At 43.7% G+C, this 202,637-nt stretch overlaps 1 protein-coding gene across 1 annotated transcript; it reads right to left on the reverse strand.

Moving 5' to 3' along the window:
- Window positions 1-60,722: 60,722 nt before the first annotated feature.
- LOC141103295 (cytochrome P450 2D15-like) lies at window positions 60,723-171,152 on the reverse strand. The gene is made up of 9 exons (XM_073592721.1): window positions 170,804-171,152; window positions 163,588-163,759; window positions 125,332-125,484; window positions 118,228-118,388; window positions 104,853-105,026; window positions 80,779-80,917; window positions 77,384-77,571; window positions 62,392-62,533; window positions 60,723-61,822 (listed from the first exon to the last, which is right to left on the reverse strand). The coding sequence occupies exons 1-9, from the start codon at window positions 170,999-171,001 to the stop codon at window positions 61,641-61,643; spliced, it is 1,509 nt and encodes a 502-aa protein (XP_073448822.1). The 5' UTR covers window positions 171,002-171,152; the 3' UTR covers window positions 60,723-61,640.
- Window positions 171,153-202,637: the final 31,485 nt, after the last annotated feature.

Consider the following 202,637-nt stretch of genomic DNA (forward strand, 5'->3'; position numbering starts at 1 on the left):
ACCAAGGTGTCACACAAGAAACATCTCATGATGGTATCATGTACCTGGTAGCAGAGCATGATACGATGAAGAAGGTCTCTCTTACACCTCTAACTCTGGGCCCCTGATAGTGTAGACAGGAGTGCAGAGTGTCACAAGTGCCTGTAAGTCTTGCTAGCAGCAGGGCAGGGCAGGCGGGCAGGTGGAGGATGGCAGACTGAAGCAGGCTGGTACTGGCGACAGCAGGCAGGTGAGGCATGCACTGGTAGCAGACTGAAGAACAACAGGCACAGCAGAATGTGTCAGGAAGCAGTCAGACAAGCCAGGTCATACACTGTCAGGACAGATCAGGTACAGAGAAGCAGGCAACAGCGAGGTCTGGGTACGAGCCAGGTCAGGAGCCAATCGGTGCAATCAAAGCCAATGGAACAGACAAAAGCGGAGGTCAAGGACAAGCCGGGTTCAGTGCAGATTGAGTTCAGAGAGTGGTCAGGCAATCTGGGTCAGTAACTGGAATCAGCATACAGGATAACAGGAACACAGGAGGCTGAAAGACAAAGCAGCACTGAACCTGGGCACTGGCTGAGTTTAAATAGCCTGGTTGGCGCCAACATCTGTCACAAGTGCACGTGTTTGCCATTGTGAAGAATGTGCGACGGCTCATGTGTGCACATGAGTTTGCCCATATGCATTAGTCAATGCCCAATTCCTGCAAGCGCAAAAGAAACCTGTTTATCCTGTGCACAGAAGACCTTTCCTTACAGATGGGTAAAAGCAAAGTGCTCTCCCAAGACCTTATTGTTGCAAAACATACGGATGGCATTGGTTACAGAAGGATTTCTAAACTTCTGAACATTCCAGTGAGCACTGTTGGGGCCATACTCCGGAAGTGGAAAAAAAATCATTTCACAAAAAAACAGCCACAACCAGGTGCTCCTTGCAAGTTTTTGGACAGAGGAGTGAGAAGAGTTATCAGAAGAGTTGTCTAATGCAGCATACACACGAGAGGACCGAATCCGGCGGACAATCCAACCGTGCGTGGGCTTCAAACATGCTTCAAATCTTTCCGCCGGACCCAGTTCCTATCGGGAAGCCTGTTCGTCTGTATGCTGGTCCAAAGGACCAAATATGACGCAAGGGCGGCTACAGCACCTGCCCGCGAGAATGTTTCCAGTGCGATCCTATCACGCTGGTTCTCGGGGACAGGGTATAATCTCATGATTGCTGCAATAAGAAAAACACATTTTCCTATTGCAGCGAGCGCGAGAAAGAGGCGACAATGTCGACTGGTATGGATTTTAAGGGGAACCCCCTACGCTGAAAAAACAGCATAGGGGTCCCCCCAAAATCCATACCAGACCCTTATCCGAGCACACAGCCCGACCGGTCAGGAAAGGGGGTGGGGACGAGCGAGCACCTCCCCTCCTGAACCGTACCAGGCCTCATGCCCTCAACATGGGGGGGGTGGAAGCTTTGGGGAAGGGGGGCGCCCTGCAGCTCCCCCACCCCAAAACACCTTGTCCCCATGTTGATAGGGACAAGGGCCTCTACCTGACAACCCTGGCCGTTGGTTGTCGGGGTCTGTGGGCGGGGGGCTTATCGGAATCCGGGAGCCCCCTTTAATAAGGGGGCCCCCAGATCACAGCCCCCCGCCCTATGTACATCGTACCCCTACCCATTCACCTGTGGAAAAAAGTGTCAATAAAAAACACACTACACAGGTTTTTAAAGTAGTTTATTAGGCAGCTCCGGGGGTCTTCTTCCGAGTTCGGGAGGTCTCTTCCGACTTCTCCGCTCTCTCCGACCTCTTCTCCCGGTGTCCGGTTCTTCTCCCGCTCTTTGGCCTCTTCTCCCGGTGTCCGGTTCTTCTGCAGAGCTCCTCCGCTATCTTCTGCTCTTTTGCCACTCTTTTGCTAGCGGTGACATGGTCTTGTTCGTCGTCTTGACCGTCGTCGGTGGTGACCCTGTCCCTTATGACGGCACAGTCCCAGCATGCCCCAGGACTATGACATCATACGGGGCGTGGTCACTGGGTGACATTAACCGGTGACCATGCCCCATGCCTATATAAGTAATTGCACACCGCTCACACAGCATTACAGTGGGAGAGAGCGTCGTGTCAACATCGCAAGAAGAGGAGGGGGAACAAGACGACGAAGAAGACCAGGCCACCGCTAGCAAAAGAGCGGCAAAAGAGCAGAAGATAGCGGAGGAGCCCGGCAGAAGAACTGGACACCGGGAGAAGAGGCCGAAAAGCGGGAGAAGACCTGGCCGGAGAGAGCGGAGAAGTTGGAAGAGATCCCCCAAAGTGAGAAGAAGACCCCCGGAGCTGCCTAATAAACTACTTTAAAAACCTGTGTAGTGTGTTTGTTTTTTATTGACACTTTTTTTTCCCCAGTTGAATGGGTAGGGGTACAATGTACCCCTACTCATTCACATAAGGCAGGGGGGCCGGGATCTGGGGCACCCCTTATTAAAGGAGGCTCCCGGATTCCGATAAGCCCGCAGACCCCGACAACCAACGGCCAGTACCTCATCAACATGAGGACAAGGCGCTTTGGGGTGGGGGGGCCACAGGGTGCCCCCTCCCCCAAAGCACCCACCCCCCATGTTGAGGGCATGCGGCCTGGTACAGTTCAGGAGGGGGGGCGCTCGCTCGTCCCCACCCCCTTTCCTGACCGGCTGGGCTGCGTGCTCGGATAAGGGTCTGGTATGGATTTTGGGGGGACCCCCACACCGTTTTTTTTTTTTTTTTTTTTTTTTTTAGCGTAGGGGTTCCTCTTAAAATCAATACCAGACCTGAGGGCCCAGTGTGCTCCACGACGGGGCTCGCAAGGTGTCAATCTCGCCGATTAAAAGCTGCGAGATTGACTTCCTTTTCTAGTCCCGTCGTACCTCATCACGTTCAAAATGAACGGACTTTAATCCGTGTGTGGGCAAGTCCGTTCATTAGGACGTCCGCCGTAACTCCGTCGAAAGTCCGTCGGGAAGACCGTAGGACCTAGTCTGCCAGAAAGTCCGGTCGTGTGTATGCGGCATAAGAGTCAAGGACCATTTGTGGAGAGGTTCAAAGAAAACAATCAGTAATGCACTCAACCGCCATAACCTGTATGCACGCTCACCACACAAGACTCCATTGCTGAAGAAAAAGCATGTTGAAGCTTGTTTAAAGTTTGCTGCACAACATTTAGACAAGCCTGTGAAATACTGGGAGTATATAGTCTAGTCAGATAATACCAAAACTGAACTATTTGGATGCCATGTTTGGAGGTCAAATGGCACTGCACATCACCCCATAAACACCATAAAAACAGTGAAGTTTGGAGGTGGGAACATCATGGTGTGGGGCTGTTTTTCAGCATACAGTACTGGCATACTGCATATAATTTGAGAAAGGATGAATGAAAAGATGTACCAAGACATTCTTGATAAACATCTACTGCCATTTCCCAGGATGATGAAGATGAAATGAGGGTGGACATTTCAGCAAGATAATGATCCCAAACACAAAGCCAAGGAAACTGTCAATTGGTTATAAAGAATGGCCCAGCCAATTACCCGACTTGCATCCAATAGAAAATCTAAGAACTAAAGATCAGAGTTTATAAAACAGGCCCACGGAACCTTCAAGATTTGAAAAATGCATGGAAGAATGGGCCAAAATCACATCTGAGCAATGCATGTGACTAGTTTTTGCATACAGGAGGTGGCTTGAAGCTGTCATTACTAACAAAGAATTTTGTACAAAGTATTAAATACATTTCAGTTAGCGCGTTCAATACTTTTTCCCTGAGTAATTTAATCTCAGTATAAATACAGCTGTTCTGTGAAGCCCTCAGAGGTTTGCTAGAGAACCTTAGCAAACAAACAGCATCATGAAGGCCAAGAACACACCAGACAGGTCAGGGATAAAGTTGTGGAGAAGTTTAAAGCAGGGTTAGGTTATAAAAAAATATCCCAATCTTTAAACATCTCATGGAGCACTGTTCAATCCATCATCTGAAAATGGAAAGAGTATGGTAAAACTGCAAACCTACCAAGACGTGGCTGTCCACCAACACTGACAGGTTGGACAAAGAGAGGATTGATCAGAGAAGCAGCCAAGAGCCCCATGGTAACTTTGGAGGAGCTGCAGAGATTCACAGCTCAGGTGGGAGAATCTGTCCACAGGACAACTATTTGTCGTCCACTCCACAAATCTGGCCTTTATGGAAGAGTGGCAAGAAAAAAGCCATTGTTGCAAGAAAGCCAGAAGAAGTCCTGTTTGCAGTTTGCAAGAAGACATGTGGGGACAAAGCAAACATGTGGAATAAGGTGCTCTGGTCAGATGAGACCAAATTGAAATTTTTGGCCTAAAAGCAAAACGATATGCATGGCAGAAAACTAACGCTGCACATCACCCTGAACACACCATCCCCATTGTGAAACATGGTGGTGCCAGCATCATGTTGTTCCGATGCTTTTCTTCAGCAGGGACCAAGAAGCTGGTCAGAGTTGATGGGAAGATGGATGGAGCCAAATACAGGGCAATCTTAGAAGACTTGAGACTGAGGCAGAGGTTACATTCCAGCAGGACAACGACCCTAAACATACAGCCAGAGCTAAAATGGAATGGTTTAGATCAAAGCATATTCATGTGTTCGAATGGCCCACTTAAAGTCCAGACATACAGCATCTCACAAAAGTGAGTACACCCTTCACATTTTTGTAAAAATGTTATTATATCTTTTCATGTGACAACACTGAAGAAATGGAACTTTGCTACAATGTAAAGTAGTGAGTGTACAGCTTGTATAACAGTGTAAATTTGCTGCCCCCTCAAAATAACTCACAGCCATTAATGTCTAAACCGCTGGCAACAAAAATGAGTACACCCCTAAGTGAAAATGTCCAAATTGGGCCCAATCAGCCATTTCCCCTCCCCGGTGTCATGTGACTCATTGGCAAATCAAGCTTCGTGAAAAATCGTTGTTCCCTTGAGATGGTCAAATAACTCCATAATCAACGGAATCGGATAGGCATTCTTAATCTTGAAACGGCTGAGACCTCTATAATCAATACAAGCTCCAAGACCTGCAAAGGGTAAACCTGGCCACAAGGGGGTATGGCACCAGGTTGAAGGTAAATTGCACAATCATACCACCGGTGTGGAAGTAAACTACCGGCTTGACCTTTGTCAAAGACATCGCTAAAATCGCGGTACTCCTCCGGAAGGGAGGAGAATGAAGAGGTGCACAGGACCTTGGCTACCTTCTGGAAGCATGTCTTAATGCTTTGTGGCGACCAGGAGAGAACCTCAGCATGGAGTGTTGTGGAAAATTTTATATTAATGTATTGTCATAAGTCTCCCAGTGTCTGTTCAATCACAGCCCGCTCTAAAGAGCTGACTGGGGCAGACTGACGCTGGCTGAGACCTGTTAGGTAGTGGAAAACTTCCTGGTGTTTGCGGAGAGAGGACATGTCCGCCAGCAAAGGGCCCCTGTGCAATGCACAGAACGATCGTCTGGTGGGGATGCGTTCACTCTGCAAAGACATTATCGGTTTAGCGGTGGTTTGCTTTTGTCACCCCTGGTATGCCTGATCAACATGTTTGGGGTGCCATGACATACACCTGCAGATAATATCCCATGCACGAGGAACTTTAGTCATCGTCATTAAGTATATTGTATCATGTCCTGTAGTAATTGGTGGTTGTTTTGTGTTCTGTGTTGTTAAATCCTTATATGGTCATTGATATCCTGTGAGGTCATATCCTGTGAGGTCACAAGCTTTGTAAGAGGTGTGTTTGGCTGTTGGAGGCCGAACCCTCGAGCTTTGGGGACTTCCTGTTATGCTAATAATGAGTGAGCACACAGCTGAGCAGGCAGTGTGATCTTGGAACTGGAACCGTAAACGTGTTTTGTCTAGTTGGCTGGATGGGGCACACACCAGAGGATGGATATGATCAAAAGGTGAGATGCATTTATATCATTAGACAAAATTGTTTTATATGATTAGAAATAGGAGATTTGGCTGTGTGCTTTGCGTACAACCAAATTTCGCTGACAGAATGGTGAGGCAGGTACTTTATGGAGCAGACAGAACCCCCCTCCACATCGGTGAGAAAAGGGGGGAGAATGGATCCCAGTCTAGGATATTTCTTTCCGATCTGTTGGGGAGCCTTTGCTCTGCAAAAGAACACATTTTTCGTCTTTTGAAATAATGCTGGAAGTATGATCGTATGTCTGGTGTGTGCCTGTGTGTGTGTGCCTGTGTGTGTGTGCCTGCGTGTGTGTGTGTGATTTGTATCTCAAATCTTTGTGTAAGGAGACTGCGTGTGTGTGTGTGTTTTGTATCTCAAATCTTTGTGTAAGGAGACTGCGTGTGTGTGTGTGTGACTGATGCTGTGTAACAAGTTTGTAATGCATGTGAGAAATGGATGAATTGTAATTATTACTTATGTATGGGACAAGTAGATTACATGAGTTTTGTAAAGTGTTTGATTGACTCAAGACACAGATGGTTAGTGGACTTTGATGGTTATGAAAAGAACATGAAGGCATCACTGTTTGCATCTCTCAATGTCTTGTTCCTGTGAAAGCTGATGTGAACTGAGTTTGAGAGGAGATGGTATGTGGCAGCCGTGTGCTTGTGTTTTTTTTTTTTTTAATATGGTCTTTTTGTCATCGGCCATCTTGCTGTGGTCCAGATTTCATCTACTATGTGTTCCTTAATTGTGCTTTTTCGTAACTTTAACACTTTTAAATGTTTGTCTAAGCGTTCATTTAGTATCTCAAATGTGTAATTTTTTGGGGTGAAATTTTTGGTTTTGGCAGGAAAATGTTTTTTGTCTGCTACTTCCTTTTGTTCTCTACCATGTGACTACAGTCGGCCATTTTCTTTTCCTTTGTGTGTGAACTTTTAAAATGTTTATCCATCTTGGTCAGTTTTGGCGGGAAAATGCGCCATTTTGTTGGGGTCTGGCCTTTGTTGTGGTCATCATGTGCATCGGCGGCCATTTTGAAGACCTGTGAGCCTTCCTACAGGGGAAGCTGCTTCATTGTGTATTCCTTTGTGTGTGCAAAGCCACGTGCTTTAAGCTACAATATAGCTTCTAGGCACCATTTTGTGAATTCTATTTTTGTACTGTTTACATACTTTTCAAGGAAACTATTGCGTTTTCTGTATTAAATATTGGTTTTGAGTGAAATCTCTACTTTGCACTGAATTTTAATGAATAACAAGACTAGCTTTAACTGAGTTTTTGTACACAGCGGTGTGTGTTATATTAATTTTTTTAATGTTTGGGAGTTTCTTAGAGGGCAATTCATTGTTTTGAGGCTTGTATCGCTTTAGCTAAGGTTTGTATTGTATAGCCTGCAGTATCCCTCCCCTCCCTTTTCCTGTACATTGATATGTAAATAAACCAGTTTGAGGGGTTTTAGAGCTGGGCATGCAGCATTTTATGTATCAACAGGAAGTTGGTGGGGGGGAGCTTGGAGTATCACACAAGCAAATGAGATTTGTACTCGGAAGGACAATGGGAAAATACTGGCGTTTGAAAGTGTTTTAAATTTAATTCCAATTGTTTTAAAGAAGTTTATGTTTCTAGTGAAGATTTCTAATGTCTTGATAGACAAAAATATGAAGCTATTTGAGGTTTCCCCCTCCCTCTTCCTACTCAGGTGTGCAACAGGAGGGAGCATAGGGAGAAAGAATTTCTTATTCCAGAATGCCCCATAACACCAATATTCCACCACCTACCAAAGATCCACAAGGGGTTAAATCCCCTTACAGGTCGACCTATAGTGGCGGGGATAGGCTCTTTAAATGAACGCCTAGGAGAGTGGGTAGACTCTCATTTACAGCCAATAGCCACCAGTCTCCCTGGTTACATAAAAGACACGAACGATTTATTGAACAAACTGCAAGACATTAAATGGGAAGACAATTATAGATGGATCAGCTGTGATGTATCTAGTTTGTACTCTAGTATCCCACATCATCTGGGGATCCAGGCAGTCACTTATTTTCTTAGAAAAACAGGCAAACTTTCTTTGATTTTACAAGAGTTCATTGTACAAGCCCTGGAGTACCTTTTAACACACAATTTTTTTATGTTTGATGGGGACTATTTTCTCCAGAAATGCGGGGCCTCTATGGGAGCCAAATTTTCCCCCTCACTGGCCAATATTTATATGGGCTGGTGGGAGAGGTCCCGCATCTTTGGACCAAATAGTCCCCGCCGCAAAGATACGGTCTTTTTCTGTCGCTTTATAGACGACCTGTTATTTATTACATCAGATAGAGAAGCTAATTTGGATATCTGGCTGGCATATTTCAATGACAATTCATTAAACTTAAAATTTACGGGAAATCTGCAATCCAGATCCATAGAATTCCTTGATGTGCAACTGGTGGGGTCCGGTGATGCGATTCAATCCAGTCTGTACAGAAAACCTCTCAGTGGCAACACTCTACTTAGAGCTGACTCTGCACACCCTAAACACACCATCAGAGGCATTCCATATAGCCAGTTTTTAAGGTTAAAGCGCCTATGTAGCTCTCCTGATGCTTTTGAGGCTGAAGCCAAAAGCATGGCAAACAGGTTTAAAGCTCGTGGCTATAAAGAAACATCAATACAAAAAGCACTCAACACAGTAAGATCCATCCCAAGACCTTCACTTGTAAAGAAAAAACCAGCTAGAAACATTCAACAGAGAAGGGACATGTCCCCTAGAATCCCGGTATTCTCTACTCCATACAGCTCAGAATTTAATACAATCAAGAAAATTATCATGAAACACCTTCCTGTTTTGTATAATGACCCTATATATAGTAACATCCTTTCTAAAGGGATCAAGGTTGTATCCCGCAGAGCACCCACATTGGGACGTTCACTGTCTCCCAGTTTGTTCTCAACCAAACGAACAAAATCCAATTGGCTCAATTTCACAGGTAATTTCAAGTGTGGAATAAAAACTTGTAATTACTGCAGGTACATTAAAACGGGTCAACTCATAAAATCATGCAGCAATCAAAAAGAATTCTCGATCCCCGTGTTTATTAATTGTAACACCAAATTTGTGGTATATGTTATCACATGCACCAGTTGCCAGGTACAATATGTTGGACGCACAACACGGCGTCTCAGAGACAGGCTACATGATCACCTGTACAACATTGAGAAAGAGATCTTAACCAATGTATCAAAGCACTGGGTTTATACACACCACAAAGACACTTCCAGTTTAACTATTCAGGGCATTGAGAAAATCATCACACCGGTGAGAGGAGGTGACAGATTCCAGTTACTGTGCAAACGAGAAGTCCTTTGGATATTCTCGTTAGACACCAGGATTCCACGGGGGTTAAACTTTGAGTGGGACGTTTCACATTTCTATGAATAAAACAACATTGAAGCTATATCCCCGAGCAATACATCTGTAACCCTTTCCTCCCAACTTTTTCCTTGATTACACATCCACATTCCCTTTTTTGGTGGATGATGGAGCAAAAAAACATATAGGGACACATATCAATATATCAGTTCCCTTTTTTACACATATCCCCAGTAACCGATACATTTTATTGGGCTACACACACTCCAATCCATACGAGCAAATGACTAGTGATATGCATATATGTTTTCATTTAAAAGAAACAATTTACTATATCTTTTGCATTCACTGTCACTTGAATCTCGTTTCTAATTAGACATTATTGTTTGATGGTAGCTGCAGGTAGACCATAACACTAAGGCTGGCCATGCACCATGCAATTTTCTTGTTCAATTTTCTTTGGATTTGCCTTCAGCTGTGTGGTTGAAGGGCCTGCCTGATTGCATACAAGTTGAGGGTGTTTGGGTTTGGCCTCCTATTGTATGGTTTTGGTGAATCTAGACCAGAGTTGCACGGGAGAATTGTATGGTGTATGGCTAGCCTAACTTTGCACAAATGTTTTTTACCACATGTGTACATGGTTCATTACCTTTTTTGCAAGGTTCCCATGTGTTTTGAGTTGATTTAAGAGCTGTGGTCTTCAAAGAGGTAGACCAGTTGTTTATTTCACATAGTAATTGGTTTAGTGAGATTGTTACTTATCTATTGATATAAACACATATATTGGAAGAACCTGTCATATGGTCACTGCCAATATTATACTATGTATAGAAAGAATAGAGACAGGTGCATAAACACTGCATTTTGTCCCATTTTTATCTACCTCATATAGTTCTGCCCATACACTTGAAGACAACTCATCGAGAGATGTGATTGCTTCAAAGAAAGACGTTCAGCAACGTTAATGTTGTTACCTGATTGGGATTAATGCATCCCATGCGGAGTGATGCAAGGTTTTAAATGAGCACTTTTGTGAAGCTGGAGTGGCGGGGTTATCAGAGAGTGATAAGTTTCACAATCCTTTATATGTTGCAAAGAATAATATTCACACATGTAGGAATTGAAGCAAAAGCATTTATTCACACATAGACTCCTGTAAATCAGGAGACTTTTGGTCGCATTATTGCGACAGGACGCCAGTTTTCTGCCCAGCTTCCAATTCACATATGTCACCACGTTTTTTGAAAGTTGAAATCATCATGTATATACACATACACACACATATAAAGAATTGCTTTTCATCATTATTTTTATCTTTATGTCGTTAAAAAAAAAAAAAAAATTTTTGCATATATTTATGCACCATACACACATATTTAGTCTTTTCTTGTAGACACTGATAGTGGTGTTGGATGCACATCTTTTTATCACATGCATATAGACCCAATTCCAATTCTTATCCTATACACCGTTTACATTATACCGCAGCCACCAGCTCACATAGTTTGCCCATACTTGCACCTATCCGTATGATAATTTATACGTTTGAACGTCAAATTCCAGCACCCATCTCATTATTGTGGTTTTGAAAAATAACAAACATGTTTTTCAAAAACCTTGAATAGAATTTTTTATTATTTATATATGTTGACATTTGCCAATATGAATACATTTCATTTATATATTCATGTCTTCATTAGTGATTCCACTATAGGACGCACATCCAATTACATCTATGCCAAAAAGATCCCACACAGACTAACGATCAGCTGTTTCAAATCAGATAATCAATATGTAGTCATGTGGTAGATAAATTATGTGTATATAAGTGGTGATCACTTTCGTACAAACCAGCTATGAGTAAGCGCTCTATGGGAGCGTGAAACGCGTTAGCGGTTAAGCTGCATTATCCCAACAAAGCCATGTACGGATTTTAATCATGTTATTACTTTTTCAATAAAGAGGATTTTATTTTTCACTTTTCCAATCCGGAGTGCGGCTGTCCAGATTTTTCCATCACATACATACCATTGGAATAGCAATTGCCGGCACCTGGGGCTCTCACAATCATCCACACAGCGGAGGACGGGAAGCTTGAACCCGATCACCTAGAGCGGTGGTAATTATCCTGCAACAGGAAGTTGGTGGGAGGGGCTTGGGTTCTTTTGACTTGTGTTTGGAAGGACAAAATCATTTTTATTTTTAAATTAAATTAAGGTTTATACTGTAATACAGTTTTGGGTAGAGAGCAAACAGGAGGCATCCATGTTATTGTTGTAATATCTAGATACAGAGAGAAGCTGCAGTGTTTTGTAAAAAAAAGAAGGCAAAAGTGCTCTGTGTATATTCCTCTAGCGACGCAGTGTACGGTCGTATAGCGCAATGCACTTGTGTATGCATACACTGTGAGGGGTTGAGACATAATCCGGGGGTTGATCTGTGGTTGTTGGCGAATCATTTGGCATAGTTAATAGTTGGTTGTTAAAAGAGTGGTACTCTGTAGTTCTGTGCCAAACGTGTTGGGACAACAAGCCATAGAGCTGATGCCTCATTTTAGTGTTTCTGCGCCACTGCAGCTTCAGAAATCTGTAATGTTGAGTGAATTGATGGATGCATAGTACACGTTTGTGTGATTAAAAATACACAGGCCTGTTTTTGAACTTTGTGTGGCTGGTCCATGCAAAGATTTTGAAATGCTCTTTGAAGTGCCTTTCAAATTGTATTCTTTTCTATCGCTAAAAGAGTGAAGGCAGCATTCCATCTGGTCGTTTTTATGTTTTTATTTTTTCGTTTTTGGGAACTATGAAATATCTCCCCCACATTTGTATCTAAATTTTTGTCTTTGTCTCATTGTTTGTATGTGAACAATGGGGAGGGTTGTGGGACTTTATATGAGGCACATATAGGATGTGCCTCCATCCCTAATTCAAGGAAAATAGGAAGTTTGGGACTTTGAGTGAGGCCATAGACATGGTGGAAATAGATAAAGTAAAAGTACACATTTATTGTCATAAGAGTCATAAAACATGTCAAATAACAGGAACCACATGAGTGAGACAACATTATAAAAATGTAATTTCATGTTTGTTCACATACACTATTAAAAGTGTGCGTGCAATACAGGCAACTAGGGTACATCTGGGTCTGGTAGCCATGTGCCCCGCAGTGGTCTGGATTGATAAGTCAATGCATTCCAATGAGTTCAAAATGGTACATAAAGTATATAACAACACTTGCAAAAGAGACAATGAGACCACAGTAAAGTACAAAATCAAGTTAAAACAGAAAAAAACTCAAAATAATCGAAGTGTAAGGAAACATCCCAAAATGCCCAGAATGGATGATTGAATAGGGGCTGGTATGTGCATCCCAAACAATGCCCGACGCGTTTCGTGTATATTACACTCATCAGGGGCGGGTGCTAGTAGTGTATCTACAAAATATGATAAAATAGAATTAGTGGGATGTATTGGAACCTATCGACAAGAAAGGTGGGTAAGTATAATCAAAATGCTTACAAGAACTCGCTGTAGTGAGGTATGATAGGTATGGAACCGAGGTCAACCAATCTTTGCCGGGAGCTGAGGTAATGGAGCAGCGTACTGACAGGGCGTACATCCGGAAGCTCCCCAAGACACAGGACACAAGTTGGGAATGTATGGTAAGACTAGATTTTACACCGTTGGTGACTACCAGGGATGGTCTGAAAAGATTGAATGTCATAGTGTGAGAATGTCCATTCATCTAAAGTTGAAAAGTGATGCATGGTTTACAAGATAACAAACCCTAGTAGGGGATAACTTACTGGTGTCTCAGCGTGGAGTGAGGGGGTAGGATAGACTGCAGCATCCAGTGTAGGAAGACAACAGGAAACTACGCCCAGGGAGGCCGGATATAAACAGCCCTGCACACGTGCTCGCTGACTCCCACCAGCGTCACGCTAGCACGACAAACGGGGAGGAGCTCCGACGCCGGCGGTCGGGACCGCCCGCAACGGACGCTCGTTTCCCCAGCTGTGTCGGCTCCAATGGTAAGGTCACCTGCTCGACGTGATAGCGTCAGGCGGTGACGGCACACGAGAGGCAGGATGCGTGGCGCCGATGCGCTGTGAACCGCCCTCCCTCCCACATCCATCCCCCGCCACACAAGTGGGCGGGGAGGAGGGTAAGGGGGCTGGGGCACGCAGAGCGTATCGCAGCTCCCGGCAATAGACAAAGAAAGCCCTGGACATACCAACCTCAGTGTGGGTTCTCACAATTAAAGTGTCTGTGCTGAAAAATCTCACAGACAAAAAGGAAATCTCTGTCTCTAAAACACAAGCCCGGACATAGTGAGTCAGTGTCAGGGACTTGATCATATCACACCCGGATGACATGGAAAAAGAGGGGCTGTCAATCCAGTCTCAGGACCTCCATCCCTAATACGGAACAATGGGGAGGGTTGTGGGACTTTATATGAGGCACATATAGGATGTGCCTCCATCCCTAATTCAAGGAAAATAGGAAGTTTGGGACTTTGAGTGAGGCCATAGACATGGTGGAAATAGATAAAGTAAAAGTACACATTTATTGTCATAAGAGTCATAAAACATGTCAAATAACGGGAACCACATGGGTGAGACAACATTATAAAAATGTAATTTCATGTTTGTCCACATACACTATTAAAAGTGTGCGTGCAATACAGGCAACTAGGGTACATCTGGGTCTGGTAGCCATGTGCCCCGCAGTGGTCTGGATTGATAAGTCAATGCATTCCAATGAGTTCAAAATGGTACATAAAGTATATAACAACACTTGCAAAAGAGACAATGAGACCACAGTAAAGTACAAAATCAAGTTAAAACAGAAAAAAAGTCAAAATAATCGAAGTGTAAGGAAACATCCCAAAATGCCCAGAATGGATGATTGAATAGGGGCTGGTATGTGCATCCCAAAATATGCCCGAAGCGTTTCGTGTATATTACACTCATCTGGGGCGGGTGCTAGTAGTGTATCTACAAAATATGATAAAATAGAATTAGTGGGATGTATTGGAACCTATCGAGAAGAAAGGTGGGTAAGTATAATCAAAATGGAATGCATTGACTTATCAATCCAGACCACTGCGGGGCACATGGCTACCAGAACCAGATGTACCCTAGTTGCCTGTATTGCACGCACACTTTTAATAGTGTATGTGGACAAACATGAAATTACATTTTTATAATGTTGTCTCACCCATGTGGTTCCTGTTATTTGACATGTTTTATGACTCTTATGACAATAAATGTGTACTTTTACTTTATCTATTTCCACCATGTCTATGGCCTCACTCAAAGTCTCAAACTTCCTATTTTCCTTGAATTAGGGATAGAGGCACATCCTATATGTTAAGTGGAGAGTGGTGGATGAAGGGCGCGTGATCAAGCTTACATCAAAACATATAAAATTTATTTCGGAGGAAATAAAGAGCAAATAAAGAGCAAATAAAATAAATTTTATATGTTTTGATGTAAGCTTGATCACGCGCCCTTCATCCACCACTCTCCACTTAGCCTTACCTGACCACCCCGGGGTCACTCTCTGGGCAGCGGGACAAGCAATACCATCTCTTCAAGCTGTGCTACAGTTTACAATACTACCCTTTTCAAAACCAAATCAGACCCTCACAAGCGCAGGAGTAATTTTTCCTCATCCACAATGCACATCCTATATGTGCCTCATATAAAGTCCCACAACCCTCCCCATTGTTCCCGTATTAGGGATGGAGGTCCTGAGACTGGATTGACAGCCCCTCTTTTTCCATGTCATCCGGGTGTGATATGATCAAGTCCCTGACATTGACTCACTATGTCCGGGCTTGTGTTTTAGAGACAGAGATTTCCTTTTTGTCTGTGAGATTTTTCAGCACAGACACTTTAATTGTGAGAACCCACACTGAGGTTGGTATGTCCAGGGCTTTCTTTGTCTATTGCCGGGAGCTGCGATGCGCTCTGCGCGCCCCAGCCCCCTCACCCTCCTCCCCGCCCACTTGTGTGGCGGGGGATGAATGTGGGAGGGAGGGCGGTTCACAGCGCATCGGCGCCACGCATCCTGCCTCTCGTGTGCCGTCACCGCCTGACGCTATCACGTCGAGCAGGTGACCTTACCATCGGAGCCGACACAGCTGGGGAAACGAGCGTCCGTTGCAGGCGGTCCCGACCGCCGGCGTCGGAACTCCTCCCCGTTTCTGTCGTGCTAGCGTGACGCTGGTGGGAGTCAGCGTGCACGTGTGCAGGGCTGTTTATATCCGGCCTCCCTGGGCATAGTTCCCTGTTGTCTTCCTACACTGGATGCTGCAGTCTATCCTACCCCCTCACTCCACACTGAGACACCAGTAAGTTATCCCCTACTAGGGTTTGTTATCTTGTAAACCATGCATCACTTTTCAACTTTAGATGAATGGACATTCTCACACTATGACATTCAATCTTTTCAGACCATCCCTGGTAGTCACCAACGGTGTAAAATCTAGTCTTACCATACATTCCCAACTTGTGTCCTGTGTCTTGGGGAGCTTCCGGATGTACGCCCTGTCAGCACGCTGCTCCATTACCTCAGCTCCCGGCAAAGATTGGTTGACCTCGGTTCCATACCTATCATACCTCACTACAGCGAGTTCTTGTAAGCATTTTGATTATACTTACCCACCTTTCTTCTCGATATGTTCCAATACATCCCACTAATTCTATTTTATCATATTTTGTAGATACACTACTAGCACCCGCCCCTGATGAGTGTAATATACACGAAACGCGTTGGGCATTGTTTGGGATGCACATACCAGCCCCTATTCAATCATCCATTCTGGGCATTTTGGGATGTTTCCTTACACTTCGATTATTTTGACTTTTTTTCTGTTTTAACTTTATTTTGTACTTTACTGTGGTCTCATTGTCTCTTTTGCAAGTGTTGTTATATACTTTATGTACCATTTTGAACTCATTGGAATGCATTGACTTATCAATCCAGACCACTGCGGGGCACATGGCTACCAGACCCAGATGTACCCTAGTTGCCTCTATTGCACGCATACTTTTAATAGTGTATGTGAACAAACATGAAATTACATTTTTATAATGTTGTCTCACCCATGTGGTTCCTGTTATTTGACATGTTTTATGACTCTTATGACAATAAATGTGTACTTTTACTTTATCTATTTCCACCATGTCTATGGCCTCACTCAAAGTCCCAAACTTCCTATTTTCCTTTTCATTGTTTGTATGTGGTAACAAGATGTTTGAACCTCCCGTGACAGCCCTCTTGCGTGTCGCGGCTGTTGTATTTTAGGAAAAAAAAAAAAAAACGTGAAACTAAGATTTAGAGAGGGTTTAGTTATTGTCGGTTTTGTGGAATGTCAGTGACAATTTACCAGTGTACATGCATATTGTATTGTTTACCATTCTTTGAAGGATCGAGTATTAACTCTTGTTTAAGTATCTTTTCAGGTTCAAGGAGTTTATGTACATAAAAAGCAGGTGTATAAGAAGGTAAAAGTATCATAGGCTATTTCACTTTTTTTATTCTGCACCATTCTAAACCCTACATGTCTTCCTTCAGTTTGTAATGAGGAGGGAGGAAAAGTGGGGATAAGAGTGGTGAGAACAACACATTTTCAAGCCAACAATACTAACCGCTCTAATTCTAACCAAGTTTGTGCCAAGACTGTCTTTCTTTGATAGAATTTGAGTCAGCAAGCAGCAGTCTGGTGAAAGAAGCTCCCATCCCAGATGCTAAGAACCTTTTTGTGAATGGTTCCAGGTATTACACCCCAGATGGTAAGCCACGCACAGGTTATGCAGTGACCACAGTCCCGATGGTTGGGTAATTGTCATATGAGGTTTGTTTGAAGGTCAACCAAAAACAGAATTGTACTTTCCTCATTAGCTGTCACCTACATTCTCAGCTGATGGGGTGGGTGCAATCACTGTAACATGAACTTCAAAAGGTCCACCACAGGGTTCACAAGTCCATCCTGGACCCTGACACAATACCCAGTTTACATTCTTTCCAACCAGGTGACTGGGTCATTGTAAAGAAGCTTGAGGGATGAGACCACGCCAGCCACTGCAAGAAGCGGATCAACCACAAAGAGTAGAGAAGTATCTTCGTTAATTTATATTTTTTTGTTTAATAAATTTTGGCAAGGGTAACGATGAAAAGCATCCCAACTAGCTAAGAAAGAGAACAGGACACATGGTTGGGTATTAGTGCCCCAGCGATGACGGCGGTACATGCTATATGTGACGTTCATATTGGTGTGAGGAGTTTTGACAGACTAGTAAAATCCAAACAGACACCTGTCAAAGGAACTTAAAAAAACATTTCTAGAGGGTAAAATTAATTATAATTTTAACAATAGCTCTGGTTCTTGCCAGCTTTGGTATCGGGATAACTAGGTAGCCCACAAGTGTGCTTCAACTGTAGTTTGGTATTAATGCGGATCTACAGCTTATAAGGTAATTTCCCGTAAGGCAAGAGGTTCATGTGTGCTGGTGAAACTCGTCCCCAGCACCTTATGTCGCGGCCGATCGCAAGGATCCGATGGCGTGAGAGAAGGTAAGAATGTCAGGGACAGCTGGAAGGGAATTACTTGTACACGGCGAAGGCTTGAACTTATGAAATGCTTGAACAATTTCTCATCCATTGAGGATGGGATGTTTCATGTAACTGTTGAAGCTACAAGGAAGTTCCCACAGTCCAAGGGTTTCTGGGAATTCATAAGTAAAGATTGTTATATCTGGATCGGGGATAGTAGTGACAAAGTTCAGGCCCATATGGATAAGGTTTAGGTCCCTACAAGGCAAAGCCAGAGCTATAGATAGTGAAGGTTGGAATCCTTTTTAAGGAGTTGGGAATCGTTGGAGATTTAATTTTTATCTTGCAGCGGATCATAGTGAAGGAAGTAGGGGTATATATACTCATGTTGTTTTTGTTTCTATACCTTCTATATGCCATGATGAGGTGCTCCTGTTGCCTGATTGGACGCGTGACCAGAGCCTGAGCAGATGACCACATCTTCCCTGATGAGATGCCCGGAAGCCCGACCCACGTACAAGACGCAGAGGATCCCAGACCGACCGGCGACTACTACAGCTCACCACGTCATCCCCAACAGAGTCTACATGTCAAGCCATGTTTTACTTTTTATGGACTAAGAAGAAGATCAGGATTCATCGAGGGACACATGGGATCATATGACAAGAGGAGGGAACTGTTGTGGAAAATTTTATATTAATGTATTGTCATAAGTCTCCCAGTGTCTGTTCAATCACAGCCCGCTCTAAAGAGCTGACTGGGGCAGACTGACGCTGGCTGAAACCTGTTAGGTAGTGGAAAACTTCCTGGTGTTTGGAGAGAGGTGTTTGCGGAGAGAGGACATGTCCGCCAGCAAAGGGCCGCTGTGCAATGCACAGAACGATCGTCTGGTGGGGATGCGTTCACTCTGCAAAGACATTATCGGTTTAGCGGTGGTTTGCTCTTGTCACCCCTGGTATGCCTGATCAAAATGTTTGGGGTGCCATGACATACACCTGCAGATAATATCCCATGCACGAGGAACTTTAGTCATCGTCATTAAGTATATTGTATCATGTCCTGTAGTAATTGGTGGTTGTTTTGTGTTCTGTGTTGTTAAATCCTTATATGGTCATTGATATCCTGTGAGGTCATATCCTGTGAGGTCACAAGCTTTGTAAGAGGTGTGTTTGGCTGTTGGAGGCTGAACCCTCGAGCTTTGGGGACTTCCTGTTATGCTAATAATGAGTGAGCACACAGCTGAGCAGGCAGTGTGATCTTGGAACTGGAACCGTAAACATGTGTTTTGTCTAGTTGGCTGGATGGGGCACACACCAGAGGATGGATACGATCAAAAGGTGAGATGCATTTATATCATTAGACAAAATTGTTATTATGATTAGAAACAGGAGATTTGGCTGTGTGCTTTGCGTACAACCAAATTTCGCTGACAGGAGCCAATCACAAGAGGGGTTGTGCCTCTGTAACCAAGGATAACCAATAACCAGCGGAAACTTAGGTGAGGAAAACTTGGAATTGGATTATCTCATGGTGAAGAGCCCCTACGGCTATGGACAACGGAACAGTCTCATGAGTCACATGGGCAGGCTGTAGAGGTCTTCTGTCAAGAGCCTCAATGGCAAGTGGAGTGTCACGCAGCTGCAGCGGAATCAAGTGCTTTCGATACAAAGGCAGGATCAATGAACAGGCCTGCAGCCCCAGAGTCGATTAGAACCTGTATCTCGACGGACGACTCAGCCCAAGAAAGGTTAACCGAAACCAGGGGCTTATCCTTCTAGATAAATGGGGGCGAAACAACGCCACCTAAGGTCTGTCCGTGACAGGACCTCAAGGTTCGGGCGTTCATTCGACGGGTAGGACAAGACTTCAAAAAGTGACCTGCCTTGCCAAAATAAAGGCACAATCTCTCCCTCCTAAGGGTTCTCTCATCCGCAGAGAGATGCGTGAAGCCCAAGTACATGGGTTCATCTTCACAGACCGACTCGGTACCAGGAGGCATGGGAGGTGAAAGAGACAGGGTGGGACTGCAAAGTTCGGAGACAAATGTACAGGAGGCTTCCGCAAGCGCTCCTTAAAATGATTCTTTCTCTGAGTCTGGAGTCAATGAGGATGGCAAACATGATCAACCTCTCCAGCTCAGTGGGTATATCACGGGCTGCTATCTCATCCTTGATGGTATCCGAGAGACCATGAGAAAAAGCAGCCACGAGGGCCTCATTTTTCCAAGCAACCTCTGCTGCCAGAGTACGGAATTCAATGGCGTAATCGGCAACCGTTCTCGTACTCTGATGGACATGAGGCACTTGGCAGCAGAAGCAGGGTGTGCGGGAACGTCAAATACCCTTTTAAAGGAAATCACAAACTCAGGGTAACTCAAGACAACAGATTTTTGCGTCTCCCATAGAGGGTTTGCCCAGGCCAAGGCTCTCTCAGAAAGCAACGATATCACAAAACCTACTTTGCTTTTGTCTGTGGGAAACGCCTGGGGCAGCATCTCAAAGTATATCTCAACCTGGTTGAGAAACCCTCTGCATTGGACTGGATCGCCCCCAAACTGCTGGGGAAGCAGAGCGGAACCAGACATACCTCTTATAGAGGTAATACTCGGGCGGGTGCCTGCACAGAGACTGGAGCAGCAGCAGGGTCGGTCTGCAACACAAGTTGTCCTGGAGCAGCCACAGTGGGAGATTCCAGGTGAGCTGTGCGACTCAGGAGCGTGTGTAACGCCCTGGAAACTGATCCATGCGGTGATCCTGCTCATCCAGTCTGGAAAAAATATTACCAACAAGTGGATTGACTGCATCTTCTGAATTCATGGCCTTCGCCTACTGTCAGAAACCATGAATCAGACTAAGACAGAAGTACAGTTAAATCACACTTGTTTAATAATAATAAAAAGGTAAACAGAGTAAATGTAGTCAAAACATAGCCAGCGTTCAGGAACCGGAATGGATAGTCAGACAAGCCAAAACGTCAGGGAGCCAGAGATGAGTGTAGTAGAACAGCAAGCAGGATCTGGAGCCAGAAGGAATGTCAGCCAAGCAAGTCTTTATCAGGAACACAGGAGAGCGTCTCTAGAGATGTGACCAAGGCGAAGGCAGAGATCATCTGGGCTGGACGGCTTAAGTAGGCAGGACTGACGAGCAGGATATCATCAACAGGTGAGTCACTGTGGAGAGATAGGAAATGGCAATTAGCTGACAGCTGAGTGGCCAGCTTTGAGAAGGAAGGGCTGAGCCCAGGCCTGACAATTTGATTATGCTCCTAGGGATCATCAAAGATTTGGATATTTTTTTATAACCTAACCCTGAATTGTACTTCTCAACAACATTTTCCCTCACTTGTTTGGAGAGTTCCTTTGTCTTCATGGCAGTGTTTGGTTAGTGGCGCCTCTTGCTGTGTTGCAGCCTCTGGGGCATTTCAAAAAGGTGTGTATATGTAATGACAGATCATGTGGCACTTATATTACACACAGGTGGATATCATTTCACAAATGATGTGACTTCTGAAGGTAATTGGTTGCACCAGAGCTTTTTATGGGCTTCATAACAAAGGGGGTGAATACATACGCACATATCAATTGTCAGTTTTTTATTTCTGAAAAATAGTTTTATGTATATTTTTTTTTAATTTTGCTTCACCAACTTTGACTATTGTCTTCTGTTCCATCACATATACAGTGGGGCAAAAAAGTATTTAGTCAGCCACCAATTGTGCATACCCACTTAAAAAGATGATAGAGGCCTGTAATTGTCATCATAGGTATATCTCAACTATGAGAGTCAAAATATGGAAACAAATCCTGACAATCACATTGACTGATTTTTGAAAGAATTTATTTGCAAATTATGGTGGAAAATAAGTATTTTGTCAATATCAAAAGTTCATCTCAATACTTTGTTATATATCCTTTGTTGGCAATGACAGAGGTCAAACGTTTTCTGTAAGTCTTCACAAGGTTGTCACACGCTGTTGCTGGTATGTTGGCCCATTCCTCCATGCAGATCTCCTCTAGAGCAGTGATGTTTTGGGGCTGTCGCTGGGCAACACGGACTTTCAACTCCCTCCAAAGGTTTTCTATGGGATTGAGATCTGGAGACTGGCTAGGCCACTCCAGGACCTTGAAATGCTTCTTATGAAGCCACTCCTTCGTTGCCCAGGCAGTGCGTTTGGGATCATTGTCATGCTGAAAGACCCAGCCACGTTTCATCTTCAATACCCTTGCTGATGGGAGGAGGTTTGCACTCAAAATCTCACGATACATGGCCCCATTCATTCTTTCATGTACACAGATCAGTCGTCCTGTTCCCTTTGCAGAGAAACAGCCCCAAAGCATGATGTTGCCACCCCCATGCTTCACAGTAGGTATGGTGTTCTTTGGTTGCAACGAGTTGTGTTTCTACCAAACAGTTCTACTTTGGTTTCATCTGATCATATGACATTCTCCCAATCCTCTTCTGGATCATCCAAATGCTCTCTAGCAAACCTCAGACGGGCCCGGACATGTACTGGCTTAAGCAGCGGGACACATCTGGCACTGCAGGATCTGAGTCCCTGGCGGCGTAGTGTGTTACTGATGGTAGCCTTTGTTACGTTGGTCCCAGCTCTCTGCAGGTCATTCACTAGGTCCCCCCGTGTGGTTCTGGGATTTTTGCTCACCGTTCTTGTGATCATTTTGACCCCACGGGGTGAGATCTTGCGTGGAGCCCCAGATCGAGGGAGATTATCAGTGGTCTTGTATGTCTTCCATTTTCTAATTATTGCTCCCACAGTTGATTACTTCACACCAAGCTGCTTGCCTATTGCAGATTCAGTCTTCCCAGTCTGGTGCAGGTCTACAATTTTGTTTCTGGTGTCCTTCGACAGCTCTTTGGTCTTCACCATAGTGGAGTTTGGAGTGTGACTGTTTGAGGTTGTGGACAGGTGTCTTTTATACTGATAACAAGTTCAAACAGGTGCCATTAATACAGGTAATGAGTGGAGGACAGAGGAGACTCTTAAAGAAGAAGATACAGGTCTGTGAGAGCCAGAAATCTTGCTTGTTTGTAGGTGACCAAATACTTATTTTCCACCATAATTTGCAAATAAATTCTTTCAAAAAATCAGACAATGTGATTGTCTGGATTTGTTTCCACATTTTGTCTCTCATAGTTGAGGTATACCTATGATGACAATTACAGGCCTCTCTCATCTTTTTAAGTGGGAGAACTTGCACAATTGGTGGCTGACTAAATACTTTTTTGCCCCACTGTAATTCAGATAAAAAAAACATTGAACTAAAGGCTGTAATGTAGCAAACTAGGTAAAAAGCCAAGGTGAATACTTTTGCAAGGTACTGTAAAGATGGCCTAGGCTATAAGAAGATTGCCAAGACCCTTAAAATTGAGCTGCAGCACAGTGGCCAAGACCATAGAGCGGTTTAACAGGACAGGTTCGCCATACATCGCACACTGCATCAAATTGGTCTGCATGGCTGTCAGGCAACCAGGGTCCAATTCCAAACAGGGATCGATCTCCCAGTGGTCCAAGCTGCAGTAAATCAGCAGTAGAACCAAGGCAGTCCAGGAGACCGTCAGATGGCCTATGCTGGACTTGCACGGCACCGGCTGTTGGGACGCTTCTATGTGCCGAATGCATGAGGGATGTGGCCATGGATAAGGAAGCAGAAGCACGGAAGGTTAAGGACTCTATCCTTGAGGCAGTGGCTGAAAGCATACAGCTAGCCTCTAGCGCAGCCTGTTCTAGCGAAGAACCTAAACTAGGCACCTCCTCAGATCAAGGCCGAAGATCGCCAAGGATCTGTGAGATCTTATCAGGCTCTTCATCAGAGGCAGAGGACAGGCCCGAGCATTTGTTGGATTTTCATCTGATTTGTCTACATTATGGCCATAAAAGAGGCCATAGAATGGGATTAGGACTCTAAACCTCCAGAGAAGGTTAAGAGATGTTTTCCAAATTTAATGAAGAAAGGGCCCTCCTTTCCATTCATGGAGGAAATCTGGGAATTAATGGAGGACGAATGGGAAAAGCCGGAGAGAATAGCGAAAATCCAAAATCGCTTTACTAAACTCTATCCCTTCAATCCATTGGATGCCTCTTTCTGGGAGTCGGTGCCAAGGATAGATGCAGCCCTACAGTGCCTTGCAAGGCATGTCTCCCTCCTGCTGGAGGATTCCAGCACATTTAGGGATCTGATGGATAGGAAGACAGACGCCGGTCTTAAAAATATATACACTGTTGCAGGAGCAGCCTGTTGTCCATCCATAACCCTAACATCAATCTCAAGGGCTGTAAAGGTCTGGGTTACGAATGTGGAGACGGCACTGCGGGCTGGAGTGGAGACAGCTAAAGTTATCGAGGCTCTGGAGGAACTCAACCTGACAGCAGCTTTTCTTGCCGAGTCTTCCATAGATCTAGTAAGATTACTGGCTAGATTAATGACACATGCAGTGCCCACAAAAAGGGCGCTGTGGCTCCGAAAATTGGACCGCAGATGTGGCATCTAAACAGGCGTTATGTAACATTCCAAATAACGGTAAGATGCTGTTCGGAAAGAGCCTGGAGGAGGCAATCAAGCGGGTTACAGGTGAGAAATCGGGTCTATTATCTCAGACCCCTAGGAAGAGACAGCAACCCTTCCTGTCAGGTCAGTTCGATTCCAGAGGGGGCCGCGAGGCCAGATCATATAGGCCAGGCCAGGAATATACCAGACCTCAATGGAGGGGGACACAGAGCTCCTTCCTGTGCAAGGTGAAGTCGACCGCAGGGCAGGCGACAAAAGAGACTGAAATCTTTTTGACAGTCAATCCATCCAAACCCTCCAAGTTGGAGCCAGGTTGGCAAGATACTGGGGAGAGTGGACAACGAATGTGAAGGACCGCTGAATCCGACAGACTGTAAAGCATGGATATAAGATAAGATTTCAAAAGAAACCTCTGAATATCTTTGCTCGAACACATTACCCACAGGATCAGAAGAAAAGCAAGTGTTTGCAGAATACATTGCCGATTTATCTTGGAAACAAGCAATTATGTCAGTGCCATAGGGGTGCCAGGGGAAGGGGGTATATTCTTTCGATATTCCTGGTACCCAAAGCATCCGGAAAGCTTAGACCGGTGTTGGACCTAAGGTCCCTAATTCTTTTCATCATTCCCAAAAGATTCAGGATGGAGTCAAGATAGACAATAACATCAGTGGTTCAACTAGGAGATTGGTTAATCTCAGTCGATTTGGCAGATGCCTACGTACATGTCCCAATCTACAAACACCATCAAAAGTATCTCAGATTCACAATAGAAGAAAGACATTATCAGTTCAAACGTCTGCCCTTCGGCATCAACACCGCTCCCAGGGTTTTCTCCAAAATCCTGCTGGCAACTATAGCATTTATCCGATTGCAGGGGGATAAAAAATGTTCATTATTTAGATGACATTCTTGTCGTGAAACATTCAGGCAAGCAGCTGGCGCTACAGCACGACAAGGTGATAGCGATCCTGTCCAACTTCGGATGGCTGATAAACAGTCAAAAGAGCAATCTCATTCCTGCCCAATGGATGGAGTATTTAGGCATGGTGTTTGACACCCAGTCAGGTCAGATCCTTCTGCCATATTGCAAGGTGGCCGAGCTGAAAGCCTTTGTCTACAAGGTGATGGAGGCTCCGACACCGTCAGCAAGAAACTGTATAACAATGTTGGGGATGTTCACCGCATCTATCCTGGCAACACCTTGGGCAAGATTACATATGAGAGCCTTCCAGATGTCCTTCCTGGGACAATGGGATGGCTGGTCATTGGACCTGGATACCAGGATGGATCCGACAGAGTCTAAACTGGTGGACCTTGCCAGACACCCTGTTGCGGGGCATGCCTCTCAGCCTGGGAGACTGGATTGTAATTGCCTCGGACACCAGCCTCCAGGGCTGGGGGGCTCACTGCCTCGGCAGGCAGGTTCAAGGCAGGTGGAGCATGACGGAGTCCAGACACTCCAATCTACTGGAGCTACAGGCAGCATACATAGCCCTGATGGCATTCAAGGGGATGATCTAGGGACCTTGAGTCAAACTCCAATTAGACAACCAGACAGCGGTATCATATATCACCTGACAGGGAGGAACCAAGAGTCTGGCGTTACTCCAATTAGTAACCGAGATTCTCCACTGGGCCGAGACTCATGTGGAGGATTTAACAGCAGTGTACATTTTAGGCAGGCAAAGCCAGATAGCAGACCATCTGAGCTGGAGGTTTCCCAGCCGTGGAGAATGAGCAATCGGTAGTCACTATATTCAACCAATTTTTGCCAGATGGGGGACACCCAATGCTAGTGCCAGAGTTTGCCGCAAGGTTCAGGTGCAACGAGGCGATATCCCAGGACGCCTTCTCGATCTTATGGCGGTTCCCCCTAGTGTACCCGTTTCCTCCAATCCCTTTTAATCATGAGGACCCCAATGAAGATTGCGAAGGAGGAGGTGCATGCCATCCTAATTGTACCCTTCTGGCCCAGGAGGCCATGGTTTCCTCTGCTCCTGCAGATGGCGTCAGCCTCACCAGTACACCTACCTCTCAGGAGGGACCTGTTACAGCATCCACTCCAACCCAGGGAGACTGCAGCTGATGGCCTGGCTGTTGAATCAGCCCGACTGCATGCACAGGGCCTTTTAGAGGAGGTGAAAAAGGGGGAATGATTAATGCGCTACCCAAAAGATAACAGCAGCTGCTACAAAGCCATGTGACAAAAGGAAAACAAATTTTAAAACAAATTGTAGCGCTAAAAACACACGAAAAAATAATAATGATAATAAATATAAAGTTCAAAGTGCATATAAACGTAATGTCCCAGGAAAAGCAAGTGTGTGATCCAAAAGAACAAAAATCCACAGTGCAAATAAATGATCTGTATATCAATCTTGTCTGCTTCACAACCTTCAGCTTGTATATCATCGATTAAAGCGAATAGATGGAATACGCTTACCAGAGAGGTTGGATTCTACTGCCGTAAACATAGAATCAATGAAGCTTATTGCCACCCAGGGCGAAGTGGTGAGATGTTGGAGGCAAGGGTAGAGCCTCTACCAGGCCGGGACGTCCCCTCTCTCCCACCGAAGCAGAGCCGGAAATGGATTCCAAAAGTGGTTTCTCAGTTTCCCAGGATATGTGGAGAAAAGAAGGAATGCTCCCACATAGTGTAACTTCTGGGTATTTTTATTCAAAAAAACCACGGTACATAAAAATGTGATCACAAAGATAAAATAAAGAGCAGTGTATAAGGTCTATAAAAAACTGCCCTACGCGTTTCGGTCCAATGACCTTCAACAGGGGCATAAGGGACCATCATAACACTGCCCAAATTTATAAAATACTATATGTCATCTAAAATAATCCAGACCAATAGGCTGTGCACAAACGAACAACAATGGATACCATTGGACCTAGGGAACATCACCTGTTGTGGTATACCACACCCCCTAAGAGTATCCAATCAGTGAACTTATAGTATAAAATTTACTATATATTTTAGGCCAATATACATATAGAATTTGTCTATGTCTATATCTATGGTTGTAGCTGTAGTGGGCGTCCTCGTGTGAAAAACCCGGGAACACTGCTGCACGTATACGTGTGACGTCAGTGACTGGGAATGTGCGGGCCGTGCAAAGGGGTTGCCTAGCAACCGTACACGCTGTTTCCCGAAAAGCCCGCGAACTCGGGAGGCGTGTCTGCGCGGCCGTCACTTGACGCGAAAAGCCGGAAACATGCGGACCGTGCAGGAGGGTTGCCTGGCAACCCTGCACGTGACCGCCCGAAAGCCCGCGAACACAAAAAACATGTCCGCGCAGCCTCACGTGATGCCGAGTTATCCATCATGTGATGACTAACGTCATTCACACATGGACTCTCGGGATGAGTTGCCAGGCAACGACGTCACCAGACCAGGAACGCTTGCGAACCTGAAGAGAATGTCCGCACAGCCATCACATGACCCTGTGTTACCGGTCACGTGATGACAAGCAGACACTGGAGACCAGTTGCCAAGCAACAGAGACACAATATCCGAAAGGTCCGCAGTAGTGCGGACGTACCTATACTGTAATCACCTATTCGGAAAAGAGTCTCACATGCAACAACTGACGTAGATCGATATTTGAAAATACGTCAGTGGGCTGGTAAGGAAGGCAATGTAGAGAAGGCGCCCTCATCAAAAAATCCTGATATCACTCAAAGTGCAAAAAAAGGGGACATACAAAAAATGAAAAAGTATAAAATATATAAAGTGAGAATAAACAATGGGGCGAAATCATATTTGTTGGATGTATGAGAACGAAATATCCAATAGTGAAAAAAGAAAAACAGTAAATGAATAGATAAAAATAAAATTAAAATAAGGTACGTTAGGGTAGACTTGCCTGACTGTTGAAAGTAATAATAATGTGTATCATGACCCAAGAGTCAAGAATAAAATGTGTGAAATAAATAAAATAAATGAAATGTGCATGGGTCATATGGTAAACAGTGCATGTGTGATGAAAAGCATGTGGGGAAGGATGTAAATATGTAAAAATATGTACAGAATTTGTGTATGAGGTGTATGGTCCTGTATAAAAATATATGGAATAAAGCTTACAAAAAAAAAAAAAAAAAAAATGTTGAATGATAAAGTGGATAAAAAGTGTTGTGAAAAATATATCTTATGAAAGATTAATAAACGAGTTCAGATCCCATTCTACATTAAGGCCAAAAGGGAAATAAGATCTAAGCTGGTGTATCCAGTACGTCTCAAGCTTGGATACCCCGCGTAAGCGGGACTCACCCCGCCAATGGGGGACAAACTTATCAATCACCTGAAATGTACTACCCGTGGGATCCTTATTATGGTGGAGTAGGTAATGTCGAGGTACTGAGTGTTTATCTTTGCCACCTTTTATACCCGCAATGTGTTCATTTACACGTATGGTGAATGTTCTAAACTGAGAAACCACTTTTGGAATCCATTTCCGGCTCTGCTTTGGTGGGAGAGAGGGGATGTCCCGGCCTGGTAGAGGCTCTACCCTTGCCTCCAACATCTCACCACTTTGCCCTGGGTGGCAATAAGCTTCATTGATTCTATGCTTACGGCAGTAGAATCCAACCTCTCTGGTAAGCGCATTCCATCTATTCGCTTTAATCGATGATATACAAGCTGAAGGTTGTGAAGCAGACAAGATTGATATACAGATCATTTATTTGCACTGTGGATTTTTGTTCTTTTGGATCACACACTTGCTTTTCCTGGGACATTACGTTTATATGCACTTTGAACTTTATTATCATTATTATTTTTTCGTGTGTTTTTAGCGCTACAATTTGTTTTAAAATTTGTTTTCCTTTTAGAGGAGGTAATCACTACATTACTGGAAGCGAGGAAGAGTACAACAAACATCGCATATTCCAGGATTTGGAGAAAAGTTGTGGACTTCGCATTACAGCATAATTTCTCCCTGTTAACTCCAGGTATCGCAAATATTTTGCAATTTCTACAAGCAACACTAACTATAGGCTTGGCACACAACTCAGTCAAAGTTCAAGTGTCACCCCTGTCGTGCTTCACCAGACATAGATGGGCTAATGAGCTTTTGATAAAGCAATTCCTCAGAGCCGCAATAAGAGTGCAGCCACCAAGGAGAAACCTCTTCCCAACTTGGGACTTGGGCACGGTCCTAAAGGCACTGTTGCAGCCCCCATCCAGTCCGGCTGAATCATGTACGCTTGGATTTCTAACAATCAAACTGGACTTCTTGACAGTCATTACGACGCCCAGGAGAGTGTCGGAGTTAGCAGCCTTATCCTGTGAAGAACCATTCTGCATTATTTATCCGGACAGAGTGATCCCAAGACCCGCTTCAGCCTTGGCCTCTAAGGTGGTCTCAAGTTTTCATGTAAACTGGGAGGCAGTGTTACCTTGTTTTACGCAGCCTCCCGATCAGGCGAACCAGTTGGATTTAAGATCTCTGGATATGGTTGGCTTAATATCAACATATCTTCAAAGGGCACAACAAATACGCAAATCGAATAACCTGTTCATCTATCCTTCAGGACACAAGAAAGGGGAGGCAGCACCACCAAGGGTCTTGTCCACCTGGATCACAAGAACCGTCTCCTTGGCATACAAGCAACAGGGCCTTGCTCCCCCGCAAACTATATGGGCTCATTCTACAAGAAGGATGGCAGCTTTGTGGGCATCCGTGGCAAAAATCCCGGGGGAAGACATATGCAGGACCTCTAGTTGGCGTTCCTGTGAGACTTTTGCTCGGCACTACAAACTGGATGTGGTCGACGCTAGTTCTTTGATGTTTGGAGTGGCGGTAGTGTTGACTCCTTTGACCAATTACTTAATGAAAGTGTGGTGAAGCATGGAATTGGACAAGTTTTTGTCGTTTTTTCCCACCCTATATCGACTTGAGTATATCCCATAGTGTGCTGACGGAAGGACGACCAGAAAAACAGTAATTTTCCTTTCCTGGTCCGTCCTCACGTCAGCACAACTTTGCTTCCCTCCTTAAGTGGCCTGTCGCCGCTACAAAAGAACATGAGGGGGGGATAGGGATTTATAACGCTGGAAGAAGGTGGTCCTGAGGGTTAATGAGGAACAGTTAACCCATAGTGTGCTGACGTGAGGACGGACCAGGAAAAGAAATATACGGTGAGTATTAACAATTTTCCATTATTTCTTCCATCCTCCACCTCCATTTTTTTTCTTTGCATCTTCCCATGTCTCCACATTGTCTGATGGACCTTCTTTCAGCAACTCAGAAATTGTTGAATCAGGGAGTTATCATTCCTGTTTCTCCAGCTGAAATATTTCAAGGTATTTATTCAAACCTTTTGTCCCTGATCGATACAACAGTCGGTTTGCAAAAAACTTTTATCAAGAAGCGGCGCTCCTGTCAACTACAGATTGTTGACAAATAAGCATGAAATAAAGTATACATGCAACAAACATTTAAAAACTATACATATCTATAGCAGGAAGATAAACCTATAGATAAAAAAAGTCCTTGGTGTGATTTGTTCAGTTGAAACAGGAAAACATGCTGGATAGTGCACAAATCACCGCAAATCCTCCACACAGTGCTCCACACGCTCCTCTGGGGTTCAAACTCACCACAATGTTGGATATAATAAGCCTTATGTCACATCTACGATGTCCCGCTACCCTGTATGGTCTGGATCTCTCTGGAGGGATGGCTCAAAGAATCCAAGCATCAGTCAGGGATGAGAGGTGCACACTGCAGGATGGCTGTAGAGCTGAGGCCTCATGGTGTCAGGAAGTGAGCTCTCTAGTGGTGATCTCCTCCCTGATCTGGGCACAGAAGGAGTCACACAGCACACTGACAAATCTACAGCCATCCTGCAGTGTGCACTGCTCATCCCTGACTGATGCCTGGATTCTTTGAGCCATCCCTCCAGAGAGATCCAGACCGTACAGGGTAGCAGGACATCGTAGATGTGACATAAGGCTTGTTATATCCAACATTGTGGTGAGTTTGAACCCCAGAGGGGCGTGTGGAGCACTGTGTGTAGGATTTGCAGTGAATTGTGCACTATCCAGCATGTTTTCCTGTTTCAACTGAACAAATCACACAAGGACTTTTTTTATATATAGGTTTATCTGCCTGCTATAGATATGTATAGTATTTAAATGTTTGTTGCATGTATACTTTATTTCATGCTTATTTGTCAACAATCTGTAGTTGACAGGAGCGCCGCTCCTTGATAAAAGTTTTTTGCAAACCGATTGTTGTATCGATCAGTGAAAAATTGTTTTATCTTTTATATCCATTTTAATTTTTTCTTCAGTGGCTGCTATTTTATACATTGCCTCCTTTGGAGGACTGTCTTTCTTATTGTTTCATTGGTTATATGTAGCGCTGAGTGGGGAGGAATTCGGGAAAGGATAATTTTTTCTTCCTTTGTGTTTGTATTTATTCAAACCTGTTTTCAGTTCAAAAACCCAAAAGAGGCCTTTGTCCTATCTTGGATTTAAAAGCTTTCAGTACCTTTGTTCACTCTCAAAAGTTTTGGATGGAATCCATTTAATCAGTTATCATTGCCTTTTATTACAGAGACTTTTTAGCTTCCATCAACATAAACGAGTACCATCTTTCCAGGTCACCAGCAATTTCTTCGCTTTGCCGTGGGTCACAACAGCTGTAAGTTTGTGGCCCTTCCCTTGGGCCTTCTGGGTTCTTTTCATCTCAGAGGTATTCCAGTCATCAGATATCTGGATGATCTGCTGCTGTGCAAACAGGCCTCTCTGACCTTGGAGGACCTTGCATGAATCCGCTACTTTGAGAAGTTATCTCTGATTTTGCCACATCATAATGAGAATTTGGGCCTTAAAATGTATACCTTTCAATCCAAAGTTTTCCTACCTCAGGAGAAATTGATAAAACTGCAATTAGGCCTGGCAACTTCAATCCTGACATGGGTCTTCCCTTCGGAGTTGCATGCAAGTGCTGGAATTGATGATATCCACCTTTGAAGCAGTTTGCTTAATTCCAATCCAGAATGTTGAAGCAAAACATCCTCACGGCATGTGACAAAGCCAGTCTTTCTTTGGACAAAATAATAGGGTTAGATCCTCAAACCAATGGTCTTGGTGGCTTCCATCCAAGCGTTGTCAAAGGGCAATTTTTACATTGAAAGTTTATAACAATGGATGCCAGCCTTCTGGGTTGGTGCAATGATAAGGGAACCATTAGCTTACAGACCTAATTTTTTTTTCTCCCAGGATTGAAAAACAAGATAGGGCTTATTCACAAATGACCATATGAAACATATTTTATTTTTTTCTGCAGATATACAAATTAGCCATAAGTTCTCATTGAATTATTATTACATTACAATAGAACAATTATATGCCAACTGAGTGATTAGTTTTACCTGTATCTTTGGTTAATATATTTTAATTATAATTTTTCCAAAATATAATCATGATATATTGTTTGGATATTCATAAAAATGTATTGGCATATCTTTAACCTATCATAGTAAATAGAGCATGTTTATAGGCCAATTATATTTTAAGGTATAGAAACTGCAGAGATAAAACGATAATTCTCCCGCTCTACAAGACTCTGGTCCGCCCGCACCTGGAGTATGCTGTCCAGTTCTGGGCACCAGTCCTCAGGAGGGACGTACTGGAAATGGAGCGAGTACAAAGAAGGGCAACAAAGCTAATAAAGGGTCTGGAGGATCTTAGTTATGAGGAAAGGTTGCGAGCACTGAACTTATTCTCTCTGGAGAAGAGACGCTTGAGAGGGGATATGATTTCAATTTACAAATACTGTACTGGTGACCCCACAATAGGGATAAAACTTTTTCGCAGAAGAGAGTTTAATAAGACTCGTGGCCACTCATTACAATTAGAAGAAAAGAGGTTTAACCTTAAACTACGTAGAGGGTTCTTTACTGTAAGAGCGGCAAGGATGTGGAATTCCCTTCCACAGGCGGTGGTCTCAGCGGGGAGCATTGATAGCTTCAAGAAACTATTAGATAATCACCTGAATGACCGCAATATACAGGGATATGTAATGTAATACTGACACATAATCACACACATAGGTTGGACTTGATGGACTTGTGTCTTTTTTCAACCTCACCTACTATGTAACTATGTAATAATCCTTGTATTTTGAATATCCGGGATGTTTCTTGTGCCATGACTTAACTTTCAAGGTATGCGAGAAGTTAAGGTAATGACCTTGAAACAAGAGGCATAGGTTAGGACTTTATATGAGACCATGACCATCCGGTACACAGGTCTCCATCCAATTATATCTGAGAAAAATAAAGGGACTAGGGGAAAAAGGGGGACAATGGGGACTTCATATGAAACACGCTCTACGGCGTCCTGAACTGCCTCGCCCTGCCGCCCCCGTGGTTGCCTCCTCAGCTCCCGTGGGGTTGATGTATCCACCCCTGGTTATCTCCTACCATCATGAACTTTCCTATATATGCCCTACTACTATTATACCATATATCTACAGGTAAGAGTGGTAGGACTAGCGTTTTTGCTTCCCCTCTTCCTGTTGTAATTAAATATTATTAATTACTACTTTATACGTTACTCTAGATATTTCCAGATAGCTGCTCCTGATGAGTGGACAAACTTCCACGAAACGCGTCGAGCAATACAACTGAACATTCATAACTTTTTGACATGTCACAACGAATATGTATCTATTATGGGCATTTTAGTGTTTTAGCCATCAGTTGGATTTTAATACAATATGGATTACGTATACACATGTGGGGTGTAATTTTGATGATGCTGCAATCTATCTATGTTACAATGTATAACATGCTACTATGCTACTATTATATGTTCTACTGCCATGTTTTACATACTTTGTACCTTATCTATTGACTATATGCGAGTATCATCTATTGCACCTTGTGTCTCATGTGGTATCAATAAATTTACATTTTTATACATCTGATGACTCAGCCTGCCCTAGTGATGTGTTTCATATAAAGTCCCCATTGTCCCCCTTTTTCCCCTAGTCCCTTTATTTTTCTCAGATATAATTGGATGGAGACCTGTGTACCGGATGGTCATGGTCTCATATAAAGTCCTAACCTATGCCTCTTGTTTCAATATGAATATGGGATGGAAACACACACTAAATACTATATATACCATTGCTGTGGTCTTGTGTCATATGCCTAGTTATTATATTTACTTGCTATCACTGGAATATCTTTGTTATATCCTAGTCATGTTATCTATCCAGGTTGATACTCGGGGGGTGGATCCTTTCCATCCCCGGGAGCTGCGACGCGCACCGTTGCTATCCCCCTATCCCCCTGATCCACCAGTCATGGGATCGGGGGCGTGTGTCCGCTGTGCGTCGACGCCACGCCCCGCACGTCGGCACGTTTGGCGTCAATTGACGTCACGTGCCGTCGTGACGCTGTTTCCATCTGGCGTGCATATTGATGGAGGCCGGAGGTTGCCTATATAGGCGCTAGTCACCTTAGTGGGCTGCCTCCTCTCCTCCCTCCTAGCACGTCTTAGCGTGACGTTGGGGGTTCACCTCGTTGGCTGGCGGGCTGAGACTCTGTCATCTTAGGTAACCGTATATCTCCTTGCACCATGTTTTCTTTATCCCCCTCCATACACCCGTCCTCACTCAACCTGCCTTGCACTATCCCTTCACCTTGTTCGCTTGGTGTTGTGGTGGGCTCTCTTTGTCCTTTCACTCCACCGGTCTCCCGAACACTATCTGTCTGTTTTTCCTATGTTCACTCCACTGTCACTTCACCTTGTCCCACACTTGATCCTACACCTAGTGGCCATCCAACATTACTTGTTTTTTACCTATACGTATTTTATTTTATTTATCTACAGTTACCTTGGGTCAATGCTCTATCTTACACCACCATGTTGGAAACTTAGGTGAACTTTTTCACTACTCACTGCTCTACGGCGTCCTGAACTGCCTCGCCCTGCCGCCCCGTGGTTGCCTCCTCAGCTCCCGTGGGGTTGATGTATCCACCCCTGGTTATCTCCTACCATCATGAACTTTCCTATATATGCCCTACTACTATTATACCATATATCTACAGGTAAGAGTGGTAGGACTAGCGTTTTTGCTTCCCCTCTTCCTGTTGTAATTAAATATTATTAATTACTACTTTATACGTTACTCTAGATATTTCCAGATAGCTGCTCCTGATGAGTGGACAAACTTCCACGAAACGCGTCGAGCAATACAACTGAACATTCATAACTTTTTGACATGTCACAACGAATATGTATCTATTATGGGCATTTTAGTGTTTTAGCCATCAGTTGGATTTTAATACAATATGGATTACGTATACACATGTGGGGTGTAATTTTGATGATGCTGCAATCTATCTATGTTACAATGTATAACATGTTACTATGCTACTATTATATGTTCTACTGCCATGTTTTACATACTTTGTACCTTATCTATTGACTATATGCGAGTATCATCTATTGCACCTTGTGTCTCATGTGGTATCAATAAATTTACATTTTTATACATCTGATGACTCAGCCTGCCCTAGTGATGTGTTTCATATAAAGTCCCCATTGTCCCCCTTTTTCCCCTAGTCCCTTTATTTTTCTAAGGTAATGACCTTATCCAAATAGTCTCATAACTATATATTTCAGAAAGAGCCAGGAAGTCTGACATATATGTCAAGATATAAACATTTTCTTATAATTTATGGCTTTCTGTTAACCGCTTTAGCCCCGGAAGAATTTACCCCCTTCCTGACCAGAGCACTTTCTGCGTCGTTTTAACTGACAATTGCGCAGTCGTGCGACGTGGCTCCCAAACAAAATTGACGTCCTTTTTTCCCCACAAATAGAGCTTTCTTTTGGTGGTATTTGATCGCCTCTGCGGTTTTTATTTTTTTGCGCTATAAACAAAAAAATAGCGACAATTTTGAAAAAAATGCATTTTTTTTACTTTTTGCTATAATAAATATCCCCAAAAAATATTTAAAAAACATTTTTTTTCCTCAGTTTAGGCTGATACGTATTCTTCTACATATTTTTGGTAAAAAAAAAATTGCAATAAGTGTTTATTGATTGGTTTGCGCAAAAGTTATAGCGTTTAAAAAATAGGGGATAGTTTTATGGCATTTTTATTATTAATTTTTTTTTTTTTTACTAGTAATGGCGGCGATCAGCATTTTTTATCATGACTGCGACATTATGGCGGACACATCAGACATTTTTGACACAATTTTGGGACCATTGTCATTTATACAGCAATCAGTGCTATACAAATGCACTGATTCCTGTGTAAATGACACTGGCAGTGAAGGGGTTAACCACTAGGGGGCTAGGGAGGGGCTAAGTATGTCCTGGGGAGTGTTACTAATAGTGGGGGGGTGTGGCTACGTGTGACACATCACTGATCTCTGCTCCCGATCACAGGGAGCTGAGATCAGTGACACTGTCACTAGGCAGAATGGGGAGATGCTTGTTTACATTAGCATCTCCCAGTTCGTCCTCTCCGTGAGGCAATCGCGGGTATTCCCAAGGCGATCGAGTCCGCGGGACCCGCGACCCGACTCACGGAGCTCCCGGCAGGCAGGTACAAATACTTTAGCTGCTGACTTTTAATAATCAGACACTTACCTGTTCCAGGGTCCAGCGATGCAGGGGATTGAAGCCCCGCTAGTCTCCCCCTCTGCTCGGTGGCGCCGGCATTGTAACTCTGGGCGCCCACCTGTGGTTTCACAGCCGGGCACCCACTGCGCATGTGCGAGCCGCGCTGTGACTGGCCACGCAATCATCTGGGACCTGTGACATGTCCCAGATGATTGCCTAGAGGGAGGGGGCAGAGCTGATCTCCCTTCCTGCGCCGAGGGAAGTGATGTCAGGAGCGCAGGCGCTGAAGGAGACAGAATATGAGGGACCCCCTAGCAACAGGCATTAAGAAGTGAGTAAAAAAAATGTATCCAAATTTTTTTTTGTTTTTCTTTATGCACATTAATGACATTTTTTTTTTTGAGTGGAACTCCACTTTAAGTCAAAAGGTTATTCAAGTATTAAATAAAGTTAATTTTATTTCAATACTGCCTCTTTGACAATGATGAATAAAGGAAACTACAATTTCACCTATAATGGTTATCCAGGAAATGATGTGTGTTTTACGTCACTCATGACGTGAAAGGCATTTCCACACCCACATTCTAGGGGAATATAGAGGGTTACATATGATAGTGAAGGAAGAGAATCTTGAGAAAGGCGTAGAGAATCTTGAAAGGGGAGAAGATCTTGAGTCTTTGAGACGAGAGGAGAGAAACAAAGAGCAGAGATGTAGGAATGAGGGTAAAAGATTTCTTTTGGGACACTCAGCCGATATCTCTCAAAACAAAAGAGCTTTAATCTATGGTAAAGTATTTATTAATCTTTTATTTTTACCTTTTGGTAATTGAATTGTTTGGCATATACAAAACTAAAATATTAAAATTTATGGCATAGCAAATTGGAGTTGTATTATTTTTACCTGCAGCATGAAATAATTATATTCCAAATATCAAGAGAAATACACATTTTTGTCTGTCTCTACAAAGCTAATGCCAAAGTCTGTACAAAGGTTTTGTCCTGATATGTGTTTAAAATAAATTCATTCTAAATGTATTTTTATTTAAAAATGAGTCTTGGTTAAATTACCAAGTTTGTATGTGGTTAATAAAATTGTCCATATACTGTAAAAGAGTTTTAAGCTTGAAGGTCGGTCTGTTTTGAGAAGGAATCACATGTGTTAAAAGTCTATAGAGCCATGGAAAGCTATTTACTAAGTGTTACTTAGTATAAGTTTACTAAGACATAAAGTGTTGAAATTTGACATGTTTTAACGAGCTTGTGGTAAAATGTATTATCATCCGTATTACCCATATATTTGATATAAATATATAGATATAGATATATATCTATATCTATATCTATATATTAGCACATTGATGTATTTATTCTTTTCTTCAACTAGCATGGGTAAACAAACTTGAATTAATTGGTTGCATTGTGGAAAGACGTAAAAATCTCTTAAACCATAGATTTTTGCATAATTCCATAAACATAATATTGTTTTAATATTTCAGTATAAACATCTGACACAATTATCCCTGTGGTACACATTCATAGTCTGCCAGCTTCTTGGTTCACAAAGGATGTTTTAAAAGGTATAACATCATGGAGAGCTTTATGTGTTTTTACATTACCATGATCATTGAGAGAATATGCAGAGTTTATAGAACTGTCAGAGGACATAGTGAATGAACATTCAAGGAAAAGAGCAGAGTATTGTTTAAACCAAATGCTATCGGCCTGATAGTAGGGTCATATAACTCTAGTTAATTTGTTTAAAAGCACAGGTATTGGGCCCAGCACTGGTTTGAAGAGTGAACACATTTACAGTCTGCTAGCTTCTCAGTTCACAAAGGATATTTTAACCACTTCCCGCCCGCCCTATAGCGGATTGACGTCTGGAAAGTGGTTCCGTTATCCTGACTGGGTGTCATATGATGTCCAGCAGGATAACATGCCGCCGGGGGCGCGCATCGCGGGGATCGGTGGAGCGGTGTGTCAACCTGACACACCGCTCCACCGATCTTGGTAAAGAGCCTCTGGCGGAGGCTCTTTACCACGTGATCAGCCGTGTCCAATCACGGCTGATCACGCTGTCAATGGGAAGACAGACAGACGCGAGTAGAGGAGAGCCGATCGGCGGTTCTCCTAACAGGGGGGGTCTGCGCTGATTTTTTATCAGCGCAGCTCCCCCTCAGTTCACCACACTGGACCACCAGGGATTGCCACTAGGACCACCAGGGAAGGGGCAACATGTGGATGGCCAGGTATGTACCCCATGGCCATCCACATGTGCCAATCAGTGCCCACAAATGGGCACTGATTGGCACCATTATGTTCCAGCAATGCCCCCCATATGTTTTATGAGTGTCACCTGTCATTGCCCATCGGTGCCACCTGTCAGTGCCCATCAGTGCCACCCATATGTACCAATCAATGCCACCTATGAGTGCCCATCAGTGCTGCCTATGAGTGCCCATCAGTGTCGCATACCAGTGCCGCCTATCAGTGCCCATCATCAGTGCCCATCAGTGCCGCCATATCAGTGCCCGTCATTTAAGGAGAAAACTTGCTTATTTACAAAAAATTTTAACAGAAACAAAGTAAAACTTTTTTTTTTTTGAAATTTTCGATCTTTTTTTATTTGTTGCGCAAAAAATAAAAACCGCAGAGGTGATCAAATACCACCAAAAGAAAGCTCTATTTGTGGGAACAAAATGATAAAAAATTTGTTTGGGTACAGTGTAGCATGACCGCGCAATTGTCATTCAAATTGCGACAGCGCTGAAAGCTGAAAATTGGCCTGGGCGGGAAGGTGTCTAAGTGCCCGGTATTGAAGTGGTAAACCACTTCAGCCCCGGAAGGATTTACCCCCTTCCTGACCAGAGCACTTTTTACAATTTGGCATTGCGTCGCTTTAACTGCTAATTGCGCGGTCATGCATTGCTGTACCCAAACAAAATTTGCGTCCTTTTGTTCCCACCAATAGCGCTTTCTTTTGATGGTATTTGATCACCTCTGCCTTTTTTATTTTTTGCGCTATAAACGGAAAAAGACCGAAAATTTTGAAAAAAAAAACGATATTTTCTACTTTTTGTTATAAAAAAAAAAAATACAATAAACTCAATTTTAATCATACATTTAGTCCAAAATGTATTCAGCCACATGTCTTTGGTAAAAAAAATGTCAATAAGCGTATATTTATTGGTTTGCGCAAAAGTTATAGTGTCTACAAACTAGGGTACATTTTCTGGAATTTACACAGCTTTTAGTTTGACTGCCTATCTCATTTCTTGAAGTGCTAAAATGGCAGGGCAGTACAAACCCCCCCCCCCCCCAAATGACCCCATTTTGGAAAGTAGACACCCCAAGGAAATTGCTGAGAGGCATGTTGAGCCCATTGAATAATGACAAAAAAAAAAATTTACAAAAAGTTGTCACTAAATGATATATTGCTCACACAGGCCATGGGCATATGTGGAATTGCACCCCAAAATACATTTAGCTGCTTCTCCTGAGTATGGGGATACCATATGTGTGGGACTTTTTGGGAGCCTAGTCGCGTACGGGGCCCCGAAAACCAAGCACCGCCTTCAGGATTTCTAAGGGCATAAATTTTTGATTTCACTTCTCACTACCTATCACAGTTACCTCTCCGCAAATAGCTTGGGGTGTCTACTTTACAAAATGGGGTCATTTGGGGGGGGGGGGGGGTTGTGCCATCTGGGAATTCCATGGCCTGCGAAACTGTGATAGGCAGTGAGGAGTGAAATCAAAAATTTACACCCTTAGAAACCCTGAAGGCGGTGCTTGGTTTTTGGGGTCCCGTATGCGGCTAGGCTCCCAAAACGTCTCACGCATGTGGTACCCCGTACTCAGGAGAAGCAACAGAATGTATTTTGGGGTGTAATTTCACATATTCCCATGGCATGTTTGAGCAATATATCATTTAGTGACAACTTTGTGCAAAAAATAAAACTGGACATGCCTCTCAGCAGATAGCTTGGGGTGTCTACTTTCCAAAATGGGGTCATTTGGGGGGGTTTGAACTGTCCTGGCATTTTATGCACAACATTTAGAAGCTTATGTCACACATCACCCACTCTTCTAACCACTTGAAGACAAAGCCCTTTCTGACACTATTTGTTTACATTAAAAAATTATTTTTTCTTTGCAAGAAAATTACTTTGAACCCCCAAACATTATATATTTTTTTAAAGCAAAGGCGCTACAGATTAAAATGGTGGGTGTGTCATTTTTTTTTCACACAGTATTTGTGCAGCGATTTTTCACGCGCATTTTTTTGGGGAAAAAACACTTTTTTTAATTTTAATGCACTAAAACACACTATATTGCCCAAATGTTTGATGAAATAAAAAAGATGATCTTAGGCCGAGTACATAGATACCAAACATGACATACTTTAAAATTGCGCACAAATGTGCAGTGGCGACAAACTACATACATTTTTAAAAGCCTTTACAGGTCGAAACGCGTTGGGGTATTCATGTGAATATCGATCAATTTTTAATATTTAATATCTTAAATGTACTGTATTTTCCATACATAGATATAACACTCTTTGAGATGTGCCTGTAACCAGAGTACATATTCTTTTGCATAATTGATGATTAGTCTGTATGTTGCCATTTGTATCAATAAATGATTTTTATTAGGGTTGTCCCGATACCACTTTTTCAGGACCGGGTACAAGTACCGATACTTTTTTTCAAGTACTCGCCGATACCGAATACCGATACTTTTTTTTTATGTCACTTGACAGTGTTTTTTTTTATTTTTTTTTTTTACAGTGCTTTTTTTTTTGGGGGGGGGGGTGAACGGTGTATGTGTGTGTGTGTGTGTGTGTTTTTTTTTTTTTTTTAATTTACAATTTTTATTTTTTACAATAATTTTTTTTTTTATTCTTTATTGCAATATGTGTTTTTTTGTTTTTGTTTTTTTTTTTAATCAGCCCTGTTGGAGGGCTTTGGTGAGATATCAGGGGTCTTAACAGACCTCTGATATCTCCCCCTTGAGACAGAGAAAGAGACCGAGGACAGAGATTCCACAGTCCCTTTCTCTGCAGCCTCAGCTGCACTGAGAATGAATGGAGAGAAGACAGCGGCTCCTCTCCATTCATAAACTGACACATAGTAATCACAAGAGATTACAATGTTTCAGTTATGTGAATGGACAGAGTCAGCTGACTCTGTCTATTCACAAAGGAAGGAGGAGGAGGACGGCGGAACGGAGGGGGACAGAGAAGGAGAGGGGAACGAAGGGGATAGCGGAGAGGCACAGCAGAGCGGAGGGGGACAGAAAAGGAGAGAGGAACGGAGGGGACAGCGGAGAGGCATAGAGGAGGAGAGAGGAATGGAGGGGACAGCGGAGAGGCACAGGGAAGGAAAGAGGAACGGAGGGGACAGTGGAGGGGGACAGAAAAGGAGAGAGGAACAGAGGGGACAGCGGAGGGGGACAGAAAAGGAGAGAGGAACGGAGGGGGACAGCGGAGAGGCACAGAGGAAAGGAGGGGGCATGGAGGAGGATGCAGTGACAGTCAGCGGTGAGCGATCACCGCTGTATGTCACTAAAGCAGCTGAAAGCCGCTGGGGGAGAAGCTTGTATCTCCCCCACGCGCCGATCACAGCTGACTTTTAGGTATCGGGGGAAGCATCGGGAGCATTTGCCCAAGTACAAGTACTTGGGCAAATGCTCGGTATCGGTGCCGATACCGATACTAGTATCGGTATCGGGACAACCCTAATTTTAATATATTTATATCATATGATCCATACATTATTATGCCGCTAAAAAGCCCCCCTGGGGGAATTTTCCAAGCTTTTTTTTTACAAGCCTTTACAGGTTACCACTTTAGATTTACAGAGGAGGTCTACTGCTAAAATTACTGCCCTCGATCTGACCTTCACGGTGATACCTCACATGCATGGTTCAATTGCTGTTTACATTTGATGCCAGACCAACGTTGGCCTTTGCGCGAGAGCAGGGGGGAACAGGGGTGCTTTTTTTTTTTTTTTTTATTTGCTTTTTATCTTATTTTTAAACTGTTCCTTTCATTTTTTTTAATCATTTTTATTGTTATGTCAGGGAATGTAAATATCTCCAATGATAGCAATAGGTAGTGACAGGTACTCTTTTTTTGAAAAAAATGGGGTCTATTAGACCCTAGATCTCTCCTCTGCCCTCAAAGCATCTGACCACACCAAGATCAGTGTGATAAAATGCTTTCCCAATTTCCCAATGGCGCTGTTTACATCCGGCAAAATCTAAGTCATGAAATGCTCGTAGCTTCCGGTTTCTTAGGCCATAGAGATGATTGGAGCCATTCTGGTCTCTGATCAGCTCTATGGTCAGCTGGCGGAATCACCGGCTGCATTCCTCAGGTTCCCTGTTGGGACAGGAGAGCCAGAGAAAAACATGGAAGACGGTGGTAGGGGGGGGACATTCCCTCCCACTGCTTGTAAAATCAGTCTAGAGGCTAACTAGCCGCTAGGATTGCTTTTACATGATAGCCGACCGCTGACTGAAAAGAATGATACCAAGATGATACCTAAACCTGCAGGCATCATTCTGGTATAACCACTCAAAGTCCAGCAACATACCAGTACGTTGCTGGTTCTTGTTGGACATATATTGTAATCTTTTTTTTTTTTTTCATGCAGCCTGTGGGCTGAACGAAAAAAAGAGATTGATTGGTGGGTATGCCCACCATTAGAATACCTCCCTTCATCCACACACTTCTAATGATGGGCATACATGCACCATTTATATATGCCGAAGCATGGGGGAATCCGCCCCAAAAGTTAGGAGCAAATCGCTCCTCCGACCCTGCTGCCCCCATGCTTTGGCATATATCACCTCTGCTGCAGTCACTGCTTTATATATCGTGGGAGCAAACACTGTTGCTGTCAAGATAAATAAATCCGCGCTGCAGCTGAATGGCGTACCTGAAAACAAAAAAAAATGGTTAACAATAAAACACAGTAAACAGTAAAGTATAAAAAATTGCATACCTGAAAAGCAAACATTATAAAACATAATAACAATAACACATTGAAGAATAGAATACAGTAAAAAAGAGCAGAACAATAGAGAGAGAATAGAGAGAGAACAATAAAACGACAACTATTTTTGTTTTTTTTGTTTTATATATTTTTTTGTGTTTTTTTTTTTTTTTTTTTTACACTTTTTTTTGTAACTGTAACTTCTATAACTCTAACCGATTCTAGGTTTGGGTCTCTCAAAATGCAATGGCATCTTGGGAGACCCTGTGAAAGTGTGCCTAGTCTGTGCAATGCTGTACCCTACGCTAATACTCAACTAGTGTATGGTAGCGTTCAAAATATTCACCAATGCAAAGACCAGGATTGTCAGGACAGGAGGGACAATAGCGGGTGTCACGCCTATATCTGCGTTTGCTGCAGACACAACATCTTTTTTGGGGGGGTTCGTTGGGTAGGGGTACTCAGGAGGACATAAAGAAAATGCCTCTCATGCAGCCGACTGCATTTGGTTGGGGATGTGAATGGGGGAAGTACGGGCGCTGCAGAAGTGGTGGGTTCCCAATTAGGATTGGCGATTGCAGCAGGAAGGGCATTATGGGCACGACGGGCCTGTGTCTGTCTTCTTCTTGGTGGCAGCGGGACACTACTTGTGCTTGCCACCTCACCAGCTTGAACTGCACTTATGGGACTCGCCACGTCGCCAAGTGTTACTGCAGTGCTGGTTTCACTACGACCGGGGTGTACTAGGCCGCTGGTGCTTGCCAGTTCACCAAAATGCTACCAAAATCTGTTAGCGATCGCAGGGATCAGGCCTGATTCTGCGATCGCTGCAGTTTTGCGTTTAGTGTTTTGTAAGTGACAGTGATCGATCAATACTGCACTTGGGTGGGCTGGGCTGGGCGGAGGGGCAAAACGCAGGTGCTAGCAGGTATCTGGGCTGATCCCACTAACACTGCATTTTTGGGAACCCTAAACTGCTGGGGACGCTAGTATAAATCTGATCGGATCAGATATTGATCCGTTCAGATACTATACCACTAAGGGAGGTGTACGGTGCGTGCATGGGTGTTATCGCTACTGGCACTAACCTGACGCTGCCTGGGGCTGGTGCTTACCAGTTCACCCAAACGCTACCAAAAAAACTGTTAGCGATCACAGGGATTAGGCCTGACTCTGCGAATGCTGCAGTTATGCGTTTAGTGTTTTGTAAGTGACAGTGATCGATACTGCACTTGGGTGGGCTGGGCTGGGCCGCGCGGAGGGGCAAAACGCAGGTGCTAGCAGGTATCTGGGCTGATCCCACTAACACTGCATTTTTGGGAACCCTAAACTGCTGGGGACGCTAGTATAAATCTGATCGGATCAGATATTGATCCGTTCAGATACTATACCACTAAGGGAGGTGTACGGTGCGTGCATGGGTGTTATCGCTACTGGCACTAACCTGACGCTGCCTGGGGCTGGTGCTTACCAGTTCACCCAAACGCTACCAAAAAAACTGTTAGCGATCACAGGGATTAGGCCTGACTCTGCGAATGCTGCAGTTATGCGTTTAGTGTTTTGTAAGTGACAGTGATCGATCGATACTGCACTTGGGTGGGCTGGGCTGGGCCGCGCGGAGGGGCAAAACGCAGGTGCTACCAGGTATCTGGGCTGATCCCGCTAACACTGCGTTTTTGGGAACCCTAAACTGCTGGGGACGCTAGTATAGATACGATCGAATCAGATATTGATCCGTTCAGATACTATACCACTAAGGGAGGTGTATGCTGCGAGCGTGGGTGTTAGCTGTACTGGCGCTAACCTGACGCTGCCTGGGGTGACGCAGACCCTAAAACTTAACTTGTATCACCGCCGGGCGATCAGGGGGCTAAACCTTTATTAGGTAATAAACGGCGGGTGCCCTGACACTATAAAAAAATTAACTAACCAGCGTCACCCATAACAGTTATACGGTAATCACTGGTGAAAGGGTTAACTAGGGGGCAATCAAGGGGTTAAAACCTTTATTAGGTAGTATATGGGGGTCCCTGACGCTATAAAAAGCTGACGGCGAACCTATATATTCACCTCCCTAACTAGCGTCACCAGTGACACTAATACAGCGATAAGAAAAACGATCGCTTAGTGACACTGGCGACGGGGGTGATCACGGGGTTAAAACTTTATTAGGGGTGGGTTAGGGGGGTACCCTACACCTAAAGGGGGCTAACCCTAACTGCCTTACCACTTCTAACTGTCACAAACTGACACCAATGCAGTAATCAGAAAAAAAAAAAACCCGCTTGGTGTCACTGTGACAGGGGGTTATTAGGGGGTGATCGGTGGGTGATGGGGGATGTAAAGTATGCCTGGTGTGTTTTACTGTGTGTGTTGTGTTTGTGCACTTACTCAGATGTCTTCTCTCCTCAGCACCAGAACGGAAAATATCGAGCCGAGGAGCGATGACATCACTTCCTCTGCCGCTGTTTACTATACAGCAGCAGAGGAAGAATCTCATTCGTTGGGAGCGATCGCGAGGGGGTGGCCACGAATGAGTGGTCTCCCTCTCAGCCTGGATTGCTCCCCTAACGAAGCCAACCGCCTCGGGCACCGGGGGGGACGCGATGTGCGGGAGGCAGATCACGTACAAGGTTTTTGCCTGCCCGTGCCATTCTGCCACAGAATATCTGCGTTAGCGGTCGGCAAGTGGTTAAAGGGATCTTTTTTGAAAAAAAATGCTTCATGACAAAATGCATTAGAGGAAGGGCCTGAGCACTCACTTGTGGGACTCAGTTGGCTGTGAAAAGGGCCAGGGACAGAGGTATCCAGGTGAAAGCTTGGTGGGTGACACTGGCACGCCCTAAGACAAAAAGTCCACTCCCTATATAACCCCTCCCACTACTGGGAGTACCCCAGTTTTTTCGCCAGTGTCTAAGGTGTTGGTCACGAGTAAAGAAGCTAATGGAGCAGTTTTATACCAGCAGCAGGAGATTCAAATAAACATGATATTGTAAACTGGTATAGTTTCTAGAATCAGTTTGACATGAAAGAGAGAAGTTGTCAAACAAATCTGATTTCTTTTTATGAGGCAGCAAGTGGCTGTGGATGTGGTACACTTTGGATTTTGCAAAAGCGTGTGACACAGTTCCCCACACACAGCTAATACATGCTCAGTTTGTAAATGGTTAGTAAACTGGCTAAAAGACCGAATTCAGAGAATAGTGATTAATGATTCTTACTCTGAATGGTCTAAGGTTATCAGTGGTGTACCCCAAGGTTCAGTGTTGGGATCCTTACTTTTAAATATATTTATAAATTATATAGGGTCTGGGATTAAAAGTACCATTTCAGTCTTTGCAGATGACACCAAGCTATGCAATGGAATAATGTCCTTACATCATGTCTCCAACTTACAAGTTGACCTCAATATACTGTTTGATTAGGCAACTATGTGGCAAATGAGGTTTAATGTTGATAAATGTAAAGTTATGGAGGCTAAGAATATGCATGCATCATACATACTAGGGGGAGTACAAATGGGGGAATCAATGGTGGAGAAAGATCTGGGTGTTTTGGTATATCATAAGCTTAAAGTGGTTGTAAACCCTTTACAACCACTTTAACCTACAGGTAAGCCCAGATTAAGGCTCACCTGTAGGTGCTTGAAATATCTCCCAGACCTGCACAGTCTAGGAGATATTTGCAAATTGCCATAGGGCGATTTCTTCTGTGCATGCGCCGGAGTTAGAAAGGGCACGCTGTGCCGTTTCTAGCTCGGGTCATGCCGTTAAAGGTGGCAGGTAGAGGGGCAAAGGATGGACTTTCGCTACTAGCGAGGAAGATGTGGACACCGCAGGCTTCTCCTGCAGGTAAGTGTCACATAATGGGCTACTATGCATTATGCTTTACCTTTGCAGGGAAACAAATAGGAAGTAACACTCATCAGGGTTTACTTCCTCTTTAATGATGGCATGCAATGCCAAACTGCAGTTTGCAAAGCAAGCAAGATCCTTTCTTGTATTAAGAGAGGTATAGACTCTAGAGAAAGATATAATTTTGCCCCTGTACAAATCATTGGTAAGGCCTCATCTGGAATATGCAGTTCAGTTTTGGGCACAAGTTCACAAAAAAGGGGAACTGGAGAAAGTGCAGAGAGGGGCAACCAAACTGGTAAGAAGCATGGAGGAGCTCAACTATAAGGATAGAGGAACTGAATTTATTTTCTCTTGAGAAGAGGATAATTAAGGAGGGATATGATCAACATGTATAAATACATAAGTACATTAAGGGGGAGTTATAGTCCCATTTATTATTTGTGTGAATCTGATCCCAGATTTTATATGTGAATTGTGTGATGTAATGTGTATCCTTTCCCAGCCCCCTAACGTGAGGGGGATTCCAAATCGCGTGACTTAATTGTTCATTACTCATCCTTTCTTCTAAACTCACCCATCTTTTAATTTCTTTACTGTGTGCCCAGTCTAGTGCTCGTGCTAAGACCACAGCTTTGTGATATAACCTAAAATCTGGGAGGGCGAGCCCTCCACTTACTTTTTCTCTCCTCAGTATCTTTAGAGCAATCCTTGTTTTTTTTATTATCCCAGACATATTTACTTATAAGACTGGATAATACTCTGAAAAAATTCTCCGGGAGGGGAATCGGAAGCATCTGCATCTTGTGTAGAACTTTTGGAGCGAGCACCATTTTTACAAGATTGATTCGCCCTACCCATGTGACGGGGCAATATTTAATTCTATTTATTTCCCTTTTTATTTCATTTAACAGGGGGATTAAATTCTGCTTATATAATTTCGCTTTGTCGCATATTAAATTAACCCCTAGGTATTTTAGGGATTCTTTCCATGGAAAATGGAACACATCCCCCAATCTAAACGCCTCCAATTTGTTGATATTTATTTTTAGGGCTTCTGATTTTTCTAGGTTTATTTTAAAATTTGAGAGCTCGCTATAGTTCCTCAGGCTGATTAGCAGGTTTGGAATCGTAATTCTAGGGTTAGAAACATAGAGAAGCACATCGTCCGCGAAGGCGGCTAGTTTGTGTTCCTCCCCACCCACTATGCAGCCGCTTATGTCAGGGTTTTTCCTAATCATAGCTAGGAGGGGTTCTAATGCCAAGACAAACAATAGTGGCGACAAAGGGCAGCCTTGCCTCGTCCCGTTTTTCATAACAAATTGAGCTGAGGGTGTCTTATTAACCTTTACATATGCTGCGGGTTGGTTATATAAGATTTTTATCCAATTTAACATTGTGGGCCCTATTCCCATTACTTCCAGTGTACGAAACATGAATCCCCAGTCTACCCTGTCAAACGCTTTTTCGGCGTCAATTGACAGGAGTAAACTGGGGACCCCACTCGTTCTAAATGCCTCCATTATCAGGAGAGATCTCACCCCGTTGTCCCTTCCCTCCCTCCCAAGGACAAATCCCACTTGGTCAGAGTGGACCAGAAAAGGCATTTTCTCTTTCAGCCGAGATGCCAGCACCTTCGCATATAGCTTAGTGTCCGCATTTAAAAGCGTGATCGGCCTATAACTCGAGCATAAAGTCCTGTCCCTCCCCTCCTTTGGTATAAGTGTTACAGCTGCCAACAGGGCATCTCTACAGAGAACTCCCTGCCTCCCAAGACCATTCCAAATATGGCGCAGCCTGGGAACCAGGGATCCGCTGAATTGCCTGTAAAAACTATTTATGAAGCCATCGGGCCCAGGACTTTTGCCCGTGGGGGAAGACTTTAATGCCTGATAGATCTCCTCTTCCATTATCTGACGTTCTAACTCTAATGTGTCTGCTTCCGACAGCGTGGGAAGTTCTGCCCCTTTTAAATACTCCTTCATCTTCTCTTCCTTGTTTCCCTTAATTTTTCCTTCTTTACCAACCGAATAAAGCGCTGCATAGAACTGTCTGAATTCCTCTGCTATATCTTTTGTAGTATATCTCATTTCACCTTTACTATTTTTGATCTTCTCTATGTAGTTCTCGTCTTTTTTTTTCCTCGTAACGGACGCTAGATGTTTCCCTACCTTATTACCCTTCATATGGAACCTTTTTAAATGTGTAGTCCTAGAATTCGCCATCTCTTCTTCTAATAGCTCCCTAAGCGCTTCTCTTTTTAGTATCAGTTCTTTAAATATAGCCTCATCCTTTCCTAATGCAGCTTTATGGATTTGTTCCAGCTGATAGATTTTGGCGACGAGATTTTCTTTCTTCAATCCCCCCTCTCTCTTTTCCCCTGAGTCTATGGAAATTATGATCCCTCTTATGTATGCCTTGAATGTCTCCCACAGAACTACCCCCGTTGTCTCGCTCGACTCGTTGTATGTAAAAAACTCATCTATTTCCCTCTAATTTCTCAACCACTGAATCTTTCATAAGGAGGGCCTCATTAAACCTCCAGGAGAACGGGGCCCTTAGAAGACCCCTAAACTTTACTGTCATGGAAATTGGAGCATGGTCTGATAAGGTTGTAGCCTCTATCTTTGAATCTGCCATGCACTCCAACAGGCTATGGTCGACCATCAGGTAATCCAACCTCGAATAGGTCCCATGGACCGGGGAAAAGAAGGAATAGTCTCTCACTTTGGGGTGCTGTACCCGCCAAACATCGATGAGCTGACTATCGTGCAGATTCCTCCCTAATCTCATCAGTGATCCTTTCCCCATGTCCCGGGTCCCAGAGGACCTGTCCAAGGCCGGATCCAGACAAAAATTAAGGTCACCCGCCAGGATTGTTTCCCCCTCCTTAAATGCATTCAGACTCCTTAGGGTCCGGGAGAAGTATTTTATCGGGTCTCTGTTGGGGCAATAAACATTAGCCAATGTGTATTTCCTGTCCCCTAGATTAATTTTTACAAACAGAAACCACCCCTCTTCATCCACCCACTTCTCAATCAGTGTGAATTTGATCCTTTTCGAGAACCCGATAGCTACTCCCTTCGCCCTTTTAATAGGTGAGTCACAGTATACCCAGGCTGGGAAATTCTTTGAATTCAGCTTGATGATTTCCTCCTGCACCAGGTGGGTCTCCTGCAAGAAGACCACATCGGCATCGTACCTCTGTAATTCATTCAAAATTTTCCGCCTCTTCCCTGGTGAATTTAAACCTTTCACATTGTAGGACACACACTTAACCTCTATCCCAGCCATCATCCGCCTTACTCGCTATTGGACAGCTGCAGGGGCGCCTCCCCTCCCCCCCTCTCCTCCCCCCTCCTCCCCCCTCCCCTGCCCAACCCCGCTCCCCTCCCCCGCTCCCCTCCCCCACCGCTCCCCCCCGACACCCCTCCCTCCCTCCTGCGGCCACTGCTAGGCCGTTGGGACACAGTGTCGGAAATAACATATTACCGACCTGTTTCCCCTCGTGCTCCAGGGTGGGGCACTGGTCGTGGACAGCTATGGTGGCCCCCCGCCTGCAGTGGGTGAGGGGCCTTGGAGGGCCTTCTTCTACCTCCTTCTTTACTCCATCTCCCCTCTCCCCCCGTCCACCCCACCCTCAACAGCCCAACTCCCCCCCGCCCCCTCCCACGCACACCCCCCCCTTTTATAAATACTGGTACTGCTCTTCCACCCTTCTACCTAGGCATAACCCCATCTGGAATGTCTGGGACTGGGATCTCTAGGTTCCGACAGAAGATTTGCAGATCCCCCATATTTTTCATTTTGAATGTCCTGCCCTCCTTTGTCACGTTTATTGACAACGGGAAACCCCAACTATATTTCAAGTTGGCTCCCTTCAATAAATCCAGCAGCGGTTTTAATAGGCGCCTTCTCGCCAGAGTTCCTGCTGACAAATCCAAAAATATTTGGACCTCCTGGTTGCGAAATTTCAGTGGTTGTGCCCCTCTTAAATTTTTCCAAATCTTTGCTTTGTCCTCAAATTGGTGGAACTTTACTATAATGTCCCTGGGCACATCTTCTCTGATATTTCGGGGCTTTCTTATCCTATGGACTCTGTCGATTTTAAGTTCACCCTCCGGGCTCCTTCCTAAAAGTGGGTTGAAAAGTTCTTTCATTACTGTAAACAGATCTTCCCCCCCTGTTCAGGTATGGATCTAATCCTTAAGTTCTGACGCCTACTTTGGTTTTCCTGCTCCTCCGATCTATACTTCAGCTCGTATTGGTCACCCTGAAGGGTTTTTACTTGTGTTTTAAGGATCTCTATATCCTGGGCCTGCTGTTCCGCCACCTTTTCCGCCTCTTCTACTCGCCTAAGGAGGTGTCCTAGGTCTGACCTGACATTAGAAATTTCAGCTTTAATTGAGTTTTCCAGCTTGATGAGCATATCTTGCATCTCATGTTTAGTTGGAGGGGCCTCTGCAGCGTGTTCGAATTCCATGCTTGGGCCTGGCTCTGCCTCAACCTGAGCCTCTGTATTGTGAGACCCCCCTTGCACTCCTTTATTCTTAGCTGTGACCTTTTTTTTGTCTTTGGCCTCTTGTTGTTTGTACTCTGGTCCTGGGCTTTTTAAATATTTTTGTATTGTGCTAGAATTCAAACTCTCCCTAGACTTGCTGGCTTGCTTTTGAGAACGTCCTCTCATGTTCCCTGCTTCCGGACTATGAACTTTTGATCTCAGAGAGAGAGCACCCCAAGACAAAAAGAAAAGGAACAAAACAGAACAAAACGGAAACAAGCCTAGTACACGGTTTCTACCTTCCGGTATCCCCCCTAGCGCCCCTTTTAGCTTCAGGTCTAAAAACGGAGGGTTAATCTAAGACCGCTCTTCTCCCCCCTGTTTTAGGATTTATGTTGCCCCCCCTGGCTACTGGGGCTACTGGGGTGCCTACTTTCCCTCTGGTCTCTTAATTGGACAGTATGTCCACACAGCGGGCGGTTCATTTATATGTCCCAGATCCCCGCACCATTAAGTTCTTACTTTTGCTCGTTTTTTCACAGTCCCAGTAATGTACCGGATGGGTGCCTTCACAGCTTGTTCCACCCTTAAGAACAAGAAAGTCCTACCTTAATCTTGCAGACCTCTTTGGACATAGGCTGGGTTACCAGTATTCTTCGTGGGGTGGCAAAGCGTTCTGCTTCCTCTGTGCTCCTTCTCCGTCAGTGTTCGGGAGATCGTTCCACAGCTGATCTAATGCTATGCTTATGCACAGGCAGTCGGGGCGCTGGTGTCTCCTGTGTGCTTCTCCCTTCTCAGTCATCCGTCCTCACTGACTGAAGGGATAGGTGGGAGAGGTGTGCGGGAGGTGTGTGCGGGGCCCCGGGGTCCGGGATGGAGCCGAGCCGCGCGGGATATGGAGGCTGTAGACGGGAGACACCGCGGGAACGACCTCCTCAACAGCTGTCAAACCCGCCTCATACGCTAATACAATTAGCGCTATGACTTTTATACAGACGGCTGCCTGGCTCACTCCTCCGCTACTTAAGATGGGGTCTTTGTGCGGTTCGCCTGGGCTCTCACCCCACGCTTACACCGGCGCTGCCATCACTCCGACCTCTGCCCTCCTCCTTCCACAGCCCCACCACCAGGCCCCTCCCCCTCTCAAAGCACGTCACATCCCCTCCTCCCTCTTCCCCCCGGGGATGGAGATAGTGGGGGGTAATTGGATATTAGACAGGGAGGCACAGGTAAGGGGTATAATTAAACGGGGAAAAATAATCACTTTTCACGAAATGGCAGCACAAGATGGGGTTTGGATCTTAAATGGGTGGAGATATGCTCAGTTAGTTCACTTTATTGCTAGTCTCCCTAGACCTTTAAGGGAGGAAGCAGAGTATAGACCGTTAGAAAAACTTTTTAGCAAAGAACTGAAGAAGGGTAAAATTGCAGCAATCTATAGAATCTTGGTGAGAGAACTGGGGGCGGAGCTGCCCCCGTTTATCAGGAAATGGGAAGAGGAATTGGGAGCCGTTGTTGATATTGAGGAAGTAAAGGGAATATTAGAGGCAACACATGGAACGGCAGTGGACTCAAAAACCAGAGAGAGCAACTATAAGTGTCTGACTAGATGGTATATGACCCCGGCCAGAGTTAGTACATTCTCTCCGGATAGGTCTCCGAATTGCTGGAGAGGCTGTGCAATTCCAGGAACTATGTCGCACTTGTGGTGGGAATGCCCAAAAATAAAAAAGTGATTAAAATAATTGAGGAAATAACAGGCAAGGTGATCCCCCTCGACCCGTGGGACTGTTTGTTCCATAGGTCGGAAGGGGGAATGAGACGGTACAAAACCTCAATAGTCCCGGTATTATTAAATTCAGCTAAAAATATCATTCCTAAGAAATGGCAGAAGCAAGAAGCGCCGAGGATAGGAGAGTGGGTTGCTAGCGTCAATGAAATTTATGCTCTGGAGCGATTCGAGGCAAGGGATCCTACAGGAAGTGACCATGACACACAAGGGGGTAAATGGGATTGCTGGACCAAATTTAGAAAATCCGAGCGCTATCTAGAAGTAATCACATTGTAGGACGAGACCTGAAACATTAGAAACCGCCAAAGCTTGAAGAGGCGATAGAGACAGCTGCAGGGGCCAGGGAGGGGGAGGAGGGGAGGGGAGAATTTTTGTAAAGATAAGTAGAGAATTGTTTAATTATAACATTTATAAAAAAGTAAAGGATATGCTACAATGATGTGATGATAATGAGCTGGGATAAAAATGAGCTAATTTTGGTGATTTAATCCTCTCAAAGGAACTCGCTGAAGTAGCAAAAAAAAAAATAAAAAATAAATAAATACATAAGTGGTCCATATAGTGAACTTGGTCATGAGTTATTCACTTTAAGGTCATCCCAGAGAACAAGGGGGTACACTTTACATCTGGAGGACAAGAGATTTAATCTCCAAATAAGGAAAGGTTTCTTCACAGTAAGAGCTGTGAAAATGTGGAATAGATTCCCTCAAGAGCTGGCTCTGGCTAGCTCAGCAACTTGCTTTAACAAAATAATGCACATAATATAACTCGATACTAACATTTATAGGTAAAGTTGATACAGGGAATTGCCTCTCGGGGGATCAGGAAGGATTTTTTTCCCCTTCTGGAGCAAATTGGATCATGCTTTGCTGGGGATTTTTGCCTTCCTCTGGATCAACTGTGGGTATAGATTTTTTTTTTTTCTTTGTAATTCCTTTATTTATTTTCAAGATGATACAGTTTAACAGTCAAAAAAAGATGACAGTGGTTATAATAAAAACAGAAACGTGTAACAAATGGGGTTAGATGTTATATCAGCAATGTTAAATATCGATTCCCCCGGCTATGCACTCTGTAGTATACATGTAAGGGTGAAGCTGTGTGATGAAGCTGTCCGTGCGCTATACCAGGGAGGCTTCCAGACTGTTACCTTAATAACCCAATACAGCTAGTATAGCTACTAGGGCCATATAGTAAGAAACACATTCATAGCTGTCTGGGAGGGTTACCTCACAAGTACCAGCTGAGTCCAGCCATGGGACACAACAGACGGGTGATGTAAAATAGGATATTTATGTTATCTGACTAAACCAGCCCACGATTGGGAGCAAATTAGAGAAAGGAGGACAAGGGGAGAGAGGAAGGGCGGGGGGGGGGACAGGACTCCCTGGATGGGAGGGAGGGGGAGTAAAGGGGGGTAAGGTGGAGTGTAGGGGAGAAGGTAGCGGGTAGAGGGGTGAAGAGGGGGGGAGAAAGGAAGCGGAAGATGGGTTCCCCCCCGACTAGGGAGTAACTGAAGCCTCAAGGATCAATCAGGCTGTGCAACCTCTCGGAGGTATGTTTCGGTGAAGATGTAATGTTGCCATGGTTGCCATGTCTCCCGAAAGGTCTCCTCTCTACCGTACAAGGTGGCAGTGAGATCCTCCATGTTTCTTAGTTCATTCACCTTGGCAAACCACAGGGATTTCGTTGGTGGAATCTCCGATCTCCAACACAAGGGGGATGCATGCCTTAGCGACGTTTAATAGCCGGATGGTAAGGGAGGTTTTGTATTTCTTGATGGGTCGCTTAGAGAGGTGCAGCAAGCAAGCCCCGGGATCCCCCTCCAGAGTAACATCAGTCAGGTGCTTGATCGTGCGTGCCACCTCCAGCCAGTAAGGCTGATTTTGGGGCAATCCCAGAAGATGTGGAGCATCGTTCCCTCCTCCGCACCACATCACCAGCAAAGACTGGGGACTTGCGGGAAGAAGCGATGCACAGTAGTAGGCACTCTATACCATCGGGTCATGATTTTATAGCAGGTCTCTTGGACTTTTGGGCAAAGTGTAGGATCTTCTTCCACTGTGAGTCATTGAATCAGACTCCTAAATCCACTTCCCACTTAGAGAGGAAAGGGGGGATAAACCCTTCTGCTGGTGAAATCAGGGAGGAGTAGATTTAAGATAGACAGTGACAGATCGGTTCTCTGCGGTGGCAGATTTGTTCCAGTTCCTTGAGCTGATGTGATATGCCAGAGGCCCGTGTGCACCGGTGCAAAAAGTTACGCAGTTGGAGACCACTCCAGAAGTCTAGCGGGGGGTCTGTAGCAGACACCCCTGCTTCTGCTGTGAGTTGGCCATCCAGGCCCAGAAAGTCGTGAAGGTGAAGCCGCTCCCCGGCAGTCAAACGCCCAAAAATAGGATTTAGACTGGCGGGTGGGAAGTCCGGATTAACCTAGATTGGCACCATAGGGGAGGGTATAGGGGATACTGAGGAGTGTCGGAAGGCATCTCTGGCCACCTGTATTGTGCTACCTAGCGTGGGATGATCAGTGAGGTCCCTCGGCAGAGGGGTGATGATCCATGGCCAGTTCTTGGCCATTGCGTTGGAGTCCTCCAACTCCATCGCCACCCACTGTTTAGCCTCTGCATGGCAATGCAAGTCGACTACTCTAGTAAGATGTACCGCCCTGTAGTAGGCCTTCATGTCTGGGAGGCCAACTCTGCACCTGGGATCCCCATGACTAAGTTCCGTGGGTGGAGTGAAACACATTGGGGGTGTGGCCTGGTTGGAGCTCGGGCTGAGGCTGTCATACACCCTTTTACAGGGTTTTGCAGAGATGTGCGACTACCAGGACTTTTCCCTTTTCCACTATGGAGAGTGTCATGTGTTTTTACATTGCTATGATCATTGCGGGTATATGCAGAGTTTATAGAAATGTCAGAGGACATAATGGCTGAACATTCAAGGAATAGAGGAGAGGATTGTTTAACCACTTCAATATCAGGCACTTCCTGCCCAGACCAATTTTCAGCCTTCAGCGCTCTCACCCTTTGAATGACAATCACCACTGGGTTTTTTATTTTTTGCGATATAAGCGGAAAAAGAGCAAAAATGTTGAAAAGAAAAACACTTTTTTTTAGTTTCTATTGTAAAATTTTGCAAATGAGTATTTTTTGTTCATAAATTTGGCCCAAAATTTATACTGCTACATATCTTTGGTAAAAATAACCTAAATTGGTGGATATTATTTAGTCTGTGAAAGTTATAGAGTCTACAAGCTATGGTGCAAATCACTGAAAATTGATCACATCTGATCTTGCCTGATGTACTGATGGCCCATCTCATTTTTTGAGACCCTAACAAGCCAGGAAAGTACAAATACCCCCTTTTTGGAAAGTAGACAATCCAAGGTACTTACTAAGAGGCATGGTGAGTTTTTTAAGTTGTAATGTTTTCCCACAATTCTTGGGAAAATGAAGAAATTTGTTTTTTTGGGTTTTTTTTACACAAAATTGTCATATTAACAGGTTATTTCTCAAACACAGCATACTGTACGCATTCTTGCAACTACACCCCAAAATACATTCTGCTACTCCTCCTGAGTATGGCGTTACCACGTGTGTGTGAGACTTTTACACAGCCACATACAGAGGCCCAACATTGAAGTAGCACCTTCAGGCCTTCTACGAGCATAAATTGCACACCTCATTTCTCAACCACCTATTACACTTTTGAAGTCCCTGGAGCACCAGGACAATGGAATTGCCCACAAAATGACCCCATTTTGGAAAGCAAACACCCCAATGTATAATCTATGAGGCATAATGAGTCTTTTGAATGGTCCAAGTGCTATTGGCCTGAATTTCTAGTATGGTCATATAGCTTTAGTTAGTTTGTTTATAAGCATATGTGTTTTGGGCACAGCACTGGTTTGAAGAGTGAACATGGAGGTGCTAGAAGATCTAAAGATACACAGTCTCCTATATTTGTTAGAAAGACTTTATTTTGATACAATTTTTGGAAGTATAGTTGGATACATTTGTAGATAATTGTAAAGCGTGGCATAAAAACTTAATGATTTTGAGATTAATGACTGCACTTGAAAAAAATACATTTTCTACATTTGTTAATACATTTTGCAGGAAGTAGATTTACAGTATGAGCTATAAGCATGGTCAACTTTCTGATAAGGCCATCAGGCCATCAAATCCAGCAACAGAGAAACGGGGTGGAAGATCGGTCCTTGGGATAACAATTCTGGCTGATTTGGTAGAGGCCACAGAGTGTCAGCTAATTGACAAAATTGGCCTATCTGGAACAATGAAAATTACTTAATTGCCTAAGCTTTCAATCCTTTGAAGTATATGAGGTAAAGGTTTCAGCGAAGGAAATACATAGATCAGGGCATACCACTCCCATGACGCTACCAGGGCATCATCTGTATCTGCCATTGAGTCCTGGAGACAAATCTTTCCAGTTTCTTAATAAAATCATTTTTACTGGTGTGAGTCTCTCTTTTCAGTGGCCTGTGTTCTTTCCCTCAGTTTGTAGTAGAACAACATTTGGCCTTCTGTTAATTTTCAACATCCTCTTGCTAATAATTATCATTCAAGGGGCTACACACAGAGCTTCCTCTGTTCAGCCCCCATTTGGACCAAGAGATTTAAATCTAGTTTTGTCAGCATTACAAAGACCCTTGTTTGAACCTATTTGGGACATTTCATTGACTTTGTTTTTCTGTAAGATATGCTTTACTGTTGCCATCACTTTTAATGACTTGATGTGATGATGGCTGTCAGTTTTTACCTTTCATGCGCTGTTTTCTTAAAGCGGAGTTCCAGTCCCCAAATTAAATTTTTTTTTTTAAGACTCCACTTCAACTTGCTCCACCTTATATGCAGTCTTTAGATAGTGTTATCACTGTAGTCCTTTTTATTTTTGTTTAAATTCAATAAAAGTATCTGGATCTCAGAAGCTGGCAGGGTTCATCTCCACTGTGGGCTTCTGAAGCCCTCCTGTATCTATTTCCGGGAATCGGTGCAGCTGGCTACCCAGCATGCAACACCCCCCCCCCCCCTGATCTCGCGCCTGCGCAGTAATGCCATCGAGTGGAGCTTGTTCTACTCCTTTTCTGATGGGAAATAGCACGAGATTTCGGTATTAGGTGACACCCAAGGACTCCTGGGATACATGACGCTGATATCCCAAGTGTCCATGGGAAGAGCCTAATGACGTAATCACCTAGGCAGAGGGACCAGGAAGTGCTCCAGAAAATCATAAATTACAGGTATTCTGTATTTAGAGAAAAAAAAGTTACCATTCAAAAGCAAATGGAGGATGGGGATTGGATTTAGAGCAAGTGAAAAAATAAGTGGAACTCCACTTTAAGTAGATTGATCAGACTGTTTGTTATTCTAGAAGCTTCTAAAAGAGGTTATCTGACTTCCATATCCACTATTTCAAAGTGAATTTGATAGGTTTCTGTACAGTCCTATGAGTTGCGAGATGAAGTGCCTCCTTTTCCTCTTAAAGCCTGTCTGTAAGACAGACCTTCCTTCTGTTTATACATTATCTAAGTTCTACAAATGCCTCTAATTCCCTTTTGTTTTGAGTTTTTTCTTGTTGGGCTGGTTCACCTGCATTTTTAGATGTGCCACTGCCCATCCCCCAGTTTGGATTTCTTTTGATGGTCCCCAGGTTCTTTTCATCAAGGCTGTGTTCCTCAATGGATGATACAGAAAATAGAATTGTACTCGCTGTAAAATCCTTTTTCTCAGGGTCCATTGAGGGACACAGCTCTCTTCTCATCATATGTCAGTGTTTTCTCTTTGGACTGCTTATTATAACTGAGAAGATTTGAAATGGGAAGGGTTATAGCTTCAAGGCAGTTTTCTGTGCTATGAGGTCCTCTGTAGTTGGATGAAGTGAACAAAAGCAAATCCAAATGCTTGGCGGATGCAGTCCTCCTCAGACGGGGTAATCCAAAGTGAATGCTACAAAACAAATGAACAAGAAGGCAAACACACCTACTGCATTACCAAAAACATTTATTAGCGATATAAAAAAAATCTGCTCCAAATGGATACTCACAAAGTAGCATCTGATAAAGGCCAATGAAACACAAGATGCCATACGGCATACGTGCGGACACACGTACTCCAATTACACCATGTAGGGGTGCCAAGCTGATGCATTTCAGGGGAGTACCCCCTTTAGAAATAGTCTACCCAAGAGCTAGGGTAGCCTAGCTCTGAGGAAGGGGGTACGCCCCAAAACGCATCAGCTTGATACCCCTACATGGTGTAATTAGAGTACGTGCAGCTGCACTGTATGGTATCTTGTGTTTCATCGGCCTTTATCAGTTGCTACTTTGTGAGTAGTTTTTTTATATCGCTAATAAATGTTTTTGGTAATACACTGGGTGCGTGCTCCTTCTTGACCATTTCTTTTATAACAGGTTGCTTATTATCATCAAAGCAGTGACCCTCAATCTACTTTGGGAAAAGGAATTTACAGTGAGTACAAAAAATCGAGTACACTAACCTGCAATTAATTCTTCCTGCTGTCTAGAACCAATAAGAAGATCTCTCCAAACATCCCATATAACCTTTAGGCTGCATTCACATCTGCACGTTCCGCATACGCAGAAATATGCGGTAAAAAATGTGCCAAGCTCTGCACCTGAAAAAGGTGTAAGAGCTTCATTAAAGCGGGGGTCCACCTATCTATCGTTTTTTTTTTTTAGTTCATTCACAAACTTTTCTTCTCAGCATTACATACTCACATATTGTATGTAATATGTCCGCCTGTGTCAGATTTCGTCGGAAAGAATAACTTATATTATTCACTGCAGGCGGTTTCCATCTTCATTGTGGGCATTTGAAGCCCACAAGCATTTATTTCCTGGATGTGGTGAATGCTGTGCTCCCAGCATTCACCGCTCGTTCCCGCACATGCTCAGTGGCATCCTAGGAAGCCTGAGACTAGCTCCCAGGAGTCTGGGAGAGGCTAGAAACACGCCTACTCCCACGGGAGGAGAACCAGGAAGTGCAAAGAAGAATAGAAAAATAAAAGGTAATTACAGCGATTTAAATTTTTTTAAACGGCATGTCAGCATCTAGGCAAGGAAGAGAATACATACAGATATTGTTCAAAATTTGGGTGGAACCCCGCTTTAACACATTTGTTGAGCATAGGGCAACCCTTTCAAATGAATTAGCTGCCTGATGCTGTTGTGCAAACAACGTGAAAAAAAAAAAACACATTTTCAAAACATGATGGGGCCTAGTGTTTCACTGGCCTGGAAAAAATTCACCCAGGCCAGGAAAACAAATGGCTTAGCTAAAAAGCACAGCCTATCACAAGTGTAACTTGAGTTTATATGAGTCACCAGTAAAAATAAACTTTACCCCCACAAAATAATGAAATGTTTTTTGAATATGCTTGCTTCCTGAGCAGGAGTTAAGTGCTAAGGTACAATGCTTGTAACTTGTTTTACTGCATATTCCAGAATTTTATACTCTGGATATAGCACAGATCGTGTAAGGATGTGGAAACTGTATAAATGCATAGATAGGATCATCTCTTGGACGAGGCAGATTATTTGGTATCTCATAAGTAAATTGCTGTAGGAGAGTTGTAAAGAAAAGGAAAAGTTCCATTCTGGCTAGCTGTTCTCCCAGACAAGCCCGTCGACCTACAAAAAAAATGATTACAGGGATAGTATTGCTGTTTATATCTTCTTTTACTTTTTACATAATGTAAAAGCTCACATGATTGTAATGTGGTACAGACAATTTTATAAAACATTTCTGCAGAAAAGAGGCATTAGGAAGATGCTGCCTATTTTGCTAGATCCTTTTCAGAATGCCTTTTAAACACCTGCTTTAATAGGCAGGGTTAAAACACAGTAATGGATCACTATGTATGTAGCACAATAGGCTGCTAACACTTGTTAGTGTATAGTACCCCTCTATCTAAGCAGATTCCCCTGCCATTGTGCTTATGATGATCAATAAGTTTTTTGATACAATGTTGAGATTCAAATGCATTAACATTGCAGATAACATGACATGAAATAAGCCATTATCTTTAGAGAATATGGGAGCTCAAACTTTTTCTATCTGGTTAATTATGGTATGATTCATTCATGACTTGTGGAAGTGCACATACATTTACTGATCCCCCAATGATTCTCACAAATCATATCTTTGTAATACCAGCATAAAGTTAATTTTTTTTTGCCCTGTTTAATGTATACAGTACCTGCTGAAAATGGAATGAAAGCCTCTCGCTTTACAAACTTGCCGTTTTCATCAAGGAAATGCTTTGGAGAAAACTGGTATGGCTTTTCCCAGACCTGGTTATCTTTCAGCACAGAGGATAAATTGGTGAAGATAGTAGTTCCCTTAAAAAAATAAAACAATAAGCAGATTTGGAATAATTATTTCACCTAACCTGCTACAGGTGTTACATAATAGGGTGAGGTTGAAAAAAGACATTACATCACACACATAGGTTGTGAACAAAAGTCTGCAGTTAGAGGTTAGTGAATATGCATGGGTTCAGTTTTCGACCATTTGTCGTACTCATCGGGTCTGAAAATTGTAAACTTGGGGTGAATCTGGAAAAATAATTCTGCCCATTTTCATTGCTAATAGGCAAGGGATTAACAAACAAAGGGCATAGGGAACTGGGTATTGCCCTGGGAGACATGTATGAATGCAAAATTACATTTTAAAAAATACCATTAAGCAGGGAGAAAGAAAGTAAGCTGTTTAACAGACAGTGTCAGTGACAATGCATTCTAGCAGAATATGGCCTGCAGCTGACTAAGCTGAGATGCTAGCTGCTTCTACGTTGCCTTATCATGGGCGAATTAAAGCTTTGTGACTAAAGCTGGCCATAGACATAGCGATTTTCTTTCCTGCAATCACAGTCAGTGTTGATGGAGGAATCCCTCCCATGGAGCCATCGTGTTCTCCCTGCAGGGGGAGCCATTCCCGCTGGGAGAACACAGTGATTACTGCTAGCCACTAGCAATAATTGCATGTAAAATCTGAGAGGCTGGTTGTATCCAAGTTGATCGATCAAAGCTTGGCTTGTTCCTGCTGAACCGGTCAAAATTCTAACCATTTACGGCCCGCTTTAGCCTGAGAGGAACTGAGCCTTGGGCGAGTCCATAATTAGTAGGTAGATGAACAATCTGTACTCTGAGAAATTCACCCCCCCAAACATTTCTCCCTTGCTCTCCTTTTTCTCCCACATCTCTCTCTTTCCTCTCACTCTCCCCCCTCCCTCTCTTTACCCCCTCCCTCCTCACTTCCCCCTCCATCTCCTCCCCCTCAACTTCCCCCACTCTCCACCTTTCTCCTTACCTCTACTTAGTCCTGACCAAAGCGTTCATTGTTTAAACAGCTGCTGTTAAATAAGTTGGACTGTAAGCACTTGCCAACCAGCCGCCGCAGTTATACTGTGGCAGGGCGGCTCTATGTTCAAATCGTCATACCGGTACAGCGCTTCATGTAATAGATACAGTGAGCACGTGTACGGCGTCGGAGCTGATGCGCGTGGCCGCTGGCCACCCGAAATCACTCCACAGGGAGGCCGAATGGGGATCTGCCTGTGTAAACAAAGCAGATCCCCATTTTGACAGGGGAGTGCAGTGAGATCGTCTGTTCATAGTGATCAGAGACAGCGATCTCTCTGTACTCCCAGTCAGTACACTCGCCCCACAGTTAGAAACACCTCCCCAGGACACACTTAACCCCTTGATCGCCCCCTAGTTGGTGCGTCTACCATCTGAATCATGAAATTGTCCTGCAAGACATTTAGGAACTAGCGATCCTTAGACAAATGCGTGGTTCCCCCATTATGATAACATATTCCAGAGGGAAGTATTGGGGGCATTATTGGTAGGTTGACTAAAGCACATAAACCCAAGGTATGTATAGTAGCAAGTCCTAGTTGCAATCTCGGAGCACCCAATAAGAGGACAATATGCGACCAGTCTAAACTATGTGGCATGTTCACCAATGCCAGGAGCCTGGCGAACAAGATGGGTGAACTAGAGATACTGTTGTACGAGGAGGATTTGGGTTCGTGGGAACTTCAGAGACCTGGTTCAACAGCTCTCATGATTGGCTGGTAACTATTCAAGGGTATACCCTTTATTGCAAGGCTAGAGAGGGTAAAAAGGGGGAGGGGTATGCCTATATATCAAGAATAATGTACAAGTGAATTTGAGAGATGACATCACTAAGGGAGCTAGGGAGGAGGTGGAATCCTTATAGGTAGAGCTCCAAAGGGATGAAGCTAAGGGGAAAATAATACTGGGAGTATGCTATAGGCCCCCTAACCTGAGGGAGGAAAGGGAGACAGATCTCCTATCACAATTTGGATTAGCAGCAAGGATGGGAAGTTACATAGTAGGTGAGATCAAAAAAAGACGCAAGTCCATCAAGTCCAACCTATGTGTGTGATTATATGTCAGTATTACCTTGTATATCCCTGTATGTTGTGGTCGTTCAGGTGCTTATCTAATAGTTTCTTGAAACTATCGATGCCCCGTGCTGAGACCACCACCCGTGGAAGGGAATTCCACAAGGATAGAAAGTGTTATCATAATGGGGGATTTTAATTATCCAGTCATAGACTGGGCGGAGGGAACCACGCATTCATCTAAGGCACGCCAGTTCCTAAATGTCTTGCAGGACAATTTTATGGGTCAGATGGTAGAGACATGCATCCAACACAAAATAGTCCCTAGAGGACTAAGAGACAAAACCATCCCAGCCGAGCATTTACATAATGATAGATTCCTTCCGAAATGGAAGGAACTATGCATCAATCATGGTATAGCAGTCATGACCCTAATTGAAGAGGGGGAAAAATTCAAATGACAGAATTAAAAAATAAAATAGAAGAAAGTGCTAGGGGGTTAGATCTACTAAAAGAAGAGGAAGAGTTTTCTAGACAAAATGATTTATTAAAAAAAGAAATAGAAAAAGTACAACAAAACTTGAAAGCAACTAAACAATCAAAATACAGGAGAGATACCTTAGACTTTGAGAAAGACCAGGCCTTTGACTTAACTATTAGAAGAGGAAGGAGTGGTTCAATAAGAAGAGGCTCTAGATCTCAATCACGTAATAGAAGAGATAGATCCCCTTCCCTGGTAGAGGAGAATAGTAATAACAAAACAGTGACTTTTTTAGAGGAGGAGGGGGTGCAGGAAAAAAGAACAACCACCCCCTCAATGAACAATCCATCACAAAAGAAACAAAGCGAAAACAAAGGACAGCAAGGGAACAACTCAAAGCAACAAACGAGGAGCTTACGAGCAAGAAGCCAAAACCGTTAAAAGTAACATCTGATGACGTCATATCAGGAGAGGACAGAACAGTCATTAATTTATCCTCATTCCCCCTAGCTAAAAGACACATTCAGTTACTAAAACATGGAATGTCTTTCTCACCAGTAAGTTCCATGGATGAATTTACTGTCTATAAAGATGTGGTGTTATACCTCAGAAAAGTATTCTTTAGATCACTATATGAACAAGACGGACCCATGGAACTTAATAATGGTGACCTTGATGAAGATGATCAAAACGCGATTGACATCCTCAACTCCTTACTACAGGAAAATGAAAAATCTAAAACAACAAATCACCCAACCAGGAGACTAGCGAATCTAAATATAAGATCCACAAAAATGCCATCGCTAGGCAAAAATAAATGGCTGAGCATGTTCTTGGAAATGGTCCAGGCTGACTTGGAAAAAAATTCCTTGGAAAATGATAGGTCATGACAATCTTACCCCAACAGAACGTCAAGCATTAAAGGAACTGAAGGAGGCGAAACAAGTCATAATTAAAAGAAGTGACAAGGGTGGTAACATTGTCCTTATGGACGATGAAGACTACGAAAGAGAAGCCAATCGCCTATTGGGAGATTCTAACACTTATCAAAAATTAGATCATGATCCCTTCCCGGGAGTAGTACGAGAACTGAACAGTAAACTAGACGATGCAGTAGAGGCGGGATTATTAACGAAAAAGGAATTTGAATACCTTTCAGTAGATGATTATAATGTCCCTACCTTCTACTGCATCCCTAAAGTTCATAAGTCTCTGGAGAAACCTCCAGGGAGACCAATCGTTTCAGCCATCCGAGGACCCTTGGACAGAATAGGAAAATATCTGGACTTCCTGCTAAAAAATATGGTAAACAAACTAAAATCGTTCATACAGGACACACGCCATGTGTTGGCCAAAGTAGCAGATTTGAGAGTTGTTGAGGAAGCATGGTTGGTAAGTATCGATGTAGAGTCATTGTATACATCGATACCACATACCTGGGGAATAGCAGCAGTTAAAGGATTCTTGGAAAAAACTTTCCCAGAATTTGGGCCTCAAAATGAATTTCTTATTGAGCTTCTGGAGTTTGCGTTGAACAACAATTTCTTCCAGTTCTCCAAAAAATTCTATCAACAGATTAAAGGCACCTCAATGGGAGCAGCATGGGCACCAGCCTACGCGTGCCTCCACTTGGGGAGCTGGGAAGAAGAGGAAGTGTTTGGCCATCCGATGTACCTCGGCCATGTGCATACATGGCTGAGGTACATCGATGATGTGCTGGTCGTGTGGGTGGGTGATATCAACTCTTTACATGAATTTGTTGCAGAACTCAACACCAATCAGCGCAACATACGGTTGACCTACGTATACGACCAGCACAAACTGTTCTTTCTAGACCTGACCATCAAACTTGAAGATGGTAGAGTGAATACCTGTACCTACCGTAAACAGACGGCAGCAAATACACTACATAGGGCAGATAGTGACCATCCCCCCTGGCTTAAAAATGGAATCCCCACAGGACAGTTCATTAGAATAAAGCGAAACTGTTCCAATGTTAAAGACCTGACCAGGGAATCAAAAGAACTATACAAAAGATTCTGGGAAAGGGGGTACTCGCACCGCCAGATTTGCAGAGCAAAACGAAAAGCGGCAGCACGAACTAGGGAAAGCCTACTAACTATGAATGAAAAACGTGTACCATCAAAAATAACAAAACCAAGCCCCGTGAGACTTATCACCACTTATGGAGCACAATGGGGCTCAGTACGCAAAGCATTGGAAAAGAACTGGAATGTTTTATTAAAAAACAAAAATATAGCTAAAATAGTGGGAGATAGGCCCAAAATGGTAGCCCGAAGATCAAAGAGTCTAGGGGACATACTGATTCATTCGGAATTCACCAAACAACAAAACCCCACTTGGCTGTCCAACTTCCCACGCAGTAGGGGTATGTTTCCGTGTACAAAATGCCAGATGTGCCCACTTGTTGAGAGAACAGACAAATTCTGGGATGCAAAAGGAGAAAAAGAATACAAAATCAAGGAACTAATAAACTGCTCCACCTCTAAGGTGATATACATGATCACTTGTCCATGCCCTAAAATCTACATAGGGAAGACCAAAAGGCCCCTCAAGGTCAGGATGGGGGAACACATAAGAGACATCAAAAAGGAGAGGGAGAGAATACTGAAGGGGGTGCAGAAAGAGAAAAAAGAAGAACGCCCGGTGGCCAAACACTTCGCACAACACCATCAGGGAGAAATAGAAGGCCTAAAGGTAAAAGGTATATATGTCCTGAAGTTACCAGAGAGGAGAGGGGACTTTGACTGTATCCTTTTACAAAAAGAAAAATGGTGGATATACACTTTAAAATCTTTAGCACCCCTAGGTATGAATACCGAACTAAACTTGCAACCCTTTTTGGACCGATAAGCCAGCTTAGAAATAAAAACGAATATATCCTTGAAATATTCACCATTGGCATAGTTAGATATTCTAAAGACTTTTTCTAAAACAAAATTCATTCCCCCTTCCTTTTTCCCCTTTTCCCTCCTTTCCCCCCCCCATCCCCCTCCCCACTTTTTCTCCTTTTTCCCCCCACCCTTCCTTCCCCAATCCCCCCCCTCTTCTCCTTTCCCCCTCCCCTCCTTTCCCCCCCCTTCCCTGGAGATCTCTCCCTCCTTAAAATTCCCCTCTTTCCCTCCTCCCCCACCTTCCTCCCCCCCTTCCCTTCTCCCTACAATAAGATACAATAAAATATATGACAATGGCCGCAATTAAGGGACCGGATTAATCTTAGGGTATGTTATGTTTTATTGATGTTTCATTATGTTGTTGTTACTCTTGTGAAACTCCGCCCCCCCACCTTACAAAGTAAGAACTGAATAAGATCTCCCTAGAACCCCCCAGAAAGTAAACCGCAAAACTAAGATCTAAAATGCTTAATGCATTTATAACTGGAAGTGGAAACGTATAAAATAGCAAAAGGAATGCCAACTTTAAACAAATAGAGAAAACACCGAAATACTAAAGAAACACTAAAAGAACATGGAAATATTGCAGATGAAGGGAAAGACAACTATCCAAACTGTGATACGAGTTTGTCCTTAATTTTCTTGAATGAAAACGAGGGAAGGAGAAGCGAACATACCTAGAGTTACTATAAAGGAGAGGTATGGATCAGCCCTCGGAACGCCCAGTCGAAGCTACGTGACTCACATGTTGCGAAACGCGTTGGCGTTAAGCTAGATGCAGGGCTGCCGTGTCAGTGACCCCCGAGGTACCGCGCTGTAGCGGAGGAATGGGGGAGCAATGAGTTATCCCATATGGGATGACAGAGTGAGCGGAGCTGCAAGCAAGCTTACTATAAGCTATAAATCATCACTGAAAGGGAGAACAGTGGGACAGTGAACGATTAACCACCTTACAATTAGGACATCTGATCCATATGTGAAGGAGCGGCTATCGAATGCAGCAGGATGAAGAGACAAACTATTCAGCGCAGCGTGTATGCAAGGCTGCCGTATCTGTGATTCAACACTCTCCATCAGCTGCTTCATTATTCAAACACTAACAGCCGGGAAAGACAAGAAGCTTGTCAGAGTCCACATAAGAAACGAAGGTGGTAATGTACCAACAAACATTTATTTTACTTATCCCACAGTACCCCATCTCTATCAATGTGATTGAAATGTCTAGTAAAGTTTGCATGTTCAGCGGGCCAAGTTAGGCTTTCGGAAGAGCTGAGAAACAGCGGACTATCAGTTTAACTTTGTTACTATCACCGAACATTCATATGCACACAAGCATATGTAACAACAGCCAAACCTACCTGATTGGAACTGTGACTAGTACCCTGTGCAATCCCTAGTACATCCATACTCAGATCGTACCAAAATAAATGGAATAACCAAAGAGGACCTTTTCAACATTTATCTGCGGGACACACACAGATCTAGACATTGCAGTTTCTTTCACCACTCAATTACCGCCCCATTTACCGCCCCCCATATCACACTAAGACTCCCATTACTCAGCCAATTTAAAATAATAATAATAACAATATCCCCGGGGACCACTCCTGCACAGCACTCCCGACTTAATGTATTTAATCAGATTTCTGTTTGAAGTGATAACATTGGCATTTTGCCAACGGGACTGCTAGGCAGAAGTGGATCACCTCAGGCGCCTGCATTGTGTGTTATGTGTTATTTGTTATATGTGTGTATTGTTAGTCTATAGATCTGTCATCTGTGATTCTGATACATCGTATGTAATACACATTTGATGTATCTTTCTTTTTAATGATGTGTCATTTAAAGACTTGAAGTTGCTAACAGACATGGAAAGTAACTTAATATTTTTTATTGATATCTCTGGTATTTAAACCATAATAAAATTTTGATACTTTATTTCTTACATTGATCTCGTTTAATACCCTTTCTGACCAAAAGTAGCTGTCTTTTCCTATCCTAGGGATGCCCAAACCTATGGACCTCCCAAAGGATAGATCCTTTTTTCTAGATGGTAGACGCACCAACTAGAAATAAAGCATTACTGGATATACTGATTATCGACAATACAGACCTGATCACGGATGTGGAAATACGGGGCAATTTAGGTAACAGTGATCACAGATCAATTGGCTTCAGTATAAATCACACAAATAGGAAACATAAGGGGAATACAAAGACACTGAATTTCAAAAGAGACAACTTCCCTAAACTACGAACCTTGCTAGAAGGCATAAATTGGGATAATATCTTCAGAACAAAGAACACGGAGGAGAGATGGGTTTGCTTTATGACCATAATAAATAAGTGCATTAGCCAATACATCCCACTGGGTAATCAATTTAAAAGAGCGAACAAAAGTCCTGGATGGCTTAACTTCAATGTAAAAATCCATAAAAAAAGCAAAGGAGAAGGCCTTCAAAAAATACAAGGTTGAGGGATCATCATCAGCATTCAGACTTTATAAAGAATGCAACAAGAAATGTAAGGGTCCAATAAGGACGGCTAAGATAGAACATAAAAGACACATAGCGGAGGCAAGCAAAAAAAATCCCAAGTAATTCTTTAAGTATGTAAACAATAAAAAAGGGAGGACAGACCATATTGGCCCCATAAAGAATGAGGAAGGACATCTGGTTACAAAGGATGAGGAGATGGCGAAGGTATTGAATTTATTCTTCTCCTCAGTCTTCAAGGGAATTGGGGGGCTTCAGTAACCAAAACTGCAGTGTTTATCCTCATGACACATCACAGGAAGCACCTCCGTGGTTAACAGAGGACAAAATTAAAATTAGACTTGGGAAACTTAACATTAATAAATCACTGGAACCAGGTGACTTGCACCCGAGGGTACTTAGGAAACTCAGTCAAGTACCGTATTTATCGGCGTATAACACGCACTTTTTTCCCCTTAAAATAAGGGGAAAATCGTGGGTGTGTGTTATATGCCGATCCCCCGCTAATCCCCGCTGTGAGCGGAGGAGCGAACCACCGAGATACACATAGCCGAGTGTACTCGGCTCCGCTCACAGTCACGCCCCGTCCCGCCCTATGATAGAGATAACACAGGGACTGGGCGTGACTGATTCTAGCCGAGTACACTCGGCTATGATCTCGGCAGCTCGCGGCTACTCTTGGCTCCGCTCACAGTCACGCCCAGTCCCGCCATTGGACCTGTGTTATGTCCATCGTAGGGTGGGACTGGGCGGGACTGCGAGAGGAGCCGAGAGCCGCCGAAATACACCGGACATCCGACTCTGTATCTCGGCGGCACCATTTTTAAACTGGAAAGCTGCAATGACACTGGGGCAAGGCTACACTGACAAGACTACACTGACAAGGCTGCAAATGACACTGGACAAGGCTGCAGATGGACACTGATGAGGCTTCATTGATGGGCCTTTAAATGTAAGTTTTTTTTCCTTAAACTTCCCTCCTAAAAGTTTTTTTCCTTAAAATTCCCTCCTAAACTTGGGGTGCGTGTTATATGCCGATAAATACGATAATTGCCAGACCATTGTTCCTCATTTTTACTGACAGTCTACTGACTGGAATGGTACCAGCTGATTGGAGAAAAGCCAATGTAGCACCAATATTTAAAAAGGGCCCTAAATATATCCCTGGGAATTAAAGACCAGTTAGCCTAACATCAATAGCATGTAAACTCTTTGAGGGGACGATAAGGGGCTATATACACAAGATTTTAGTAATGAGAACGGTATCATTAGCAGTAATCAGCATGGATTCATGAAGAATCTTTCTTACAAAACCAATCTATTAACCTTCTATGAGGAGGTGAGTTGCCAGCTAGATAAAGGAAGGCCCGTAGACGTGGTGTATCTGGATTTTGCAAAAGCATCTGACACAGTTCCCCATAAATGTTTACTGTACAAAATAAGGTCCGTTGGCATGGACCATAGGGGGTGAGTACATGGATTGAAAACTGGCTACAAAGGAGAGTTCAGAGGGTGGTGATAAATGGGGAATACTCGGAATGGTCAGGGGTGGGTAGTGGGGTCCCCCAGGGTTCTGTGCTTGGACCAATCCTGTTTAATTTGTTCATGAACGACCTGGAGGATGGGGTAAACAGTTCAATCTCTGTATTTGCGGACGATACTAAACTAAGCCGGGCAGTAACTTAGTAAGCTAAGCAGGATGTGGAAACCTTGCAAAAAGATCTGAACAAATTAATGGGGTGGGCAAGTACATGGCAAATGAGGTTTAATGTAGAAAAATGTCAAATAATGCATTTGGGTGGCAAAAATATGAATGCAATCTATATACTGGGGGGAGAACCTCTTGGGGAATCTAGGATGGAAAAGGACCTAAGGGTCTTAGTAGATGATAGGCTTAGCAATGGCATGCAATGCCAAGCTGCTGCTAACAAAGCAAACAGAATATTGGCATGCATTAAAAAGGGGATTAATTCCAGAGATAAAACGATAATTCTCCCGCTCTACAAGACTCTAGTCCGGCCGCACCTAGAGTATGCTGTCCAGTTCTGGGCACCAGTCCTCAAGAAGGATGTACTGGAAATGGAGCGAGTACAAAGAAGGGCAACAAAGCTAATGAAGGGTCTGGAGGATATTAGTTATGAGAAAAGGTTGCGAGCACTGAACTCTCTGGAGAAGAGACGCTTGAGAGGGGATATGATTTCAATTTACAAATACCATACTGGTGAGTGGTGACCCACAATAGGGATAAAACTTTTTCGCAGAAGGGAGTTTAACAAGACACATGGTTACTCATTAAAATTATAAGAAAAGAGGTTTAACCTTAAACTACGTAGAGGGCTCTTTACTGTAAGAGCGGCAAGGATGTGGAATTCCCTTCCACGGGTGGTGGTCTCAGCACGGGGCATCGATAGTTTCAAGAAACTATTAGATAAGCACCTGAACGACCACAACATACAGGGATATACAAGGTAATACTGATATATAATCACACACATAGGTTGGACTTGATGGACTTGCGTCTTTTTTTGATCTCACCTACTATGTAACTTCCCATCCTTGCTGCTAATCCAACTTGTGATTGGAGATCCGTATCCCCCTCCTCCCTCAGGTTAGGGGGCCTATAGCATACTCCCAGTAATATTTTCCCCTTAGCTTCATCCCTTTGGAGCTCTACCCATAAGAATTCCACCTCCTCCCTAGCTTCCTTAGTGATGTCATCTCTCACATTCACTTGTACATTATTCTTGATATATATAGGCATACCCCTCCCCCTTTTTTCCCTCTCTATCCCTGCGATAAAGGGTATACCCTTAAATGGTTGCCAGCCAATCATGAGAGCTGTTGAACCAGGTCTCTGAAATTTCCACAAAATCCAAATCCTCCTTGTACAACAGTATCTCTAGTTCACCCATCTTGTCCGCCAGGCTCCTGGCATTGGTGAACATGCCACGTAGTTTAGACCGGTCGCATACTATCCTCTTGTTGGGTGTTCCGAGATTGCAACTAGGACTTGTTACTATACTTACCTCGGGTTTATGTACTTTAGTCAACCTACCACTAATGCCCCCAATACTACCCTCTGGAATATGTTCCGTGCGGACTCTCTCTACCTCTGGGCCCTTCCCCCGTCATCTAGTTTAAAAACCCCTCTAACTTTTTGCCCATCTTTATTCCCAGCTGATCTGCACCCTCCTCATTTAGGTGCAGTCCGTCCCTTCTATAGTACTGGTGATCGACTGAGAAGTCGGCCCAGTCCTCCAGGAACCCAAACCCCTCATTACTACACCAGCTCTTTAGCCACTTGTTTACTTCCCTAATCTCCGTCTGCCTTTCTGGCGTTAACCCCTTCCCTGCCAGTGTCATTTATACAGTAATCAGTGCATTTTTATAGCACTGATCTCTGTATAAATGTCACCGGTCTCCAAAAAGTGTCAAAAGTGTCCAATCTGTCTGCCGCAATGTTGCAGTCCCACTAAAAATCACTGATCACCGCCATTACTAGTAAAAAATAAAAAATAAAAAAATTAAAATGCCAATATACGCTTATTGCGATTTTTTTTTTTTTTTTTTTAGCAAAAATATGTAGCAGTACATATTGGCCTAAACCGATGAAGAAATTAGTTTTTTTTTATTTTTTGGGGATATTTATTATAGCAAAACGTTAAAAATATTGGTTTTGTTTCAAAAAACTACAGAGGTGACCAAATACAACCAAAAGAAAGCTCTATTTGTGAGAAAAAAGGTTTGTTTGGGTACAACATTGCATGATCGCGCAATTGTCAGTTAAAGCGACACAGTGCCGTCTTGCAAAAAAATGGCCTGATCATTAAGGGGTAAATCCTTCCAGGGCTGAGGTGGTTAAAGCGGAGCTCCAGGCTCCTTAAAAAAAAAAATAAAAGTCAGCAGCTGCAAATACTGTAGCTGCTGACTCTTAATATTAGGATACTTGTCTGTTCACAAATCCAGCAGTATTTTCACCCGAGCCACGTAGTTTAGACCGGTCGCATACTATCCTCTTATTGGGTGTTCCGAGATTGTAACTAGGACTTGTTACTATACTTACCTTGGGTTCATGTGCTTTAGTCAACCTACCACTAATGCCCCCAATACTACCCTCTGGAATATGTTCCGCACTGACTCTCTCTACCTCTGGGCCCTCCCCCGTCACCTAGTTTAACCACTTCCCGCCTGCCCTATAGCGGATTGACGTCCGGGAAGTGGTTCTGTTATCCTGACTGGGCGTCATATGACATCCAGCAGGATAACATGCCGCCGCGCGCCCCCGGGGGCGCGCATCGCGGCGATCGGTGGAGCGGTGTGTCAGCCTGACACACCGCTCCACCGATCTTGGTAAAGAGCCTCCGGCGGAGACTCTTTACCACGTGATCAGCCGTGTCCAATCACGGCTGATCATGCTGTCAATGGGAAGAGCCGTTGATCGGCTCTTCCTCACTCGCGTCTGACAGACGCGAGTAGAGGAGAGCCGATCGGCGGTTCTCCTGACAGGGGGGGTCTGCGCTGATTGTTTATCAGCGCAGACCCCCCTCAGATCACCGCACTGGACCACCAGGGATCGCCACTAGGACCACCAGGGAAGGGGCAACATGTGGATGGCCAGGTATGTACCCCATGGCCATCCACATGTGCCAAATGTGCCCAATCTGTGCCAATCAGTGCCCACAAATGGGCACTGATTGGCACCATTATGTCCAAGATCTGCCCTGCAATGCCCCCAATGTTTTATCAGTGCCACCCGTCATTGCCCATCGGTGCCACCTGTCAGTGCCCATCAGTGCCCACCTATCAGTGCCCATCAGTGCCACACATCAGTGCCACCCATAAGTACCCATCAGTGCCACCCATATGTACCAATAAATGCCACCTACAAGTGCCCATTAGTGCCGCCTACGAGTGCCCATCAGTGCCACCTATGAGTGCCCATTGGTGCCACCTATGAGTGCCCATCAGTGCCGCATACCAGTGCCACCTATCAGTGCCACCTATCAGTGCCCATCATCAGTGCCACCTCATCGCTGCCCATCAGTGCTGCCATATCAGTGCCCGTCAGTGCAGCCATATCAGTGCCCATCATTGAAGGAGAAAACGTACTTATTTACTAAAAATTTTAACAGAAACAAAGAAAAACTTGTTTTTTTTCGAAAATTCTCTGTCTTTTTTTATTTGTTGCGCAATAAAATAAAAACCGCAGAGGTGATCAAATACCACCAAAAGAAAGCTCTATTTGTGGGAACAAAATTATTAAAAATATTGTTTGGGTACAGTGATGAATGACCGCGCAAGTGTCATTGAAATTGCGACAGCGCTGAAAGCTGAAAATTGGCCTGGGTGGGAAGGTGTCTAAGTGCCTGTTATTGAAGTGGTTAAAAACCCCGCTAACTTTTTTCCCATCTTTATTCCCAGCTGATCTGCACCCTCCTCATTTAGGTGCAGTCCGTCCCTTCTATAGTACTGGTGATCGACTGAGAAGTCGGCCCAGTCCTCCAGGAACCCAAACCCCTCCTTACTACACCAGCTCTTTAGCCACTTGTTTACTTCCCTAATCTCCGTCTGCCTTTCTGGTGTTAACCCCTTCCCTGCCAGTGTCATTTATACAGTAATCAGTGCATTTTTATAGCACTGATCTCTGTATAAATGTCACTGGTCCCAAAAAAGTGTCAAAAGTGTCCAATCTGTCCGCCGCAATGTTGCAGTCCCACTAAAAATCACTGATCACCACCATTACTAGTAAAAAAAAAAAAAAATAATAATAATAATAATGCCATAAATCTATCCCCTATTTTGTAGATGCTGTAACTTTTGCGCAAACCAATCAATATACGCTTATTGCGATTTTTTTTTTTTTTTTTTAGCAAAAATATGTAGTAGTACATATTGGCCTAAACTGATGAAGAAATGAGTTTTTTTATATTTTTTTGGGGATATTTATTATAGCAAAAATTTACAAATATTGGTTTTGTTTCAAAATTGTTGGTCTTTTTTTGTTTATAGCACAAAAAATAAAAACTACAGAGGTGAGCAAATAACACCAAAAGAAAGCTCTATTTGGGTACAACATCGCACAACCGCGCAATTGTCAGTTAAAGCAACACAGTGCCATATTGCAAAAAAATGGCCTGGTCATTAAGGGGGTAAATCCTTCCAGGGCTGAAGTGGTTAAAGCAGAGCTCCAGGCTCCTTTAGAAAAAAATAAAAGTCAGCAGCTGCAAATAATGTTAATATTAGGATACTTGCCTGTTCACGAATCCAGCAGTGTCCTTACCCAAGCCAATTTTTCAAGTTTGCCCCCCCCCCCCAAAAGATGCCAAATGTGGCAGCGGAGGGGGACAAACAAGTGGAGCTTCCCCTTTTGGGTAGTGCTCCACTTAATGGTAGTCACAGATAAAGTTATAATTTTTGTGTATAGGTTAATTTATTTTTTATAATGGTTTTATGTGTGCCTGTGAGACTGTCAGTTGTAGCAGAGTAATTAGGAGTATTTTGTGAGTATTATGATTGTGGCATATGTGTGCATTTTTGGCCTGCATCCCACTAATGAATAGAAAAATGAATGAACATTCCTTTCCTAAGAATTTGCATTTGAAATTTTGCCCATCTATGGCCAGCTTTTTTCTTGATCCCTGCACTCTGTGCGTTACTTGCATTAACGACTTTGACCCTTAGCAGAGTATGCTGATTTTTTTTTTACTATACCTCTGTCAGCCCCTCCCACTGTTAGTTTGAAATGGTCACACCCACTATTCACAATGACATGCTACACAAGATGCATTATTTTTCACCTTGGGCTGCTCAAGTGTGCATTAGGTCCTTCACAGTCCTAGTTACACACCTGTTGTAGGACATGCTATAAAAAGAAAATTAAAGTTGTAAAGCATTTATATTAGCGTGTCTATACAATTTAAGATTACCTTTGGAATGAAACATCCATGAATTTCCATGTCTCTGTAGGTCATGTGAGGGAAGGCTAAAGGAACAATATCACTAAAGCGCTGTATTTCATGGATCACAGCATTGGTATATGGCATGTCCAGGATATCCGCCATTGTTGGTTTTCTATCCCTTCCAATTACTTGATCAATTTCTTCATGGACTTTCTCTAAACCAAAATGCACATCACTATATAAATACTGTGCCAGCCTCACAGACAGATACCAGTCTCTGACTGATGTAGAACATCTAATAGCTGTTACTTATGGATTACATAGCATTTATTATTGATTATAGCCACCCCATTATATATTTACTGAGAGCAATTTTAGGTTCACCTAGGCTTACACAGCAGACTTTTCTCTATGTATGTCATTTTTAGCTCACTGTCATTGTATCAACTCCAGGTAAACTTAAATATCCGCCCTTGCAATTGGCAACCTAACCCCCACTGCAAGGGGTAAAAATGTGTTTTGTCTAGGAACAGGGGCATTGAGTGTAAATACTTGCCTCATTCCTCTTTCCAGTATGTTCCCTCCAGCGCTTCCCCCAATCCCCTGCAGCTGTCTCTGTTAGCTGCAGTCCAGCCTCCTCAGTGTATAACACAGGGTTAAAGGTCCTGTATTGTACGTGATGTTGCTGAGGCTCTGCCCACAGACCAGAGATTTGGGCAGAGGAGGAGAGGGCTGGAGCTGGTGTCCTGTCATAATACCGCTACCCATCAGAAAATGCAACAGAATTGACGTCGCGAACAAAATTGCTTATTGCGCATGCACTATGCGTTCTAACATGGCCGCTATGCCTTTCAATAGGTTTCCTAATCTGCCATAATACGAAGGCGGCAGCGGGCATCCTGTTACACCCAGGCAAGTCTTAAATTTCGCACTTATTTTTAGCAGGTAACTCACCTTACATACTTAGACTATTTCACCACGACCGAGTGAGGGTGTCAAAAAATGTCCCTGGGCGCCAAATGACTATCAGTTTGGTGCTGAGCAGTGCGAGGTGTACCAAGATGGCCATCGCCACCTCCTTTTTTTTTTTTAATTCTTTATATTTAGTTTGCATAAAAAAATAAAACAAAAAAAGTTACATAATACAGCCTCTGGGCATACCCCGGCTGAGGTAACAGCCATTAAAACAATCCTATACATTTATACTTATCTATAGAACTTCTATAACTTAAACTACTCGTGTCATTAAGATTGAGAGGACAGGGGGAGGATAGTGTTTCATGTATTTCAGATGACCACATTGGGAAGAGCTGCTAAGGTTGAGGATAATGCCTTTAGGAGAACCTTCAGATAATGGCAAAATTAGGTCTTCACTGTTACAAGACTTTTAGCTGAAGTAGACAATCAACGGGAACAGTGCCTATTGTGTTGCGTTCGTGATGTCTGATTCTAACCATACACGCCATATTTTGTCAAACTTGGCTGGGCAGCATCTGGCGAGATAGGCCTCTTTGTATAGTGGCACCGCTGAGTTGATCAGCGGTTTCCATGTTTTCAAAGTAGGTACCTCGGTTTGTTTCCATTTCATTGCCACCTTCTGACTGCAGGCTTGTCGCTGCTTTTAAAATGCAAAATCAAAACAGTGTCACAGATTTAGAAATACCGTATTTCAGTATATAAGGTCAGTTTACTGCTAAATTAAGTGTGAAATTAAAGACTTGACTGGGTGTAACAAGATGTCCGCTGCTGCCTTCGTGTTCTGTCAGATTAGGAAACCTATTGGAACGCATAGCGGCCATGTTGGAACGCATGGCGCATGTGCAGTAAACATTTTTTGCTCAAAACGTCACTTCTGTTACATTTTCTGATAGGTAGCGGTATTCTGATAGAATACCGACCTCAACAGGGGTGTAAGGGAAACCCCTAGGCATAATGAGTAATTCACCCTTGCATTGTGTGGGCCGAGGGCAGGACTGCATGGGTAGATTTTTTAATTTTCCTGGAGTTGGGCTTTAATTCTTTTGTTTATACTGGTACTAGTTGTCAGCTGAAAAAACATATCAGCATAATAATGCTTTATCAGCTCAAAGGATTATTCCATTATGTGGTTTGTTAGATTCCTCTTGTTTTACTGAACTGGTGGATGCTGAAAATTTGAAAACATTTTAGTTTTGTCTATTTTCTAAACTGTATGTTTTTTCACCGAAGTCCATATTTACTGTATATAGTTGTATACCATCTATTTTGTGAGGTAAACAATGAATAAACTAATATTTTTATAAAGCACAGAATCTTGCACTAGTTTTATAAATTTGTTGCAGAGGAGTGGACAAAGATAATCATGAAAATACTGACACAGTGGGGTTGATTTACTAAAGGCAAATAGGCTGTTCATTTTGCAAAGGGAATTTTCCCCAGAGTTTAGTGAATGAGGTGAAACTCTATTGACTTCCTTCATACAATCATGTGCAAAAAACTTTTTTTTTTTTTTTTAATTTCTCTTGCAAGTGATTGGGTATTGTTAGCAAAGCGAATTGTCACCAAATTCACTAAGCTAAGGGAAAATTCTGTGGCAAAGTGAACAGTCTGTTTTTGCTTTAGCAAATAAACTCCAGTATCCCTTAGGCTGGCCATACACGGAGCAAATTTCTTTCCTGCAACCACGGGTTGCAGGAAAGAAATTAGCTTGATTCCCCCATCAACACAGATAGTGTTGATGCAGGAATCCCTTCTGCTGGGCCATTGTCTTCTCCCAGCGGGAGGGTGGGGGAAGCCGTCCCCACCGGTAGAAGACAATGACTATTGCTAGCGGCTATAGTAGCCGCTGGCGATAATTGCAGGTAAAACCTGGCATGCTGGTTGTACCCAACTTGATCGATTGATCGATCAACTTGGTACATTCAGCCTGCCCATTCCTGCTGAACCAGCTGAGATTCTAATCGTGTATGGCCTACGTTAGAATCTGTTAGAATCTCCTACATGATGTAGTTAATTTGGTTGTAATTGTGAGACCATCTCTGCATGTATGCAGCGAGAATGATCCTGTTCAGGTTTTAGTACCATTGCCTGGGTGTTCATGTTTCACTGATCTAGTTGAGATAAGCTGGCTTTACATGAAATGGCATACATTTTACCATTTTAGCAATAGTGGTGGATATATAAACTGAAAATTGGATGAACAAGCTGTGTAAAAAAAATAGATTGCAAGAAGACCTGAGCAGTCTGGACAATTTCACAGAGATTTGATTGTTCCAAAACATTAGATTTCCACGTGTTATATCAATCCAAGTATGAAGGACAGCTACTATTTTAATAACCACAAAACAAAGCCATGATTGGTATAGTTTGCTTGTTATTATCACTGCCCGAAACATGGTGTTTGACCCCTTGTTGTTCCCATATTGCTAAGCATTGTTACTTACCTTGGATGTTGGGGTACAGTAGCATGTATATTAGTGCCCACCTCAAGGTGGTACTTGTAGTCCCTGTCCCGGCAACAAATAAATCATATGTTGAATACAAGAGATTCCTTTCAGTAAAACTAGAATCACTCTCCTTTTCCTAAAATAAGAGAATATTAGAGATAAAAACATGAGCTTGTTTGGATTGTATTCAGCATCCTCTTGTTTTATATTATGTTTTAAATTACCAGTTGACACAATGCAAATTGTTTTAACATTTTGATTTTGTCTTTTTTGCAGTCATAATTTTTTTTTGGAAAAGTAGGATTTAATTAGTTAAAATATACGCATTACATACTTTCAAAATAAACCTGTAAGGAAATAAGAAAAGGCTCAATCTTTTCACATTATAGACCTCTAAAAAAAAACGTGACAAAACTCAATTTTTTTTACATCAAGCGCTTATATATCAAGTATACCATGGTTCTGATTTTTTTTTGTTTTTTTTTTTACTTTTTTTTCTCTTGTTTTCAGACTTCTTTTTCATCTTGTTTGTGCTCCCTATCTTCTACTGGTGCACCTCACAGTTACTAGTGTAGAGCAAGCAGTGCCATTATTTCTGGTCCATGCTCCGCTCTGTGTACTACAGTTCCAGTAAAGCTGAATGTGTCTGCAGGTAGATGTGTAGTCCATCTCCGGGGCAAGCAGAAAACGGCGGCTACATTCACATACACATAGGGGGCATGAAGAATGATTGTAACCACCTTAGAACAGGAAGTCAGAAAACAGCAGAAAAAAGCTTGCATTCGAGAGATGAAACAAATGAGAAGAGCGATAGAAGGTACATTCTCCATAAACTTAGACTTGGGTTTTATTTTCTACAAACTCTATTCATTTATCTATATATTACAGCTGTTTATAAAGTTATCTAAAAGCCTTTTACTGGCTCCAAGTTGCATGTTTAACTTATGGTCAACTTACCTTGGAAAACAATGTTGTTAACATAGCAACAGGCATATTTATGCTATTCTGTGGAAACAGATTAGAATGCACTCTTTCCTTGACTGGTGTATACCTGATGTGTCTTCTGCCACCACCTACTACCCCCACCCCTCTTTTCTATCCAATAAATACCTTAGGAAAGAAATATGCAACACCTTCTGGATTAAATGGCTGTATGGCCCCTTTATTAACAACCATAACAAAAATTTTCTATAAAATAAATTCCATTTTATATATATTTTTTGTTTAATAAGTTTTTATTATGTGTTTGAAAAAGACAGAGGTGTACATCATGCTTTTTAACATGTAGCATCAATATACGATACATGAGCTTACCGAACAGGTAAAACATAGGAATTGTAGTTACAAGGTACAACGAAAAAGTACTTATCATATATCTACTACGTCTTCTAGGTAGGTGTATATTGTGCCACCCAAAGCGGTATATCAAAAATCTCCATATGTATACCATCTCATGGGTACCGGCGATATCCGCAATTCTACAAACATCAGCATGTAGAGTACACATTTGTAAACATTATAATGAAAGTGGGGTAAAAGGAAAAGGCAAAGAGCTAAAGATGAGAAAAGGTAGAAGAAGAAAGAAGGGGGGGGTGGATGTAGGGAAGGGGGTGGGGGGGGTGGATGTAGGGAAGGGGGGGGTAGAACTGCCTCGGTTCAAACATATCTATGTAAATTAAGGTCTTTTAACAAGTTACAGGGGTTGACACATAATTTCCGCGTATGCGGTGGAGAATTTAAAGGCAAACCAGCAGGACCATATCTTTTTCGCTAGATCGGATTTGTTTCTAAGAGTGAGAGTCATATCTTCCATGTAATAGATATTGTCTATTTTCACCAGCCATTGGCGTAGTGAAGGGATGGTTGATTGTTTTCAATATATAGGAATAAGTGCCTTTGCGGCATTAAGTAAGTGCGGTGTGATTGACTTTTTATATGGTCTTACCGGCTTGCCCGTACAGTGAAATAAGACAAACCACGGGTCATTGGGGATCTCCCAGCCTTGAATTTCTTTAATCCAGCGTAGAATTGTCAACCAGAACGGACGTATCCGTGGACAGAACCACCAAATGTGTGCATGAGTTGCATTTTCCCCACAGCCTCTCCAACAAGTCAAAGGAATTTGTGGAAAGATTTTGTGTAGAACCACAGGTGTGTAGTGCCATCTCGTTAATAATTTGTAATTTACTTCCGCCGTCACTGATGCACAAGATGAGGTATGGGCCAGAGTTAGAATGTTGGCCATTTGATCTGTCGATAACTTTTTTTGTAGATCCTGTTCCCAGTTGTGAATGTAGGTAGGTGTGCCAGTATGGGACAGAGATATCAAAATTTTGTAATAGTGAGAGATAGGTTTCTCAACAGGGTGATCATCAGAAATGTGGCTTCCAAAGGAGTCAAATCCGAGTAAGTTCGCAAGGGCTTAGGAAGAGAATGCACAAAAGCCGCTAGTTGTCTATATTTCCAATGATCCATTGCGGAGATGGTGGGGGTATGTAATAGTGTAGATTTAGGCAATATACCTGATGGAGTTGTAACTTGATGTAGTAGGAGTTTAGATCCAAGGTTCCATGCACAGATCCCCGGGTCAATATTTCCTGGAAAAAAGTAATTGTGTCCAGTTAGAGGCAACAGGGGGGAGTTATATGACCAGTTATGTGCTTTACATAGGGAGTCCCATATCATGAGAGAGGAACATGTTAGTGGAGACGTGACGGGGATAGACTTCTATATTTCTTCGGTATCCATATTTGTGTAGAGAGATCTGTACCACTGAGTTCTATTTCCAAGGATACCCATAGTTTAAAATCTCTGTGATATTTCCAGTCAGAAATTCTATTGAGAATGATTGCTCGAAAGTAATTCTTAAGATCGGGGAGAGCCAGGCCTCCCTCCCTCTTGGGTCTGATAAGGAAGGGCCTAGAAAGTCTAGGGTTTTTCCTGTTCCAGATGTATTTACCAATTAAAGAGCTTAATAATGTGAAAAATCCTACTGGTATACCATATGGTATCATTTGGAATAAAAACAGTACCCTGGGCAATATGTTCATCTTTACAACTCCAATTCTCCCCAACCATGAATGAGCAAGCTGGGACCACTTCTGCAAGTCAGATCTGATTATGTTTAGAAGGGAAAGATAGTTAGCGCGGAATAATGCAGTCAAATTTGGAGTGAGAAAGATACCTAAATATTTCATTGTTTTTAACTGCCAGCTAAAAGGGAAGGTTTGTTTTAATTGTGTCACAATAGAGGGGGGGACCGAAAGATTAAGAATCTCAGATTTGGTCATATTCATTTTAAAATTGGATATGTTGCTATATTTTGAAAATTCTGCCATGAGGTTAGGTAGGGTTATCAAGGGCTGTTGGATATAAAACAAAATATCATCGGCATATGCAGAATATTTGTGCTCAGCTTTACCTACTATTCCCTGAATGCTAGGATTATGTCTTATCGTGGAAAGAAAAGGCTCCAACAACAAGGCAAATAAGATTGGAGATAGGGGGCAGCCTTGGCGTGTGCCGTTGTGTAGGGTAAAAGGGTCGTTTAGCGTGCCATTTATGCGTAATTGTGCCGTGGGATGATTATATAGTGCAGAAATTTGTGATCTAAGGGTTGGGCCATTGCCTAAATGGGTCAATGTTACCATAAGGAACTCCCAGTCCACCCTATCAAACGCTTTTTCAGTATCAGTCGAAAGTAACAGGGTGGGCTGGGAGGCTCCTCGTACCTGTGCCATCAGTGCAATAGTGCGAAGGGAATTGTCCCTTGCTTCCCTACCTGGGATAAATCCCGTTTGGTCCTTCAAAATCCATTGTGGGATCAGAGGGAGGAGTCTGTTTGCTATGGCTTTGGCGTATATCTTATCGTCAATATTCAGCAGCGAAATGGGGCGATAGCTACCACAGTCGCTGGGATCCTTTCCAGGTTTAGGTATGACTGTAATATGCGCGTGTAAAGTCTCAGGGCGGAGGTTACCACCTTTAGAAGTTACATTAGCATAATTAGTCAAGTGGGGAAGCAGAATATCTGTGAAAGATCGATAGTAGGCAACCGTAAGACCATCAGGGCCCGGAGCCTTACCATTAGCCATGGCTTTTAATGCTAAGCGTAATTCCAAGGTGGTAAGCTCCCCCTCTAACGAGGCTAAAATTTCAGATGAGAGACTAGGTAGGTTTGCTCAGTTTAAATATTCTCTAATGAGTCCCGCCTGTAATTCCCGATCTGCAATCGAGTGTTGGACATATGTATAATAATCGTATAATTGTTGGTAAAAGTCACAGAATTCTTTAGCTATATTTGGAGTGTCGTGTACTACAGTTGCTGAGGAGTTCTTAATTTTTGCTATAAAAGAAGCATATTTCTTTTTTTGTAGGAAATGAGCCAATAGCCTACCTGGTTTATTTCCCCATTCATAAAAACTTTGAACTACAAAGCGAGCGTGTCGTTTTTGGTCTACATGCAAGAGGGACTTCAATTCTTCCCTCTTTTCAGTCAGAGTGTGAAATATTTTCTGGGTCTGTATGGCTTTATGTTGACGTTCTAATATTTTAATTTCGCTGAGCAACCTGGATTGATGGAATATGCGTTCTCTTTTTTTCCTCGCTCCCAGTTCTATTAATTTACCCCAGATATAAGCTTTATGGGCCTCCCATAATGTGCCAGGTGAGATATCAGGGTGTGAATTTGCCTTAAAATAAAAAGATAATTCCTCACTAATCACTTTTTTATCAATTTCGTCCGTGAGGAGCTCCTCATTTAACTTCCAGTTAGTGGATTTAAGAGGCATGGACGGGAGTTTAAGTACAAGCGTGATCGGGGCATGATCAGATAAGTCAGTGACGTTTCAATTGTCGATTTCGCTAATATGGGTAGGTGATGAAGGTCAATAAGGAATAAGTCAGTTCTGGAGTATGTCTGGTGAACCTGAGAAAAATGTGTATAATCTCTTTGACTTGGGTGCATAATCCTCCAGGCATCCACCAACTGAGTGTCATGTAAACATTTGCGAATGTATCTCAGACGCACATGGGACATGCTGGAACTCCCCCTAGAGGTGTGCACAGTAGGTTCCAAGGAAGCATTGAAGTCGCCTGCAAGGAGGATGCACCCACACGAGAAGTCTCTCAGTTTCTTAAGTGTGGAGGCTATAAGGCCTGCCTGGTCACAGTTAGGAGAATATAGAGTTGCCAAGGTACAAGGTACATTGCCCAATGCACCCCTTAAGAACAAAAAACGACCCAATGGGTCACTCAACAGAGTCCAGAGTAAACGCGGTTCCCCTACTGAACCCGATGGCCACACCTTTCGCTTTATGTATATCCGAGAGGCTATAATACCATGTGGGGTATTGGTGTGAGTAAAGCTTTACCGAAGTGGTATGTGTAAGGTTTGTCTCCTGCAAGAAGATCACATCCCCTCACAGGCGACCCAGCTCTCTATATAGGTCATGTCTTTTTCCGGGGGCATGTAGGCCCCGTACGTTAAAGGAAAGTAGCTTTACCGTGGCCATGGGGACCAGAGGTAGGAAGTCACATCACTGTCATCATGAGGAGTTGAACCTGAGGCAGGGGGAGGAGGGAAGGTAAGTAGAGGGGTAGGGGAAAAAAGTTGGAGAAAAAGAGAGAAAATAAGAGAAAAAAGGAGAAGAAGAGAAGTTAGTTTCACAGCTCTAGGAAAGAAGACAACATTGTTGGGGAGTGACTGCAAGTGCACGCAAACATCTGCAGTGCGTGAACAGGGTAAGCGCGAGATCCAGCACCCCCACATCCACAGCCCACAAAGGGACATGAATGGGAGGACACCAGACCACGAGATCCCTGTAAAAGGGGTGGCGACGGATCCCGGGCATCCAGACACAAATCCCATGGGGAGTATAGGCAGTGTCCCGATGTCCCGATGCCCCGGCGCCGACATCAAGTACAAAAAACAAAAGATTAAACTTAGTAAAATACCACTAAACAATAAAAGAAATAACCATTACCAGATCACCGTCCTATGATTATGCTCCGTGTGAGGTGCAGCCATGACTTGTAGGCTAGTGAATATTCACACACATGAGTGAGGCTGTTCATGAGAACCGACATAGGACTATGATGAACAGGATATGCCTGAAGAAACAAAGAAAAAATAACCCAGCGCCCGTCGGCAATGGGAGTGTAAACCTGAAGCCAGCGGGCAAACTGTTCAGCTGGGTTGAAGCGGGGATCCAGTGGCCGAGGTGCGGCGTTTGTGGTCTACTTTCTGCCATTTCGGTTCGGAGTTACCCGGTAAAGGCAGTATGACGTCTTGCCATCCAGGAAGCTCCGGCGGAGATATATTCAGGTCCAAGCAGAACTTATCCAGGTCTTCTGGGAACCGAAGAGCAGCCGTTTTGCCATCTCTGCTTGCTATTAGGGCTGCTGGAAAGCCCCATCTGTAGGTGACAGATGCTGACCTTAGCTTCTCTGTAAGGGGACGCAGGGCCCTGGGTCGCTCCAGTGTTTCTCTCGCCAGATTTGGATAGAAAGAGAGGATTGCCCCAACAAAATTCAGTGAAGTAGTGTCCCTGGCCTTTTTCATAATCAGTTCCTTTTCAGTATAATGGTGTACTCTGCAGATGATATCGCGTGGGATGTCTGAGGAAAGATTACAAGGACGAAGAGCCCGGTGCACTCTATCAATCTTCAGGGGATTATCTGCGGGGAGGCCCAGGAGGGTATTAAAAATACCTCTAATAGAGGGGAGAAGATCATCATCTCTTGTTGCCTCAGGCAGACCCCTAATTCTGATATTGTTGCGCCTTTTACGGTTTTCCTGGTCCTCTATTTTGTAAAGGGCCATCCTGTGCGCGATAGTAAGTTGGCGTGTAGTTGTTTGTAGGAGCCTAATGGCGGCCGCGTGGCGATCTAAACGCTGCTCAGATTCCTCCACACACTCTAAGATATGAGAGAGGTCAGAGCGGACTGCGCACACTTCCTTCTTGATGACCCGCTCAAGACTCAACAGCATAGAGGCTAGGTCAGTTTTAGTGGGGAGATCACTCACCAAGGCTGCGACCCCCGAGTGTCTGCTTGTGCTCTCCTCTCCTTCCGATCCTGCCGAGGAAGCAGGGGAACAGCGTCCGTGCTCCAGCCTGTTGCGGGAGGCGGAGCCTGCGCTTGGATGTATGCTACGAGGAGAGCGGCCTAGGCCATCCATGGCTTCATCCTCCTCTGGTTCCGCGGCTAGGAACCGTTTTATAGAGTCTACAGAGATGCCCTTTTTTGGCGGGGGCTTACCGGATCTCTTCCGCATTCTTAATCAGCGTTCTAGCTGTAGACAAAAGAAAGTGACCAGTCGCATAACTAAATATCAATGGCATGCTTCCATCCCGGGTTCATATATAAAAGAAAAAGAGAGGGGCAAGTGGGACTTTAAATGAAGCATGTCAATTGAAAGTATAATAATAATGAATACATGTGAGTAGGTAAAATGATTGGATTTAATTTATAGTCAAGTCCATGATTTTGATGCATACAGTACCAATAAAGTAGTATAGATACAGACATAGTCGCATGAATTGATATATAAGCATATTTAGCAGTAACAATCATTAAAGACTCAGTAGTGTAAAACAAATCAATGGACATACATATATGCAATTCATAACAGAAATACATGAATTAAAATCGCCAATCAAAATCACAAAATCGCATGAAATGAGAAAACTCGATAAAAAATTGATAAATGTCAGGGATATGATTTAGGCTTGATAGGGCATCCTTAGTTTGCGAACCCGACGCGTTTCTTGGCTTCTTGCCAGTCATCAGGGGTGGGATGCATAATTTAACTGAGAAAAACAAAGGAATATCATAAATATTGATACATGTGGAACCTCCAGCCAATAGAGAAAATCGTATCAGAAATGTCCATTGTCTACTTTGAATAGAGAAGCTACTTACAAAATAGCCCAAAAGTCAAGGAGAGTCGCCAGCAATGGGATCTGTTAGGGTGTGAGATATAACCGTCTCAACCGGGGTTGAGGCAGGGCACCGACCATCCTCCCAAAGTGATTGGAGGGTGGGCCAGGAGAAACCACAGCCAACTGATTCCTGAGCCCTCAATATACTGGTCAATGAGTTGTAAATGGGAAAATCTGCAGAAAATTGAAGAAAATGGAATGTGTCAAAAAAAGTAAATCTAGAGTAGAACGTGTTGGATGAATAGAATGACTGAAAAAAATATGTACTAGGTACATCTGAAAGAGTAAATGTGTGAAAAATGAGATGATAAAGGGGAATAGAAATAAAATAGATGCATAAAAATGCACGTGAAAAAAGAGATAGAAAAAGAAATCCCTAGGAAATGTGTGAAAATAGAGAGTGTCGTGCACCAGGTAAATGGGTGAGAGGATGGGAATGTGTGTACTGTACTCCTGGCCCACCCTCCAATCACTTTGGGAGGATGGTCGGTGCCCTGCCTCAACCCCGGTTGAGACGGTTATATCTCACACCCTAACAGATCCCATTGCTGGCGACTCTCCTTGACTTTTGGGCTATTTTGTAAGTAGCTTCTCTATTCAAAGTAGACAATGGACATTTCTGATACGATTTTCTCTATTGGCTGGAGGTTCCACATGTATCAATATTTATGATATTCCTTTGTTTTTCTCAGTTAAATTATGCATCCCACCCCTGATGACTGGCAAGAAGCCAAGAAACGCGTCGGGTTCGCAAACTAAGGATGCCCTATCAAGCCTAAATCATATCCCTGACATTTATCAATTTTTTATCGAGTTTTCTCATTTCATGCGATTTTGTGATTTTGATTGGCGATTTTAATTCATGTATTTCTGTTATGAATTGCATATATGTATGTCCATTGATTTGTTTTACACTACTGAGTCTTTAATGATTGTTACTGCTAAATATGCTTATATATCAATTCATGCGACTATGTCTGTATCTATACTACTTTATTGGTACTGTATGCATCAAAATCATGGACTTGACTATAAATTAAATCCAATCATTTTACCTACTCACATGTATTCATTATTATTATACTTTCAATTGACATGCTTCATTTAGCGTTCTAGCTGTGTTTAAGTGTCGTTAAAGGCTGATGGATCGGTGTCGGCACCGGAGCTCGATGACCGATAGCCCATTATTTCCATGATAGGGAAGGTACCCATACTGAGATAGGCCCAACCCGTTCCACACCATATACTGTATTCCTGCCAACAACATTCGACCTTCAAAAACCCGAGACCCCTGCCACAAATGCCCACCAGTGAAACCTCACGCGTGGGTGGACCGTCTCAAGGCCCACTGAAGCCCCTCCTGGAGACCCAGAAACCACATGTATATGCCCACCGCTGACAAGTGCACTCCGTCTCCTCTCAAATACAGGCCATTGTCTCCCTCCAACTCGCCATAGCGCACAACCAGCCCCCATTACAGACAACAAATTTAGCCACCGCCTTATTGACCTTAATCCTGGTCTTGTTGATCCAATCAACAGACCAGACCCCCTGCCATGCTGCCCTGCCAATGATATCCAACAAGACTAGGACATTATCTGGAAAGGCCGACCTCAAGCGGAGGAAATCCCACCTAATGTCTCAATGGCAATGACCTAATACTGAGGTCATTGCCACCACCGTGCAGTAGCAGCACATCAGGAGGCCTGTCCATCTTAGCGTACCTTTTGAATTTCCGGTAGAACTCGGGACAACAGCATCCCTGGTATCCCAATCCACCAGACCGTTGCTTCCTCCCGGGGGAAGCCCAGCTGCCTGCCTTCCGGCCTAACCAGTGCCTTCTTAGCCCCCCAGTGAACATACCAGTGGCCCAGGATCCACATCAAGCAGACTGGGCCTGAAAAACATAAAACACAAGAAACATAGAAAAAACAAGAACCTTGTACACACCCTCCACTCACACAGACCCTCACAGTTAACCCACTGGCCCGATAAGGTCACACACAGAAACATCCAAACAGACAACACCAGACAAAAGATACCATCCTATCTGCCACTGAACCCAATGGATGAAAGATCTCCCCCCCAACCTTAAAGAAGATGAGAGCGTACGTACAACCGAAAGTGGTGAAATTCCCAATGACCAATACGCTGAAGGATCTGATCGCTCAAACCCCAACGTGCCGCCTTCGTGGCCACCCCAATCCTGAAAGAATGTGATGAATAGTCCCTCAGAGAAAACCCTCCCGCCTCCAAACATTTTTTGGACACAAACATGAACTGGTACCGTGACAATGCCGACCTATCCTCGTGGATCAAGAAAGGACCAGGCACAGCAGGCCGTAATCCCAACCAAGCCCTTATCACCATGACTGGCACAGCGCCAGGCCTGCCACTCCACCAAGTACCACCCTGGCCCCCTTTCCCATCGGTTTTTGATTTGCGAATGATCAATGTAACAGTGTCACCCTGAACTGATACATCCGCCACATCCAACCCCCTCAACCAGCGTCTTGGAAGGACTAACCAATTCACCCACCCGTAATGCCCCGAAAAAGGCCAAAACAAAAGCCGTCCTGAACAGCTGTACTTCAAAGGGGGAAAAACAAACGCTGGGCAGCACCCCCAACAACACTTCCAACATACCCAACAACACCAGTCGCCGAGAATCAGGCCTGCCTCGGACCCTTCCTGTAACCCTGCAAAGTCCTCCGTACCAAAAAAGCCTTTGTAACATCCTCAAACACCTCCCAATTTAAACAAAAAGGCAAGGCCTGCCATCTTACTGTTAACTGAAGCGACAGATACCCCCTCTTTCGCAGTTCTTACCTAGAAAATACGTCAATGCATGTAGCCTGTCCTTGTCACTGAAACAACACCCAACGCTCCTTACCAGCTCATGCCATTGTCACTAAACCCGCCCATAGGTCCGCCAAGTAGCATCTGCTACTGACTGCCGAATCAACGCCATTACGGTGTCAAAACGAGATGCCACAAACGACTGTGGCATGGGACTCTAAGCTGCTCTGCCTCCGGTGCCAACTGGTGGATTCTGTCCCATTGTAGGCGAGAAAGTGCATCAGCTACCTCATGCTCTACCCTCCGGGATATGAACAGCAAACACAAAAACATTCAATTGCAAACACAACACCAGTAAGCGGACCACAGGCAAGGAAGAAGCCGACAGGGAATTAATGGCATGTGCCACCCCCAGATTGTCACAGTGATATCGAACCCGCCAGTTCCTAAACTCCGACCCCCAAAGCCCACGGCCAGCACTATGTGAAACAATTCTAACAACGTCAGGTTAAGAATGAGATCAGACCCCAACTCAACCCCAACTTAAGCCGTCCAGCCCAGATGATCTTTGCCTTCACCTTGGTCACATCTCTAGCGACGCTCTCCTGTGTTCCTGTTAAAGATTTGCTTGGCTGACATTGCTTGTGGCTCCAGGTCCTGCTTGCTGTTCTACTACGCTCATCTCTGGCTTCCTGACATTTTGGCTTGTCTGACTATACGTTCCGTTTCCTGAACTCTGGCTATGGAGAGAAGTTTGAGAGTATGGGCCCCACCCCCGACTCACCAAGAGAAAGACAGCAAGTGGACTATTGCAGTAAATATACAAGAGGTATAGCTAATAATGTACATCACTGATAAAAATTTCACAATATTTATTATACAAAAATAGCAAAAAAAAACAACAAGACATATAATTTAAAAAGTTCAGATGACATGATATTTCGACATGTTTCGCGGTTTTACCGCTTCATCAAAATAAACTGCTTTATTTTATCTTCCCCATTCTGTAATTGTTTGAAATCTTGTATATGGCATTTATCTTTGTATTCTGATATATTTTTACAGATGTATTGCCCTGATGAAGCCGTAAAACCGCGAAACATGTTGAAATATATCATCTGAACTTTTAAAATGATATGTCTTGTTGTTTTTTTTGCCATTTTTGTATAAATAAATATTGTGAAATTTTTATCAGTGATGTACTTTATTAGCTATATCTCTTGTATATGTACCGCAATAGTCTACTTGCTGTTTTTCTCTTGGTGAGCCGGGGGTGGGGCCCATACTCCCAAACTTCTCTCCTCAACTAACTTGGACGATTTTATTAAGATATATTTTGCTTATTTGGTACTGTGAGGCTATACACTTTTCTGAACTCTGGCTATGTTTTGACTATGTTTACTCTGTTTACCTTTTTTATTATTATTATTATTAAACAAGTGAAATTTAACTGTATTTCTGTCTCAGTCTGATTCATGGTTTCTGACACCAACAACTCCTCAGGCCATTTGTCCACACGCCATTAAAGTAAGCTGCATAGCCCACTGACCCCGCCATGTCCGTGAAAAGATCCAGTTCTGCAGCCAGGACCGCAGGCCCCAGCCAAAAAGACCTACCATTGTACTGCTCCAAAAACATGTCCCACACCCGCAAGTCCTCCCAGTGCTCCCGGCTAATACAAACAAAATGATGCGGAGCCTTGACCCCGCCATGGCAGCCGCCAGTCGCCTGCAAAACACTCGCCCCATGGGCATAATGCGACACGCAACATTGAGTTTTCTCAACAATGACTGCAACTCCCTCAACTGCACCTTGGAACGTTGAACAACCTCAGCCACCGTCCCCTGAAAGTCTTCAAGCTTATCATTTGGCAAACGGCACTCCATCAAATTGGTATCAATGATGATTCCCAAAAACTCCAACACCGTAGTAGGCCCCTCCGTCTTGCCCTGCGCCAACGGAACCCCAAAGACTTGAAAATATATTGTAATGTGGCTAACAAAATGAGACAGGACCGATCCCCCCGGGGAGGCCTATACCCAAAAAATCGTACAGATAGTGTAAAACGGAACCAAGGCCTGACAAGTCCTACTTGTACAAGGTACATAGGGGTACATTTATGTACAAGGTACATAGGGAGTGATTGTTCGCATCATTCACCGACCCCCCTTTTGGGTGGGAAAAGTGGTGAATAAGCCAGAACTGATTTGGGTTCCTTCTTGGGGACAACCCCCAATGGCGAAACCACCAGGTCCCCCACCGGTGGAACTGAGAATGGGCCAGACATCCTGCCCAACGCCACCTCATTCTGCAGTTTAATAGAAACTATGCCAGGATGAGCATACGTCAAGTTCAGATTAGCCGAAACGGGAGGGACACTGGCCAACGAACTCGAGATTGGAAAAACCCTCCTTAAAACCCAACCACAACGTTCGTGCTGCGACCCTGTTCGGATACCTACTTAGATATGGCACCATTTTTTCCACCTTCACTGGAGTCGTCCCTCTTTCCAGTGTCGGCCAGTTTCTTTTCTTTCTTGAAGCATTTGGACAGGGGGTAGGAACCTCCACAGCCCGAGCACTCGTGACGGAAACAGCAGGATCCCCCGTATCTACAGGCGAACTGCCAGCAGAACCCCATAAGCTTTGTGGCCGATGGTGAAGAGGCTTGGGCACCCCCGGCCCCACCAGGAAAGGGGGGCGGCGTGACCCTAGCTTGTGTCATGAGCTTCATCCACAAGCCAATATCTTTGTGATCCCATCGTAACGAGAGTCTCACAGCCTTCCGCTGCCGAAACTGCTCATCATAGCGTAGCCACACCCCCATAAACCCGCAGAGCTTCGCTGATGGAATCCAAGTAGCAAAACAAAGCCAAACAATTCTCTGGCGCCTTCTCCCCTATCATGCTCGCCAGTATGCTAAAATCTTGAAGCCAGTTGGTGAACGTCCGCGGAATAAGTCTACAGCGACGCTTCTCTTCTTCCTCTTTTTTGCTCTCATCAGGTTTAACCTTGTCCAAGTTAAACTTCTCCAGCGGTAACAGCAAAAAGATCTCCATGTAGTCCCCCTACCAAATCTTCTCCCTAACCTCCGCTTTCAAATGAGACCCCAAGGGGCCCTCATAGCAAACAGACTTCACACCGCGCAGCATTCACCAGCCATATGTCATCCGATGATGACACCCCCAGGGTGGCAACCGTAGCCGTACTCACCTGGGATGACCCCAAAGCCCCAGAGCGGACAGTGGCTGACCTGGTCGCCACAGCAGGTGGCTGTGGAGCCGCCTGCACCATGGACGGCAACAAAGGCGGAGACGCAGTGGGTGACTGCCCATCCCCCACCGCTGTGCAGGCCACGACTGGTGAAACCGCAGGAGCCCGCCACCGATCCCCTTCCCACAAGATCCCTGCAGCCTGAGACCAGAGCCATTAAAAAATGTTGCAGCAACGCATCCCCAGAGCTCGCCGCCCCCTGGCTACTGGACCCACCCCCAGCTCCAGGAGAGGCCATCCTGCTAACCAGAGCCCCCCACCCACCCCCAGCTGCCATGACAGGCCCACCCCCCCGCTTGCACCCCAGGAGAAATACCGAAAGGGACCCCAGGCGCAGACAGACACCACACTCACATGACCAGACAGGTACAGATAAGGACTTACCAGGCTGCCCAGGGAAACCGACCGACCAGCCACACCTCTGGATCCCTGAAGAGGTCCCTGCTGCCGCCACGGAATCCATGTCTGACACCTCACCTTCCGAACGCTGGTCCCCCTGCCCAACAGGTCTATATTGGTCTACGACATAGCTACGACCCAAACTTTGTGTCCTTCTTTGCCCTGGAGGTCATACCTGACCCAGAGAGGGGCGGAAATGTGGATAAAATGATCTTGCAGCGTGAGGCCAGGTGGATATATAACCAACAGGCGACCAATCCGCCTGGCCTCAACACTGCACTTGCATTCAACCCCTTTCTGTGATGCTGTCTTCCCTGCAAAAAAACGTCTATGTGACTAAGTAACAACTGAAATTATGGATGGAACATATATTATATATCTATATCTGCCATCTGATACTATGAGCAGACCTTCACCCATTTTCAGTTGTAGAATACCATTAATACTCACTAGATGCTTATTTTTCATATATGAGAATACCATGAATACTCACTAGATGCTTATTTTCCATATATGACTCATCCTGTAGCAAAGGGTTATGCTATTTATAAACAATTGGAATTACAGGTTTAATCCATTACATACTGATCATATATGCTACCTATATATTACTGCAGGCAGGCTCCTATCCACCTCTAGTGGCACAATATCATTTATGTCCACTAGATGGTGCTATTCCCCAACTATGATATGTTGATTAAAATATAGGCTGATGAAACCAACAAACATCTCCACCCCCTTTCCTTCCCCTTTTTTTTTTTTTCTTCCCCTCTTTTCCCCTACTTCCCTTTTTTCTGCTCTCTTGTGCTTCACCTAAATTATGACGGTCTTGATTAGAAGATTATCTAGGGAATCATGTATAAATGATGTCTATATTATATTCTGTTGCTGTACAAAAGCTCTTGTATTAACTCAAGGTATCCGGTCTATGTTAGACCTATTTATATGCTCTCTGCCATTCTCTGGATTACCTCCGCTGCTTGCTAGCAACGGTTGCCTTTTGTGGTAGGGGGACTCGGACGTCCCTCCTAGGGGGTGGAGCCTTCTTTCCTTTCCGCCCCCAGCTGCCCGTCACGCCATTGGCGCAATACGGGCAATGTACGCGCATCGTTGGGGATAGAACGCGGCTGCGTCCGCTCCCCTGATGCGCGCGCATTCCGACAGGGACGTCCGGACCGGAAGCAATGCCGGAGGTCAATTCTGACCTGATTGCTTCCGGTGGGACCACATCATTCAAAAGATGGAGGCGCCGGTGCTGTCTGCTAGACGCATCCTGCGGCCATCCATCGCAAACGGGCAGACGCCCAATCCTGCAATGAGGAGCTGTTACAGCCCCCCTCCCTCTACTCTCTACGCTTAGGGGTAAGTTTAAATCAATCTGGACGCACTTGTCTCTTTTTTATATTTGGATATGCTTTGTACTGGGGGGCCCCCTACCGTATTTTAAGGGGTTATTCTACAGGGTCCTTGCATTATTAGCATTATAGGCATAGTTATACTGATGCCTATATATATATATTTTTTTTTTTCCTGCAGTTTAAACAATTATATACCCAGTAGACCTTTTTGAAATGGCTCAATATACCTTATGTACAATATACCCCAGTGGGCGTCATATGAAATTTTCTTATGTGTCTGACCATTCATGGTCACTAGCATTTTTTACAATTGATCTTAACTAGTGTGATTCATGGGTTTCCCGTCTTTATTTCAGCACGGGTTATCAGCATATAGTGCCCTGAATGTGTGGTCCAGGCCTCCTACTGGTATTGTTTGTCTGGGATCTGGCACCCAGAGACAGTCCGTATTGGTTGGTTCAGCGGTTGGTGTCCAATGAATGGTGGTTTTAGTCTTATTCCTTGAAATTGTAATAGTAGGTGAGCTATAATTTAAAATAATTGATGTCCGTTAGGATCTGATGTTGTGTATAACCATTGTATAATCTGAGACTGTTTATTATTTACACAGTGTAAATGAATCAATTGCATCGTGTCTAGCCCTGATGAAGCGAAATTTCTTTTGCGAAACATGTTGGCTTTAGTCACGCACGAATTCTGGATTCTACTACTGGATGGTTATATGTTTGTATATGTATTGACAATACTATTTTTTATTATATCTCAATAAACATTGTTAAATTTTATCAAGCTTGTTTGATTCTCACCTACGCAACTCAGTATTTTTCCTTAAAAGTCCCATCTATTTGAGGAGGGGGACTGCCCATTTTTTCCTCCCCCCCCCCCTCCTCTCTATCTCTATACAAGTTATACTATAATCAGGGATGGAAAAACTGTCTGAGTTGTTTTCCTAAATATAGTCCAACCATCTCTCCTTTATTACATATATTCTAATTGGGTGTAGAACCTGTCTTTGATGATATGTCTCACTGCTATTTTATTTTATCTATTTGTGATCCTTGAGCAATTATTTATAATCCCGAACTGCATGGTACCTCTTTCTTCTCCCGATCACGTTAGGTGGGGCCCCTTATTCCCTTTCTTTCCATGTTGATCTGATTTTTCTGGCTCCCAAGTAGAATACCTTAGTCCTGTTTTTAAACAGGGCATTAATTTTCACGATGTCCCAATTTTTAGGAACTAACTGGGACCAATTCTTGGATAACATACAGAGCACATGTACCTCCCACACACAAATAGAGGTCAGTTTAGATGTCTTCTTTCTAAAATTGAAAAGACTTATGGAGAAAAAATCTAACCTGGGCTGGCACATTCGTTTCTTTGACCGATATCTAAGGGACAGAATCTGCCCCCAGGGACTTAGAATCCAGATATTTCCTTCTTTTGAGGTGACTGACTCCAAATTTAAAGAGGAATGGGAACAGAATTTAAACAGCTGTTCCGCAGACCTAATCAAAATGCTGAAAAATGAATACAGCACGGAATTGAGTGACCTGGACAAAGAGATCGAGTCACTGAAAATAAATGGACATCAACTCGCATCGAATATTGATTTCCAAAGAAGAGAAAACGAGTTGATGCAGTACTTGGAAAATTATAATAAAGACATAGTCGTGAAAAAAGAAAATAAATTCTATAAAGATAAACTTGCTTTCTCGGGAGGATATGCCTATCGCTGGCCCAGGGGCCATAACAACAGACAAGGGAGGTACCCCCCGAACAAACAAGAACATGAAAACATCATATAAATCTGACTCGGATGTTTCAGTATCATCATCGTCAGTTTCATCCTATAAACCACCATCTAAAACAACACGGGGGTTACATGGAAGGGGACGATTACCCAAACGAGGAAACAGCCATGAACATCAAAATAATGGAGGGTCAAATAAAAAACGTATGATGTCCCCCCATAAATATCCCCCCAGTAATCCACACTCAGACCAAGTGGAGGGAGCCTCGGGTGCTTCCTTTTCAGGAACCAGTATACCACTACCTATGTTTGAAGACATGGGAGTAGGATCCCAACGGGAGCTGGGTGCCGTACCCAAAACAATCCAAGGTCGTAACTCTAACTTGGGCCCAGCCCCTTTAGGGAATACCCCCAACCCTCCGACTACCCCTATGATACAGCGCACTGGAAAGATGGACCCGTTTGTGATCAAACAGCCAACAATGGGTCGGGATTAGACGTGATTAACCTATCATCATATCAACTCACACCAATTGAACTGGAGGTCCTGAGGCTGGGACTTAGTTTCTGTCCCTCACAACAAGTAGACAAATTCACCCTTGTGAAGGATTTACATATGTTCGCAAGGAACCTCACATATAAATACATATTTGATATCGACAAGGGCAAAACGTTGAATCGAGATGAAGACCCCTATAAGGGATTTAAGGTACAAGATTTTAGGGCACTTAAAACATTAATTCAACTGTTGGACGAAAATGAAGGCTATGGAAACTCGGAAAGTTCCTCTTCTGAAGAAGAAGAAGTAGGTCCAAGTTTACCTTTAAGACCCCTAAAATTTAAAAACAAATCTCAGAAGTTCCCGAACCTTCAGAAATGCCCAGCTGTATGGGCCTTCTTGAAACAAACTATGAAGCAAATAGAAGCCATACAATTTCCAAAACATAACAAAGAATTTGTCATCAGTACAACGGTCGGCTTTGGAAAATCTGATGAGGAGGGATGAATTGGTGATAAAACCATCGGATAAAGGAGGAAATGTGGTGGTGATGAATAAGGATAATTACATCGAAATGTGTTTAAACATACTCAACAACCGTGAATGGTATCAGCAGATCCCACCTCAGAAACTTAATGAAGCAAGATCATGCTACATATCCATTATCGATCAGGCATATTCTCAAGGCCTGATCGATGAAGACACCCGTGAGTTCCTCGAGGTCAAGTGGCCGGTAACACCGACCTTTTACTCACTACCCAAAGTCCATAAGAATCTATCTAAGCCTCCGGGACGCCCAATTGTTTCGGGAATAGGCAGCCATACCGAGACTGCCAGTCAGTTTGTGGATGGCTATTTGCGTCCACACGTTACAAGTTTGCCATCTTATCTTAAAGATACGTTGGAATTACTAAAAATTCTTGAGGGACTCACTGTACCTCCGGGAACGATCTTGGCGGCCATTGACATAGAGGCCCTTTATTCGAGTATACCACACAAGCTAGGTGTGGCAACGATTGCAGAGTTCCTGAAAGAAAGAGACACCAACAGTTGGGAGCTGTGCCAATTTATTACAGTTTTATTGGAACATATTCTTACCAATAATATGTTTCTCTTTAATGGCGTTACCTACCTCCAGGTACAGGGGGTAGTGATGGGGACATCATGTGCCCCATCGTACGCCAACCTGTACCTGGGGGGATGGGAACGCAATCTTTTCTCGAGTGAGGAGGCCGCGATGTACCTACGCCATATCCTCCTGTGGCGGAGGTACATCGACGATGTCCTCCTCATTTGGACGGGGTCAGCTGAGCTACTTAATAGCTTCATGGAACTTCTCTCTCATAACAAATTCAATCTCAAGTTTACCATCCAATTCGATACAACGACTATCTCGTTCTTGGATCTACGACTGGTGCTTAGAGAGGATGGCTCAATTTTTAGTACACTGTACAGAAAGGAGACGGCTGGTAATACTGTTTTGCATTTTGCCAGCTCCCATCCTCGCACATTAATACATAGTATACCTTATAGTCAGTACCTCCGACTACGACGGAACTGCGCTAGAGATGAGGATTTCGAGAGAGAAGCGAGAGCACTATATGATCGATTGCTCAACCGAGGTTACAGTAAAAAAGTCCTCAAGAGGGCCTATCAGCGGGCCAAACAAAACCTACGTGATACTCTCATTTTCAAACACAAAGTACGGGACCCACATCCCACTACAAAACTAATCACAACATTTACAGCACATCAACAGGAAATTCGAAATCTGATCAGTAACAATTGGCACTTTTTGTCTGAGGATCCAGTCATCTCAAAATACGTGGCCAATGTGCCACAAATTACTTACAGGAAATCACGGTCCATTAGAGATGTGCTAGTCCATAGTCACCTGCAACCTTCAATATCATCAGCAGGGGCAAAGGGCGGGAATGGCACCTTCAGATGTGGACATTGCCAATTCTGTCCATGGATAAAAGAAGGGAGTGGGTGTCCCCTCCCAAGAGGAGACTTTCACAAATTGAAAGGATATGCTGATTGCACCACAACGGGCATTGTGTATTTAGCCATGTGCCGTTGTGGTGCATTCTACATAGGTAAAACGAAGCGTCCGTTTGCTAGAAGAATACAGGACCACTTATATTACTTAGACGCAGGGTTACTTTATACCCCCATTTGTAAACATATTGGTCTATGACATAGCTACGACCCCAACTTTGTGTCCTTCTTTGCCCTGGAGGTCATACCTGACCCAGAGAGGGGCGGAAATGTCGATAAAATGATCTTGCAGCGTGAGGCCAGGTGGATATATAACCAACGGGCGACCAGTCTGCCTGGCCTCAACACTGCACTTGCATTCAACCCCTTTCTGTGATGCTGTCTTCCCTGCAAAAAAACGTCTATGTGACTAAGTAACAACTGAAATTATGGATGGAACATATATTATATATCTATATCTGCCATCTGATACTATGAGCAGACCTTCACCCATTTTCAGTTGTAGAATACCATAAATACTCACTAGATGCTTATTTTTCATATATGAGAATACCATGAATACTCACTAGATGCTCTTTTTCCATATATGACTCATCCTGTAGCAAAGGGTTATGCTATTTATAGACAATTGGAATTACAGGTTTAATCCATTACATACTGATCATATATGCTACCTATATATTACTGCAGGCAGGCTCCTATCCACCTCTAGTGGCACAATATCATTTATGTCCACTAGATGGTGCTATTCCCCAACTATGATATGTTGATTAAAATATAGGCTGATGAAACCAACAAACATCTCCACCCCCTTTCCTTCCCCTTTTTTTTTTTTTCTTCCCCTCTTTTCCCCTACTTCCCTTTTTTCTGCTCTCTTGTGCTTCACCTAAATTATGACGGTCTTGATTAGAAGATTATCTAGGGAATCATGTATAAATGATGTCTATATTATATTCTGTTGCTGTACAAAAGCTCTTGTATTAACTCAAGGTATCCGGTCTATGTTAGACCTATTTATATGCTCTCTGCCATTCTCTGGATTACCTCCGCTGCTTGCTAGCAACGGTTGCCTTTTGTGGTAGGGGGACTCGGACGTCCCTGCCTAGGGGGTGGAGCCTTCTTTCCTTTCCGCCCCCAGCTGCCCGTCACGCCATTGGCGCAATACGGGCAATGTACGTGCATCGTTGGGCATAGAACGCGGCTGCGTCCGCTCCCCTGATGCGCGCGCATTCCGACAGGGACGTCCGGACCGGAAGCAATGCCGGAGGTCAATTCTGACCTGATTGCTTCCGGTGGGACCACATCATTCAAAAGATGGAGGCGCCGGTGCTGTCTGCTAGACGCATCCTGCGGCCATCCATCGCAAACGGGCGGACGCCCAATCCTGCAATGAGGAGCTGTTACAGCCCCCCTCCCTCTACTCTCTACGCTTAGGGGTAAGTTTAAATCAATCTGGACGCACTTGTCTCTTTTTTATATTTGGATATGCCTTGTACTGGGGGGCCCCCTACCGTATCTTAAGGGGTTATTCTACAGGGTCCTTGCATTATTAGCATTATAGGCATAGTTATACCGATGCCTATATATATATTTTTTTTTTTTTTTTTCCTGCAGTTTAAACAATTATATACCCAGTAGACCTTTTTGAAATGGTTTAATATACCTTATGTACAATATAACCCAGTGGGCGTCATATGAAATTTTCTTATGTGTCTGACCATTCATGGTCACTAGCATTTTTTACAATTGATCTTAACTAGTGTGATTCATGGGTTTCCCGACTTTATTTAAGCACGGGTTATCAGCATATAGTGCCCTGAATGTGTGGTCCAGGCCTCCTACTGGTATTGTTTGTCTGGGATCTGGCACCCAGAGACAGTCCGTATTGGTTGGTTCAGCGGTTGGTGTCCAATGAATGGTGGTTTTAGTCTTATTCCTTGAAATTGTAATAGTAGGTGAGCTATAATTTAAAATAATTGATGTCCGTTAGGATCTGATGTTGTGTATAACCATTGTATAATCTGAGACTGTTTATTATTTACACAGTGTAAATGAATCAATTGCATCGTGTCTAGCCCTGATAAAGCGAAATTTCTTTTGCGAAACATGTTGGCTTTAGTCACGCACGAATTCTGGATTCTACTACTGGATGGTTATATGTTTGTATATGTATTGACAATACTATTTTTTATTATATCTCAATAAACATTGTTAAATTTTATCAAGCTTGTTTGATTCTCACCTACGCAACTCAGTATTTTTCCTTAAAAGTCCCATCTATTTGAGGAGGGGGACTGCCCATTTTTTCCTTTCCTCCCCCCCTCCCCCCCCCTCCTCTCTATCTCTATACAAGGGACGCTGACCGGGTAGGGGGGACCGGGCGCCCGTGAGTGACCTCATCAGCCGGCGCCCGGCGGACCATGCAGCTCCCTGTGTCCTGACTCCTTCGCCGAGCCCTCTGCTGGCCTGCAGATGCCGCTCCGAGACCATTGCCGTCACCCGAGGTACCTCCACTTCTCCCAGCAATGGCTACGGCCGTCCTGAGGGAGGGGCCTGCGCCAGTACCCGCAGATCGTCCACGCCGCAAGCAGGGGAAGGCCCCGCACAGCTTGCCACCGAATCCTGAGTCAGGGCTGATGGAGGCCTGGAGGGGGATGTAGAGGGGACCCTCTGGGCCGGGTCCCACCAATACCGAGGATTCCTCGGAGGGTCCGATATCGGGCTCCCTGTGTGGCGGCTCACCCTGGGGGTCACATTGGGGCTAAATCGCGCAGGAGGCTGAGACCTCCTCGGATGTGGCGAAGCAGGGGCATAAGTAGCAGGTCCCTGCCCTGACCCCTTAAGCACAGCAGACAGCTGAGAATTCAGCCACTGCGGGCCATTAGCCAGGGCAGCCGAGCGCAGCTGCCCCAGGAGTCTGTCCAGATTCTCCATACTGTGTGCAGCACAAAAAGAAAAAACTTTCTGTGCCGTTACCTCTTCTCCTGCTGCCCCCACAATGATAATACTCCCCCGCCCCCTGAGGATAACCCAGTACCCAGGCCGCACCCCCTTACCCTTCCATTGCCTGTGATAGCCACCCCCCAACCTGCACATTAGCAGGAACTGACCAGTGCAACCTGCCCAGCGACCCCCCAGTCATGTGGGCCCTGCACCTAGGTTCCCTTTGCTCCGGGACTGTTCTTTTAAAAAAAAATAGTTCTTTTTAAAATAAAAATAAAACATACACCAAAAAATTACATTACTGGCACCCCTCCAACCACCACTAAGGTGATTGCTAAGTTTTTTGGCCTTTTGGTCAAGAATCAGAAATCTATTATTAAAATATAAACAAACACTCTAGTAGTCACTTTACAAAAACTCATAAGGAATTTTCAGTTCAATTGGTGTTAAGATTTACTGTATTACTGTATACAGTATATGTAAATCCAACCAACAACCCTAATTTGTTCCACTTTGTTTTTTTAAATATGCTATTGAAAGTATTTTATTATATGTTTGGTAAACAGTTGAGCCTGCCATAAATCCAGTGCTGTACTGCATGCTATGCACTCTGCTGAGAATGGAAGCAACACTGGTGGATTGGGTTGATATCCCACTGGAAGTATTTTTGGCACTGACATCACTCAACAGGGCCAGTGGCACTGGTGCAGCAGATGATGGAACCTTCTGTTTCTCACAGGTAAGCAGTGCCACTGCATTTTACCACTGATCACCAATGTACCCTATGTCGGAAGGATCACTATGGCACCCTGTGAAAAATTGTATCATGTGATTATAGTATGTCCCTAGTACAAGCTTACAAAGTAGTAAAGTGATAAAATGAGAAGAGAAATGAAAATACCTGGTAATCCAAAAATATAAAGAATTATTAGAAGGTTCCCCACTGTAAAAGCTATAATATGGTTAGCAAGGAGGACATCCAGCTGTGTCTTCCCTTTCCTCCTACAGGATTAGGTATGGTAATACTTGCAGTATCCACTTCTAGTGGTTAATCTGCACTGTACATGTACACTTTTTTTCCTTATGTTGTACCAGTTATTTTACCTTTTCCATTTCTAGTAAATAAGCATCAATGAAATCGCGAATATAATTGGGGTTATAGCTTTTCCTGTGTTCTGAAATGATTTCCTTTAAGAATGCCATTGCATTGTGATCTGGTTTAAGAACATAGTCAGCAAGCCATGGAATATTCAACAGCCAAGGAATTTCATTTGTAACCTAAAAAAGAAAATCAAATAAGTTTTTTTTGCTTTAAAATTAATGATAAAATAAAATTATTCTACAAACCTGTTCTTGTTTAATATTTGACTCATGGAAGCAATCATAGCATTTGGAGTCTTTTTTTTTTTTAGGGCATTTGGACTTTAGTCTCTTGTTTATTGTAATTATCTAGCAAGCTGACTTCTTCCAGGTTAGTGATTCACCAAGTTGTGAATAAAGAACAAATATAACACCCAGGAGCTTAGAAAATTGGTAATGGCAGCTCTCCTATTTCTAACCTAATAGGTCAGAGGTAACATCAACTCCTGTAGGGAAGAAGGTGTGCATTGCATTCCACTTTTGAGGGTAGACCCACTAACCAAAGCATAAAGGGATTACTCTGTATGGCGTGATAACATCTTGCACCATGAAGGCTATGTTGATAAAGGCAACATAAAGGAACCTCTCCTTCCTGTACACACTATGCTACTGGATGGGTGAATATGTCACCATTGCTGCTACTAATGGCTGACGGAAAGTGAACACTTGAACCCTATTTGTAGACTAATGCCCCGTACACACGGTCGGATTTTCCGACGGAAAATGTGTGATAGGACCTTGTTGTCGGAAATTCCGACCGTGTGTAGGCTCCATCACACATTTTCCATCGGATTTTCCGACACACAAAGTTTGAAAGCAGGCTATAAAATTTTCCGACAACAAAATCCGTTGTTGGAATTTCCGATCGTGTGTACACAAATCCGATGCACAAAGTGCCACGCATGCTCAGAATAAATAAAGAGATGAAAGCTATTGGCTACTACCCCGCTTAGAGTCCCGACATACGTGTTTTATGTCACCGCGTTCAGAACGATCGGATTTTCCGACAACTTTGTGTGACCATGTGTATGCAAGACAAGTTTGAGCCAACATCCGTCTGAAAAAATCCTAGGATTTTGTTGTCGGAATGTCCGATCAATGTCCGACCGTGTGTACGGGGCATAAGTGCCAGTACTATCTTAGGCGGCAGTTGGGTGTTGTATTGTGAGAGCATACATAAAAATAGGGTCTGTCAAGGAGACTTGAATCTAATCTTTACCCTTTAAAGGGTTGGATTGAAGATGGGAGGCTGTCGGTGGCCCTTGAGGGTGCCCTCTAGTCTGGTGGGAGGTGACCTCGGGTGCTGGAGGGACACTGTACAACACACGAAGGATATCCTTTCTGGAAGAACGTGAGCAAGTGTGAGGACAGCAGGAGGAGGTCAACATGTTCAGGAGTTCTCCAGTAGGGATGAGCCGAACACCCCCCAGTTCGGTTCGCAGCAGAACATGCGAACAGGTAAAAAATGTGTTCAAACACTGAAACACTGTTAAAGTCTATGGGACACGAATGTGAAAAATCAAAAGTGCTAATTTTAAGGGTTAATATGCAAGTTATTGTCATAAAAAGTGTTTGGGGACCTGGGTCCTGCTACAGCAGTAGTGTCACTAGGAGGGGCCAGAGGGGGCCATGCCCCCCAACATTATACTTGCCCTCCTATGTGCCCCCCCAACTAAAAAAATAGACGCAGGGAACATGTATGGACTGAGCCGCTATGTTGCTGGCTCCAGCTCCACCTCCTGAGTCTACTCCCGGCCACTGGTGACGTCAGAGCCAGCATTGATGTTTCTCTCTCCCCTCCTTCCTCTCTCGCACTAAATGATACACAGCTGATTTGCTCCTTCTCCCCCCTCTCCTCTCCTGTGTGTGTACCACGGGAAGTGTGAGCTTGTTAGCTTCACACTTGACTTCCCTGTAGCACACACAGGAGAGGGGAGGGGGAGAAGGAGCAGATCAGCTGTGTATCATTCAGTGCAAGAGAGACATCAATGCCGGCTCCCGGGCTCTGAGCTGTTCCATGAGAGAGATGCTCTCAGCTCAGAGCCATGCTGGAAGGCAGACTGCATTCAGCGCTGACAGGAAGCACTAATGGGGTCTGCTGCTACCAGTGACACTCCTGCCCCTCAGCCCGCCCCTGCGTGTCCAGAGATCACAGAACACCAGTTGCAGGGCTAGAGGATCACATTCATGTGACCTGTGCAGCACAAGGAGGGAGGGACCCTGGAAGCACCTGATCAGTATTATCCACCCATGCTGTGCTTGTGCTACAACCCCTCCCACTTCCCCTGCTGTCTTGATTTCAGGCAGCTCCAGGAGGAGGAAGCCAGACCCCTCAGCTTTCTAACTCCCATGTGAGTCTCTTTTTATGTATACTTTAATGAGGTGAGAAGAAGGTTGTGTAGCAGGCAGCTTGCTGAGTGATAGGTGTGTGGTTTAGTGCAGGCAGTGCTCTCCAGAGGGGGATGGGACAAGGGGAAAACATACTCTTATAAGTTATATATGTTGTAATTATCAGGCTGTTAGATCCTCAGCATCAGAAGACAGACCTCATACATTGATTTATATTAGCAAAAATCATGTTTATTATAGAGACTTCTGTGATAGGGAGAAAAGAATCCATGAGATCTGTGTTCTGTCCTTTCCTGTCTCTGCCAGCTCCATCTTTAACCCTTTTGGCTCCTGCACACTAGTTTTGCCTTCTGAAGAGCAATCAACATTTAGATTGCTCTTTAGAAAACATTAGGCAGGTGGTGAGAAGGTGTTGTATCACCTCCTCCCCGCCTGCTTTATCTCCTTGAACCCCACACTAGTACACCACAACTGTGCATTGCAGAGCAGCCCTATTCACTTGAATGGGTTGTGTTCAGTGGTTGGTAGCACCTGCCAAAAGCCAAAGGTTCCTACCATGACATAAAACGTCAAGACTACAGCATGTGTACACCTCCAGCTTCTGCCTATGCAGCTAAAAGGTTAGCAGTTGGGGTGGTAAAAATGTGGCTCAGTTGAAGTATTTTACAGCCCCCTAACTTCTAGTGCAAATGAGCCCTAACATTGCTGGTGTGGTGTCACAATCAATCTCAATATAAGTAAAGTGAACATTCCCTCTCCCTCCTCATGTTACCATAAAGGTTTTTTCTTACTAATCTGATAAATATATATGCCACCAATGTAAGGGCTCATTTACATTTGCAGTAAGGGGGCAAAAAAGTAGGAATTTGAGCCATGGTTTTATTGTCACCTGAACCACTGTACATGATCCCTGCAGAGCCTGGACCAGCTCTGTGACATCAGTCGACAGCAGGTTTTTGCGGAGGGGCAGAGCTGAAACAGTGATATGCAGAGTGGGGAGCACTTTGTGGATTGTCTGTGGTGTAAGCTTATTACTGGTTGGAAGCCTCTGTGGAGGCTCTCAAAATTTAAAGTTAGGACTACAGAAAATGGGGTGCCTTGATGGGGCTCTGTAGCTTAGGCATGTATTTGCAAATGTATGCTGACTAAACCCCTGTTTTATAACACACGCTATTGGACAGAATAATTTATTTGGTTAGCAGGCTGGTCAGTAAGTTGACCTGAGAATGTCTTTGGTTTTGTTTTGCATGTGTTGCCCTTCCATGTGCTCCTTGCTGCAAAGGCCAGTTATAGGTGAGGGCAGTGGCCATTTGTTTGTACTGAAATTTGAAAGTACAATACTTGAACGTTCAAATTTTTTTTAATTTTATTCTTGAAATACATGGGTATAGGTATAGAATTGTGTTTTTTAGTTAGCCCCCTTACTTTTGTCCCTGTCCCCCCATGTGCCCCCCCCCCTAAATATGAAAGTTGTGCCCCAGGGGACATCAATGCAAAAAAAGTTTTTAAAATAGCCGTTTTTTCGGGAGCAGTGATTTTAATAATGCTTAAAGTGAAACAATAAAAGTTAAATATTCCTTTAAATTTCGTACCTGGGGGTGTCTATAGTATGCCTGTAAAGTGGCGCATTTTTCCCGTGTTTGGAACAGTCCCTGCACAAAATGACATTTCTAAAGGAAAAAAAAATAATTTAAAACTACTATAATGAATTGTCTATGGGAGAAATCCAAAGTGCTAATTTTAAAGGCTTATACTGTATGCATGGTATTTTCATAAAGTGTTTGGGGACCTAGGTCCTGCCCCCAGGGGACATGTATCAATGCAAAAAAAAAAAAAAAACGGACGTTTTTTTCGGGAGCAGTGATTTTAATAATGCTTAAAGTGAAACATTTGTTTAAATTTCATACCTGGGGGGTGTCTATAGTATGCCTGTAAAGTGGTGCTTTTTTCCCGTGTTTAGAACAGTCCCTGCACAAAATGACATTTCTAAAGGAAAGAAAAATTCATTCAAAACTACTAGCGGCTATAATGAATTGTCTGGTCCCAGCAATACAGAAAAAAGTCATTGAAAAAAAAAGGCATGGTATCCCCCCCAGTCCATTACCAGGCCCTTTTGGTTTGGGAACCCCAAACCAAAATAAAAAAAAAATTGTGTGGGGGTCCCCCCAAATTCCATACCAGGCCCTTTAGGTCTGGTATGGATATTAAGGGGAACCCTGCGCCAAATTTTTTCAAAAAAATGGCATAGGGGTCCCCCTCAAAATCCATACCAGACCTATGGTCTGGTATGGATTTTGAGGGGAACCCCATGCCAAAATTTTAAAAAAATGGTGTGGGGTTCCCCCAAAAATCCATACCAGACCCTTATCCGAGCACGCAACCTGGCAGGCCACAGAAAAAGAGGGGGGACGAGAGAGCACCCCCCTCCTGAACCGTACCAAGCCACATGCCCTCAACATTGGGAGGGTGCTTTGGCATAGCCCCCAAAACACCTTGTCCCCATGTTGATGGGGACAAGGGCCTCATCCCCCTTGCCCGGTGGTTGTGGGGGTCTACGGGCGGGGGGGCTTATCGGAATCTGGAAGCCCCCTTTAACAAGGGGACCCCCAGATCCCGGCCCTCCCCCCCTATGTGAAATGGTAAGGGTACCCCTACCATTTCACAAAAAAAGTGTCAAAAATGTTAAAAATGACAAGACACAGTTTTTGACAATTCCTTTATTTAAATGCTTCTTCTTTCTTCTAGCTTCTATCTTCCTTCGGTTTCTTCCTCCATCTTCTTGTTCTTCTGGTTTTTCTTCCGGTGCTCTCGTCCGGCATCTTCCTCCGTGGCGCCGGCGTCTTCTTCCTTTCTTCTTCTTGGGCCACTCAGCATCCACCATGATGGGAGGCTCCAGCTGTGTGACGCTTCTCCTCTTCTGAAGGTTCTTAAATAACGAAGGGTGGGGCCACCCGGTGACCCCGCCCCCTCTGGACGCACGGGGACTTGACGGGGACTTCCCTGTGGCATTCCCCGTGACGTCAGAGGGGGGCGGACAGGGAAATCACCGTGCGTCAGAGGGGGCGGGGTCTAACGCGTTCTCGCAGATGACAGTTCTTATATAACTGAGGGCGGGGCCACGGTGACGTACCCGGATGACCCTGCCCCCCTCTGATGCACAGGGACTTCCCCATGGCTTTCCTGGGGCGTCAAAGGGGGGCCCCTGCGAGTGGGGGCCCCCTGTTACCATTTCAAACAGGGGGGGCCGGGATCTGGGGGTCTCCTTGTTAAAGGGGGTTTCCAGATTCCGATAAGCCCCCCTCCTGTAGACCCCCACAACCACCGGGCAGGGGTTGTGGGAATAAGGCCCTTGTTGACAAGGTGCTTTGGGGGCTCCCCTTAAAATTCCCCTTAAAATTCAGGTCTGGTTTGGATTTTGAGGGGGACCCCTACACCATTTTTTTTTTAAGATTGGCGCAGGGTTCCCCTTTCAGGCCTGGTATGGAATTTGGGGGGACCCCCACGATATTTTTTTTTTTTTTTTTTAATTTTGGCTTGGGGTTCCCCTTAATATTCATACCAGACCCAAAAGGCCTGGTAATGGACTGGGGGGGGATCCCATGCCTCTTTTTTCAATGACTTTTATCTGCATTGTCGAGACCCGACAATTCATTATAGCCGCTAATAGTTTTAAATGACTTTTTTCCTTTAGAAATGTCATTTTGTGCAGGGACTGTTCTAAACACGGGAAAAATGCGCCACTTTACAGGCATACTATAGACACCCTCCAGGTACGAAATTTAAAGTAATATATCACTTTTATTGTTTCACTTTAAGCATTATTAAAATCACTGCTCCCAAAAAAAAGGCAGTTTTTAAAACTTTTTTTTGCATTGATCCATGTCCCCTGGGGCAGGACCCAGGTCCCCAAACACTTTTTATGACAATACCATGCATATAAGCCTTTAAAATTAGCACTTTTGATTTCTCCCATAGACTTTTAAAGGGTGTTCCGCGGCTTTCGAATTTGCTGAACACCCCAAATTGTTCGCTATTCGGCGAACAGGCAAAAACCCAATGTTGGGGCTCATCCCTATTCTTCAGGAGAAGTCAGCCGTATGGGCTTGTGAGTATGCAGCCTGGGAGGACTGTGGGAACAGTGTCAGTCTAGGAGGGCTAGTGAAAGGGGCAGCAGCAGCCAGGCGGGCTGGCAGTGCCGAAGAGGTGGTGCTGGGATCCGTACTCATAGGGATGTAAGCTGGACACTGGAATTTGCTACACAACCAAAGGGGCCCAGGGTCCCTACTTGTAAAGGGCTCTTGCTTTGATCTGAGTGCTTTGCCAGATTTACTAAAAGTTTCCCAGCTGAGTCTGTGTTCATTTTGCAAGCATTTTGGGTTCCTAGTAGATGATAGGCTCAGCAATGGCATGCAATGCCAAGCTGCTGCTAACAGAGCAAACAGAATATTGGCATGCATTAACCACTTGACAACTGGGCACTTAAACCCCCTTCCTAACCAGACCAATTTTCAGCTTTTGGTGCTCTCACATTTTGAATGACAATTACTCAGTCATGCAACACTGTATCTTTATGAAATTTTTGTCCTTTTTTTCACACAAATAGAGCTTTCTTTTGGTGGTATTTAATCACTGCTGGGTTCTTTATTTTTTGCGCCGTAAAAGAAAAAAGACCGAAAAATCTGTAAAAAAAATACATTTTTCTTGATTTCTGTTATAATATTTTGCAAATTAGTAATTTTTCTTCATATATTTTGGCCAAAATTTATACCGCTACATATCTTTGGTAAAAATAACCCAAATCGGTGGATATTATTTGGTCTTTTTGAAAGTTATAGAGTCCAAAAGCTATGGTGCGAATATCTGAAAATTGATCACACCTGAAGTCCTGACGGCCTATCTCATTTCTTGAGACCCTAACATGCCAGAAAAGTACAAATACCCCCCAAATGACCCCTTTTTGGAAAGAAGACATTCCAAGGTATTTAGAAAGATGCATGGTGATTTTTTTGAAGTTGTCATTTTTTCCCACAATTCTTTGCAAAATCAAGGTTTTTTTTTTACTTTTTTTTTTTCCACAAAATTGTCATATTAGCAGGTTATTTCTCACAGACCGCATATGCATACCACAAATTACACCACAAAACACATTCTGCTATTACTCCCGAGTATGGTGATACCACATGTGTGAGACTTTTACACAGCGTGGCCACATACAGAGGCCCAACATGCAGGGGAGCACCTTCAGGCGTTCTGGAGCACCCAGGCCAATTCTGACATTTCTCTCCTACATGTAAAAATCATCATTTATTAGCTAGAAAATTACTTAGAACCCCAAAACATTATATATGTTTTTTTAGCAAAGACCCTAGAGAATACAATGGTGGTCATTGCAACTTTTTATCTCGCACGGTATTTGCGCAGCAATTTTTTTAACGCGTTTTTTTTGGAAAAAAAACTGTTTTGTGCTTTACAAAAACCAAAACTGTAAAGTTAGCCCAATGTTTTTGCATAATGTGAAAGATGAAGTTACGCCGAGTAAATAGATACCCAACATGTCACCCTTCAAAATTGCACGCGCTTGTGGAATGGCGCCAAACTTTGCTACTCAAAAATCCCCATAGGCGACGCTTTAAAATTTTTTACTGGTTACATGTTTTAAGTTACAGAGGAGGTCTAGGGCCAAAATTATTGCTCTCGCTCTACCGATCGCAGCGATACCTCACATGTGTGGTTTGAACACCGTTTTCATATGTGGGCGGGACTTACGTATGCGTTCGCTTCTGCATGCGAGCACACAGGGACAGGGGCGCTTTAAAAATTTTTTTTTTTTTTTTTTTTTTTTTATTGTTCATTTTACTTTATTTATTTTAGTTTGATGCTTTTTTCTAAAAAAAAAAAAATTTTGACCACTTTTATTCCTATTACAAGGAATATAAACATCCTTGTAATAGGAATATGGCATGACAGGTCCTCTTTACAGTGAGATATGGGGTCAATAAGACCCCACATCTCACCTCTAGGCTGGGAAGCCTGAAATTAAAAAAAAAAAAAAAAAAAAAAAAGATCCTGGCTTCGATCGTAGCGGTGAGTCGGTAGAAGCACCGCAAGGCGGCGGGAAGGGGGGACGTCCCCTCTCGCCTCCCGTAAGAACGATCAAGCAGTGGAACAGCTGCTATGATCATTCTCATGGTGTAGGGAATCGCCGGCTGAAAAAGCTGATATCTGAATGATGCCTGTAGCTGCAACCATCATTCAGATATCTCCGCACAAAGTCAAGGACGTTGTATGACGGCCGGCGGGCGGGAAGTGGTTAAAACGCTTTTTTTTTTTTTTTTTAACACAAAGTTGTCCATTTATACAATATTTCTACCACATAACATGTACATGCCAAAAATGACACCCCAAAATAGATTCTCCTGCTCCTCCTGAGTACGGCGATACCCCATGTGTGAGACTTCCACAGCCTGGCCACATACAGAGGGCGAGTACAGCTCAGCATGGCTCAGCATGGCGGGGTATGGCGGGGTATGGCGGAGTATGGCGGGGTATGGCGGAGTATGGCAGGGTATGGCGGGGTATGGCGGGGTATGGCGGGGTATGGCGGAGTATGGCGGGGGCATGGCGGAGTATGGCGGGGGCATGGCAGAGTATGGCGGGGGCATGGCAGAGTATGGCGGGGGCATGGCAGAATATGGCGGGGGCATTGCAGAGTATTGCGGGGGCATTGCAGAGTATTGTGGGGGCATTGCAGAGTATTGTGGGGGCATTGCAGAGTATTGCACAGCATTGCAGAGTATTGTGGGGGCATTGCAGAGTATTGCAGAGTATTGTGGGGGCATTGCAGAGTATTGCACAGCATTGCAGAGTATTGTGGGGGCATTGCAGAGTATTGCACAGCATTGCAGAGTATTGTGGGGGCATTGCAGAGTATTGCACAGCATTGCAGAGTATTGTGGGGGTATTGCAGAGTATTGCAGAGTATTGTGGGGGTATTGCAGAGTATTGCACAGCATTGCAGAGTATTGTGGGGGCATTGCAGAGTATTGCACAGCATTGCAGAGTATTGTGGGGGTATTGCAGAGTATTGTGGGGGTATTGCAGAGTATTGTGGGGGTATTGCAGAGTATTGCACAGCATTAGTAGTGAGGGATGGCTGAGCATGGATGGATGGATGTCTCTGTGCAGCGCTGTGGGCACTACACATACAGCCCACAGCGCTGCAGACATCCATCCATCCCCCTCCCCGCTCACTGTGTACCGATCGGTACACAGGAGGGGAGGAGAGGAACCGGCGTCATCAGATGACGCCGGTCTGTTTACATGTGATCGCGCCATCATTTGACGGCTCGATCACATGGTAAACGGCCGCGATCAGCGGCCATTTGCCGGGTCACGGATGTGTTCGGGTGCGCGCCCCAGGGGGCGCGCGAGAGGGGAATTCTGGGAGGACGTCATAGTACGTCCACCCAGAGTTATCCAACCGCCCTGCAGCCGTCATTCGGCTATGGGCCGGTTGGTAACTGGTTAAAAAGGGGATCAACTCCAGAGATAAAGCGATAATACTCCCACTCTACAAGACTCTGGTCCGGCCTCACCTGGAGTATGCTGTCCAGTTCTGGGGACCAGTCCTCAGGAAGGATGTGCTGAAAATGGAGCGAGTACAGAAAAGGGCAACAAAGCTAATAAAGGGACTAGAGGATATTAGTTATGAAGAAAGCACTGAACTTATTCTCTCTGGAGAAGAGACGCTTGAGAGGGGATATGATTTTAACTTACAAATACCATACTGGTAACCCCACAATAGTGATAAAATTTTTCCGTGGAAGGGAGTTTAATAAGACACGTGGCCACTCGTTAATTCACTTCCACAGGCAGTGGTTTCAGCGGGGAGCATCGATAGTTTCAAAAAACTATTAGATAAGCACCTGAATGACCACAACATACAAGGATATACAATGTAATACTGACATATAATCACACAAATAGGTTGGACTTGATAGACTTGTGTCTTTTTTTCAACCTCACCTACTATGTAACTATGTAAGTGAAGTGCTGGAGGAAGAGGAAGGAGTGTATATACAGTGACTTGAAAAAGTATTCATACCCCTTGACATTTTCCACATTTTGTCTTGTTACAACTAAACACGTAAATGTATTTTATTGGGATTTTATGTGATAGACTAACTCAGAGTGGCACATATATGTGAAGTGGAAGGAAAATGATAAATGGTTTTCAACATTTTTTACAAATAAATATCTGAAAAGTGTGGCATGCATTTGTATTCAGCCCTTCTGAGTCAATACTTTGTAGAACCACTTTTCACTGCAATTACAGCTGCAAGCATTTTTGGGTATGTCTCTACCAGCTTTGCACAACTAGAGAGTGAAATTTTTGCCCATTCTTCTTTGCAAAATAGCTCAAGCTCTATCAGATTGGACAGAGAGCCTCTGTGAACAGCAATTTTCAAGTCTTGCCACAGCTTCTCAATTGGATTGAGGTCTGGACCTTGACTGGGCCATTCTAACACATGAATATGCTTTGATATAAACCATTCCATTGTAGCTCTGGCTGTATGTTTAGGGTCGTTGTCCTGCTGAAAGGTGAGCCCTTGCCCCAGTCTCAAGTCTTTTGAGACTCTAACAGGTTTTCTGCTAATGCCGCGTACACACGACCGGTTCTGCCATCGGAATACATTCCGAAGGTTTCTCTGACAGAACTCCGACGGAATTCCGCTCAAGCGGTCTTGCATACACACAGTCACACCAAAGTCTGATGTCCAGAACGCGGTGACGTACAACACATACGACAGGACTAGAAAAAGGAAGTTCAATAGCCAGTAGCCAATAGCTTCAGTCTCGTACTTGCTTCAGAGCATGCGTCGTTTTTGGTCCGTCGGAACAGCATAAAGATGAGCGGTTTTCCCAATAGGAATTGGTTCCGTCGAAAATATTTAGAACATGTTCCATTTCTAGGTCCGTCAGAATTTTCGAAAAAAAAAGCTTGATAAAGCATTCACACGATCAGAATAGACGATGAAAAGCTTCCGTTGGACTTTTTCTGTCGGACATTCCACTCGTGTGTACGCGGCTTAAGATTGCCCTGTAATTGTCTCCATTCATCTTCCCATCAACTCTGACCAGCTTCCCTCTCCCTGCTGAAGAAAAGCATTCCAACAACATAATGCTGCAACCACCATGTTTCACGGTGGGGATGGTGTGTTCAGGGTGATGTGCAGTTTTCCGCCACACATAGCATTTTGCTTTTAGGCCAAAAAGTTAAATTTTGGTCTTATCTGACCAGAGCACCTTCTTCCACACATTTACTGTGTCCCCCACATGGCTTCTTATAAATGGAAAACGGGACTTCTTATGGCTTTTCTCAACAATGGCTTTCTTCTTGCCACTCTTCCATAAATGGCAGATTTGTGGAGTGCACAACTAATAGTTGACCTGTGGACAGATTCTCCCACCTGACCTGTGGATCTCTGCAGCTCCTCCAGAGCTACCATGGGTCTCTTGGATGCTTCTCTGATTAATGCTCTCCTTGACCGGCCTGTCATTTTAGGTGGATGGCCATGTCTTGGTAGGTTTGCAGCTGTGCCATACTCTTTTGATTTTTGGATGATGGATTGAACAGTGCTCTGTTAGATGTTCAAAGCTGGGGATGTTTTTTTATAACCTAACCCTGCTTTAATCTTCTTCATAAATTTATCCTTGACCTGTCTGGTGTGTTCCTTGAGCTTCATGATGCTGTTTGTTCTCTAAGGTTCTCTAACAAAGCTCTGAGGACTTCACAGAACAGCTGTATTTATACTGAGATTAAATTACACACAAGTGGACTCTATTTACTAATCAGGTGACTTCTGAAGGCAATTGGTTTCACTGGAATTTAGTTAGGGGTACCAGAGTAAAGGGGGCTGAATACAAATGCACGCCACACTTTTCACATATTTATTTGTAAAAAAGTTTGAAAACCATTTATCATTTTCCTTCCTCTTCACAATTATGTGCCACTTTGTGTTGGTCTATCATATAAAATCCCAATAAAATACATTTACGTTTTTGGCTGAAACATGACAAAATGTGGAAAATTTCAAGGGGTATGAATACTTTTTCAAAGGACTGTAGCTATATATAGGACAATTTGTCCCTGAAGAGTTTTATGAAGTCAAGTGGGCATCCCATAATACCTCTACTCCCCATCCAAGTTTTATCCCCTCAAAAAAACACAAAAAAAAACCCACAAAGCGCTGGACTGTTTACTGACTCAAGTGTGTCTGTAAAAATTAGGTGTGCTTGGCTGTGCAGGTTGGGGGATCCCATTCTTCCTGCGGCTCCTACGTGGGGTGCGCTACACCTGTGTGGTAGCATAAAACCTTTTGAATATGAACTTTAAAGGCCAGGTCTACGTATTGCAAGAGGAAAATTAAATGCACCCATATTTGCATTTTATTATTTTTTGCATATAAGCCTGCAACGCATTGCAAATGGAATCAGTGAATTGCTGGTGCAGTGCACAGGCCCCTGCAGACTCTTTCTCCAGGGTTGGTATGGACCTTCATCTGTGGAGGTAGACTGCAAATGTGGTGATCACTGCACTTGTTTTCTATTGCCAACTACAAATCCCTATGTCGTATTGGCACATGGAACTTGTAGTTTATTTATTCACAGATCTCTGTGAATGAATGATGCAGTGGTGGCAGGAGAGCATTACACAGCTGTGCCAAATTCAAAAGTGACATGAGCCACCAGGGAGAAGAACCCCTGTGATCCTGCCAGAGGGGGAAGGGGGGCAGCTTGATACCATGTTATATGTTACGTCCTAAATATCGAAAGGTAAAGTTAGCCTTTTAACATTAGAATAAATATGAGGTAGCAGTATTCAGGAACTTACTTAACCCCCTCTCGCCCAGCCCTGGCATCCCTTCAACAGGGTCTTTATGCCGGTCAGGAAGGATCAGCTGATCGATCTAGGATTAATATATAATACCTGAGCCAGAAATCCAGAATCAGACTCTAAGGCTGCATCCAGAAGATGTAGAAGTTTTTGAAATTTTGCATCATCATATTCAAATCGATCCCCAAATGTTATGGAACAGATGACATTGCTAACTGCATTGTCAATGAGATAATGAGGATCAAATAGCTGACCTGAGAAACAAATAACATAGGGCAACATTAAATATATGTTATAGTAAAAATATAGTATAAAGTCATATGCATTAAAATATACTGCAGTGGAAAGTAGCATATCACATGTGTACATATTAAGCAACATGGCGTGCACTGGGTTCAAGATCCAGAACAGTGGGCAAACTATCTACCTACTTCCTAGTCAGTTCACATAGGATATATCCAGTGGCAGGAATTTTATGTTTATGGCAGTCACCAGCCACAATTGGGATGGTTTGCACAGGTTGCAAAGGCACAGGCTTCAAAAAGTGAAAAAGTTTTAGACATGACAGATTCCAATATTTCAAATATGACAGATGTAAGGAATGTCAGACACAGTGAGATCAATATCAAATGGGCAAATGCTATAACAGAGGAATTAACCAAGATGTGGTTGTAGATAAACCTAAAGTCAAAGCCAGGAAGTACCAAAGGAGCAATGTGAGTCATGGTCAGAAGTAGGGATGAGCTTCGAGTTCGAGTCGAACTCATGTTCGACTCGAACATTGGCTGTTTTCAAGTTCGCCGAACAGCGAACACTTTGGGGTGTTTGCGGCAAATTCGAATGCTGCGGAACACCCTTTAAAAGTCTATGGGAGAAATCAAAAGTGATAATTTTAAAGGCTTATATGCAAGTTATTGTCATAAAAAGTGTTTGGGGACCTGGGTCCTGCCCCAGGGGACATGGATCAATGCAAAAAAAAGTTTTAAAAACGGACGTTTTTTCAGGAGCAGTGATTTTAATAATGCTTAAAGTCAAACAATAAAAGTGTAATATCCGGGATCTGGGGGTCCCCTTGTTAAAGGGGGCTTCCAGATTCCGATAAGCCCCCGCCCGCAGACCCCCACAACCACCAACCAGGGTTGTGGGGATGAGGCCCTTGTCCTCATCAACATGGGGACAAGGTGTTTTGGGGGCTACCCTAAAGCACCCTCCCAATGTTGAGGGCATGTGGCCTGGTACGGTTCAGGAGGGGGGGCGCTCTCTCGTCCCCCCTCTTTTCCTGCAGCCTGCCAGGTTGCGTGCTCGGATAAGGGTCTGGTATGGATTTTTGGTGGGACCCCACGCTGTTTTTTTTTTAATTTTGGCGCGGGGTTCCCCTTAAAATCCATACCAGACCTGAAGGGCCTGGTATGGAATTTAGGGGGACCCCCACGTTTTTTTTTGTTTTTTTTTATTTTGGTTCGGGGTTCCCATGCCCTTTTTATTAATGAACTTTCATGTGTATTGTCGGACCGGCAATGCAATAGCCGCGACTAGTTTTAAATGACTTTTTTCCTTTGAAATGTCATTTTGCTGTCAGACTGTTCTAAACATGGGAAACATGTGCCCCTTTACAGGCATACTATAGACACCCCCCCAGCTACGAAATTTAAAGGGATATTACACTTTTATTGTTTGACTTTAAGCATTATTAAAACCACTGCTCCTGAAAAAACGTTTTTAAAACTTTTTTTTTGCATTGTTCCATGTCCCCTGGGGCAGGACCCAGGTCCCCAAGCACTTTTTATGACAATAACTTGCATATAAGCCTTTAAAATTAACACTTGATTATTCAGGTTCGTGTCCCATAGACTTTAACGGTGTTCGAACAAACTTTTTTCCTGTTCGCATGTTCTGGTGCAAACCGAACAGGGGGGTGTTCGGCTCATCCCTAGTCAGAAGAAATACCAATGGTCAGAATGAGACTAGAGGTCAGGAGAAAATTAGGATATTAGGTCCAGGAAAGGACTAGTTACTTTTGGCATCTGGGGGTAAACACAACCAACTATCCATCTCATGGCTAAGACAGGTTTATGTGAGCTAAAGAAAGTGCACCACAAAAAGAGTGCTGTGATGTCACATTGGTGGCCATGGATGGTAAAAGGTGGGTGTTGACTTAAAGAATATAGTATATACAGTATATGTCACAAAGGTGGATTTCAGCCGATGAGCTGAACAAGATGATTTCTGAAATTATATGGGGTCTCCTAAATAAAATACCATCACACCACACCAAGAAAGATTTTCCTCTGCCAGGTCTTGGGATCACAGGCCTAAACAGGCAGTAACTGAAGATCTTGCTCTGACTGAGGGATGAATGGGGAAAGGATTGGGGGTGGAGGGGGGGGTGAGGTTCTCCACCAATGGCCAGCAGCACAACATACTGTATATTATTTGTTCTGGCCACTTGTCCTCCACCACAGTCCCGTCCTGCGAAGCTATGGTGCAGTAAATTCAGTGCAGATAGAGAGTGACCAGGAACTGGGAACCAGGTTAGCTAGGGAACAAAGCCAGGACCAAAGACTTCACACCGACAAGGTAAACAAGATACACTCTGAAGAATAGAACAAGCATATACTGTAGGGTGCTGGACTGCTACATCACTACCTGTGTAGGTATACACAGCTGGAGCGAAAAGTAATGTCAAATAGTGGTAAAAAGGACAGCCTCATAGTGATCACTGGGATATTGGTAAAGAAACCAAAAATGCATAACACTAACAAGGCGCTCCCAGGAAAACAAAGATGCCACCTGTGAGGTATGGTATATATGAAGGCCTACATACCAGATAGATCCAAGAGCCCAAGTACATAAAGGACAAGATGCCTGCTAATACAGTCATAGTTTATGCCAAAAAATGATAAAAACTTGACATGGTGCTGTACAATGTTTACCAGTGGCTGGCCAGTCACAGGCTTCGGGGACCCAGGTATTAGTAAGGTCTGTGATATCGGTGATAGAAAACCACCAGACGGGTCAAGAAAGAAGAGAAACTCGCATCACTGGAAATGACATCTAGGACATCAGGGAATTTAAATATCCCCTATGATAGCAATAGGTAGTGACAGGTACTCCTTTTTTTTTTTGAAAAAATTGGGGTCTATTAGACCCTAGATCTCTCCTCTGCCCTCAAAGCATCTGACCACACCAAGATCAGTGTGATAAAATGCTTTGCCAATTTCCCAATGGCGCTGTTTACATCCGGCGAAATCTAAGTCATGAAATGCTCATAGCTTCCGGTTTCTTAGGCCATAGAGATGTTTGGAGCCACTCTGGTCTCTGATCAGCTCTATGGTCAGCTGGCTGAATCACCGGCTGCATTCTCAGGTTCCCTGTTGAGACAGGAGAGCCAGAGAAAAACATGGAAGGTGGTGGGGGCATTCCCTCCCACTGCTTGTAAAAGCAGTCTAGAAGCTAATTAGCCGCTAGGATTGCTTTTACATGAAAGCCGACCGCTGGCTGAAAAGAATGATACCAAGATGATAACTAAACCTGCAGGCATCATTCTGGTATAACCACTCAAATTCGTGAATGGCGTACCTGAAGACAAAAAAAAGGTTAACAATAAAACACAGTAAACAGTAAAGTATAAAAAATTGCATACCTGAAAAGCAAACATGATAAAACATAACAATAAAACATTGCAGAATAGAATACAGTAAAAAAGAGCAGAACAATAGAGAGAGAATAGAGAGAACAATAAAACGACAACTATTTTTTAAAATTTTATATTATATATATATATATATATATATATATATATATATATATATATATATACATATATACATATATATATATATATATATATATTTTTTTTTTACACTTTTTTTTTATAACTGTAACCGGTTCCAGGTTCGGTTCTCTCAAAATGCGATGGCATCTTGGGAGACCCTGTGTTAGTGTGCCTAGTCTGTGCAATGCTGTACGCTAATACTCAACTAGTGTATGGTAGCGTTCAAAACATTCACCAATGCAAAGACCAGGATTACCAGGACAGTTGGGACAATAATAGTGGGTGTCACGTCTATATCCGCGCTTGCTGCAGACACAACATCTTTTTTGGGGGGGTTCGTTTAGTAGGGGTACTCGGGAGGACATAAAGAAAATGCCTCTCATGCAGCCGACTGCATTTGGTTGGGAATGTGAATGGGGAGAGTACGGGCGCTGCAGAAGTGGTGGCTTCCCAATTATTAGGATTGGCGAATGCAGCAGGAAGGGCATTATGGGCATGATGGGCCTGTGTCTGTCTTCTTCTTGGTGGCAGCGGGACACTACTTGTGCTTGCCACCTCACCAGCTTGAACTGCACTTATGGGACTCGCCACATCACCAAGTGTTACTGCAGTGCTGGTTTGACTATGACCGGGGTGTACTAGGCCGCTGGTGCTTGCCAGTTCACCAAAACGCTACCAAAAAAACTGTTAGCGATCGCAGGTATCAGGCCTGACTCTACGATCGCTGCAGTTATGTGTGTTTAGTGTTTTGTAAGTGACAGTGATCGATCGATACTGCACTTGGGTGGGCTGGGCCGGGCTGAGGGGCAAAACGCAGGTGCTAGCAGGTATCTGGGCTGATCCCGCTAACACTGCGTTTTTGGGAACCCTAAACTGCTGGGGACGCCAGTATAGATCTGATCGGATCAGATATTGATCTGTTCAGATACTATACCACTAAGGGAGGTGTATGCTGTGTGCGTGGGTGTTAGCTGTACTGGCACTAACCTTACTCTGCCTGGGGCGACGCAGACCCTATCTGACCCTAAAACTTAAGTTATATCACCGCCGGGCGATCAGGGGGCTAAACCTTTATTAGGTAATAAACGGCGGGTGCCCTGACACTATAAAAAAATAAACTAACTAACCAGCGTCACCCGTAACAGTTATACGGTGATCACTGGTGAAAGGGTTAACTAGGGGGCAATCAAGGGGTTAAAACCTTTATTAGGTAGTATATGGGGGTCCTTGACGCTATAAAATGCTGACAGCGAACCTATATATTTACCTCCCTAACTAGCGTCACCAGTAACACTAATACAGCGATCAGAAAAATGATCGCTTAGTGACACTGGCAACGGGGGGTGATCAAGGGGTTAAAATTTTATTAGGGGGGGTTAGGGGGGTACCCTAGACCTAAAGGGGGCTACCACTAACTGCCCTACTACACTTACTGCATTGGTGTCAGTTTGTGACAGTTATCAGAAAAAAAAAAAACTGCTTGGTGTCAGTGTGACGGGGGGGGGGGGGTGATTAGGGGGTGATCGGGGAGTGATGGGGGGTGTAATATGTGCCTGACGTGTGCAACTCACTCAGATGTCTTCTCTCCTCGGCGCCGACACGGAAAATACCAATCCGAGGAGAGATGACATCACTTCCTCCGCTGCTGTTTACTATACAGCAGCAGAGGAAGAATCTCATTGGCTGGGAGAGATCGCGAGGTGGGGGCCACGAATGGATGGTCTCCCCCTCACCTCTGATCGCTCCCAGACAGAAGCCGACCGCCTCGGGCACCGGGGGGGCCCGATCGGACCCCCCGCCCGCGGGAGGCAGCTCACGTACCAGGCACGTGATTTTGCCTGCCTGTGCCATTCTGCTATATCTGTGTTAGGCGGTCGGCAAGTGGTTAATAAACTCCCATGGCTTCCACTACCATTTCTTTGCTGACGACACACAAATCTATCTCTCCACTCCTCACTTCACTCCTTCAGTCTCCTCTTTTATTACTAACTTATTAATGGACATATTAGCATGGATGCCACTTCCTCAAACTCAATCTTTCTAAAACTGAGCTCATAATTTTTCCTGACCTGTCTTTTCTGGTCCAAATGCAATCACTGTCCAAATCTTGCAGACTTCACCTCCTTAACATCTCCAGAATGTGCCCCTTTATAACCTTTGAAACCACTAAACAACCTATTCACTCCTTTCTTATCTCTCGCCTTGACTACTGTAACTCCCTCCTCATTGGCCTACCTCTCTGCAAGCTATCCCCTCTTCAGTCTATTATGAATGCTGGTGCCAGAATTGTCCTCCTTACCAACCGTTTAGTGTCCGCCACCCCTCTCTGCCAATCCCTCCACTGCAACCTTAAGTAATAAGTGATGCAGAAATTTTTTTACATTTAAACATTTATTAAACATAACAAACCTCCAATCAGTTCACTTGTAGGTAGAATTTAGATTTTTTTTTTTTAAAAACTATATCTTAAATATTAAAAAAATCTATCTATCTATCTATCTATATATATATATATATATATATATATATATATATATATATATATATATATAATATGTTTGGGGTTCTAAGTGATTTTCTAGCAGAAAATACAGGATTTTTACTTGTAAGCAACAAGTGTCAGAAAAGATTTAGTCTTTAAATGGTTAAACTGAGAGCTTCTACACACAGAGTTCAGCTCATTGATAAGTGTAAACATTGTATCTCTTCAGGTTCTTTTATCAGATTTGGCAGGCTGCCCAGAGAGGAGAGAAGTCTTCACAGATGACTTCAGGCAACTTGCATTGACTTCTATTACAGAAGTCATTTGCAAGTCCGCTGATATCGGCCTTTTTTATCAGCACAATCAGCCGATGCCAATTAAAGTGGGGGTCCACCTATCTATCGTTTTTTTTTTTTTTTTGAGTTCATTCACAAACTTTTCTTCTCAGCATTACATACTCATATATTGTGTGTAATATGTCTGCCTGTGTCAGATTTCGTCGGAAAGAATAACTTATATTATTCACTGCAGGCGGTTTCCATCTTCATTGTGGGCATTTGAAGCCCACAAGCATTTATTTCCTGGATGTGGTGAATGCTGTGCTCCCAGCATTCACTGCTCGTTCCCGCACATGCTCAGTGACATCCTGGGAAGCCTGAGACTAGCTCCCAGGAGTCTGGGAGAGGCTAGAAACACGCCTACTCCCATGGGAGGAGAACCAGGAAGTGCAAAGAAGAATAGAAAAATAAAAGGTAATTACGGCGATTTAAATTTTTTTAAACGGCATGTCAGCATCTAGGCAAGGAAGAGAATACATACAGATATTGTTCAAAATTTGGGTGGAACCCCGCTTTAAGTAAAACACCAAATATCGGCCGATATATCAGTCGACCTCTAATACAGTTTATTTATGGTATTCAGACCATCATTTAATACCCACCATTGTAGGATTTAAATGCAGTGCATAAACACTGAGCTTCTTCTGCCACTCTCTCCTCCAGAGACTTTTTTCCCATTCCAAAGTTTCGTAATGTAGACAATGTAAACCTTCTTTGCTCTCTCCAGGATTTCCCATATCCAATAATTACCAGTCCTAAGGAATCACAGCATAGAACATTTTTATCTTGAGTTAGTACATCATGGTAGTTAAAGCTGTACTCCAGGCAGATATAAAAAAATGCATCTTTGTATTCATCAATCATGCAATGTAGGTACCTGAATTTGACTTGGTTCCAGCCTTTTTTGCACCCTCCCCCCCTCCAAAGAGCTAATAAGTTATGTTGCACTGCATGGAGCATGCTGCAAGGGGGAGAGAGCAGAGTGATTGAAGAATGAGCTCATCAGCCTGCTGACTCTCATTTTACTGTCCAGTCACAGGCTGGGTGAGGGACAAGACCTGTAAGTGTTACTGAACTGCAGCAGATAAAAATAAGGTCCTCTGCCTTACCAGAGAAGGAAATGCTGTGTGTAAGAACTGTTCAAATCTCATAGTGGATGGACAAATAAGAATTAGCTGGTACAACAGTTCTCTTATAAGTATTTCATATGTTTATTAGGCTGTTTGCCTGGAGTCCAGCTTTAACACACAGTTTAATTTACCAAATATATGCACAACTGGTGTATTTGTGTGTATTTTTATAAAATTGCATTTTGTTGTAATTAAAGAGGAATGTAATTGACAATGTTTACTATTACTACTAATCCTTGTAGATTCATGAAAAAACTTTTTAAAAACAAAACAGTTTGGTGAGCTTTGAACACAGTAATGAAAAATTGTGTTTATGAATATTTTACATTTAAACAAAACGATGCCCTGCCTTCATTTATCTTAATCACTAATTCTATACTGTGGAGAAGGTTTGGGGTTATTTAAAGATTGAAAGAGTATATACATATAGGTGCATGACAGCTCACAACTGTATTACAGTAAACATCTTTATTCTATATATTAAAATACATAAATGGTACACATTTAACACAAGACTATGCTATCCTGCTGTCCCAGCTCCCCCAATTTTCTCATAAACCTTTATCAAACTACTTGAGAAATGAAATACGCAGGTCTCTATATTGTTTATTTAAAGTATGGATAAGCCACCCTAAGCATAAAACCTGGTACTGCAATATGAGAGCCAAACAAAAAGCTAAATATTGTAGAAATGATCAATAATGATTCCAAATCCGAAAGTATGAGCCTGTCCTAGGTCCACCTTGAACTAATGGACCCTATTATATGCGTTGTTAGTCCTTGACCATATGGCATCATGGAGATAACTGGGTTTGTATTTTTTCAAGATAGTATACAGGGGGTCCCCGGGTTACAAACAAGTTAGGGACTGTAGGTTTGTTCTTAAGTTGAATCTGTTTGTAAGTCAGAACAGGTACATTTTTTAAGTGTAGCTCCAGCCAAAAAAACTATTTTTAAGCTTTTTGGATAGCATAGGGAAGGGTTATTACCCCTGTAACATTTGTTTTGCTGTATGTGCCCCTGTTCAGAAGATTTCACCTCACTTTCTGTCCCAATGACAATTGGATTTTGAAAATTTTGGGTTGTTGTGGAAACAAGCCTTGGTGATAAAGCATCAGTAGAGGTACCTTTTTCTCATAATAACTCTTACAGGAGTGAATTTCCCTTCCTAGGGGTAGATTTCCTCTCACTTCCTGTTGTCTCCCTTCGCTTGTAAGTAGGAGTCGTTTGTAAGTCAGATGTTTGTAACTAGGGGACCCCCTGTATTTAGATATGAGCTTGTGATCAACATAGCTGGCTTCATCTGTTGTGGTATAGAGGAGGCAGTGTATTAAAGTGTATCCATGCTTGTGTAGTTTGTGCTACCTCCCTCGCATCGGTACTTATAAAAAGTAAAAAGTTGTTTTTGATGCATGGGACACTCCCGGTCCAGAGGAAGTTTTACAAGCGTGTAAATTTGGTATTATTCAAAATGACTTGCACTCCCTCCCTCACAAGAGTAACCACTCAACTGGCATAACAATAATGTCCATTCACCTTCTCAGTGGTGTAGGTGTCACACTCAGTGATGTTTAAATCCAGCATAACAGCATACTCAAGTAAATAAGTCCCATATGCAGAAAAAGAATAATAATAAGACTTTGTAAGCATGTAGGATCTTATATGTTGAAGTAAAACAACTTGCAGGTAAACTTGGAAACTCATCCAGCAAACAATATACATCTAGATTTTAACCCTCTCAGTGCCAGCGGACACTTGTGCACAGTTCCACATGTGTGGCAGTATAGGCATATAAAGTCTTACACATTGTGACCACACACACTTCAAGTATCTCAGGTGTTTGTTAGGCAGACAGTTCACATCAAACTTCTTTAACTCTCTCAGTACCAGCAGATATTCATGCAAAAAAACAGTACTTTTCCTGTAGATGCAAGTGGATCCATGCTGGGTGTATCCTCAGAGGGTGGAGGCGAGGAGCAGGGCTGGAGCCTGACCAGTTTTGCCGGTAAATCCAGCTGCTAATGTATATCCAGAGAATGAGTGGTAAAAACACATTCCACAATTTCTATCACTATTGTCACCAATACAGAAAGAGATGGCAATCCCAACATTTTACTGAAGTCAAGCCATCAGACAGTTGCAAATCAGTGGTCATGCTATCAGATGAGTATTTTTTGGTTGGATTTTAAACACACAAAAACTAAATATAACATAATGGATGTGTGACAGCTCTGTATAATCATTATATTATATGTTACATCACCCTCTCTAACATTTACAATACGGTATGATTTTACTGTGGAAATTTAAAGATACAGAGCCCCAAATATCAACCCATTGGTTACATAGTGACATTTTTGCATAATTGCAAATTGGGTTAAAAAAAACGTCTCCCATTGGACCAATACGTTTACAATGTAGATGTGTCATACACACCCCCCTCTATGATATCTTACAATACGGTAAAATTTTACTGTGGAAATTTAAAGATACAGAGCCCCAAATATCAACCCATTGGCTACATAGTGACATTTTTCCAATACTTCTAAATGGGTTCAAAAAAATTCTCCCATTGTACCAATACGTTTACAATGCAGATGTGTCATACACACCCCCCTCTATGATATCTTACAATACGGTAACATTTTACTGTGGAAATTTAAAGATACAGAGCCCCAAATACCAACCCATTGGCTACATAGTGACATTTTTCCAATAATTCTAAATGGGTTAAAAAAAAATTCTCCCATTGACCAATACGTTTACAATGCAGATGTGTCACACACACCCCCCTCTATGATATTTTACAATACGGTATGATTTTACTGTGGAAATTTAAAGATACAGAGCCCCAAATACCAACCCATTGGCTACATAGTGACATAATTGCAAATTGGGTTCAAAACCAATTCTCCCATTGGACCAATACGTTTACAATGCAGATGTGTCCTACACACCCCTCTCTATGATATCTTACAATACGGTTAAATTTTACTGTGGTAATTTAAAGATACAGAGCCCCAAATACCAACCCATTGGCTACATAGTGACATTTTTGCAATATTGCAAATTGGGTTCAAAAAAATTTCTCCCATTGGACCAATACGTTTACAATGCAGATGTGTCATACACACCCCTCTCTATGATATCTTACAATACGGTTAAATTTTACTGTGGTAATTTAAAGATACAGAGCCCCAAATATCAACCCATTGGCTACATAGTGACATTTTTCCAATACTTCTAAATGGGTTAAAAAAAATTCTCCCATTGGACCAATACGTTTACAATGCAGATGTGTCATACACACCCCCCTCTATGATATCTTACAATACGGTATGAATTTACTGTGGAAATTTTAAAGATACAGAGCCCCAAATACCAACCTATTGGCTACATAGTGACATAATTGCAAATTGGGTTCAAAACCAATTCTCCCATTGGACCAATACGTTTACAATGCAGATGTGTCATACACACCCCCTCTATGATATCTTACAATACGGTTAAATTTTACTGTGGAAATTTAAAGATACAGAGCCCCAAATACCAAACCATTGGCTACATAGTGACATTTTTGCAATATTTCAAATTGGGTTCAAAACCAATTCTCCCATTGGACCAATACGTTTACAATGCAGATATAAACACCCAAATATCTGTACATTGGCTAGTTACAATCAATATATGCCCTAAATATTAGCCCATTCATCGAAATTGATGTTTTCATAAATATATATATATATATATATGTCCAAAGGGTTGCTGCACTTAAAAACTTTCGGTTGCTTTATTTCATGTAGTCACATGGAAAAATTACAAAGCAAGTACAATCTTTCCAGACGTAATCATGACATTAAATGCCTATATAATGCAGATATGGATGGATTACGTTTCGGGTTAGTATGCTTGCGCCCTTCCTAAGATCCGTCAGAGCATATCTAACAGGTTTACTGCAATCAATCCTTTAAATACAAATTAGTGGTATACATCACATGTGGAAACAATATGGTTGATTGATTCAATTCATAGTATATTCATCACCTATGCAGATACGTGTTTTTTACACCATAGACAATTAGCGGCCGATATCCTTATCTCATCATTCTTATTCTCCAAATGTGTTATATGAACCTATGAAAAATACATACATAGATAGAATGAGCATACCCATATACAGACCTCCCTATTTCGAAACACATTTCTATGTTTTTTTCATTTTTATTATCACTTATAAATCAATACTGTTAAATAAACAAATAAAGATTCAAATCAACATTTAAACCATATGGAGCAATAGTATTTAGAAAATGTATCCAATAAACTTCTCTTTTTCTCAGGGTTATTTCACGGTTACCCCCCCTCCTATTTTTCTCTATTCCCTCTAGGACCATATACTTTAATTGTGATGCATTATGTCCATATTCCACGAAATGTCTGGCTAATGGTAGTCATGTTAGTTTGTCACGTATTGAATATTTGTGTCTTGCTATCCTGTCTTTTACTTTTTGTGTAGTTTCTCCAACATACACTAAATCGCATGGGCACTTAATGGCATATATGACATATGATGATTGGCAAGTGTAATACCCACGTATAGGGATATTGAAGCCCCTATGTGGATGTGCAAAAACTTTTCCTTTTATCGTGGAGTTGCATTGTATGCATGACAAACACGGATACGATCCAAGGTTTTTTTTTGTCCTAAAAAAGTTGGTTTAATAAATGTGGATGTGGGTTGGTCCGGTTTTATTAATTAGTCGGTCCCGTATTGTTCTACCTTTCCTATATGAGGACATGGGGGGATTCCAGAATTCCTGTATCGTCGGATAACTAGTTCTTAAAAGGTTCCAATGTTTTTTAATTATCTTAGAGATGTTTTTAGGAAAAAAAGGGGGGTATTGCATAATAAAGGGAATTCTCTTTGTTTCTCTATGGGTTGTTACATTATGGTCAGTATTGAGAGATTCCGTATCAACTAAGGTTCGGGGGTATCTTCTATTGATGAGTTTATTTTTCATTTCTTTGAGTCTCTGGTCACCGCACAGGGGATCACTCACGATCCGCTGTACCCTCAGCATTTGACTTTTTGGAATAGACGAGAAAACATTAGGGGGATGAAAGCTGTTAAAGTGTAATAACTGGTTACGATCTGTGGGTTTCACATACAGATCAGTACTAATCTGTGTGTTACTCAACTTCAATGTAGTGTCTAGAACAGAAATCCTGTCTTTACCAATTTCAATATTAAATTTCAGGCCAGGTATTAAATAGTTAATATATTGAACAGAAATAGGCTCTCCATGTTGTCATCCCATATAGCGAAAATATCGTCCACAAATCTATACCAACAATGGCAATCTTGGAGAAATAGTTAATTCACATAAATAAAAGAGGTTTCTATCATATTCATAAATGCATTCGCATATGGGGGTGCAACATTTGAGCCCATCACTGCCCCATTTAGTTGCAAAAAATGAGTATCCTTGGAGAGAAAATAGTTTTCCTCAAGGACAATTCTCAACAGTTCTAGAAGGAACAAGATCTGTTCAGTTTTATAGATACCTGATTGGGTTACCAGTCGTTGACATGCCTCTTTTCCCAAATTATGAGGGATGATAGTAAACAGACTGGAGACATCCCATGATATCAGGACGGAATCTGGTGACAACTTAATATCCTGAATTTTAGTCAAGACATCTGTAGTGTCTTTGATATACGATTTGATATTTAACAATAATGGTGTTAGACATTTGTCCAAATATTGTGCTAAACGGGTTGTTACAGATTCCATACCCGATACAATGGGACGTCCCGGGTTTTTTTTTGGGTCTTTATGGATTTTTGGTAACGTATATAATACTGGTGTAACTGGATATTCACACACCAAAAATTCCATAGTTTCGTCATCAATAATTTTATCCTTAACCGCATTCATAAGGATTTTTTTTATTCTTTTTTTGTACTCTAAAGACTGCACTAGAATCAAGTTTTCTATATGTAAGGGTGTCACCAAGATGTTTCATCACTTCATTTTCATACATGGGGGTGTCTATTACCACAATAGCTCCCCCCTTGTCAGCCGGTTTGATGGTGATATCGCGCCGGGCTGACAAGGAGTTTAATGCTGTAATCTCATCTTTATTCAAATTATGGGGTATATGATCTCTTTTATTCCTATCACACAAGAATTTCTTTATGTCATTTTCCACTTTGTCTATATACACCTCCACTGCAGCACATGATGTAGGGGGTACTTTAGTGCTTTTCAATTTTAAACCCATATTTTTAATTGATAATGTAAGTGATTCCTTATATGTGGTAATCAACCCACCTGAGAAATGTGCTTTAAATCTTAATTGTCTGTAAAATCTATACAAATCCTGCTTAAGTACAAAATCATCCATTCTTTCTTTAGGGCAAAAGCCCAAACCCTTATTTAATACACTAAGTTTGGCTTCAGACAAAATAATGGAAGAAATGTTATGTACCAGGTTTTCTTCTAGTGTCTCTGTCGGTTCTGCCGTCTGGTAGTTACACCTCCCGTTGCGTCTTTTCTTGATTCTCCGGCCGCCCCTCCTGGTCCGGGTTCGATCATGTTTGCTGGTAAAAAAGGAGTAGTGGATGCGTTGTTTGATGATCCAGTAGATGTGATAGATGAGTTGGAGCTAGCGAATTGTTTGCGCTGTATTTTCCTATGTCCTTTTGGGTGATGGTATATGGGATCCATCCAGTTATAGACACGATCACTTTTGTAGTCTTCCCGGTCCCGCTCAAGTTTTGTACGTTTGCGAAGCTGGACATTAGTATGAAATTTCTCCAATTTATCTTTGTTAGTTTTCTTAAATTCCATTAGTTCCTCTTGATTTGAACATTGTTGTAGTTGTTCTTCTAATTGGACAATCTCCTGCTGTACAAGAGTTCTTTCTTGTTGCAAAAATTGTACAGTTAATGTCATGATATCAAAGGAACATTTATTTAGAATTTGTGCAAACTTGGTTTTGAAGTCCATATTTTGTGAAAATAAAGTTGGAATTAAACGAACTCTTAATCCTCTGGGGATCATTTGCATCTTATAGTATTCCGCTAGTGTTACCTCGTGTAAATCCATTGTAATAGCTCTCTGTGTAAGCTTCTCCATTTTCTTGATTAGTTGTATTGGGGATGACTGGGTCAGGAAATCTCTGGATCCCATAGTGTCTGTGAAGATCCTTGAGGCCTCAGTTTCAGAGAAAGAGTATAAGCCACTCGTTGCCATCCTTGTGATGATTCCACACAAAATAGCTGGTGCTCAAGGGAAGAATATATTCAAATCGTAGAGGAGAGCCGCACCCAGCTTACGATTCACTGCCAGCAATCAGGTCTTCCCACCGACCTTATATATAGAAAAAGAGTCCAAAGGGTTGCTGCACTTAAAAACTGGAATTCTGGAATCCCCCCCATGTCCTCATATAGGAAAGGTAGAACAATACGGGACCGACTAATAAAATCGGACCAACCCACATCCACATTTATTAAACCAACTTTTTTAGGACAAAAAAACCTTGGATCGTATCCCTGTTTGTCATGCATACATTGCAACACCATAATAAAAGGAAAAGTTTTTGCACATCCACATAGGGGCTTCAATATCCCTATACGTGGGTATTACACTTGCCAATCATCATATGTCATATATGCCATTAAGTGCCCATGCGGTTTAGTGTATGTTGGAGAAACTACACAAAAAGTAAAAGACAGGATAGCAAGACACAAATATTCAATACGTGACAAACTAACACGACTACCATTAGCCAGACATTTCGTGGAATATGGACATAATGCATCACAATTAAAGTATATGGTCCTAGAGGGAATAGAGAAAAATAGGAGGGGGGGTAACCGTGAAATAACCCTGAGAAAAAGAGAAGTTTATTGGATACATTTTCTAAATACTATTGCTCCATATGGTTTAAATGTTGATTTGGATCTTTATTTGTTTATTTAACAGTATTGATTTATAAGTGATAATAAAAATGAAAAAAACATAGAAATGTTTTTCGAAATAAGGAGGTCTGTATATGGGTATGCTCATTCTATCTATGTATGTATTTTTCATAGGTTCATATAACACATTTGGAGAATAAGAATGATGAGAGAAGGATATCGGCCGCTAATTGTCTATGGTGTAAAAAACACGTATCTGCATAGGTGATGAATATACTATGAATTGAATCAATCAACCATATTGTTTCCACATGTGATGTATACCACTAATTTGTATTTAAAGGATTGATTGCAGTAAACCTGTTAGATATGCTCTGACGGATCTTAGGAAGGGCGCAAGCATACTAGCCGGAAACGTAATCCATCCATATCTGCATTATATAGGCATTTAATGTCATGATTACGTCTGGAAAGATTGTACTTGCTTTGTAATTTTTCCATGTGACTACATGAAATAAAGCAACCGAAAGTTTTTAAGTGCAGCAACCCTTTGGACTCTTTATATATATATATATATATATATATATATATATAAATATATAGCCAATGTACAGATATTTGGGTGTTTATATCTGCATTGTAAACGTATTGGTCCAATGGGAGAATTGGTTTTGAACCCAATTTGAAATATTGCAAAAATGTCACTATGTAGCCAATGGGTTGGCATTTGGGGCTCTGTATCTTTAAATTTCCACAGTAAAATCATACCGTATTGTAAGATATCATAGAGGGGGGTGTGTATGACACATCTGCATTGTAAACGTATTGGTCCAATGGGAGAATTATTTTTGAACCCATTTAGAAGTATTGGAAAAATGTCACTATGTAGCCAATGGGTTGATATTTGGGGCTCTGTATCTTTAAATTTCCACAGTAAAATTTTACCGTATTGTAAGATATCATAGGGGGGGGGTGTATGACACATCTACATTGTAAACGTATTGGTCCAATGGGAGACATTTTTTTTAACCCAATTTGCAATTATGCAAAAATGTCACTATGTAACCAATGGGTTGATATTTGGGGCTCTGTATCTTTAAATTTCCACAGTAAAATCAATCCGTATTGTAAGATATCATAGAGGGGGGTGTGTATGACACATCTGCATTGTAAACCTATTGGTCCAATGGGAGAATTGGTTTTGAACCCAATTTGAAATATTGCAATTATGTCACTATGTAACCAATGGGTTGATATTTGGGGCGCTGTATCTTTAAATTTCCACAGTAAAATCATACCGTATTGTAAGATATCATAGAGGGGGGTGTGTATGACACATCTGCATTGTAAACGTATCGGTCCAATGGAATTTTTTTTTTTAACCCATTTAGAAGTATTGGAAAAATGTCACTATGTAGCCAATGGGTTGGTATTTGGGGCTCTGTATCTTTAAATTTCCACAGTAAATTCATACCCTATTGTAAGATATCATAGAGGGGGGTGTGTATGACACATCTACATTGTAAACGTATTGGTCCAATGGGAGAAATTTTTTTGAACCCAATTTGCAATATTGCAAAAATGTCACTATATAACCAATGGGTTGATATTTGGGGCTCTGTATCTTTAAATTTCCACAGTAAAATCATACCGTATTGTAAGGTATCATAGAGGAGGGTGTGTATGACACATCTGCATTGTAAACATATTGGTCCAATGGGAGAATTTTTTTTGAACCCATTTAGAAGCATTGGAAAAATGTCAGTTTGTAGCCAATGGGTTGATATTTGGGGCTCTGTATCTTTAAATATCCACAGTAAAATCATACCGTATTGTAAGATATCATAGAGGGGGGTGTGTATGACACATCTGCATTGTAAACGTATTGGTCCAATGGGAGAATTATTTTTGAACCCATTTAGAAGTATTGGAAAAATGTCACTATGTAGCCGATGGGTTGATATTTGGGGCTCTGTATCTTTAAATTTCCACAGTAAAATTTTACCGTATTGTAAGATATCATAGAGGGGGGTGTGTATGACACATCTGCATTGTAAACGTATTGGTCCAATGGGAGAATTTTTTTTTAACCCATTTAGAATTATTGGAAAAATGTCACTATATAGCCAATGGGTTGGTATTTGGGGCTCTGTATCTTTAAATTTCCACAGTAAAATTTAACCATATTGTAAGATATCATAGAGAGGGGTGTGTAGGACACATCTGCATTGTAAACGTATTGGTCCAATGGGAGAATTGGTTTTGAACCCAATTTGCAATTATGTCACTATGTAGCCAATGGGTTGGTATTTGGGGCTCTGTATCTTTAAATTTCCACAGTAAAATCATACCGTATTGTAAAATATCATAGAGGGGGGTGTGTGTGACACATCTGCATTGTAAACGTATTGGTCCAATGGAAGAATTTTTTTTAACCCATTTAGAAGTATTGGAAAAATGTCACTATGTAGCCAATGGGTTGGTATTTGGGGCTCTGTATCTTTAAATTTCCACAGTCTTACCGTATTGTAAATGTTAGAGAGGGTGATGTATGTGTGACAACTATGTGTAATCATTATTTTATATATTACATTACATTATATTTAGTTTTTCTGTGTTGAATATCCAACCAAAAAAACTTGTCTTATAGCATGACCACTGATTTGCAACTGTCTGATGGCTTGACTCCAGTAACATTTTGGGGCTGTCACAGGAACAGGAGGTAAGGAGAAAATAATTCATGAGAAAAACCTATTCTGATGACCACTTTCAAAGAAGTGATATCCCCTCATATTAGAGAGGTCTCCTTTAACCAATGTGTGTCTGGAACAGGCAGTGAAAGAAAATCTCCTGATAGGACACAGGGGTCCTAACTATTCCTAACTCTATCCAAAACTAAAAAAAAAGGTTTTGGCTTCATATACAGTATACTTTAAGACTGAAACTTTTATATATGTACAAAAGGGTTTGTTTTGATTTGTTTTTCCTCCTGATTAAAAAGAAACTGGACTATTTACTGTGTATAAGTCCATGTATTCATTAATACATAATTTATGTAGCACCCCCTATCGTTGCTAAAGTGCTAATGTTAGGATTTTTGGCAAGTGCAGCCAAGCCTGTCTGTGTTTTTCTGGGTCAGAATTGAGTGACTCAGGGGGGCTGGGATGACTCACAGGCAGCATCTCTGAGACCTCCCCCTACTTTTAGAAATGTGCAGAAGGTTCTAGAAGGAAGGTAGTAGAGGGGAGGAGGAGCTATCTGGAATATTCGGAGGCCCCTGACCAATCCCCAACAGATGGGTTGGCAGGGGGCAGGCCCCCTCAAATACTCAGGGTCAGCCCAGCTGGGGCAGTGTAGGGTGGAAGCTGGAGATGGAATGTTAGGTTGTCGAAGGCCTTTCAGAGTAGCCCCCCAGTCTGGGGGGGGTGAACTCAGGCCTGGGCTCAGGTGTGGAAGGGAACCCTCTTCATGACACATAGGGGGATCCTGACCAGGAGGCATAGGAGCAAGGAGAGGACAGCAGGAGAACACTAGCAGGAAAATCTACAGGGAGGAAGACAGCCAGGAGGGCTGGTGAGTGTTACAGTCAGAGGACTGAGAGGCATGCCTGAAGGGACTGGGTGCAAACAGTCTGGGTGGATGCAGAGGCAGTCTGGGAGGACTATGGAGAAGTAGCCAGAGGGACTAGTGAAAGGGGCAGCTGCTGCCAGAAGTGGTACTGCGATCAGTAGACACAGGAATAGGACAGCTAAGCACTAAAGACCTCTTTTTCTGCTACACTGCCCAGGGGGTACACGGTCCCTGCCTGCAAAGGGCATTTGCTCTAATCTGACTCTAAATTGGATCAATTTGTCAGTGCTAGCTGGTCCTGGGAGATGTAGTTCTACAAGCAAGTTTGTGTTGGAGGTAGAATTCCTTGTTGATCAAGTGGGCATCCCATAATAACCCTATCCCCATCCAAGTTCGTTCCCCGTAATAAAATACAAAAAAATACCAAGCTGCAAGGACTGATCTCTGACTCCATCATGTGGGGAAAATTTGTGTGCCTGGCTGTGCAGAGTAGGAGATACTCATATTCACCAGCAGCTCCTACGGGGGGTAGCGCTACATTTAATATATATTTTTAAAATGCAACAAGGGAAAGTGCAGCAAGTAAGACAACTCCCTTTGATTTATTTAATGTGTATTTAGATGTTTGCCTGGTGTTTAGCTTTAAAGTTTTAATAAAGGACAGTCACTACTGCTATCCCTCTTTGTGTGGGGTGACTGGGCTTGTATCCTCCCCCTGTAATTTTTTTCTGGGTCTACTGGGTCCTTTCCCCAGCTATGCTATGTGCACAGGGTATATGCAACTCAGTGATAATGTAATTAAAACTTTTACAAAGTGCTTTCTGTGTCTGCATAGGAATTTGGTGCAAACAAAGTAGATATGTATATTTTGTGGCAATTAAGGAATACAACTAAAGTGGGGCAGTGCCAGGGAGTGCTGGGTTGTGCTAAAGCACCAGCAAAAAAATCAACTAGCACCCCAAAAATACCCAGCAGTGGCAGCCAGGGGTAAGTGGGCAGAGAGGCATCTGACTCCTGAGATGATGTGGCTGTTGTGTATTCAGCAGTGTAAACAGGCCTAAATATGCCTCACACAAGCACCCTGCTCTCACCTGTAAACAAAGAGCAGAGGATGTTTTGCACTTAGCACTTGCTTTGCAGCTCTGACAGATCAAATGAGAGCTGCAAATGAAGTGACAAAACAAGTAAAAGTAAGCCAGGTTGTTATAGAGCCAAACACTCCCTTTTTTTGCACCGTGAATTTGGCACCCTCGCTGCCGCCTGTGGTGGTTCTCAGGCATTTCCATTCCTTTGGGGAGCCTGAGATTACTGTAACGCACTTCAAGATGAAAAGTAGGAGGAACCTGGGGAACTGTGATGAATAAAGCCTGGAAACGAGGAGCATTTTTTCACTTTTGGTTTAATATATTGCAGGATCTGTGGCCGATTAGCTGCAATGTGGGGGCATAGGTGACATTTGGGGTTTAAAAGAATCCTGATGTCTCCATAAAGAGTACTTGTCACCTGCCCATGCTGTCAAATAGGGGGCTTGTAAGTCCCCTTGTGACAGAAATACAGTTAAATGAAAAAAAAAAAAGTTAATAATTTTAAAGGATAATAAAATAAATATTATTCATTGTTAACTCCAAATTGATAAACTGTAAAGGCTTTTAAAGCTTCACCAACTACCAACTGGACAATTTTAAGTACTGTAGTTTTTTGCCATGACATGGGCAAGTGTAATATTAACGCTTTGTACCTAAAAGTTGGGTATTATATTGGTTTTGTGTGCATTCAAATACATTTTAATGTGCTTGTTACTATAAAGGTGCTTTGGTAAACAGTTGCACAAATGTTGTGCAACATTAAATACTGCAGCTACAATTTTATTCTACAGGGCCTCTGCTTTCAGAAAATATATAATTGTTTCTAGTACAAAGCGCATATTTTATTGTGTGTGAAAAATGTAAAAATTGCCCCAGGCTTCAAGTGGTTAAAAATTATCTTTTGTGCTTAGGTTTATGAATGTCTTTGAGATTCTTGCTGGTATTTAATTCTTAATTTGTAGTCAGAAGACTGCAGCATATATGTGCTTTTGTATGCAGTATATAGGCCCAACTTGTATTTAACCATGTCTAGCTAGGACACACCCACATTTTAGTGTCATGTAGCTGTATAAGCCATTTGCACACAGCAGCTTTTCTCTCTTCAGTGCACCTAAAGGAGTTACAGTCTGTGTCTGCTTACTATATAATATTACAATTTTCATTTTATGACCAGACGATTCTCAACATAGTATGTCTGCTCTTATTATAACATTGGATTTAAGATCAGTTACTTAGCTCCCCTACATATACTCCCAGCACCAGCACAGAACCACAAAAACAATTGCCTGGAACTGGGGAAAGTGCAGAGAGGGCAACCAAACTGATAAGAAGCATGGAGGAGTTCCGCTATGAGGAAAGATTGGCTGAACGGAATCTATTCTCTCTTGAGAAGGGGAGATTAGGGGGCATATGATCAACATGTATAAATACATAGGTGGTCTACATAGTGAACTTGGTGTAGTTATTCACTTTAAGGTCATCACAGAGAACAAGGGGGCCTCTTTACATCTGGAGGAGAAGATATTTACCTCCAAATATGGAAAGGCTTCTTCACGTTAAGAACTGTGAAAATGTAGAATAGACTCCCTCAAGAGTTTCTTCTGGTCAGCTCAGTAGATTGTTTTAAAAAAGGCCTGGATTCTTTCCTAAAATGCACAAAATTTAACCGGATACTAATATTTATAGGTAAGATTAAAGCCAGGGAATATCCGGTTGCCCCCTGGGGATCGGAAAGGAATTGTTTTTCTCCCATTGGAACAAACTGTTCTTGTGCCTTATTGGGGTTTTTTGCCTTCCACTGGATCAACTGTGGGTATAGGATTGTGTATATGGAGGTGTGTGTGTGTGTGTGTGTGCGTTTCTTTCTGTGTGTTGTACTTTGAATATGATGGACTTGTCTTTTTTCAACCAAACTTACTATGGAACTATGGAACCACTCTTGCGTATTTGACCTATAACAATGAATGCTTCTTATAGACAAAAAACAGAAAAGAGAGGGCGCACCTTTGTGCATTATCTTTAAAAAGGTTTATTAAAACAGTGCTCGCTGTGCTCCCTTGATGAGCACATTATTTAAGGTACCGTAAGAGATGGATACTGTTAGGCTCTGAAGAAGAAGGTGCTACCTTCGAAACGCATCAGCCAGCAGCGGTCTGCACGTCTTGTCCATGGTCTGGAGACTGCTGCCATCATTTGACTATTATGCGTGATTTTTATCTACCCTTGTGAGTAGTACTTTTACGTTTTCTGTTTTGATAAACCTTTTTAAAGATAATGCACAAGGCCGGTGCGCCCTCTCTTTTCTGTTTTTTGTCTGTATGTTAGGATTTCCCTATCCTTGAGGGCAGCAAGGCTGAAAGCTACCATCCATCGAGAACTTTGAACTGTCGGGCTTATACATTTATGCACAAGAGTTTTTGTTTTGTTTTGTTGTATTGAATGCTTCTTATAGTCTGTGAAAAATACAGTAGAAAGAGTTGCGTTTTATATAATTTATTTTTGCAAAAAATACTTATTTAAGTCTGCTAGAAATTTTGTGAGCTAATAACTTTCTGTACTCTGCGCCTGTGCTGATTGTTATAAGTTAGCACTGTTTCCAACTATCAATTTGGACTAAACTCCCCCGTCTTACCCCCTATATTATGAAAATGTTCCCCATAGATATAGTACTGTAAGTGAATGAGCTCTATCACACTATGACAGAAGTGGGTTACTAGCAAGTTCACCTAGTGAAGATAAAGGAAAAAAGCCTAAAAAAAAGGAATGCATACACCACATCAAAACTATGAAAGTTGCAATACATTACATTTTTCTCCTTGCAATTAGATTTGCTTTAAATGTGGTGTTTTTGTACCTGGGAATTCAGCAAAATGAATGGTAGAAGGACTTTGTTAAAAAAATATGATTTTCAACTCTGTGCGGATGTCTTGGAAAAATAGTGAGCAACAGAAATATAAAATTATATTTAGAAGGACATCCTGTACTCAAGCTGTATCTAGAATGGTGTCTATGAAGGTTTAAAAAGTCAGTAGATGCTGATATATAAAAGAGAAGTTCACTTTTTAGAAAAAAATAATAAATGCACATTTTTTGGAGCCTGTAAAGCATTGCACCAGCGATCAGCAGATCGCTAGTGCCATGCAGGTCTTCTCTAGATCTGTCAGAGTATCTGTGTGCCTATACATCCTGTACTGGCAAGCAGATACAATCTGACAGGAAGAATCATTGAACTATCACGGTGCTACACAGTGCTGTGGTAGTTCATTAACTGAACTACAAGTCAACATCCGCAAAGAATGTCAGGGCTTGTAGTTTATTCACACACAGAGCTGTGTAAATGAATGGCGCAGCCGTGTGAGCAGAGCCCCGCACGGCCGCGCTGATGTCAAAAAGTGACAGAAAGTACAGGGAACTTCTCCCCATACTGCTGTCACCGCGGGATCGCACAGTGGCTGCAGCATTGGGAACATGTTACATATTCCACCCTAAAAACAGGGGGAACTTATCCTTTAAGAACTAAAATGCATAGAGTAGAAAAGTATTTTAGTATATAGCAGTGGTCTTCAAACTGGGGCCCAGGGCCACATGTGACCCTTTACTTGACATTATCCGGCCCTTGGGGCACTTTTCCTTCCATTGATAAAACACACTCATCCTTCCACTGACACAACATTGGGGCATAATTCCTGCTACTGACATCAACAATGAGGCACTATTCCTCAAACTGACACCAACAATGGGGCACTATTTCTCCCATTGACACCAATGTTGGGGCACTATTCCTCCCACTGACACCAGCAATACGGCACTAATCCTCCTCCTAATACCAAAGATGCATGGTTTACTCCCACTGATGCCAGGACAATTTCTACTCATAATGGCCACAGTCCGGCCCCCTAAAGTTTTAACGACAGTAAGCTGGCCGTTTGTTTAGAAATTATGGCGACCCCTGGTATATAGGCATGTAAAGAATATAACAAAAATAAAATACTGCGCTATCTGTAAAAGAAATATGATTTACAATCATGTAGATCTAAACCTCTGCTGCAACTTCTTGTGAGACACACAATATCATACAAAATTAAAATTCAAGTTGCGCTGTTTGGTGATACCTTAATTATGTAACACATAAACCAATTTATATGTAATCCTGTGAAAATGGTGAAAAAGTCACTAGTTAGTCCTTGACGGAAAAAAAGCCAAAAGAGTCCATGTATTATAAGTGGTACATCAATGTATTCCTCCGCGATGGCATACAAACAAATCACCACAAGAAAAGTGCAAAAAGAAATGGGATAGTGCCTCCACCTTTGCACACACTGCCACTTACCAGCTGTAAATGATCTCCTATTACGGGAGATCAGATGCGCTTGTGGCTTATTACTCCGCTTCAGGTCTGTGTTGTGCGCCAATGCTCCCAGCGTCCTCAGCAATGAAAAGCCTCATACACAAATGCATTCAATAGGTCCCCATGGAAAGACAATAAAGGCTCCCATAATAGGAGATCATTAAGACCCCTTTTACGCTGAGGCGTTTTTCAGGCACTACATCGCCTGTAAAGCGCCTGAAAAAAGCCTCAGCTGCAAACCCAGTGTGAAAGCCCAAGTTCTTTCACACTGGGGCGCTGCGCTGGCAGGGCATCACAAAAAGTCCTGCCAGCAGCTTCTTTGCATCGGTGGAGGAGCGGTGAATACACCGCTCCTCCCCATTCAAAACAATGGGGCAGCGCTGCTATACTGTCGGCAAAGCGCCGCTACAGTGGCGTTTTGCATGCGGATTTAACCCCTTTTTCGGCTGCTAGCAGGGGTTAAAACCGCCCCGCTAGTAGCTTAATAGCGCCTGCTAAAACGGCGGTAAAGCCGCGCTAAAAATAGCGGCACTTTACCGCTGACGCTTGGGACGGCTCAGTGTTACAGCTGGTAAGCGGCAGTGTGTGCAGAGGTGGAGGCACTATTCCATTTCTTTTTGCACTTTTCTTGTGGTGATTTGTTTGTGTGCCACCGCGGAGGAATACATTGATGTACCACTTATAATACATGGACTCTTTTGGCTTTTTTTCGTCAAGAACTAACTAGTGACTTTTTCACCAATTGCATCATTTTATATTTTCAAAAATTTCTTTTCACAGGATTACATATAAATTGGTTTATGTGTTACATAATTAAGGTATCACTTAGAGTGTTAATTACCAAACAGCGCAACTTGAATTTTAATTTTGGTATGTAAAGAAGCCATTAGTGAAGAAAATCTGCAAAAACATATGGAGAATGAAGGTAACACTTGCGGGAGGAATACAATTTTGAAAAAAAATTGCATGACTGAGATAGACTCGTAGAGATTGGAAAGTTATAAAGATAGTTTTGAATATTACAGCTCAAACTGTATGTCGATACTGTACGGTTCGCTAGTACCACTCCCTGGGGAAGGAGTTCCACATTTTTACTGCTCTAACCTCAAATTGTGTTTGCTTGTCCTAATCAGGGACCTTAGCATAAGCAGTTTATTCCAGTTACTGGTTCACCTTTGATATATTTGTACATTGTAATCAACCGACCCCCAAGTGCCTCTTCTCCAGAGTGAAAAAGTAAATCTATGTAATGGATCTTCATAGCTGAGGTCCTCCATTCTCCCATGTTATTTTTGCTGCCTTTCACCAAACTCCACTTCAACAAAGCCTTTCCTGAGAATTGGTGAACCAATGTTTAACTGCATATTTAAGGTGAAGCTGAACCAGTGTTTTCTAAAGGGGAAAATTAGGGCTCATTTAGACATGCAAAGAAATTTGAGCACACAATAATGCACCTAATTCCTTAAGACGCGTTAACAGCACGTTTTTCATGCATTTGTGTCGCTTTAAAAAATACTTGCCTGGCGCCCCCTCTGTATTGGTTTTTTATTGTATGGATTTTTGTATTGTCATCTTGGCTAGTAACATTTTCTAAACGCATCTCAAACACTCTGTAAATGCCATAGAAGCATTTGTGATGCATTTGCTGTGTGTTGGCAGTGCGTTTACATTGACATCAAACAAAGCGTTTGCAGAGCGGCAAAGCCTGGTAAACAACACATGTCGACCTGTTTACATTGGCTTCAGCTTAGAGCAGTGTGAACAGTAAGCTTTTATGAAACTTTCAGCAAGCTTTTGCAAAGCTAATTGTCACTTTAAACAAGCTGCTAGAAGGCTTCAGTAGACTTTCAAAAAGCTTCAAGTACCGTAGTCCTAAAGCCTGATAGCAGCTTGTTTAAAGTGGCAATCAGCACGCCTATTAGGATCTGTGTTCAATTAGTGGATTGGGTCTCTCCCATATCACCAAATACTACCAAGCAGCACAACTATCAGTCCTACCTAAATATCATGCGGTCCACGAAACCCCACCTCTGGGTTGGCCTTGAAGCAGTAGATTGTGATCACCTCTCTGTCGCTAACCTCCTGTGGCTCCGTCTCTCGGATCGTAGACTTCTCCAGCCCGATTACGGCCCATTCTCTCTCCCTATGGGATAAACTTAGAACCCTATTTGCGCTCCAATCCCCCCATAATCCATTACAATCCTTCTTGAAGAATTCGTCCTTCTACCCAGCTGCTACCTCCCCTTCCTCCTTGCAGGCCTGGCATTCTGTGGTCTTCTTCGCCTCAACTACCTGACCACTATTGGTGTGCTGAACACCCCCCCAGTTCGGTTCGCACCAGAACTTCAGAACATGTAAAAAGTTCGGACCCGAACCACAAACCCTATTAAAGTCTATGGGACCTGGCCAAAAAAAAGGTATCGGGGCCTGAGTACTGCCCTGGAGGACATGTATCAATACATCAATGCAAACATTTAAGAGAGATTTTTAAAGAAGCAGTGATTTTAATGATGCTTAAAGTGAAACAAAAAAAAAAAAAATTACTTTAAATATAGTGCCTCGGGGTCCCCCTTAGTCTGCCTGCAGTTTGGCACATCCGTACTATGCATAAAACCTGCTGCAGCAAGACTGACATATATAAATAAAAAAATTACATTTAAAATTGAATTTCCTGGCTGCAAGCTTTCTTGAAAAAACAAAAAAAATTGCTGGCAATGAAAAAAAAAAAAAAGGCGTGGAGTCCCCCCCCCAAATCCATACCATATCCTGTTTCCAGCATACAGCCTGGCAGGCCATGCTCGCTCGTCCTCCCCCCCCCACCCCCCCCCTCCTGAACTATACCAGGTCACATGCCCAACATGGGGGGGCTGCTTTGGGATGGGGGGCTCTGCGCTCCCCATCACAAAGCACCTTGTCCCCATGTTGATGGTGGATGGGCGTCGTGATTGACGATGGCTCTATATCGGGGGGACATTTTTTTTTATTTTTAATAAAGAAATTGTCAAAAACTGTGTGTGTTTATTTTTGGTGAATGTACCCTATACTCATTCACATAGGAGGGATGGGATCTGGGGGCCCCCATATTCCAAAAAGCCCCCCGCCCACAGACCCCCACAACCACAGACAAAGAAAGAAAAAGGGATTTAAGGAGAGGCAATAGGGGTTATAGCAGTAGGAGACTGGATTGTCCTCATGGACTAAATCTCACCAAAAGATCAAAAGAAGCTGTTATACATTACAAATACATTGGTCTAATACAGGGGCGTGCTAGGTCTACAAAAGATCTGGGGCTAGAGCCCATAGCAGCGAAGTGGAGGCTGCAGGCATGGTACAAGAGATGCAGAGGCTGCAGGCATGGTACAGACCACCTCTCTCTCCAACAGCACAGACCACCACTCAGTACAGACCACCCCTCCTCCATCAGTACAGACCCCCCTCAGTACAGACCACCCCCTCCCTCATTATACACCCCCACATCAGTATAGACACTCCCACCCCAGTGCAGACCCCCCCATCAGTATAGACACCACCCTCAGTGCAGACCCCCATCAGTATAGACACCCATCTCTCAGTGCAGACCTCCCATCAGTATAGACACCCCTCTCAGTGCAGACCCCCCCCATCAGTATAGACACCCCCCTCAGTGCAGACCCCCCTAAGTATAGACACCCCCCTCAGTGCAGACCCCCATCAGTGCAGACCCCCCCATAAGCATAGGCACCCCCCACTGCAGACCCCCTCATCAGTATAGGCACCCCTTTCTCCTTCCATAGCGCCCCCCTGCACATGTCCACCCACATACTGTATAGTAAAGTGCACAGAACTCAGAACAGCGCAGATGGATATACTGTACACATCGGTGTGTTTCCCTCGTGCACCTCCTCCTGTGAGGATGTAAACAGAGAGGAGTGGGAGGTGGCTTCGGTCCGCTCTGCTGAGGGAGGTAGTCGCCAAGACCCGAGGGTGTAGGGCAGCGGGCGTTGTTAGCGGTGCCACTACCCACGGTATCACCCCTCTGGCGAGTGTCACCCAGGTGCGGCACGCACCCCTTGCCCACCCTAGCGAAGCCACTGCCTCGGGCTCATGCTGTGTCACTCAGTTACGAGACATCACTGGTTGCTAGATGCTGGGTAGTTCTAGCAAGCAGTGCAGTGGCAGAACAAAGTAAAACGGCCGAAATGTTAGTTATCTGCACGGCACCCACATCTGCCGCTGATGGGACCACTGCACCAGGTGAGAGACTTGGGCCTATGGGCCCCAGATTTGGGGCTATAGCCCTAATAGCCACCCCTAGTGACTCCACTGGTCTATTAGATATGATAATTATGGGACCGTTTCCAGCACATTTAAATAGGGAAGACTCACCTCAACCAGTATTCAAGGGTGCCAACAAATCCTGGTAATCTTTGGAATAAATAAAAGCAAACCAGGAGCACCAAGTTTCTCTAAACTTCTCTTCCCTGTGTTACAAAGAATCCGTAAGCTCTTCCTACTGACTTATAACATTCCCTTCAGCATGAGGAGTTTATAAATGGAAGACAATAAATAAGGAATATATTGCGTGGACTTGCAAAGTTTTTCAAAAGCCATTGTAGGATAAAGGGCGCTTCTTTGTGGCAGCGTAGCTAGAAGAACATTATGGATCTGGCTTTCTCTTTGTCAAGGGAAGGATTGGTGAAGTTCTGATGACATTCATCAGCGTATACTATCCCACTTGACCTACATGCATTGTCTTTCACAAATCATCGCTGAATTTGGAGAGGGCCTGATGGTCTTGGGGGTCTTGCACCACTTTGTGGATACCTGTCAATTCCTACATCCGTCCAATCGTGACTACACTTACTTCTCTGCCCCTCATCAAACTAACTCTAGACTCTTTTACTTTTTCATTTTCTACAAGGATCTACCCAATGTGTCCTCTGCCTGTCACGAGGGCCACTTACCTGATGTGAGACCAAAGTACTGGGGAAGCCTCCCTTGCACCTCGAGTCCTTAAAGCCTCTGGAGATGGTGCCAAGGGTGTGGAGCACCATGCAAGCCTTAGTTCAGGATACGAGCCGAGGTCAAGTCCAGTTGGGCAATAAAGCATAAAAGGGTTAATCAGAAGAAGAATGGTCGAGATCCAAGCCGGGGTCGGTTCCAATCTGGCAGCTGAGTACAAAAGGGGCAAAGACGTAGAATGGTTAAGGTACGAATCCGAGGTTAATGGCAAGCATCAATCAAGAGTAGTCAAACAGGTTTCCAGGTCACAACAGGTTCAGACAGAACCCTCTGGCCTCCGGATGCCCATCCAGGATAAAGCTTGCTGAAAGAACTGCCGGAGAAGATCTGGAGCGTGGATATGCAACACGGGTTCCCAGGAATTCTCTTCAGGGCCGTAACCCCTCCACTGTACCAGAAATTGGCGTCCACTGCCCCTTCTACGGCAGTCCAGGATGGCCTCCACCTCATCCTCCTCAATCCTCTTAATCATATTGGGAGGCGGAGGACGGCTCCACGTTCCCCAAAGGGGCTCGGGACTACGGGCTTCAGGAGGGAGGCATGGAAGACAGGGTGGATCCGGTAAGTTGAGGGCAGTTTGAGTTTGTAGACAACAGGGTTGAATTGGGACAGGACAGGGAAGGGCCCAATGAACTTAGAGCCCAATTTCTTGGAGGGACAGGCCAACTTTAAATGCCTGGTAGACAGCCAAACCTTGTCTCCCGGTTGAAGATCCAGGCCTCCCCGCCGCCTTCAATCATAGATGGTCTTGTAATCCAGCTGTGCCTTGGCCATGGTATCCTTTAGGAGCTCTAAGTTGTGTAGAAACTCCACTCTGTTCCAGACAGCTGGGACCGAAGCGGAAGCGGGTAGGACACGGGAAAAAAAGGGTGGTACCCCAGGTTGGTGTAGAACGGTGATTGCCTAATGGTAGAATGTATTACGTTGTTGTATGCAAATTCTGGGCAAGGAAGTCAGGATGCCCAATTGTCTTGGACAAAGGTGGAGAAGCAACGAAGGTACTGTTTAAGAGTTTGGTTTGTGCATTCCGTTTGTCCATTGGTCTGAGGGTGGTAGGCCGAAGAGTAGTGGTTCTCAATGTCTAGAGCAAGGCAGAGCTCCTTCCAGAATTTAGAGGTGAATTGAACCCCACGATCCGATACAATATTGCTGGGGACCTCATGGAGGTGTATGATCTCCTTGATAAAAGCCTGAGCTGTTTCTGGGGCGGAAGGAGTGCCAATCATAGGAATAAAATGAGCCAATTTTGTAAGGCGGTCCACAACAACAGATATGGAGGTAAACGCATCAGAGGGTGGTAGCTCCACTATGTAATCCATGCTGATCTGTTTCCCAGGGTCTGGAGGGAACAGGCAGGGGGCGTAGGAGACCCCATGATTTATTATTTTCTCTTTTGCTGTGATTGCATACCGGGCAGGAATTGACGTAAGCATGGCAGTCTGCCTTGAGGGTAGGCCACAAAAAGGTTTGCAAAAGCAGATCTGTCACGTACCTTACAGCAGAGAAATGATGAGGGCAGCCTCTTGCACAGTCCCGGTCCTAACACCCCTGGAAGTTGAGACAGGAACTGCTAGGGCAACGGGAGGGTGCAGGTGCCTGCAGACAGGTGGCTGAAGATCAGGAACACTGGAGCCTTTGAGGAGGAGGTGAGACACAGATCACCGGATAGGTCCAGGAACAGTCTGGCTAGGACACTTGTAGAGTCAGGAACAGGCAGGAGTTGGCAACAGGCTGGCAGTGAGGTACACAATCAGAAGGCAGACTCGTAGTCAGGGACAGGCAGAGGTTTGGCAGCAGACTGGCAGCGAAGTACAAGTTCAGGAGACAGAGCCGTAGTCAGAAGGTTGATGCAGGTAGCAGAGGCAGACAAAGATGCAGGGATAATCCGAGAGAATGGTCAAGAGGAAGCCGGGTGTTCAGGATCAATCAGGCAAGACAGCAACGGGTACACAGGAACAAGCTGAAGACAATCCAGCACTGACACCAAGTAAGCTCTTCCTTTAAATAGGGCGCCGTGCGCCATGATTCGTTGGCGTGTGCACGTGCGCATGCACTCCTGCTCGTGTAATAATAACAAGGAAAGGAGCACCTCTGAATATGTATCACAAACAAATTTTATTAAAAACAGCAATATCCACTCACGAGGGTAGGAGAAGTTGCATTCTGTGAGATCCAGAGATTGGAAATAAGCTGGTGCAGCCGGATGCAGACTTTAGTAGTAATCAGTCCAACACATATCCTGTGTTTATCCTGGCGATTTCCTGGATATCAGGATAAGGGTTCCAAGTAAAAGGACAGGAGACAGGGGGGGGGGAGACGTCACAGCAACCATACAGCCACGCTGACGCTCACCGCTGTGCATGGAGAGCCTCTAAGCTGTAACACGGCCGGCCGTGTGGGAGATCACAGCGAGGCTTGGAGAGCAAACAAAGCGTGGCACCCGGTGATGACGTCACATTAGTGCGATGCATTTCAGAATCGGCTTGCCATTGATGGTAGAATGGCCGCATTCCTTTATCAAGCATAGGGGATGGGAAAGACTCACTGGGGCATAGCTTTTTGAAGCGTTCAGGTTCTGACATGTGTTTGGGGATTTGCTCTATAACCCATACTGATAGGCCCGTAGTAGACTTGTTGTGGTGTTCGGCAAAATGCAGAGGGACGCTATGTTTGTCCTTTCCACCCTCAATGAGCCGTCGATACTGGCCTTCCCTACCCCTACCCCCCCTACCCAACCCCTCCTTTTCCCCTGTTTTTCTCCAGCCCCCCCCCCCCCATCTTCCGCAGATTCGATTTGTCTGTGTGTGCATGAATACACACACACACACACAATTTCTGCACTTTTATACATTCCTCATATGGCTGCGCACGCATGCGTACCTGCCCACGCATGCGTTTGCACCCGTGCGTGTGTAGATACACAACATACAATTCTCTAAAACCTCCCCCCCTTTTTTATTTTTCATGTTCAAGCCCCCCTATTTATTATTTATTTGCATATTTATTATACTTACACATTCTAAGGTCAACCTATTGTCTAAACATACTATATTCCATTTAATGAATCATGTATTTTCTTTTCTAGTTGCCCTTTAATTATCGCATGATACTTTTATTTTATTATATACTTGGTTTTCATGCCCATCAATGTTTATTTTTACTGATTATATATTTTTTATTGTTTCATCCATTTACCTTGCTCTATAATGATTATCCTTTCACCTCTATTGGTGCTTGCTGTAATAATGGTCTTTTTATTATGTTGCTGTAAGGTCCTTATTCCCCCTGTTGTTAAATGCTGCCCAACACGTATATTCTGCATGTCTCTTGGACTTCCTGGCCCCGCCCCCTGCCCACCCCCCTCGGACTATTTAAACCCAGTGAGTCTTTCCCATCCCCTATGCTTGATAAAGGAATGAGGCCATTCTACCATCAATGGCAAGCCGATTCTGAAACGCGTCGCACTAATGTGACGTCATCACCGGGTGCCACGCTTTGTTTGCTCTCCAAGCCTCACTGTGATCTCCCACGCGGCCGGCCGTGTTACAGCTTAGAGGCTCTCCATGCACAGCGGTGAGCGGCAGCGTGGCTGTACGGTTGCTGTGACGTCTCCCCCCCCCCCGTCTCCTGTCCTTTTACTTCGAACCCTTATCCTGATATCCAGGAAATCGCCAGGATAAACACAGGATATGTGTTGGACTGATTACTACTAAAGTCTGCATCCGGCTGCACCAGCTTATTTCCCATCTCTGGATCTCACATCCCCTGCAGGAACCGCTGCGACCTATAGTTCTACTGCTCAGCCAACTGACCTGAATGCAACTTCTCCTACCCTCATGTGAGTGGATATTGCTGTTTTTAATAAAATTTGTTTGTGATACATATTTAGAGGCGCTCCTTTCCTTGTTATTGTTCTAGCTTGCTGGATCCTGCTTTTGGCTCCATCGGTGGCTGGCCTAACTGACCTTCTTTTATGTACTCCTAACATATATGCATGAACATTTGCATGCATCTTTCCCGTTTATTTTAAGTTTCTGGACTAATCGGTTTTTTTGAAGGTAATTGTGCTCTGCGCCTTTTTACTTGTTTTTTACTCCTGCTCGTGTAAGTGCGCCAGTGCGCATGCTTGGTCTGGAACTCATTCGTTCTTGCCTACGCACGTTCGTATCGGAGGAACAAAGATTGATGGCTGGTGTACGGGAATGAACGTTTGCTACGATGGTTCTCTGACATTGCCCTCTCCTTACGGGCAGCCTCCGGATGCCCATCTGAGCCATCTTTTCCAGATGGGAGTGATGAAAGGCTTGTATAAGTCTTTGGGCATGGAGGTTTGTCTCAGGCTCCCAGGAATTTTCCTCTGGACCAAAACCTTTCCATTTAATCAGATATTGATTCTGTCCCTGCCTTCTCCTGCAGTCCACAATGGTCTCGATCTCAAACTCCTCTTCTCCATCCACCATTATAGCTTCTGAGGGTCCCACTTCATGACCCGGAAAGGGATTTATAACATCGGGTTTCAGTAGGGAGGTATGAAACACAGGGTGGATCTTAAATGAATCAGGGAGTTCCAGCTCATACACCACTGGGTTAATCTTTTTCTTGATGGCAAAGGGTCCCACATATCTAGGTCCCAGTTTCCTGGATGGACATGCCAGTTTCAGATTTACTGTTGAGAGCCACACAGCGTTGCTGACCTTCAGATCCAGTTCCCCTCTCCTCCTCCTGTCAAAGAACTTCTTATTATCCTCTTGTGCCCTGGAAATGGTCTCTCTCAGCACCTGGTTATTGGCCGCAAGGAAGCTCAATCGGTCTTGGACAGTTGGCAAAGGAGAATCCGGAATTAGTGTTGGTTAGAAAGAGGGGTGAAACCCATAATTGGAGAAGAAGAGTGATTGGTTGGTGGCTGCATGGGCAGAGTTATTAAATGCATATTCAGCCAAAGGCAGTAGTGAAGCCCAATCTTCCTGGGTAAAGGAGGAGAAGCAGCGTAAGTACTGTTCTAGCGTCTGATTAGTACACTCTGTCTACCTATTAGTCTGGGGGTGGTAGGCTGAAGAGAAACTGAGTTTGATGCCTAGAGCTTCACATAATGCTCTCCAAAATTTTGAAGTGAACTGCACTCCACGATCAGACACAATGTCACTAGGAATTCCGTGCAGTCTGATTATTTCTTTAATGAAAGCTTTGGCAGTCTCCGTTGCTGATGGGGTCCCTTTCATTGGCATAAAGTGTGCCATCTTGGAGAGGCGATCAACCACCACAAAGATGGACGAAAATCCCTCTGAAGGGGGGGCTCCACAATAAAGTCCATGGCAATTTTATCCCAGGGTCTTTCGGGAAAGGGCAATGGTCTTAGTAATCCCCATGCTTTGCTTTTACTATTCTTGTTCCTGAGGCAGGTTGGGCAAGAGCTGACATATTTCCTGCAATCTTTTGCTTAGTTGGGCCACCAGAAATGTCTCTGAACCAGGTCCATGGTTTTGAATCCCCTGAAATGGCCAGCCAAAAGGTAGTCATGGCATGCCTGCAAGATGGTGGTGCGCAGATTTTGTGGTATGAAAATCTTATTATCCTGCCAATAGAGTCCATCTTTACCTGAAGGTTCCTATCCGGAGGCAGAGAGGCTCCCCTGGATGCTTGGCAGATCTGTGATAATAAATCGGGTTGTTAGTAGGAAATTTCCAGCCTGTGGGATGGTATCTGGTTGGGGTGGGGCTTCGACTTCCATAAACATGCGGGAAAGTGCGTCAGATTTTACGTTTTTGGACCCGGGCCGGTAGGTAATATGAAAGTTGAAGCGTGAAAAAAAAAAAGCCCATCTTGCTTGCCTGGGTCTGAGGCGTTTGGCAGTTCTGCCCACATCATAGTTTCTCTCCGATGACCCTAATTTCTTTCAGAAAAAAGCCAGAGGGTGCATTAGAGACTTAGGTCCTTGGTGCTGGGACAAGATGGCCCCTACAGCATTTTCTGAGGCATCCACTTCCAGGATGTAGGGGAGAGCAGAATCGGGATGCTTCAATATCGGAGCAGAGGTAAATAGACTTTTTAGTTTGTCAAATGCAACCTGAGCTGCCTCAGTCCATTGGAAACGGTTCTGTTTCTTGGTAAGCTGAGTGATGGGTGTGATGATACCGGAGAAGTCTTTAATGAATTTCCTGTAAAAATTAGAGAAACCGATGAAGCGTTGTACCCCTTTCTTATCGGTTGGGGGTGGCTTCACATGATCACGATGTAGGTCTAGAGAGGCCGAGAAAATCAGAAAGTCGTCCAGGTACACGATTATCCACAATCAGAAGGCAGGCTTGTAGTCGGGGACAGCCAGAGGTTTGGCAGCAGACTGGCAGCGAAGTACAAGTTCAGGAGACAGAGCCGTAGTCAGAAGTTCAAGCCGGGGTTGATGCAGGTAGCAGAGGCAGACAAAGATGCAGAGATAATCCGAGAGAATGGTCAAGAGGAAGCTGGGTGATCAGGATCAATCAGGCAAGACAGCAACGGGTACACAGGAACAAGCTGAAGACCATCCAGCACTGACACCAAGTAAGCTCTTCCTTTAAATATGGCGCCGTGCGCCATGATTCGTTGACACGTGCGCACGCACTCCTGCTTGTGTAAGTGTGCATGCTTGGTCCGGGACTCGTTCATTCTTGCCTACGCACGTTCGTATTGGAGGAACGAAGATTGACGGCTGGCGTACGGGAATGAACGTTTGCTACAATGGTTCTCTGACAAGATCGGTGGTTTTGGTCACCCCGAAATCCCCTACTAACTTGTTGTCATGACAGAGTTTGACCACAGGAACTCTCAGTTGAAGGGGCACAAACACAGCATGGTCATGAAAGAAAAGTCCATCCTTTTCTTGCAGATGTTCTCCTGAGGGCAATTGGTCTAGAGAGGAGGCCAGTTTAATTCTGGACACGAGGTCATCCATAAGTAGGAAGAAATTATAGGCAGGGAGTATCCCGTCCGTTGTTGGTGAGTTATCTGATGTGGGATACATGCAGGATAGAGGATCAGGTTCACAATTCTTGGATCCGGGATGGTATGTGATATGCATTTGAAATTGGGTGAAGAAGAGAGCCCATCTGGCTTGTCTAGGTCTGAGACGTTTAGCTGTATGGAGGTATTCCAAATTCCTATGATCAGTGTAGATAAGTATAGGGTGCGAGGTTCCTTCCAATAGATATCGCCATTCTTCCAGGGTCAGTTTAATAGCCCCCTACATCATAGTTCCTTTAGGCTGGGGACAACTTCCTGTAAAAGAAGGCAACAGGATGCAACATGGCTGTTATTTTGTGGCGCTGAGAAAGGACTGCTCCAACTGCAATCTCTGAAGCATCGACCTCCAAAACTTAAGGCAAGGCTGGGTCGTGATGACGAAGGACCGGGGCAGAGGTGAATTGCTTCTTGAGTTTGTCGAAAGCTGTTTGTGCTGAGGGGGACCACAGAAAACTGTTGTTTTGCTTGGCGAGTTGTGTGATAGGTGAAATTATTGGAGGAGAAGCCTTTGATGAATCTTCTATAAAAATTGGCAAATCCCACGAACCACTGGGCGCTCTTATGGTCCGAGGGTACAGGCCATTCAAGAACTGCAGTTACCTTCTGGGGGTCAATGGACCAGAAGTCGAAATAATGAGGCCAAGGAATTGTATGGTATCTTTCTCAAACTCACATTTTTCAAGCTTGGCGTAGAGTTTATGGGCTCGGAGGCAAAAAAGGACTTTTAGCATGTGGATGTGATGTGCCTCGAGGTAAAGTGAAAAAACAAGGATGTCATCTAAGTACACCATCATAAAGAGGTCAAGAAAATCCCAAAAAGATGTTGTTCACCAAGTGTTGGAAAGTTGCTAGGGAGTTACACAGCCCAAATGGCATGACCAAATACTCAAAATGGCCAAACCTAGTACGAAAGGCCGTTTTCCATTCATCGCCCTATCTTATCCGTATTAAATTGTAGGACCCCTGTAGGTACAATTTTGAGAAGACCTTAGCGGTGCGGAACCTCTGAATGAGCTCAGGGACTAGAGGCAACGGATATCGATTCTTGATTTTGATACTGTTTAATTCTCTGTAGTCGATACATGGTCTTAAAGAATGGTCCTTCTTTTCCACAAAGAAGAGTCCAGCACCAGCAGGAGAGGTAGAGGACCGGATGAACCCTTTCCTAAGATTGTCATCAATGTATTTTCGGAGGACTTCTAATTCAGGCTTAGAGAGTGGGAAGATCCTCCCAAATGTTATTGCAGAACCAGGAAGAAGCTCAATGGGGCAATCATATGGCCAGTGAGGCGGCATGGATTCAGCCCCCCTTTTTGTTGAAGACGTCCAGGAAGTCTCTGTAAACCTAGGGGAGAAGAGTGTTGTCATCTGTGGAAAGGGGTTGAACCATCAAACAGGCTCGTTGTGAGAAACAGTGGTGTAAGCAATAGGGTGAGCCGAAAGACACAACTTCAGTGGACCAATCAATCTGTGGCTGGTGCTGTCGAAGCCACGGTAACCCCAAAATAACCGGAAAAATGGGGGGAAGAAATCACGTCCAGCCGAAGACATTCCCTATGGTCTGCTTCGGTGATGGCCAATATGAGAGTGGTCTCATGGGTTATGGGACCCGAGGTTGGTGTGGAGCCATCTGCCAGATGAACAGTAAATGGCTGGGGCTTCTTCTATCCTTCCCGGTATCTGCAAAGAGAGGCAGAGAGTCAGATGTGAGGATTTAACAACGTACGGTGAAACAGATGGGGTTTCAATCCATTTACTCATCCTAATGGGACATCCCTGAAGAAAGTGACCCTCTCCACCACAATACAGGCATAAATAGTTCAGGCGACGGCGTTGTCGCTCTTCGGGTGTAAGGAGTACACGAACTAAGCCGAGTTGCATTGGTTCTGTGTCATGAATTGGGGTTGATGCGCGGGTCTCAGGGGTTCTCAGGTGTGGAGCCATGGGTACTCGTGGGAGCATCCATGTGGGACGGGCCATACCGTTCCCTACAATGTTCTCTGAGTCTGCGAGCAAGCTGGACAGCCAACTGAATTGTAGGTTCCAAAGTATCAGGGAGCCCCACTCTTGCTAATTCGTCTTTGAGGGGCTCGGACAGGCCCAAGCTAAACTGATGATGCAAGGCAGCATCGTTTCATGCAGTGTCTGCAGCCCACTTGCGGAATTCCGTTACGTAGTCCTCAACAGGGCATTTCCTCTGTTGTAGAGAGGTCGACACTGTTTCAGCCGTGGTGGTTTGTTATGGGTCATCATAAAGGATTGCCATGGCATTAAAGAAAGACAGTGAGTGCAGTATAGGACTCTCCCTTTCCAATAGCTGATGAGCCCATGCTTTAGGTTCTTCTGTAAGTAAGGCTACTACGAACCCGACCTGTGTATCCTCTGAAGAGAAGGTCCTAGGCTGTAAGGTAAAGTATAGCCGACAGGCATTCCTGAAAGCCCGGAACTTGCGGCGAACCTCTGAAAAGTGTTCTGGCATTGGAACCCGTGGTTCAGGAGCTGGGGTAGAGATGGGCTGCTTCATAGCCATAACAGGTGGTTCCGCAGGGCTCAGAACTGAGGGATTGGCCACTGCAGTCAGCCGACCTTCCAGTTGAAAGTATCCCTCTTGTATGGACGTCAGGGCCTGAGACACAGAGGCCACTTGTTGGCACAGGGCCTCGAATGCGGAAGCACTCCCCTCAATCTCAGACATGGCTGGATTATTCTGTCACGAGGGCTACGCACCTGATGTGAGACCGAAGTAGTGGGGAGGCCTCCATTGCACCTCGGGTCCTTAAAGCCTCTGGAGATAGAGACAGAGACTTGGTGGAGACACCGAGTGGCAGGGGTGCCAAGGGTGCGGAGCACCGTGCAAGCCTTAGTCCGGGATCCAAGCCGAGGTCAAGTCCAGTTGGGCAACGAAGCAAAAAAGGGTTAATCAGAAGAATGGTCGAGATCCAAGCCGGGGTTGGTTCCAATCTGGCCGCTGAGTACAAAAAGGGCAAAGAAGTAGAATGGTTAAGGTACAAATCTGAGGTCAATGGCAAGCATCAATCAAGCATAGTCAAACAGGTTTCCAGGTCACAACAGGTTCAGACAGATCACACACTAACACAAGAACAAGGGGGGCTGAAGATAATCCAGCCATTTGGCAGTGTCTGGGCTGGGCTTATATAGGGATGTTTGAGGTCACTTCCTGTACACCTCCTGGGCATTTTCCCACCTTTTTCCATCAGGTTGATGTCACTTCCTGTGCGCCTCCTGGGTATTTTCCTACCTTTTTCCATCAGGTTGAGGTCACTTCCTGTGCGCGTCCTGGGCATTTTCCTGCCCTTTTCCATCAAGTCTTCTGCACAGGTGCAGGTTGGCACCCTGAGGCGTCCCATTGTGTCCCTTTAATCCCATTGTGGCTGTAATAAATCTTTTAACCACTGCACTTAGAGGCGCCTTTCTCTTTCCTTTATGACCCTCTAGAGCTGCTTCTTCTCTACAAAGTGCTGCCTTCAGTGCCATCTCTCCATTGCTACTAAGGACCGGCTACCCAGCCTCGCCAGAGCGCCCTCATCTCTCCCTATTTTCTGCATCGCCAGGGAAATTAATTATTTGATTCCCTGCAGATTTTGTAAGTTTTACCACTTACAAAGAAATGAAGGGTCTATAATTTTTATCATTAGACAGAATATCAACAAAAACTTCAGAAAAAAACACATGGTAGAAATGTTATAAATTGAGTTACAGATCAGTGAGTGAATTCAGTATTTGAAAAAAAACATGACTTAGTACTTGGTGGGGAAAACCTTATTGTCAAGCACAGAGGTTAGACATTTCTTGTAGTTGGTTACGAGGTTTGCACACATTTCAGGAGGGATTTTGGGCCACTCTTTACAGATCGTTAAATCCTTAAAGTGGATGTAAACCCGAAAATGTTTTCTTTTTTTTTTTTTTTTTTGATGTCATAATGTAGAGTATAAGATTTCCTAACATTTGAGTCCAGTCTTGCCACAAAGAGTTAATCCAGCTCTGAGCAATCCTCTTTTATTGAACAGTGAGATAAATCTTGACAAACGGAGAAAAATGTTGTCAAATCCTCCCCCTTGCTGTGAGTGACAGGTAATTTACATATCTCGTGCACTAGCCTAAGACATGCATTATTTTTTAATTCCCACCCCCACTCCTTTCTTCAGCAGCTCTGCAAGGAGTGGCTGTTCCACACCTCAGCATGATTTGGCATGCTGAAGTCATGTGGTTACTTTCTTGTCTTTTCACTGGATGTTAGAGATCATAGCAGAAGTTCAATGTAAAAAATACACAGGAGAAATGCATATTGACAAGGGGAGTGTAGAGATGGGCGGGGAGTCTACTGACATCACGACTCAACCCACCGAGCTCCAGACAACAGACCCACCCACAGAATATGCAGTTTTTGGGGTCTCATAACAGATAGAGGAGAGACGTTTGACAGGTAAAGATACATGCAGGAGGCATGTATATCCTTATAGATAACCCCTATGGTAGTAGTTTAGAAAGGATGACATTGGGTTTACATCCACTTTAAGGTTTCTTGGCTGTCGCTTGGCAACTCATTTCAGCTCCCTCCATAAATTTTCTATAGGATTAAGGTCTGGAGACAGGCTAGGCCACTCCATGACCTTAATGTGCTTCTTCTTGAGCCACTCCTTTGTTGACTTGGCGCTATGCTTTGGGTCATTGTCAGGCTGGAAGACCCATCCACAACCCATCTTCAGTGTTCTGGCTGAGGGAAGAAGGTTCTCATCCAAGATTTTACAAAACATGACCCCCGTCCATTGGCCCCTCAGTGCAGCAAAGTCGGCCTTTAGCAGAGAAACAGCCCCAGAGCATAATGTTTTCACCTCTGTGCTTGACTGTAGGGATGGTGTTCTTTGGGTCATAGTCAGCATTTTTCTTCCTCAAAACACGGCAAGTTGAGTTAATGTCAAAGAGCTCAATTTTGGTCACATCTGATCACAGCACTTTCTCCCAATCCTTCTCTGAATCATTTAGATTTTCATTGGCAAACTTCAGATAAGTCTGTACATATGCCTAATTGAAGAGGGGAACCTTGCAGGCGCTGCAGGATTTCAATTCATGGCAGCGTTCTGTGTTACCAATGGTTTGTTTGGTGACTGTGGTCCCAACTGTGTTGAGATCATTCACAAGCTCCTCCCATGTAGTTCTGGGCTGATCCCTCACTTTTCTCATGATTATTCTTACCCCATGACATGAAATCTTGCATGGAGCTCAAGAATGAAGGCAATTGATAGTTATTTTGTATTTCTTCCATTTGCGAATAATCAAATAATAATAATAAAACAGTTGTCTCCTCACTAAGCTTCTTTCTTCATTTTTCTGGATTTTTGGTTGATATTCTATCACTTAAAATACACCTATGATAAAAATTATAGACCCTTCATTTCTTTGTAAGCGGACAACCTCAAAAAATCTGCAAGGGTTCAAATAATAATTTTCCCCACTGTATGCTAGAGGTCACCAGAGAATTAAAAGCTGTGGGAAGCCCACAAAGTCTGGCTAGGGGCCTCTTCATAAAGCATGGAGCCCGTCAAAAGAATCAACACTCCAATGTCAGACCCTATACGCACAATTTCGCACTTTGGAAGCCCTCCACAAAAAGTCTCTTGCCCTAGTGGTGCACTTTGAACTCCTGGCCCTTCGGGAGAAATGTAATTTGTTTCTATTGGATGACCTTAAACAGAAACTTGTGAAGCTACACAAGTCCTTCTATGAGCTGTGTGTTGACGACAGCCCTCAGGAGCCTGCAACAGAAAACCTACATCTCCTCTATCTCTTCCCCATCGGGAGCCAAACACGTCAGGTCAGGTTCCATAGCTCAGGAAATTCAATCTTACTATCATCAACCAAACAATATGCTCTAAAGTAATTTCTTCATGTCTCAGGCTATCCAAAATAGGCTCAGGAGACTCGAGAATCCCTTGAAGCCTCTATCTCGGATGTGGAGCTTCATGCGGCTATCGTGTCAGCTAAATTGGGTAAAGCCCCCAGTCCTGATGGTCTATCAACATTGTACTATAAAACCTTCAGAGATAGCCTCACACTCTATTTTCTTTGCAATTTCAATTCCATAGTGGATGGGTCATCCCTCCCAACAGACTCCCTCAGGGCACATATCATGGTGCTCCATAAACAAGTTCTCTCAAAATGCAATAGTTAGAAACCAATTGCCCTCCTCAATGGGGATCTTAGACTATTTTCCAAGTTTCTTGCCAACAGACTGATCTCTCATATAGCTTCAATCATCCACCCCATTCAAGGAGGTTTTATCCTCCAACGGAAAGCAGGAGACAACACTATTAGGGTCATTAACCTTATCCACTTAGCGAGATCAAAGGCCTCTCCACTCCTCATGCTTTTGTCCACTGAGAAGGCCTTTGATCACGTCAACTGGCAATTTCTGTGCTCAACCCATTCATACATAGGTCTGGGATCTCACATGCTTTTGTGGGTTTCGGCTTATTACTCAACTCCACAGGCTGTGGTGCGGGTTAACAAGATGCATTCCAACTACTTCAAATTGTCAAATGGCACTAGACAGGACTGTCCCTTATTGCCTTTAATTTTTGTGTTGACCATAGAACCGTTACTGTGCTCTATCTGGGTTAATCCAAATTTTAAGGGGCGCACCAATAGGTCAGGCCAACATAACCTAAAAAATAGGCCTAAATAACAAACACCTTGACCGCTTCTTAGACATGGTCAAATTTGGCCTTCTACATTTTGTGTCATATTCCAGATGTCTTTTCCTGACACACATCCAACAATTGCTGGGTCGGGAACCCATGCCGGTTTTTTATTTAAAATTTGGCTTGGAGTTCCTCCTCAAGATTCCTAGCAAACACAGTGCCTGGCATTGGCGGGGATCCAACTCGGATCCCCGCACCAGTGTGAACCCAGCTCGCAAGGTGTCAATCTCGCCCATAAAAGTGGCGAGATTGACACAATATCAGACAACAATACAGAAGTTGACCAAAGGGTGGTGGTAAATAGGTGAAAAACCACGTGATTTGGTGAAAGTTGGCTGGAAAAGTCCTGCCATCTGTATGCAAGACAAACTTCTGGCCAACGCCCTTTGTACAAAAATCCAAGGGAAAGTTTGTACAAAGTCCTATAGTGTGTATGGGGCTTTAGAGTTTACTAAATTAAACATACTGGAAAACAGTGGCGGCCCATCCATAAGGGGCACAGGGGCACCGCCCCCCTAATCCATGCGCCCGGCCCCTAACCTACAATCAGGGCGCCGGAGGCATGGATTCCAATGGGGTTCTTTTTTGTTTTTGAAGCACATGATTAGAAAAGGGTGGGCTCTGGGTGTAGAGCACTGCGCCCTAAGCCCACCCAGTTGTGGGACAATAGCGAGGTGATATTCGCTATTGCCTTCCTGATTCTCCTCCTGGCCAATCAAGAGACCCAATTGGCCAGGGAGTCTTAGGACCCACTTCCTTTTCGGCCAGGAGGAGAAGGCCCCAGAGTGAGGAAAAAGCCATATTAGGAACAATATGTGCAGCAGGGATAGCTCACATCCAGCACTCCCCGGCTCAGACAGTGGAGGGAGGAGGAGGAGAGATCAGAATGTCATCCCGGCCAGGACTCGTCACTTGCCTCCTAAGGTTAAGGAGGTCTCTGATCGCTGACTTCCCGTTCGTCCATCTCCCACCAGGGGGGTGATCTCTGCCTTCCCACCCATCCATCTCTCGCTGGGGGGCGTTGCTTTGCCATGAGTTGCCATGTTAAACTTCCATTGACCATTATGAACGAGTGAGACTGATAATACCAAATTTAACACACCTGCTCCCAGGGCTGGACTGGGACAAAAATTTGGCCCTGGACTTCATCCAGACCGGCCCACTTTAATTTAGCAAGCCACTGAGAGTCTGAGAAACATTGAGCACCAGCCACCACTGCTGGAAAGGAAAGAATATACTGTACATACAATACTTCTTGAGCGATCAGAAAAATCAGAGGGAACGCCTGATTAAAATCTAATTCTGGGCTCAGCTCCTGCCCTCTGCTGCTCCCCTTCCCCCACCTCTACCTTGGAAGCCCCTTACTTCCATAGTTTTAGATTTTTCTATACTTACCTTTTTCAAGTCATCAGGCTGGTCACATGACATTGAGAATCCTCGTCCTTTTTGGATTTTCTCCTGCCAGTAAAAATGTAATTTCCAGCTTCCGGAATATTTTACACACATAACCACATTACCACATAAATGATCAAGAAAATGGCACTTTGCTTAAAGTACCATAAAAAAAGAGCAGGTTTCCTGATAATCATAGACCCACTGAAGATATCACAGTCTGTTTAATTCCAGAGTCACAGGCAAGGTCTATTCCTTAAGGTATATTCCAGCTTACCAGTCTTCAGTTGTGGTGGCTGCATTTATTTTCTTTTTTTCCCTTTATTTTTACATAGTGGCCCTGCCACTAACACACTTCCTGTCCTAGCATGACATGACATAGGACAGGAAGTGTGTTGGGACCACAGAACCCCCCCCCCCCCTTCTCATTTTCTCCAGCTGGGAACAATGCAAAATGATAAGTCCTGCACAGGAAAAAATTCTACTATCAGATTTTCTGGCAGGATCAGCATGTATTTTTTTTGCCATTTTTTGTACTTATTAATAATCTGCAAAAAGAAGAGTACATTAGAAATCCCCCTTCCTAATATTAGCTAATGGTCCAAATGACCTCATGGCCAAATACCACAGTAAATTATCTCTCTAACTAACATACTGCCTACATTCTTTTGATTCATTTTATTTAAGTTACCTTTTGTGTTGTCTGTGAATCCTAACTTCTCAAAGAGAGGAAAACGAGGGCGATCTGCTATATCCTCGGATCTGTTGATTAAGGCTTCCTTCATTGCTTCAAATCCATTAAGCACCACTATCTTGTGCCAGAAGAACTGCACACTAACAATGTCTCCAAACTTTTGCCTCACCTGTTGAAAACATATTGCATGAATTTTATTGTAATGATAATTTGTGTATAATGCCAAGATATAAATATTTAAAGTATATCTAAACTCTCACCTTGTAAAACAACCCATTTATTTTAAAATAGAAATGAAAAGGAAAAAACATTTGTGTGTACAGTGCATCTGGAAAGCTCTTCACTTTCTCCATATTTTGTTATGTTACAGACCTATTCAAAAATCGATTAAATTCATTATTTTCCTCAAAATTCTACAAACAATACCCCATAATGACAACGTGAAAGAAGTTTGTTTGAAATCTTTGCAAATTTATTAAAAATAAAAAACAAAAAAAAATCTCATCTACATAAGTATTCACAGCCATTCCTCAATACTTTGTTGAAGCACGTTTGACACCAATTCTAGCCTCAAGTCTTTTTGAGTATGATGCTACAAGCTTGGTACACCTATTCTCTCATTCTTCTTTGCTGGACCTCTCAAGATCCATCAGGTTGAATGGGGAACGTCAGTGCTCAGCCATTTTCAGATCTCTCCAGAAATGTTCAATCAGGTTCAAGTCTGGGCTCTGGCTGGGCCACTCAAGGACATTCACAGAGTTGTCCCATTGCCACTCCTTTGTTATCTTGGCTGTGTGCTTAGGGTCATTGTCCTGTCGGAAGATGAACCTTCGCCCCAGTCAGAGGTCCAGAGCGCTCTGGAGCAGGTTTTCATCAAGGATGTCTCTGTACATTGCTGCGTTCATCTTTCCCTCGATCATGACTAGTCTCCCAGTTCCTGCCGCTGAAAAAACATTGTCACAGCATGATGCTGCCTCCAGTTATTGGCTTTTTTTATCCTCATGATCAGCATGAGAAGAATAGAAGAAAGCCAGTAACCGACTTCTGTTACAGGGACATCGGTCCCAATCTGTGCTCGCCAGTGCTGCTAATCCGTGCCAACCAGTGCCACCTATCAGTGTCCATTAGTGTCCACCAGAGCTATCTATCAGTGCCCACCAGTGCCACCTATCAGTGCCCATTAGTGCTGCCAATCAGTCCCCGTCAGTGCCTCATCATCAATGTCACCTATCAGTGCTGGCTATCAGTGTCACCTATCAATGCCCATCAGTGCCACCTCTCTGTGCCACCTATCAATGATCATCAGTGCCACCTCATCAGTGCCCACCACTGCTGCCTTACCAGTGCCACCTCATCAGTGCCCACCACTGCTGCCTTATCAGTGCTCATCAGTGCAGCTTCATTAATGCCCATCGGTGCAGCCTCATCAGTGCACAACAGTAAAGGAGAAAAATTACCTGTTTGCAAAATTTTATAACAAACTATGACATTTTTGTTTCTTTAACAAAAAATAAAAAACCCAGTGGTGCTAAATACTACCAAAAGAAGGCTTTGGGTGAAAAAAAATGATTAAAATGTAGTTTTGGTACAGTCGTGCATGACCGCGCAATTGTCGTTCAAAGTGTGACAGCGCTGAAAGCTAAAAATTGGCCTGGGCAGGAAGGGGGTAAAAGTGCCCAGTAAGCAAGTGGTTAAAGATACATATAAAACAGCAAAGCAAAATCCAATGTTCATATAGCCCACTATACCCTGGATTACCACTATATCATTCATCTTAATTTTCAAAGTTAATCATAATACTTCTTTGTCACACAGGTTAGTAATATGACACAGAGAAATAAAAAAAACTGTTTGCATGAATTATTAGCATGACATTAACCACTTGCTGACCGCTGCATGCCGATATACTTCGGCACAATGGCAGCGGTGGGCAAATGGGTTCTGCCTAGTCACATGACAGGGATCTACTGCTCCCTGTCATCGGGAGCAGTGATCGCTGTTATGTCTGTGGTAGCCCACACCCCCCCCCCAGTTAAAATCACTCCCTATGACACACTTAACCCCTTAATTTCCCCCTAGTGTTTAACTGCTTCAGCCCCGGAAGATTTTACCCCCTTCCTGACCAGAGCGTTTTTTTGCGATTCGGCACTGCGTCGCTTTAACTGACAATTGCGCGGTCGTGCGACGTGGCTCCCAAACAAAATTGACGTCCTTTTTTTCCCACAAATAGAGCTTCCTTTTGGTGGTATTTGATCACCTCTGCGATTTTTTTTTTTTTTGCGCTATAAACAATATAATAGAATATTAATATTAATATAAAATGCATTATTTTTAACATTTTGCTATAATAAATATCCCCAAAAATATATAAAAAAAACATTTTTTTTCCTCAGTTTAGGCCCATCGTATTCTTCTACATATTTTTGGTAAAAAAAAAAAAAAAAAAATCGCAATAAGCGTTGATTGGTTTGCGCAAAAGTTATAGCGTTTACTAAATAGGGGATAGTTTTATAGCATTTTTAAAATAATTTTTTCTTTACTAGTTATGGCGGACATGTCGGACATTTTTGACACATTTTTGGGACCATTGTCATTTATACAGCGATCAGTGCGATTAAAAATGCATTTATTACTGTGTAAATGACACTGGCAATGAAGGGGGTAACCACTAGGGGGCGGGGTTAAGTGTGTCCTGGGGGAGTGATTTCTAACTGTCAGGGGGATGGGCTGGTGTGTGACGTCACTGATCTCTGCTCCCGATGACAGGGAGCAGAGATCAAGTGACACTTGTCACTAGGCAGAATGGGGAGATGCTGTTTACATCAGCATCTCCCCATTTGTCCTCTCCGTGAGGTGATCGCGGGTATCTCCGTGGCGATCGAGTCCGCGGGATCCGCGACCCGACTCACGGAGGGCGGCGTACACGCAAAGGCACGGCGGGGAATTCAAATGGACGTACAGGTACGCCCATTTGCCCAGCCGTGCCATTCTGCCGACGTACATCGGCGTGCGCCGGTCGGGAACTGGTTAACCCCTTCCCTGCCAGTGTCATTTACACAGTAATCAGTGCATTTATATAGGACTGATCGCTGTACAAATGACAATGGTCCCAAAATAGTGTCAAAAGTGTCCGATGTGTCCGCCATAATGTTGCAGTCAAGATAAAAATCGCAGATCATCGCCATTACTAATAAAAAACATTAATAATAAAAATGCCATAACACTATCCCCTATGTTATAGACGCTATAACTTTTGCGCAATCCAATCAATATACGTTTATTGCTATTTTTTTACCAAAAATATGTGGAAGAATACATATCGGCCTAAACTGAGGAAAAAAATTTTTTTTTATATATTTTTGGGGGATATTTATTATAGCAAAAAAAGTAAAAAATATTGCTTTTTTTCAAAATTGTCACTTTTTTTGTTTATAACGTAAAAAAATAAAAACCGCAGAGGTGATCAAATACGACCAAAAGAAAGCTCTATTTGTGGGAAAAAAAGGATGTCAATTTTGTTTGGGTACAACATCACACAACCGCGCAATTGTCAGTTAAAGTGACGCAGTGCCGAATCCCAAAAAGTGCTCTGATCAGGAAGGGGGTAAAATCTTCCGAGGCTGAAGCAGTTAAGATAAATTTTTTTCTGGTTGATGAGGGCACAAATTACTTTTTTTTGGGAATCAAATCAAATTGCAATCACATATGCGAGCGTTTGATGCATGCATAGTGAAAGTAAATGTCATCCAGTATACATTTACACACACAAGAGCTGGTTCTGTCCAGCTCAGTATATTGCTTTAAAAAAAGGTATGTGTTCTTTACTAAATGTACATAATATAACTGGATACTAACATTTATAGGTAAAGTTGATCCAGGAAATATCTCCCCTGCTGGAGCAAATTGGATCTTTGCTGGTCTTTTTTGCCTTGCTCTGTGGGTATGCGAGTGTGTGTGTGTGTGTGTGTGTGTGATTGTTCATCCTTTTAATGGTTGAGCTAGATGGACTTGTGTCGTGTTAGTCAACCAGACTAACTATGCAACTATGTAATGATATACACTCTGTGGGGGAGATTTACTAACTGGTCCGCACAGAATCTGGAGCAGCTCTGCACAGAAACCAATCAGGTTCCAGGTTTTATTGTCAAAGCTTAATTGAACAAGCCGAAGTTAGAAGCTTTGTTTTTTTCAATCAGCCTGCAACAGATCACTGGACAGAGTGAGAACAGTTCAAAGTCTATACCAGTGCTGATGCTGAGTGATAACTTGCTGTGCAAACACAACTAATTCTGTGCCACTTGTACATAGAGGAACCATTTCAAGAAGAGACATGACTTATCTCTGCAAGGAGTAGGGTTGTCAAATGTCCAGGATTCACCCGGACAGTTCGGGTTCTGAATCATGTGTCCGGGTTTCAGACCACCTGAAACCCAGACACATTATTCAGACTGGACCATGGCTTCCCAGCAGGGTTGCTGGCTGCAGTTGCCCAAGCCGAGAGTGTCTGTTACACTATCTTTCACACTGCCCAACGTCAGCACTAACAGCTCCCCCACCAAAAACATGTGCAGATAGGAGAGAAGAGAGGGCTTGATCTGCTCCTCTTTCTCCCGCCCCTATCCCTCTGTGTATGCCCACACTCCAATCCAATAAGAAAAGGGAAGTGGGGGAGGGACATTTGAAGCCCAGCAGACGTAGATAAATCTGGATGAGAGGTGCTGACTGCTAAGGGGTGAATGAGCTCACCATCCATCCCTGTCTGTGACTGAATTCTGCCTCCTGCCTCTGAGTGAGTACACAAAGGTAAATCAGGGTTCACAGAGCACCCCTTACATCAGAGTTCCCCTTTTACACAAGAGGCCACAGTGTTCCCCCTTACATCAGAGTCCTCTCCGTACATCAGAGTTCTCAGTGTTTCCCAAAAAAGGGTTTCCAGAGCATCCCTTATGTCAGAGTCCCCAGAGTTCTCCCTTACATCAGTATGCAGAGTCCCCCTTACAGTGTAAGGGAATTCTGTAAGTTCAGATGTAAGAGCAAACTCTGCGTATTCAGATGTAAAGGGGAACTCTGCGGATTCAGGTTTTAAAAGGGGAACTCTCTGGACTCTGATGTAAGAGGGGACTCTTGTTATTTAATCACAAAATGTATGTACTATATAGTATATACCGTAAAAAATAATTACAGTGCCGCTAAAGTGTTCGGGTTTGACTTGAAGAAAAGGTGGCAACCCTAGCAAGGAGGGCACTCATTTTTACTTTTAATATACTGTATTTGAAGAATTTTTTGAAGTTCATCCTACTCTCATTTGCAACCTAACATTCTTTTGAATTAAAGCAGCCTTGATTTCCCTTTTAAATATTTGTTAAAGTAGAAGTCCACTCTAACACTATAAAATCCCTGCATCTATAGACATTCACGATCTAACACTAAACTATCTAGCCCTGTAAAGAAGAAATCGCTATACATACACTATACATCACTATACATGAAGCTGATGCGACCCGATCCCACACTGAGCTGTCAGCTGCGGCTTCGCTGTGGAGTCAGGTGCAGGGGACATGTCCGACAACGGAAGCCCCATAGTAAGTCTATGGGTAACATTACTCCCCATTCATTTCCCAGCCGTTGTCGACTGTGTCCTCTGCAAAGGTCTGCCTCTGGAGACCAGATCGGAACAGCTTAAAAAAAAGCATGTATACTGATTTCTTCTTTACAGGGCTAGATAGGTTAGTGTTAGATTGTGGATGTCTGTAGATGTAGGGATTTTAGTGTTAGACTGGATTTATGCCCTGTACACACGATCGGACATTCCGACAACAAAATCCATGGATTTTTTCAGACGGATGTTGGCTCAAACTTGTCTTGCATACACACGGTCGCACAAAGTTGTTGGAAAATCCGATAGGTCTGAACACGGTGACGTAAAACGCGTACGTCGGGACTATAAACGGGGCAGTAGCCAATAGCTTTCTTCTCTTAATTTATTCTGAGCATGCGTGGCACTTTGTGCGTCGGATTTGTGTACACACGATCGGAATTTAACCGATCGGATTTTGTTGTCGGAAAATTTTATAGCCTGCTCTCAAACTTTGTGTGTCGGAAATTCCGATGGAAAAAGTCCGACCAACCAAACCATATGAGCTGCATGTCGAGTTGAGATGGGAGCCCACACACGATCGGAATTTCCGACAACACAATCTGATCACACTTTTTCCGTCGGAAAATCCGACCGTGTGTACAGGGCATAACACTTTAAATTCTTAGGAACATTAAAATGACAATAATGTTTCTTAATTTTAATATTTTTTAAATGCCCTTCTTTATTCTTTATAGCTTTTTGCACTTTGAACACGGTTTTACTTTTAGCCTGTATTGCTGATTTATTAATTATTATTATTTATTACAGGTATTTATATAGCACCAACAATTTACGCAGCACTTTACTTATATATTGTACACTCACATAAGTCCCTGCTCTAATATTAGAGATGGGGAGTGGTGACGCCACTTCGTCCAATCAGAGAACACTTTGCATTACTTGAGAAAATGAAAGTGTTCTCTGAATGGCACCCATCCTGAGCGAGTGACCTCCTGTGTTCACTAAGCAACAGGGCAGCCACTCAGCATGGGACACTGAATCCACTAGTAATTACTGTAATAGTGATGCTTACTTCAGTGATTTGCAGCTTGTGTGGGGATCTTTCTGGTATGACACATGCATACTTTGATCCAAGCTAAACCAATGTAACTATTCAAAAAAATGAAAATCTAAACTTCAGCTTTAAGCTACTATTGTGTATTTCCCAGTTCTCTATTGGATTGAATATTTTTATTGGTTTTGCTTTCTGGTATTAGCATTGTATTTATAATTCTCACGCATTTATTATGTCATACATCCTAGGAGGCTACAGAACCAATCTCACAGCGTTCTGACATCTTGTGCATGTGCAGTAGGGAGCTGGCTGTGACTGATCAGGAAATCAGAGCCTGCTCCCAAATAAAAGATGATGGTGTGGTAAGACAGAGATGAAGATTCTGGGATGTAGGAAGACAGTACTGGACTTCTTGGCCTGGTTTTGCTTTTTTTTTTCTCCTATATTTCACCTGTTGATTCTACCAGTAACACAATTCTAGGGAGCAAGAAAAGTTCATTGGTAGGGATTGCCATACACTAAGGTAAACTTATGAAGCTAGTATACAGTATATAGCTTACCTGGTTGAAAAAGGCCATTGGATGTCTGAAGTCAATCTGTAGAATGTTACCTAGAAATGGCACTCCTCTGGGACCCGGAGGAAACCGTGGGCCCTTTTTTCTCTTCACAAAATCCAACAGGAAAAGACAAATAAGGACTGTGAATACTAGTAAAAATACATTAGAATACAAAAAGGGGTTAAGCTCTAACTTTGACATATTTGGTATAAATTCTGAGATGATCTTCTAGCTTCAATTATTTGCTTCAGGGTCTTGCATTTGTTGTAATGTGCACTTTGCCTAATGATTCTTCTGTACAAAGTACAATGGCAGTACTGCTAGCATTACGCAACATGGTAAAACAACTCCATGTAACGCCTCCCGCTGAGGTCATCTGCTGAATTTAAAGTGGCAACAACCATAGGATGCAGTGATGTATGTAGTAAGCAATGGCCCCCTAGTACAACCATTTTTGAGTGTGTATTCAGTATATGTATAAAACAGTACGTGTATTAAACAATACAAGGTTTATTAAATTATATTTGCAAATACATGTGAAGCCATACTGCTGCATTATAGTACTTCCATAAATCGTGGTCCCTAATTTAAAAGTATCTGGGTTCCCAACAAAGGAACCTACAGTATATAGCAATGCATAAACTAAGCACAGGCTTATCTAGAAACAGCAGCCCCTAACTATAGAGGGGGATTAAAAACTTCCAAACTGAATATTATTACATAGTAAAAGTTTATTTGATGGTGCCAGTAAGGCCGATTTAAATGATTTTTTTGTCTGGTTTCCTAATATGATACTACATTAGTGTTTTTGTACTGTTAATTATTAAACATGTAACAAAAGTGTATGTAAAATGTTTGTTTTTTTATGTTTTGGATATAGTGTGGAAAGGATGGAACCTTTCTCTGGTTTTTATTGCTGTCTGTGTCCTCACCATTGTCCTGACTATTGTTACTAGGACTAAAACCTTAAGCTTAACCACTAATGAAGTGCCTTTGTGATCAAAAGAAAGGAAAAAGGAAGGAACATTTCCTCTTTATTTTATTTATTTCACTCTTTACTGGGAATAAGATTCAGATTTGGATTTTTGTAATGTTCTTAAATGTCAGTGAAATTTTTGGTCAGCGTTTTGGTGCAGCCAATAATGTATGGGACCTAGTTAACTTAGTCCACACAGCTGCTATGGGGGCTGGGGGTGGAAGCTGGCTACATTAGTGGGTCTGCTAGGACAAACATTAAAAAAATCTGTGTACATTTGAAGAAAACACAAATCCAGTACTGTATTATCAGGGCTTTTTTTTGTCAGAGAAAAGGTGCAGGAACTCGCAGACTTCCCCACCGCCTGTGCCAGTAGTGATGTGACGCATTGTGCATGCCTCGTCAAATGGTGGATGTGGCAAAATTACACAGTGGGAGGGTCTTAAAGGGGCATTGGTAAAATTAGGAGTGTGTAAATTCACAGAGAAACAGGATTCAGGAGTGTGTTACGCACAGGGTGACGGGGTTCAGGAGTGTATTACACAAAGTTGCAGGGTCCAGGAATGCATTACACACAGGGTGTAGGGTTCAGGAAAGCTTTATGCAGAGGCTGCAGGGTTCAGGTGTACATTATGCACAGGGTAATTTAGTTACATAGTTACATAGTAGGTGAGGTTGAAAAAAGACAAGTCCATCAAGTCCAACCTATGTGTGTGATTATGTGTCAGTATTACATTATATATCCCTGTATGTTGCGATCATTCAGGTGTTTATCTAATAGTTTCTTGAAGCTATCAATGCTACCCGCTGAGACCACCGCCTGTGGAAGGGAATTCCACATCCTTGCTGCTCTTACAGTAAAGAACCCTCTACGTAGTTTAAGGTTAAACCTCTTTTCTTCTAATTTTAATGAGTGGCCACGAGTCTTGTTAAACTCTCTTCTGTGAAAAAGTTTTATCCCTATTGTGGGGTCACCAGTACGGTATTTGTATATTGAAATCATATCCCCTCTCAAGCGTCTCTTCTCCAGAGAGAATAAGTTCAGTGCTCGCAACCTTTCCTCATAACTAAGATCCTCCAGACCCTTTATTAGCTTTGTTGCCCTTCTTTGTACTCGCTCCAATTTCAGTACATCCTTCCTGAGGACTGGTGCCCAGAACTGGACAGCATACTCTAGGTGCGGCCGGACCAGAGCCTTGTAGCGTGGGAGAATTATCGTTTTATCTCTGGAGTTGATCCCCTTTTTAATGCATGCCAATATTCTGTTTGCTTTGTTAGCAGCAGCTTGGCATTGCATGCCATTACTGAGCCTATCATCTACTAGGACCCCCAGGTCCTTTTCCATCCTAGATTCCCCCAGAGGTTCTCCCCCCAGTGTATAGATTGCATTCATATTTTTGCCACCCAAATGCATTATTTTACATTTTTCTACATTGAACCTCATTTGCCATGTAGTCGCCTACCCCATTAATTTGTTCAGGTCTTTTTGCAAGGTTTCCACATCCTGCGGAGAAGTTATTGGCCTGCTTAGCTTAGTATCGTCTGCAAATACAGGGATTGAACTGTTTATCCCATCCTCCAGATCGTTTATGAACAAATTAAATAGGATTGATCCCAGCACAGAACCCTGGGGAACCCCACTACCCACCCCTGACCATTCTGAGTACTCCCCATTTATCACCACCCTCTGAACTCGCCCTTGTAGCCAGTTTTCAATCCATGTACTCAGCCTATGGTCCATGCCAACGGACCTTATTTTGTACAGTAAACATCTATGGGGAACTGTGTCAAATGCTTTTGCAAAATCCAGATACACCACGTCTTCGGGCCTTCCTTTATCTAGATGGCAACTCATCTCCTCATAGAAGGTTAATAGATTGGTTTGACAAAAACGATTCTTCATGAATCCATGCTGATTACTGCTAATGATACCGTTCTTATTACTAAAATCTTGTATATAGTCTCTTATCATCCCCTCCAAGAGTTTACATACTATTGGTGTTAGGTTAACTGGTCTGTAATTCCCAGGGATGTATTTTGGGCCCTTTTTAAATATTGGTGCTTCATTGGCTTTTCTCCAATCAGCTGGTACCATTCCAGTCAGTAGAATATCTGTAAAAATTAGGAACAACGGTCTGGCAATCACTTGACTGAGTTCCCCAAGTACCCTCGGATGCAAGCCATCTGGTCCCGGTGATTTATTAATGTTAAGTTTCTCAAGTCTAATTTTAATTCTGTCCTCTGTTAACCATGGAGGTGCTTCCTGTGTTGTGTCATGAGGATAAACACTGCAGTTTTGGCTACTGAAGCCCCCCGATTCACTCGTGAAGACTGAGGAGAAGAATAAATTCAATACCTTCGCCATCTCCCCATCCTTTGTAACCAGATGTCCTTCCTAATTCTTTATGGGGCCAATATGGTCTGTCCTCCCTTTTTTACTGTTTACATACTTAAAGAATTTCTTGGGATTTTTTTTGCTCTCCTCCGCTATGTATCTTTCATGTTCTATCTTAGCTGTCCTAATTGCACCCTTACATGTTGCATTCTTTATAAAGTCTGGATGCTGAGGATGATCCCTCAACCTTGTATTTTTTGAAGGCCTTCTCCTTTCCTTTTATATGCATTTTTACATTGGAGTTAAGCCATCCAGGACTTTTGTTTGCTCTTTTAAATTTATTACCCAATGGGATACATTGGCTAATGCCCTTATTTAATATGCTCTTAAAGCAAACCCATCTCTACTCCGTATTCTTTGTTCCTAATATTTTATCCCAATTTATGCCTTTTAGCAAGGTTTGTAGTTTAGGGAAGTTGGCTCTTTTGAAATTCAGTGTCTTTGTGTATTCCCTTTATGTTTCCTATTTGTGTGATTTATACTGAAACTAATTGACCTGTAATTGCTGTTACCTAAATTGCCCCGTATTTCCACATCCGTGATCAGGTCTGTGTTGTTGGTAATCAGTAGATCCAGTAATGTTTTATTTCTAGGTGGTGCGTCTACCATCTGACCCATAAAATTGTCCTGCAAGACATTAAGGAACTGGCGAGCCTTAAATGAATCCCTCCGCCCAGTCTATGTCTGGATAATTAAAATCCCCCATTATGATAACACTTCCCATCCTTGCCTAATCCAAACTGTGATAGGAGATCTGTCTCCAGTTCCTCCCTCAGGTTAGGGGGCCTATAGCATACTCCCAGTATTATTTTCTCCTTAGCTTCATCCCTTTGGAGCTCTACCCCTAAGGATTCCACCTCCTCCCTAGCTCCCTCAGTGATGTCATCTCTCACATTCACTTGTACATTATTCTTGATATATAGGCATACCCCTCCCCCTTTTTTACCCTCTCTATCCTTGCGGTATAGGGCATACCCTTGAATGTTTGCCAGCCAATCATGAGAGCTGTTAAACCAGGTCTCTGAAATTCCCACAAAATCCAAATCCTCCTCGTACAACAGTATCTCTAGTTCACCCATCTTGTCCGCCATGCTCCTGGCATTGGTGAACATGCCACATAGTTTAGACCTGTCGCATATTGTCCTCGTATTGGGTGTTTCGAGATTGCAACTAGGACTTGCTAATATACTCACCTTTGTGTTTTTGTGCTTTGGTTAACCTACCACTAATTCCCCCAATACTACCCTCTGGAATATCTTCCACACTGGCTATCTCTGCCTCTGGACCCTCCCCCCCCATCGCCTAGTTTAAAAACCCCTCTTATTATAATGGGGGATTTTAATTATCCAGACATAGACTGGGCGGAAGACTGGGCATTCATTTAAGGCTCGCCAGTTCCTTAATGTCTTGCAGGACAATTTTATGGGTCAGATGGTAGACGCACCAACTAGAAATAAAACATTACTGGATCTACTGATTACCAACAATACAGACCTGATCACGGATGTGGAAATACAGGGCAATTTAGGTAACAGCGATCACAGGTCAATTAGTTTCAGTATAAATCACACAAATAGGAAACATAAGGGAATACAAAGACACTGAATTTCAAAAGAGCCAACTTCCCTAAACTACAAACCTTGCTAAAAGGCATAAATTGGGATAAAATATTAGGAACAAAGAATACAGAGAATACAAAGAATACAAAGAATACAGAGGAGAGATGGGTTTGCTTTAAGAGCATATTAAATAAGGGCATTAGCCAATGTATCCCATTGGGTAATAAATTTAAAAGAGCGAACAAAAATCCTGGATGGCTTAACTCCAATGTAAAAATGCATATAAAAGCAAAGGAGAAGGCCTTCAAAAAATACAAGGTTGAGGGATCATCCTCAGCATTCAGACTTTATAAAGAATGCAACAAGAAATGTAAGGGTGCAATTAGGACGGCTAAGATAGAACATGAAAGACACATAGCGGAGGAGAGCAAAAAAAATCCCAAGAAATTATTTAAGTATGTACACAGTAAAAAAGGGAGGACAGACCATATTGGCCCCATAAAGAATGAGGAAGGACATCTGGTTACAAAGGATGGGGAGATGGCGAAGGTATTGGCTTCAGTAACCAAAACTGCAGTGTTTATCCTCATGACACAACACAGGAAGCACCTCCATGGTTAACAGAGGACAGAATTAAAATTAGACTTGAGAAACTTAACATTAATAAATCACCGGGACCAGATGGCTTGCCTCAGAGGGTACTTGCCAGACCGTTGTTCCTAATTTTTACAGAAAGTCTACTGACTGGAATGGTACCAGCTGATTGGAGAAAAGCCAATGTAGCACCAATATTTAAAAAGGGCCCAAAATACATCCCTGGGAATTACAGACCAGTTAGCCTAACATCAATAGTATGTAAACTCTTGGAGGGGATGATAAGGGACTATATACAAGATTTTAGTAATAAGAACGGTATCATTAGCAGTAATCAGCATGGATTCATGAAGAATCGTTCTTGCCAAACCAATCTATTAACCTTCTATGAGGGGGTGAGTTGCCATCTAGATAAAGGAAGGCCCGTAGACGTGGTGTATCTGGATTTTGCAAAAGCATTTGACACAGTTCCCCATAAACGTTTACTGTACAAAATAAGGTCCGTTGGCATGGACCATAGGGTGAGTACATGGATTGAAAACTGGCTACAAGGGCGAGTTCAGAGGGTGGTGATAAATGGGGAGTACTCAGAATGGTCAGGGGTGGGTAGTGGGGTTCCCTAAGCTCAATGTAGAAAATGTAAAATAATGCATTTGGGTGGCAAAAATATGAATGCAATCTATACACTGGGGGGAGAACCTCTGGGAGAATCTAGGATGGAAAAGGACCTAGGGGTCCTAGTAGATGATAGGCTCAGCAATGGCATGCAATGCCAAGCTGCTGCTAACAAAGCAAACAGAATATTGGCATGCATTAAAAGGGGGAGCAACTCCAGAGATAAAATGATAATTCTCCCACTCTACAAGGCTCTGGTCCGGCCGCACCTGGAGTATGCTGTCCAGTTCTGGGCACCATTCCTCAGGAAAGATGTACTGGAAATGGAGCGAGTACAAAGAAGGGAAACAAAGCTAATAAAGTGTCTGGAGGATCTTAGTTATGAGGAAAGGTTGCGAGCACTGAACTTATTCTCTCTGGAGAAGAGACGCTTGAGAGGGGATATGATTTCAATTTACAAATACTGTACTGGTGACCCCACAATAGGGATAAAACTTTTTCGCAGAAGAGAGTTTAATAAGACTCGTGGCCACTCATTACAATTAGAAGAAAAGAGGTTTAACCTTAAACTACGTAGAGGGTTCTTTACTGTAAGAGCGGCAAGGATGTGGAATTCCCTTCCACAGGCGGTGGTCTCAGCGAGGAGCATTGATAGCTTCAAGAAACTATTAGATAATCACCGGAATGACCGCAACATACAGGGATATACAATGTAATACTGACACATAATCACACACATAGGTTGGACTTGATGGACTTGTGTCTTTTTTCAACCTCACCTACTATGTATGTATGTAAATTTAGTGAGGATTGGGGATTTTACCCTGTCCATATTACCTAAGACCTACGTACAATTGCAGAACAGTCGCAGACCTACGTGCACTCGCAATACTCAAGTATACAGTACACAATACACAAGTACTAACGATCCACACACACTACTCAGACAACACTCAGGTACTCACACTACACAGGTACTATGACCCCTGTTATAACCTCCTGTTTCTAACTCTGGTTTTAACTCACCCCTTAGACCAGTTCCACTTGGACTAAGTTCCAACAGCCTCACAATGAGCAGGCTCAGGATGAGTCCTACAGAAAATTATATAGGCCGCAAGCAGCTGTGAGCAATTAACCACTCCCCTTAATTGATAGCCTGAAGGAACCAAAGAAAGGAAAAAAAAAAAAGCTATTTAAAAAGTGACAGAAAAAAAGCTATTTAAAAAGTGACAGACATTCTTTTTTTTTGTGAGGTAGTAGGCAAAGACGTATACAAGGACTGTCTGTGGATATAGTATACCTGAACTTTGCAAAAGCGTTTGGCACAGTTCCCCACACACGGCTAACTGGTAAGTTAAAGTCTGAAGCTTATAACATTCAGTTTATAAATGGATAGAAAAACACTGTATTTGGAGAGTAGTGATGAATGATTCATACTGTAAATGCTCTAAAATAAATAGAGGTGTACCCCAAGGTTCAGTGTTGCAAAAAAGTGGGTGCCCTCAGATGCATCTCATGGTGTGAATGAGCCCTTAATGTACCATTTCTGTGTTTGCAGATAACACCAAGCTATGCAGTGGAAAAACACCTATACCATACAGAATGTCTCAAACTTACAAGCTGACTCGATTGCACGGTTTGATTGTGGCAAATGAGGTTAAAGTTGATAAATGTAAGGTAATGCACTTAGGAAATAAACATATGCACACATCAGAGGTGTAACTAGAACCTTCAGGGCCCCGGTGCAAGAGGCCATAAAGGGCCCCCCTGACCCCCGACCAGGGCCCTCCCCACTGATCCCAGGGCCCCTTACTTCCGCCATTGGGCCCTTTGTTACGTTCCAGCAGCAGGACCCTTTCACCTACTCTGCAGTGGGCCCCCTTCCTGCTTTCTTAGGGCCCCTATGGTGGTTGGAATGCCGGGGCCTGGTCAAAAGTGTGACCTTTGTGACACTGGTAGTTCCACCACTGCCCCACCCACCCTATAAAAACACATACCCAGTGACCCTTCACCGCAATTCTTGTAAGCCAGCAATAACAATGTATAATAAAAGATCTGCACCTATGACACTCTAACTCGTAAGTAAAGGCCATCTAGTATTGTAGACTCAATGTAAAAACTAGGAGTTAGCGCAACACGTAAGTGGCATGCCGACATGAGGACTGCCTAGGCTTGTCCAACAGCTAATGTCCACTCTATGCAGAATAGGATGTATTTACTGCTTTCTAGCATGTAACAGGATATTAATATTTATAGCTATGAATATCAGAGATTGTTGATATAGGGGATATCCAATTGCCTTCTGGAGAATCAAAAAACTAAACAAAAAGCAATCAGCACAGACAGTTAACTCCCTAAAGTGAGTAGCAAGCATACACCAATCAGTGATTTGGCAAAAGCCTTTTACAATATCAAAACATAAAATAGTGCAGCGCTACCCAAGATATATCATATAAATGAATTTACATCCAATGTGACACTGAATATTCAAATGTGATAAATAAAACATGGATATAAAGTGCATACATCAGTATAGACCCCCACAAATTATAGGGGAAACATGTAAGTGTCCTCACATCACCCTAAGGCTACTTTCACACTGAGGCGCTTTACAGGTGCTGTAGTGCTAGAAGTAGGGCCTGTAAAGCGCCTCTCCTGTCACTCCAGTGTAAAAACCCGAGGGCTTTCACACTGGAACGGTGCGCTTGCGGGACGTTAAAAAAAGTCCTGCAAGCAGCATCTTTTTTTTTTTTTTTTTTTAATAAAAGGAATGTTTATTGAAGTAGTAAAACATTATACATGAGAACAGTGCATTGACATTACAACAGGTATCTTCTCAGCAGTACCGATAAATTCAGTTATGTTCCACCAGAGCCATCCACGTTGTATTATCCACCCACCTCTCGCTTCATATTAACCACAAATAACATCATCTCAATCTCCTATCACAATCATCAGTGGGAGCCGCTTGACCGGTGAAGAATGGAGTATTTTTTATAAGGGCTATATTCCCAATGATTTATGATGTAGAAAGAATAGGAGGAAGGGGGGAAGGGGGGGCGAATTCAGGAGGGAGAAGGAGAAGGGAGAAGGGAGGGGAGTAGGGAGAGGAGGGGGGAGGGGAGAGAGAAGAGGAATCACAAACAAAATTTCCCTGTGTCCCATCATCTACTGTCCATAGTATTCTAGTCCAAATGCCATACAGCCTCCATCACCTCTCACTTCGGCCAATGTCATCTAGACCGTAAGGTGTCTAGCCTGTACCCAGGCCGCCCAGATTTCTTCAAATTTTTGGGGGCAGTTACATCCATATACAGTGGGGACGGAAAGTATTCAGACCCCCTTAAATTGTTCACTTTTTGCTATATTTGAGCCATTTGCTAAAATCATTTAAGTTCATTTTTTTTCCTCATTAATGTACACACAGCACCCCATATTGACATGAAAAACACAGAATTGTTGACGTTTTTGCAGATTTATTAAAAAAGAAATACTGAAATATCACATGGTCCTAAATATTCAGACCCTTTGCTCAGTATTTAGTAGAAGCACCCTTTTGATATAATACAGCCATGAGTCTTTTTGCGAAAGATGCGACAAGTTTTTCACACCTGAATTTGGGGATCCTCTGCCATTCCTCCTTGCAGATCCTCTCCAGTTCTGTCAGCTTGGATGGTAAACGTTGGTGGACAGCCATTTTTAGGTCTCTCCAGAGATGCTCAATTGGGTTTAAGTCAGGGCTCTGGCTGGGCCATTCAAGAACAGTCATGGAGTTGTTGTGAAGCCACTCCTTCGTTATTTTAGCTGTGTGCTTAGGGTCTTTGTCTTGTTGGAAGGTAAACCTTCAGCCCAGTCTGAGGTCCTGAGCACTCTGGAGAAGGTTTTCGTCCAGGATATTCCTGTACTTGGCCGCATCCATCTTTCCCTCGATTGCAACCAGTCGTCCTGTCCCTGCAGCTGAAAAACACCCACACAGCATGATGCTGCCACCACCATGCTTCACTGTTGGGACTGTATTGCACAGGTGATAAGCAGTGCCTGGTTTTCTCCACACATACCACTTAGAATTAAGGCCAAAAAGTTCTATCTTGGTCTCATCAGACCAGAGAATCTTATTTCTCACCATCTTGGAGTCCTTCAGGTGTTTTTTAGCAAACTCCATGCGGGCTTTCATGTGAGAGAGGCTTCCGTCGGGCCACTCTGCCATAAAGCCCCGACTGGTGGAGGGCTGCAGTGATGGTTGACTTTCTACAACTTTCTCCCATCTCCCAACTGCATCTCTGGAGCTCAGCCACAGTGATCTTTGGGTTCTTCTTTACCTCTCTCACCAAGGCTCTTCTCCCCCGATAGCTCAGTTTGGCCGGACGGACAGCTCTAGGAAGGGTTCTGGTCGTCCCAAACGTCTTCCATTTAAGGAATATGGAGGCCACTGTGCTCTTAGGAATCCTAAGTGCAGCAGAATTTTTTTTTTTTAACCTTGGCCAGATCTGTGCCTTGCCACAATTCTGTCTCTGAGCTCTTCAGGCAGTTCCTTTGACCTCATTTTTGATTCTCATTTGCTCTGACATGCACTGTGAGCTGTAAGGTCTTATATAGACAGGTGTGTGGCTTTCCTAATCAAGTCCAATCAGTATAATCAAACACAGCTGGACTCAAATGAAGGTGTAGAACCATCTCAAGGATGATCAGAAGAAATGGACAGCACCTGAGTTAAATATATGAGAGTCACAGCAAAGGGTCTGAATACTTAGGACCATGTGATAATTCAGTTTTTCTTTTTTAATACATCTGCAAAAATGTCAACAATTCTGTGTGTGTACATTAATGGGGAAAAAAATGAACTTAAATGATTTTAGCAAATGGCTGCAATATAACAAAGAGTGGAAAATTGAACGGGGTCTGAATACTTTCCGTCCCCACTGTACGTAAGTTTATATAAGGGCAGGATAGCATTTATAAGTGCCTTCCATGCTGGGAGCTTCCATTTGGTCAGTATCATTTTCCTAGCATAATAGGCAACATAAAAAACAAATAGACCGGTGTGTTTAGTGGTATTCAAATTGTCAGTAATGCCCAGTAGAAATATTAGAGGGTCCCTGTCTAAAGAGAGGCCTGCAACCTTATTCACGTCAGCGACTACTGCCTGCCAGAATTTTTGAATAAGAGGGCATTCCCACACCATGTGAAAAAAGGTACTCACCGACTGCCTGCATTTGGTACCCACCGACTGCTTCCAGGCCAGCAATGTTGTCTTAATGGGAGCAGTCACCTGCGGGCTATACTTGGGCCCGCGATACACAAGATTGCTGAGCTCAGAATAGGATCCCAAGATGGCCACCTCCAAATTCACTGCCAGGTTGGAAATATCTTGAGTAAACCACCATCCTACTGTGACCAGTTGTGCAGCCCAATAATATTTCTTGAAATTTGGGAGAGACAAACCACCCTCAGTCAGGGACATTTGCAACTTTATTTTGGCTACCCGGGGGACTAAACCCGCCCAAATAAATGAGAAGATTACTCAGTCAGGTTTAGCAAAAAAGGCAGCAGGTATGGGGCCTGGGGAGTGTCGGAAGACAAAGAAATTTGGGAAGAAAAGACATTTTAATGAGATTAACTCTTCCCACCGGAGTGAGTGGAAGATTCTTCCAGACTAGCACTTATGAGTAAGTTGCTGGAGACCCTCAGAAGCTCTGCCAACGGCTCAATTGCGAATGCAAAAAGAGTCGGAGAGAGAGGACAGCCCTGCCTGTTGCCTCGGTGAAGTGGGAAGGAGGCTGAAAGTGTACCATTCGTCCGAACTCTGGCTGAGGGGTCCAAATAGAGCATCATCAGCCAGGAAATATATTTAGGTCCAAAGCCAAACTTCTGAAGGACAAGCCAAAAGTATTCCCACTCCACCGAGTCAAAGGCCTTCTCTGCATCTAGCGAGACAACAACTCCAGCCCCCCCCCCCCCCCCCCGGCCGAGACTCCAGCCATGACAGTATGGAGTCTCCGCAGGTTAATGTCAGTGCCCTTTCCCGGCATAAACCCAGTTTGATCACTGTGGACCAAAGATAAGATAACCCTGCCAAGGCGATTTGCCAGTACCTTCGCAAGGATCTTTGCATCCACATTGAGCAGTGAAATGGGCCTATATGAGGAGCATAGCTCGGGGTCCTTGCCAGGTTTGGGTATCACCACTATGACAGCCGCCGACATCGAGGGAGGGAGGGAAGAGGCCTCAAATGAGGCCGACAGCACCTCCAACAACCTACAGGCCAATGTCTCCACATGAGCCCTACAAAACTCGGCCGGGAGACCATCCTCTCCCGGTGATTTCCCTGCCTGCATGGAGCCAATAGTCTGCTGCAGTTCCTGGAGGGTGAGCGGGGCATTGAGTCCCCGGTGGGTCTCTTCCGTCAGGGTTGGAAGCTGGACACCTTCCAGAAAAGCCTGGAGTTCAGCTGTTGAGTATCTAGCCCTGAAGAAATAGAGGTCTCTGTAAAACAGGCAAAGCAAGCGTTTATGCCTCCAGGGTCAGACACCAGCCGTCCATCAGTATTTTTAATGTTGGCAATTCCCGTCATGACCAATTGTTCTTTGGACAGCCATGCCAGGAGACAACCAGTCCTCTCGCCCTGTTCGAAAACACATTGCGACTGATGGAGTAATAACTTTTTAGCTGATTTGGTCCTCAGTAGCATTACCTCACGTAAAGCACACTGCAGGTCTCCACGCGTCACCTTGTCTCTAGTTCTTACATATTGTTGTTCAAGTGTAACAGCCCTCTGCTCTGCCAGGACCAAGTCTCGCCCAGACTGTCGTCTAACCTGACCTATTTTCTGCTGATAGTATCCTCGTACATGGACTTTGAATGCGTCCCAGCTAGAGGCTGGGTCAGTTGCAGGGGGGTTGGAGTTCCAATAACTAGAGATATCTGCCTCGGCAACAGGGACAACCCTTTCGTCCGAGATCCAGAAGCGTGACAGGCGCCACAGGCAGTTGGTGGAGGCAGGGCAAACATTCACACGTAGCAGGACTGGTGTGTGATCAGATATTCCCCTTGGCAAAATAGATATTTCTTGGACCTTAGCTAGGACTGGACCACTAACATAAACAAGATCTATTCTGGACATGGCCACATAAGTGGCAGACTGACAAGTGTATCTTCTCTGGAGGGGAATTTTCCAACGCCAGACATCAGTGAGGCCAAAGGTGGATGCCCAGTGAGAGAGCGGGGAGTCCATGGCCCCTCCTGGTGCCAGCCTGTCTAATGCAGGACAGGGAGGCATGTTGAAATCCCCTGCCAGGACCATATTATCTACCGACATATTTGCAAGATATTGGGTAATCTTATTTAAAAGTGTCAAAGATGCCGGAGGGGGGATATATAGCCCCACCACCGCCATGGGTACATTTGCAATTACAGCATGTAATATGACAAACCTCCCCTAGGGGTCCAGATGCAAATCTAATAAGTAAAAGAAAGGGATTTGTGGATAAGCACACTCACACCCCTGGCATATGAGGAGTATGTAGCATGGTAATAATGACCCACCCAGGGTTTTTTAAGCCCCAGAACTCTACTACCTGTCAGGTGAGTTTCTTGAAAAATGCATATGTCAGAGCAATGAGCTTTGAGGCAGTTAAATACCAAGGAACGTTTAATCTGGGAGTTAAGGCCCCGGACATTCCACGATACAATTGTTAAGGGAGCCATATGTGATGATGAAAGCTAGTCTGACAATGCAGAAGCATCGGGTTCATCGCAGAATCCGGACCCCGGAAAGAAGTCAACACCACCCCCCCACATCACCCGTTATAGCACTCAGAGACAACAAAAGCAATGACAGCAGCAATACCAATACACCGATTTACATTCCTTCACTTGAACTAATAACCATTCCAACCCGTCCCAACTCCCCCCCCCACCCCGCACACCCACCCAAACCAGGGTATGCTATTGTCCCAAACCGAACCATAGTCCATGATTACCTGGGGTCATGAACAGAGAGCAGCCAAAAGTTTACATACGTAAAAAATAAAACAAGGGGGAAAAAGAAAAAAAATTAGAACAAAGGGTGTGCTGATACGCCATGTCTAGAAGAGATACCGCCAACGGGCGGGAGACAGTAGAATAGACTCCTGGATAATGCCAAGGGCACAAACTTTCAGTACAGGACCGTTGCAATATGGGGTAGCCAGAATCCATGAGGTATCACATAAGAGTCTGCAACTGGCAGTTTTAACAAAAAACAAATGTTCACGTGTGGAGAGACAGGTTATATGTGGGTCTCCAACTGTGAGTGATCCATGGAAGGAATAACCCCTGCACCTCTAAAAATGGTGTAGGTAGGAGTACATAGTTAACTCCATGTGCACCACCAGCAGAACCCTGGCAACAGTCGCGTCTCTGAAGTATGGATAGAGCTGTGTTCCTCACGCGTAGCAGGGTCTGGGCAGGGGGTAATAGCCCACACCCACTAATCTTGCATGAAAAATGTAACGGTCAGGGTGAACGGGAAGAAGGTAACAGCATAGTGCTCACGGAAGCGGCTCAATGGGTGTGTAGGAGATCACTGCGTCAGCGCGGTGGCAGGGTGTTCAGCCATTGAGAGGCCTGAAGTAAAAAACTGTGTGGATTTTCCATCTTGCAGCCGAAGGCGCTCTGGAAATACCATGCTAGATTTTATGGCTTTGGCTCTCAGAGCCTGCTTCACCTCATCAGACGATTTCCGGAGTTTTTGGTTGTCCACCGAGAAGTCAGGGAAAGAGTGTATAGAGCAGCTGCTCCGTGTATGCAGCTGGGTCAGGTCCCTCCGATCCTTCAGGGGGCCCACAATCCTCAGATTGTTCCTCCAATTGTGGTTTTACGCGTCCTCGGCTCTGGATTAGAGGGATCTCACTCTCACCTGTAGCGTGTGCAGGGAGGCTGTGTGGTCAAGGACCGTGTCTTCTGTATCCCCTATCTGGCGTTTGGTCTCTGTCACTCTCTGGCGGATCTTGTTAAAATCTTGCCAGAGTCGACCAACCTCTAGCTGGACCGTGTCGATCTTAGTAGTGAGATTCGACAGAGGATTGGCATCTGGTAATCCCCTGCATGAGGGCAGCAAAGTTGCTCTGCTCCAAGAGCGTGGGTTCCGAGGCCTCCGTCTGGGACGCCATGCTGTGCTTAGTGGCCATGTGTGCCACCGCTCCTCCGGGAGACTTGGCAGTTTTAGGAGTGTTCTCCTGCTTTTGTGCCTTGGATTTGTTCCTGGTCCGTCTCATTCCCCGCCAGGAACGATTCAGGGGATATGCGGCAGTGTTAGGAAAGTCCCAAGGTATGGAAACAGGATGAAATCCCTCCAATGGATGCAGAGCTCCTCAACTAAACGTCCTACACCGCCGCCATCTTGGTCACGCCCCCCTGCAAGCAGCATCTTTGCAGCGATTTAGAAGCGGTGTATACACCACTCCTAAAGCACCCCTGCAAATCAATGGGCAGCAGCCTTTTGTGACGCTATAGGTGATGACCAGTGGCAGCTCATCCATAGGGTATGCACGGATGCGCCCCCCCCCCAAGCTATTATCAAATTAACACACAGCGATCTATGGGATGCTTAACAGCTTGCAATCAGCTGATTACAAGCTGGAAAGCTGATTTGCCTGTGCTTAGGGAGTGTTCGGGGCGCAAGACCACTCTACACTCATTTGTCCCTTTTGGCTCCTTGTCTGTGTTTGATTGGCACTGTGGCGGGCACAGAGAGATTTTTTTTGAGGGGGCACTGATTGGCAGCTGATGGGAACATCTGATAGGTACTGTGTTGATAATCAATGTGCTGATTATCGGCACAGACCCCCCCCCCCGACAGGCTCTCACTGTCCGCATGAACCGAGGAATGCCGATTGGTCACAGCTGATCACGTGGTAAGAAGCCTCTGTCAGAGGCTCCTTACCATGCTTGCAGATGCAGGGTGTCAGACTAACGCTGCACTCACAATCGCTGCGCTCCCCGCAAGCACGCGCCAGCATGTTATCCTGCTGGACGTCATATGATGCCCAGTCAGGATAACAGAACCACTTCCCGGCTGTCAATCTGCTATAGGCCAGGCGGGAAGTGGTTAAAGAAAAAAAAAAGTGTCCTGCGATGTCCATCCATCTTCAATCACACCACACGGCGGACCCGAAAAAAAAAATGTCTCTGCCTCCACGGGAGGCGCCCCGTCAACTTCTGTCTTTTCGCTGTGACAGCTCTAATATAGGCAAGGGCGGGGCGCCCCCCTCTGACGGCACATGACGTCAGTTCCCTCAATGAACTGTAGCTCCCCTCTGCCAGCAGCACTCATGCAGCCCCAGACGATGACACGCCCACTACCATGCTTGACTGTAGGCAAGATACACTTGCTTGTCTTTGTACTCCTGACCTGGTTGCCACCACACACGCTTGACACCATCTGAACCAAATAAATTTATCTTGGTCTCATCAGACCACAGGACATGGTTCTAGTAATCCATATCCTTGTCTGCTTGTGTTCAGCAAACTGTTTGCGGGCTTTCTTGTGCATCATCTTTAGAAGAGGCTTCCTTCTGGGACAACAGCCATGCAGACCAATTTCATGCAGTGTGCGGCGTATGGTCTGAGCACTGACAGGCTGACCCCCCACCCCTTCAACCTCTGCAGCAATGCTGGCAGCACTCATATGTCTATTTCCCAAAGACAAATTCTGATTATGACCGTGAGCACGTGCACTCAACTTCTTTGGTCGACCATGGCGAGGTGTTCTGAGTTGAACCTGTCCTGTTAAACCTCTGTATGGTCTTGGACACCGTGCTGCAGCTCAGTTTCAGGGTCTTGGCAATCTTCTTATAGCCTAGGCCAGTGATGGCAAACCTCGGCACCCCAGATGTTTTGGAACTACATTTCCCATGATGCTCGTGCACTGTGCAATGTAGCTGAGCATCATGGGAAATATAGTTCCAAAACATCTGGGGTGCCAAGGTTTGCCATCACTGGCCTAGGCCATATTTATGTAGAGCAGCAATTCTTTCAGATCCTCAGAGGGTTCTTTACCATGAGGTGCCATGTTGAACTTCCAGTGATCAGTATGAGAGAGTGAGAGCGATAACACCAAATTTAACACACCTATTCCCCATTCACACCTGAGACCTTGTAACACTAACGAGTCACATGACACCGGGGGGGGGGGGAAATGGATAATTGGGCGCAATATGGACATTTTCACTTAGGGGTGTACTCACTTTTGTTGCCAGCGGTTTAGAAATTCATGGCTGTGTGTTAAGCTATTTTGAGGTGACAGCAAATTTACACTGTTATACAAGCTGTACACTCACTACTTTACATTGTAGCAAAGTGTCATTTCTGCAGTGTTGTCACATGAAAAGATATAATAAAATATTTGCAAAAATGTGAGGGGTGTACTCACTTTCGTGAGATACTCTCTCTCTCTCTCTCTCTCTCTCTCTCTCTCTCTCTCTCTCTCTCTCTCTCTCTCTATATATATATATATATATATATATATATATATATATATATATATATATATATATATATACATATATACATACACTAAACTGCCTGCATGCCACTAACTAACCTGCCTTTAGCTAACTTCTCTCATTCATTACACTATATATGGCCGCTGTGTAAGCAGCCTTATATAGTGTGGGGCATGGACTTAGCCACCTGAGCAATGATAGGCTCCCTGCCTTTGGCCAATCATGGCTCTCACAGCAGAGCGCACTGTGATTGGCCAAAGCATGTAGGTCAAGTGCATGCTTTGGCCAATCATAGTTACATAGTAGGTGAGGTCGAAAAAAAGACACAAGTCCATCAAGTCCAACCTACGTGTGTGATTATATGTCAGTATTACATCGTTCAGGTGCTTATATAATAGTTTCTTGAAACTATCGATGACCCCTGCTGAGACCACCGCCTGTGGAAGGGAATTCTACATCCTTGCCGCTCTTACAGTAAAGAACCCTCTACCTAGTTTAAGGTTAAACCTATTTTCTTCTAATTTTAAAGTCTTGTTAAACTCCCTTCCGCAAAAAAATTTTATCCCTATTGTGGGGTCACCAGTATGGTATTTGTATATTGAAATCATATCCCCTCTCAAGCGTCTCTTCTCCAGAGAGAATAAGTTCAGTGCTCACAACCTTTCCTCAAAACTAAAATCCTCCAGACCTTTATTAGCTTTGTTGCCCTTCTTTGTACTCGCTCCATTTCCAGTACATCCTTCCTGAGGACTGATGCCCAGAACTGGACAGCATACTCTAGGTGCAGCTGGACCAGAGTCTTGTGGAGCGGGAGACTTATCGTTTTATCTCTGGAGTTAATCCCCTTTTTAATGCATGCCAATATTCTGTTTGCTTTGTTAGCAGCAGCTTAGCATTGCATGCCATTGCTGAGCCTATCATCTACTAGGACCCCCAGGTCCTTTTCCATCCTAGATTCCCCCAGAGGTTCTCCCACCAGTGTATAGATTGCATTCATATTTTTGCCACCCAAATGCATTATTTTACATTTTTCTACATTGAACCTCATTTGCCATGTAGTTGCCCATTAATTTGTATAGATCTTTTTGTAAGGTTTCCACATCCTGCGCAGAAGTTATTGCCCTGCTTAGCTTAGTATCATCCGCAAATACAGAGATTGAACTGTTTACCCCATCCTCCAGGTCATTTATGAACAAATTAAACAAGATTGGTCCCAGTACAGAACCCTGGGGGACCCCACTACCCACCCCTGACCATTCCGAGTACTCCCCATTTATCACCACCCTCTGAACTTGCCCTTGTGGCCAGTTTTCAATCCATGTACCCACCCTATGGTCCATGCCAATGGACCTTATTTTGTACAGTAAACGTTTATGGGGAACTGTGCCAAATGCTTTTGCAAAATCCAGATACACCACGTCTATAGGCCTTCCTTTATCTAGATGGCAACTCACCTCCTCATAGAAGGTTAATAGATTGGTTTGGTAAGAACAATTCTTCATGAATCCATGCTGATTACTGCTAAATGATACCGTTCTCATTACTAAAATCTTGTGTATATAGTCCCTTATCATCCCCTCCAAGAGTTCACATACTATTGATGTTAGGCTAACTGGTCTGTAGTTCCCAGGGATGTATTTTGGTCCCTTTTTAAATATTGGTGCTACATTGGCTTTTCTCCACTCAGCTGGTACCATTCCAGTCAGTAGACTGTCAGTAAAAATTAGGAACAATGGTCTGGCAATTACTTGACTGAGTTCCCTAAGTACCCTCGGGTGCAAGCCATCTGGTCCCGGTGATTTATTAATGGTAAGTTTCCCAGGTCTAATTTTAATTCTGTTAACCATAGAGGTGCTTCCTGTGATGTGATGAGGATAAACACTGCAGTTTTGGTTACTGAAGCCCCTCGATACCCTCGTAAAGACTGAGGAGAAGAATAAATTCAATACCTTCGCCATCTCCCCATCCTTTGTAATCAAATGTCCTTCCTCATTCTTTATGGGGCCAATATGGTCTGTCCTCCATAATTTACTGTTTACATACTTAAAGAATTTCTTGGGATTTTTTTTGCTCTCCTCCGCTATGTGTCTTTCATGTTCTATCTTAGCCGTTCCTTATTGTATCCATATAAACCAAACAGGGTTTATACCAAACAGATCAACCAGTATTAATATAAGGAGGGTGTGGTTAAACCTGCAAGCACTGACAATTAATGTAGGGTCAAGGGCAATATTGTCTTTGGACGCAGCCAAGGCCTTCGACAGCCTGAAGTGGCATTACAGTCAGGTCCATAAATATTGGGACATCGACACAATTCTAATCTTTTTGGCACTATACACCACCACAATGCATTTGAAATGAAACAAACAAGATGTGCTTAAACTGCAGACTTTCAGCTTTAATTTGAGGGTATTTACATCCAAATCAGGTGAACGGTGTAGGAATTACAACAGTTTGTATATATGCCTTCCACTTTTTAAGGGACCAAAAGTAATGGGACAGATTAACAATCATCCATCAAACTTTCACTTTTTAACACTTGGTTGCAAATCCTGTGCAGTCAATTACAGCCTGAAGTCTGGAACGCATAGACATCACCAGACGCTGGGTTTCATCCCTGGTGATGCTCTGCCAGGCCTCTACTGCAACTGTCTTCAGTTCCTGCTTGTTCTTGGGGCATTTTCCCTTCAGTTTTGTCTTCAGCAAGTTAAATGCATGCACAATCGGATTCAAGTCAGGTGATTGACTTGGCCATTGCATAACATTCCACTTCTTTCCCTTAAAAAACTCTTTGGTTGCTTTCGCAGTATGCTTCGGGTCATTGTCCATCTGCACTGTGAAGCGCCATCCAATGAGTTCTAAAGCATTTTGCTGAATATGAGCAGATAATATTGCCTGAAACACTTCAGAATTCATCCTGCTGCTTTTGTCAGCAGTCACATAATCAATACAAGAGAACCAGTTCCATTGGCAGCCATACATTCCCACGCCATGACACTACCACCACCATGCTTCACTGATGAGGCGGTATGCTTTGGATCATGAGCAGTTCTATTCCTTCTCCATACTCTTCTCTTCCCATCACTCCGGTACAAGTTGATCTTGGTCTCATCTGTCCATAGGATGTTGTTCCAGAACTGTGAAGGCTTTTTTGGGATTTTGTTTGTCAAACTCTAATCTGGCCTTCCTGTTTTTGAGGCTCACCAATGGTTTACATCTTGTGGTGAACCCTCTGTATTCACTCTGGTAAAGTCTTCTCTTGATTGTTGACTTTGACACACATACACCTACTTCCTGGAGAGTGTTCTTGATCTGGCCAACTGTTGTGAAGGGTGTTTTCGTCACCAGGGAAAGAATTCTTCGGTCATCCACCACAGTTGTTTTCCGTGGTCTTCCGGGTCTTTTGATGAGCTCACCGGTGTGTTCTTTCTTTTTTAAGGATGTTCCAAACAGTTGATTTGGCCACACCTAATGTTTTTGCCATCTCTCTGATGGGTTTGGTTTGTTTTTTCAGCCTAATGATGGCTTGCTTCACTGATAGTGACAGCTCTTTGGATCTCATAGTGAGAGTTGACAGCAACAGATTCCAAAAGCAAATAGCACACTTGAAATGAACTCTGGACCTTTTATCTGCTCCCTGTAAATGGGATGAGGGAATAACACAGACCTGGCCATGGAACAGCTGAGCAGCCAATTGTTCCATTACTTTTGGTCCCTTAAAAAGTGGGAGGCACATATACAAACTGTTGTAATTCCTACACCGTTCACCTGATTTGGATGTAAATACCCTCCAATTAAAGCTGAAAGTCTACAGTTAAAGCACATTTTGTTCGTTTAATTTCAAATCCATTGTGGTGGTGTATAGAGCCAAAAAGATTAGATTTGTGTCGATGTCCCAATATTTATGGACCTGTCTGTGGCAGACTTTGGCTGACTTACAATTTGGTCCAAAATATGTGGGATGGGTAAGACTTTTATACGAAAGGCCTAGGACAGAAGTGAAGATAAACAATATATGTTCTGAGTCGTTTTCCTTGACCCAGGGGATGAGACAGGGGTGTCCCTTGTCTCCCCTGTTATTTGCTTTGGCAATGGAGCCCTTGGCTATATCTATCAGGTCATCTTTTGGGGTACAGGGATTTCAGGAGTGGAGAAAATAGCATTATATGCTGATGTGTTGCTATTTTTGGGGGATACGCAGGGGTCCCTGGCAGCAGCAATGAATATAATTACAGATTTTGGGCGGATATCGAGCTTAAAGATTAATTGGGGTAAATCAATGCTGCTTCCAGTTGACCCGCTGAAAATGGCTTTGCCACCAGAGCTTCCACAGGTGGAAAGTCATTAGGCTCAAAAATCTAGGTTTTTGAGCCTAACGTTAAATCCCAAAGAGTATATAATAAACAACATTGTCCCACTTTTGGATAGAGTTAGGTGTAAAGGGAAGGTGTGGAGGAAGGTGTAACTTAATTAAGATGACATGGATGCCTCAGCTGTTATATTCTCTACACAATTCTCCAATTTGGATAAATAGTAAATAGACAATGGTTTCAGAAGATTGATATTATATTTAGAGAACTGATTTGGAAAAAAAAAACAGTTAAGGATACGGCTACGCACTCTACAGTTGCCAAAGGATTGGGGGGGGGGGGGGGGTGGCAGTGCAGTTCCACATCCATGGTGCTATTTTTCGGCATCACAGTTGCAGCATTTGAAAGGATGTAATAATTTGTCGGAATACAATCCAACTAGGGATCTGTTTTCACTGGGCAAGTGTCATAACAGTTTGATAGAGGCTTTGGAGGCCGATTTCTTCTCAATTAAATATCCTACCTTATTAATGTTAAAGAAACCATGGAAAGTGGTTAAAGGAATATTAGAGCACCAGGGATTTACAGAACTCTCACCATTATGGAACAATAGGCATTTGTAGGAACTGTCCAATGTAGAGAAGAGCAGGGATTGGGAGAGATGTGGACTTACTTAACTCTCCCAGTTATACAGATTGGGTGTATTTAAGTCTTTTTTGAAGTTAAGGGAGGATTATGGTATATCAAATAATTCCTTTTTTAAATATTTACAAGTTAGACATGCCCTGAGGATTCAATTTAAAGAGAAACCACCAGAATGGAGTGAGGCAAATTTTCTATGTTAGATAATTGATGCTGATGTATCTAGGTCTAATCTCATTTATATAGGACGGTATCTGTGACAGAGTGATAATGAGAAACAAGGCGCTCCCTTGTAGGTGGGGCTGGGAGGAAGACCTGGGAGATATATGCAATGAACAATGGAAGTATATCTTGGAGATGGGCCCCTTAAGCACTCTGTCACCATCACAATCAGTGTCTTACCTGATGTTATTACATAGAGCATACAAAACACCCCAGAAATGATTTCTTTATGGGTGGAGGAAAGATGCTAGATGTCCGAGATGCAGGGTGATCTAATTCACATAATGTGAAGGTGCCCCGAATTAAATAGATACTGGAGCGAAGATATGGATAAAATAAATAAGATATTTGGAGAATCTCTTGGTTTGGACCCTAAAATATGTTTATTGAGTTGTATGGAAAAAAACAGGAGTATAAGTGGGAAGCAAATAGCCATAATTAGATGTCTTTTTCTTGCACGAAAATTGATAGCAAGAAGGTGGCTGGCGGCGAGCCCACCAACCCGAGCTTGCAGACACTCCCCCTAGTTTTGTATGTCGGACGAGTGGGAGCGTCCAGCAACGGGGAGGCGTGTCTGGCTTGGTTGGGGAGCGAGGCGCGAGCTGAGGAGTATGGAGAACGATATTAAAAGCACAATCCGGAACTGCCAGGAACTGCTACACAGTGGCAAAAACTGTAACCGCACAATACCCCTGTAGGGGTGAGGCTATTTGATGAGTGTTTGCACAGTAGGAGCACGAATAAGCAGCACTATCACTAAGCCAGCACTGGAATAAGAAGATTGACTTTAACAATATTGTTTTATCAGAGGAACAATTCTTTTCAAGCACAGATCCATTTGTGCATACAATAAGACTATTTAAAGCAATATTGTTTCTCTAGCAAGCACTGGTTTATTATTCTGAGCACAAGTCACTTTATCACTTTGTATATTAGCAATCCCCCCCCCCTCATTATTTTACTAAAGCACTTTTTTGTCTATGCACTTTATTATTATGTATGATACGATTTAATGGACAAATTTGTCATGACTTTATATCTTTTTTCAAATACTAGTATCATATGGTAGACGTTATTTGCATGGGGAAAAATCACTTATTGAGAAATCAGTCCCTTTATACATTGTCACTATCTTTTAATTACCAGAGGGTGTAACACCAATTAAATGCTATGTAAACGCTATTTATACGGGACAAATCACTCAGGAAATTAGTGCCTCTATATATTTTTACTACCTTTTAATTACCAGGGGTTGTAACACCATGCAGTCACTATAAAACACTGTTACAACACACTGCTATTTCACCACCAATTAGTCAGAACAGCGCTGCACCTACATTCAATTCTCTCTCAGCATTTTCCACTGTGATGGAGATTGCACCTGTAGAGGCAGCAGTTTTAAACCACATTTGTACCTACTTCCATTGCACGGATTCATTTTTCATCCCTAAAGGCCCTTACACACAATCAGACTTTTTGACAACAAACATGCAAATTAGCTGTTTTGGAGCAACATCCGACCGTGTGTACGCTCCATCGGACAAACTTTTTCTGTTTTCATCGGACAAAAGTCCGATGGAGCAAAGTCCGATCGTGTGTACACAAAATCATCAGATTTTTGTACAAACTACAGTACGCAGCTGCGAGAATGGTTCTCGGCGACAGGGTACTGTACATCCCGTGCTGGCTGCAATAGGAAAAACACATTTTCCTATTGCGGCGAACGCGAGAGGGAATTCCCCTCTAGGAGCATACCAGGCCCTTAGGTCTGGTATGGATTTTATGGGGAACCCCCCTACGCCAAAAAACGGCGTGGGGGTCCCCCCCAAAATCCATACCAGACCCTTATCTGAGTACGTAGCCTGGCCGGTCAGGAAAGGGGGTGGGGACGAGCGAGCGGGCCCCCCCTTCCCCAAAGTACCTTGTCCCCATGTTGATGAGGACAAGGGCCTCTTCCCGACAACCCTGGCCGTTGGTTGTTGGAGTCTGCGGGCGAGGGGCTTATCGGAATCCGGGAGACCCCTTTTTAATAAGGGGGCCCCCCACCCTATGTGAATGAGTATGGGGTACATCGTACCCTTCCCATTCACGGCGGGGGGAAGGGGGGAAAGTGTCAAAAAAAAAAAAAAAAAACACACTACACAGGTTTTTCAAGTAATTTATTAGGCAGCTCCAGGGGTCTTCTTCTGACTGCGGGGGTCTCTCCAGCCTCTTCTCCCGATGTCCGATTCTTCTCTGCTCTCTCCAGTGTCTTCTCCCAGTGTCTGGTTCTTCTGCCGATGTCCTCCGCTATCTTCTGCTCTTTTGCCACTCTTTTGCTAGCGATGGCCCGGTCTTCTCCGTCGTCTTGTTCCCTCTTTTCTTCTTCCGATGTTGACACGACGCTCTCTCCCGCTGTAATGCTGTGTGATCGCTGTGCAATGACTTATATAGGCATGGGGCGTGGTCACCGGTGATGTCATCCTGTGACCCCGCCCCCTTATAACGTCACAATCCCAGCATGCCCGGGACTGTGATGTCATAAGGGGCGGGGTCACTGGATGACCTCACCCGGTGACCACGCCCCATGCCTATATAAGTCATTGCGAGGAGCTCACACAGCATTACAGCGGGAGAGAGTGTCGTGTCAACATTGGAAGAAGAGAAGAGGGAAGAAGACGACGAAGATATAGCAAAAATGACACTCCAAAAAATATTCTGCTACTCCTCCTGAGTATGGCGATACCACATGCGTGAGACTTTTACACAGCCAGGCCACATAGAGAGGTCCAACATACAGGGAGCACCATCAGGCGTTCTAGGAGCATAAATTACACCTTTAGTTTCCTGACTTCCTATCACACTTTTGAAGGTCCTGGAGCACCAGGATAATGGAATTACGCACAAAATGACCGATTGTTGAAAAGAAAACACTCCAACTGGTTACAGGTACTGGGGTACTCTGATGGGCTGGAGATGGGTACTCTGCTGAGCTGGTGACAGGTACTCGGATACTGGTGACGGGTACTCTGTGGCTGGTGACAGGTCCTCTTTATTTGGGAGGGCAATCGGGCACATTCCTGAACTTTTTTAGCCATGTCTCCTCCTTACACACTGAGGAGGAGAACCCGCAAATGGGGCTACAGCCGTTTGACATTTGTGACCGTCTGTAATTGGACACAGTCAGTCAAGTGGTAAAGAGCCAATTTCATTGGCTCTTTACACTGATTGAGGATGGGCTGTGTCCAAGGGACACGCCTCATCCCCGATCGCCGTGCACGAGTGGCGATCATAAGCAGAATACATGTGACTGGCTTTGATTGGACACAGCCGGTCATGTTGACTCTTTACCCTGATCGGGGAGGGGCTGTGTCCCAAGGGACATGCCTGATCCCTGATAGTCACGCTGTGGGCCCCCGGGAGCCCACAGTAGCGGTGAGAAGCATGGGCCTTCATATGACGTCCACCCGGATGGCAAGGTGTTTTTGCGGACGTCATTTGACAATGGCCCGGTATGGAAGTGGTTAATAATTTTGAATGATACAAGTCTGTGAAATATATGTAAATGTCATATACTTCTCTCAAGGACAGAAGAGTCATATTGCTGTGCATGAATATCTATTTTAAAGTACTATATCGGTACATTGGGTGGAGTTATATTACTTACTATAGACTCAAACCATATAGGCAAGAGTGGGTGTTACTTTTATGTTTAGAAGTACTACCTTTCTTGGAGAGATGCTAAATGTAAAAAGGCTTAGTTCATCTTTACAAACTGTAAAATAATGCACCAAAACTGAATACTGCTCAGAGAAAAGAAAGGAAACTCTGCACTCTGAAAGGACATACCACCTGTCGTCTCTCTCTCTCCTTCTGAAGCCAGTATCACATTTTACCATATGCTTATGTAAGTTTTGTTATCTTTGCTATGTGAAAATAAAAACTTTTCTTGAAGTATCGTACAGAGCTGAGGAATCTACAACTTCTAACATGGGGTTACCATTGCAACCCCTGGCGCTATGCCCATGGATAGTGGTTTCTCAAGCATTCAGCAATTTGGCAGTGTAAGGCCCCTTTCACACAGGCAGATTGATCAGGTTCGCCTGTCAGTTTTTTTAGGAGGACCCTCCACTGCCCTCTATGGAGCGGTGCATGTAAATGGACGTGTGTCCGTTGACACCCGCTGACATCTGAACCGATCATGTGAAAGATAATGCAAGCAGGGCAGCTGACACATAAGTAGGGGATTAGGCAAAAAAGTGGGAAAATCCCAGCCCATAGCTGTTTAATCAGTAGTCTGTCCCCCCCATGCTTCTCTGGTTGCCCCCTTGCTCCTCCGATTCCTCCCTGTGCCTCCCCCCCTCCCAACTCCTCTGGACACCCTTGTGCTCCTCTGGTTTCCCCATGTTCCTTTGGTTCCCCTTGCTCCCCCCAAACTTCTCTGGTCAACCCTGTGTTCCTCTGGTCCCCCCATGCTCCTCTGGTACTCCCCGCAGGGTTCACCTCCTCACCCTGGCTACTTGTGCAGTTCAGGCTGAATAAAGACATGATCCTCAGCACAGAGAAGCTTATCATACGATCTGGAAGTCCATCACCTTTACCCTCAGCTTCTTTAGCAAGGTAGTGGTCATCTTGGAGGTGTGTTTGGGGTCGTTACGTTGGAACACTGCCCCGCAGCCCAGTCTCCGAATGGGAGGGGATCATGCTCTGCTTCAGTATGTCACAGTACATAGAACAAAAGAAAGCTGGAAGGCCGCTTGGAGCTATGAGTAAGCACCCAATATTGGTCAGAAACGCGTTCTCCGCTGTTTGCACACACAGGTCGCACCCTTCACGTGGGATAGAGGGTTTAGAGCAGCAGGGTAAGTGAAATAACCCTTGAGCGATCTGATTGTACATATATGTGTTAGGTACCTGGTAGTAGAGCCTGACTTGTAGGAGGAGACCTCTCTTACAACGCTGGTTCAGGAGCCACTGGAGTGGGGACAGTGGTCTCGTGAGCACAGTGGGTAGGAGTGCCTGTTGAAGCAGGAACTACTATTGCTGGTAGTAGAGTGGAGATCCCTCCAGGGATGGCTGGACTGCAGGTGTAGGCGGTCAGTGGCAGACAGCAGACTGAAGAGCTGAAGGATGCAGGTGCAGCAGTCACGGGAACAGGAGCTGGACGTGTGGCAGCACACGGAGCAAGCAGTAGGCACAAGCAGGGTCAGACAGTCTGGGTCGGCAGGTAAACAAGGCAGTTAAACACAGCAGGCAAAAGCAGGGTCGGTTTAACAGGCAGAGGTCAGCAACGGATCACAGGCAGAGGTTGTAGCAGAGTCAGGCAAACCGGGTCGGATTGGAGAGAGCAGGGTAGTCAGACAGAGCCGAACAATCAATCAGGTGCAGGTAACAGATCACAGAAGCTGAAGATGAAACAGCAGCGCGCCAGTGCAGCTGAGTCCTTTATGTACTCAGTGGCGCCAAACAACGTTAACATGCGCCCGAGGGACACGCTGATGCACACCGGGTAGATGGGTATTGTTGCACAGTTCGAGCAGGGGCGTGCAGGCACATGCACGCACACATATGCCCCCGTCTGGTGCTGACAGGTCCCTGACAATATGTCACAGTACATGTTGGCATTCATGGTTCCCTCAATGAACTGTTGCTCCCCAGCGCAGGCAGCGCTCATGCAGCCCCAGACCATGACACTCCCACCACCATGCTTGACTGTAGGCAAAACACACTTGTCTTTGGTTCAGATGGGGTCAAGCGTGTGTGGCAGCAACCAGGTGAGGAGTACAAATACATTTATCTTGGTCTCATCAGACCACAGGACGTGGTTCCAGTAATCTTTTTTTTCTTTATTCTGCTTGTGTTTAGCAAACTGTTTGCAGGCTTTCTTGTGCATCGTCTTCAGAAGAGGCTTCCTTCTGGGACAACAGCTATGGGGACCAATTTGATGCAGTGTGGCCTATGGCCTGAACACTGACAGGCTGACCCCCCCCACCCCTTCAACCTCTGCAGCAATGCTGGCAGCACTCATATGTCTGTTTCCCAAAGACAACCTCTGGATATGACGATGAGCACATGCTCACCATGGTGAGGCCTGGTCTGAGTGGAACCTGTCCTGTTAAACCGCTGTATGGTCTTGGACACCGTGCTGCAGCTCAGTTTCAGGGTCTTGGCAATCTTCTTATAGCCTAGGCCAGTGATGGCGAACCTCGGCACCCCAGATGTTTTGGAACTACATTTCCCATGATGCTCACCTACACTGCAGAGTGTATGAGCATCATGGGAAATGTAGTTCCAAAACATCTGGGGTGCCAAGGTTCGCCATCACTGGCCTAGGCCATCTTTTAGAGCAACAATTATTTTTTTCAGAGGTGCCATGTTGAACTTCCAGGGACCAGTAAGAGAGTGAGAACACCAAATTTAAACACACCTGCTCCCCATTCACACCTGAGACCTTGTAATACTAGCGGAGTCACATGACACCGGGGAGGGAAAATGGCTAATTGAGCCCAATTTGGACATTTTCACTTAGGGGTGTTTTCACTTTTGTTTCCAGCGGTTTAGACAATAATGGCTGTGTGTCGCGTTATTGTGAGGGGGGCAGCAAATGTACACTGTTTTACTGTTAAGTTGTACACTCACTACTTTACATTGTAGCAAAGTGTCATTTCTTCAGTGTTGTCACGTGAAAAGATATAATAAAATATTTACAAAAATGTGAGGGATGCAGTCACTTTTGTAATATCTATATCTATCTATCTCTCTATCTATATCTATCTAGCTCGCTCTCTCTCTCGCTTTAAAAAATGTAAATGATAAAATCTCCATCTGTGGAAAAAAAACAGGATTTGAACTGATGACCCCAGTGCTACTAGGTAGAAGTGCTAGCCACTTGGCCACTGCACTACACTGCGTGTGTGAGCGTTGCAGTAAATGTTTTTAGTGTTTGATTTGTGCTGCTTTTGGATGATTTAAGCCTCATATACACAATCCGATTCTTGGCCAACAGAGCGTCAGACTTTTGTCTGAAGGGCGTGTGCCGGGAACTTGTCTTGCATACAAACGGTACACAATTGGTCGGCCAACAAACATGAACACAGTGACGTACTAGATGTACTACGAGCCGATAAGGAGGAAGTCCAATTGTCAGACGCCACCCTTTGGGCTCCTTCTGCTAATTTCGTGTTAGTAGAATTTTTGCGAGTGTTGATTTGCGCTTTTCAATTTGTTTCTTAATGGCCATTCGTCAACCAGCCATGTTGCAGAATCGGAGGAGAGAACATGCTATTATTGGGCTTGGAGTTATTGCTTTGAGCCAAGTCCAGTCCAGGAACAGGAGGAGGAGGATTTCTTGGACCAAAAATTGGTTGCTTAATCGTGACCAATTATGTCATATGCCTTTGCTGTGGCAGCTGCAGGAGAATAATCCGGATGATTTTCGGAATCATCTCCGGATGACAGACCCCTGCTTTCACCAATTCCTGGCACTGTTGACCCCCTATATTAAGAAGCAGGACACATACATGTGTTATATTTTCTATATTTTTGGATGCATAGAATGCACTTTTTGGTTAAGTTCTATTGGCAGATAGCATGTCTATTTTTTTTTTAATGCACAATAAAAAAAAATGTGTAGAATAATACTTGGCTATGTGTTTTACTTAAAAAATTAAAACTTGGGAGTAGGCCAGTACATTTTCAAAAATACAAATACAGTTAATGTAAAATTAACAAGAGACACCAACATAGTTGTATCTTTGAGATTAAAAACTACAGGATAACAGTGTTGTGGTAACTTGGACAAAAAAAAAATAATACAAGCATAAATAACATTCTTGCTATCACTAGAAAATAAAAGAATTTTCAAATATGTTTGCCATAACTCCATTAGTATCACGAGCAAAGCAGCTTCATTATTATCCCATTAAAGGAGGAGAATTGTGTGCTGCATTTCACCAATTCATAATTTGCCGCGTCACGAATGTTAAATGTCCATTACGAACGCTAGTTTACAAGACTGACCGCTTCCGGCTCGTCCTTGCTTCTGAGCATGCATATTTGTACTTTGGACTTTTGTGTGACGGACTTGTGTACACACGATACGAAAATCTGACAACAGACCGATGTCTGCTGAAAATTTGCTAGCCCGCTATCCAACATTTATTGGCTGAAAGTTGGACAATTGTCTGATGGAGCGTACTAACGGTCGGATTTTAGGCAGTCTGTCATCACACAATTCCCGGCCGAAAATCCATTTGTATGAGGCTTTAGGCTGTCTCCTAACCAGCTGCCCCACAGATCTTTTTAACCACTAGTTGCATTTGAGTTACCGTATTTATCGGCGTATAACACACACTTTTTTCCCCTTAAAATCAGGTAGAAATCGTGGATGCGCGTTATACACCGATCCCCGCCGCTGTTTGTGAGCGGAGCGAGCCGGCCGCCGATATACATACATAACCGAGTGTACTCGGCTAGGTTTGGCTAGCTCCGCTCACAATCACGCCCAGTCCCGCCCTATGATGGACATAACACAGGGACTGGGTGTGACTGAGCGGAGCTAGCCGAGTACACTCGTCTATGTATGTATATGGGCGGCACTCGGCTCCGCTCACAGTCACGCCCAGTCTGCTCCCTTTTCTTAGGTGTCACTGGCAGGGGGCAGATGATCGCCGTGATCGGGACGGATGTCCCTCTCACGGCCGCCGGTGATCGGCTGTTTTTTTTCCTCCTCACGCTGTCAGCGTGAGGAGAAAAAAATAGCCGATTACCGGCTCTGTTTACATCACATGATCGGCTGTCATTGGCTGACAGCTGATCATGTGGTAAGGGGTCGGGACCGACCCCTTACTCTGATCTGAGATCAGGCGAGTCTCAGACTCGCTGATCACAGAGTGTGCCGCGCGCAGGCCGCTCGTGCACGGGACGACGTCAATAGACGTCGTCCCGGCAATGTAGATCCGCGCTGTTGCCTTCATTTGGCAATAGCGCGGATATGAATCGGTTAACTGTGAAAGAGGCATTTCTGGGCCTGTGTCAGCAGAGTCCTGAGAGAATGATTTTTC

The sequence above is a fragment of the Aquarana catesbeiana genome, linkage group LG07, assembly GCF_042186555.1.
Source record: "Aquarana catesbeiana isolate 2022-GZ linkage group LG07, ASM4218655v1, whole genome shotgun sequence".
In the NCBI taxonomy this organism is placed as follows: Eukaryota; Metazoa; Chordata; class Amphibia; order Anura; family Ranidae; genus Aquarana; species Aquarana catesbeiana.

Coding starts and splice junctions, on each gene's coding strand:
- LOC141103295 (XM_073592721.1), bottom strand. CDS start 171,001: ATGTCAAAGTTAGAGCTTAACCCCTTTTTGTATTCTAATGTATTTTTA. Junction 105,027..118,227: donor ATTCTGGATTTCTGGCTCAG/GTATTATATATT, acceptor TTTCTTTTTTAG/GTTACAAATGAAATTCCTTG. Junction 61,823..62,391: donor TTTCATTCCATTTTCAGCAG/GTACTGTATACA, acceptor TTTTTTTTGTAG/GTCGACGGGCTTGTCTGGGA.